The sequence below is a fragment of the Pseudonaja textilis genome, chromosome 1 (genome assembly GCF_049901715.1).
Source record: "Pseudonaja textilis isolate UNSWEBS1 chromosome 1, rPseTex1.2, whole genome shotgun sequence".
NCBI lineage: Eukaryota > Metazoa > Chordata > Lepidosauria > Squamata > Elapidae > Pseudonaja > Pseudonaja textilis.
Genome location: NC_141990.1, coordinates 95,968,467 through 96,212,846, shown reverse-complemented (window position 1 = coordinate 96,212,846; position 244,380 = coordinate 95,968,467). Strand labels below are relative to the sequence as shown.

The following is a 244,380-nucleotide window of genomic DNA, read 5'->3' as shown; positions in this document are numbered from 1 at the left end:
CTGTCCCTCTCGCCAGCGCCGTCCCCAATAACAGCGGCAGCAGCGACGGGAACCGTGGAAACGTGTCAGCCGCTTCTCAGGTGGGTGAGCTGCCTCCGTAACTTCTACGGTTCCCGCTGCTACTGCTGCTGTTATTGGAGACGGTGCTGGAGAAACCAGAACCCCGAAGTTTGTAGAACTACCAAATCTTACAGTAATGATACTGGGTTTTTTTAAAAAAAAAATCCAGAAGAATGCATAGAATAAAAAAGATCTGAATAGGAATATGGTATAAGATCTGTTACGCTTCCATTTAAAACAGGCAAGTATAGTATCAGGACCAGAACTTTGACAGCTTATAATTGACAACCAAATATACTGAATTTTAGATCTTGCCATACTCCTTGACAATTTTAGTTTTTTTTTTAATTTTTATTTTTCACAAAATCAACTGACTTTTATGAAACCAGGAGCACATTCCTGTCACGCATAATGCCCTGAGCTCCACCCAAAGTTGTGAGAATGAACCTTTATTCACAGTGGGATTTCTCACTCTGTTTTCCTGTACATGTCAAATCTTGACAGAGTGCAGGTAGTCCTCAGGCTATGACAACAATTGGGACCAGTATTGCCATTGCTACGCAAAACATTCGTAAAGCATGATTATATGACTATATCACTCAGCCACAGAAATTCTGTCAGTCTCAGTTAACATTATTGAAGAACTTGTGGGTCATGACTTCCCATTTCTTGCCAGCTTCCTATTGCTTGGAGGATGTAAGCAGGGAACCTCAGAAATTGTGATCACATGACCAAAGGAATACTACAATGGCCAGAGTTCCAAAGACCTGTCATAAGTCCCCCTTATTCAGCACCATCATAGGTTTCAATGGTCATTGAATGAGTGATTGAAACCTACAGATTGAAGATTTGTGGAGAACTGCTGGAGATGTTGTTCCCTACTCTGGAGATAAACATCTTTGACCAGGACACAACATGATTTTTAGTTCATGTAGATTTGGAAGTAAGAGAACATAGGCCGCTCGGCTATTTTTGTTTGTTTAAAAATATACAGTAGTATTTATTTTTAGCAAAACAATCTTTAAAAATTGAAAAAGAAAAGTACAAACTACAAATACAACTTGGCTGTTTGGCTACTTGTTTATGAAATAAATTTCCTTCATATCCTTCATATGTAGTATTATCATACTACAATTAGACTGAGATCTTAGACAGGGAACTGAGAAGCCACAATTCCCAGTGAATTTAGTTTGATGCAGCAATTTTGGAGAGTAATCATGGGTTTTCCTGATTCCCTTTGCTCACCATCATTACCATGCTTTCTAACTGTGTTTTTCTATCTTCAATATAACAAAACCAAAACTCTATCATCTATATCAATAAATCATCCCTGACAGTTCTCAGAGGCTGAACAAATTATAATCCAAAGGTGCAATCCAGTTTTAAAAGGAACATGTTACTTTGTTTTCATTTGACATGTTTCTTGAATATAAACTTCATAAAGTTTATGACATTTTTTTACTTATCAGGACAAATAGTTTGTGGATTAGACCAGCTTTCCTGATAGGAAAAGCTGATATAGAAAGAACACATATAAATAGGCCAATTACATAGTAGAAAAGTACCAACACATTATTTTCTCTTTAATTATCCTATTATCTGATGAATGCTTCCTTTGCAAAGAAGCAGGCACAACACCTGTTGTTTATAGCAAGATGAAGACAGTGCTACTTTATGTGGCTTGAAAAAAAAAAGAATCGCAAAAGGACTAAGTGTTGATATTTTCAAATATTTTCAAATCAACCTATATATTATTCCCAGATTAAAAATGTAGACGAAAGGGAGGAAGATCACAAGAGATTAGTAGATGAAATGTTGAAAGCTTCTTAGTCAACTTTTCCTGTTAAGTATCTCCTATGGAATGTTTTTCCAAGTATCACAACCCATAAATTGGCTTCCCAACAGAAGTGCCAAAACTTGCTCATCTCTACCCTGCTTCCGGTATTGGTCAATCTGCAGTTTAAAAATGAATATTTGGCAACAAGCTTTCTTGGTCTGTTAGAATAAGAAAAATAAAAAGATTTATATCAAGTTGGTCAGTAGGTGGTGCACTAAGGTTTCAAAACATTTATTAGTAGTTGTAGAGTGGCTGGCTTTGTGATCCTCATTCAGGAAATTGCCTGTTGAGTGTATCTTTCCTTAAATTTATTTCTTTTTTATTTTTATCTTACTTTTTAATATATCTGCTTTATTGGTACAGAGGAATGATACATACTCAGAAAGTAAAATAAATTGCATCCCCGAATATGTTAAGCTTTTAGATAGTTGTTTCTTGTTAAAGCAAAGGAATTTTTTGTAAAGAAATAAAGCAACTTCAGCAGAACTACCCCCTCGACTGCCTCACTGATACATAATCTAGGGTTAGCAAAACTATAATGGATTTGGCTTTAAAATGATAGTGCCCTTCATTATAATTATTGATTTTTAAATTCCATTTTAATGGAAAATTTTGTTAAACTTTACCACATATCTGTGATAAAATATGTGGAAGAAGGAAAGCTATTTTTTTAAAAACCAGTATATCTAAAAGCCATGAGCAACTGTAGAATTGTAACTGCAATCATTCATTATCAGCTGCAGCAGGGATGCACCCAATGAACAGTCCAACACCCACTTTGAACAGCCTAATGACATAGTCATTCCCAATATTTCAATAAATGACTCATTGAATAGTGACTAATAACAATGATATTGTAGTGCTCTTAGAGGCTTATTAGTGCTAATTGCTTGAGATGTACACCTAACCATTTTTTTTCCTGAATGGTGCACAACCATACTTAGCTAATCCAGTTTAATTCATAGATTAATTTGTGAAAAATCAAATTTTGGAAAGAAGAAAAAAATGGTGATTTATCATTGCAAATGATCAATGATTTTTTTTAAATCAGGAAATGTTAATGATTACAAAACAAACAACCCCACAAAAAGCTGTTAGCTTAAGACCAGATTTTAATTCTACAAAGATTAAAAAAACCTGGAAGTGACATGTTTTGTAAATTATCCTTCATATACCCACACTATTCTATGGAAGAGTATATATAGCTGGTTTTGCAACCTTATTTTTTTACCAACATCAGTCTGCCTTCCACTAAATTAATCTCTTTACTATATATCAAGAAGCTGAAACCAGTGGAGCAGGAGCAGGGAAATGCATATGATTCAGTCTCCATCACCTCCAAGAGGCCAAAAGCCACCAGAGGTGAAGCTTGGGAAAATAACGTATATGTCCTGATATCATTTGTTCTTTCTGTCAAATCACACCCTGCCCCAGAGGACAGCTTTTGGGGAGCCCTAGAAGATCTTCAGGATCAGCACAATGAAACAACTGCCCTTATGAACACAGCATAATAGAGGGATTACCGGAATATATAGTTAATAAATAAGGACGGACATGATGAACTGGTAAAATTAATACATGGTGTGACAAAAATGTTGAGCATCTCAATCAAGTTCTCTCTGATTCCTCAAGCAATTTTTTTGAATCTTGGTTTTGAAGGTATCTGAACACTGGGAACACAGAACACCTTTTGCACTGAGAGGAAAAAATATGAATATCTCTGTATCAAATACCTGTCCAATATTTAACAGAATAACAGAGTTGGAAGGGACCATGGAGGTCTTCTAGTCCACCCCCCTGCTCAGGCAGGAAACCCTATATCATTTCAGACGAACTGTTGCCCAATCTCTGGAGCATTCATGACTTCTGGAGACAAGTTGTTCCACTGATTAATTGTTCTAAGTCTAACCATCAGGAAATTTCTCCTTAGTTCTAGGTTGCTTCTCTCCTTGATTAGTTTCCATCAATTGCTTCTTGTCCTGCCTTCAAGTGCCTTAGAGAATTAGTTGGGTCCCTCTTCTTTATGGCAGGCCCTTAGATATTAGAACACTTCATATCTTATTGACTGAAATCAGCGAGGCCAATGGTTAGAAAGTTATGAAAACTCTATTTTAAATAACTTCCAGTCACAAGAATGGCAAAGGCTTCAAACTCATTCTCTGAATGGGTCTTTATATGTGCCAAGTGGCATCACCCACTGAGAAGAGGAAGCAAAGATGAGGGAATCTCAAAATGAGCAGGAAAGAAAAAAAAAACAGAAAAGAAATCTCAAACTGGGCAAGATTAAACAGAACTAACTGGAAGGTTCCTGCTTTCTTGATCCAGAATACTGACTAGATTGTTTGAGAGAGCAGGAGGAGGAAGAGGTGGAGGAGGAGCCTAAAAAAGCATAATTAGTTAAATGTGGGTTGATTAATGTTTGGCAAGATGGAACAAAATAATTAGAATATCTTGGCTCAAAAATGAAGTCCAATGGCAGAGGATTTTATGAAAAACTACTACTCAGATTTCTTGCCTACATGAATCATCAAACAAGTTAAAACATCAAGTTAATTCCATTCTACCTTTATTAAATTTATCTTGATGTTTACTAATAGAGCTGATGAAATAACCTAAACAGGTCTTTGTTCCACTTTCTAGTTGTTTATATTAATCATGTATTCTGAAAAAGTTTCCGGCTTTATAACAAAACAAGTGATCCAGAATAACTTTTCTTCTTTCTTCTACAAAATAGGAAGCAATTCAGAGGTGGTATTCAGCAGGTTCTGACCAGTTCTGGAGAACCAGTAGTGAAAATTTTGAGTAGTTCAGAGAACCAGCAAATCCCACCTCTGACTGGAGATTTTACAGTATCATTCCCCTGCCACGCCCACCAAGCCACACCCACAGAACCGGTAGTAAAAAAAAAAAAATCTCACCACTGAGGCAATTGCTACAAGATAGATTTACCACTTAACCAAAATATTCCAGCTAAGATTAAAGCACTTTTTAAAAAGCACTAAAATAATTGTAGAACATTTTTTTTTAAAAAAAGCAAACAATCAGACCATGATAAGAAGCAATACAATACAAGGCATCTGCTAGTCCATGGAAATAAGAACACCCAGCAAATATGCAATAACACTGAACCAAGTAGCTTTAAATTAGTGGAAGAACAGTATCTGCTGTTTTTCCTGCTGTTGTTTTTGGTTTGTAAGTTAAAAATTGTGTGATTGTAAGCAAAGGGAAGAAATAATATAGAGCTGTTCTATATTTCTTTCTAAATTTCTGATGGTATGAAAAATGAGAAAATTCATAATTTTTTATCATCTTTCCATTAAATAGAAAGACTATATTTTATCGTCTTTCTAACCCAATTTCTAACTGTAATGGTATGTGGGAATGATCTTGAGAGACAGGATGGCGAATTGCTAAGTGGACAACTGGAATGTAAAAATGTCACAGCCTACAGAAGGGGGAAAGGTATGGGAAACCTTTGAAAAGGCATCCTTCCTAGTTTTCCAGAGAGTAAACGGACAGGAGGGAAGAAATACTTTCAGACGTGCAAGATTATTGTGAAGGTAATCTTACAATAAAAATAGAGCTAGTATTTCTAGTTGTGCTTCTTCTCTGAATTGCCTCACTGGGCTAACACTGAACTCATCTCAGTCGCATACCCTTTGCCTCTATTCAATCCTTTGTTAGCATCCATTTTTCTGCTATTTGGCATAGCATTAAGCTTGTTGAGAGAAGGGAACCAGTAGCAAAGTTTATCCCATCAATGCCGTAGCTTTGTTTTCCAGCCTTGAAGGGGGAAATCTAATTCCATGACTCAGTGGCAAAGAATTGTTATCCTGGTGAACCTATGTAGAAGTCATAGTTTAAGGGCTGTTTATCAACCAGCACTCCTCAGTCTGAAACTGTAGATATTTTAGATTATAGTTTGCATTTATGCCTGCTGGAATGGCAAACTAAGAACAGGATAATAGTTATAATCTAATTCCTCTGCTTGGGATAGACTGGATAAATGTCTGTGTTTAATTAAGAATTATTAGAAATGGAATTATCTTGAAAGGCAAAACTCTGTTGTTGTTTTACATTTCTAACTGGCATGCTTTATTATCCCATTTGTCTGTGATTTTTAAACCCTAATGGGATGAGACAAATAATTACTGTTTCAGTAAGACAAAACAACAACAAACAACAGCAAAGTATGTTACTTTCAACAAGGAAGCTCTGAAAAAAGAACCCCTCACTGTTGATTCAGCAAATACTTCAGTGTGACAGTTCACGTGATGAAGAAACATAAGAGATGGGAGTATACTACAACCAGTGCAGTGAGTTGTAGAGATACAGTACTAAACTCAAAATGCCCCAATTTCTGATGTGACGTAAGTGCTGTTTTTCTGTTAAGTATATCATTTCAAGAGACAGAAACATGTTTTTATGCAGAACTAAAGAAAACAGCATTAGCCTCATAAAAAAAATGTAGCAATCCACTCCAGAGCCTCTCCAAACCATTCAGCTACAATGAAGGTGGGAAAAGTTATATTTGATGCCCCACAGATATGCACTAGTGTCTTCTGTATAGCTGTTATGTAAAATATGAAGAGGAACAATGTATCTTGCATTATAAAGCGATAGATAACTATGGTAGGTTAATTAACTGACTTGGGTGAATGCTTTCTTAGAATAACAAGATTACAGGGTTCATGCAGTGCAGTAAATAAAGCCTATCTTAATTTCCTTTAGTTATATGTTCTGTTTTCCAATTATTTGCTCAAAGCAGTGAACAATAAATATGTGTTTACTAAAATATACACCATCATATGTTAAAAAGCAAAAGAAAACAGCACATTTAAATAGTATGGCCAACTTGGTAAAGTGTAAATGGATAATGGAAAACTTTATTTAGTATTCAATTCTTTTTTAAAACAATTGGATTTTTATTGACGCTTTTAAAAATGAGATGAAAACTAATATAAACTAATAAAAAGTAAGGAAAGACAAAAGAAAGAAAGAAAAGAGAAAGCAAAAAGTGTAATAAAATAAAATAAATAAATAAAAATAGAAAACAAAAAATTTTAAAGGTGTGTCTGACAGTAGTTATAAGTACAATTATACTTTAACTTCACTCTCTAAAGTTACATCATGATTAGTAGTGGGGTTCAAATGTTTTTACTAACGGTTCTGTGGCCATGGCCTGGTTGGCGTGGCAGGGGAAGGAGACTGTAAAATCTCCAGTCAGAGGTGGTATTTGCTGGTTCTCCAAACTACTCAAAAATTCCACTACCGGATCTCCAGAACTGGTCAGAACCTGCTGAATACCGCCTCTGATCATGATTCTTTTCTTTCTTTAATCTATCCTGTTTCATCATTAAAGTCATGAATCACAAATTCGTTTTTTCAACTTTGCATTTAATTTTTCTTTAACTCAAGCTCAGCCCCTGAGGATGATATGGGCAAGTAAAGCCTTGTAATTTTCTTGGCAGGAATGCAGGAGCATCTCTTTACTGACTTCCAAGTTTTTCCCAATTTCTCAGAGTGGCCTATCAACTTGAAGATTTCCTCCCAGCAGTAACCAGATTTGATCCTGCTTAGTTTTCTCAGATCAACCAAGACTGACTAGGGCAAAACAATACTGCAACAATAGCAAGAGAAACATTAATATTGTTGTTTTTCATTGATATGCCATTTCCAATAATAAAATGTGGCCTAAGTGGTTCACAATCACTTCAATTGATGGATGAGTTCTTGTTTTTTTTAAAAAAAATCCTGACAGATTAAAATAAAGCTGAAAGCAGCTATTTAGAAACACAGAATGTAATAGACTCATTCACAAATAATTAAAGATGGAAATAATCCAGGTAGCTCACACTGCAAGTGCTGTACTTATTGCCATGCAAAGAAACCTTGTTCAAATACAGCTTTGGAGAGGGGAGAGAATCTTCCTACAGAACTCAATGATTGCCACCTCTTGCCTTGATGCTCCAGGGAAAATTGGTAGCAGCAAATAAGAATGGACATCCCACATATCTCCTTGTGAGTACACTTCCATTCCCCCCCACCCCAAACGCTATCACTCTGCTAAACAAATAATTCCCACAACACTGTCCAACTATTTACTAAGTCTGCATTACTATCACTATTAATCTTCTCATCACTCCTATCACCCATCCCCTCCCACTTGTGACTGTATGACTGTAACTTTGTTGCTTGTATCCTGATGATTTATATTGACTGTTTCTTAGTATGATTTGATTGCCCATTTGTACCCTAGGACTATACTAAGTGTTATACCTTATGATTCTTGATGAATGTATCTTTTCTTTTTACGTACACTGAGAGCATATACACCAAGACAAATTCCTTGTGTCTAGTCACACTTGGCCAATCAAGAATTCATTCATTCAGTTATCCTGGGAATCCTGATCCAAATCTATATTCCAATCAGCACTCCCATCTCTAGCCATTTTTCCCAATGTAAATGTGCCTCTAAATGAGATAGGTAGCTGCTAATGGTTGATGCTCAAAGCCAGATGTCAACTGCCTGAGTTGTGGAAGCAAGACTTTTGTTTATTCTTGCATACTTTCCTTCAACCTATGTGAGCACTCATATAGGCATGTAAAAACCAAAAAGACCTCTTGTGTTCTGAGTTGAAGTTGGTTCTCTGCAAATCCAATCCAGCTGGGGTTCCTGAGTCAGAAACACACAGGAAGCCACCTTTCCTTTTCTTTCTGAAACATGTCCTTAGTTCTGCTGTGCTTCCAGAAGGACTTCATCCCCAGGTGTTCCCCCAGTAAATTGGGAAAAGTTGTAAGGCAGGGAGATCATTTTTTTTCAGGGGGTCCAGAAGTACAATTTTTATCCAACACCCAGAGAACCACTGCAAGCAAACATTGCAGATAACATGGAGAGACAGGCAGCAATTTCCCCAATGTTTCTTCCCTACCCTATGGATCAGAGGTCTCCAACCTTGGCAACTTTAAGCCTGGCAGATTTTAACTCCCAGAATTCTGGGAGTTGAAGTCCTCCAGGCTTAAAGTTGCCACGGTTGGAGATTCCTGCTATGGATCATGTGTAGCTTACACATGGATCAAATACATGATCCTTGGTTCTGTTTTAACACTGTTTCTCTCTGCCAGACGTTCTTTTTCCTACCATTTCCTCAGCTTGGCTTTTTTGTTTAAAGCAGTCTTTTGGGGAGTTAACTGAAGTCTATAGTAAAATTGCCATCAAGAACCACTATACAGACCACACAAGATGGATTCCATCAAGTGGATTTTATTGTCCGCATATAAGCTTCCTCTTTAGCCTGTAGAGATTCTCAGTCATCCAAGTCACAGTTGTCCCAAAGTTGCTTTTCCTGGAAGCAACTGGACTTTTTTTGTTGTTTTTTCCTTCTTCACAGAAAAAAAAACAAACAAACCCCAAGAAGTCCAGCTGCCTCCAGAAAAGAGCATCCTTGGGACTTAACTCTTTAGCTTGCTTGCTTTCTTCCTGGCCCTTATGCCCGCGTTCGCGAGGGCCGTCGTGGATGTTGGGAGCTGTCCAGGGACGAGGTTCTGAAGGTAAGCGGAGAGTTGGAGCACCTGAGCAACCGCAGGAAACTACAACTCCCGGCAAACAATTCCGAAAGGGAAAGGAGGGCAAGGGGGAACGATGGGGAAGGTGAGGGCGTCCAATCCTGCCTGCTCCCTCTAGTGGGCGCAACTGAACTGAAAGGAGGGGACGGGGATGGCGGGGAGGGGGACGGGGACGGAGAGGGCTGGGGAGAGGGGGCTTCGGCTCGGCTGTCTGCAGCCGCACTCTGGCGTGAAGAGCTCCCCTGGTTCGTGCGCGCGCAGAGGCGGCTCCTTCGTCCGGGCTGGGCAGACAGCGCCGAGCGAAGCGCTGCACCTGATTGCGCCTCGCCCAGAAGGAGAGAGCGAGAGCTAGACGCCGGCTGGGTTGGGCTGGGCTGGGCTGGGCTGGGCTGGGCTGCGGAGAGACAAAAGAAGAGCCAGGCAACCCCCCTCGACTGCCCGCGGCTGCCATCACTCCGGTTGCTCGCCGCACCCCTGCCTGGCGGACACTTGCTGCTGCTGCTGCTGCTGCTGAGAAAGGAGCAACTGAAGGAAACCCCTCCCACTCAAAAAAAAAAAAAAAACAACACCCCACCCCCTTCATTCCATGGCCGAGCAGCTCTGAGGCGTGCGGCGGCGGCGGCAGCGGCGGCGGCTGGAGCTGGAGCCCCAAAGAGAAGCGCGCGAGCCCCCGCAGCCAACCCCGCGGGCTCTTTCTCTGGATCCTCCGCGGGATTCTCGCCTCGGCGGCCGGGCGGCGCACGATGCGCCCTGCTGCTCTCTTCTGATCGCCAGCCCTACCGCGATGATCTCTCCGGATCAGCAGCAGCAGCAGCAGCAGCAACATCAGCAGCCCAATCATGTCGTGGCGACCATTGAGAATCTGCCTCCCGAGGGCATCGGCGGCGGCGGCGGCGGCGGCGGCGGCCGGAGCTGCATCTCCGCCCCGCCTTCCTCCAGTGTGCGCCAGAAGATCCGTAAAGTGTTTAACAGGTGAGCTGGCTTGGAGGGCGCCGCACGCAATCCCGGCCAGAATAACCCTATCCTCCAAGGTCTCCTTCCTTGGAAGGGGAGCGAGAGCGACAGAAGGGGTCCTTCAGATCCAGCATCCTAATCTGATGTGTGTTTGTGTGTGTGTATGTGTGTGTGTGTGTGTGTGTGTTAACAGATTGTTGGTTCAAGCGCCCTGAGGCTTCCTAATCCTTTCTCCACATCGGCTGGGTGGGTGGGTGGGGCTGAATCGGGCATTGTAAGAGAAGAGTACTCTGCACATGTTCGGAATAGCTGGGTCGGCCCTGGCCTGAATTGGAAACGGATCACAACGCTATAAATGTTAACCCAGCCTCAGAATACAAGTCCTAGTTAGAAAACGCCCGCGGGGCACCAATGCATCCAGTGGAAGAAGAGGAAGTCTCGGCCTGGGTGCTTTTGTTTTGGGAGTTTCTGTGGGCAGGGATGGCGTGACAGAAAGGGTCATCCATTTTCTTCAGCACAGTGGCTTTGATTAAAGAGCATCTGTCATGATGGAGGGTAGCTTGTAAGAAGATTCTTCCGAAAATCCCGTGGGGCTAGTTGGTGCTTGGGAAAGGGGCAAAATGGAAGCCTGATTTTTGGAAGCAGCACTAAAATACTGAAATACTGATCGCAGCCCACAGATGCATCCTCACCAGAAGAAAAGATGGGGTGGCAGCAAAATCAATGTCCTGCTTTTTCCCTTTTCAGTCCTTGAACTCAGCTTAACAAAATGGAAGAGCCCAAACATTTTTGCACTGTGGTAGATGTTCTGTTCCCTCTGTGTGTGTGTGTCTCTGTGTGTCTCTGTGTGTGCATGCACGCATCTGGCAAAGTACAAGAGAAACTGTTGATCCAGCTATCCTGGAGCAAGGCAGGAATGCTGGGCTGGAAAGGCTAACTCTTGTGGAGTTCCTTTCTTTGCATAGGGATGAAGGCAAAGCTTCTCTATTTACAACTAAAGTGTCTTCTTCTGATCCTGACGGTGAGAAAAGTGGACCTTTGGTTGGGGAAGTATAGTATTTGTGAGCTGGTCAGGAATCTTGTTAAATCTCTAAGAAAAAGATCTTTTTAAAACAGCCCTTTGTATACTCCCAGGAATCTTTCTTGCTGTGGAACTGGAATAATATAGCTTCATTTCTTTCTTTTCCTGTGAAAATCCTCAGTAGTGAGAAATGATTGTGCGGTGCCATTTCAAGTCTCAGTGGGAAAATCTCCAAGGAACTTATGCCCGGTTTGGATTACTTGAGAGAGGAACATGAAGAGGGAAGGATTTGGAAACCCATCCAAGTTGATTAGTTTTATTTCAATGGTATGCATTGTGGTTATTTTTAGTATTCCAAACAAATGAAGCTTTTTTGCTTCCTGACACTTTCATGGGACTCCGATTAGTTCATGTCTGCCTGTTCTTGACAGAGATAGACAGAGATAGACAATTCCCATTGTCAGAATAGTGTGAATTTATAACATACGAAGAACTAGAACATGTTTCTGAGGCAAAGCTAAGATTGCCTTGGCAGGTAGCCAATAATAAATAAGGGAAGAATATGGGAAAGGAATTGCATAGATTTTAAAAAAGAATCTCTGTTTCAAGATCTGTTGAGTTTAAAATTATAACCTCTTTTAAATGGTAATCCTCAGTTTATTTGTTCTATGTCTGAGGGAGAAAATGGACAGATTATCTTGAATAATTTTCTTAATGAGGTTTTCTTTTGTGACACACAGACTTCCTTGGGCATCCCCTGATGCTAGGTTGAGGTAGGCAACCTTTTGATGGCCATGAGTTGCACCTAATATTTTGGCTGAGCATGTCAGACTGGATGGGACCAATATCACATATGGATGGGGGTGGTGGTGGAAACATTTGGGAGCAGTATGGATTTATTCATTACATAACCATTAAGATGTACAGGTTAGTTTTTTATATAATTTCCATAATAAAATGGGACAAAACTGTGCCGTTGGCTTTAGGTAGCCATTGTTCCATGAAGGATGAGCATGTGGGACTTGTATCCTTATTTGATGGGAAAATGAATGCCTTCTGTTGTCTCAGAAAGGGCAACTTGTGACCCTGTATTGTTACTGGACTCTTAAGTCCCAGTTTGTAAGGGCTGAAGCTGATGAGTTGGGAGTCATTGATTGTCAGAGAAGACAGGATTTTTATGTGAACATAGAACACATAGTTTCTGACCTTAAGGCTGGGAATAAAGAATGGCCCAAAGTCTTTTGACTTAAAAGGATGGGAGAAAAGCACCAGGTTTTCACATTTGAGTCTGTCAATATATACTATTCTGTAGTAGGCAGATCTACCACATCAGTGCCCACTCCAACCTTTTGGGCACCAGGGACCGGTTCAGTGGAGAGAGGTTTTTCCATGGACCGAAGGGAGTGTGGTTTCGTGTGCTTCCTATATCCCACGGATGGGGCTTTGCTTGATTGCGCAGCCCGGTTTCTGGCATGGTGCGGACGGGTGCCGATTCAGGGACCAGGAGTTGGGGACCCCCATGTATAAGACAGCTATAAAGCAACTTATTTAGTCATGTTGAATCTGGGAACATTCTGCTGTTTGTGAATGTAGGATTCTGTTTCTGCATCATTTATATTTAGTGTCATGCTGGGAGATGCCACCCGTAATCAGTAAGGCCGGTTGTTTGGGATGGTGCAGTTGTAGTTCATTCCTTTGGATGACTATCAGGTTTTAGTTCCACAAATGCTGACTAGGTTTGAAAAGCCTGTTAGGCAAGCCTGAAATAGGTTTGGGTTGGGGGTTGAGAGTGGTTCAGCACACTCAACCCCCAACCTTGATCAAGTCATTGCCATAGCTTGTTGAATGAACTGTGCCATCAAGCATTTGGACATAGCATGCTGTGCATCCAGAGAATTATGTTTGCTTACCTGGCTTTTAATTCAGTGTGCAGAGAAAACCAGCCCCCAAACATAGTAACTGTACTGTTTTCATATCTAAGAGAAGTTTTCTTGTATATACTGCATTCCAAGGTTAGAGTGCCTCTGAATTTTACTAATAACAAGAGATCTTTATGAACATCAGTTTTTGTATTTTCTGCAAAGGAACTGCTGAGCTATATAGAAGATAATTCATTCTGACTTAAGGGCTTAACTCTGTGTGAATGGGGATATTCTGATCCAATCCATCTATCATAATCAAATCATACTTCTGGCTTTGGACATATGGCTAGTTTATGGATTACTTTCTGCTCCTTACATGGGCTGATCCATTATATTAGCAGTCATTTCATTCTCATGATAACCATCCACAAGATTAATATGAATCACTGCTCATCTCCAGAGCAAAATTAGAACTCAAACTCTGAAATATACCTTTAATTCCAATTGCTAGAGATAACTGTAAATTGCATTATTTAGATGTCATGGCTAACAACATTTATGGTAAATAAGAGTGGAGGAGAAGAGGGTAGGAGTATTATACTGCCATTTAGATGTCTTGGACTGCAATCGGCACCCATCTGCACCCAAGCCAGCCTACTACAGTTAAGAGTTAGAGAGTGAACAATGGGAAATGTAATTAGTAGGTGTAATGAAAATGTTCTTTCTACCTTTACAGCCTTTTAACTTTTAGTACCATTAGCCTATCTTTTAATTCTGTCTTTTAACTTGGTTCTTATTTATGCTTTTATATCTTGTGACTTTTTTATTGTAAACTGTTCAGAGTCATCTACTGTAGGTGAGATGGATGCTATACATAGATGATAGATATAGGGAGGGAGGGAGGGAGAGAGGAAAAAAAGAAAGAAAGAAAGAAAGAAGAAAGAAAGAAAGAAAGAAAGAAAGAAAGAAAGAAAGAAAGAAAGAAAGAAAGAAAGAAAGAAAGAAAGAAAGAAAACCCGAGAGACTGAGAGGCCACTTGGTCATAGATATAGATTGCTGGAGTTTAATATAATCTTACCTAAACTAACAAAGGCATTATTGATTGAATATACATCCAACTGAAAATTTTATTCAAGGTTCTGGCTCCAGAGGGCTTTAGATGGAATTAATATATTCATTCTTTCTTGCCCTTGCTTCACAGTCCACCCTAGCATTCTTTCTTGTGCCTGGAATAAATGTCCTTTTTATTGCTTAACAGTTATAGTAATTGATAGCTCCTTGAACTAAAATAAATGCCAACGTAGACTTTTGACTGTACTGAATGAGCCTGGCAATTACGGTTGTAAGTTGTGACAGCTGTAAAGCACATGATCACGTTGGTTGTGACTGACAGTATAAAGCCCTACATGGCATTGGGCCAGGCTACATGTGAAGCCTTCTTCATCCCATTACACCAGCCTGTCCCACTGAGTCAGGCAGGGAGGTTATACTGCAGACCTTGTCAGTTGAAGAATTCCAACTGGTGGGAACTAGGAAGAGGGTCTTCTCTGCCATTGCCCTGCTCTATGGAATTTTCTGCAGGGGGGGGCATATACTGTAGCTGTGGGGCTGGTTAGACCCCCAAAGCCCTCCCTTCAACTTTTAATTGTAATCTCTTTCCTCTTTCCTTAGAATTTTTAACTTTTAGGTGTATCATTTTATATTTTAACATTTTATTGTACACCGCCCACAGTCCCTCTTGAGGGAGATGGGTGGTACAGAAATGAGAAAAATAAACAAATAAATCTGATGACATCATGGTACTGGTTTGTCAACTCCCACATTACCCTATGAAGGGATAGATCTCAAAATAAATGATAAGGATAAAGAACAGAGGTGGTATTCAGCAGGTTCTGACCAGTTCTGGAGAACCAGTAGCGGAAATTTACAGTAGTTCAGAGAACTGGTAAATACCACCTCTGACTGGCCCTGCCCCCATCTATTTTCTGCCTCCTGAGTCCCAGCTGATCCGCTGGGTCTTCTTTTGTTACCCTGCACAGGAGAATGGAGCTTGAAAGCAGGTTAGTGTAGTGGGGAGGGAATAGGATTTTGCAGTATCCTTCCCTTGGAGTGGGGTGGGAATGGAAATTTTACAATATCCTTACCCTGCCATGCCCACCAAGCCACGCCCACCAAGCCATGCCACACCCACCAAGCCACGCCCACAGAACCAGTAGTAAAAAAAATTGAATCCACCACTGATAGAGAGAACTCCCTCCCTATTGAATACTGTCTAGATGCTGCAGGTTGAAATATATACGGAGGATGCAATGCATGACCAATCTGAACAACGAACAGGAAAATTGCACACTGTAAAATTTTGTACAAGATTCCACTTGTAGTGTTTCTATGTGCCATCTCCTAGTTACTAAGACTAAAGAGCTTTTTCAAACCGGTGGCCTCCAGATGTGCTGGGTTATGGGAGATGAAGTCCTACACATCTGGAAGCCATTAGGGTGAGGCAGATTTGAGCCTAGCAATAGTATTTAGAAGGGATCAGTTAGCAGTCCAACAACTGGATTAGAAACTTTAGGTGTCAGTTTACTCTGCTTTCCTACAAGTAACGGCAAAAGCAGATAATAGAAATTAATTGAGATAAGTAATATCCCAAATTCTATTGTAAGTGTGCTTTTTTTCAAAATTAAAAATGGTTTTGAATTCTTTACCCTAAAAATGATATCGTACATGGCTAAGACACAAGGCTAGAAAGCAGGATACCATGAGTTCAGTTCTTGCCTTAGCTGTAAAAACTGCTGGATGACTTTGGGCCAGTCACTTTCTCTCAACCCAACTGACTTCTCAGAGTTGTTGTCGTGGGGAAAATAGGAGGAGGGGGGTGTTGGATATGTTTGTGGCTTTGAGTCCTTTATAATAATAATAAAAGTGGAACATTGAATGAATGAATTAGAATTCTTTTATTGGCCAAGTGTGATTGGACACACCAAGAATTTATCTTGGTGCAAATGCTCTCAGTGTACATAAAAGAAAAGGTACATTCATCAAGAGTCAAGAACCATAAGGTACAACACCTAATAATAGTCATAGGGTACAATAAGCAATCAAATCATACTAGGAAACAGTCCATATAAATCGTAAGGATACAAGCGAAAAAGTTACAATCATACAGTCACAAGTGGGAGGAGATGGGTGATAAGGAGTGATGGGAAGATTAATAGTAATAGTAATGCAGACTTTGAAAATAGATGGACAGTGTTGAGGAAATTACTTGTTTAGCATTTGGAGAAAAACTGTTCTTGGGTCTAGTTGTTCTGTTATTCAGTGCTCTATAGCGTCGTTTTGAGGGAAGGAGTTGAAACAGTTTATGTCCGGGATGTTTTCACAGCCCTCTTTTTGACTCGTGCAGTATACAGGTCCTCAATTGAAGGCAGGTTGTTAGTAATTGTTTTTTCTGCAGTCCTAATTATACTCTGAAGTCTGTGTCTGTCCTGTTGGGTTGCAGAACCAAACCAGACAGTTATAGAGTGCAGATGAATGAATGAATGAATGAATGAAATCATAGATTTCCTCTAAAACTGCTTAATAGGGTGCTGAAGTGTCATTAAGCTGAACATGACTGATACTATTCATCCTTTCAAATCTTGTTTTGTTCTCCAATTTTCAGGACTTTATAATATACATTCTGTACCTCAATAAATGCCTATAGAAATTACAAATATTATGTATTTCTAATATCAAATTTTGGATTTGCCAGATTCTTGATTGCAATATCAGTATGTTCCTGGATGCTCTCAATTCTTAACAATCAGCTTTCAAATATATGACAAGATTCCAGAAGCAAGAATAGAAAGAATAGTATTTAGCCCTCCTAATTAAAGTTAACTTGTTCTGTACTGGTTGATTATCTAATTCTAGTTTATGCCTTCTATCTCAACTTTGGTAAGCAAAACCTTAGAGCAAGGGTCTCCAAACTTAGTAACTTTAAGGCTTGTGGACTTCAACTTCCAGAATTCTCTAGCCAGCCAACTTTAGCATGCTGGCTGGGGAATTCTGGGAGTTGAATTCCATAAGTCTTAAAAGTTGCCAAGTTTGGAGACTCCTGCCTTACAGCTTGTGAGGAGGCATCCAAAGAAATCCAGTGTCGTTCCTAAAATTCTGACTCTTTGAAATTTAGGATAGTACTATGGCTGAATATCTAAAAAAAAAAATTAGATTGCAGATATTATTTCTTGACATCTAAATTTAGCACTATGTTTTCTTGTTTAAATCCATCATTTAAAATCATAATTAAAATAAGGTTACTTTAAATTGAAAACTTCTCTTCAATGCCCTGAACTCTATGCCAATAGTACACACACACACACACACACACACACACACACACACACGTTCTAAGACTTGTAAAATGCGAGGTCATGAATCAGGGGATAAGGTTTTCCAGAATATACTTTTATTCCAGAAAATAAAACTTGGTGATAATTTATACCAAAAAGCTAAAAATAAAAATAATATATATATATTTTAAAGTCTTAAATTAGCTGAGGCTCATTAACTCTCTTCCACTTAATTTGTTTGGAGACAGTCTTACTCACTATGATAAGAGTTTGAATTATTATTAGAATTAAAATAAATAATAAAAAAAATAAAATATTCTTTCTCAACTCACAGTATCAGGCTCAGGTGACCAGTCAGTTGATCAATTCCTGTTACAACTTACAACCAATGGAACAACATCCTGTTGATCTGAAAAAGTTCACCCTGCACCTGTGAGAAAAATGCCAGTAAGGGGGGGAAAAATTAAAATGAGAATGAGAATTTTGAAGCAAATTATGGATGTTTCACATTGTTTCTCATGGTAATTGCTGGTTCTTCACAAATTAGTTGCCACTGAAATTTTACCAATACTAGTTATTTCTATCTAAGTCAGAAAATATGTCTAAAATTATATGGACTTACTGAAATTATAGAGAAAGATTTTTTAAATTTAAACTAAATTGTACAAAGCCAACTGAAATGATTTGAATCCTGAACCGACTCTCCATTGAAATCACATTAGGATCCCTATATGGCCAAACATGGATATTTATGGTCCTTACCAGAAATACGATATCCAGATTTTCAGACCTGTTATTTAAAAACATGTAAACACAGAGTATTTTGGAAAAAATAATTTTAACTACAATTTATTTGTTGTTTTTCAAAAAGGAACAGAATTTGTAACAATGTCGTATCACGGTCAACCATTTAGTAAGGCAAGCAGCCATCTGTATGGCATTTCTTCTGTTAATTAAAATAAACTTGAAGATCAGATGGGTTTGCCTTTGCAAGTCTTACAGAACGAATGCTCCTAACCTTGAACACTTGAGCTTTCTTGTGCAAAATAAAAGAATGATCTTCTGATGCAATTTTGTGCAAAGGGGGAACAAAGAGCTCTTTAATTTCATCTCCCATTAGAGCACTGGAAAAAGTATGAATTTGAAGCCTCTTTTATATCACATTGCTTCCCCTTCTCTTTTGGCAGCATCAAAAGCTATGTTTAAACTTTGATTGTTCTGTGCAAGATTAGTAAGGTTCAGGGGTATAAATGATAGCACACAGCAGTTTGAGATTTGGACTCCAAGCAAAACAAGAACGTTTTCAAGAAATATCTGGTGGTGGCAAGTAAATATGTAAATATAGGGGTGCCCATCAGTGGTGGGATTCAAATTTTTTTTACTACCGGTTCTGTTGGGGTGACTTGGTGGCGTGACAGCGGAAGGATACTATAAAATCTCCAATCAGAAGTTATATTTGTTGGTTCTCTGAACTACTCAAAATTTCCGCTACCAGTTCTCCAGAACTGATAAGAACCTGCTGAATACCACCTCTGGTGCACATATTTTAGGCTCTAACTAGAGTCAGGTGTAAAATACACAGGAAGCTGAATATAGAAATGGAGAAAATGGGCTTGTGAGACTATATTTAGCCCAGTTTTCAGTCGTAGAATTGAAACTCACCCACACATCCTTCCACTTATAACTCTCATAACACTTCCTCCATTCCTAATGTGAGCAACCTTTCTTAATTTAGAAAATGGAGAGGCATTTGGTTTGGTTTGGGAGCTAAGGTTAATTTTGTTGTTGTCTATTTATTTATTTATTAAATTTACAACCTCTTTTGCAGCATTCATAAAACATACACTGCAGTCAAAAAACAATGCTATGGTCATTAAGTAAACCATTGTTCACTATGGGGTGATTTTGCCAAAAATTGTAAGTAAATCCTGGTTAGGGGCAAAAATGTCAAAAATTGTGGTCATGTGACCACAGGCTGCTGCAAATGGCCATAAATGTGGGTTGGTTGTTACGTATCCATAATCCGTGACTGTAGGGTATGTCTGTGCCTGTCAAAACTTCAGAACTAGGTAGTATTTGGGAGGGGGCATCTTTTGTAAAACCTTATATCTGAACATAAGCAATTTGTGTTCAGGTAAGACAGGGTTGCATGTGCTCAGAATTTCTACCATGTCATCTGAAAACTCAGTATTGTAATTGTATGATCATGTGAAAAATAGAGCCCTATAATAGCTATACTATTTTTAAGAAATGGCTGCACCAGGTTAGCCACAATTAGTTGGCCACAATGTGATGGCCATGGTGTGGTGGCCATGGTAAGATGTCTTAGACCAGGGGTGTCAAACTGTGCTAGAGATGAAGTGAGATGACTTCCTAAAGTGTGTGTGTGGGGGAGCAAAAGAACAATATGTAAACGGTGCTAATGGGACCTTCAAGTGGAAGGATATTAACATCAGAGGCACCTTCAGTTTCTGATGTTTTGGTCAACATGATGAAAACAGCATTGTGCCACTGCAATGCAAGCAGATGTATAAAAGGAGCAGAGTTCCATCATGATGGATAGGCTCTGCTTTCATTATCCTTCCCCCCCTCCACCCCCACTTGACCTCCCTTGCAGATACTTCTGACTGTCAGAGTCAGGCGGAACACTTAAATGTTCTTCGGCTCTGGGTACAATGCAGTGAAGTTCTCTCTAGCCAGTATTTTATTTTACATTGTGTTAGCATCTGGCTCCATATATCTGGAAATAAGAGATGTTTATGCATGATTCAGTACCAAAATAGCAATAAGAGTGCCAATAAAACACTGCATCCTAAATACACCTAACGATTTGTGTGCGGGAATCCGGGAAAGGGCATGGCTCTCTTGCAACGTGTCCTTTGGTGAGGGAGTTCCCACGAAGGTGTGCTGCTTAGCGTGATATTCCGAAGAGCTGTGGTTTTTTCTGGGTACCTGTGATAGATGGAGGAATTTTTCTTCCCCTTACCCAGATTCAGCTTTGGGGAAGGGGTTAGTTAGTGCCTCTTGAACCGCTGAGGCTTCGAAAGAGCAGGCACATAAATGACTTCATAGAGAACTCTGGAGAATGGACAGAGCAGCTTTAATGTGCTAATGAAGGAAAGACCAGATGCCAGAAATGATCAGAGGAGCTCTTTGTGAATCTGTCTCTTTGAGATGGCTGAAGCCTCTGTCCTGATCGCTGCTGCTGCTGCTGCTACTCACAGGCCGGGGAGAGACACTGAGGCTCTTAGTGAGGTCTTCCTCGCCTTAGCTCAGCAAAGAGCTCTATAAATCAACATCCGAATGCTGATGAGGGTAACTCATCAGGGCAGAGCAAAGGAGGAAAGGCAGATTAGATCTATAGTCTGGTGTATAGAACTTTTCTGCAGGCATCTGGGTGAGGCAGATGTCAGGAGGATGGACTTTGACGGCTATCTTGAATTCTGAGGTTTCTGATTATACTTCCCACCATCCACATTGACTGTTGCCCTGCTGATTGAGGTTTGGGGATGATGTGGTTCACAAGTACTGAAGGGCATCAGATGAACGCATCAAAGATGGAGGTAGGCATGGAAGTGGCAACTGATTTTACAGTTCTGTACTAGGTAATGGTTCCCCTCGCACATGCACGCTAGTCATTTCTAGGAGGTGGTGTTCATCTCCATTACAAAGCCGAAGAGCCAGCGCTGTCCAAAGATATATCCATGGTCATGTGGCTGGCATGATTAAATGGTGAAGGCGCACAGAATGCTGTTATCTTCCCACCAAAATGGTCCCTATTTTGCTACTTGCATTTTTACATGCTTTCGAACTGCTAGGTTAGCAGAACCTGGGACAAGTAACGGGAGCTCCCTCTATTACGTGACGCTAGGGATTCGAAATGCCAAACTACCGATCTTTCTGATCGACAAACTCAGTGTCTTAGCCACTGAGCCACCATGTCCCTATAGTTCTGTACTAAGTCCATACAAAACAGAAGATTAAAGACATGGAGGCAAAGGAGAAGATTGAGATTTTATAATTCACAAGATCTGTCTGTTTAATACACTAATGATTGAAATGGACAAATTATTCCTTACAAATGAGAGCAAATATACATGCCCCAGGATAATATTGCAGGATCCAATCTTGGTCAGTCAGAGTCTTTTCTTTTGACTAGAGAGACGTTCCCCAAAGATGGGCTCCAGCATGAGTCCGAAGGCTCAGAAGACAAAACCTCTGGTCCTGCTGACTGACCTAGTTTGGATCCTCCAAAATTATTCCTTAATCCCAAATGTTTGAGAACCTCTTGAAAATTTGCATTGGAAGGAAGACTCCACCTGTCTTAGCAGTAGCATTCCACTCTTCCTTAGGAGATTTAGTTGGTCCCCTCTGGAAACTATTGAATAAAACTTTTAGATCAAGTCTAGTTTTCGTATTATCAGGGTGATGGACTAGCTTTTCCTCTGCACATTTCCCTTATTTTTCTTTAATCAGACTTCAGATTTCTTTCAATTTGATGGTGAAAATGTGCAGTCTTATAATATGTTGAACTATGGCTCAGATTATGCTTGACAAACCATGATGATATTTCAAAAATGATGTAGGTGATAAATGACTTAAATCTATCTCGCTTTACTTATTTTATTTCATTGGGTTGGCTTCATATGAGCACATCTTGGACAAAACACTTTAAAATGCTTTTTATGGGCTCAGTAGTCACTAATCAGATGGCATTTTCCATTTGTTAATTGTTGAGAAGATAACTTGTAATATCAGAATCAGAACAGAGCTGGAAGGGATTTGGAGATCTAGTCCAGCTTTCTGCTCAAGGAAGAGATCCTATTCCATTTTAGACAACTGACGGTCCAGTCTCTTCTTAAAAACCCACAACTTCTGGCGGCAAGCTGTTCTACTGGTTAATTGTCCTCTCTTTTTAGGAAGTTTCTCCTTAATCCCAGGTTGCTTCTCTCCTTGATTAGTTTCCATCCATTGTTTCTTGTCCTGCCCTCTGGTGCTTTGGAAAATAAATTGACCCTCTCCTCTCTGTGGTAGCCTCTCAAATACTGGAACACTGCCAACAAGGCCCCCCTAGTCCTTCTTTTCTGTAGACTAGCCAAACCCAAATCCTGCAACCATTCTTCATATCTTTTAGTCTCCAGGCCTTTAATCATCTTAGTTGCCCTTCTTTGCACGTTTTCCAAAGTCTCAATATCTTTTTTGTTATGCGGTGACCAAAACTGGATGCAGTATTCCAGATATGGTCTTGCTAAGGCTTTATAAAGCGGTACTAATGATTTACTCTTCTGGCATAGAGATCATGGTAACACTCTAATCTAATCTCTGTGTGGGAATAAACACAAAAATACGTCATACCAGTAGTTAGGGTAAACCCAATAGGAGCATTGGGATTTAAATTAATAATTTAAATCTCATTGATTTCGGTGGCTTTATAACAAAAAGTGCTACCTGACAACCTCGAGGGTAAAGTACCAGTACATTAATATGCCTCAAATGTAACAATGTTACCAGGTCATTGTTCGTTTATTGTACCTTAAAATTAATGTTACCCCTGGTGACTGGACGAGTCTCTGAAGTTTTCTTTGCAGGATTTCAGAAGCGCTTCCTAAGGTATGAGAGAATGATTGGCCCAAAGTCACCCAGCTGGATTCATGCCTAAAGTGAGATTAGGACTCACGGTCTCCTAGTTCTCCTAGTTTCTAGCCAGGTGCCATAACCACTATACCACATTGACTCTTTCATCAAGATCATGTAGGTATAAAGAATAAGTCAGGAAGTATTTGTAATAGGGGTTGGGCGTTCTTGTTCCACAGAGAGAAATGTCAGGCTGGACCTTACTGCAGGGCAGAGGTTACCATTTCCATTGTTTATGCATGGTTGAAATGAGGAGGAACTTCAGCAACAGTACTCTCTCCGTATTTGCTGGTAACTAAAACCAGCTGAAAAGAGAGAAAAAAATGAGCACCAGGACTTATCTTCAAGGAATTCCTTAAAAATCCTTTCCAAGTTTGTATTGTTCAAATGTCTCCATGAATTTAGCCATGACCAAGTCACCTTATATAAAGAGACTTCTTTTTGTGCTTGTTTTGTCACTACAGCACCCACTGGTTTTTACTCCGTGGAGACTAGCACAGTGCTTGAGTTATTCTCTCCCTCTTGCTTCCTCCTTTTCTTCTGATTGCCTTCAGCTACAGGATTTCGGTAGCTGGTCCATCGACCTTTCAGCAGCTTAGGACTTGACATTTTCTTCTCTGATAACTTGCTTTTGTATTGCTTGTGGCTTAGTGAGCAATATAAATGGAGAGAGTCTCCTGGGTTTTTGCTGCTAGTCACCAATTCTATTCTTTCACCAGAGCTGCTAGAACAAGCCAGGTAGCAGAACTGACAACATCTCTATGAGAATTCAACAACTTTTAGGTGAGAATATGTGAGATCTGGTGAGAGTTTGGCTACTTTAAATGAGTGGATCAGTTTTTATTTTAATTTTTAATATTTTAATATGGCTATGGAGAATTACATAATGATGTACAGATAATCTTTGAGTGATGACAGTTCACTTAGCGACCATTTGAAGTTATGACATAACCCCCCCCCCCCCCAAATACTTATGAACCAGTTTCAAAGTTACAAATGTTTCAGGACCACAGTAGCACTTATGAACGTCCATAGAGGCACTGCAACATTCTCCCTGCCTATTCCACACACATACACACACACACACACACACACACACACACATATACACCCCGGCCAGGTTTTCCTAGGCACTGGGCCTGTGGAGATTCACTTACCTTGCAACAATCTAGTGAGCCGTTGGTTCCTGCTTCAGTGCATTTGCGGAGAACAGAGGCCTAAAGTAGTGTACTTATTCGTACTCAATGTCTGATTCATCTCACAGCAGTGTCCAACAACAGTCAGCCAGCACTGATGGATTCCAATTGCCCTGATACAGTTTCTCCATTGCAGTGATGTCCTGGTGAAACCTTTCACCATATTTGTCACTGACTTCACCTAGATTTTCAGGAAAGAAGTCCAAGTGCGAATGCAGATAATGACTCATCAGTGACATGTTGCATTCCATGGTCTTGTATGTTGTAAGGAGTTTGTAGCCTGGTGCTCTATAATTGCCAAGAAAATTCTCAACAATATATTTTCAATGCCTTCCAGGTGATCTTCTCTGGCCCCAGTAACAGATCTTCAAACTTCTTGTCATCGATGACATCTCTGATTTGTGGATCAGCAAAAATGCATTCCTTAATCTTAGCATCAGTTATTCTTAGAAACATCTGTCTCAAATAATAAAAGTCTTCACCTTTCTTGTTCATCATTTTCACAATTTTTTTTATCAGTCCAAAAATATGGACTGATGCAAAAATATCTTCGTTGGGGTCAACAAGTGGTTCTGTGCCATGTTTTTCTGTCCTGGAGTCAAATTCCTTCTGAGTAGCCATTTGTTTCTAATGTAATGCAATTGTCTTGCATAGTTGTCTCATTCACATATGTAGCAACAATACTTGGTATATCCGAGCTACATTCCAAGCACAGAGTGACTACTTTTAATCCAGAGGTGGTATTCAGCAGGTTCTGACCAGTTCTGGAGAACTGGTAGCAGAAATTTTGAGTAGTTTGGAGAACTGGCAAATACCACCTCTGACTGGAGATTTTACAGTCTCCTTCCCCTGCCATGCCTACCAAGCCACGCCCAAAGAAACAGTAGTTAAAATTTTTGAATCCCACCACTGTTTTAATCTCCACAGACATTCCAGTTGTACTTGGTGTACTGGATGTTTTTTCAACAACAGTTCCTTGTGTTTGTATGTTTCTTCTATGTGTGCAGCACAGCCAACAGCTACTGAAAGGTGTACATTACCAAAGCAGAAGATTTCTATAAAATGGTACATAATAGGTTAAATTACAGGTTATTTTCATGATCAGCAGCCAAATGTCTATAAGATACACCAAAAAATGTTCAGGAAGGAAAATATTTGTTGTCCACTGAAATCAGAGACATTCACACACCAGATATTGTTGACCAGGCATTCTTGGTTATTTTCCATCTCTGAAATTCATCTAGTGCAGGGATCCCAAATCCCTGGTCAATGGACAAGCACCAGTCCGTGGCATGCCAGAAACCAGTCCACACAAACAAGCAAAGCCCCATCTGTGGGATGCAGGCAGCATCTGAAACCACGCCTCCTCCAGTCCGTGGAAAAACCTCTATACATTGAACTGATCCCTGGTGCCCAAAAGGTTGAGGGCCGCTGATCTAGTGGAATGTTCTTGCATAGATTGCAAACCTTTAATTTGAAGTTCACATATACAGCTAATTTTATTAAGACAAAATCATATTTACAACATGGTTCTCTTTGTTAGGCATGTTAAGTGATGTTTTGTGGATGTAGCTCTAGAATAGTGAAGGAATCTGAAGATGTAACACACCCCTAATTAATGCATTTCTAGAAAATACAGTATATGGATTAGGATTCACAGAGTGCCAGGGGTGAACAGAAGGGCTTGTCCAAGTAGATGAAGACTTTGTTGAATGTTTGCAGTGAAAGGTAGAAGTCTGAAAATGCCTGACATGCAGTTTACCTATGTGATATTGGCTGCTGTAGTTTATATGTTTGCATATACATGGTTGTGGATGGGTGGATATTCATTATTAATGTGTGTACATTTTGTGAAGGCCATAATCAGGCTTATTGGATTGCTTTGTACAAATATAATCTGTGGATTATTATAAGAATGAATGATAAAATCTAATCTACAGATTTTAAAATTTCATGGTAACGTGATTTTGAAATCTCATAGTTCCTCTTCTTCAAAGGCAGTATAGGTGTCAAATGAGCTTGGTGCAACAGGTATAATTGCTAGTTAAGATTAATTATTCTTAGCCAGCAATTATACCTGTTACATCAAGATCATCTGCCATACACTTCATTGAGAAGTTGTGATCGTGTTGCACATCTATCGAATAATCTCAGGGAGGTCAGCATCAGTATTCTTAGTGAATAAATGCCAATAGATTCACAAGGCTTTTCAGAATTAAGGATGTTATTTGTAAAATAGTATCACAGGAATAACCCAATAGCTGCAGCTCTAATGCTGATAAATGGACTAATTTGGATTCGGTAATAAGCCCCTAATTATTGCTTCCCTAGCATCCAAATTAATGGGAACCTATAAACCAATTTCCACTGGGTGCAGAAGGCAGTGTTCAATGTTTGTTAAAATGTTAATTTGTTAAAGGTGCAATGACGCTAGTGCATCAAGAAAGTAAGTGATGTTTTATATTATGTTGGAAAGACTGGAGGAAAAATCTATAAACTCTCAGTATACCAAATTTTACATTGCTTTGTTGAACCTGCACAATAGTTTGGTGATATAGATATTTCATAAAAGATCTGGATATTCTTCTCTAGCTAGCAGCATAAGTCATGGCTTTAGATCATCTGTATATAAGCATACTCTGTATAATGGATTTGTGGTCTTGTTGTCCATTGATAGCCAAATCTTTACAATAGATCATTGATGGCTTGGATAGCATCATTGGGAAGCCTCCTTTTTCCAGGCAGTCTTCACACATAGTGGGATTGGAACTTCCCAAAGTCCCTTGTTAGGAGGAAGGTTAGGAGCAGTGGTGGGATTCAATTTTTTTTTGCTACCGGTTCTGTGGCCGTGGCTTGGTGGGCATGGCAGGGGAAGGATACTGTCAAATCTCCATTCCCTCCCCACTCCAGGGGGAATGTTACTTCAAAATCCCATTCCCTCCCAACCCGACTAACCTGCTTTCCAGCTCTGTTCTCCTGTGCAGGGCAACAAAAGAAGACCCAGTTGATCAGCTGGGACTCGGGAGGCAGAGAACAGATGGGGGCGGGGACAGTCAGAAATGGAATTTGCTGGTTCTCTGAACTATTCAAAATTTCCGCTACCGGTTCTCCAGAACTGGTCAGAACCTGCTGAATACCACCTCTGGTTAGGAGGGGTTGAGGGAAGTGTATGTGAATTTATCTTGGTTAACATTGTGTGAGACCTTTAATGCTTTTTATGGTATTGTGAGAGATCATCAATGTTCCATTTCTTGCAGGATATTGTGGCAGGACTGTTTCTCCTGGTACATTTCCTGAAAATTCCCTTGAATTACCCTCAAGCACTAGGTATTTTTATATGCTTTTTTTCAACACAAGATGTCCTGTCAGCTTCTACTTTTGCGCTATTGTGTAATAAACATTTGAAGTTGGAAAGCAGCCTTTCCCAGCCTGGCATCTTTCAGATTTATTGGAATACAATTTTCACAACTCCATATAACCAAGAGTCACTGGATTGCAAAAAGTTGAGGTGGATTATCGAGACTTGTCTGAGCTAGTTCGATATAATGAGTAAGGAAGATGACCTTGATAGAAATAGATCATCTGTTATCAAAGAAACAAAAGAAAGCATAGCTTAAGTCCAAAACAAGCACAAAATATGCACAAGCAGTTCAAAGATATACCTCTCTAATTCACATGGTATAAGAAAGATAAGGGATGCGGTGGCTCAGTGGCTAAGACGCTGTGCTTGTCAATCAGAAAGGTGGGCAGTTTGGCAGTCCGAATCCCTAGTGCCGTGTAATGGAGTGAGCTCCCGTTACTTGTCTCAGCTTCTGCCAACCTAGCAGTTCGAAAGCATGTAAAAATGCAAGTAGAAAAATAGGAACCACTTTGGTGGGAAGGTAACAGCATTCCATGCGCCTTTGACATTTAGTCATGCTGGCCACATGACCATGGAGACATCTTCGGATGTCTCCATGGTCGGATGGCTTTGTAATGGAGATGAGCACCACCCACTAGATCTGGAAACAACTAGCACGTATGTACGAGGGGAACCTTCACCTTTTCCTAAGAAAGGGCATCGGCACAGCCCAGCACAATCAGATTTCAAGATTTTTAGTCATTCTCACCCAAAAATAGTTTAGACTTCCTGTGAAATTGATTCTACCTGGTGGTACTAAGGTCAGTAAAATAGTTGAAGAATGTTTCCATCAGCTGCACAATTTAAGATCTACAAAATGATTTTTGCTTTATTATTATTTTTTTAAAAGAAAGCCTGGTGTAGAGTGTGCACAAAGCAAACCATTCCTTTTACTTCCCCTGTATTCATTTATTATTGCGTTCCACCAGTTCCTTCTGACTTTTGACTGAGGGATACATTGTCCTTCACCGGTATTTCTGAAAGCTTACCTCACTTAAGATCATGCTGTAAAGTGATCTGGCAGAAGATACGCAGCTACCAAGAGTGTTGCTGCATCCCCACATTGTTTTTAGATTAACTAGTGATTGTGGGAAATAACAAACAGTGAAAGTGAATATACACTATGATGCCCTTTGTGAGCCTTAATGGCTAGAATCATATTAGGATGCATATCTTGCAATAATAGGATTTCTGTTTATTTTAATGTGAATTTCATACAAAAAGTGTTTTGTGCATTGAGGTATACAAGATCCCTGAATTATGTTCTTCTTTTTTGCTTTCTATGAGGAAGTTACATGAATCTCTTTGATAAGAGGCAGGAACTCTTTCCCTTTCCTGAGAAAAGTGTGTTTTTCTCTCTGGGCATGTATTTCTTCTTCCCGCCTTAAGAATTCAACTATATTGTGTTATTCTTTTGAACCTTGGCTTCATCTGTTGGCACGGCAACACTTCTGCATGGATCTGTGAAATCTTGTGAATAAGCCAGTCATCAGCAGTTCATTAACACAACTTCTGGGTAGATTTTTTTTTTAAAGCACATGGGCACATTAAGGGATCATGCAATTCAGATTAAGGCCCCCTGTGGCGTTTCCCATAGTTCCTTTGGCATCAGCTTTTAATTGGTATTAAGGCATGAAGCCTCATTGGAAAATATTCGGGACAATTAGACACCTGCCCACAGAACCTAAAAGATAATGTCCATTTGAAAATGTGTAGAGTTAGACTTCCAAAATAGACATTGTTGTTTCTTAGGTCATTTAGCCACAGAATTTTCATTTTCTGAATACCAGCTGATCTGTACTATATTTGCATAGAATTGCCTCAGTATGGTTTCAAAACTTGCAGCTATATATTAAGTTTGGAATATAAAAATTAAAATGCTTGGTGCTAAACTCATGTAGTAGGAACACAAAATAAACTTTTGCTTCCCTGTTTAGTCAAAATTAGTTGACATAGAAAAAAGATACAATATTTATATGCAAAATTACAGAAAATAATATGGCGGGTTGTAACTAAAAAAAACCCAAATCCTCCACTGTTTATTTCTAGCACATGTTTAATATCCAGATGTCACTTCTAAGCCTAACCATCCTTATTTGTGAGAACGCTCCAATACATGTTCCTTTTCAGTTCAAACTTTCTTTAGATATTAATGTTCACCTTATCTATGAGAAAGATAGTAGACACACTTAACCACTGCTCATCAATGTAATCTGCATCTACTGTGTTTCTCATATAATAAAGGCCGGGTCTTATTTTTTTTTTTGAGCCCCGAAAAAATGGCTAGGACATCTTTTCGGGGGTGAATTAATTTCTCTTCCCCCATGCACCCTTGCCTAGAGCACCCGGCAGGCAGCGACACCTCACCACCAGCCACTTCTAATGGCCAATCATGGCAGAGCGTGAAGGGCTCCCTACCCCTGCCAAACGCCTTTGCTGCAGACCCAGGTCAGCTGGCGGGCATCGTCATGGATGCCTGCTGGCAGCATTTCAGCCACTTCTCGGACCTCCATAACTTCTATGATTCCCACCAGCGCTGGCACCTCTCTCACCAGCGCTGTTTGGTGAGTTGCTCCCACTTTTCTCCTATCCCCATCCCCACAACAACAAGGAAAAAACATTTTGAGGTACCTGGAAGCACTGCGGGGCGCATTTTCTTGTAATCCCGAGTGGTTGGTTGGGCATGAGAAGAGCTGAGCGAGCATCTCTGCTGTTGCTACCCTTGGTGCTCCAGCCTCGGGCTCTGCAAGTTTCCAAAAGTCCCAGTGCACAGCCCATTCCTGCATTCCAAGCATGCCCAGGCCAAGCTGCAGCTGCCCCTCTCTTGCCAGCGCCATCTCCAACAACAGTGGCAGCAGTGGTAGGAACCGTGGAAGTTATGGAGGTGACTCCCCCACCCAAGAAGTGGCTGAAATGCTTCCACGGTTCCTGCCACTGCTGCCGCTGTTGTTGGAGATGGGGGAAAAGCAGGAGTGACTCAGATGCTGTTGTTGGAGATGGCGCTGGTGACAGAGGTGCCAGTGCCGGTGGGAACTGCGGAAGCTCCAGAGGCCCAAGAAGTGGCTGAAATGCTGCCAGCGGACATCCACGCTGCCGCCGCCTGCTCACTGACCCGGCCTGCAACCAGTACCATACCCAGGTCTGCAGCAAAGGTGCTTGGCAGAGATAGGGAGCCCTCCATGCTCCGCCATGATCGGCCATTAGGAGCGGCTGGTGGCGAGGCGTGGCTGTCCGTGGGGTGCTTCTAATGGCAAGTCCCCACTGCCCTTCCTCCCCATTTCACATATTTTAAAATAGGCCTAAATTTTGGGGGAGGGGCAATTTCATTTTATGCCTAGAAAACATGCTGGGGCTTCCTACTGGAGGGGCGTATTGTTGGAGAAACATGGTATATTCAGCAGTATTAGCAGAGGTGGTATTCAGCAGGTTCTGACCAGTTCTGGAGAACTGGTAGCAGAAATTTTTAGTAGTTCGGAGAACCGGCAAATACCACCTCTGACTGGAGATTTTACAATATCCTTCCCCTGCCATTCCCACCAAACCACACCCACAGAACTGGTAGTAAAAAAAAATTGAATCCCACCACTGAGTAGTAGGCCATCTCATCTTTAGGACCATGAGATATAAAAAGAAATATCAAGAAAATAAAAAATAACAAATCATATGTAAAGTAAGCCCTATAATAAAATATGCTGGTATGTTGTGCTTAATTGGTGTTATTAATGGAAAAAAATATTGGATGACATTATTAGTAGAATATGCCACTATCACTGCTGTGGTAGAAGCAAAGACTGTTGGATTGTTGTAACCTGATCCCTCAGGCAACCTTATCCTTCTCCAGCAAGGAAATTACATAACTGTCATGAATGGGCTAGCTCCCTATTCAAGCCTACTGAGGCACAACTTGGGATCTTGTAAGCAGGAAGATTATCTCCAAACCTCTTCCTTTCTGATGGAATAAAAATGGTTTTGTCTTTTTAAAACAAAAGCAGAAGCTGGAAATCAAAGTTGAGATGAGAAATGGGGGTCATTCCATTTCTCCAATAGCCTTGGAATTAACTGACAGAAATCCTCAGGGATCTGATGAGAAAGTAAGGAAACAATTGAGATCAGAAGAGAAAATTGATGCATAAAGTGAGATAGAAGGAAGCTATTTCAGGAAATGTTGTTTCTAAAAATATAGACATAATGTTTAGCTAGAAATATTGCATGAAACTATTTTTATTGTGTGTGCTAAGTCTGATCTTTTTTTCTTCTGGTATTTACACGTCTCAAAAAAAAATAAAGGGAACACAAAAATAAGACATCCTAGATCTGAATGAATGAAATATTCTTATTAAATACTTTGTTCATTACATAGTTGAATGTGCTGACAACATAATCACACAAAAATTATCAATGGAAATCAAATTTAGCAACCCATGGAGGTCCGGATTTGGAGTTACACTCAAAATTAAAGTGGAAAAAAAACACTACAGGCCGATCCAACTTTGATGTAATGTCCTTAAAACAAGTCAAAATGAGGCTCAGTAGTGTGTGTGGCCTCCATGTGCCCGTATGACCTCCCTACAATGCCTGGGCATGCTCCTGATGAGATGGTGGATGGTCTCCTGAGGGACCTCCTCTCACACCTGGACTAAAGCATCCCCATCTCCTGGACAATCTGTGGTGCAACGTGGTGTTGGTGACATGATGTCCCAGATGTGCTCAATTGGATTCAGGTCTGGGGAACGGGTGGGCCAATCCATAGCATCAATGCCTTCGTCTTGCAGGAACTGCTGACACACTCCAGCCACATGAGGTCTACCGTTGTCGTACATTAGGAGGAACCCAGGGCCAACTGCACCAGCATATGGTCTCACAAGTGGTCTGAGGATCTCATCTCGGTACCTAATGGCAGTCAGGCTACCTCTGGCAAGCACATGGAGGGCTGTGCAGCCCCCTAAAGAAATGCTACCCTACACCATTACTGACCCACTGCCAAACCAATCATGCTGGAGGATGTTGTAGGCAGCAGAACGTTCTCCACAGTGTCTCCAGACCCTGTCACGTCTGTCACATGTGCTCAGTGTGAACCTGCTTTCATCTGTGAAGAGCACAGGGCACCAGTGGCAAATTTGCCAATCTTGGTGTTCTCTGGCAAATGCCAAACGTCCTGCACGGTGTTGGGCTGTAAGCACAACCCCCACTTGTGGACGTTGGGCCCTCATACTACCCTCATGGAGTCTGTTTCTGACCATTTGAGCAGCCACATGCACATTTGTAGCCTGCTGGTGGTCATTTTGCAGGGCTCTGGCAGTGCTCCTCCTGTCCCTCCTTGCACAAAGGTGGAGGTAGCAGTCCTGATGCTGGGTTGTTGCCCTCCTATGGCCTCCTCCATGTCTTCTGATGTACTGGCCTGTCTCCTGGTAGCACCTCCATGCTCTGGACACTACGCTGACAGACACAGCAAACCTTCTTGCCACAGCTCGCATTGATGTGCCATCCTGGATGAGCTGCACTACCTGAGCCACTTGTGTGGGTTGTAGACTCCGTCTCATGCTACCACTAGAGTGAAAACACCACCAGCATTCAAAAGTGACCAAACCATCAGCCAGAAAGCATAGGAACTGAGAAGTGGTCTGTGGTTACCACCTGCAGAACCACTCCTTTACTGGGGATGTCTTGCTAACTGCCTATGCTTTCCACCTGTTGTCTATTCCATTTGCACAACAGCATGTGAAATTGATTGTCAATCAGTATTGCTACCTAAGTGGACAGTATGATTTCACAGAAGTGTGATTGACTTGGAGTTACATTGTGTTGTTTAAGTGTTCCCTTTGTTTTTTTGAGCAGTGTATTTTCTCAGTACAAGTTCAGTTCTTGTGACTATGCAAATTAATGCCTTCTTACATCAAAGTTGCCTCAAAGTTAGAAACAAACCAGTATCACTTTGCAGTTTCTGAAACCTTTTATTTTTCTATGGGAAATCCTTTTAAATCACAATCTGTGATTTTAATAGCACTATATCTTTATCCTCTTTGCCACTGCTTGTTTTGCATATGACTATTTAAAAAAAGCTTTAAGTAAATTTTAGTTTTCTTTATTTTTTCTTAAAACAAAATTTGATTTTATCTGTTTCTTATGAGATGGGTTTATTTCCCAAGAATGGGGAAGGCTAACTTCATGAGCTACATTACTGAATGCTACAGGATAAATAGGCACTATTTCATTTTAATTTGGCAAAAAAGCAACATCAATTGTGTAGTCATTATTTCTCTTACACATCAGGGATAGAGAGGATTGTCAATCTTTTGAGGTAGACCAGCCTAGGAAACCAAAGTCATTCATGCTAATACTACTTTTATTATAAATTTACAGTAACAGAATCTTGCAAATATGAACACATAGGATATGTTCTTGTTGCTAACCTCAGAAAAATTACAAGGCCCTTACCCATTGAAATGCTTCTCCTGCATAGGCTATGACCATGATGGCAAACCTATGCCACACATGCCGGAAGTGGCACACAGCACCATCTCTCCGGGCATGCTAGCCTTCGCCCATTGCTCTTCCGGGTTCCAGAAACCGGAAGAGCAGCTCCCCAGAGCACATGCACGTGCTGGCCAGCTAGTTTTTGCACGTGCATGCATGTTAGAAACTGGAAGACCAGGTGGCCAGTGTGCATGCAGGCACCAGGCAGCTAAGCTTCCAGTTTCCAGTGCTCACATCATGCGCGTTGGGGAGCTGCTCTTCTGGTTTCTGGTGCACCCACCGTATGCTCCCGTTTCATCAGTTGGTGCTGAAAAGGTTAATCACCACTGGACTATGAGATAGCTATGAATAATTTTTTCCGATTTCTGTCTCTCAACATTTATTTTTGCTCATTGGGAACTCAAAGTATAAAAATGTAAGGTACAAAAGTGATATTGAAAATGTGCCATCGGGATATCTAATATTCTTTTTTAAACAAATTGAACTGAATATTTGAGAATATGCTTGTAATCAACTATAATAGATAGCTTAGAAAAGATAGCCTGAAGTGTGTTCTCCATTTCTTATTTGAATGAGCAGTTATACTGTGGCTTTTTATAATAAGATTGGGAACCATCAGTCTAAGGAATTTGTGGATCTTGCTATAATAAGGACACAATTTAGTAATAAAGTTTGTTTGGTAGAATGAAAGCAAACAGTATAATGTGGAAGGAATATGAGAAAGTCCTGAAGAAATAATACTCAGAACACTAATGTTTGTATTTATTTTAAAGTACAAAGGAGACAGACAGCCATGTAGCAAAACCAATTAAGGATCTGTGACACTAGCACATTTATTACTGCATAAGCTTTTAACATCAAACAGCTGAGCTAGAAGTCATTCAGACAGTTAACATTTCTAATAGTTACATAATGATAATCATACTGATGTTGACAAGGTGATCAAATCAAGGTTTTTGTCATTTTAAATAAAAACAATTAACCTATTAACAGGATTGCTCATTACTTTGTAGTAATATATGAACGCTAAATGACTATGTAACTATTTTACAATTATATAAAAAGTCAATATACTTTAAAGAAAACAAACACAACAAGCCAAATACACAAAATGGTGAAAGAAAGAACAAAAACCTATACGACCTAAAGAAAAAAAAACAGACAGAAAAAGATTAACACTAGAGAAGAAATTGGCTTTTGTCATCATTACAACTCAATTTTTTTAAGCCTAGACCAGTTTTATCTTTTCTGTGGTAGAAAACTTTTAAAATCTGGAACAGTAGCACTTGTTCATGAGCGAATAAAGAAGTGTTTCTGTCATGCCTAACAATTGTTTTGTTAATGGTCACTATATATAAGATACATTCACTTCTTTTCTCTTTTTATTTCTTACCACACAAAACAGCTGCTCAAATACTTCTTTCTCAGATAATTACTGGTAACCCCCAAGAGAGGTAGGCTATGGTCCAGGAAATAGTAGGCAACAGTAAATGTACTACTATGTACTACTGATTATACCATAAGAAGTATACTGATTATCATTAGACAGTATTATAAAATTCTTTGTTGCTTTAATAAATGTTAGTGGCTTTAAACTGACTTGTTATTGTACTTTTAACATTATGATGTGTTCATCTGTATCTTCATATATCTCTAGCAGTTGGCGTATTTCTTTTAGCTCTTTTATCAGTCTTTCCCCATGTTATTGCTACCCAAACATGTTTGAATACAATGACCAGCATCCCCCAATCAACATATGTGATCTAAAATAAGATAAATATATTGCAGGTTCATTGTGGCAACTCAGCTTCCCTAACTTGCACCCATGGCACTTCAGAAGTACCTTAAAGTATGTATTTAAAGGCTGAAAGAGATCACCCAATCTCATAAAACTTCACATAGTATCTTGCAAGATTTCAGGATTGCTGACATTTCAGCAATTGTTTAAGACTTCCCCAACTTCAGGGAAATTCTTGTGTGGATTAAGAGCCACCTAAAAGGTAATGTTTTATTTCTCTCTCTCTTTTAATTTGGGGGTACTTTCTAAAAACATATTAGCTGATAAAGTTGCATGGGCAATGTTGTATTATAATTTATTATTACATGAATAAATTATAAATAAATTCTAGCTATTTTTTATCCTACCTTTTTGTACTGATACACAGCATGAAATCACACAGTAGCATCCACCACTCAGAAAAGGTGCCAACACCTACGCCAACAGGTGGCTATTCCATTCCTTAAAACAGTGTGGATAGAAGAGTCCTGGGACAGATGGTTATATCTTGAAATAGAAGAGCAGAACAATCAAATTACTGAGAGTTTCCCCAGTCTGTCACAGAGCTATTGTATACATTTGCAGTTCCTCTAAATCTGTTGCATTTCACACGGAGGCCTCATGAACCCCTCCTTTTGTAAATGACTCCACAGGACTTAATAGTGCCATGTTCACATGTGAGTAAACTTGACCCATGTTGCTGACACTTCAGAGAAAGCACGCAGGATCTTCTCTTTGAGTTGTGAAGGCTCCTTATCCCACATGTCATGTAAAGATTCAGTCTAGACAACCTGGCTGGGGAGAAATATCAAGCAATTATGTTGCCTCTGGGATTAATATTCCCACCCACAGGCACGCCAGTTGCTTCCTTTCTATTAAACATGGAGGTGGGTTTCGCGGAATGGCCTAACCGAGTGGTCCATCTCTAAAGTTGTCCATTAAATGCGAGGGGGATCCCCCGCTAAGTGGCTCTGTCAGGAATGTGGGGAGATTGAAAGGAACGGTAAAAGTGCAGCTGTGTCTGAATGCTGCCCGTGTGGCTGCTGACAGCTGGTGGCCCTGCTTCACGCTCTCCCTGTCTGCCATGAAGCCATCTGCTGCAGCTTTGGTGAATGAGTCTTTCCCCTCTCTTTGGGGGACAGAACAATGGTTTTGGAATTGTGATCTGCATTCCAATGGGCAGATATGTGTAGGCTCACACAAGCGCACAGAGAGAGGGGGGGGAGGGAGGGAGGAGGGAGAGAGAGAGAGAGAGACTGGGGTAGGGTGATGGGGGTTGGCTGGGTTGGATTGGGTTGCTGTTCAAATCCAACTTTAACCAACCAAAATGCCCTGTTTTGTTAAGTAACACTTTGCTAGCCATTTTCCTTCTGTAAAGTGAAAGGACCCCCATTCCTTTTGTGATTTCTGTCCTTTGGAGGTACTGATGTGTGTTTTTTTTTAAATCCTTTTGTTTGGGTATTCTCCCATTCTATCTCTACATGGACACTGCTCCAGTATTTAACCTGTTCAGGAAAGCTGATATTTCTTATATTCTATTTTATATTCTAAATGGCAAAGATGGGGAAGCCTGTTAGATGCAAAGGTGAATTTAGGATGGGTATATTGCAGGCATCCTTAGGGAAAAGTTTCCTGAAAGAGTCATGCTTTTGTGCAATGGAAATTCATTTTTCCCCCAGCAACACAGAGCATTTATTAGATACATCAGAGAAATGATCAGATGTATTCATAACAACGAAGTTTAAGATAGATCTGGGCCTGGCTAGAAATGCAAGTAGCAGTTGATTAGATGTTTTGTTCTCTGTGGCATGCGATGTTTAGCTTTATTCTGGACCTTTGTTCAATCTAATCAGATTGAAGAGGGGGTCATATCGTTTCAATTTTTTTGAGAGAAGGTTGAATTAACTTTTCTTCTCAATTGAAAATTACTAATTAATCAACATTAAGAGAGTTATAAAACAACCATTTGCTCCTGTGAGCCTATTACCATGTTACATAATTAAAGGAAAGCAGCGTATAATATGTTCGGATAGATAAGCTTATCCACAAACAAAGCTATCTTTGAGCCTGAAAAGACACGCAAAGCCAACAACCTTCAAACAGATTTTGGTAGTGTTTACAAGATACAGATTTTGCTCGTGTTTAAAAACAGCTAGTTCTTGACTTACAACCAAGATTCAGCCCAAAATTGCTGTTGCTAAGCAAGACATTTGTTAAGTGAGTTTGGTCCCATTTTATGACCTTTCTTACCACAGATGTAAAGTGAATCACTGCAGTTGTTAAATTAGTAAGGTGGTTGTAAAGTGAATCTGGTTTCCCAATTGATTTTGCTTGTCAGAAGGTCACAAAAGGTGATCACTTGATCCGGGGACACTGCAACCATCATAAATGTGAATCAGTTGCCAAGTATCTGAATTTTGATCACGTGACCATGATGCTGCTGCAACAGTCATAAGTGTGAAAAATGGTCATTAGTCGCCTTTTTCAGTGCTGTTGTAACTTTGAATGGTCACTAAATGAACCAAGATTGTCTGTCAGTAACTGCTCCTTTGAATTTTTGTAAGCTCCTGCCTCTGTCATCAGGTCTTTCATCAGCCTTCCATTTTTTCCAAGTCTCGAGGTTTTTCCAATGACTGTTGTTTTTGCATTATTGGCCCAAAATATGTAAGCTTTACCTTAATACTTCTAGGGAACAATCTGGTTTTATTTCATCTAATAGTGAATTATTTGTTGTTCTTGAGATCCGATGCATTCTTTAGCCCCACAATTCAAAGACATCCCCTTTGCTTTATTCAGCCTTTCCGATGGTCTTTTACAGATATGTTCAACTGGCCTTGGCAAGACCCCAAAATGTTGTGTGATGCTTCTGTACTGCAATATTTCGTTTAGATCTGTCATATTGTGGACTTTCTCCCAAGCAAGGAGAAAGTTTACTTCATGGCTATCATCATTTCTTTGACCTCAGAAAGATGAAGTTATTGCTTCAGCTGCTACTCCATCCATTTGTGTTCTGTTGGCATTGCTTGTTGAACTTAACACTACTTTGATCAACTGTCAGAGTCCTTCCGCATCTCACACCTTTCTGTCTTTCTTCAGGTATTTTTAATGTGTTAAAATGAAGCCATTGTGCCTTTTCATCTTGTATTTCAGGGTTTTTGTTTGCTTCATCTTTAATGATGTTATGTATTTTCAGCACAGGATGTCAGTCAGTCAGTCAGTCAGTCTATCAAATCTAATCCATTAAATTTATTATTTAATTTCATCATATAATCATGTAAAATATTGTCAAGATAACACCTTGTAACTCTGGTAGTTTTATTTGCTTCCTTTAGTTTAAATCATGGTTTTACATGAAGGACTTTGTAATCTGAGCTGCAGTTACTACTAGGTCTCGGTTTTGTTGATTGGACAGAGTTTTGTCACTTTGCATGCCAAGTATATGGTCATTTTGATTTTGATGTTGATCAGGAGATGATGGCCATATACCATATACGGTGTGATCATCTGAATCATAAAAGCTGCTCAGAGTCACCTTGATTTGCGAGATGGGCAGCATATAAATTCAATATAAATAAATAGAAGGTTGAATTTGTTTTGAGACAACTGTATTACATACACCAAGGCCAACTTTCCCCATTATTTCTGCTGTTCTTTTACCTCCAAATTTTGCATTCTAGTTTCCTATCTATAGTGAATGTGACAATCACTATAGAATTGTTCAGCTTATACTTCTTCTTTGTCTGTGTTTGGAACCTACATTTAGATTAATCGGCTGTATTGAAGTCCAACTGAGATACCTCTATTTCAGGTAGTCCTCAACTTCCAACTATTCACTTAGTGACCATTCAAAATTACAATGGCATTGAAAAAAGTGACCTACAACTGGTCCTTGCACTTACAACCATCGCAGCATTCCCATGGTCATATGATCAATTATATGAAAATTCGGGTGCTTAGCAACCGGCATGTATTTGTGATGGTTCAGTGGTGGTATTCACTTTTTTTTACTACTAGTTCTGTGGGCATGGCTTGGTGGGCATGGTGTGGCTTTGTGCGTGTGGCTTGGGTGTGGCAGGGGAAGGATACTATAAAACCCCCATTCCCTCCCCACCCCACTAACCTGCTTTTCAGCTCCATTCTCCTGTGCAGAACAACAAAAGAAGACCCAGCTGATCAGCTGGGACTCGGGAGGCAGAGAAGAGATGGAGATGGGGTCAATCAGAGGTGGTATTTGACAGTTCTCCGAACTACTCAAAATTTCCGCTACCAGTTCTGCAGAACCGGTCAGAACTGGCTGAATACCACCTCAGTGATGGTTGCAGCATCCTGGAGTCACATGATTGCTAGCAGTGACATTCCCAGCTGGCTTCCAACAAGTAAATTCAATAAGGAAAGTGGGATTTGCTTAATGGCCACATGATTCACTTAACAACTGCAGTGATTAACTTAATTGTGGCAAAAGGATGGTAAAATTCAGTGTGTTTCGCTTAAAACTGCCTTGCTTAGCAATGGAAATTTTTATCCCAATTGTGTCAAAGACTACCTGAATATGGAAGCAGGATTGTATCTAAACACTAATTTGGACAGCCTTTTGTTTATCATGGTGGTTATTTTTTTTCCTGTATGTTTTTCTTGCCTGCAGTAGAAGATCTGATATTCCTCTGGTGAGAAGTGACCCATACCAGTTCATTCCAATTCTCTGATTTCTCAGAGTTATTTTAGTTACATGTGAAGATTCCCTTGAGCTCAGCTTTGGGTCCAAGTAGCTTTCTTGGGAACAATATGGAGATTGTTATCTACTGTTTTGTTCTGGGATTTTATTTCTTGATTTCTACAGTTAACTTGTGCCTTTAGGGGTTCCTGCTGGTTTCCCATCCAAGATCAGCTGAGGTCAGCTTTGCAATATATATATGCCAGGCACATTTCCCTGGAGTGAGCAGAAGGCAATTCTGTTCATGTAACAATTCCCTAATTCAAGAAGGATTCAAATCAGAATTTACAGCTCGCTTTTTGCCTTTGGTGATATGTCTGAGTACCTCACTCCAATAAGCAACTTAAATTAATGAGTAACCTAAATAAATTAATTTGATTTAATTATTTTTTTGGTATCTTCAAGTCACTACTGACTTCTGGCATCTGTCTAGACAAGGCTCTGTGGTTTTCTTGGCAAAATTTCAAAAGTGGTTTTCCATTGCTTGCTTCCTAGAACTAAGAGAGTATGACTGGTCCAAGTAGGCTTTGTGACTAAGGGTTAGGGTTAGGGTTAGGCTAAGGCTAAGGCAGGACTAGAACTCACAGTCTCTCTAACATGTTATATTTGTTAATTAAATTAAATTAAGTTTAATTGCATTAGCTTAGTTTAAATTAAATGAATCAACTCAGTTAATATGATTACTCCCATGCATTTCTGCCACATTAACCTTCAACTGGGGCTTCAGGTTGTATACTAGTGAACCCTAGCCAAGATATCTATCTACTCAAATTGCCTCTAAAGAAACAAAAGCTGACCTTTTTCTTCCCTGCCAGTTCCTGGATTCTGGCAATTGACTTTTCCAGTTACAGCACCTTGCACCATGCCCCTGAATGGTTAATTCCTGATTCCATCTGGGTGTAGGAGTAGAAGGTGCTAGAACAGGAAGGGGAAAAAAGCAGGAAAGATCTTGGAATTTTACTTATTATTATAAGGATACAAATTCCAGTGTATATTTAAAAATGTATACCCTTCCTATATGATGGAAGAGGTATCATATGATACCCCCACCCAGCAGGAGTGGGATGAATTGAACTTCTCTTAAGTATTCTGCTGAAACAGACTACCTGACCTTTCCAGATGTTTTGGACTCTCATAGGCCCCAATTGGCCAGTGGCAAGAAACCCCAGGAGTTTGTATTTCACAACACCTGTAGGACATAAGGCACCAATTCTTGCTTTAGGACGGAGGGGAGCAATTAATGTTCTCAAGGGGCCACAATGAGAAACAGAGAATGTTGTGGAGAACCAAACCAGTGTAACCTAACCCATCACATGAACTCCTCACACTGCTTCAGGCAAGGGTCAAGAGCTGCACAGGTGCAGGTCTCTCCTTGACTCGCCATGGCTACCAGTTGACTGAAGGAGCTGACTTAGCTTCTTCTCCCACGCCCTGAAGTGTGCTTATTCACATTGGATTTCTAATTTCCACTTGACTTCACACAGGCAGGAAAGACTGGATGTGGACCAGGGCTTTAAAATGCCCAGATCTGCTTTAGGGGCTAAGCATAAATGTTAATCATTCTACCTAATAAAACACTGCAATGTAAGTATTAAGTTATCCACTGAGCTGTAACCCTATATGCCAGGCAGTTCCATGGTGACAGAGGTGCTTTAATAATGCAACCCACGGCAATCATATTTCTCTGAAAAATGCAGATCCGTGGAGGGGAGCCTTTCAGATGTAGATGTTTGGCATGGTGCCATGGGCATAGCATAATGGGGAAAGCAAGGAAAGAAATATCAAATTGCCACAAGCCACTTCTTCAACCCGTCCATAAACAAAATTCATAGAATGTTAATCACATGTAATTTACTCATGAAAACCAATGAGACACTTAGGGTGAATTGTGAGTTGTGGAATGCAAAATTGTAAGTTTGCTCTGAAATACATTAAATACTGTAAGCCTTGTATTGGTTTTCAGAATACCAAGGGCTAATTTGGTTCACACTGCCCTACATGCCTAAGTAAGTTTAAGAAACAAACTACAGCTATCAGCCTACACTTTTAAATAGGTGAGTGAATTAAACATCACAGCAAAATAGTTAACTTTGATTCCTTTCAATTACTGACATTCAGCAGGGCAATGAAAACAACACTACAAGAATAGGACTTTTTTGTGGCAAGATACTTGTAGATGTTACTCACATCCCTTCTTTTGAAACTGGATGTCAACTCATAAAACATTTCTATGTCTGCTTTAGAGTTGCCATGAACAGAAGGAGGGGGGAGAAATTTGAAAGAGCAGTGCAGTAGTTTGGAACCGAAAGTGCATTCCATTCTAATCTTGCAAAGATTATAACTAAGCTATTGGAATTTCTGCCCAGCAAATCTCTAATTGGAGAACGTGATTGATGACTCTTGGCTATGAACATGTTTTGTTGGAGAATATGAATTATGATACACCTAGAGGGGTGGGGAGAAACCAGGGTCAAGGGTGAGAGTGAATGACGTGTCTCAGAATCTGCTTCATACAGGTTATTTTTTATTTATTCTATTTATTTCATCAAGCGATTATAAGATAACAGGTATAAGTATAAACATACTTATGAATATGGATCTTTGGTTATTCGGGTTTTCTCCCACGTAAGATTGGCAGTATCTAGGCAACGTTTCGATGAAGTCTCATTCATCATCTTCAGGCTTCTGTCTTCGGCTCTGTGCCGAATTATTTTTCTTATATATATATAAGAAAAATAATGCCGATATGTTAGCTCCTAATAAATCCTTTGAAGTTTTTGAAGCTTGGCTCAAGGCTCATGATTTAATTAGGGAAACTGCTGGAATCCTGACACTGGATAGACTATTTTCTGGATTGGACTGGATCTGGTAGAACATTTCACTTTCCTGCCCTCCAAAAAAGAGATATATGGACACATTTCTTGCATCTGTGAGAACATGCAGTTGATACTTCCTATTTCTATGTTATTCTCCTTTGCTCAGTCAGTCAGTTTGCACACTTCCAGTTGATTTGGGCAAACAATGGCACAATGGCACACTTAAGACAGCAGAGGACAGACAAAGAGCAACTGCAGTTGTTGGCATTCAACAAAATGAGCAATGGTAATAGATGATGATATTAGCTACAAGGCTATCACCATTACTCTTCTGCATTGCACAAGGATTCCACTAAGGTAAATCATGATGCCCCAACCTTTTAAAGTTTTTTAGAGTGTTAATAGGCACATGGATAAAGTGGTTCCATCGACATTGCATTTTTGGATTTTCAAAAAGCTTTTTGCAAAGTTCTTCATGAAAGGCTCTTGAAATAGCTTGGTGGCCATGAGGTAAGAAGGGACCTATTCTTTAATACATGGGTGTCAAACTTGATCAGGTCCATGACATATTGTGAATTTTTTTGTCTTTGCGGAGCCGGGGTGGGTGTGGCCTGCATGTGATGCATCTGACCCGCAGGCCACCAGTTTGACACCCCTGTTTTAATGGATTGCTGGGAGTTTTTAAAAAAGCAAAAAGTAGAAATCAACAGACATTTTGTCTGAGTGAACTAGTAAGAAATAGAATTTGAGAATCTCAAGAATTGATCAAGTACTTCCACATTTTTCCCCAAATGACTTTGATTTGGAGGCAGACAATAAACCGGGCAATTCTGCAAATGGTACTAAATTATTCAGGCCAGAAGTAATTTTGAAGAGCTCCAGAATCTCTTTTAAACTAGGCGAAGGGTCAACCAAATAGCTGATGCAATTCACTTTAAATAAGTGTCAAATGATTTCAGATTCCCATAAACATTGTTATGGCATGAGTTGCTTGTGTGGCAGCTGTGAAAAAGGCAAATTTGATGCTAAGGATCATTAGGAAAAGGACTGAAAACAAACATGGCAGTATTGCAATGTCTTTATACAGTACTGCAGTGTCTTTATATCTTTGGCACATCTGCATGTAGAATCGGCATCTAGAATAGGGTGTAAAGTTCTGGTACCCATACTTGAAGAATGATGTAATAGTTGAGATGAGCAACCAATGATTAGTGGGGTCGAACACCTTCTCTGTAGGAAAAGGCTACAACTTTGGGACTCTTTAGCTTGGAAAAAATGTGAAGGGGAGGATGTGATCAAAGTGTATAAAATCAGTCATGGCATGGAGAAGTTAAACAGGGAAGCATTTTTCTCCCTCTTTAAAACACTAGGACCAAGGATTACCCAATGAAACTGATTGAAAAGAGACTTAAAACAGACCAAAAGGAAAAAAAAATTCCACACATGGTGTGTGGAATTCACATTATTCCACACAATCACAAAATAATGGTAATGCCTAGTACTGTAAATCTGATACCTTTAAAAAAGGGAGTTAACAAATTCATAAGGGTACAGAATTCAGGGGTCTTCAAACCTGCCCACTTTAAGACATGCGGACTGAAGGGCTACCTTTCTTGAAGACTCCAACATTCTTTGAATATTGGGGGCATTGTCTCCTCAATCACCAGTCACGAGGACATCTGTCTGATAGTGGTAGTGTACATCTCTTGCCTGCAAATATTGGTTGGCCACTGTAAGGCAAAAATGCTTACTAAGATGACCTGTTACAACAGAATTTTCTTATGTTCTCATGGACTTCTGAAAATGTAGCTGATATTATAGTTTAGTTTAAATTTTCCCACTTCCCAGGCATTGATAATGTTAGCTAATTGGGTAATGATACTTTTGAAAGCAAATAACTGCCCAGAGAACAGCCAGAACTCCACAGCTCAATACTCTGTTCTTTATGTCTTAAATATTGGTGTGGATTTTAAATGGAAAACACTTTGATATTGGATATTGCCATCCTGATTGGATAAAGTATGATGTAACTAATTTCATAGGTAATGACCAGCAACTCACTTTTGCCCTTTACTATGTTGGCTAGGATTCATTTTTGTTTCTTGATTTTTCAAGGCATATATCAGTTCTTTTTGCTGCAGAGGTGGTGCTTGGAAATACTAGTAGCACAGATTATGGACAAGCCTTGAATCTAAATTGCTGAAATAATGTAAAATCAAACTACAAGTAGTCATTCCAAAGGAAGATAAAACTTATGACCTGGGACTCACCTTGTGGAAAGGAAATATGAGGTAATTGTGCAGCTCTTTCTTAGTGCTAAATTGCACTATTTTAATAAACACCTTATCAGAAAGATTTATTGGTTACTAAAGCCAAGAAGAAAGAATTTAAGAAGCAAAGTCTTGGACTGTTAGCATGATTACACCGTGCTATTTTTTTTTAACTATTTGGTTTAAGAAAGAGTCACCTCTTCAACCTCATTATTCATTCTTCTTCATAAGTGTGAAGATGTTCGATGCCAAGCATCATGGACAATAGGTCAGAGAAATCCTTCCCTCCAGTTTTTCATTTTTAGCTGCTATCTGGATGGAGAATCACCTCCCTACACAATGCCTGCCATTGGTCCAGGAGTGGGTATGGGTTTCTCATAAGGAGAGCTCTCATAAGAAGAGATCTTTCTTCCCAGTTGAATGAAGGAAAACAAACAGGGATGAGTTTGGGGCAATGCCATGCCTTTGTTTTCTTTCTTTCTTTTTTTTTTTTTTGGTAAATTTTATTTGAGTTTTCACAAAGAAATACAAATAAAACATCTTTTTTGAAAGTAGCGTAATCCCAGGTTACATTTCTTCGTACAGACACAAATTCAATTTCATGCTCATTTTTATGTTCTATTCCATATCTTATTACTGTTTTACATTTTCTACATAGCTTCTCCCCTCATTTAATTTTCTCAATTTTATTTTAATTATCTCATCTCAATTCAAATCATTATATTTATACTTTTTGTCTGTCCTGTTTCAATTTTATATTATCTTTTCTCATTAAACAAAGTTTCTCCTGCAGTTGCTGATTGGAGTATGACACCTTTATATCTTTTAATTTTATCCATTTAACTCTTATTTAAGCTTCAATATATACCTTAAAGTTATAACATTCAATATAATACATAACTTCCATTCGAATTCTGCTTGGTACATTCTTAAAATACACACTATATTCTTAAAAAAAAAAGATTATAAATATATATAGTTAAAACAACACATTCCATTCCAATTCAATTCTATCATTAATGTTAACATTCATTAAAATCTTAACTTCTTTAACATTACTTTTCAATTAAATATCATACTTCTATGGGAACAATTATAAACTTACCATAATTAATTCCCCCCCTCCTCTTTACTTATATTTTATAAAACATTAACTAATTAAAATGTTCCTGTCCCTTCCTAATTCAATTCTCTCATTTATTTTATTTCATTTATTTTATTAACAAACATTTCACTAGATTACAGTAACTATTTTATCCCTCATTTTAATCATACATTGTTTCCAATTTTCTAAAATTATTTCTATTACTAATATAACAATACAATCTCATGTACCTTTAAAGAATCCCTTTTTCAGTTAAATTTTCACCCATTATCTCTAAATAGGTCCTGTTTCTCTATATCTTGTTTCTGTCCTTTGTAACTTGTTTTCCTTTCCTTCTTCCCTCTCTTCTTCTCTCTCTCCTTTTTACCCCCTTGTCTCTCTACCTCTATTTCTCTCTTCTATATTCCCCTCTTCTGTTGCTTTCCAATATTATACTTACTTTTCGAACTATTTTTTTTCTTTGGTTGTTTTTTAAAATCTTAAATTCTCCATTCTCTTTCCCCCTTTCCTTTTTCTTCCCCACATAAAATTACTTGTTCATTAAAGATGGCTTCTTCTTTGTCCCAGTCTTCTTGTTTTGCAGTCGTTTCTTGTTGTTTCTCATAGTTCCAAAACTCCATTTCTAAGAATTGAAAAATGAAGCCACAAGAACGTTCTTGTGCATCTTCTTTGTAATTTTTAAGTTCCATTTTCAACTCATCCAGAAGTAGTGCCATTGTATAAATTTTTAAACAACCACCCGATTGATTTTAATCATTCAAGTGCAATAACCAAGAATCCAAAGATCACCAAGTAATCCAAATACACACAAGCTGTTTCTTCTTGGTTTTTTTTTCACTTTCTCTTCCTGGGGTTACTATTTAGTTGCTAAGTTTCAGTTAAAATGTATCTTTTAGAAGTCTTGTTGAAGTTTTACTGTAGATTCCTTTTAATTCCAGGCAGTCTCCTCCCTTTTTTCCAGATCCTGCCCTTTTATTCTTTTTCTCTCCTTTCCTGCTTATAAAATTTTTTTCTTGTCCAGAAATATTTATTATCCCTTTGACATTTATTTTTATTTTCAGCTTAATTGCCTGTTGATGTCAAAGCGGATTTTTTTTCTGATTTCTTATTTAAGTCTCTTAGTTGTCAGTATAGGGAAAGGGAGAGAAGAAGAAAAAACCCAAATCTTTCCCTTTTCACTTTTCTTTGCTGCTTCAGAATCTTCTTTGGGAACGATGTTATTTTTTTTTTAAGTTTAAATTCCAGGGTACCTTAGTTGTTGCTTTTGTAATTTAACCCAGTCAGCCAGAACTTTCACTTCTTATCTTCCTCCTGCACATTCTTTTCCGGTCGAGTTCTTCTTTGAGGTGGCCATTTCTGACCACCGCTGCAACTGCCTTCAGGAAAGGGAGTAATGGGCAGCTGAGGAGGAGAGATGCAGCTCTCCTCAACCCTTCTGGCAGTCTCCCCCCTCTTCACCACCTCTATGTGGTGGCTTAGCCCCGAAACCAGCCAGCTCAGAGTGTTCCAGCAGCGAGCCCAGACCGAAACTGCGCACGATCGTGGATTTCTGTCTATCGCCGAAGAAGCTCAAACCGGAAACTCACCATGCCTTTGTTTTCTTTGATGAGCTGCTCAGTTGCATTGTGCTGGGAAGAAATCCAGCTTCCTTATGCAGTGTGCACTCCACGATTAAATCCTCAGCAAGTGCCCCTTTCCTAGGCAACAGGGGAACAGATCCTGGAATCTGGTCACTTCATTGATAAAACTTGAGGCTGAAAGCATGGCTATTCCTTTGTGCCCAAGAAAATCTAGTTCCTTTCAATATGCTGTAGCCAATGTCTGACTTGTTTGAGTTCGTAGTTACCTAATCAGAACTTTTAGAGATTTGACTTTGACCCTGAACCTTGATCTGAATATTTGAAGAGTGAAAGATTTCTTAACTTTAATGAACTTGGTTTTTTGAAGCCTGATGAAAGGTCAGAGCCATTATATCGTTTCTGAGCATATTTGGTTTAGCTTGAGTCTTTTGATTTGGTTTCTATCTCTTTAAACTGTGTATAATCACCTTGGCTTTCTTCCAAACCATTTCTCTTATTTGCTCCTCAAAGAAGAATGTCTTTTGCTTGTACACACAAAGATACTAATATATACTTATACCTACCCAAACTTAATTTACAGTGTTTTCATTGAGAGTATAATACTGTCATCATTACATTGTTAAACATGAAATATTTTGTATTTCTGTATCTTTGTGGTTTTTTCTGCGCCAACTCAGAAAGCTCAAACTGCCCAAGGAGCTGCTGATATAGTTCTACAGAGGAATTATTGAGTCTGTCATCTGCACCTCTATAATTGACTGGTTTGGCTCTGCAATCAAACAAGCCAAACACAGACTTCAACGGATAATTAGAACTGCAGAAAAAAAAATTGCTACCAACTTGCCTTCCATTGAAGACCTGTATACAGCATGGGTCAAAAAGAGGGCTGTAAAAATATATACAGACCCCTCACATCCTGGACATAAATTGTTTCAACTTCTACCCTCAAAACGATGCTACATACCAGAACAACTAGACACAAGGACAGTTTTTTCCTACATGCCATCACTCTGCTAAACAACTAATTCCCACAACACTGTCAAATTATTTACTAAGACTGTATTACTATTATTTTTCTCATCCTTCCTAGTACCTATCTCTTCTCACTTATGACTATAACCGTGTTGTTTGTATTTTTACAATTTATATTGTTTTATTTGTTTCCTAATATGAATTGATTGCTTATTAGTAACCTATGACTATCACTAAGTGTTGTATCTTATGATTCCTCATGAATGTATTTTATTTTTTCTTTATGTACACTGGGAGCATATGCACCAAAGACAAATTCCTTGTGTGTCCAATCACACTTGGCCAATAAAGAATTCTATTCTATTCTATTCTATTCTATTCTATTCTATTCTATTCTATTCTATTCTATTCTATTCTATAATTCTAGAATCATTTTTGAAGTTAACTTATTTTTCAGGAAACCGTCCCATTCATAACCATACTGTACAGACACGAATGCCTCAGCCAAATGGGGAAAAACATAAGTCCACAATAGTGTTTATAAGGGATTAAACACCCCTCCCAATTTACTGAAGGGGAGGAAGTTGAGCAGAATCTCACCTGCAAGAGTCGCTTATAACCAATCTCAGTAAAAGCAGTTTTACTTTTAAGTAGTTCAACCTTCCTGTAGAGTTGATTTCTTGGTCTGGTCTGCGATCTACGCAATGGGGCTGATTTGCAAGCTGACAACATGCTATTCAGAAACTTGAGGTAACAAAATGTTCTTGGGAAATGAATGTTGATCTCTGAGGCAAATCAGAGACACTCCCCTTTACCTTTATACAAGTAGTCTTCAATTTACAGCAGTTCATTTAATGACCATTCAAAGTTATGGTGACACTGAAAAAAGTGACTTATGATCATTTTTCACAGTTACGACCTTTCGTAACTGATCATGTGACTAAAATTCAGTTGCTTGGTGATTGACTCATAATTTTGACTGTTGCTGGGTCTCGAGGGCATGTGGTCACTTTTTGCAACCTTTTGATCAGCAAAAGCAATGGGGAAGCCAGATTCATTTAACAACCAAGTTACTAACCAATCAACTGTGGTGACTTGCTTAGCAACTGTGGCAAGAAGTTAGTAAAATGGGCCAAAACTCATTTAACAAATGTCTCACTTAACAACAGAAACTTTGGACTCAACTGTGGTCAAGGACTACATGTGATGGATTCCAAAACAGTCCCGGAAAGAATTCTGCACACTTGGATTTGCATCCTTTGCAACTTGTTCCTGAAATTCTCACATCCAGCTGAGACTTTTATTGCCCTCATTTCTAATAATTGCCAGCTTAACTTAATGGCTAAGGTGCCTTTTGATAAATGGGCATAATTGTATGCCAATGTAGAAAATTATCACCCACCCCTCTCTTAGAAAAATGAAATACTTTGGGAAATATTAAAAAAGGCAGAATATTATATTTCCATAAAGGAGAAACATGCTCTTAGAAAGCAGCCCCCACTTCTCTTAATAGTCCCAGCCAGCCTATCTACAAAACAAAAGACCTTCCGCTCCAGGGTGATGGGATTAAGACATAACCCCTCAGGACATAATAGGACTACCAGCAGAGCTCACCACATGGCACAACAAGCCCCTTCATTGCATCACCCGGCAAGCTTCAACCAAGCCTGGGACTCAGACAGCCTACAAAGTTAGCAGTGACCTCTACAACAATTAATAGAATACATTTCTCTCACAGGAACAGGAAGCTCAAGGGCAAGGCCCAAGAGAGGGTATAAATAACCCTCACTCTCCACTCCATGTGGTCAAACCCATGTAGTCCTATCCATCAAGTAGTCCTATCCATTTCCAGACAGCTTCCATGTTTCCAGTTCTTTCTCCCTACTTGGAACTGGATATTTCTTCCAACACCAACAAAGCAATCCTTTTCTTAGATAAGAACCGATTCAGAAGAATTCCATTCTTAGATCCTGCAGGTGGCAGGTGAAACTTGCCTTCAACCTACATAGTTGCTAAAGGCTAAGTGGCCCATAAAGTAGAGCTGGTATTCAGCAGGTTCTGACCAGTTCCGGAGAACCGGTAGCAGAAATTTTGAGTAGTTCAGAGAACCGGCGGTAACCTTCCCCCTGGAATGGGGAAGGAATGGAGATTTTACAGTATCCTTCCCCTGCCATGCCCTCCAAGACACACGCACCAAGCCATGCCACGCCTACCAAGCCACACCCACAGAACTGGTAGTAAAAAAAAATTGAATCCCACCACTGCCATATAGCCTTGTCTTCCGACATCTTGTCATCTTCCCCACCCACCAGAATTTTGTGTTTGAGGCAGATGTTTCAATCTGGTAGTGACAGGGTTGGTCCTGGAAAGAAAGAGTGTTAAAAATCAGCTGAAAGAAGATTATGCATTGAGAATGATTTGAGGTCCAGCTATTTATGTGACTGTTATAGTGAAGGCCCATGGTGGTTTTCAAGCTATTCTTGTTATATAATTTAGAAGCCCGTTTGACTACTGACTAGGTTCTACTTTCTATATCAAGTGTTGTGCAAACATTTTTAAGTGAATGCCAAATCTGGAGCGCACTTTAGCCACAGCAGGGAAACAAGCAAAAGGAAAATACAAGGCTTTGAATAGTGTGTGTGTACTTGAGAGAGGGAGCATCTCAGTAAGCAATAATTAAAGGCATTTAGCTTCCTTTGATCTTCTAGTCCTTACTTAAATGTTGCCTAAATGGCATTTTCATTGAATATTTATGCAAAAAGAGAGAGAGAGAAAAAACAGATAACTGCTCGCACTCAATGCCTGTTTGCAAGTGTTTATCTTTGAAGTGCGCGCTTGTTACCTTATCTTTTGGTAAATGTTTTCCATTTATATTATATCTAAATCCAATATATTTAGAACTGAGAAATGGAGCACTGTTGTTTTTTTTTATCCCATACGTTTTTGTGTCTAGAATTTAAACTGTTTCGGCTGTAAGGTTTTGTCTTTTTGTAAGAGAAAAAACACTTTATTCAAAGTTGGTTAAGCACGCCCCATAATCTGTGTCTACTTATTTTGTGCTGGTTGTCTATTATCTTTCAGTTCTGTGTAAGTTTCCCGACATGAATTTGCCTCAGCGCCACCTGTTTTGCTCATTACAATACTACATAAGCAGACCCTCCACCATTACGACCTAGAGTGCATTTGGGATGGGATAGTTCAGAAAATGGCAGATGGTTCATAAAAAACAATGTACAACTTTACCTCACTTTGTTGGTGTCTGGAATGGTATTAACATGACTACATTGTGTCTGGGTTTTTTAAATAGTCTTTCTGAAATGACGGCACTGTTAATGCAATCTGATCTTCCAGATGGTTTGCCAAATGTGGCTATGGAATCAGGAGCCTTAGAGCAGTTAAACATAAGCTGTTCTCTTTTCTCCTACTGCTGATTGCAGGTTGTCCTCAACTTACGACTGCAATTGAGCCCAAAATTCCTGCTGCTAAGCAAGAAAGGTGTTAAGTGACTTTTGCTCCATTTTATCACCTTTCTCGTCATGGTTGTTAAATCAGTGCAGTTATTAAATTAGTAACACATTTCAATGAATCTGGCTTCTCACATTGACTTTGCTTGTCAGAAGTTTGCAAAAGGTGATCTCATGACTCCAGGACCCTGCAATGGTCATAAGTGTGGGAAATGGTTGTGTGTCAAATTTTTTTAGTGCCATTGTAACCTCAAATGTTCACTAAAGGAAAATTTGAGGATTACCTGTTCATGATATAGAGTTAAATGTTTTGTGACATGTTAGAGTCCTTCCTTCCTTCCTCCCTCCCTCCCTTCCTGTTTAATTACAGAGGTTTTTTGATATTCCGGTTAGAATTCTGGCAAAACAGAATAAATGCAGATGTGAAATAGCAGATACGGTACCTTAAAAAGTAAGAAGCCTTTGTAATTTGGGGCAATAATCCTTATTTATGGATTAAAAGAAGTTCATGTAACCAGTCATGCATTTGCATGGGGTACCATTAGATATGCGTATGTGGTCATCCCATATTGCATGGCCACCTATGTAAGGTATGATTCATAAGGTACAGACCAATATTGAATGGGAATATGGAATGTTTTTCAGCTGATGAGAACAGTTGTTAAGATGAAATCACTTTCCATCCTGGGGATTGGGGATCCCTATGCTTTTAGCCTTCCGGAAAGCTGTGAAGATCTGGCTATTCCTCAAGCATTGAGTTAGGATGAAGGTTGAATTGCAGGGATGATTGATCTGGTGCCTAGGAGGAAGGGTTATTTAGTTTTTAGCTATGTTTTTATGAATAGTTATGAGCCATCTAGAGTCAATTTACGAGGCAGCCATATACATCCTGTAATTAATACATAAATATAAAGTTATACTATTATATATAAATTTAAAGGTTCAGTCATACACATAAAACACACTGTGTTTTTTTAATTAACTCCAGAGTGCTTATTTTATCTACCTACTATGTATTTGTTTAATTCTTAACTAGACTAGACTTTTAATTTCTTTTTAATTTTTCTTCAAGAACAATTTAATTCTGATGAAAATATTGAGGCGTGTTTCACACTAATTTTAGTAATGCTGCAGTTAAAATGCCAGAGCAGGTTTAAAGAAGAAATAAATACAGTATAATCGGCCTATCAACTTTTCTGTGTTCTATCATCCTGAAGGTTCTAAATTTCAATTCAAAATATTGGTTACTGTTATATTACAATTACTCCATATCTATATTAAAAGTTTTCTTATTGATGCTATAACTTCTGATTTTTTTTTTTACATTAGTGGAAATTGAGGTTAAATATAAGCCCTGCTTTCTAAACTTTTTGCTTTGCTTGCCCTTTTGAACTGAAGTAAATTTTAATATGCATGGCATCGGAGAACTCTGATAGGCAGAATAGGGCAGGTGGTGAAATAACTTTAATTAGCATATAAGATTTCTGAAAGCATAATTGTAAAGCATTTAGGAAAGCATGACCCACTGGGAATAATCAAATGATTGATGAAGCCTCCAGCTTCTCTCAAGCGAAAAGCAAATTTATCATTTAAGAGAGTCAGTTAATGTATCTAAACCAAGATATTCAGTGGAAGCCTATGGGGTGTTTTTCTTTTTAACTGCTATAAAAGCCATTCAAGTTTACAAACTCTTGAGATACAAAATAAAGCTGCGATACATATAACATGAAATCTCTCAGAAATCTTTAGAGAAATGATTTGAAATAACTAATTTATAGTATGAATCTACAGTTTATCATTCCAATAGAATCTTTCCTACTGTTTTAAAATTTATAGAGCAACAAAGATTTTGGGGGGACTGGAGGCTAGATCATATAAGGGACGGTTGCAGGAACTGAACATGGCTAGTTTAGTGAAGAGGTCAAGGGAGACATGATAGCAGTGTTCCAATATTTGAGAGGCTGCCACAGAGAGGAAGGAGTCAACCTGTTTTCCAAGGCACCTGAGGGCCAGACAAGGAATAATGTATGGAAACTGATCAAGGAGAGATTCAACCTAGAAATAAGGATAATTTTTTTGACAGTGAGAACAATCAACCAATGGAAGAGCTTGCCTTCGGAAGTTGTGGGAGCTTCATCACTGGAGGCTTTCAAGAAGAGATATGTCAGAAATAGTGTAGGTCTCCTGCTTGGGTGAGGGGTTGGACTAGATCAGGGGTCGCCAACCTTTTGGATCTCAGGGACCACCAAACTCATACTTCTAAATCCCGAGGACCACTAATATGAATTTTTTTTAAAGCTAATAGATTTAATATAATTTTTTTATGTTAAATATAAATTAGATAGATGATAGATAGATAGATAGATAGATAGATAGATAGATAGATAGATAGATAGATATTTGTTTGTTTTCTTAAGTTTTCATGGGTACTTACATGTATGGTATTCAGCTTTGTTTGGGTATTTTCTAACGTCATTATAGTTGTGCTTTTAAAGTTGTAGCAACATTTCGGCAGAATCTCATCTGCCATCATCAGGCTTCTGTATTGTATTCATTTGTGAGTCAGACTGATCAGTCAGCCTGTGAGTCAGTCTGTCAGTCTGACTCACAGACAAACACAATACAGAAGCCTGATGATGACAGATAAGATTCTGCCGAAACATTGCTACAACTTTAAAAGCACAACTATAATGTCGTGGGAAAATACCTGAACAAAGCTGAATGATATATACATATACATATACATATACATATACATATACATATACATATACATATACATATACATATACATATACATACATACATACATACATACATACATACATATATATATATATAGGGCCTCGGGGCAACTGCCGCTGGGAGAAGCAGAGGCAGAAAGGGGGCTTTGCTCTCCTTGGGGGACAACGTCCCTTGGCTGCCACTCCAGGGGCTTCTCAGCAAGCATCTGCCTGCAGAAGGATTGTCACTCTTGGTGATTAATTGGGGGTGGGGGGAAGAGAGAAAGTATCACTTGCATTACCAGGGAAGGAAATGAAATGAAACAAAACTCACTCTTTCACTGAGACCTACAAAACGTCAATCTACCATGTTCCAGGAGTTCTTTGAAATCATCAAACGCTCCCACTTTAGTTCCCATGCTTCCCCACTCAGGTCCCTGAGATGCATACTCCCACACACGGCGGCGGTGGCAACAACAGTCTCCTCCCCCAGTGCCCGCTGCCAGCTCTCCCCATTAGTTTTCTAGCATTGAATTGCTCCTGGCTCTTTCTCTTTCCTCCCCCCCCCCCACCCGCCCATGTGCAGGCAGGAAAGGTAAGGAGACAGAGCCATGCACAGCTCTCCCCTTTTCCAGCCCCTGCTGCCTCTCCCAACATTGAAGCCTCGGAAATGCAGGCAAAGCCGCCACAGTGGTAGGCCCTGAGTTGCTTGTTTCTCCACTACTGCCTCCTCCTCCTCCAGCACCACTTCCTTCTCTGGGTAGGGTGATTCTTAACTAACTAAGCATGCTAAGGCAACTCAGGACGCTACCGCTGTGGTGGCTTTGCGTGCGTTTCTGAGGCTTCGATGTTGGGAGAAGCAGCAAGGGCTGGAAAAGGAGGGAGCTGTGCATGGCTCCATCTCCCTTTCCTTTCCTGCCTACACGTGGGTGGGGGGGAGGAAAGAGAGAGAGCTGGGAGCAATTCAAAGCTAGAGAACTAATGGGGAAGAGCTGACAGCATGCACTGGGGGAGGGGACTGCTGTTGCTGCCGGCGCCAGGTGTAGGAGCTGGTTGGCACATGCATCTTAGGGGCCTGACTGTGGGGTCCCTCGGAGAGCCGGGAGGCACAAGAACTGCGTGGCCCAGATTAATTGCTTTTGGGGGCCATTTCTTCTGTGGCCCACCAAAAATTTTCCACAGCCCACCAGTGGGCCGCGGACCACCAGTTGGCGACCACTGGACTAGATGACCTGCAAGGTCTCTTCCAACTTTGTTAATCTGTTAATTTGAGTTACATCACAACATTAAGTTCTCATATAGTTCTGAACCAAAGAGTTATTGCTTATCGTTTCTAGATATGTCTAGTAACCTTCAAAGTAGGAAATGAACATGCAGGTTTAGTATATTTTCCTCTTAAAATCTGCTGATATTTCAAAGGTATTATGCACTTTGGACTCTCCAAGTGTGCTTGAAGAGGAGAATTTAAAAAAATAAAATTTAAAAGTCCAATGATAGGTTAAAGTTACCATCATCATAATATTGCCACAATGTAACAAAATATATTCCAGGAGCTATCTGTCATTTAAAAATTCTCATACCTGTGTGAAATATTCAATGAAATTAACATTGGAACCCCTCTTTAAGTATATAGAATTCTAGATATGCGGAGCTTTAAATCCAAGAATAAATTTTATTCTTGATATGCTCCTTAGGAATAGAATATCTTTAGAAAGGAATACAATATTCAGGATTAACTGATTTCTCACACATTAATTGTCTAAGGATCATGGAAGCATATTTTGAAATTGCAGGGCTTTTTGAAGAGTCTACAATTTGATCCACAAAACAGAAGAAATTTTTTTAAAAATCCAGTCTGAAGCAGTAGAAAAGTAGTATAAATTTGGATTTAAAAATGTCAAACTTAAGAATTTAACAATACGACTGGCAGTGTCTCTTTTCAATCAGGTAGTTCTGTCTGAGAAAATGGAAAGAAAATTGCACTTTTTGATGAGGGAAGGACTCTTCCACCCATATAATTGCTTGAGGGCTCAGGCCAAATATATTATTGCAGCTAGTGCAGTAATAAATAAAAAGGTGGGTAGGAAATTGAACCCTTGAACAATCATTAGGCGTGTCGTTCTAGCTAAATGCTTACATTGTTGATTTGATCTTATTCTTAATGACTTGAGCAAGAATTTGTGCTAATGAACATTTGGTGATTGCTAGTCAGCCTATTTGTTTCATATAAATTTGCACACATGGATAATGCTTGTATGTTGATGTAGATAAGTTTGAAAGCATGTAAAAATGCAAGTAGGTACCACTCTAGTAGGACAGTTAGTGGAATACCAAGCAGAAGCTGGAACTGGCAGTGGACCTGCCCAAATGTGAGGTGAGGTTGGCAGAAGACCCAGATAACCTGACATCTCCCAAACGAGAGGTGAAATTCAACCACCTCAGTCCACCTTAGGAGAGGAGGTAAGGACGATTTAAATTGGTAAAATAATTGCTCCAATCGCCCCTGGTTGCTATTACTATTATACCAAGCCACACCCACGCCGACAGAGCCAGTAGGGAAAATTTTTGAATTTCACCCCTGCCCCAAACGTTGCTAGCCAGCTGGTGCAAACCTATGGTGCACTATGGATAGCGTGCATGCATGAACAAAGAACTAGCAACCTCGGCTGCCAGAACTACCCTCTGGTAAAAGGCATCATAGACTTCTCTGGTTATGTATGCCATTTACTTAAAAAAAAAAAAAACACTGTTTCTCTGTGTCTTCAAAAAGGAGATTGCTAATGATATGTGAAGCTATACAATATGATTGCCCTCTTGATGTCCCTTCTCATCATCCTGTAGGAAGTTAGCACCCACCCCTTCCCTAGAAAAATGAAATATCCGAGGAAATATTTAAAAAGGCAGAATATTTCCCCTAAAAAGAGTAGAAACTCAGAAGCAGAAACTCACCTCAGAAGCAGAAGCTCACCCCCGACCTTTGTTAATGGGTGCACCATTAAGACCTAGGCCAAAGTATTCAACATAATAAAGGCCTCTGTCCATCTCACCACATGGCCTGGGAAGATTGCATCAGCCAGAGGTTATAAAACTGAGGGTCTCTCAGCTTCTCATCTCTCCTTGCCCTTTTTTCTTCACCCAAGGCATGTGATCCTGTCCACCATTAAACTATCTTTCCAAGCAGTCGCCATGTTTCCAGGGTTTTTCTTCTCCACTTGGAACTGAACCCAGAAGGATATTTCTACCAACAGTCCTTTATCTGTTTTGTGTGAAAGTAAAAAAAAAAAAAAATTCACTGGTCTTTCGAGATCTACAGCAGAGAGAGGAACTTCAGCTGAAGTAATAATAGTTTTGTTAAATATAACTTTTCTTCTAAAGATAATTACTGAAATTGCATCAGATGCTACTTGTAACAAACCTGAAATGAAGACTGAGCTATTGTTTATCTAGATTTGTGTCCTTATGAGACTTATAGAGAGGGAAGTGGATTACACCCCTATTTTACACTATTTGGTAGAAGGCAAGCACCTAATATTTTATGTAAATAACAGCACATAGCTTAACTGCATACAAAAAAATGCCATTTATGTTATGTGCCTGCGTACAATTCTGCCCTTTGTTCCCTTCGAAGGAGGAGAGGAAAAACAATTTGTTTGGTAAATCTTCTTTCCTGTATCCCATTCTTAATTCTGAAGGCAATCAGGTGATTTTGAAATATTTCATCATGACAATACAGCAGTAATGTGTGTTTCTTTATGCTCCTTCCCTTCCCATACTTCTGATCAATCCTTTCTCTGTTTTACTTGAATTTGCCCCTTCCCCAATGGCACACACACTGCCTTTAGAAATAAAGTTAGTGAGAATCTTTATGTGCAATATAAATCACAGAGGCTAATAGCTGGCTGCACCTGCTCTGCTCTGTTTCTGCTCTCTCATTGCCAAGGCATAACATATTAACCGGCCTTTCCAAAGCGTCATTCTCAATACAAATTTGTATATCATCTTTGTCTGGGAAAAAAGGATTGAAAGCTGCTTTTTAAATCCAGTTCCTTTCCTACCTCCCCTACCCCATAAACATATTCTCACTCTTTTCAATAGGAGCTTGGACCTCTTAAGTTCCTTCTGCTAACTTCCGGAGGAATATTCGTACATTCACAAAAAATGAAAGAGGGCAAAGTTTTCTAAAGGGATGTTTGTGTTCCTCTTGCCCTCTATTGACCGCTCCTTGCTTTAAAACAGATGTTCTCAAACATTTTGATCTTGGGATCTGTATGCTTTCTTTAAAATGATTGAGGACCCCAAAGAGTGGGAGGTTGAATTTATTTATTTGTTTCTTTGTTTGTTTGTCAAACATGTACAAGATAACAACTGTAAGTATGAACATAAACAGGAACAAAGGAAGTAAATACAGATAAATAGGGACAGAAAGACAGGAATGGTAGGCACGCTGGTGCACTTATGTATGCCCCCTTTAAGGACCTCTTAGGAATGGGGTGAGGTCCATGGTAGACAGTTTGAGGTTGAAGCTGTGAGGGGTTCAGGCTGTAACAATGGAGTCGGGTAGGGTGTTCCAAGTGTTGACTACTCTGTTGCTGAAGTCATATTTTCAAGTTTGGAGCAGTTTATCTTGAGTTTGTATCAATTGTTTGCCCATGTATTATTGTGGTTGAAGCTGAAGAAGTCGTTGACAGGTAAGACGTTGTCACAGACAATTTTGTGTACTATGCTTAGATCGGACCGCAGGCAGCATAGTCCTAGATTATCCAGGCCCCAAATTTGAAGTTTGGAGGCATAGGGAATTCTATTGTGAGTATCTAATGATATTTGGTGTATTAGAAAATAAAAGAAACTGGAAAAAATTAAAATGGTTATTTGACTATGGAAGACTCCTTGAAAGGTCTTGGGGAGCCTAGGAATCCCCAGACCACACTTTGAGAACTGTCGCTTTAAAAGATCAAGTGCGAAAGAAACATATTAGCTTTCAAGGGCTCGCCATTGTTATCACAGAGAAACTTTTTAGAAACCGACGGAAAGGATAGTGAGGGTAATAAAATGAACTGGGATAATAAAGAAATGTTGATTGTTTTGCATAAAACAATATACCAAGAGATTCATTTGTAAGAACCTGAGTCCTTGAGATGTTGTGGGACCACAACTATTATCAGGTCCAAATGGTCAGGTGTGAGGGATTTGGGGAGCTGTTACTCAGCAATGTTCAGAGGGCTGCAAGTTACTCATCCCTGCTTGATTATGCTGTTTTTTTTTCTGTGTACAATAAAGCCATCTAATTACAAATGATTTATAACCTCTTATAGCATTGCCCAACGGTGGCAATATAAACTCTTGCTATCCTGGTGATTTGTCACCACATTAATGGCTTAGATGAGCTATGTTTCAGTGACCTCTGAGACACTAAATCAGTAAGTAAGAGAATGTCTTAAGGCAAGTTTTTGATATCTGTCAGCAGAACACCTTCCTTGTGTTTCTAGCATTCTTACAGTTGATACCACTTAACCAACTTTGGCTGATTTTTCAAAAAACTAAACAGGGTAGGACTTGATTAATACTCGGATGGGTTTCTAGATTTGCAAAAAGGCAAAAGCAAACATTTGTTGCCAAAAAATTGCACAAAGATGTCTTTTGTATAGTACTCAGTAATAATTGAATTCACCATGTCTTTTAACTTTTCAACAAGAAAAACAGGTTCCTCCCACCCCAGAACCACCAGTTTAATTAATTCACTATAATTTTGTGTGTGTTCTTTAGCATTCCAATGTTTCAGAAATGAATGAGTGAGTCAAGAATACAATGTATTAATCCATTTTATGTGAGGGCTTGTGAAACAGGTGGAACTGTATTTTCTTTTTACTTGTTGGGTGCCCTAACAGGAATGCAATATTCAGGCTCGAAGTTGAGGAACCAAGAATGATATGAAGAATTCTCATTAGATTCTGCATGGAGTATACTTAGTTACAGACATAATTATTAGTAATTTCTAGACTATCTCAACTTTTACCTTGACGGGAACTGAAATCAGCTCTCATTGCCTGCATCCCTGCAGCTGTCTCTTCTCGCAAGCATTGCTCCATTGGAAGCTGTGTTTGCTGAGGCTCATGAATGAGACTAGGCCAGTCTTCCACTACAAGAGATCCATGACGATGGGGAAAAAAAGGGTGGACCACAAATATCTACCAGCAGTCAAATCAGGAGACACAGGACAGGAAGGGAACTGGAATGAAGAAAGGGAGAAGAAACCTAAACCCATTAGGATTAAGAGAAAGTTACATTATTAGATTTGGGATTTACACAAAGGGCAGGTATCACCCAAAGCTCAACCACATGAATTTATTTGATAAGCCTTGCTTTAACAGTTTGGTACATCCTGATAATTAACTACTTGGATAGTTCTCATTTTGAAGAGCTAATATGACTATCAGTTTGTTACCTATTTTAGAACACCTTACTCTATTTTATTCCCAGTAGACCCTTCATAAGAAGTAATTTCAGCACGCAGCAGTGGCTTTCAGTTCACCTCCGGCTGTTTTTGCCCTCAACAGCTGAATTATGAGAAGGAGGAGCTCCTTATGGCTTAGGGCAGGAGCAAATATGTTTGTCTCTTTGCTGCCCTCTAGTTGCAGACTGTATTTGTGCCCCAATTTATGATAGGCGGGGGAAATGAGACATTCTGGAATAGCTGGGACAGAGGTAGTCATCAACCACAAGTGAGTCAAACAGTTACATTGCTAAAAAAGACATTTGTTAAGTGAGTTTTGCCCCATTTCATGACCATCCTCACCATAGTTGTTAAGTGAATCACTGCACTTGTTAAGCTAGTTATTAAGTGAAACTGGCTTCCCATTGACTTTGCTTGTCAGAAGGTCGCAAAAGGTGATCACATGACCCCAGGACGCTGCAACTGTCATAAATATGAGCCAGTTTTCAAGCATCTGAATTTTGATCACAGGACCATGGGGTTGTAAGTGTGAAAAAGTCCCTTTTTCAGTGCCATTGTAACTTTGAATGGCCACTAAACGGTTGTAATTCGGTCTTATTTAAATACTAACCCCCCTCTTCTAATCTGCAATCTTGCTGGGGGACATTAAGGTGTCTACTGGTTTAATTTCTGGAAGACAGATAACTATGGACTATCATGAACAAGCTGTTCCTGGTGTGTCTAATAAACCGAGACTCACAGATATATAATACATATGGTTGCATTGTTCAAAATGTTATTAGAGAAGCTAATGGTCTGTGCTAGAGATTTTGGCATATCTAACACTCTTTCCCCTCGCAGCCTTTATCTTTGTGGAATGTTCATGGCACATTCTTTTAGAAACAATTTATTCATTAGTGCAGCAATAATCATGGAAATGGTTCACAGCCTTATGGGGAGGGAGCTAAGCGGTTTCAATCCATGCAAGAATGACATTTAAATGGCAATAGCGTAACTGCAAAATGAGGTAGACATTTCTCTGCTACTTTGCAGCTCAGTGAACAGGATTTCTTCTTCTTCTTCTGAATGCAGGCCCTGATGCATTTAAGATGAATAGTGGTGATTGTGAGAAAATGATCTCTTGTAAACTCACAGTATCCTGCTAGGAACAAAGAGTATTTTTTTTTTTACTAGGAACTGATGAGATCATCAGACACTCTTGTCTTGGGAGAATTTGATGAATCTGCAGCTTTTACCTCCTGTATATGTGGCAGGTCTGCTGATGGCTTAGAGAAAGATAGTTTGAACAAAAGCATATGGAACAAAAACACATAGATGTTATAGCTTAAAATATCCCATTAATTAGGAAACCTATCTTCATATTCTGTGCACAAAACATTTAGTATAGTGGAAGATTTTTGTTCAGGAAGTGGACAACATTTCAGCAAAATATAGTGTGTCTTTCATATTGTACCTTTAATTATTACAACTCAAATAGATAGAGGCTCCTATGTATTTCATTAAAAGGAGGCATGCATAGCAGCCAAATGGTAAGAGAATGGGCTTTGTATTAGAGCACAGGTGTCAAACTCGCCGTGTTACGTTGCTGTCATGTGACGTTTCATGATGTTTTTCCCATTTGCGAAGGTGGGGTGAGTGTGGCCTGCACATCACGCACCTGGTCCGCGGGCTGCCAGTTTGACACCCCTGCATTAAAGACAATGATTTCTACTGTACACAGCAGGCTATATTCCCCAAACAATTACTGTGTCCCAGCACTAAAATTATGTTTGCATTTATTTACTTGTTTGTTAGATTTATAACCTGCCTTTCATCTAGGAGCTCAAGGTGGCCTCCACAGGGCTTCCTCCACTTACAACTCTCATGATAATAAACTGGAGAGGTAGCTTGTACCAAGTGAAAGTGAGTGAATCAAGTTACTTCTGTTGCTGAAGGTTGTCTAAAACTAGGGTCTATTGTTGCTGGTCTAGCACTTTAATTACCTCACCATATATGCTTTCTCAGTTTGATAACCCAGTTCAAATAAAATTAAGGGAGTACCATTAATAAAACTATTCCTGCCATATTTCATAATATTTTCTCTGTTTCAAACATACCCCTTTGAGAGGAACTTTCCAGATCCTTAACCTGAGGTAAATCTTTGATTTAGAATCACTTTATAAGCTGGACTGTGTGTGGTTCTGCCCTTACTTTGCACACACTGAGTAATTCAGTCCTCAGGGAAATATTGAAAATTCTGTCAAAAATCTTCCACAACAGCATGGTATTTTTCCTCTAAAAATGTTTAAATCTATCACCAAGGGGAAAAAAAGTTGCTGTATAAGTTTATTTGTTAGAGCTAAACAAAAAACAACCCCCCCCCAAAAAAAAGCCAAACACAATTTTAACCTCAGGCACAGTTTTATGAAAGGTTTTGCTTAAAGTGGATGTATTATACCATATATGGAGCCATTTTGCATCCATTTTACAGAAGTCCTTGATTTACAATCGCAGTGGTACCCAGAATTTCCTTCCACTTATGATTGAATGACTGTAATTTTGTTGCTTGTATCCTTACCATTTTTATTGACTGCTTCCTAGTATGATTTGATTGCTTATTGGACCCTATGACTATTATTAAGTGTTGTACCTGATGATTCTTGATGAATGTATCTTTTCTTTAATGTACGCTGAGAGCATTTGCACCAAGACAAATTCTTGTGTGTCCAATCACACTTGGCCAATAAAGAATTCTATTCTATTCTATTCTATTCTATTCTAAAATTTCAGTCATAAATCATTGCTGTTCTATTCTATTCTATTCTATTCTATTCTATTCTATTCTATTCTATTCTATTCTATTCTATTCTATTCTAAAATTTCAGTCATAAATCATTGCTGTTCTAAGTCAAGGCACCATGTCACTGGTTTCAATTTTACAACTATTTTTATGATGATCATGGAGCAAGTCACTGCTATCATAAAACAAATCACTGTGGTCATGAATTAAATCATGTGGCCATTAAGCAAATCCATTCTTCTTAATGGGCATTTTTTTGCCAGTTTCTGACAAAAAAATGCTGGAAAACTGGCAAAAAAGGGGGGGGGTCACAAATCATGGTCACTGCAGCTGGTCATAAATGCAAAGCTAGTTGGCAAATGTCCGACATGCAATCCTATGCCCATGGCGGGGAAGGCAGCAGTCATAACTTCATGGACAGATTGTTAGCTTTTTAAAAAAATCTATCATAACTTCAAACAGTTGTTCAGTGGCTGGTTCTAAGTTGTGGAGTGCTTGTAGCAATGACTCTGAGATGGCTTAAATGCATTCCTTCTCCACCTCTTTCTCTTTAAGACCATCACTTGATAACCCAGTGGCCTTTCACACATTTATGGTAGGGAAATTAAGAGGAGTCTTAGGCAGCTCAGTTTATAAAAGTTGTGTGTTGCAGTTCAACCAACTGGGATATGGGAATATTAAATGGATCTTCAATCTGAAGCATTTGGATAGGAGAAAAAAAAACATAAGGGAAAATCTGCTCTTCAATGAGTTTCAAGTTTGTTTAAAACAAAAATGCCTAGCCAAATCGGGTTGGACCAGAGAAGGTTCTGCTCATCCTCCTTTCGGTAATCTCTATATTATGAAGTATCTCTGAAGCAGAACAGGTCACTGAGTGGGAAGAGTTCAAAAAGAATTCTTCTAATTGAAAGAGAGAGAAGGAAGATTGCTCAGTGATTATTCCACGCCAGGATTCCTATATACCTTTATATAAATCACAGTTCAAAGGCTCTGACAGATCAAAATGAAATAGCATGGAAACCTGAGGTTTGTATGCTCCTTCACTCCCAAAGGAGCATCACTGTTAGGATCATTCTCATTACAAACAAAAAAGACTGTAGAGAAATGAAAAGGCAACTCTATGAAACACAGAGACAAAGAAAACCCCCCATTCACAGTATATTTTAAGCTTCATGATGGATCTAAAAGCATAAAGGAAAATAACTGGCAAACTGATTTCTACAGTCTGTATAATTGTTATATTAATAACTGAATTCCCATTGTATTTATTTAAATGATACAGTGATATTCTCTGTCTATATTCAGAATGGTATCTATATCTATATCTACCCAGGGGTGGGATTCTAACAGTTCGCACCTATTCGCTAGAACCGGTTGTTAACATTCTAAGCAGTTTGGAGAACCGATCGTTAGAAGAAATTACTGTCCTAATCCTATAAGGAAGGCAAGAAGGAAACATTCTGGTGTTGCTTACAGAAACTGCCTTTCCATTAACCCTTATTACATTATTGACAGGACTAGACTTCCTGTCTCAGGAACGTCTCTGGAGTTTTTTCCCCTCCTTTGCTGGTACTTTGCTTGTGTGGAATGACCATTCAAAGTTACAATGGCACTGAAAAAAGTGACTTATGACCATTTTTCACACTTACAACTGTTGCAGCATCCCCACAGTCATGAGAGGCCAAGTGAGGAGATGGTGCCTCGATGTGAGTGATGTTGAGTTGGCCACACCCAGCCAATAACATGACCACCAAGCCATGCCCACCCAGTCACATGACTACCAAGCCACGCCCACCACCTAAGCCATGCCCACATAATCAGTTGTTAAAATTTTGAACCCACCCCTGTATCTATCTATATTTATATCTCTATATATCAGGAAATATTAATACATGCTCATAAATTTCAAATTTAATAGATTAATGATTGATAATTTATAATGTAATTAGTTACTGTTATACCTACATGTCATAACAAAATCTAATGGATATTTGGTAGAAAACACACCTTTTACCTTGTTAACATTTTCCTGTTTTCTACATTCTTTTTAGGTAGTTGAATCATATGAACTGTATGAGAAACAGTATCCAATTTAAGAGCAGAATTTACTGACTCTCTTACCCTTTTTTTCTGCAGATGTTATGGGCTGAAGTGGTGGGACATGGTTTGCATGTTACTCTGCTAGGAATAGTTTCAATTCAACAGCATAGTTTCAGTTCTGCCAACCCTATTTTGGAGGTTCTCTTGGCTTATGAAACAAAATGATTTAAGATTTTATTTTACAGCTCAGATAAGTAGCATAATTGTAATAAAATTATGAAGACAGTTCAGAAGAATTCTAGTGACTGCTGTGTATCAAATGTGAAGTTTATTTAACAATTATCTTTATTCAGATTTCTTGTTGCTCTTATTCAACCTGCTCTACTGAGCCATGGTGGTGCAGTGGTTAGAATGCAATACTGCAGGCTACTTCTGCTGACTGCCAGCTACCAGCAGTTCAGCAGTTTGAGTCTCACCTTCAAGGTTGACTCAGCCTTCCATCCTCCACCCTTTACGTCAGTAAAACGAGGACCAAGATTGTTGGGGGCAATATGCTGACTCTGTAAACCACTTAAAGAGCATTGTAAAGCACTGTGAAGCAGTATATAAGTCTAACTGCTCTTGTTATTTAAACGGCTAGAAGTGAATTTAGAAACAGGAAGATATTCCTTGTTCTGGTAATGGTGTGATCTACTAGCTTACTTTTAACCATGTAAGAATTGGCTTCCATAGGAGTAAGAATGTTACTGCTTCCTGAGTCAGATGTTGAACAGGATTGTTTTCTTAAAACAAGTGTGAAGTCTTTTTTATGCATTTTTATTAAGAACTAGCTCTATACCCGTGCTTCGCTACAAAACTATGTGATCGGGCTTAGTTTTGGGGGAGGAAAACAAGAGGTGAAAAATTGTGCCTCTGCCTACCAGCATCCATCCTTATTCATCTGGCTAGCATCCTGACAGTGTGTTTGGAAACTGAAACATGGAATCTGAAACAGTATTTTGCTGTGTGAGCAAGAAGGAAACAGCAAGGATCCTAGGTGTGGCTTAGCTCAACTGCTCTGCATTAAAGCTACTTGGTGCTGTGAAACTAAAACTAAAACTGAAACTCTTCTCCTTTGCTTGAATTTGGAACAGATTTCTTTTCAGGTGGGGAGGGGGAGTAGAACTCCCTAGCATCAGAGCCTGTTAATAATAATATATGAAATACTATAGCATTAGTATTTCATATACTATTATTTAACATGCTCTGATGTCATTTTGAAAAATCCTTTCTTAGAAGCCAAGAGGAACATACGTGCCAAATTTCAAGTTTGTAGGCTTTATGGTTCTAGAGATTTTGTGATGATGCGTGAGTAGTATTTCGCTTTTATAGAGAGAGAGATTTTTATTATAATAGCAAAATTTAAACTTAGACAGTAGAGCTTATTCAAGGCTTTAACAACCCTCCTTTTTATACTCAATAAGAAAGAAATATCCAGGACCAATCTTGCTTTGTCATTTGTATTTTCCTTTTAAATTTTAAAATCTTGGTTTCTTTTGTAGATTTAGTGAAACATCCTTTTGTAAATCATTCTCTTGACCTGCTGTCAATTATAAATCCACTTTCAATAGCATGTCTATTTTGTTAGATATTTTTTTTCTAAATATAATATTTGTTAAATAACATCTTTTGAATATAGTCTTTCCATAGAAGGCAGACATTGTTACTGGTGGTGTTGATATTATGGCTGTTAATTCCTATCTTCTTTAAAAGTCTCCTTCAATATTTTAATTGTTATAATGTTATAAAATTTTACAGGCTAGTAAAATTTCCTTTGTCTAGAAACTTTAGTCCCCTCCAGGGTCCAGTTTTTGAAATTGTGAAATTGTTTATTTTTGTTGTATCTTGTAAAAACCAAAACAGTATCTATTCTAATATTATCTGGAGCTTTAATCTGTTTCTAACTTTCTAAGATCAAAATCTTGTCTTTTTGCTGTTTATTTCAAATTTAAATTCTTAATTTATAACTTAAATTTCTTTTTGTCCAGGATTGAAGGCAGGTTCACCAAGTGAATCTTGGAACTTATCATTCTAAAGGTGTTTAATAATTTAGAAGTAGTTAAAGAGCAATTTCTGAAAGTGATTAGAAAGTGAGGTTTGCCAATTTAATATCCTTTAAAATCTCTGCTTTGGTTTTGACCATGATGAGTAATCTCACCATCTCCTTATACTCAAATCTGTTGAAAACTGCTGTTGTGTAATCTAGTGTAGTCTAGTAACTAGTTTCTTGGTCTTTGGTACAGTTATCCGCTCTACTTTTGCAGAACCATCTTCAGTTCTCTATAACTCCCCTGGAAGCCAAAACAATGTGAAGTCTAAATGTTATGGCCCGCCAGCGTCTAGCAGAGCTGGCAGCAGACTTGGACAGAAAGAAAGTTGGGGAGGAACATGCACCAGTCCTGGAGTCTGGAGAAGGCTCTGACGAGTGCTCTACATTGGAGGCAGAGACGGCCAGGGCTGTCTGACAGTTATCAGCTGCCTTCGGAATTGGAGATCAGTGGGGCAGAAGAACAGCTGGAGGATTTTCCCAGTGTGCACATGCGCAGAACTGCCAGAAGGGAACAGTTAAGGAACAAGGGTCGACTCGGGAATAAGGGCACAGGTGGACGGTGAATGGCTCCTCCCATAGGGAATAAACAGGAGAGAAAGGGGAGTAGCGTTTGCAGGAGACAGTTAGTTCAATTCATAAGGGTGAAGATCTGTTCCTGACTTCTTGCTGAGTAACTTATGCTACAGCGTGGTGTTTGGAAGATATCAGCCTTGCAACTCTCCAAGCCCGATAAAGGTCCATAGTTGTGAAATCTTGTGAAAGACTGTTTGCCAGGACTTTGCTGGAGAGGAATTCCCTTTAACCTAAATAAAAGGGGTTTTATCAGGATGAGGAGTCTGCTTTATGATCTTGGGAAGCCTAGGTCAGAACACTAAGAGAGAATCTAAAGTGGCTTGTTGCTGTACTGTTTGAAAATAATGACAAAATAAATTCCTTGTATCAGTTGTATAAACAAAATGTTAAAATGCTTGCACCAGATACATGGACAAGCACTTCAGTATATTTCCAAACTACTGAAAAAAGGCATGTGATATCTCTTTGCTAGAGCCTGGATTATTACATATTTTACTTCGCTATTTGCAATAACTCAGGAAATCAGTAATTGCCAGGAGTATCCTATAAAATACCTTGATTTAGACTGTTCACCTTGGGAGCATACATTTCATTCTCAAAAGATAAATTACATTATGCTAGCATTTGCAGTTTCATAGGAGTTGAAAGCTGATTTTTAACAGTGTAACCAGTTTTTTCATTCCATGTGCAATAGTAATTTTGTCCTTACAAGGCAAGTATGTCAATACGTCTGTATTTATTATGAAATTATAATAGATGGTTTCCATTCTTGAACAAACAGAAGACTTTTCAAAATATCCCATGCCATTAACTCCTTTGCTTTGGAGAGGGAACTGCTAAAATTATTTGTGGAAACCTGGGCTTATTATGCAGTTTTGCTTCTTTCTTCTTGTTTAATTAGTTAAGGGGCGTGCATAAGTGCACCAGTGTTCCTACAGTCCTTGTCTTACTGTCCCCATTTATCTGTATTTGCTTCCTTTGTTCCTGTTTATGTTCATACTTATACTTGTTATCCTGTACATGTTTGACAAACAAACAAATAAAATAAAATATTAAAAAAAATATAATAAATAAATAAATATAAGTACCATGGTTTTAATTTCTAGCAATTAAATGTTGATCTTCTCATCCTGTCTTGTCATCTTGTCAATTACTTGTATTTACTTGAAACTTTTTTAAGGAAGACATTTCTTTTTAACCATATATGCTCAGTGTTTTCCAGAATCTTGCTTTCAGTGGCTCATTGCCCAAGATGGTTATTCCATGCTTCGAATTAATAGTTGTTATTTGGCTAGTTCTCTATAAATTTGTCTAATCCCTGTTTAAACCCATCTAAATCAATGTTTGCCATCACTCCTTATGGTAGTAGATTCCATAAACTAATTCTGAGCAAGTTTCCTCTGTGAACAGAGGCAAACAAAGTCATAACCAAAAGCCAACATGGGTTTGTCAAAAACAGATCATGCCAGGCTGCTGGAGGGCATGTGTTTTGGTCTTTTTATTTCCTTTTTACCTTTTTATTGTCCTTTTCGAATTGTATGTAAATGTGATTTATTTCTACCTGTAATCTTACAGATTAATGTTAACCTGCATCCAGATTTTCCACTTGCCATTTCTTAGTTGCATAGAAGCTCTTATAAATCTTCCCAACTTTCCACTTACAAAGCAGTGTCATCTGTATTGTTAAATTATTGGTGTTCTGTAGTTTAGTCTTGATTTTGATTTCCACTAACAATCTTCCAGTCTTGCCAATATTATAGCACACTTCCTGTATGAGTTAAATAGGTGGTAAGACAAAATACATCCTTGTCTCATTTCTTTTCCTATTTTGAACTATATCGTTTGTCTCAATTTAATTCTTACAGTAGCATCTTATTCATTATAAAAATTCTTCATCAGATTTTTGTGGGACACCCATTAGCATTACTATGACTTACATTTTGGCATGATTGATCCATAGGCCTTGCTGTGGTCTAAAAAAGGAAAGATAACCCTTATTATGTTTGCATGCTTTCACCAAACATTGTTTCTGATCTGTTTATTTGTGATTTATCCAATTCAGTTCAGTTTGTTGTGGTCCTAAATAAGTACAGATGATTAAAAAATAAAGTTTAAGGCAGAATTAGAATACATTTGTAAAACAATCTAACATTTATAAGTGAAGTTCATGATACAGCTGGATTAAATTATAATCCAAACACCACAATTATATTAAATATGGTATCTAAAATTATAACAAAATTAAAAATCTAAAACTGTTAGCATCGGCAAAGCAATAATAACTAAAATTGAAATGAATTATAGCTACAAGTAGTGCATTCTTGGGAGGTTGGCCCTCAGAGTCTGACCAATTTTTCACGTCACTGCACAAAACTTAGTTACATTCACTGTAGCAAAGAATATTTCATCTGTGAGCAGCATCTGGCTAGGGGGAATCTGGACAATCAGGATATCTAATAATCAGAGGTAGGATTATTCTGGTCCAGATGTTTTTGCAAAAGTAGCAAAAAAAAAGAACATATTTTGTACTTTCCACCTCTCCAGATCATAGGAGGAGCTTCTTAAGGGATTTATCTTTACATTTATGGCATTTTTCTCCTTTCTAAGACCTTAAGCAAAATTTGGCACAAGAAACCCGTGTAATATTTTAGTAATTCTTCACCTCACTTTTCCAGTAAAATTACACTTTTTTCATTCTTTAAGAACTTCTTTGTACCACAGCTTTGTTTCCTGTTTGTAAACTTTCTGGAAATGAAACTGACTTAAGGAATCAATTTCTTAATTGATTTCATCCTCATCCTCCCCTTTGGTCAAGTGTTTGGATGTACAGTATACGATTAATAATTCCCCTGCTTTCTTCTGTTTCCACCCATTCCAGGAAAGCAAGAGTACATTTTTCATTTGGTGGGCATGGCTTTTCAGTACTGATAGGAACCACATACACCCCAAACAATTCTGCAGTTCTTCCTATTGCTGGAGTAGTGGTGGAGAGTTGGCAGAATTCTTATCCATTTCATCAGTTTTAAAAAAATAACAAGAAAGAAATGATAGCATTTCCCTGTTCCACTGCCAAACCCATAAAAAAAATGAACAAAGAAAGGTTTAGTCTTTCATGGCAGGCAGTCTAGCAGCTCAGCAGGAAATGGCCATTAAAGATGACAGTGGGGATTGTGGGCTGTGTGTGTGCATGCTTGCTTGCCAGACTCAACACACATTAGCCAGCTGGAATGGAAACATTTGTGTAGGACAGAATGAAGTGTGGCAACACACCAGACTGCCCTATTGCCATCGTGGAAACGGAAAGGACCACTTGTGATATGAAGCAAGGAAACTCAGGTGGAGGTCACCTTTTCAGCAGCCTTGAGTGGGATGAAGATAAAGTCATCTGAAGAGAAAACCACCTGCCCTCCCAAAATTTTGAGAAGACCATCTTTGAGCTGGAAAAGCAGGAAGTATAGATCAGTCTTAAGACACAAGCCTTGTTCCATATGTGTTGATGCTGAGCAGTTAGCACTGCAACTGCCATTCTCATGTAGCTTTAAAGAGTCCAGTGGTTATTTGACCCATATATGATGCCTTCTTATTGACAGTGGGCCTATTAGAGAGGTGGCATTCAGCAGGTTCTGACCAGAACTGGTAGCAGAAATTTTTAGTAGTTTGGAGACCTGGCAAATATCACCTCTGACTGGAGATTTTACAATATCCTTCCCCTGCCACGCCCACCAAGACACACCCATAGAACTGGTAGTAAAAAAATTCAAAATCCCACCACTGGCCTATTACCTACTACCCCATATTTTCCCGTACAGCTAAAATGCAATCTTGAATGTGCTTTCTCTCCACAAATGACTCGTCTCTTTGCAACCCCATTTATAAAGAGTTTCAGTTGCTCTCTGTTATTTGCCAAGTTGACTTTCACGTACTCTATAAAAATTTCTTTCCTTCTTATTTTCCGGTGTTGATATTCTCAATGGAGATAACTTTCTGTACAGGTAGTCCTTGACTTACAACAGTTTTTTTAGTGACCATTCAAAGTTACAACGGTACTGAAAATAGCGACAGGACCACTTTTCACACTTACGACCATTGCAGCAGCTCCATGGTCCCACGATCAAAATTCAGATGCTTGGCAATGCACATATACTTTGGACAGTTGCATTGTCCCGGGGTCATGTGATCATCTTTTGCAACCTTCTGCAAGCAAAGTCAAGGGAGAAGTCAGATTCCCTTAATAACTGTGTTACTGAACAAATGAAATGGTTAACTTAACAACTATGGCAGGACAGGTTATAAAATGGGGCTAAACTCATTGAACAACTGTCTCACTTAACAACAGAACTGCTGTGCTCAATCATGACCTAGTAAGTTGAGGACTACCTGTAGTCTTTCTTGCTTGATGTTGGAAGTCTGAAGTTGTTTGATCTTAACAGCAAAGATGATCCTACCAGGAATTCATGCTTCTATTGGCACTATTGTCTGGATCACAGAAGCTGCTAAAGCTCCTACTCTCTGAGATGACCCTCTTTCTTATTTTTAAAGGAAATGGTTATACTGTATGGGAGCCATTTCTCTTTCATTTTTGTGAAAATTTTACTTGCATTATATAAATACTGACCCAACCCGAGACCTCTCAGTTCCTGAGGGAAATGAAATGATACCTCTTTCTCTTCAGTTCCAAAAAGAAGATTAAATCTTATATTTCTACACTGAACTATGTTTGAATTCAGCTCTATTATATCAGATGTTACTGCTTCTTGAAATGACTATACCATACTGCTTATTAGTAGGGCTGGCTCTGTGAAAATAGAGAATAATTATAGTATTCTTCATTGGCTGAAAATTTCATTTGTAGATTAGCATTCTCTAGAATTGTAAAGTATGTGTGTGGCATTCTTCAGCCTCCCATCCTTTGTTGATTGATGAGATTAATTTGGTAAGCAAATATGTAGCAGGACGGATGGAATTTTGCCAGTGTTGCTACTGGAGCTATATATGAATTCAGTCTTTTGCATAATAGATTAAATATAAACCAGAACATTTTAAAAATACAAAGCGATGGCTCCCATCTTCCATTCCAGTGGTGGTATGCTACAGGTTCAGACTGGTTCAGCCAAACCGGTAGTGAAAAAAAGCCAACGATCAGCTGAGAGGAGGAAAAAAAAATCCTCTGACAATCAGCTGAGAGGAAAAAGAAGAGAAAAGTGCAAGATCAGCCCTCCCACTCACCTCTGTGCTTTTCTCTTCTTTATCCTCTCAGCTGATTGGTGCTGCTAGTCTGGTATGGGGAAAACTGTGCGCTGGGATTAGGCAAAGCACACCCACCAAGCCAGTGATAGAACAATTTGAATCCCACCACTGTTCCATTCAGTGTTGATATAACATCTCCTTTTTACTTCTCCCTACAAGTATTTTGTACTACTGCAGTTTTCATGGGATTACTGTATCTGTCTGATGTAATGGTTAAGGCATCAGGTTAGGAGTCAGGAAGCCATGAGTTCTAGTCTCATTTAAGGATGAAACCAGCTGGGTGACCTTCGGCCAGTCACACACTCTTAGCCCTAGGAAAGGGACAACAGCAAACAATTTTTGAAATCTTGGTAGAAAAACCGAGGAATCGATATGAGTCGAAATGATTCAAAGGAGCCAAAAGAAAGAAGAGTGTATCAGAACATAACAATATACATTTTTTATCAGAATATAACAATATACATTTTAATTACTGTACACATAGTTGCATTCAGCATTTGTAGATAATCTATTTGCAAAGCTGTCATATGCCACCATTGTTTAGATATTGCAGATAAGTGATACAGAGGCTGTCGCCTTTTGGCTTTTAAGGAGCTCAAATAACTGAAGCAGTTGATCAGGAGGGTCAGAGCCATCTCTATTCAAGGACATCAGTTAATTCATCTAGTTAATATTTCTTCAAGTTCATCTGTCTGAACTATAAGCACATCATTATTTTTTTTATCAATCTTTAGTTTTCTCTTTCATGGAAGAACAACAGGCATTTATTATCAAAGAAACAATTCATCATTTGTGTGTGTGTGGGGGGGAAATACGAATATACTTTCATATGTAGAAATCAATGAAAAATACATGCAAAGGAAATACTTAGATTTTTTTTTTAAGAAAATGATGTGCGTAAAAATGCTAGGGGTTTAGTTGAAACACTAAGACTTTGTAATTTCATAGAGCTACAATTCCTGGCCATATTATGGAAGAAAATCAAGTTTTAAAATATTAATATACATATGTTAAGAATTATTAACTTATCTGTGAAAATGTTATAAATTTCTTATTGTGAACATAAACTTACTGCCGCCTCTTTTATTATAAGGCCTTCTGAGTTGATTGAAGGTGATGGGAACCATATGATAACAATATAAAGGTTACTTTTAAGGCTTCCTCTCCTAAAATAAGTAAGGAATAAAGAAGTGCTAAGAATGGAACCTTAGGTGTCTTCCATAGATGCCACTGCCACACATTTATTTATTATTTGTTTTATATTCCACTTTTATTATTTTAATAAACAACTCAAGACAGTGAATATACACATTGCTCCTTCCTCCTCCTATTTTCCCCAAGACAACACTATGAGATGAGTTGGTCACCCAGCTGGCTTTAGTGTCTAAGGTAGGACTAGAACTCACCATCTCCTGGTTTCTAGGCCATTATCTTAATGACTACACCGAACTGGCTCTTTTCTTCATTTTTTTAAATAAAAATTCCACATTGTATCCTATTAATCTGTGATATTAAATTCAGCTGTCCCATCCATAGAGACAAGAGATATAGTTCTGCAACATTACGTTTTGCACTGAATTTAGCTGTTGCTAAATAGAAACATTAATCACTGATGGCTTTGTAATTTCTTTTGAATAACTCCATGTGCAGCTTTTTGTGTCTTCCATATAGAATAGAGTTCTCTTGGTTCATCACTTTAGCATGCGGTTTTCCATGCACTACTACATCACTGTTTAAAATCCTTGGCTTAAGGAAGCTTAACAGACAGCTTTTACACACAAGGTATTCTTTGATTGAAAATCTAATATTAGTCTTCACAGCTTCTGGCTTTCTGTAGTTTTAGAATCTGCCATGGACTCATTGTTACTTTGGCCAGAATAATTTTTCAACAGCAGCTAAGGAAGAATACATATTTCTGGTTCTTTTGAGGATACGTACCAGAGGTGGTATTCAGCAGGTTCTGACCAGTTCTGGAGAACCGGTAGTGGAAATTTTGAGTAGTTTGGAGGACTGGCAAATACCACCTCTGACTGGCCCTGCCCCCATCTATTCTCTGCCTCCTGAGTCCCAGATGATCAGCTGGGTCTTCTTTTGTTGCCCTGCACAGGAGAACGGAGCTGGAAAGCAGGTTAGTGGGGTAGAGAGGGAATGGGATTTGGCAGTAACCTTACCCCAGGAGTCAGGAGGGAATGGAGATTTTACACTGTCCTTCCCCTGCCAAGCCCACCTAGCCATGCCACGCCCACCAAGCCATGGCCACGGAACCAGTAGTAAAAAAATTTTAAATCCCACCACTGATACGTACCATTTTTAATTCTTTAATTGCAATTTTTGTGTTGCCTTCTGTCCAAGTTATTTCCTGAAAGTTACTTTCCCAGCTCTATTTTTTACTTTTCCCATAATTTCAGGAATGGGAAACATTTTGGTGGTCAAGAACTAAGTTTAAAGATTTGGAGGGAGAACCTCATTGGATGGATGAGTTGATGCAGAATGGGAGATGCTGAGTCATACATTCAGAAGAATAATTTTCCTTTTTTCCGCTGATATGGAGCATGTTCTTTTGAATTAAGTTGAAGCTCTGCTACATTTGGAGGGCAGTGCAGTGGTTAAGATGCTAGGCTTAACAGATAACAGATAATCAGAGTTGGAAGGGACCTTGTTCATCTAGTCTAGGGGTCTTCAAACTTGACAGCTTTAAGACTTATGGACTTCAGCTCCCAGAATTCTTCCTCCAGTCATGTTAGCTCAGGAATTCTGGGAGTTGAAGTCCAGAAGTCTTAAACTTGCCAAGTTTGAAGACCCTTGATCTAGTCCAACCCCCTGCCCAAGCAGGAGACCCTACACCATTTCTGACAGATGGAAGTCCAATCTTTTCTTGAAAGTCTCAAGTGATGGCACTTCCACAACTTCCGAGGGCAAGCGGTTCCATTGGTTGATTGTTTTCTCTGTCAGAAAGTTTCTCTTTGTTTCCAGGTTAAATCTCTCCTTGTCCAGTTTCCATCCATTTTTCCTTGTCTGACCTATAGACGCTTTAGAAAATAGCTTGACCCCTTCCTCCCTGTGGCAGCCCCTCAAATATTGGAACACTGATGTCATGTCTCCCCTAGTCCTTCAATTCACCAGACTAGCCATGCCTAGTTCCTGTAACCATTCTTCATATGTTTTAATCTCCAGTCCCCTAATCATCCTGGTTGCTCTTGTCAGCTGGAAAGCTGGCAGCCCATGTTCAAGACCCAAATTCCATGTGATGGCATGAGCTCCTGTTCTCGTCCCAGGTCCTGTCCACCTAGCAGTTCGAAAACATGCAAATGCAAGTAGATAAACAGGTACCACTATAGTGGGAAGGTAACAGTGTTTCATGACATCATGCTGGCCACATGTTTGCTGAAATGTCTTTGGACAGTGCTGGCTCAATGGCTTTGAAATGGAGATGAGTACTACTCCCTATAGTCAGTGACTAGTGGAGTAAAATTTGTGTGTGTCCCTGCCTCAGTATAATGGGAAAACTCATTGTTAATTATTTGATGATGTGATCAGTTGGGTATATGTATAAGGAGGAGAAAATGCATCAGATTAAACATTTTATTAGAGAATTGCTAATAGGTAGGCTTTACAGCAGCAGGTATTTCCAGAAATGCAGGGGATATATAGGAGGCTATACATGATTTCAGCCTAAGGCCAAGAAAATGATATTCAGGAATTACCTGAAGCCTTGGGATAATAGTCCATCTGTATAAAACATAAGTTCCTTTTGGGTCACCTAGGAACAGGACAGCTGTGGATATCAGTTGAGAAGATGTTCTAGGCTGCCAAGAAATAGGTGCAAAAGTTACAGTGTATTAAAATAAAACCTAGCATTGTTAAAGTCTGGTTATATAAAATGTCTGGGCTTTTGAGCTATCCTTAAAATAACTTTGCTTAAAATAGTATATAAATGTAAACAGGCCTATTAAAACTCAAACTCTTGAACAGTCTCAGAAGTGATGGGATTTGTGATCTCTGTGTAAATTGTATGTAAAATATGTAAACTAAGCACAAGATTGTGGAAGGCTGATGCACAGAATTATGCAATATATTATCAAATATTATCAAATATCAGGTTCAGCCCCTATCCTACAGTGCCTGCCAGCCTAAGACATTATTTACCCCTGGTCCTTTCCCATTAAGAAGACAGATGGCTTGAAATTCCAGTAGAAATTCCATTCTGTAATAAGGAAGTAATATTTCTTTCATCTCTATAAATTTTATAATTTGATTTTATTTTAAAATAGGTTTTAAAATAAATGTGATCAATGTTATAAGCATGTGAGGAAAATGGAACTCTTAAGATACTAATTTAACCATGCTTTTATAAAAGCAACAAATTACTTAATTGGTATTACTTAAAGATGGAAATACAGGATTATGCTGTGCTGTGTTTGCTAAACTATAGGAGCAGCTTAAAAGTATTAAAAGGAAGAAGTAATGAAATTACTCTTACCAGCCCCTGAACACTGGCTGAAATCATCAACATAGTTACACAGGAAAGATGCTGAAAAACATAGTCACCAAACTGGTAGTAACACCGGTTGAATCCCACCCCTGCTTCCGCTGTACCACCTGTGAATTCCATGTTGTATTATAGGTTTGAGAATGCATTTGCAACATAATAGCATTATCCCGGTTATCCTTCAGAGACAAAAGAACCTGCCTCCTACAGAGCAATTTTTTGGGGATTGCCTGATAGTTGGAAAGGCTATAAAAATATTCTCTCTTCCCCAGGAAAACTGAAGGGCCAAAGGTCATGATATGAAATTCAGCAATGATATTTTTAGAGAAAGACCCCATACTTGTGTTTTGGCTAGACTAGGTAAAAAGGAAAAAAAATCTCCTTTGTATTAAGCTCCTGATGCCTCTCTGCAGTTTTCTAGACAACAGTATTGAAGAAATTTTCGAATACCGTCTCCTGAGGTGATTTTTTTTAAGTTTTCAGTCTAGCTCACAGCCTGGTTTCTTCTTCTAATTTTCCTTCTTTTAAAGAATCTCTTAAGATTAAAAAGTTGTGCATTTTCAGTCTATTGGCGTATGTCTGTAAGTGCTATTTATAGCAAATTAACATACTTTGTTTCATACATCGACGATTACTTCCCCATACCAAGTAAACCTCATGTCTGCAGGAGAGAAAGGGTGTGGGGAAATTCAGCGCATAATCTTAGCATCTGAATTACTGTTTAGTTCCTATAATTGTGAGTTATGCTGAAACGGTTGCTTGACTCATAGCTAACATAAGGAAAAATCAAGCTGTCAGAGGCAGTGACCTGTTCCTTCACTGGATGATTTTTGACCTTCTGCTCTCCGAACAGTATTCTTTTCCTTGTACATTCCCTGGGCTCTTTTCCTGCCTGCTATCCAAAAAAAGAGTGCAATTCATGATGGATGAAGTTCATCTGACCTCATTCGTTCGCAAACTATGTATCCGTTCGGAACACAGATGCCACAATACAGAGGGCCTATTGTTTTGCTACCATGCAAAACAGAAGTCTAACTAAGAAAGGGGCGACCTTCAGTGTCCTTGGCATAGAGTTACTAAGCACATGCCAAGAAGATGCCATATAAAGGAATCTTAGAAGAGTAAAAATGATGGGCCTTTCCCAAATTACTCTTTAAAAGTTGCTTCCTTTCGCTATTCCAGTATTCTTGTTCCTTCTTCTTTCCATTGTAACCTTACATTCTTCATTACATTTAGTTGCCTCTGGTATTTTCAAGCATCATGAATGGCAATGTTCACTGAATACTTTGGAAGAAAATCTGTTTTTCAATGCCCTAGTTTGAAAGGAATGTAGTGATTCTTTTCTTCTGTAGTTGGCTTATCGTTGACAAAAATATGAAGGATCTAAAGTTTGTGAGAACATTTCACTGTACATTCTTGAAGATAATATCTCAACTACTATCAGCTTATAAAAGTAGTGACTATCAAACAGGGTATATAATCATTATGGGAGAAGAGCAACAACTGGGATAACTCTAAGCTCATTAGGTAGCTAAACAAGAATAATGACATCTCACATATGCTTCTTGGGAAATAAACTTTTTGGCTGCTGCACAATTAGGAGAGTTTCCATGCTTTGCTGTCTAACTTCCAATAGCTGATGAGAAACCATAAGGGAAGAGGGATTAGAGGAAGCCACACAGAGGTTTGTGATCTACTTGATAAACCTAACCTGGTCCATTTTGTGTAGTGGAAGAGGTATCATGCCTCCCATCCCTGTTATGTATTTTTCCCATGTATTCTTGCATTTTCTTTGAGATGGCTTACACAGGATATCATCCATAATTTTAGCCTCTCAACAATGTCTATATGAAATGCAATAGACTGTAAGAATGACTCATTTCCTGTGAACTGTGAGATTAAACCCTGTGTCTGCTTGGACTATTCCAGCAGCTGAACCATTTATAAAAAACGTTTTAGCTATCATTCAACTTAAGTTGACATAAGATGGAGTGACTGGAGCAAGGTAAAATTGCAGGCTTTTTAGTGTGAGTCTTTTGGTCTATTTCTAGCTTTTTGCCTATTAATTGTGCTTACTTCTCCATGTGTACCTCACAGTTGGGAAGCCTTAGTATAGAGCAGTGGTGGCTAATCTTTTTGGGCTCCTGTGCCAAAAATTTCACACTCACATGCCAGCACCCAGAAGGCAATGTGCATGCCCTGCCACCTCCTGCGCATGCACACGTGATTTCCCCTTCACTGCCCCCTTACCTGCATTGGGCATGCATGTGCCTCCCAGCTGATTGTTGACCCATTTGAGGCCTTTTTCGGCCTCCTAGAGGCTCAAGGGAAGCCTCTGAAGCCTGAAAAATGGGCTGTTTCATCACTTCCGGTATTTCCGAGCATGCGCAGTGAGGTAAGTTTGGCTGGGGCTCGCGTGCCAGCACAAATGGCTCTGTGTGCCACCTGTGGCATGCGTATAGAGCATAAAATGTACGAAAAACACCATTTTTATTTTGAAAAATTAACAATGTTTTAAAAATTTTAAAAAATATTTATTATTTCTGTTTATAAAAATAAGTAGGTTGTAAAATCTTTAGAAAAATAAGAAACACATAACATCTAAATCTACATTGACAGAAGAGTTAATCAGTGAAATAGCTTGCTTCCAGAAGTTGTGAATGCTCCAACATTGGCAGTTTTTAAGAAGAGATTGGATAACCATTTGTCTGAAATGGTATAGAGTTTCCTGCCTGAGCAGGGGGCTGGACTAGAAGACCTCCAAGATCCCTTCCAGCTGTATTCTATTCTACTCTACTCTACGCTACGCTTCTCTATTCTATTCTATTCTATTCTATTCTATTCTATTCTATTCTATTCTATTCTATTCTATTCTATTCTGATACAGATAATCAGAGTTGGAAGGGACCTTGTAGGTCATCTAGTCCAACCCCCTGCCCAAGCGGGAGACCCTACACCATTTCTGACAAATGGCAGTCCAATCTCTTCCTGAAAGTCTCAACTGATGGCACTCCCACAACTTCCGAGGGCAAGTTGTTCCATTGGTTGATTGTTCTCATTGTCAGAAGGTTTCTCCTTGTTTCCAGGTTAAATCTCTGCTTGTTCAGTTTCCATCCATTATTCTTTGTCTGGCCTACAGGTGCTTTAGAAAACAGGTTGACCCCTTCCTCCCTGTGGCAGCCCTTCAAATATTGGAAGACTGCTATCATGTCTCCCCTGGTCCTTCTCTTCACCAGACTAGCCAAGCCCAGTTCCTGCAACTGTTCGTTCTATGTTTTAACCTCCAGTCCCCTAATCATCCTGGTTGCTCTTCTCTGTACTTTTTCTAGAGTCTCAACATCTTTTTTATAATGGGACCTCAACAGGGTCCTTACCTCACTCACCAAACCACCCTTTGAACCCCTTGGGGAGGTTTCTCTTCAGTACCTATCTTACAAGGTAGTCTTCCTCGTGGCGATTACATCAGCCCGTAGGATCTCAGAGATCGCGGCCCTGTCCACTAGGAAAGACCTTTGTGTGTTCCATCCTGACCAAGTGGTCCTCCGGCTTGACCCTTCCTTCTTACCCAAAATCAATACGGTTTTCCACAGGGCGCAAGAACTTATCCTACCTAATTTTTGCCCCAGGCCAACTCAGGAAAGGGAGAGGCAATGGCACATGCTGGATGTCAGACGTGCCTTGCGAGTTTACATTAAATGCACGGAGGCCTTTCGTAAGTCCAAGGCCTTGTTCATATCCTTCCAACCTAAATCACAAAGGCTCAAGGTTCTTCCAACCACCATAGGCCGTTGGATAAGGGCGACCATTGCCAAAGCATACCAGGCTCAGGCTCTTCAGGTGCCCAGGGGTATCACGGTGCACTCCACGAGGAGTGCGGCAACTTCAGCTGCCTGGGCTACCCAGGCTCCCATAATCGACATTTGCCAGGCAGCGATGTGGGCCTCCCCATCACCCTTCATTAGGCACTACAAGATTGACAGGTATGCCTCAGCCGATGCTTCTTTCGGCATAAGGGTTCTTCAAAGGGTTCTTAGGGAACCTGAGGGGACTACTGACCAGATGGCGCCCCTCCCGTAGGACAGGCCCAGCTTTGGTATGTCCCACTCTCTGGATGATCCGAGCAGCTCTAAGGAGAATGAGCGTTGGTTCTTACCTGACACACCATTTCTCTTTGAGTTGCGAGGATCATCCAGCCCCTCCCTTATCTTTCACCGTCTGATGGGGTCTTGTTTCGGCCAATGAACTGTTAGCTTGTTAGGATGAGAGCACATCTTTTGTTTCCTCTCGTCTACGCAAAACTGGGGAACGCTACGCTGGAGCCACGTGATGGTGGGAGGAAAGTTCCTCAAAATTAAGCTCAGCGTACAACTGCAGAGACTGAAGCACCACCCACTCTCTGGATGATCCTCGCAGCTCAAAGAGAAATGGCATGTCAGGTAAGAACCAACGCCCAATCTCCAACAGATCTTAACGATTACTCATGTACATGACTAGCATGTATGATAACTTGTCCATGGTAGAGTCAACAGAGTTTCCATGACTTGAAAATCACAATGGGATTAGTACTTTAGTTCTTTCTATCACTGTTCTTCAGCTACCTGCTTCACACCCATACCTATATTGTACTAGTATCAACATTGATGCAATAGCCATCTTGATCATCAATCCCATAAATATCAAAACTAAACTTCAAAAGATAACATTTATTTTCACATCACACTTTCCTTTCTTGCCATGTTTATTTTTCCTTGCTGTTTTCCTGCCTGCTTTTGGCAATTTTTTTTTTTTTTTGAGTGTAAGAGTGCAGTCTCAAAATAGAAGCAATCCTTAACTAATTTTGTGGTCAATTTCAATTTAATTTCAGGGCAATGAAAATGTCTTAATCCCTAGAAGACCTCATTTTAAATATTCTCCGTATTGTGTAGTGGAAAAAAAAACCCGCACCTAAGGGCATGCTAACAATTGGAGAGGATCTAACAATAATTTTACTGAAGCAAGCAAGTTACAATGAGAGTGCCAGTCTCCTGCTATTGAGAGAAAATTGCTCCAAAGACTGGTTAACAGAATTCTTTGGTAGGTTTACAGAGATTGAAGGTGAACATGTGCATAATTTGACCCTTGACAATGATTTGTTTCATAACTGATAAGGAATATAGATGTCCCCATGTTTGGAAAAAGAACCTTTTGTAATGAAGGGTCTTTGAGAAGTGAGGATGAAAACTGAGGTGATTGTTGTTTTAACATTTTGACCCTACATCCTTCTTTGAATGGAGAGAGTTGTAAGGACACCCATGATCTGTAACTCTGGGAATGTTTTAGATCATTTCAATGATGTAATAGGTTACACCTGGGAGGACATTTGTTATGAGGGAGTAGAAGGGTATGAAGAAGATGGTGGAGTAATTTAACTGTCTGTTGCAGTTAGATTCATTGATTTTTATATTAAACAGGCAAGCAAAAGAATAGATATTTAGGAGGCATTGATTACTTATTTATTTAGGAAATTTATTTCCTGGCTTGTCTAGTATCCAATGACTCTGGGCAGCTTAACAGCATAAAACATTAAAGCAGAAAAAGGCATTTAAACCAACAGTTATAGCACACAGCAGATAAAATAACTGACAATTTACAAACCATTAAAACCAGATGGGAAAGGTGGAAGCCAGAAACATGGGAGTGGGGAAGTGGGATTAGGTTTTAATTAATCAATCACCTCCATTATGAAGCTCCCCTATTGGATCCCCAAGCCATCTGGCAGACTCAGGTCTTCAGGCTCTTTTGAAACATCAGGAAGGTGGGAGCCAATCTCATTCCAGGGGATAAGATCAGTGGTGGGATTCAAACATCTTTACTATAGGTTCTGTGGGTGTGGCTTGGTGGGTATGGAAGGGGAAGGATACCATAAAATCTCCATTCCCACCCCACTCCAGAGGAAGGATACTGCAAAATTCCCATTCCCTCCCCACCCCATTAAACTGCTTTCCAGTTTCGTTCTCCTGTTCAGGGCAACAAAAGAAGACCCAGCCAATCAGCTGGGACCTGGGAGGCAGAGAATAGATGAGGGTGGGGCCAGTCAGAGGTGGTATTTGCCAGTTCTCTGAACTACTTAAAATTTCCACTACTGGTTCTCCAGAACTGGTCAGAACCTGCTGAATACCACCTCTGAAGCCAATCTTATTCCAGGGGGTAAGATGTTCCAGAGGGAAGGAGCCTTGGCAAAGAAGGCTGCTGGAATCCACCAGCTGAAATTCTTTGGTGGATGGGATCCACAGCATAAGTTAGCTATTAGCATGTAGGAGGCAATGGAACAATGCCTTTTCCAGGTCTCGTTGATATATATATAGAAACTAGGCTCATTGAAACGCTGATAAATGATGCATGTACATTAGATTATCTTATATCCAAAGATTGTCTGAGTGAGAATCACTCAGTGATCTAATCTCCATCATTGTGTGCAGTTTCTGGGAGTCGTAGCTGTTACACAATTCTGTGATTAAAGGAAAGGGAAGGCTAGAATAAATAAAACAAGTTGTAATCTTTCATTTCTTCTCCTTCATCTCCTGGTATCTGTGATTTCATGTCATTTGTTAATATAGATCCTGCAAAAATGAACCATGCCACGTCTACTTTTCTAGCAATTTATTTACTATTTCTTCTTTCAACATTAATGGAATTTCATATTTTTAAATAGTGAATTTGCTACAATGTCTACCAGTTTCCAAACTTTGGCTGCTACTTTGTCCATAAAAATAAACACATTAGAGTCCTCTTCTAGTCCATCCTTGTTCATTTCATCTCATGAAATCTAATAAGTACATTTGTACAAATTCAATATTTACTTCATTTTTTTAAAAAAAAATCGATGAGTGTTTCAAGAAGACCACCACCAACCCTTCCATTTAAGACCTTTGCAGTCTGCAAAGAAAAGCTGAAATCAGATCATAAGCATAGTCATAGATTCACTTTGCAACCATTTCATTTAACAGCTGAATTGCTGGTCCCAATTGTGGTTGCTAAATGAGGATTACCTGTATTAATAACACACATTTATTTTATTTCTTTGTCAAACATATACAAGATAACAAGTATTGGTATGAACATAAACATGAACAAAAGAAGTAAATACAGATAAATGGGGACAGTAAGACAGGGCAGTACGCACGCTGGTGCACTAATGCACGCCCCCTTTAAGGACCTCTTAAGAATGGGGTGAGATCCATGGTAGACAGTTTGAGGTTGAAGCTGTGAAGGTTTGAGGCTGTAACAATGGAGTTGGGTAATACATTCCAGGCATTGACCACTCTGTTGCTGAAGTCATTTTCTGCAATTGAGTTTGCAGTGGTTTACCTTGAGTTTGTATCCATTGTTTGCCCATGTATTGTTTGTGGTTGGAGCTGAAGAAGTCGTTGACAGGCAAGATGTTGTAGCAGACAATTTTGTGTGCTGTGCTTAGATCAAACCAGTTCCAGATTGTCCAAGCCCAAATTTTCAAGCCTGGAAATGTCACCATATTCAGTTTGGCCTACTTAAAATAAATGAATCAACGATTTGGACTGTGAGAAGTTTCAGAAGAAGGAAATTTGCTGATTCTTCTCTGCTAGTCATCCTTTCCCACTGCAAACACCATATAGATGATGAGTGAGCCATGGCAGGGCTTTTGAACAGGCTGCAGAATCACTTAGTTCAAAAGAAGATCAAAAGCCTAGCAGCAGAGATGTGATTGTGTTTGAACATCTTTTTTTTCCTGTCTCTTGTATCTCACAGAATCCCATCAACCTCAATCCTTAGAACAGCGTTTGAAAAACTGAGTGGTAACATTAAAAACAGGAAAAATATTTTCAAAATTGAGGGATCTTTTGGGGGGTCTTAATGGACTGAGGGTGGATGGGATTCAGGAGTCACTTTCAGATATCAGATAACAGATAATCAGAGTTGGAAGGGACCTAGACTTCCGGTTTGAGCTTCTTCGGCAACAGACTGAAACCGCATCTCTGCACGGTTTCGATCCATGCTCACCACTGGAGCACCCCGAGCTGGCTGGTTTCGGGGCTAAGCCACCCCGTAGAGGTGGTGAAGTGGGGGGAGACTGCCTGCAGGGTTGAGGAGAGCTGCATCTCTCCTCCCCAGCTGGCCATTACTCCCGTTCCCAAAGGCGGTTGTAGCGGTGGTCAGAAATGGCCACCACAAAGAAAAACTCGACCGGAAAAGAATGTGCAGGAGGAAGATAAGAAGAGAAAGTTTTGGTTGACTGGGTCTAACAGCAAAAGCAACAAATAAGGTACCCTGGAATTGAAACTATTAAAAAAAAACAATAACATTGTACCCTAAGAAGATTTTTAAGCTGCGAAGGAGAGAGAAAAGGGAAAAGATTTGGGTTTTTTTCCCCTCCTTTTCCTATACTGACAACTAAGAGACTTAAGCAAGAAATTGGAAAAAAAAATCCACTTTGACATTAATAGGCATTTAATGCTGAAAATAAAAAGTCAAGGGATAATAAAGATTTCTGGATAATTAAAAAATTTCGAAAACAGGAAAGGAGAGAAAAAGAATAAAAGGGCAGGATCTGGAAGGGAGGGGACTGCCTGGAATTAAAAAGAACTTACAGCAAAATCTCAACAAGACTTCCAAAAGATACATTTTAACTGAAACATCGCAACAAAATAGTAAAACTCCAGGAAGAGAAAGTGGAAAAAGAAATAAGAAGAAACAGCCTGGGACTATTTGGATTACTGGATTCTGGGTTATTGTATTTGAATGACTAAAATCAATCGGGTGGTTGTTTAAAACTGTTTAAAATGGCTCCAATTTTAGAAGAACTGAAAATGGAACTTAAAAAGTACAAAGAAGATGCACAAGAAGGGAGGGGTTCTTTTGGCTTCGTATTTCAGTTCTTAGAAATGGAGATTTGGAACGATGAGAAACAACAAGAAATGCCTGAAGAACAAGAAGATTGCGACAAAGAAGAAGCCATCTTTAATGAACAAGTAATCTTAGGTGGGGGGGAAAAGGAAAGGGGGGAAAGAGAATGGAAAGTTTAAGATTGGGAAAAACAACCCGAAAAAAGAATAGAGTGAAAAATAAGTATAAAATCAGAAAGCAACAGAAGAGGGAAATGCAGAAGAGAGAATTAGAAGTAGAGAGACAAGGGGATAAAAAAGGGAGGGAGAAGATGAGAGGGAAGAAAGAAAGGAAAAGAAGTCATAAAGGACAGAAACAAAATACAGAAAAACAGGGCCTATTTAGAGATAATGGGTGAAAATCTAATGGAAAAAGGGATTCTGCAAAGGTACATAAGATAGTATTGTTATATTAGAAATAGAAATAATTTTAGAAGATATGAAACAATGTATGATTAAAATGTTTGATAAAATAGCTATCATAACTCAGTGGAATGCTTGTCAATAAATAAATGTAACAAAATGAATATGTAATGATTTATAAAACATATGTGAAGAGAAATAAGGGAATAATTAATTATGGAGATTATATGTGTCTTTAAGGAAGTATGAAACTTAATTGAAAAAAAATGTTAAAGTTGTTAAGATTTTAATGATTATTAATGATAGAACTGAATTGGAATGGAATGAGTGTTTATAATTACATATATTTATAATACTTTTTTTTTAAAGAATATAGTGTGTATTATAAAAATGTACCAAGCAGAATTCGATTGGAAGTTATGTATTATGTATTATATTGAAGGTCATAACCTTAAGGTATATCTTGAAGTTTAAATAAGAGTTGAATGGATATAATTAAAAGATATAAAGATGTCATACTCCAATTAGTAACTACAGGAGAAAATTTGTTTAATGAGAAAAGATAATATGAAATTGAAACAGAACAGACAAAAGTATAAATATAATGATTTGAATTGAGATGAGATAATCAAAATAAAATTGAGAAAATTAAAAGAGGGGAATAACTATATAGAAAATGTAAAATAGTATAAGATATGGAATAGAACACAAAAATGAGCATGAAATTGAATTTGTGTCTGTATAAAGAAGTTTAACGCAGGACCGTGCTATTTTCAAAAAAGATGTTTTACTTGTATTTTGTATGTGTGAAAACCCAAATAAAACTTTATTTTAAAAAAAGAGTTGGAAGGGACTTTGTAGGTCATCTAGTCCAACCCTCTCCCCAAGCAGGAGACCCTACACCATTTCTGACAAATGGCAGTCCAATCTCTTCTTGAAGGTCTCAAGTGATGGTGCTTCCACAACTTCCAAGGGTAAGGTGTTCCATTGGTTGATTGTTCTCACTATCAGAAAGTTTTCTTTATTTCCAGGTTAAATCTCTTCTTGTTCAGTTTCCATCCATTATTCTTTGTCTGGCCTACAGGCGCTTTAGAAAATAGTTTGACCCCTTCCTCTCTGTGGCAGCCCCTCAAATATTGGAAGACTGCTATCATGTCTCCCCTGGTTCTTCTCTTCACTGGACTAGCCATGCCGAGTTCCTGTAACCATTCTTCATATGTTTTAGTCTCCAGTTCCCTAATCATCCTGGTTGCTTTCCACCAACCCTTGTCTGTGGAGCTTCTTACAAAGCTAACCAAAGCTCCAAACGGGTAACCATTGATAGAAATTTATTGGCTGGATAAGCCTTTGTCTGAAGGAGGATAGGAAACCATCCTTCAAATACAACTGTTAAAGTTCATTGCAAACAATGTGGAACTTGGTCAAAGCCCTCCCTAGGAGGAAAGAGATGAAAGGAAATCAGCTTTCTATTGTATGCTGGCTGGAAGCTTGTATAATTTACATAGAATTGTTTCTTTTCCACATACATCAACTGAAAATTGCCATTGCCTAGCAATTAGATTTAATGGAATGGAGCTTATGATAGCCCAGGCCTGCCAGCAACCCTTCAGTTTATTATTTGAGGGGAATCAATTACTCAACTTGGGTGTGTTGGTTTTTTTAAAAAAATCATTTTTAATCATAGTTTTTAGGCTTTGAGAAACAATGTGTGTTATGTCTGACACTTGTTTTCCCTTGCAGAAAAAGCCAAACTGCTTCCTGCATGATTCTGTAACGTTTTGAGGCAACTATATTTATCCTTGGTCTGTTTTAAATAGGTGTCAATGTGTTGATTGTTGATCCAGAAATGTGCAGTTTGATTATGCTTCTTCAAATTTAAGTTTTATTTTTAAATTTTCTTTATGTGAGCTTAACTATTGTTGAAAACAAAGGGGGTGGGGAATCCATATGTTCTACGCTTTCAAATGTTCTGATTAATTAGGCTGGTTAATGTTTTATATTTAGTATCTAAGGATTGTTCTCCCTCCCCTCCCCCAAGTTATTTTTAAAAAGCCACAACCATCTATTTTAACAGATGGAAGTAAAATTAAATCCTCTTACCTTTAAGGGACACAGTTCCGCCAGAAAGACTATCAATCCAAAACCTTGCTCAGGGTTAGGATTGGGGTTAACTCTAATCCATAGTTTACAGCTATTTTTATACATAAAGTTCAAATCACTTTCAATTTCAGGAGAAATGAGAGAATGTCCTTTGCTTCTAGGTAGCAGATAGGAGAGCCAATTTGATGTACTCTGTGATTAAAGTACCAGGCTGGAAACCAGGAGACTGAGAGTTCGAATCCAATCTTAGGTACAAAGCCAGTTGAGTAACCTTGGGCCAGTCACTCTGTCTTAGTCCTAGAAGCAAGCAATAACAAACCACTTCTGAAAATGGGGCTAAGAAAATTGCAGGGACTTATCCAGATAGTTGCCAAGTGTCAGCATTGACTTGAAGTCATATAAACACAAATATGAATCCATAAATACAAAGGACCTGCCTTTCTTTGTATAGGTCTTTGAGCAGCACTGGTTTTTTTTTTCATAGGGGCTGAATTCAAGAATCTCTCATAAGGGAACACTCTCAAGCATAGGGCTTCTTAGTGATTTTTGGTTCAAACTCCTTCAACTGAGTTTACTGCTAACTTTCCATTCAAAGGGGTTCTAAGGGACATTCCCCTCTCCTTAGAGCCAGTAAGATCTAATTCTAGTTCATAGATAGAAGTTATTCAACTTCTATCTATGAACTACTAGCTTTACTTCATTACTTCCATGGAATGAAATTAAAAGAATCATTCTACTTCACTGCTTGTATTAAAAGAATAATTATACAAATGTATAGCAGCAACCCAAGAATAACTTTACACAAGAGTAACTATTCAACTCTCATCTCATTATTCAGAGACTTGTCCATTGTCTTCCTAATCCATCCCAACTTTTCCCCACCAAAGAGTCAGGACTTTTTCCACCACAACACAGGTCTTCTAGATCTCCCCTTGGCAAAGTTGATCAGCCACAGCTGCCTTGCAAAAAAGGACCCCATCAAAAATGGGTTTGATCTCCTTGCTGGCTTCTCTTGAATCCAGACATCTCCTTGTCATCTCTTTGGAATTTGCCAGTTCTGACCTGCTACTCTGGCCATTGTAAACTGAGTGCTTACTGCCCTCTTGACCTCAATCCTCACTCCAGCTAACACAATGGGTGATTCCCTTCTAGGGTGGAAAATGACTGCGACCCATCTTTTTTTTTGAACCCCAGCTACAGGCAAGCACAGCAGCAGGGAGAATAGCTCTAGGTGTTCTCTCTCTTTAACTTTGATTCATAAGTAAACCATCATTCATTCAAGCCTGTCATTCATTCTTCTAATTAGACTGTGTTATCTTTTATCTCCTTTCCATCTTCTGAACTTGCCTCCTAACTTCCCCTTACCTTCAAATAATCATTTTGCCTTGCTTCAAATCTCTGTTTCATTTTGGCATGGGAAGCAGAGGTGGCATTCAGCAGGTTCTGACCAGTTCTTGAGAACCGGTAGCGGAAATTTCGAGTAGTTTGGAGAACTGGAAAATATCACCTCTGACTGGAGATTTTACAGCGTCCTTCCCCTGCCACACCCACCAAGCCACACCCACAGAACCAGTAAAAAAAATTGAATTCCACCACTGGTGGGAAGGGGTGCCTTTGGGATACCAATAAGCTAATCTCCTCCTTTTTTTTTCCCTAGCCATTTTTTCTAAACTTGATCTCTCGAGTCAACATCTTTGCATCAAGTTTCTACTAGCCAGAACACTAGTCCTTTTATACCCAAGTGTAAACTCTATACTTCCTTTCTTACTTTCAGTCTTTTGGGTGACCCTCCCATCTTACTTCAGAAGGTCCCCAATTCTGCTTTCCTTGTGGTGTTCTCTTTTTCTGCTAGGAAGACTTTGTCTCATACTATGACATAATTATCTTATTTCCTCTGCTTTATTTTAACATTGAAAGGTTCCCCTCCCCCCACCCCCCATCCTGCTGATTATCGATTTTGGGCACCCAGATTCCTACCAAACAATTTTCTTGCTTCTTATTGCAAACCTTTGCCAGTTTGCACCAGCTTCATTAGTTCCCCAACTGATGAAGATTCACACTCCCCAAATCTCTAAGATAGTTTCTTTCTCTGCTCCAAGTAGGCTTCAAAGTAGAAAACTGTTCCTCCAGAATGTTATTGTAGTTCTATATGTTCTCTTTGGCTACAAATTTCCTAGGAAGTAAATCTAATCTAATCTTTTTTCCTTGCTTGTTAAAGAGATGTTTCATTCTCTTGGCAGGTGAAAAATTAGAACTGGCACATTTTAAAATTGATTTTGATTTTAAGGGGCAGTTTATCAATTGTTCATAGTTGTAATCAGTCCTAGAACAAGCTTCTATAAATTAGCTTTAATAATGTAGCAATTGCTATGAAGCAATTCTGATTGTAGAAAGAAAGTGAACATTACCAGGTAGAAAATTCACCCATTTTATGCAGTCACTGGAGAGTATTGTTAGAAGACAGGCTTTATGGAGCTTCTACCTCTGTTTCTTATTTTCTCAGTTCTCTACTGTAATCATCATCTTCCTTTAACAGTCCCTTGTGGGGTGGAGTCTCTGCAACTGAATGGAATTGGCAGAGTGTTTTAATGTCTGGATGCCCTTCCTGTCACCAATGAGGAGTTTTGTTCAGCAGATATATTCTCAGTGTGCTCAGAGAGAGAAATATCTGCCTCGGCCTAGGATCGAACTCACAGCCTCTTGATTGTGAGGCAAGAGCTTCATCTCTAGGCCACCACACCATTCCTAGTTGTAGTAGGGGCACAATTTTGCTGCTTGCAAAGATCATGCAAAGGTAAAGCACTTGGGAACACTTAAAGGAAATACTAAATAAATACACATACACAATGTTAACATTTTTGTTTTTCCTGCATGTCTTTTCCCCATGTTTCCAGCTGTATTAAATTGGGAATATGAAATCTAATGAAAATATTTTTAATAAATGCAAATATTGCAAGCAGCCAAAGGCAGCCATGTATTTATTATTATGTTTATTTATATGTTTGAATCTAGAATGCGAGACAAAAGCGCTTAAAGGATATTTTATAATTCAGTGTTTGTTATATTTGCTGTTTGAATATTTTGTTCCCTTGAAAAATGTAAAAAAAAAATACTGTTGGAATCTAGTCGTGTTATAAAGGGTCCTTGGTGCTCTCTGAGCTTGGTTATCTTCTTGCAGATGGTTCATTATCCAAACTAAGTAACATCATTAGTGCTAGTAAGAAGTGCTATTTGCTGTCAGTTTATATTCTAGTGCAGGGGTATTAAACTCGATTTCATTGAGGGCTGCATCAAAGTTGTATTTGACCTTGGGGGGCTGGATGGGGGGCCGTGGCCAAGGTGGCCATGGCCAGCCTCATGTCGATCATGTCAGGGGGCACTTGTGATGGCCTAGGCAGGGCTGGGGGAATCCTCCTGCAGCCCTCTGCCAGCAAAAACAATTGGTAGAGGCACCATGGGCAGTTCCTTTGCTATTTCCAGGGTGGCCTCATGGGCCAGATCTAAGCACCCCATGGGCCGAATCTGGCCCATGGATCTTGAGTTTGATACCACTGTTCTAGTGGCTTGTCTTTTCAATGTTGGTGGTCTTAGAGGTTCTTTGGTTGGGCTGTTTACTGTTGGCTTTTTTGACAGTTCCTTGATTGATTGTTTACTGGTGTTAATGATTAATTATTTGTCTGATATTAATCTTGGAGTTAATCTATGCTCCAATAGCCCAACCAAAGAACCCCTAAGACCATCCCCACCAATACTGACAGAGCAAACCACTAGAATATAAACTGAGAGCAAACCCCACTCCTTACTAGCACTGGTGGTATTGCCTAGTTTGGGTAATGAAACATCTGCAAGAAAATAATCAAGCTCAGAGAGCACCAAGGACCCCTGATTTCAATCCTGAGCTACAAATATTCTCCTCTAATGGTAGTCATGTTATATTTGTAATAAATAAATGTTTAACATTCCCTATCTGGCAAAGGTTGCATGTAATTAATTATACTACTGGACAATACAACAGAGCTTTTCTAGTATCTACAGAAATTTTCAAAATTTGTCTCAATAAAAACACTAATTCATAAAAATATTTCTGATTTGTTTGGGGAGGGTTAGGAGTATGTTGAGCTATCCAGGGTGCTGATGAACTGTGGTTTGTTTTCTGGACAGTTCTGAGCATTTCTGTGCAATCATCGGGATTATAGTCAGAATGGGATAGGAAAGTGTGTGGATGGATGGATGGATGGATGGATGGATGGATGGATGGATGGATAGATGGATGGATGGAAAGTACAGAAAGAGAGAGGGAGGGGGAAGAGGGTGTCTGAAAACTAAATTCTGCATCAAATACCTTTGTGTAGTTTAAAAGTAAAGCCAAAGTGTGTCTTGTAAGCCAAAGTAACAAACAGATGAAGGCTACCCCACAGTTTTCTCTTCTTCAGACTGAACATACTCAACACTTCCAATTCTTCATATATATTTTCTTTCCATATCTCTTCTCCTCTTTGTTTATCTTTCCATGTTCATCATTTATAAACATGTTGATCAGCACTTGTAATGTGCCATTGATACTTCTCTTTAACTTGGTGTGAAGAATACACTGATGTATATTCATCAACTAGCTTGTATTTGTAATATAATATAGTATAATATAATATAACAAACATAACATAATAAACATAATGTAATGTAATAACAATATAATAATAAAAAAATATAATTTTATTATATTTATCAGTTGCCCTGATTTAACTTTTTAGAATACTCACATGAAGTTCAGATGTGTATTAAATTAGAAGGGTTTTGGGTTTTTTTGACAGATATTTAAAAAGGGAAATACATAGTTGCTTTATTTCTATTTACACATTTCTTTCTATTCCTTCCATGTGGGACTAGGGGAATAATGTTGCTGTTTCCTAGTTTTAATTTTTGGTCTTTGAATCCTAGTTTGAACATCCCACTTATTGTAAGTCTCAGAACATCCAGATTGCATTTTTCCCACCCACCTTTTTTTTTCTAAGTTAATCGTAAGGAAGGGTATGGCAGCTTTGGTTTCTGTTTCTGCTTGATTCTAGTATTTCCTAAACCCCTTAACTACATTTTAATAATAGGTTCAGGTTTTTTTCAAAGAAACCATAATAAACATTGGCCACACTTTAGAAGACATAACAAGCCACAGTTAAATGTGAAGGTTTCCCTACTTCTCTTCAAGATCTTTTCATGAGAGCAGGAATAGAGGTTTGAGATTTTCTGTAACTTGTGACATATAAAGCCCTGGTTTAGAGAAACCTCCTGCAACCTGGTATTTGAGGGAAAGTATTGAAACTGTAGCTGTCAAGATACTCAACCAGAATGATCAATGGTGCTACTGGATGGGAAATTTCAAATTTAAAAAGTTTGGAAAATTTGGTTTAACTGGATGTCTGAATAACAACCTTTACCTCTCTATCTTCAAGACTTTACAGGACAAGCTTTGTTATTACTCACGGCATCATTAAATAAATGAGAATGGATATTTGCAAGAGGAGGAGGAGGAAGAGGAGGAGGGGGAGGAGGAGGAGGAGGAGGCAGCTAATTTCATTTGTTCGTACTGAGTTTTTGCCAGATGGGATCTGGCAGGTAAATACCAGCCATTTCCCAAAGTGTCAGAATGCACATTTTCTTTCCTGCTTCACTTCAGACGCACCTGTTCTCAAGGTGATCGCCTTGCCTCTAGAGGCCCTCTAATGAAAAATGCAAGAAAGCTTTCTTAAGCTTCAGTATCACTTTGTTACACTTAAGATCTCTTGAATAGTGTTACCCTTGTGAGTAAAATTAACAGTTTCATACACAGAAAATCATCATTTTGTTTGATGTAGCCTCTCAAAATCAGTGCCGCCAGAATACAACTTAAAGAGAAATCAAACACGGTGGGAAGAGAGCAGTTTGAACACTCATTCATGTATTCCAAACCTTTGGTTTTCATGGCAGGGAAGGTGCATTTTCAGCTCTACCCTCACATTTAATGTTATGTGTTTGTTTGCCTCTAGCTGAGCCTGCCTTTTTCTACTGCAAAAAAACCCACTTTCTTGTGTTCATGTGGCAATTATTCTCCAGCCTTGAACATTGTCTTTTAGATTACCTCATCAGTAAAACAGCTTATTGCCACCACAGTGATAATTTCAAGCCATTGTTTGTTTAACAACAAAAATTAATACTACATTAGTCATTCGTTACCCTAATTAGGCAAGTTGTACTTATTTGTAAAAAAAATTTTACATTGACATTTTACATTGGCAAATAATAAATGAATGATCTTTAGTATTTTATTTAATAGATTCATCTGAAGGGTATGATGCATTGGTAGTTGTCCAATAAATTGTGATAGCTTTAATAACAAGCTGTACACAATATCTACTTGCACAACATCTAGAGGAAGTCTTTGCATATCTAGTATTAAGTTATACTCTAAAGCCATTTCCCCACTCTCATCAGCCCCAGCTGTGCTGGAATTCTTCCTCCTGAAATTCTCTCTGTTGCAATCTCATTACTTTGGACAGCATCAAGGGCTGTTGGATATGCAGAACTAATTTTCTTTGAGAGAAAAAATGCATATAATGCATTGATGTTCATGATTGGCCATTTGGCAGTAATTGTGTTTGCAATAGCAGTGTATAACCCAAATACATTTGCAATGATATGTAGTTTATTAGAAAATTCAGCATATGCTCTTTAAAATTCTATCTTTATTTTTGTATCTTTGACTTCTACATTAATGAATTGAACTGGCTCAACTACAGGCAAAACCTTTGATCAATGAATGTGTGTGTGTGTATAGAAACAGAGACAAAAAAGGATCAGAGAAGAAGAGCTGGAAAGAAAGAATGGCTGAGAAGGCAAACCTTTTCATTTCAAAACTTATTATCAAGTTCTGCAAATAGACCCTGCCTCCCAAATGGTGGCTCAGTCTTACCTTATTGTTGCCTGCCTGGCTAACAGGGAATGGACTAAATAATGATGATGATATGGAGCCTTGCAAGGGCTTAAGTGATTCTAGCTATTGCCTGGAGGAAGTGAGTAGAGATGCTATACAGGTAGTTCTCAACTCACAATTGGGACCCGAATCTCAGTAGTTGAGCAAAGTGGTTTCTAACTCAGACATCATGCTTTGCTCACCAAATTGTGATTTGGAGAAGGAGGCTTCTGAAGCACTTTGAGAATGGAGCCTACTCAGAGAATAGTACAGACTTTGGAAGAAGTCCATGCTATACATTGGCATGGCTGTTAGTAGCTGGAGAGAAATGATGAAAGTCACGGGGTGTTTTGTGGGACCAGTGGGCTGGGGTGGTGGCAGCTTTGCTTACCCTGATGGGCCATGTGAGGGTCCAAGATTGTATGGGAAGATAGGCAGATGGGGGAGGAAGTTATAGCAGCCCTGCGGTCAAAACTGCCGATGATTGACAAGTGCCCAAACCTTTATCATGTGACTGTAGGGGTGCTGCAGCAGCCTTAATTCTGAGCACAGGCCATAAGTTCCTTTGTTCAGCACCACTGTAATTTCAAATAGTTGCTGAATGAATGGTAGTAAGTCATAAGCTACCTGTGTTCCCATAATGGTGTGTTTGTGTGTGTGTGTGTGTATACATGTGTGATCCAAAAAGATCAGTTAGTATAACTAAATGCTGCTAGATGCATCAAGAAAGGATTTGACCAGGTTAGTGATTGTCTCAATTAAAAGTGTTGTGGGAGAAGGCCATCAAATTGCTTTCAAGTCTAACATTTTTCAAGCCTTTTTATAGATTGAACCTAGAACTCAATGTTTCCCTGTTGTGTGTTAGTCCCTGTTCAAACTATCTATCTATCTATCTATCTATCTATCTATCTATCTATCTATCTATCTATCTATCTATCTATCCATCCATCCATCCATCCATCCATCCATCCATCTACCCACCCATCCATCCATCTATCCATCCATCCATCCATCCATCCATCCATCCATCCATCCATCCATCCATCCATCCATCCATCCATCCATCCATCCATCCATCCATCTATCTATCTATCTATCTATCTATCTATCTATCTATCTATCTATCTATATGCCTTATACCCAGATATTGTCTCAAGGGCAGTGACACTGATAATTTTACTCCCAGCACTGAGAATAAAAGTCTAGCCACTAATACATTTAGTTTTTATATTCCAATAAAGAGGAGAAACTACCTTGATCTTCACTTCAGGCAAAAGTTAATCCTGGTGCTATAAAATTAATCTCCTAAGGGCTCTTCAACCTTATAGGACATTTTTGCTATTGTATATTATTACTGCTACTCTTCTATCTGCATATATTTAAATGAGCAGACAAAAAGAAATCATTTTTTGTCTTAGGAGAGGCAGAATTGTTTTTTCCCCTGTGTAATTTCTTGTGCCCTCTATTGTTGTTACTGCAATATTTTAAGTGCTGACAGAATCAATTAAGCAGTTTATTTAGCCTTTAGCATCAATCTGCTTCCGAAGATGGAAGTAGTTTAACATGAATTTTGATTCTGTGTCTTTATACTATTTTCCCCTTGACCTTTGAGAGTCATCAAATTCAGCTGACTTGAGAGAAAAATAGGCTAGTTGATCAATACTATACTAAATAACACTTTTGGGAGGGGGAGGAATTGATTCAACAACCAGAGATATAAACTACAAGTTGTTGATTAGAATTTAGGAACAAGGCACCTTTTGCTCAATCAACAAGAAAAAAAATTACATTGACTTGGCAAACAATAAATGAATGATCTTTAGTATTTTAATTATAGATTCGTCTGAAGGGTATGATGCATTGTTAGCGCTCCTTTTGAAATTAATTGTCTTTTTAAAATACCATGAATAAAATACCAAGACTGTTTAATGACTTGCCAGAATCATTTATTTTCTAGCAGAGATCTGCAATTTTTGTGTTTGTTCAGACATACCTCAGCAGGGAATCTTACTGGTATCATGTACAACATTCTTCAGAGTAATGCAATATGAATGGAAAGAATTTCTAAAGCTTTGAAAACTTCTCTATTGAGGCACTGGTGAGGACCCCTAGTGCAAATTTCCAAGCTGATTGTACTTTCATTTAAATATGATATTTGTCTTTCCATGTGGGAGATGTTCTAGTAAATGCTGTAAAATAACTGCAGTTTTTAAAAAGGTATGTTACATGAATCCATCTGGCCATCACAGGCAAGATGTTTTTTTCTAATTTAATGAATGTTGATTTTTCTTCACTAGTTTCATGTTTGGAAAGGGTATAGAGTAGAGGTGGTATTCAGCAGGTCTGACCAGTTCTGGAGAACCGGTAGTGGAAATTTTGAGTAGTTTGGAGAACCGGAAAATACTGACTGGAGATTTTACAGAATCCCTCCCCTGCCATGCCCACCAAGCCACGCCCACAGAACCAGTAGTAAAAAAAAATGGAATACCACCACTCGTATAGAAGCTATGGGGGAACATCTGTCATTCATAGGAAGCAGCATGAAGCATGCTGTATTTGTCACTCTGAATTGTGGCCATCAACTCTTGTCTTCCATGGTAGGGTGTAGCTTAAGGAGAGTTGAAGTCATGTGACAAGGGATAAAAATTGTTGGGGGAAAGGCTACTTTGGTATTTAAAGTCCCAGCTTCTAGCACTTACAGCTTCATTTAGGGTGGACTAAAACTATAGGGAAGGCTAAGATATAACAGAAGAACTGTTCCTTAAATACAGGTAGTCCTCAACTTATGACCACAATTGAGCCCAACATTTATGTTGCTAAATGAGAAATTTGTTAAGTGAATTTTGCCCCATTTTACGACTTTTCTTGCCACACTTGTTTAGTGAATCCCTGCAGTTGTTAAGTAAGTAACATAGTTGTTAAGTGAATCTGGCTTCCCTTTTGACTCTGCTTGTCAGAAGGTTGTGGAAGGGGACCACATGACCTCTGGGACACTGCAAATTGGAGGCAGGTTGTCCGGCATCTGAATGTAAAACACATGACCATGAGGGTGCTGCAATGGTCATGAGTATGAGAAATGGTCATAAGTCACTTTTTTTCAGTGCTGTTGTCACTTCAAACCATTGTTAAGTGAACCGTTGTAAATCGAGGACTATCTATACCAGACAAAGACCGCATGGTAAAAGTAGCCTTGGATAAGCCTATGGTATGCTTGCCAAGATGGGATTCTCACATGATTAACTTTGAAGGTGTGGAGCAGTGGTGGGATTCAAAAATTTTTACCACCGGTTCGGTGGGCGTGGCTTGGTGGACGCGCTTTGTGCATGTGCAAATCACTTTGCGGGCACGTGCACGCCAAACACGCACTTTGCCCAGGCGCAGAGGTGTTCCAACTCCCCTCCTGCAAGCCTGCCCTCTCCTGGTCGCTTCAGCAGCTGCCGCATAGCACTCTGCTGTACTGCGCAAAAGCAGAAGATAAAGGTGAGTAAGGGAGCCCAGGCAGATGGGCCTAACAGCAGAGTGGCAGAGACAACTGGTTTGGTCTCCGCTGATCATCGCTTCTACCATTGCCTCAAATAACCCACAAATGTGAGCTAAGTCACTGCGTACTCTAATGTAGTTTTGGATAAATGATTAAAACTCTTGAAGCTGTGTTTTGTCTAATGAAAATGAGACATCTATAGTGAAGCATTATGTCATATTTCATTGGCTCTGTTTTTTCAGCAATGCAACCCTGCTTCTTTTAAATTGGGAATGGCTGTCTTACTCTCAAGTAAAACAAAATGTGAGTCACTGGAAAAGCTGGAGATTCCACAGTGTGTTGAGGCAATCTAATAAGCATATGTGAGAACAGATGTGAGATATGAATACAGCACTTTTCACAGAAGAAACATTGGCATTATAATTACCTCACTTATAAGAAACAGTTGACAAATTGGGCCTAAAAAGTGGGTTGCTAGATTTGATCTTATGATTTAGTTATTAATCACATTTTATCCACCATTACTGTCAGTGTTTATTTTTTGTTTATTTTTAAGTTGAGTTTTTCTTTATTATATTATGTTTGGATGCTGTATACATACCTAGGAAATGGGAGAAAATGCTTGCAGTCAGTTTAAATCACATTAATACTTCAGTCATTATAGCAAGCATGATAAATGTGGTTGGTTGGGATTCCTTCAGACTCAATGTGATAAAAGGCAGGTGTAAAGCTAAATCCACTTCTGTGTTTGCAATGATTTTCATTTAACATTCAATTGACATTTTCACAGCAATGACAATATGCAGAAATATTTTAATTTAGTTTCTATGCCTCAATATTTACTCTGGAAAAGAACTATTTTCTCTTGCTTTCATTATATTTTAGTGAACATCCAGCAGTTAATGGCAGACTGTAAATAAGGAATGTTTGGGACCACAGAACAAATCCTATGGGCCTTTAAAATATTCCGTCTTGCTCTGAAGACTTCAGTGGAAGAATATGACAGCTAGATGGCTGTAAAATTACTCAAGCTCTTTGCCTTTGGGAAGGGCTGGATTATAGGCAGATACAATGGAAGAGTCTTAATTAGGCATTTCATTTAACTACCACCATATCCAGTCCTCCATTTTTTTTATTCAGCAGCCACATATTATTTGTAGTTTCTGAGCATGATGAGTTGCCTGGTGTGTGTGTGTGAGAGAGAGTTTATGTGTATCCCCATATCTGTGTATGTGCACACCATACATGTACACATTTTGACTGTTTCTGTTGGAACATGACCCCTCAATTTGCCGTTGGAGTAAATTGTAGGTTCTGCAGACATTCTAAAGGAATGCAGTCTTTAATATTTGCTTTATACTTCTAAAGGCAATTCAATATATACTTATCAAGCAGCAGATATTTAGAGGTTTTTTAAAAAAAAAATCCTGCAATTTTTCTGTTTCTCTTTTACAATAACCACACCAATATTTACATTTACAGATGCATACTGAATCCAGTCACCCTGGAAATATATTTTAACTTTCTGTGGTTAGTGCATAACTCACCCTTCCACTGTTTTTTTTTCAAGTAAAAATATATGACCAAAAACTTGGAATGCTTATCAGTAATGGATAAACATTGATGTTGTCAAAAAATATTCCCGAAATATTAACTGTGCTACTCAGTTAAGCCAGTGTTAGTACAGTCAATGTCTCTTTTACATGTTTGCGTCTAAACTGGGCTGTAGTCATGCTGTTGGACCTTGGAATTCTCCTCTTTCTCATAGCCCCCAACTTGCTTCCTTTCCCAGTTTCAAAAGAACATAGAGATGAAGAATATGGACAGAGAAAGGACTATAAGTAGACTTGAATTTTTAACACATTTGGGAAGTATTTAATCTGGTTGAGAATATAATGCAGTCTTGGTGCAAGTGCTGGTAGAAGTAGTATTAGGTATACAAGTTAATATAAAGAAATTTAGCTCTGCCTATTGTTTTGCTTGATTACACCCAGGGTGTGCAGTAATTAGTGGCTGAAAGGAAGGGACAGTTATTCAAGAAAATGCTACAAAAGAACACACTGAACTATTCTGTAGTTTGACAATTCGGCAGAGGGGAGATGTTTAAAATGGGCTTCCCTTATTTAGCTTTTTAAAAAATTTCTCTTTAAAATTACTGGTTTAGCTCAAGTGAAGCGGATGTCAAGCCCGGTGCATTTATTTTTTTTTACTCCTAAGAGGGTGCTGATCTATTCTCAGCCTTTAATTTTGCTTCCTTTGTGGCAAGTATGTCAAGTGATGTGCTATAATTAAGAAACAAGAGATGCCAAGCCTCATATTTTGAGATAACAGCAGCGTACCCTAGAAGGCATGATAAAGATTTCGATTTTCATCTCCCAAGATAATTCTGTATAATTGTTACAATGCACTATTGTAGATGCCTTCTGCTCTTGTTTTAAAAGAAAGGCTTGTTTTCATCTCAAAATAACATAGGCATAAAATTTGCAAAGCACATGAAGAATAGTCCATCTATTGGGGAGTGGGGAAGAAATAATTGATTGAGTTTCCAGTTTCTTTGAAAGATACCTGATTATATCGGTATCCTTACACCTATACTGGCAATATAGAAAGATATGAACAGCATGGAATCTTCTGATCATAAGTGAAAATATTTCTGCTTATGTAAGAAAAATGTGAGAACTTTTGTTTAACAACTCCATAATCCCTTGCGGGGTGGAGTCTGGGTACCTGAATGGAGCTAACAGAGTGTTTAATGGCTGGATGCCCTTCCTATCACCAATGTGGAGTTTTGTTCAGCAGATACATTCTCAGTGTGCTTAGAGAAATATCTGCCTCTACCTAGGATTGAACTCAGACTCCTGATTGTGAAGCGAGAGCTCCACCTCTAGGCCCCTGCACCACTCCATCTTGTATAATGTTGATGCCTTTCACATATTACTCAAACTTATATTTTAATTTGCTTTGGGATTTCCCTTTCTTTTATTGCAAAACCACCCTGTGAAATTGATTTGGCTGAAAGACAGTAACTAGCCCAAAGTCCTCCAATATGTTTCCATAGCTGAAGGTGAGCTTTTCCAGTCTTCCAATTTTAACTGCATTTAAATTTTTAAACATATCACACAAGATTTCAGTGAGATTTGAGTATTCCTGAGATCTTACTAGGTTCTGTGTAAGAACACTGCAACCTTGTGATAATTGATTTTAATTAACTTTCAAGCATTTTGATCTGTTTAATTTAAAAAGAATTAATTAAACTATGTTTAATTTTGTAGAGTAGGCATTTGTTGATGTAGCTTGCTACACTGTGCTCTGCCAGAATTCAACATTATGTAATTGGTGTTTGCAATTGGGGTCTGTGAATTGGTGAGCTCATACAATTTGTTTTTCTTAATCAACAGGCCCTTATCTCACTTAAATGCAGCTTTTTAATCTTTTCAGAATATTTCCCAAAGATGCTCCATGGGTTGTGTCAGCTGCTCAGTCAAAAAAATTAATTAAAAAATCCCTCTGAGTTTGCATACTTCCCTGGGGATGAATAAAGCAATGTTCTGGTTTTCTTTCAAAGTCTTGCTTAATGCTAAGAAGAGGTTCACACCCTTTTTTTAAATGCCAACCATAAACTGCAATTGCCAATTTATTATGATAATAACTACATCAACAGGAAATGTACAGCCAAGCTGAAACAATGAAGGGGAGGGCTTGGGACATCTTCAAGCAAGCCAGAGTTGTATTTAACTTCACTGCTGAAATGCGGTGGGAGGAAGGAAGGTGTAAGTCATTCTAGCTTTAGGAAATGGATTCATGGAGCTTAAATATTGAGTATATCTGGGATGCGATGATTTCATTTATCAAAATGTAGGCTTTGATCAAAACATATTTTTGGGATTAGATTTGACTTAAAATGATGTTAATACATTTCTTTTATCAAATCTGCAATCAAAGGGATTATATTAACTGGGTGTTGTGGCAATATACTGTTTGTCACACTCTATAATTGTCCCTAAGCCTTTGATACTATCCCTATATGCTGTAGCTTTCTATTTGTGTTACCAGTATTGGTGGTCCAAAATGGAAAGTAGGCCAGGCTTAAGAAAGGTTTAAAGATTTCTACCATCCAGTTGTGACGGACTCGGGGTGGCAGTGCTCATCTCCAGTTCTCAAACAAGGGAGCCTGCATTGTCTGAGAGATATTTCTGTCATCATGTGGCCAGCATGAAAATACTGAATCCAGTAACCTTCCCACCAAAGCAGTACCTATTTATTTACTTGCATTTGCATGCTTTCAAACTGCTATTTGGCAGGAGCTAGGGCAAGTAACGGGAGCTCATCCCATCACACTTGGGTCTGAGACCCCAAGCTGTCAGCTTTTCAGCTGTCAAGCATCTTAACCTAGTCATCGTGCACTATTGGCTAGCCTTTCCAGTGGGCAAATCAGTGACTGTTAGGCAAGGATTATTAAATGTCTTGTAATCTCTCCTAGGCCCACTGAGCTCGCCTGCTACCTTTAGGAGTTGCCTTTTTTATATAACAAGAGAGGAGAAAGCTCCCACTTTATATACTGGCTGCACATTGTTTTCGGCCAACCCTCCATGGAGAATGATATCTGGACAGAAATTCATAATCAAAAGCATGGGTGTCAAACTCGATTGTGTCACATGATGTCATGTGGCATATCATGATGTATTGTGACATATTTTGATGTTTTTTTCCCTTTGTAGAGCTGGGGTAGGCATGGCCCGCACATGATGAATCTGGCCCGTGGGCCACCAGTTTGACACCCCTGATTTTTTCAAGTGATTATTGTCTACATTAAAAGTTTCAACATTCTTCAACATCCTCAGATATGGCTAGCCAGTCCCTATTCTATTGGGTTTAAAGCTTTTACTGGGAACTCGGATACACTTCAGACAATTACACATGAAGTATATTAGCTTCACACGGTGACCAAATCTTGGTGCTATATAAATACTCTAAGACAGGAATACTGTATGTTCCACCATCCCAAGGCCTTGTGTGGGATGCCAAGGAACTCACTGCAAATGTAGATGAACTTTTTTAATTTTTTTATTTGGTTTTGTTATCTTTGCAAACCCACAGCCTTTTCTTTGAACAGTAGAACACCTTTCTTAGAGTTACAGCTCCCTCTACTGCTAAAGAAAAATATATGACACTTTTTAACAGAAGACAAGAGGGAACAAAGTGATTCTTCTGTTAATCTCAGAAACTCTCTGAAAGTGAGGTGGATAGTCTCTAAATTTGACAAGTTAAATAAAGTTTCAGGAACCTTGGGGAATTTGTAAGAAATAAACACCCTAAACTTTTGCATATATCCATTAAATGCTCCAAAATTTTGAGAAAAAATCAGCCGTTTTGGGAAGGGGTATTATTAAGGCAGTGTTTTCCATCCTGGGCACCACTGTGAGGTTTGGTGTACAATTCCCAGAATTCCTCAGCCAGCATGGAATTTGCTAGTATATTTCACATACTTGGAATAGAAGTCCACACCTGGAAATTGGTAAGATTGAGAAACAATGTTTTAAGAAGTATAACAGGAGCTTTAAATTGTGATCATTTTAGATATTGCTGAAGTTGATGCCAAGTTAATGAAAAAAACAACTCCTTACTTTTTTTCCCCCTCACCAGTTGTGGTGCTTGCCTATTATTCTGTGTCTATGGCAATATATTAATTAATTTTCAGTTCCAGGAAGAGAAATGCATATGGTCTAATTTGATTGTGTGCTTAAAATATGTTAGTTGTAGTATCTGGGTATCCTACTATTCAAAATGTATTATTTTGCTGCAAAAATCTGAAGAGGCAGATTTGCCTAATAACTGCAGGATGTAAATTATGCATTATTCAGTTTAGGTGGAAATAACCAGTGGCAGACTTTAATAATATGTAGAAAAAATTACAGAACCACTTCACCCTGGTCTTCCAAACACTTTTCACATAGTTAATGATAAAATTTTACTCGTAATACTGGTAAAACCTGGAACACACCCTATGCTTCAATATATAGCTGCATACACACTCTCACACACGCACATCACACATACAAATAGAGAGGGGGGGGGAATGTTCTATATTTTGAACTAGAATTAGATTTATGCACCTGTGAAACTGAGCTACTCATTGTTTAAAGAAGAGGAAAAAATCCTTTTCAAAGTTATTATTTTGTGTATCAGATGTCACCTTAAGGAAATAGAAATAACACCTGCAAGATCACCTTTTAAAATGCTGAAAGATGACCTCATCTGTTGGCTTTACATCTGAGGAAAAAAGTCCCTGGCTCCTATATGGAATGGGGGGGGGGAAGAATACTTCAAAATCACTTATCTTACTAAAATATAATCTAACGCTCTTTATTAAAAAAAAACATGGGCATCATTTTCATTTCTTGAAATATGAGAAGTGGTTTAGAATTACAGAGCTAATACAGAACTTTGTGTGTATTCTGGCACATTTTTTGCAATCAACTTTTAGAACTCTTCGGGAAGCAAAATGTCTTTTGCCATTCCAAACAATGAGTTGGACTCCAAGAGTCTGAGAACAGAAGATCAATTCAACAGAAGTTATTGGTTATTGAGTCCACTTATTACATAACGGAGAACAGTGTTTGTTAGAACTTGAAAAGCTATGGGGATGGGTTAGAAAGACCACTCTTCCTTGTTTTACTAGTCAGAACTTTGCTGTTGGAGTTTTAATGAACTTTTTTTTTTTTTTGCTGCCAGCCAATTTTTATCACAAATCCTATGAAATTCCAATAAATATATACAACGGTATTTTTCTAGTTAATAGGTATCTTTTTATGCCCTGATTATTTGACTGGGATAACTTTTTTATCAATGTTGTACTGAGATAAATGATTATGGGAATGTACAAATTTAAACTGTAGAGGGCTATTCAGCAAAGCAGGTGGGCTTAGGGCAACTTGTTGCCGCCAACTTGCCACGGCCAACTCACCATGGCCAATTTGCCACGAAACAACTCATCATGGCCAACTCACCTCAGGACAACTTGCCACAGAACAAGAATTACACTAATATTGAAGAAATGGTGAAATAGAATCATTAAAGAAAGGATGCTGAAGGGGCAAAGTGAAATGTGAAGGGCAAAAATTAAAATATTTTTAAAATTATTTTAAATAATTAAATTATTGAATTGTCCTGTGACAAGTTGTCCTACGGCGAATTGACCACGGTGAGTTGGCTGTGGTAAGTTGTTCCATTCCAAAAGCAGGTTACCAATATGAATAACAGAACCACAGTTTTTTCTGGGTATGTGAAATTAATGACTGAAAATTGCTAATTGCATCATAGTAAAAATAATGTGTGTGTGTGTGTGTGTGTGTGTGTGTGTGTGTGTGTGTGTGTGAATTTTATTCATTTTGATTATCACATTTCTTCTGTCTTTACAGTGAGTAGCAAACGTGAAATAGCTATTGGGTTATCACTGACTTTTCCTATAAAGTTAGAATCAGTGGTGGGATTCAATTTTTTTTTACTACTGGTTCTGTGGGCGTGGCTTGGTGGCCGTGGCAGGGGAAGGATACTGTAAAATCTCCAGTCAGAGGTGGTATTTGCCGGATCTCTGAACTACTCAAAATTTTCACTACCGGTTCTCCAGAACTGGTCAGAACCTGCTGAATACCACCTCTGGTTAGAATGCTCTGAAGAACATTTTGACAATATCTGTTATTGATGCCTTGATGCTGACCTTTGAGAAATTTGGGTTCATTCATAAGAGTTTTTGAAGCTTATCGCTTTGTTGGAGTAACTAAGGGTGAGGCTTCCTTCTGATCTTTTCATAGTGGGCTTACAGCATTACCTTATGAATGTTTTGACAGTATATTGCAGAATGTATATACAATTTGCTTTGGAATGTAAATGCTAAAGAATTTTTCTCAAAATAAATTTATATCTAAAATGCTAATTTTGATTTAATTTGGAAACAATTTATGGTCAGTTTTTTTTGCATAGATGTCTGCAATCTCTGAGGTTCAAATTTATTTTAACCCTGAAATGTTGCCTAATCCTACCCAAGAGATTCCATAGAACGTATTGAGACTTATTTCTGGCAAGGTTTACACTGTAGCTCTACAATCCTAGACATAGGTATTATGTCTGCTATCTCCCATTCTCCTATGAGCTGTTCAGAGCATCCAGTAGTGGGAGGTGCTTCAGTCTCCGCATTCATAGGCTGAGTTTGATTTGTGGAATGCTCCTCCTCCTCCACATGACTCCTCCTCAGCGTTCCCCAATTTTTGCTCAGCCTCGTGCAAGACAGGCAGTGCTTTCGATGTTTCTTTGACCGAAACAGGAATCTTAGTTCGTGTCACAGCAGGTTTGATTGTAATTCCATTTTTTTGTCTTTAGCCTTCTTCCCAATCCTTGATTAGTCTGAGAGTTCTGTTTAGGGGAAGTGCTGTTTGCACCCCCACAAAAAAGGCAGCGGGAGGCTTTTGGAGCTGCTCTGCACCACCTCCCCACAGCCAAATTCCCTTTACCTCTGCCAGTTTGGTTGCCGCTGGGCTTTTAATTCTGTTTTGTTGCTAGTGGCTTGATTTTTCATCATTTTTTTTTTAAAAAAAGACCGAGTCGTATCGCTTTTACCCCCTCTCCGAACACCGTTTCCTTTCAGTGGGGAAGTTAATTAGTGTTTATTTCCCCTTTTTCTCTGCTGTTCTGTTAATTTGAAAGCTTCAGCTTCGTTTGCAAGGCGGGAAGCTGCTGCTGAGAAGCACGTGCAAAAACTTTAACTGTTGGAGGCCCTTTTGAGTGCCACCTTGTGGCTGCGTGTCTGTCTGCTATTCCTGAGCTGTGTGAGGTATTTTCTGCTTGAAGCAGCAGGATCCCTCCAGGATTCTGAGAGCAATTTTACCCTCGTTTTGGCTATTTGCACTCGAGGCTATTTACTTCAATTTAAAAACTGTTGGCTTAGCCCTCACAGCCTTATCCTCAGTGGCACAGCAGCAAGCACCTAGGCCTGTGTCCGCCTGTGCATGAAAGCTGCTGAAGGCCCTTACAATCATCAACCCGGGCCTTAGGTGTTCGCAATTTGGCTAATTGGATTACACATTACTCTTGGTTGTTCACTGATTATATATACATATATATGTATGTATGTATGTATGTATGTATGTATGTATGTATGTATATAATTATTGCTCATTGGAGCAATTATAACAGCAATTATAGTAATAATATTATAATAATTATTACAATTCTAATAACCATTAATAGTAATAAATTATTTGACAGTATAATATTTTATTTTTCAATAAAACATTATTACTGAGATACAACTCATTATATATATATATATATATATATATATATATATATATATATATATATATATATGGCATTCAGCTTTGTTAGGGTATTTTCCCACGTCATTGTAGTTGTGCTTTTAAAGTTGTAGCGACATTTCAGTAGAAATTCATCTGCCATCATCAGGCTTCTGTATAGTGTTCATGAACACTATAGATGAACACTATACAGAAGTCTGATGATGGCAGATGAGATTCTGCTGAAACGTCGCTACAACTTTAAAAGCACAACTACAATGATGTGGGAAAATACCCGAACAAAGCTGAATGCCATACATGTAAGTACCCGCAAAAACTTAAGAAACCATATGTGTGTGTGTGTGTGTGTGTGTGTGTGTGTGTGTGTGTATATATATATATATATATGGATCTTTGGTTATTCGGGTTTTGTCCGCGTAAAATTGGCAGTATCTAGGCAAGCGTTTGATGAAGTCTCATTCATCATCTTCAGGCTTGTGTCTTCAGCTCTGTGCTTCTCAGAGTGATGTGAGCTCACATCACTCTGAGAAGCACAGAGCCGAAGACACAAGCCTGAAGATGATGAATGAGACTTCATCGAAATGTTGCCTAGATACTGCCAATTTATGCGGGAGAAAACCCAATAACCAAAGATCCACATACAAATACCATGAGAACCTCAGAAAATATATATATATATATATATATATATATATATATATATATATATATATATATATACACACATACATACACACACATACATACATACACACACATACACAGGCACTAGTAAAAAAATTGGGGGGGGGGGCAATAAGAACTTTATCAGGGCAACCGTTCTTGACTCAGATCAGACCCTGGGCATGCCAACCGCCTTCTCTATATATTTGATACTCAATTATTTTAATTCTAATTTAATCAAAATGACAGATGGTAGCATCTCTCAGGCCTCTTCCTTGAAGGCAAAAGCCAAATCAAAACACAGGGGAAATTCTAAACCCTCAGAAAGGGACGCCATAAGGTCTTACAAAAGCAAATAGACAGGCACACTCAAGAGGCGCACACTGTATCACAGGGTTTCTCCTCTTCCAGTCCATCAGTTTCTTCACACCCTCCTCCTCCCCTAGATCTCTCCCTTTCATCCATGCGCAGCTTGACTCCACAAGGACAACAGGCCCAAGTGTCTGGAACACCAACCAGAAGGGCTCCCGAAGCCACATTCACTCTGACAGCCACTGGTCTTCATCAGGGTGACAGTATCATTGACTAGGTCCCAGAAAGGATGAAAGCCTGGATGGAGCTGGCTATTCGCCAAGGGATTGCAGCGGGGCTCCAACACGCGTTAATGTCCAGACCTTACCCTGTGACTACCGACCTAGAGTCCCAACCACTGAGGTCACTGACCAGGTTGGAGCAGCACCCGACCCAGGTACATTTACAGGGGGAGACCCCCCTCCAAGGGCAGAAGGAGGAGGAGGTAGTAGATCAAATCATTCAAATGGCCAAGTCTGAATTGGGATCAATGCACGATAGCGAGCCCCTGTCAGAGTCAGACCCCTTAAAAGGGAAAATGTCTGAGGATGAGGGTCTTATTCCTGACCAGCCTGTTTTTACAGGCTTATTCCGGCTATAACTTTTCAAATATCTCTTGTTTAAGACAAAGAACATTGCAGGCCTAAACAAGCCAAAACCATCTGACACACCTAACCCTTCAGGGGAGGGGCCAGAGGACATGATATTCAACCAACCGGTAGTTGAAGCAGAGGTGATTCCAGTTCCACCCATATTTTCGGACCTGGTACAGAAGCAGTGGGCCTCTGCAGCAATGTATACATCCCCAACCGGATATGATAGGAAATATTTCAACTTGGACCCTGATTTTGCAAATTTATTGAACACCCCCGAGGTAGACGAGCCTTTAGTGGCTTTAGCATCCCCTTCTATTCCCAATGAGGCGCTGGAGGCCTTAAAGCCGGAGGAAAAATGGGTGGAGCTAGCCCTATGCAGAGCTCATCAGTCTGTCGTGTGGGCTATCAGATCAGCCACGGCTGCCTCCTTCACGCGGTCGTCTCTTAGATGGCTTCATCTTTTGAAGCAACACATTCCTTCTTCTAACATTAGGGAGCACCAAGATATCGCCAAACTTACTGCTGCTGCTGAATTTTCAGCCGATGCTACCTATCACGCAGTCAAGTTTTCAGCAAGGGCCATTACCTCACATGTCACAGTGCATCGCTTGCTATGGTTAAGACACTGGCAAGCCGACTTCAAACATAAATCCAAGCTGGCCTCATCCCCCATTGTGGGAGACAGACTGTTCGGCCCTTCCCTGGATCCGCTACTAATTGAAACACGCAAGAAGAAAATTCTCCCTTCCCTTTTTTGGAAGTCAGATTCCAGAAGCCCCCCAGTCCTTTTGGAGGGGATCCTTTTGATCCTTCTATCAGGGATCCTTCTCTTCCAGATACCAGAGACCCCCAGCATTTAGACCAGGACAGCAACCAGATAGGTCTGACTCAGTGGACAGGAGTAGAAGGGGTGGTCAATCCAAAAGATCATTTCGGGGAGCAGGAAACAGGCCTTTTCGGTGACCAAGATAACTCCTGGGACCCAATCCCCATTGGCGGACGCCTTAAGTTATTCGCTGACCAATGGGACTCCTCTACCTCTGATGCTTGGGTCAGAGATACGGTTAGATTCGGCCTCACACTGGAGTTTAGCTCCACTCCCCCAGATTCCTTCATGTCATGCCCTCCTTCCAGAGACCCGATCAAGCATAATCTCATGGATTCCGCTATCCAACATCTACTGGATATACGAGCCATCCAACCAGTAGCTTCCAATCAATGAGGGCATGGTTTTTATTCACATCTTTTCATTGTGCCAAAAAATTCAGGGGGGTGGGGGTGGAGTGTGATATTAGATTTGAAACGTCTCAACTGTTTCTTAGTATATCGCAAGTTTAAAATGCATACCCTCCAATCAATATTACTGGGCATCAGGAAAGGGGACGTGCTCAGGTCCATAGATTTGATGGAGGCGTACCTGCATATTGCTATTCAGCCTTCCCATTATAAGTTTCTGAGATTCTGCTACAATAACCACCATTTTGAATATGTGACCCTTCCATTCAGATTAGCCTCTGCCCCCAGGACCTCCACCAAGGTCCTCGCAGTGCTAGCTGCCCACCTCAGGAACATCCCTGTACACCTCCAGTGTTATCTTGACGATATTTTGATTTTATCTCCTTCCACCCATCAGGCAGTCATAGACACTCAGAACACATTCCTATCCCTACAAGAGCATGGCTTCTTAATAAGTTGGAAGAAGAGTCAATTAACACCATCGACTCGGATAATCCATTTAAGGGCAGTCATAGATACGGTGGAAGGCAAGGTTTATCTGTCACCAGATAGACTAAATAGCATTCAAAAATTAGTTAAGGAGATCAGGTTGCTCAAGAGGGTGTCCTTAATGGTTCTATCAAAATTGTTAGGCAAAATGATCTCATGTATTTCTATTATCCCTTGGGCCCGCCTCCACACTAGATCCCTCCAGTGGTTCCTGCTACCGTACCAGCGATCCGGCCGAAGCAACTCCAAACACAAAGTCAGGGTTCTACCTCATATCTCTCCTCTGGTGGTCCAAACCAGTTATCAACAGAGGCTGTCTCTTCAAGGAGCCACAAAGGCTCACCATCACCACAGATGCCAGTCTGTTTGGATGGGGAGCTCACGTCCAGTCGCTCACAACCCAAGGCCGATGGTCTGACATAGAACAGCCGTGCAGCATAAACTGGCTGGAACTTCATGCAGTATACCTGGCCCTTCGCAACTTCTTTCCCCAGGTACGTGGTCAACACATACTGATACTGACAGACAACATAATAGCCAAAGCTCACATAAACAAACAGGAGGGCACACAATCGAAACAGCTAATGCAGGAAGCGGAGCGCCTGTGTTGCTGGGTGGAGAACAACCTACTTTCCATCAAAGCAGAACACATTTCGGGTCTGTCGAATACACGGGCAGACTGGTTAAGCAGGGCCACCATAGATCAATTGGAGTGGCGCCTCCTACCCTTCCTGTTTCAAGAAATGGCACGGACATTTGGTCAGCCAGTGGTGGACCTATTTGCTTCCCCTCTCAACACTCAGCTCCTGAGATTTTTTTCCAGGTACCCATCCCAAGGGGTGGAGAATTTTAACTTGCTCCACTGTCGTTGGCCCCCGGGGCTCCTGTATGCATTCCCTCCACTTCCGCTGGTTCCCAAGGTCATCCAGAAGTTACTAGATGAGAGAGCGGAATTACTTCTAGTAGCGCCTTATTGGCCAAGACGGCCATGGTTTGCAGATCTCCGCAGTCTCTCAGTAGCTCTCCCCTGAAGAATCCCGTCAGACAGAATCTCATTAACTCAGGGGCCCCTTCAACATCCAGACCCTCAATGGTTACAATTGACCATCTGGAGGTTGAGCGGAGTGGTTTGAAGAGCGAAAAGCTCTCCAACAGAGTTATCAACACTATCCTAGCCGCCAGACGCCCCTCAGCAATTCGCATTTACAACGCCACATGGTCCATCTTCTGCAAATGGTGTAGTAAGTTTCAAATTGATCCTGCCTCTCCTTCTGTCACTCAGATTCTAGAGTTTTTACAGGAGGGACTTGATAAGGGATTGTCACCTAATATGTTAAAAAGGCAGGTGGCGGCCTTAGCATCAGTTCTCACTTGTGAAGGCTTCCGTTCTCTTTCACATCATCCACGCATAAGGTCCTTCCTTCAAGGAGCCACCAATTTATGACCTCCAGCAGTGCACCATTATCCCACCTGGGACCTTAACAAGGTCCTTGTTGCTCTCACTAAGGGCCCTTTCGAACCTTTGAAAACATCAAGTCTCCAATTGCTGACGTACAAAGTAGTTTTCCTTGTGGCGAACACCTCCGCTCATCGTATCTTGGAAATTGCAGCCTTGTCTGTCAGACAAGATCTTTGCGTTTTTCATGCTGATCAAATGGTCCTTCGTCCTGATCCCACATTTATGCCCAAGGTCAATTCAGCCTTTCATAGAGCACAAGAGCTTATTCTGCCAAATTTTTGCCCTAGACCATCACAGGGGATAGAAGGACAGTGGCATAAGCTTGATGTGAGGTGTGCACTGTGAATTTATATCAAGCATACAGCAGCTTTCAGGAAATTGGAGGCATTATTTGTGTCCTTTCAGCCCAATACTCAGGGTTACAAGGTCTCACCATCTATGATAGGCCATTGGATGCAATAGCTGCAATAGCAAAAGCATATCAGACTCAATCCCTGCAGGTGCCTAGGGGCATAACAGCTCATTCAACAAGGAGCGCGGCAACTTTGGCAGCATGGGCTACACAGGCACCGATAACTGAAATCTGTCGAGCTGCGACTTGGGCCTCCCCATCACCATTCGTTAGACATTACAAAATTGATGTGTTTGCCTCTGCTGAGGCTTCCTTTGGCAGAAGAGTTCTGCAATGGGTCCACAGGGACCAGGAGGAGATTCCAGACCAGATGGAGTCCCTCCCGTAGGACAGGCCAAGCTTTGGTATGTCCCACTACTGGATGCTCTGAACAGCTCATAGGAGAAAGGGCGTTGGTACTTACCTGACACACCCATTCTCTTTGAGCTGTGAAGAGCATCCAGCCCTACCCCTTTCCATCTGGTGGGGTCCTGTTTCAGCCAATGAACTTTTTAGGACATGAGGATAAGAGCGCTTATTTCTCTCGTCTTCGCCAAAACTGGGGAACGCTGAGGAGGAGTCACGTGGAGGAGGAGGAGCGTTCCACAAATCAAGCTCAGCCTCTGAATGCGGAGACTGAAGCACCTCCCACTACTGGATGCTCTTCACAGCTCAAAGAGAACAGGCGTGTCAGGTAAGTATCAATGCCCTTTCTGCTGTTCTTCAAATGTGTTGGAATGACAACTTCCAACCTTCTAATGCCAGTTGACAGTTTGGGAAATTTTTCTTCCAATATACCTGGAAAGAGTTAACTTGTCTGTAGGAACTAAGTCGTGTAGAATATAGTGTTTTGACATAATTATCTGCCTTAACAGTGTAGCAAACCTGCTAAAATTCTATTGACAAAGAGGCAGGGGACACTATTAACAGAAAATGCACATACTTGCTTTGGAAACTCTTGCGAGTTATAGGAAGAAGAAGGTGATAATGGTTATGTTCACAGTGCGTTCTTAACCAGATCTGTTAAAAACTACTCCTACATTTTTATCAATTTTATTAATTTTCTATTAGTTACATTACTTGGTGCTTAATAAATATCGTGTTGTCTGGGTATTTGATTTGCTTAACAATATAAATGCCATTTTTAATCTCCATCCCTTTTTTCCAATCATTGTTGGAAAAATAACTTAAAATAAATTCCAAATTTGATCATATTCTGTGTCTTTCTGTTTGATTTTCAATGTAACTCTGTCCACTACTGCACAGTCTAATATCTTCTTAATTATTTCTGAATCTTGAGGTGTTTCTTCATCTTTCCAATATTATCCTCACTACCGTTAAAACATAATACTAAACACATATTTCTCTTATCAAGTTTGTCTGATATCATCCCTAATAAAAACAGTTCAGGTTTAAAATCTACATGTTTCCTTTAATTTTGCATAACTTGATCTATTCATGGTTTTGTATACACTATGTACCCAGAAGCCCATAAAATGGATTATTCAGAACTCAAAATAAGTGTAGCATGAAAACTGAACAGAAGATGATGGTGAAGATGTAATAATCTTAGAGCCCATGCACAAGGGTATGCCTTCATTTTAATCCTACCACACATTAATGAAAATGTGCTGAAAGACAGAGACTGGATCAGAGTCTGCAGTGAGATCCAAGGTTGAGAAGATACATTTGAGTTTCTTGAATGTATGAATAAGAACAAAAGAAGCTCAACAATAAGTGAGCTTCTTTAATTAAAAAAACATCAAGAATTGAACAAGGATGATGATGTGGTTCACTAAATGAGCTGGCTTCCTCCCAATCAGCTGACTCTGTTCAGGGTGTTTCCATGCCTCTTTGTCCCCCTGTCTTCCTGCTATAAGGCACAAACTCTAGCTATGTAGGGACGCGGTGGCTCAGTGGCTAAGACGCTGAGCCTGTCGTTCAGAAAGGTCAGCAGTTCGAATCCCTAGCACTGCATAATGGAATGAGCTCCCATTACTTGTCCCAACTTCTGCCAACCTAGCAGTTCGAAAGCGTAAAATGTAAGTCGAAAGATAAGGCCCACTTTGGTGGGAAGATAACAGCATTCTGTGTGCCTTCACCATTTAGTCATGCTGGCCACATGACCATGGAGATGTCTTCGGACAGTGCTGGCTCTTCAGCTTTGCAATGGAGATGAGCACTGCCCCCTAGCATGTATGTGCGAGGGAAATCTTTATCTTTACCTAACTATTATGGCAAGAAGGAACTGGCTTTTGTCACTATGGAAAATGTCCTTAGCAACATTACAAACTATTCAATGGGGGATTCAGATTGCTTCCCATATGAATTAAAACTGCTCACATTGCCAGGCCTTCAGTTCCTTTGATCCTGACCGACTCAAGGTTGAGTCAGCCTTCTGTCCTTCCGAGGTCAGTAAAATGAGGAGCCAGATTGTTGAGGGCAATAGGCGGATTCTGTAAACCACTTAGAGAATGTTGTAAAGGCTGTGAAGTGGTATATAAATCTAAGTGCTATTGCTATTAGACTATTTGTTCACCAGTAGAATTGTCTTCGCACCGTGTAAAGATTGTATCAACTTCAATTCATTTAAGAGCCATTGAAATATAATGTTTATATTATATAATGCCTAAACTTTTGTATGCAACTGTTTTCATTGTCATTTTCTATATTAGTACTGTATGCTAATACATGCAGAGTTTATTTTTGATCCATGCTTCACACCAAATGTGTAACAAAAGAAGTTATTTCTGTAAAATGAACACTTTTCAAGTACAAAACAGCAGGGTTGATTTGATAGTCATTACCTGCTACCTGACATTATTGAGGCAAATAGGAAATATAGAAAGCTTCTTCAGACTGAATCAGTCCATTCATCCATCTAACTGTATTGACCAAACTGGGATGGGTTTTAAAACCTTCAACTGTCTTATAGATCTGTCTGGCAATATCTGAAGTTCATTCCATGTTTACCCAATTTATATGCTACAAAATCTATATTGATCCATCAGGCCCCCTGATTAGCATTTACATCAAATCTTACCTCTGGCAACCCCAAATTTTAAGGTAGATAAGAAAGGTAGATAACCTGACTTCCAGTTTGAAGGGCTTCGGTGACAGACAGAAATCCGTGATCGTGCGTGGTTTCTGTCTGGGCTTGCCGCTAGAGCACCCTGAGCCAGCTGGTTTCGGGGCTAAGCCACCCCGTAGAGGTGGTGAAGAGGGGGGAGACCGCCAGCAGGGTTGAGGAGAGCTGCATCTCTCCTCCCCAGCTGGCCATTACTCCCTTTCCCGAAGGTGGTTGCAGCGGTGGTCAGAAATGGCCACCACAAAGGAGAACTCGACTGGAAAAGAATGTGCAGGAGGAAGATAAGAAGTGAAAGTTTTGGCTGACCGGGTTAAATTGTAAAAGCAACAACTAAGGTACCCTGGAATTTAAACTTACAAAAAATAACATCGCTCCCAAAGAAGAGTCAGAAGCAGCAAAGGAAAGTGAAAAGGGAAAGGAAGGGAGAGAAAAAGATCTGGAAGAGGGAGGAGACTGCCTGGAATTAAAAAGAATCTACAGTAAAACTTCAACAAGACTTCTAAAAGATACAGTAGTTCAGAGAACCAGCAAATACCACCTCTGACTGGAGATTTTACAGTATCCTTCCCCTGCCACGCCCACCAAGCTATGCCCACAGAACCGGTAGTAAGAGAATTTGAATCCCACCACTGGTATGTATGTATGTATTCAGAGTATCCTAAGGAGATCTATCGTTAACATTTCAATACTTTCCATGCCCATCATGCATCATTTTTACTTTTAAAAGAAACGGCCTATTTTGAGCCTTGAGGCATTGCTAGAATTAAAAATGACGTTGGTCCCTGGCACTTTATTTTGCCAGTATTTCAGCTTCCTATTTTTAAAATTATCACTAATATCAAAAGTCAGGTGTGGTCAGAATCTGGTACTTGCCAAGGAAAGACTCTGCTGGTGTAATGTGCCACAAAGGAGCATGTGAGAGACTTCTGGTTTAAAGAATCAATCTTGAAGTACATTAATTGGCTCCTATAAGCTCCAGCATATGAATATTTGACACTGGAACTTAGTTCCATAGCTCAGGAAATACTTTTGCACTGAGCCTTTTGAAATATCAAGCGGGTGCCTTCCTATCTTTTGTTCTTATTTGAACTTCTTATTTCCCCAAAATATAAACTCATTCAGATACCTGCAATTTAAAACTCTATTAAAAGAAGGAAAATGAGTTCAGCACCGTGTGTGTGTGCGTGTGTGTGTGTACTTTTACTAAGACTGTTTTCCCCCCCCCTGCATGTGCCAAGCCTGTAATAAATTTAGCAAATTGTCAAAGACTGTGTCCCTGTACTGAAAGCCAGCCTATGTGGAAAAGATTTATCTCACTACCTGAGGGAAAACCGATGAACTGGAACCATTGTTTTCTTAACTTGTATCTAAAATTGAAGAACCATATTTCCCATGGATTCCAAGCTTATCTTTAGCCCTTGTTAAATTTAATTTTTCAGGTTCTTCATTTATTTTCCTCAGTATTAATTCAGTACAATAGGAATGTAAGGTGCAGTTAATATAAATAGTTATTTGTTCAGTTTGGCAATTTGGGAATGATTTATAGATTTAGTATTGGGTTTTGTTCAACTTATGTCTTGAAGCACTATACGCACCTGCTTTATCTAAATTATGTATCTTGCTTGTGAAATTGCTGTGTTTAAGACACAGTTATGGGAGGCAGGCAGTTTTCAAGCAGTATAATTAATTTAGAACCTAGTCATCAGAAGACATGTCAGCTTGGACAACTTTGTATGTCTCAGTCAGAAAATAGCAATAGCGCTTAGACTTATATACCGCTTTATAGTTCTTTACAGCTCTCTCTAAGCAGTTTACAGAGTCAATATATTGCCCCCAACAATCTGGGCCCTCATTTTACCCACCTCAGAAGGATGGAAGGCTGAGTCAACCTTGAGCTCAGTATTCTCACTTTCCAAGATCTAATTTGAGAAGTTTGTAAAACACTGATATCATCAGTTCCATTGGTTAGATTTGGTTTTGTGTTCATGCTGTCATTTTTCTATTTTCTTAAGCACGTTTAATATTGGCTTCATGCTGTTTTATGAGTAAAAAGGAAAATTTCTCTTCCTTTTCCTCCTCATTGCTTCTAGGGGGACAACAACAGAAGGGAAGTAATCATTTTACCAATGAATCTTTGGCTATTCTAACAAGATGGTTTCTCTGTCTTGTTTCTTTTAGGGAGCTCCTGTTATCTGTAGCTCTGGGGCAAGTCTTATCCCTGCTGATCTGTGGTATTAGTCTAACCAGCAAGTATTTGTCAGATGATTTTCATGCCAACACGCCTGTCTTTCAGAGCTTTCTGAACTACATTCTCCTATTTTTGGTCTACACCACAACATTAGCTGTTAGACAAGGTAAGCATGGTTTGCTGCATGGGTATTATATCAATTCCTGAAACTGTACATGGCCTCATTTTTTTCTCTTATGCCAATTTTGGCCTTGTTATGTAATAAATCATTATATAATATAACTAGAGTTGAATGTTTAAAGGTAATAAAATGATATGCTCTTTCAGACAGGAATAGATAGGTTAATAATGACCTAAAAACCACCATTACATGTTTTGCTGGCACAAAGTACTCTCAGAAGAAGAAACTTTCAATAAATATAACCCTTATAACAAATTCTTATGATTTTGTATGAGTTTGTGGATTATCTAAAGGATAGATAGATAGATGATAGATAGATAGATAGATAGATAGATAGATAGATAGATAATAGATAGATAGATAGATAGATAGATAGATAGATAGATAGATAGATAGATAGATAGATGATTGCTCAAGAGGTTAAGTCTAGAATGAAACCTGAAAAGATGAGATTGATTTCTTTGATTTCCTGATAAATAAGAGCAATATTTTCATTTGGACTGTAATGTGAATAAATAGAATTTTATGTGTACGGATTTTCCACTTTTTCCCAACATTCTTGATGGTCCGAGGAGCACATGAGAACTATAGCAGGAGATGAGAAAGATTGGAATTGGGAGAGGATTCTATTTATGAACCTAGTTTCTTCTAAGAGCAGAAATGCACATGAGTGCAGAGCCTCAAGCCAACTGTGGCCCTACAAAATTGTGGGTCTGGGCCCTCATAGCTACCAATTTTCTGCCAAATGGTGCATAACAGAAAGCAAAAATAATTAAATACAGAAGAACAACCCCCACCCCCAAAGGGTATGACTAGCTAATGAGGGCAAAAAGCTTCAAATAGCTAGATTAGTCTCCCTTTATTTAACACAAAATAGTTGTCGTGGAAGCGACTGCCTGCTAAGGCTCCTGAATTGGGGCTGAAAGGTGAAAGCAGTATGTTCTGTCCCATATTTGGGTAGACCAGGTTGCCCTGATAGACCAGTCTTACCAGAAAAACAATTACAGAAGGAATTATCTTTTTAATTAAACTCAATCAAGCATTTTCAAGTTAATGATGTTAAATCGATCAATTATGAGTTATGTCACATTCCAAGTGGCTGGGAAAAAAGAACACACCATTACATCAGGATAAAAGAACCTATTGGGTTTGTTTATTTAAATAATTTATAGAGCTAAGTGATTCTGGGCAATATATGAAGATTAAACCCACAACCACTACCACATACAACTCTGGCACCCTGGTTAAAATAATAATCCCCCCAAAGCAAACAAACAAACAAACCCATATTTGTTGTTCTTGGTCCAAATACTTAATTACCCAGAATTTCCCAGTCTTTTTATGTAATCCAAGGTAAAAAGCACTGTATTTTGGCAATTCATGATTATCTGAAACTGATTTTATTGCAACTCAAGGAAAGAACAATGGAGTGCATAAGCAAAATGTTATCTTGCTATTTGTTGGAACTCCTTTTAATATATAATTCTCAGTATAGCATTTGGCTTCTGTGAATTATTTATGTTTTTTCCCCAAAAAATTTGCAGATGCTTCCATTTCTGTGTTGTCTATAAGCAATCAACACTTCCTTTCTTACTCTGGTTAATTTCCAGTGGAAAAATTAATGTTAGTTTCCATTCTGTTCCTTTTCTCTGACTCTATAACATCAATAGGATAGATTGTTATGATTGTTACAAAAATAATTTGCAATTCACATTGAATAACAAGCAGCTGTAAGATCTTATCAGTCTTAATTTAAAAGGTGGTCCTTTACACTTGAGATCTATAGCTTACACTACCTAGATCCCAGTGATATGGCACAGAGATGGACCTACAGAGTTAGCAATAAGGATTTTGCTTGTTGACTAAGTGCAAAAATGGACAAAGGTCTGTATCAATGTATTACTTCCAACAAAATGGGTGGAGACAGTAGTTTACCTCTACTCTTCCCTCCAGCATTCCACCTATCTTCTTGCCCAAGCCATAAAACAGGGAAGAAGATTGAATACCAAGGGAAATCTCTTGAAAACCGCTACCGCTATTCACACCAAATTAAATGCCTGGAAAGTGCCTGGAAAGACCAAATGAAAGAACCATTGCAGTGGATTAAGAGACCATTCCAGTTGCTGTTTACCTAGGAAATGGATAATAAACCCTCATCTCTGGGTTTTTTGGCTCATTACTTATCCATATGTTAATAAGTGTGGGTTAAAGAAAAGATCCATTTTATCAGAAAATCACTTTTCAGCAGATTTCCCAACCAAATTAGGTGTGGAGCAAACTCTCAATGCCTTAGCAATACATGTTCAAATGAATGCTACTTATCCATGTAGACCAAGGGTCTTCAAACTTGGCAAGTTTAAGACTTGTGGACTTCAACTCCCAGAATTCCTGAGCTAACATGACTGGAGGAGGAATTCTGGGAGTTGAAGTCCACAAATCTTAAAGCTGCCAAGTTTGAAGACCCTGATGTAGACATATTCACACACATGGAAGTATAATCTTTACTGTTTGCCATTTTGTTTGATGCATAATATAAGTGGCATAACTTCATAATATTTACAATATTTATTCAATCAAGAGTCATCTTTTGGCTCATACTTAGAGCTAAACGAGAATATTGAATTTCATTTTGCTTTTTATTATCTTCAATTCTCTCTGTCCTGTTTTTCGCTTCCATTATTGTCTAGAAGTGCTTTCCTTTCTGGTGAACTTTTGAGTGATCCTCTACATTTTATAAATCTATTTTCATTTTAAAAAACACTGTTCTTCTTGGACTACAGAGAAATCAAAGGATTCTTTTCTTTTTATTGGCATATGAAGAAATCCCAGAGTGAAATCTAGTTTTAATGTCTGCTGTGAGATGAGAGTGAGAAGCAGTCGTTAACCAACATCCTTGATAAAGAAACAGCATCATTTCTATTTCCTTTCCAAAGACAGTTGTATGAAAAAGATAAAAATGTTTCACACATTCTTCAAAAAGCAAACAAGCCATTTATCTACCAAAGATCTTTGAGGTTTCAAAACTTTCAATTCTATGCAACAATTTTAAGGTGTGAATGTAATCCAACACTAATTGGTGTCACATCTCTTTTGTTCTGAGGCGTTTTCTCCTGCTTCACTCCACCTTTGATTACTTATCAGTGACCAATTCACCCTTGCCTTGAGGAGAATTGCATTCTGACTTTCCTCTTGCCAAATTATGAGGCACGATAGCTGTTCCATTAAGCTAAATAAAAACAACCATTTTCCTTCTGTTTGCAAGCTCTACTTTATGGGGATATAGGGTAAAATTCTAAAATAATTATTTTATCAATATTTAGTTCATTTTATTTAATTCTAATTCAGTTAAATTTGAACCATCTCGGGTTCAATTTAAAAATATGTCTGACTTTTAGGTTGTTTCACCAAAGAATCTCTTTTCCACAATGCAAATGTTCACATGAAGATTGAAAATCACTTTCTCATCACATTGTGGCTCCTAATTTTTGCTTGGAGCCACTGAAAAAACAGCTGTGGAAAGTCAACTTGATCTATGTGTAGAGTGAGAAGATATTCTTGGTATCTAGCTAACACCTTTTTCACAAAGTGTGAAGCAAACTTTCAAAGGTTAACAAAAGTCACAACTTTGGGGAAAATCCTGGTATTGTTTCACAAGTCTTTTTTAAGCCTCCATTCCCATGGGATGTTCTTACAAAAAGCTGCCTTTAAAAGCATGCTGTTTGCATCTTTAAAAGCATTTGCTGTGATGCCTTTTTTACCCTTCCCAGTGCAAAATTGGTATTAGGCAAAGGTAAAGGTTCTCCTTGCACATACGTACTAGTAGTTTCAGCTCTAGGGGACGGTCCTCATCTCCATTACAAAGCCGAAGAGCCAGTCCTGTCCAAAGGCATCTTCATGGTCATGTGGCTGGCATGACTAAACACCAAAGGCACACAGAATGCTGTTACCTTCCCACCAAAGTGGTCCCTATCTTTACTTGCATTTTTACATGCTTTTAAACTGCTAGGGTGGAAGAAGCTGGGGCAAGTAATGGGAGCTCACTCCATTCCGTGGTGCTAGGGATTTGAACTGCCGACCTTTCTGATCGACAAGCTCAGCATGTTAGCCACTGAGCCACCACATCCCTGAAATTGGTATTACAGAACTATTATTTTTAATTATGATTATATGTGAAGAAATTGAGCTTGTACAATAGCAGAGACAAAAATAATTGTTTCTGTTTTTCATTACATAACCAAAGAGCAATATTTGTTTCTTATTTCCCAACCCATATGTGAAATACAAACATGGGATACTTCTTCTTTAGGAATGAGAATATTTTCTCTCTGTTCTTCCTTGTCTTCACTTGCTTGTCTGAATAAAAGATATGAAAGTTGAAAAAAATGGACTTTTCTTGTTAACTTCTTTTGGGGAATCTTTGAGTTGGCATGAAATGGCCATAGGTTTATGTTCTGAATGAAAGATGCTAATTGGAATCCATGCCCATTTCTGTGAACATAGGATTTCAAGGTAAATCTCATATGTGCCTGGTGACACAGTGGTTAAAATGCAGTATTGTAAGCTAACTCTGTCCATCACCAAGAGTTTGGTCTTGACAGGTCATGATGGACTCAGCCTTCCATCCTTTTGTGATTGGTAAAATGAGGATCCAGATGGTTGGGGCAATATGCTGACACTGTAAACCACTCAGAGAGTGTTGTATATCAGCACTATGGGCTGTTATATAAGTGTAAGTGCTAATTTCTATTACTATATCTAGAAACAACAATGATCTTTGACTCCATCTTGGGGGAACTTTGGAAAAAGATAATGGAGAAATTTACTAATTCTGTTTTTATGCTTTGAGAGTACCCTTACAAAGTTAAAGTAGCCTTGCAGAATCTCTCAGCATTGAAAACTATTAAGCAAAATATTGCTTAGAAAGTTCTATACACATAGAGGAACCTGAAACAGATTTTAGTGCTATAAATTTGTACAATAGAATTGGCTTATGATTCATATTGAGAGAACAAATCTTTTGCTTCATGATAAGGTATCATTTGATAAAGAACAATTTCAAATTGTGTCTTGTGAAATTGAAATTCTGAATAATATGCAACTTAAATGCTGAGAAGGTTAGAACTTTGTGTCACCACATAATTGTGTAATTTTGTTGTCCAATCAACTCTGAGTTTGCACAATAATGCTTGTTATTGCAGACTAGGAGTTCTACAGGTTTTGCATCACTCCATAACTACAACAAAACAGTGTAAATGCTTGGATCAGGTGAATGAACTCCAAAGATATAGAGGCTCATTAGATGTAATTACATCTGATAAGAACATATACTGCAGTTGTGATTTTGTTTTAACCATAACTTCAAGAAATCTAAAAAAATATTTTCCCCTCATATCTCTTATTTCATGCAGCAGAGGAAAGGGAAATTTGAACTGAATAATGAGAATAAGAACAGTGTAGTATAATCAGTACAAGTTAATTGTCTGAACAAAACAGAAATTATTGTAAATATTGAAATATGCCAAAGTAAGATTTTTAGTTCTTATTAAAATGCGAGTGTTTGTCAGGGGACACCTCAGGTTAACTCCTTCACACTAATTGTCAAAAACTTGAAGATATTTCCAGCTAATATGGAAGGCAGTCACATATAATTGTACACAGACAGAGCCTCTCCTGCAAAGGGCTACATCAGGACAAAAATGCCTGAAGGAATTTAATGTTATTTCTTGGGAGGAGAGCCAATTAAGACTCACATTATGAAAGATGCAGTTTGAGTAATAAATGAAAAGGACTACAAATCATAACTAAGTCCAGAGGTGGGATTCTCCTGGTTCAGACTGGTTCAGATGAACGTCTTGTTCCGATGATCAGCTGGCTCCAAACCAGTTCACTGCGATGAGCATGTGGGCCCCACCCGCCCACCCTTGCTCTTTCCTATGCTTTGTCTTTTGTTAGAGCACAGCTGATTCACATGGCAGAGCAGTTTGCCGCGCTTCAGCTGTTTTCTTCTACTTGAAGGTAAGTATTAGTTTTTTTAAACGTGGAGCATGCACGTGGACCACACGTTTGGCGCGTGCTCGCTCATCGAACCAGTTGTTACACCAGTTGAATTGCACCCCTGACTAAGTCCCAAATACCAGAGACAGGACACAACTGTAGGAAATAACCTACAAGTTGCAGCATCGGGTGACTTGCCATTCTGGAGTTTATCTAGGGAGAATTTCAACCTTGCATGCATTCTCTCCCACCCCAATTTGTCTTTCTTTGGTTGTTTATTTCCTTTCCTTGTTTGTCTTTGTCTTTTTATTTTATGTTACCCTCTGTTTCATTTTAGGATTTTTAGTCGTAGAGAGCACCAGGTTTGAAGACTGGTATTCTTTTTGGTTACCAATAGCCTTCTGAATCCAAGTCAGAAAGTAAAGCTACCCGTGTCTTGACTCAGAATCATCTCCTCCTGGCAGGTGCTGCCCAGAGAGGGAATGATGAGATGCCATTCTTAAGAGAAATCAGTGGGGCATGGGCCAACAAGCAGAGGTTCCTATGCTATGGAGCAGGACTGCAGAGATAAGCATGGCATCCTTTATATTGGTCTTGTGTAAGATAGCATCTGATTCACAGAGACTGCCTGGATAAATCTTTGCAGTTTTCTTTACCATTACCTCCTTCCTGGGCTAAGACACATTAACTATCCCAAGGTTACCCAGTTGGCTTGTGCCTAAGGGAGGACTAGAATTCCTGGTCTCCGAGTTTTAGCCTAGGGCTTTGACTGATACACCAAACAGGCTCTCACAAAATAATTCTGTTGGCTTTTGGATATTGACTATTGTGTAAGACCTTGGATTAGACAAGCCATGTAGGGCTAGGTAAGTAATCACTGGCACTTCAAATTGTACCCAGAAGCCCTCTTGCTGGCACCTCATTGCAGCTCATGAAGCAGAAAAATCACACAGATACCACTTTTTATGTGAAATATATCTTAGATTTCAATCTAATAAGGAGGAGGTGATCAGTATATTTATATCATTTCTATAAAATAAAATAATTTCTATAAGAAAATTTATGTATTTGGTTTTTATTTTTGTTAACTTCTAGGAGTTATTTAAACTGGGAGGTATAGAAATACTTGTAATAAATTATAATACATTTTTAAGTAACCACATGTTTTTGATGGCTGCTAGGGCAATGATATATATATATCACTGGGGTGGAATTCAAATTTTTTAACAACCAGTTCTGTGGGCATGGCTTAGTTGGTGGGCATGGCTTGATGGTCATGTTATTGGCTGGGCGCGGCCAACTCAATATCACTCACATTGAGGCACGCTTCTCCTCCCCTGGCCTCTCATGACTGTAGGGATGCTGCAACAGTCATAAGTGTGAAAAATAGTCATAAGTCACTTTTTCAGTGCCATTGTAACTTTGAATGGTCACTCCATACAAGCAAAGTACCAGCAAAGGAGGGGAAAAAAACTCCAGAAAAGTTCCAGAGACAGGAATTCTAGTCCTGCCAAGAATGTAATAAGGGTTAATGGAGAAGCAGTTTCTGTAATCAACACCAGAATGTTTCCTTCCTGCCTTCCTTACAGGATTAGGCCAGTAATTTCTTCTAACAACTGGTTCTCCGAACTACTTAGAATGTTAACAACCGGTTCTAGCGAATAGGTGCGAACTGGTAGAATCCCCTCCCATATATATATATATATATATATTCATTCTTAAGTTTTCGCGGGTATTTACATGTATGGTATTCAGCTTTGTTTGGGTATTTCCCTACGTCATTGTAGTTGTGCTTTTAAAGTTGTAGCAATGTTTCGGCAGAATCTCATCTGCCATCATCAGGCTTCTGTATTGTGTTCGTCTGTGAGTCAGAGTATCGCAGTTGTTTCAGTTTTAAATTTGGGGCAGCCTACTGCTGTGCCAGAATGGTTTTTTCTTCATCCTGATTGGTTGGGGGTCTTGGTCTGTGTTTATTGGTCTTGGAGTTTGCTGTGTTCTGCTTGATTGGTGTTTCTAATATCTACTGTCTGCTTTGTGGCTCTTTTTGTGTCTTGATTGGATGGCAACATATAAATAAAGAAAGGAATAAAGAAAGGAACACAATGTTCAAGCCAATCAAGACACAAAAAGACTCAAACACACCCCAACCAGGCACCCAGATGAAACCTAGCTTCCTAACTAATGATAGCCGTCCATTTACCCGGAGCCAAGCTGCACTAAAGGCCTCCAATAAAGTAACACAATGTTGCCAGCAACTTTAAAAGCACAACTACAATGACGTGGGAAAATACCCGAACAAAGCTGAATGCCATACATACATACATACATACATACATACATACATACATACATATCAACATATCCACCATCTGTCTACCAACAATTTTTTAAAAAGAAGAGACATTCAGACCAACCAGCTAGTTTTCAAAAATAAATAATCCATTTTAAGTTTTCATCAGGATTTCATTTTGTTTAGCCAGACATTTTGTATGCAGTAAATACAATTTTTTACAGAAAGAGTATGTATAATATTTCACAGTTTGATTTTTTAAAATATGCATTTGCAATCCAAATCTTTAGAAAATAGATGTTTTTCCACGTACAATGAAATAAAAGATAGATTTAGATTGTACAATTTTCTCTTCTCATAGAAATGATATAAATAAGCTGATCACCTCCACCTTATTAAATTGAAGTCTAAAATATGCTTCACATGAAAAGTGAAGCATCCATGTAATCCCACTGTTTTATGAGCTGCAATGTCTTCCAGAGGGCTTCTGGGTACAATTCAAAGTGCCAGTGAACACTAATATAGCCCTACATGGCAAAAGGCCAAATTATCTGTGGGACAACCTACCTCCAATTGTCTCTGCTCTGTCATGCCACGAGATCCATCAATGCAACAGGGTCCTTCTAATGATCTGATCAGTATCATGTAATGTATCTTCCATGTCATAGCACTTGCCCTCTGGCACAGCATTCCTCCTGAGATGCTAATAGCCCTGACCTTGTTAGGTTTTTGGAAAGTCTTTAAAAATGGCTCTTCCCAACAGTGCTGACACCAGGATGTTACGTGAACTTGACCTGCATGGTTGAAGGAGATGGAATGTTTTGAGAGTACTTTTGGCACATTGTTTTGTTTGGATGGTTTTGTTGTTTTTTAATTGTTATAATTGATTCAGTGTTAATATATTGTTTGCTGCCCAAAGTCATGAGAGTGAAGTGGGTAGCTATGTAAACTGTATAAATAAATATTCCTTTTCAGTTGAAATGGGATGTTCAGTAAGAACGCTGTTGTATTAGGTTCATTTATTACAAATTAAAAACAAAAATGATGTAAGCAATTCAATAAAAATGAAGATTATACAGAGCAAAGACCCAAACAGCTAGTGCCACATTTGGCTTTCTATTGGCCATTGTGGTTAATATTCTGTAGCAAGTTTCTCATCTCGTTTGATTTCCTTTGTAAACTTATGAGCATCTCTACTTTAGATTTTTCTTATACAATCACTAAGGAAAACTCTGATGTGGTATTATTATGAATTGCATTTAATTAAATATTAAATATTCATTGATAACTGGGTGTCCACAAAAATGAAGATAAGTATGAGGGAAAGGGAATTGTATTTTTTTAAACACTGGTCAATCATAGAGGTACATAATATATAGTCTTCCAAAGGTTTTGGGTAACAGTCCTCCAAAGTTATTATCGGATTGTAATTTCATGAGAGGAAAATTGCTAAATGCATCACTGGAGAGGAATTGCCTCCTCTTAATTAAATGGAAATGAAATGAAATTGAACTTATGTTTTGAAAATCTGGGAGTGAAGCTTCTGTTATATCATTGAAATACCAAGTGTTGCTTTTGGCTTTGGAAAAGTGGTTCTGAGTTAGTCTAGCAGAACATCTGAACTAATGAGAGTTGGGCTATTGTCCCATATTTACAGAGAGAAAGTTCACAGGGGCCCTTGGGACTGACATCTATGCAAACATGAACAGGATTGGCTGTTAGTTAAAATATCAGGCAGAAACAGTTGTAGCCTTGCCCTTGTTACTTGACAGAAATTCAGCCAACTGACATTTCCCAAGGCAAACTAGCTTCACAGCTGAAGGAAATTCTGTGTGATTTAAGTAGTTCTTCAGCAGCAGAGCCACAGCTTGGACTTTGGCACGTAAATAAGAGGATTAATAAGAGGAAGAAACACCAATTTTACACTCCCTTATTCTGAAGGGAGAACGTTTGAAGTAATTTATACATTATTTGTTGATATGCCCGAGTTATATAGGAACAGAGTTGGTCATGTTGTAAAATCAAGGCTGGTGATATCTGATGTGTAGTTAATTGATTTTTCCCCCTTTGCAATATGGTATCTTCCAGATATTTTAGATTATAACTTCTATCTGGGAGCATAGTTAATATGTCTGGGAGAAAGATATTTGGATGGCAGCTGCTTAGAATGCCAAACTTACTCTCTGTGTGGTGGAGGCCCATAGAATACCCTGTGAAAAGAATCCACAGACAAAAAAAAAAGAGGAAGCTTGATGGGATTCTTTTAAGGTCTTTAGCTTCCCTCAGTTGTGATCTTCCTTGTTTTCCACACATTGAATGTAAAGACATTCCTTTTGATATAGGTTTAGTATCTTATAAGGTCACATGAAGGAAGGTCACACGGAAACAATTGTTTTGTGCACAGAGTTGCTGGCAGAGGATAAATGATTCTCTCCTTTGATTGGAACAAAGGAGAAAGCAGCAGCAGGACTTTTCACTCTAGCTCAGGGGTCTCCAAACATGGCAACTTTTAAGACTTGTGGACTTCAACTCCCAGAATTCCCCAGACAGCATAGTCTTAAAGTTGCCAGATTTGAAGACCTTAGCTTTATAACTGTAGTCTCTCCATGTCATTTGAGAGCTAAGACGCCCGCCCCCCCAAACCCTTCAGTGTTACAATTCTCCTCTCTTATCAGACCTGCTATGGTGGCTCAGCTGCAAAAGTGGTGGTATTCAGGAAGAATGAGGTCCCTTGAAGAAAATTTTTAAAAAAATGTATCTAGACATCTGGGTTGCAAAAATTTTCTTCTGGCAACAATCAGAGAAGGATTTGGAGCTTGAGATACTGTTGCCAAGTACAGGTCAGATAGGTAGCTGAGTACATTCCAAGTGACAGACCATATAGAGACAAGGTGAGCAATTAAAATGTCTTTTTAAACCTAAACTGAAGTAAACAGGAAGATTTTTTTAAAAAAAAATCATTGTGGTTTATTTTTTTATTTGATTTATTCGGTTTGATTACTTGTGTACCATCAAAATGGTGGTTACTCTTAGTGACCATATAGATGTTCGGGAAGATTTGTTCCTAATCTGGTCCTTCACATTTCCCAACAATGCTCCCATTGCCATTGTCTATCCAACTTGTTGGGAGTTTTCTCTTTCTTTCCATCTTTTCCAGCAATAGGGAATTCTCAAGAAGTTGTGTTTTCCACCTCCAGCATCTTTGTATAAATCACTGTTGCTCAAAATAGGTACCGGGATCTGCTTGTTTTACCTGGGCAACTAGAATGATTTGCAGCCCTTGGGTAACACTGCTGTCCCCAGTATATACACTTACATATCTGCATCATTTCCTAATTTCTTCCAGAAATACCTCCCTTGTAGTATAGCAAGTTTTGGCAGTATAGCAGGATGTGTGTGTAAGAGAAAGGTTGGGGGGAAGGGAGAGAGAGAGAGATAGTAGATCACTTGTGCTTTCTGTGAGTGAAGATGGAAGTGATTTTGTTTCCTCTACCGCCATTTTGAAAAGTGAGACCCCATCCCCTTCTTTCCGTTGTTGCTTGAGAAATGGACTTCTTTGTGGCAAAATACACAAAGTTTCTGTTCAATGCCTGCTTAAGACTCTCTGTGTGAAACATACATTATGTCTGTCTCATGGTTCTCTTACTCAGCATGAAAGCAGGCAGTGTTAGGAAAAGCTGTTGAATAGCCATCATGGGTTAACTAGATAACCGTGGCTTTTTTCTTCTTTTTTCGTTATTTGGAAGTAAATATCATTGAACTCTGGGGAGTTTATACTAAGCAAACAGGCATCAAATTATAGAACCACTATAATGAAATGCTCTAAGTGGTAGGAATTAAGAGCTGGGAGGAGAGAAAAAAAGCTGCAAGAAAAATCCTATATTGCATTTACAGATAGTTAGGTTATTAAGATCACAAAGGAAATTCCTGATTGAGTTTTGACAAAAACAAAAATATATTTTACAATTTACAGGGGTGCTATACAATCACTATAAATACTTTTTAAGGAACATCCTTTACTGTATGTAACCTTTTAACAATCATGATTGAACTCAACAGTCACCTCCAAATTATTTCCACCCTTCCTGTTCACTTATCTACCTTGGTTTTCATTTTCAGAAAAATAAATTGCTTCAAGAAAGCTTTCAAGCCTGCTCGGCTACAAATTGTACCATCGCATCACACCTTTATTGGAGGGTAATAAGAGAAGCAGAAAAGAACATTTTAACAAACGAATTGAGTCTTCTGAAGAACTTTAGCTGAACTTTAGCTGAACTTCAGGAAAGAGTGTCCCTTTGCTGAGCCCCTTGGGCTGGAAAGACTTGCTGCAGAATGATCAGCCTGCTCTCCAAATACCTGAGAACTTCACATTCAGTCAGTTCCAGTCAGTATGGCCAGTGATAAAGGACTGTAGGCGGTGCAGTACATCAGCAGGTTATCAGGTTCCTAGATTCGGCTTTAAGCCTCTTTTGTGCAGTTCAAAAAGCACATGCCACTGAATATCTAACTTTTCCCTAAGGCTAAGCAAGCCCCAGATCAGCAAAGCAAGCCCATGTCTACAAATAAGTAACATAAAAGCTGCATGGATTTGTTTTAACCATTAATATATTACTCAGGACCTTACACATGCATGCATACAGCAAACCCTGTGAAATGTACAAATCAGCCTCCGGCAGTAGGAGTTTCATAGGTGTGCTTCAAGTGAATGGTTTCAATTAGAATTGTACTGTACAAATGCAAGCAAGAATTGTGATGAAAAACTAGCACACATGCAAATAGCTCCCTGACATGTACTAGTTATATTGCTTCTTGTGGTCGTATATTGTTGATGCCACCTTTTTATGAATGCAAGTGGTATGCATAAAAAGGAGCAAAGTCTCACTTGGGACTGGTATTACTAAAGAATTCAGAAGTTGGTTACTGCTTAGTACACGGATTTTCCTTTTTCCTTTGCCCTGAGGATAGTTGATGGTTATTTTGTGAAACTTCAGCAATATTTGAGCCTAAGTAGGTGCCATTTTATCCACCACCAATTTTCACTGCAGTTTATGAAATATTTAACCATTTATCTATTTAAGCTGTTTGTTGCTAGCAGGCATATAGAGGTTTACACATGGCATGTTTGTAGGGAAATTTTGAAAGGCGGTTCTTTGATAGTAACTGTGTTGGCCAAGGACAGTAAGTCTCAATTTTGCCAGAATGCATCTGTGCACATAAGGAATCTTAAAATTCAAAGAAATCGAATTTATCCTCACCACTCTCTTTCTCATTATTTTTTAAGAACCAGGTGAGAAGTACTAGGCCATCCCTAGAGGTCCTTTGATCTTTTACAGGCCATTCATTAAATCAAACACTCTGTGCCACTCTTTACCTCAGGCATGAAGAAGAGCTTGAATTAGGGGCATTGGAAGAATATCCTGACCCGATCCTAGTTTCTTAGGAAATTGAACTCCATCCTTCCTTGAATGTTGTGATGTAGTATCTTGTGTGGTTCTGGCAAGTGGAGGTCCAGAGCAGAAGCATTTAAGGAGAAGGTTGGGGCTAATTCAGCATTCTCATTCATCTCCTGATTCACTATAGAAGCTTTTTATGGTATAGGAGGGTGCAACTGTGTAGTCCAGTGTTTTTCCACACAGAACAGGGACACTTGTCTCAGAAGAACTGTAGCAATCGACGGCCTCGGATGAACTGTCATTTGCTTGTCTTAAATAGAAAAATCAACTGATCTGTATCTGGGTGACCTTGAAAGAATATTTATGCTTATCACACTTGCTACCATGTCATTTCATAGTACATAAATACAAATTAACAGTATCTCCTCCATTTCCTACATGCAGTCTTTCATCAGAGTATGATGAAAGGCTGAATCGAGTTTCTTTCAAAATCCCAAGCATTGAACATTCATTTTTATTTATTTTTTTAATGTGCGTGTTTAAAAATATATAACCACTAGGTTATTTAGCATTATTTAAAGCGTGTGCATAATCAGTGCAACATACTGCATTCCAAATTCAAATGTATTCTGCAAATCAGGGGAAAATATTACTTAATTTCACTGTTTGATGAGGTTTCTGCTTTAAGGAACTGAATAGTCCTTAATGATTTTTGGTGCAGCTTCTATTTAAAGCTGAAAGTGCCTGTGAAAATAGTCATGAAGCAGCTTGATTTTTTAAAAAATCATTAGCTGGGAAATGTTAAGGCAATGTTACTCTTTAAAATTTTGGAGTTGTTTTAGATGACTATGGAGACAAGCAAGCTAAGGATTCCGAGACAAGATGGCTCGGCAGATTGAACAATGGGCAGCATAGAGATGACAGTTTGAAATTGATCACCAGGAATGATCTGGCTCTTCCACATTCTCTAATGTATACAAAGAATTAGTTAATCTGATGCACTCTATAAAACGCCCCTGGTCTGTTAGAGAAAAACAGAGGAAATAGTGAGAAAAATCATGCTCATGTTTTTATACGTACAAAAAAAAAAAGGCATGCATGTGTTAATCTACATCTGGAATAACTATCATTCAGAACAACTCTTAGTTTGACCAATTCTCTATAAGTAGCATATACACAAGTTATCTAGATTATTTAACAGTTATATGACAATACAGACTGTAATGTACAATTGTTTGTTCAGATATTATTGCATAAATAAAAGTTCATATTCATATCGTTTGTGTCTCCAGCCAGACAGCTTTTATCTACTTTTAAGAGGACACTGCAGGAAATAAAAATATATTTAGTTGCTGTGATTACCTTGCCACTCAATTCCCAAATGTTTGAGTAAATGACATCCCAGAAAGATTGAAGTAAAAGCATAATCAAGTTTTTAAAAAGAGAAGAAAAACTTGTAAAAAAAAGAGTAACATATATGCAGTATACCCAAGTATTTGGAGTGGGAGAAGGCAAGGCTTTCTTCACCCCCAGATATTTTTGTAAAGAGTCTTTATGGACTTTTGGAAGCCAGTGAAATAGTGGACCCTTAGAGAGAGCATTAGAGAAGAACAGTGGAACAGAGATCAGAACATAAACGATGGTATTTGGTTTCTGATGGAACTTTTTTGAGTAATGACAACTGTGGGGCATCTGGAGAGGAGAGATGAAACTCATATTTTTATTAGCTTGTCATAAAATAGGGCATTAGAGTCATCAAAGAGAGAACTGCAATTATTGCTATCTTTGGTTGCAATCATAGGAATTGCTGCAATATCAGTCTGTGGAAATGCTTTCCCATGGAAGCTTATGACGGCTAACAATTGGGTTTACTTGTAATATTGTTACTTGAAGATTTATGATTTGATGATTCCATTTGCCCTTGAAAGATGATAAGCCTATTATTTTTCTAATTTGCCATGATTCTGATTTAGGGCCCTTTCCTTTCCTCTGCTGGCTTTTTTAAAAAACAAAACTATAAGACAATTTATTTCTGTGAGAGGGCATGGCTGAATGGGTAAATCTGTACTTCTAGGAAGTTGTGAAAATTCTCTGGTGATTTATGGCTGCTTATGTTTGAAACAAACAGGAAAACTTTTTCCCTAGAGTCCTAGTGATGCTTTCTATTTAGCAGCCTTTAGGGAATGGAGATGGAGAGAGAAGCCCAGGAATAGATAACACTAGGTCAGGGATGTCAAACTCACAACGGGATACGTTGTCATGTGACATGTCGTGACTTTCCCCCCTTCGCTAAACCAGGGGTGGGCGTGGACAGCGCATGACGCATCTAGCCCGTGGATCACAAGTTTGACACCCCTACACTAGCTGAAGGCCGGAATGAGATGAACAGGACACCTGCCTCCTTTCACTGAGAAACAGAGACACCAAGTCATTGGATGAGACTGGCGATGTAAATAAAATAAAAAGTAATACAAACTAACATCAAATAAAAAAGAAAAGAGAAAAAAGAAATACAAAATACAAAAAGTGCAAGAAAAAAGTTTGAGAAATATAGAAAAGAAAAAACAAAAACAAAGCTTGGCTTCTGATATTCTTCACAGCAGTCTTTAAAAATATATTTTAACCTCTCTTTCTCTGAAATCACATCATAATACTTCTCTTTCTATATTGTATCCTGTCTAATCATCAAAACCCTAAATCACAAGTTTGTTTTAATTTTTATGCAAAATGTCCATAAAAGGATTCCAGTCACCAATAAATGTACATAACGTCTTATCCTGAATCAAAGAAGTTAGTTTATCCATCTCAGCAGAATCTGTTAATTTCACAAATCATTCCTCTATAGTTGGCAGTGTTAAATCTTTCCATCTTTGTACATATAATACTTTTTCCATAGTAATCATATATTGAAATAATCTTCCATGGGTTTTTCCCAACTGTTTATTCATTAGTCCTAAAAGGACAAGTTCTGGATTCAATTGAATATCAATCTTTAAAAACTTCTGTATCAAAGTACAGTGTGTCTTTGGATCCAGATTTTTAAAGCCTTTTTAAATGTCCACAGAGCACGATAAAATGTCACTTCATGTTCTTCACATTCCCACCATACATACAAAATGCGTTTCTACATTCTAGATACTTCTATGGCATCATGTATGACTGATACTTCATTTTATACAAATTCTCTTTGAGATCATATGTTTTGCACTTGTTCTTCCTCTGCTTCAATTTCAACAAAAGTTTATACATTTTAGCAATTACAATGTTAATCATCAGTACACAATTGCTGTTCAAATTCTGTCTCACTTTGCACCACGCCTTGAGTCTTTTTGTCCATTTTGATTCTGATAATCGTAAATGAGAAAATCATTTACAACAATATCCTTTTGCTACTTCATTGCTTTCTTGATTTAATTTTAAATTCCCCTTCTTGGTTTTTCAATAACTCTCTGTCCATTAACCATGATATGACATGCTTCTTGAGTTGACAACCATAAAGGCATTTTCAGACCCAATCTGGGTTTGTATCTATTCCATATTCTCAATAAAATGCTTTTTGAACTCCACATTAATTTAAACTTGATTGTAGCATAAATATCCATTTCCATCCAAACCTCAGAACATGGTCTTCTAGTTCTAAAGATCTCTTGTTTCTCAGCAATATTCATTCTTTCTTTCTGACCAAGCCACAAGCAGCAAAATATAATTTCAAATCTGGTAAATCAACCTACCATAGCAGAAACGGGAGCCACCACACACAGATCGACTACATCATCGTACGACGAAGAGCCGCTAAAAACGTGCTCAACGCCAAGGTGTACCCGTACGAATCGAGCAGTCAGCACAGGCCGCTGATGGCGAAGATCAGGATCAGCAAGCCCAAGACCAGGATTGACAAAAGGAATGCAGACCAGCCACGAATCAAGTGGTGGAACCAGAAGAAGATGGCGGGACTCCTCATCAAACCGGAGCAGTTCCTGCAGATGGTCGACGGGCCACAGGAAGCGTGGTCCATGCTGAAGAGCACTGTTCACACTGCCGGCTGCCAACAGCTTGGTTGCACCAAGCCAGGACGGAGACGCATCGAACGAGATACATGGCTCTGGACACCGGAAGTACAAGATGCCGTACACCTGAAGAAACGGCTCTACAAGGCCTTTCTTCAGGACAAGACCAGCGAGAAGCTCTGCGAATACAAGGCGGCCAAAAAGGCAGCCAAGAAAGCAGTAGCGACAGCCAGAAGCTCCCACTACGATGACATCTACGAGAAGCTGAACACGCGAGAAGGCGAGAATGAGATCTACCGCCTAGCCAAAAGCAGACACAGGAAGACCCTGGACATTGACCAGTTTCATGGGATCAACGACGAAAGGGGAAATTTGATCGTCAACCCCAGAGACGCTGCGGAGAGGTGGCGGCAATACTTCGAGAAGATCTCCACCGAGGAGTTCCCACACCCACGAACCCGCGAGGTGACCCAGTTGAAGGCCCAGTCTCAGGCATTTATGCCAGCGAGGTCGCCGACGCCATCAAGGCCATGAAAACGGTAAGGCAACAGGACCAGATGACATCCCTGCCGACTTCTGGAAAAAGGCACTACCGGGCTCGGCATTGTGGCTGTGCGAGCTGTTCAACAACATCGTCTCCACGGGAAAAGTGCCACACGACTGGTACCGCAGCACCACTGTTCCGATCTGGAAGGGAAAGGGCAGCCCAGCGGACTGCTCCAACTACAGACCGGTCAGGTTACTGTCACACACTATGAAGATCTTTGAACGCGCCCTTGATAAGCGCATTCGGGACATCGTCGACATCAGCGTCAACCAGGCTGGATTCATCAAGAACTGCGGCACCACCGACGCCATCTTCGGTGTGCGGATGCTGATGGAGGCTCACAGAGAGAAGAAAATCCCGCTCCACACCGCCTTCCTAGACTTGGAAAAGGCCTTCGACCGAGTCCCGCACGATCTCATCTGGTACGCACTGCGAGATCACGGCGTGCCTGAGCTGCTCGTACAATGGGTCCAACTCCTATACAGATGTCACAAAAGCCGTGTAAAAGCGGCAGCTGGGATATCAGAGGAGTTTAATATTACCGTCGGCGTACACCAGGGCTCTGCTCTCTCACCACTGCTGTTCATTCTGGTGATGGACACAATTACACACGACCTGTACACGCCCACCCCATGGACGCTGCTCTACGCCGATGATGTGTTCCTGGCCAACCTGTGCAAGGCTGAACTCGAGCACCGAGTCCAACAGTGGCACGACCGCCTTGAGCAGTTCGGGCTCCGGCTGAACCTAAAGAAGTCCGAATACCTGACCACTGACATTGAAATGACAGGCTCCATCCACGTGAACGGGCAGGAGCTACCGCGCGCCTCCACCTTCAAGTACCTGGGAACTACTCTTGGGGAAGAAGGCCTACTACAAACTGAGGTGGCAGCCAGGATCAATGCAGCGTGGGGCAAATGGAAGTCCGTCACGGGCGTCCTCTGTGACAAGAAGATGCCGATGCGCCTGAAGGCGAAAATCTATAACTGTGGTGCGCCCCGTGGCCATATACGGCGCAGAGTGCTGGCCGACGACCAAAGAAGTCGAAAGCAGACTCCAGATAATGGAGATGCGAATGCTCCGATGGTCGGTAGGCCTCACCCTACTCGATCGCGTCAGGAACGAAGAAGTGCGTAGACGGTTCAACGTCGTGCCCATCCCCACGGTCATGAGGCAGTCCCGGCTACGATGGTTCGGCCACGTGAGCCGCGCCAAGGAAGAATCCATCATCAAATCTGTAATGAAGGTGACTGTCGGAGGAGCGAGACCGCGTGGTAGACCTAAACAACGCTGGATGGACACGATCAAGGCCGATCTAGAGATCGCGAAGGCAGACCCGACACACGTGGCAGACAGAGAGGTGTGGAAGCAGTACTCAAGGACATTAGCGGACCTCGCCCGAGCGCGAGACAAACGCTGAAGAAAAAGAAGAAGAAGAAGAAGAAGAGGTAAATCAATTCGTAAACCTGTCCTCTTTCCTTTGCAACTTGCAGTGCTTTATATGTAACTTATGTTTTTCCCCTTGCCATATAATTGTAGATATATCTTTCTGTTGTTGTTTAAATGTTGTATCAGTTGTCAAAACAAATATTGCCTGAAACAAAAACACTGAGAGAATATACCAAAAATAAAACAACAGACTATGATAATCCGAGCCCATAGGACTTTATTATATAAGGTATTGCAGTTCCGGACCCCTAGCCCCAAAACAACCATTTTAGTAGGGAGACACTCCCTTTCAATACTTACAGCCTTATATAGGTTTATCACAATTACATGGTTACATAACACTTCCTTCTTTTATACATAGAAGTTATAGAAGTTTTCATAAGAAAGACATGGGAAGTCCTGGGTATTTTTCCATAACTCCTCCCATGCTTTCTTCATTTCACCATTTATCTTCAGATTTACTGTTTCTCCTTACAAGATCACACAAGAGATCATTAATATCTCTTAATATGTCTTATAATGTCAAGACGCCCCAGTATGTTTCTCAAACTAAGCCAAGGACAGGATATTTTGCAATCGGACAGGACATTAGCAAAACAACAAGTTCATAAATGTTCTGATCTCTAATAGGTCAAATAATGAGCAACATGGCTTCTGTCTTGCTCTTTATATTCTTGGGTGTATAAGCTCAATTTCCATATATAACAAACACCATTCTTGGAAAAACATTCATTTTTATCAAAGGTGACAATTTTAATTTCTCCCATCCTAACATGTCGTTCTTAATTTCATTTCATGTTTTAACGTAATCATTTTAAAATGACATATAATTCCTATTTTTCATATTAATATTCAAGTATTTTTCTCCATCAGTTTAATTTGATCTTCTAATTTCATATTTTTGTTAACATCTTTGTGTTCAGATTATAAATCTTAAAACCTACTAACATATTAAAGTGCTTTAATTTTCCCATTAATGTTCTCATTGGATGAGACTGCCTTAAATGGGGGGAGGGGCTGGCTAACTAATCAGATCAATTTTTCTTGACAGATAGTTGTACCCAATAAACTTTGTCTCCACTGAGTGATTGATCTGCCACACATTTTTGAAAACTAATATATGGCCTCTTATTTTTATTTCAGTTCTATATCCACCACTTTATCTCCTTTTTCTGCAAACAGTTCCATTCCTGATATCTTGTAAATGTAGCAAAACAAAAAAGGTCCCTTGAGCTATAATATAGTAGACACTCCAAGGCACAAAGATACTGTGTGTTTTGGAGACACATATAATGTGAAACAACATGTGAAAACTAAGGTGACAGTGATGGTAATCATGAGGATGAATTAAATTTATATGCTGCCCAATTCCCAGTGACTTTAGGTATTTGAATTTTTTCTTCCCTTCATCCACTTTGGGTTCCTTAGAAATAATAGCTGATCTTTTCAGAAATTTCTATTTCTGACCAACCTCCTTTTTAACCAGTTCTAAAATGGCAAATTAGTGCCAATCATTCTGTCTCTTTGTGTTACATAAGCAAATGCAGGTCTCCTTACAATAGCATTTGTTGTTTCTCAGTCCATTGCTTCATTTGATTTATTCATTCCAGCTGGGCATAATAATATTGCCCAGGATGATTTCCTTTCAAAACTGACTGCTCCTTGAATCAGTCAATTAGGCAGACAAGCTGCAGGCACATGTCAGCTGGAGATGTAATGATAGATTACAAGTTACCAAAAAGAGAGAGACAAGCTAGTGTGATGGTTCCTACATTTATATGCATGGGACTTAAATTCTGGTGATTTCTATGCTCTCTGCTCTTAACTTTGACTGAACTCTTTCAGCTAGCAATTCCATATTCTATGCCTCTAGACCAGAGGTCTCCAAGCTTGGCAACTTGAAGTCCACAAGTCTTAAAGTTGCCAAGTTTGGGGACCCCTGCTCTTGACAAAATAAAATTATTCCTAGAGATCTTCCTTGTGTGAGGAAATAAAATCCTTCGACATGCATCCCTCCCCATCCAGATGGAACAATTTGCTAGGATCAGGGCTGTTAAACTAGATTTCATTGAGGACCACATCAGGGTTGTGTTTGACCTCGGGGTTGGGACTGGGGGAATCCAGCAAAATGGAGCCTGGGCGGGCTATGTGTATTTCTCCCAAGCTCTGTTTTCACTGGCAGAGGGCTGCAGGAGGCCATCGCAGTCAAAAATGGAGCTAGGGAGAGTTGTGCATGGCCTCCCGAGCTCTGTTTTTGCTGGCAGAGGCACTGCGGGCCGGTCCTTTGCTATTTCCAGGGTGGTCCCGCAGGTCAGATCTAAGCACCCCATGGGCCAGATCCAGAGCACAGGCCTTGAGTTTGACACCTCTGCTACAGACCTTCAGCTTAGTTTTGTCTTACTTTTAATGCTCTTCTGTGTTCCTTTAGCAAGGAGAATGATCACTGTAGTTCATGCACGCTAATAAAGTGCACTTTCGTGCATCTATCTCCGATCACTTTGGTCCCCAATTAAGGCAGGTATTTTTCCCACTACAACAGTATAAGATGACATTGCAATTATATACAGGCAGCCCTCGATAAATAACCCAGTTCATTTAGTGATGGTTCAAAATTACAACAGTACTGAAAAAGTGACTTCTGACCATTTTTCACACTTACAACCGTTACAGAGTCATGTAATCAAAATTCAGATGCTTGGCAACTGGTTCATATTTATGACGGTTGCAGTATCCTGAGGTCATGTGACCAGCTTTTGCGACCTTTTGACAAGCAAAGTCAATGGGGAAGGCAGATTCACTTAATGACTGTGTTCCTGACTTAATAGCTGCAGTGATTCACTTAACTGTGGCAAAAATGGTCATAAAATGGGACAAAACTCCCTTAATCAATGTTTCACTAAGCAACATACATTTTGGGCTCAATTGTGGTCATTACTTGAAGACCAGCTGTATATTTTAGGACAATTGTTCATATAGTTCTGCCCAAAAGATATATATTGTACATCAGAAACCAACAAACTACTCTAGATATCAAATGAAATTAATGTTTGCTGGATATCACACCAAGGAAAATGAAAGTTTCACAAACCAACAGGTTATATCCATGGTGCTTGTTTAATGACTTAATGGTTTAATTGTTTAATCAATTGTTTAATGGTTCAGCAACTGTTTCAATTTACGGAAGTACTGAATGAGCGGTAGTGAAAATAGGTCTTCATACTTTTGGCCATTGTAGCATCCCTACAGTCACATGATCACAATCCAGGCTCTCAGTGTTGCAGTGTCCTGCAGTCACATGATCATCATTTGGGACTTTCTTTGCCAGCCTCTAACAAGAAAAACCAATGGGGGATCAAGCAGAACAAATGATGAGAACATAACCTCCTTTGATTTATGGCCCCTGGTGATTCACAGAGATGCCAGGATTCCCATTGCTAAGGGGCATGATCATGTGATATTGTGCTTTATCACTATATCACTTAACAACAAAAATTCTACTCCCAATTGCCATTATTAACTAACTGAGGACTACATGCATGCTTTTGGTTTGTTATGTAGGAATACTGAAGAAGATATTGTAAATGACAGCATGACTTTTTCAGCCAATGTAGCAACTGATAACATAATGAGGTGACCCTACTATATTCTGATCTGATGCCTCTAAATTCTACATTCCCTGTAAAGCACCGGTGTCAAATTCATCACGTGATGTTTCATAATGTTTTTCCCATTCGCGAAGCTGGAGTGGGCATGGCCTATGCCTGACGCTTCTGGCCCATGGGCCGCCAGTTTGACACCCCTGCTATAAAGGATCCAAGCTCATCTCTTTCTACTAATAGTACCATTAGCAATGTTCTTGGGGGGAAAATTCAGAAGTGGTTTGTCATTGCCTCCTTCCTAGGGCTGAGAGAAAGTGACTGGCTCAAGGTCACCCAACTGACATAATCCATAAAGCATGACTAGAACTCAACATTTCCCATTTCCTTACCCAAGTGCCTTAACCATTATACCAAACTGGCTCTCTTTTTCATGTCTCAGCCACCTTTAATTATTGGGTTAAGCTCCCACCCTATAAAATTGCTCTGCATTGTTATATTTCTTACCCTTCCGTTGTTATGATGAAAAATGCAGACAGCTGTGAATTATTTCTTTTTCTTACAAGTCTCAGTGATAGATTTCACAGCTTAGCAGTATAAGGCCAAAAATACACAGGGCATGACTTTGCTATTAAAAGATGTTTTTATTACTTGTGAAATTTTAAATATAGTCAAGAACACAGTTGCCCAAGCTGTGTATCTAGTATGCCCGTATGCCTTTGTTACTTTGTTTAGTCAGACTCGCTAGACTTTTTGCTAAGAGATTGAAAACCAGGTTATTTTAAAATGAAATATTAACCTTGGGTTTTGATGATTAGCATTACTATGGTTTATTCTATTTCAAAGGGTCATTGATTTGTAGGTTTTTATCTGTATTGGAGAAAACAATCAGAAGTTATTTTTTTCTATATAGCTTTTCCACCTTTTTGTCTGCACTCCTCAGTTTTGCTTTTGCCCTGCCCTCACTTTTTCTTTTAACTTCTAGTTCATTTTTATGTTTTATACTTTAAAAAAAAATGGGGGGGAGAGAAATTTTTTTATCTCCATAAAGAATTTATTTTTTTAAAAAAACCCATAATATAGGTAGTCCTCAACATACAATCACACTTGAGCCCAAAACTGATGTTGCTAAGCGAGGCTTTATTAAGTGAGTTTTGTCCCATTTGATGACTTTTCTTGCTACAGTTGTTAAGTGAATCACTGCAGTTGTTAAGGTACTAACACCGTTGTTAATTAAATCTGGCTTCTCCTTTGACTTTGCTTATAAGAAGGTTGCAAAAGGACCAAAGGCCACTGCAACCATCATAAATATGAGTTGGTTGCCAAGCTCCAATTAAAAAATATTCCAAACTAGAAAAGAATGATTTTTTGATTTTTTAATTTTGGCTGCTGGAAAAATGTGCATTTCAGAGCACAGGTTAGTCAGTAAGTGACTGAGAGTCATTTAAACGTGTAATGATAGTAAACAGTATATATTTCTGGTTCCTTGTTCTTTTTGTTAAATAACAGCCTTGAGAGCAGTGATGGGATTCTAGTAATAAAACAGCTACCAGTATTTCTTTTTTTTTCTCCTGATGATCAGCTGTTCCAACAATCAGCTGTGCCGGAATCCTCCTCATTGTCTTACTGCTTTGCCCAGGAGGCTTCCCTGAGTCCCAGGAGGCAAAAAGAATGGAGCGTGGGGGGAGTGTGCTGCACAAAAAAAGAAGCCACACCCACCCAGTCACCTGGCCATGCCCACCTAGCCTCACCCACCTAGCCACACCCACAGAACCAGTAGTAAGAATATTTGCATCCCACCTCTATTTGAGAGGCCAAATTATAATTGGGAGGTTATGTGAACCCTAACCCAATGCTGTGTCTCCAAAGAAAAGTCTACTTGCAGTAGGATTGTGGGAGGTATGGCCCACCCCAAGTGATGTAAACAGCAACCTCAGTTTTTCTAAAAGAATTGCCCCTGAAGAAAGAGGGAACACTATGCCTCAGTCCTTCTCATAAATTAGCTTCCTTCTCTCCACCCTCTATTAACTAAGTGGCTGATACCTGGGTTCCATGAATAATGCCTTTGAAAGTATAAATTAGTCTGTTTTCCAACTGCGTTAGTCTTGTGTGCATTCAGTTGTAAAGACAGCTCACCTGGCTTATTCCTCAGTTGACATTCTTCAATAAAAATAAACAGTTTTGTGTACAATGTTTTCTCATGGACAGACTCATTTTTGAATACAGTCTGTCAACGGAATTTTTTTCCCCACAAAATTTGAATTGTTTTCCTATTCACATTTTAACTCCTTAGCCAGGAAGAACCCAGATTTATCATACTGATAATCATACAGATCTTATTTATAAATAAACAAATAAAGTGGGTTCACTTAAATACCAATCAAGCCTACTCTTTCATTCTTAATAATTCTTAACACATCATAAATCACTCCTGAATGATGCAATCAATAAAGGCTTTGTTGCTTTAGAAGAATTTATGATGTACTCATTGAAAATTGTGAAACAGATTTCTGAATCCTCATTTATGAATTTACAGTCAAATGGCCATATTTTCAGACCAGAACCAAAAATAAGTAAAACTTTTAAAAAATGCAAGAGGAACATCATTTAATTTCACAGCTAGGAACATTCCCCCCACCTCCCGAATTTGGTATAGTTGGTCTTTGGAAAAGCAAGTTTAGGGCTGAACCACCATGGTTGACTCATTATGAAGAAACAGAATTTGCAGAATAAATTTCCACCTCCACAAATATAAAAGAATAATTTATTTCTCTTTGTGTTTCTTGGTATAAAAGAATATGTCATTTAAGAGAAGTAAACATTATTTTTGCGTAGGTGGAGGGACGGACCTCAAACCTAATAATATAGAATTAGCAGTATTAGAAATATATGGGTGAGTCTTAAGCGTATTGCCTTTTTTAAAAAAAAAACCTGGGCACAAATATTCTTTTGAAATTCACCAATTTGTGAGCAAGGATTTCCTGCAATTTCTCTGAATTTCCCTAGGGAAAGAAGTCCCCCTACAGCTGCCTAAGAACAGAGTTCCCTCTTTTAGCTACAGAGCAACACCTGTTCTGAAAAATCTAATAAGCAGGGCAAACTTCTTCCTGACAAAGTCCAGATATTTAACTGAAGGACAAGAAGCCAGGAAGCTAGCAATCTGCTGAGAGATTATTATACTATGTGAGCAGTTATACACACTGAAGCTAAAGAAATGCAAGAATACCCTTTGCACCAGTGGTGGGATTAAATTTTTTTTACTGCTGGGCCTGTGGGCATGGCTAGGTGGGCAAGGCTTGGTAGGCGTGGCAGGGGAAAGGATACTGTAAAATCCCCATTCCCTCCCAACCCCGCTAACCTGCTTTCCAGCTCCATTTTCTTGTACAGGGCAACAAAAGAAGACCCAGCCAATCAGCTGGGACTCAGGAGGCAGAGAATAGATGGGGGTGGGGCCAGTCAGAGGTGGTATTTGCCAGTTCTCTGAACTACTCAAAATTTCCGTGACCCGTTCTTCAGAACTGGTCAGAACCTGCTGAATACCATCTCTGCCTTGCACGTAGGAGAATTCCTCTGATGTTCTCGTCTCCTTTCCGAAGCAAATTCTGTTTCTTAAAAAATGCAGGGACATTTTTCTGTCCATCGCTAACTTTCTCAACGGTGTCCTCCCCTGTGTGTTTAATAAATCAAAAGGATTTACAACAACTCAGAACCAGTTCTGATCGAGCATCGAGCTAACAGAAGGATTCATTCAGTTGCTGTAATCCAGACCTTTTTATGTCCCCCACCCCCTCATTATCAGATTCATTGAATATTCAGGAGGGAATTTTAAAAATTCTCAGTTTTAACACCAGGAATATCTGCAGGTATGCTTTTTTAAAAAGTCAAAGTAGCATGATGTCATTGGAGCTGCATTGCACATAAAAACAAGTGGAGCTGCAATCATATTATCACAGCAGCTATCTTGAGTTTGTTGGTTACACCCAGTAATTTGGTTTCTCTTACATTTCTCCTAATTTACTCCTCTCTGCAATTAGTTCAATTAACTCCCTATTAGTTTCCTTGATCTGTTCCATGGGTGTCAAACTCACACTCACAGTGTCATGTGGCTGTCCTATGACCTACTGTTACATTTCACCCCTTTGTGGAGCTGGGGTGGGTGTGGCCTGCGTGTGATGCATCCAGCCACTAGACAACACAGTATCAACAGTAGAGACCTTTAAATTTCTAGGTTCTACTATATCACATGACCTAAAATGGACATCTAACGTTAAAAAGTCATCAAAAAAGCACAACAAAGAATGTTCTTTCTGCGCCAACTCAGAAAGCTCAAACTGCCCAAGGAGCTGCTGATATAGTTCTACAGAGGAATGATTGAGTCTGTCATCTGCACCTCTATAACTATCTGGTTTGGTTCTGCAACCCAACAGGACAGACACAGACTTCAGAGGATAATTAGGACTGCAGAAAAAACAATTACTACCCACCTGCCTTCAATCGAGAACCTGTATACTGCATGAGTCAAAAAGAGGGCTGGGAAAATATTTACAGACCCCTCACATCCTGGACATAAACTGTTTCAACTTCTTCCCTCAAAACGACACTATAGAGCACTGCATACCAGAACAACTAGACCCAAGAACAGTTTTTCCCTGAAAGCCATCACTCTGCTAAACAAATAATTCCCTCAACACTGTTCAACTATTTACAAAGTGTGCACTACTATTACTGTTAATCTTCTTATCACTCCTTATCACCCATACCTTCCCACTTGTGATTGTAGGACTGTAACTTTGTCGCTTGTATCCTTATGATTTATATTGACTGTTTCCTAGTATGATTTGATTGTTGATTGTACCCTATGACTACCATGTTTCTCCAACAATATGGCCTCCACCAATAGGAAGGCCCAGCATGATTTCTAGGCATGAGGTGAAATTAAGCCCCGCCCCCAAAATTTAGGCCTATTTAAACCATGTGTTTCCCCACCATTTCTCACATCGTTTGTTAGAACTACATGAGGTGAAGAGAAATGGGGGGAAAGGGTGGGGGGATGGGGAGAAAGCTTGCCTTTAGGAGTGTCCTGCAGGTAGCCTAGGCTAGAATACCCTGATAGCTGATAGAAGCTCCCTGATGGCAGAATCCCCAGCCGCTTCAGGGCGTGGTGTGGCTACCCGTGTCCCCTCGCCTTTAGGGCAGTCTCTTTCGAGCGATGGAAGCTCCCCAAGTGCAGTCACCAGCCACTTCGATCAGCTGGAAGAAGTGGTCTCGGGGCGAGCGCACACACACACACACACACACACTCCCCTCGCCGCGAGGCCGCTTCTATCGGCAGATGAAAGCTCCCTTGAAGGCAGAGTCCCCTCGCCTTTAGGCAGTCTCTTTCGGGCGATGGAAGCTCCCCAAGTGCAGTCACCAGCCACTTCAATCAGCTGGTGACTCTGCCTTCAAGGGAGCTTTCATCTGCCAATAGAAGCGGCCTTGTGGCGAGGGGAGTGTGTGTGTGTGTGCGCTCGCCCCGAGGCCGCTTCTACCGGCTGATCAAAGTGGCTGGTGACTGCACTTGGGGAGCTTCCATTGCCCCAAAGAGACTGCCTAAAGGTGAGGGGACATGGGCAGCCATGCCACGCCCTGAAGCAGCTGGGCATTCTGCCTTCGGGGAGCTTTCGGCGGCCAATAGAAGCAGCCTTGCGGCAAGGTACGTGCGTATGGGCCGCTCTAGGTAGGGGAGGAAATTAAATCATCCCCCAAAAGATGGCCTAGCCGTTTTTTCAGGGGTCAAAAAAAAATAAGGCCCGGCCTTATTTTGTGAGAAACACAGTATCATTAAGTGTTGTACGTTATGATTCTTGATTCTTAACGAATGTATCTTTTCTTTATGTATACTGAGAGTATTTACACCAAGACAAATTCCTTGTGTGTCCAATCACACTGGCCCAATAAAAGTATTCTATTCTATTCTGATCTATTTTTTTTCTTTCTATCAGCTTTCAATATACCTAGAATGGTTTTTCTGTGTGTATTCATCACCTTCCTTTTACTTCTTCCTTTTAAGAAATACATTCATTTTTTTAAGTTGCATTTTAATCAATTAATCAGTGGAACAGTTTATGACTGGAAGTTGTGGGTGCTCCAACCTGGGAGGTTTTAAAAAAGAGATTGGACAGCCAGTTTTTCATAATGGTAGGGTCTCCTCACTCCTGCTTGGGTTGCACTAGAACAGGGGTCTCCAACCTTGGCAACTTTAAGCCTGGCAGACTTCAACTCCCAGAATTTGAAATCTGTTTGCCTTAAAGTCTCCAAGGTTGGAGACCCCTGCACTAGAAGACCTCCAAGACCCCTTCCAATCCTATTATTCTATGTTCTATGTTCCTCTGGTTCTGGGGAATTTTATTTGTAAATTTTTAATTAAAAAAAACACTTTAACTTGAATTTATCATAATAGAGTTTCTTTTTCTTCCTATTCCATCGGTAGGTATGTGTTGTTTTTAGGCTGTGTACCATTTCTGGCAAAAAAATGTAATATCTTAAAAGTTATTAATTTGAAAAGCACCAAGTATTTTTTTGATATTATTGTTTACTAAAGGATTAGCACTGGGGTGGGATTCTACCAGTTCTCACCTATTCGCAAGAACCGGTTGTTAACATTCTAAGCAGTTCAGAGAACCTGTTGTTAGAAGAAATTACTGGCCTAATCCCATAAGGAAGGCAAGAAGGAAACATTCTGGTGTTGCTTACAGAAACTGCCTCTCCGTTAACCCTTATTACATTCTTGGCAGGACTAGAATTCCTGTCTCAGGAACTTCTCTGGAGTTTTTCCCCCTCCTTTGCTGGTACTTTGCTTGTGTGGAGTGACTATTCAAAGTTACAATGGCACTGAAAAATGTGACTTATGACCATTTTTCACACTTACGACTGTTGTAGTATCCCCATGGTCATGAGAGGCCAGGTGAGGAGATGCATTCCTCGATGTGAGTGACGCCCAGCCAATAACATGACCAACAAGCCATGTCTACCCAGTCACATGACCACCAAGCCATGCCTACCACCTAAGCCATGCAACAGAACCGGGTGTTAAAAATTTGAATCCCACCCCTGATTAGCACCTTTGCAATCAGTTTGGCTGCCAGAACAGGCTACGTATGTACACACCTGACGAGGCTGTGCCATAAAAGTACATGATATTACTACTCCTGCTATTAGATAACACTTGGCTAAAATATTTGTATTTATTCTTTAACATTTCAGTATTAAGTACAAAAAGATTATGGATAATTCTGTTTCAAAGAGCACATTCATAATTTAAAAATGGATGCTTTGAAAGTAACCTTATGAAATAACTCAAGAACGGGGGGACTCTCCACTTTTGCTTCAACAACCAAGGAATTATTGAAGAAATGATGTGTGGGATTGCTCTGGTTTTCAAAACTCTCAGAGGCTAGTAGCCCCATGAGCAACTTTATGATGGATTGGTTGCTCTCATTGTCGGGGTTATGTTTGTTTGTTTTTAAAGCAAATATTTGCCTTGATAAACCAGCATTCTGATGTCCCTGTGATGAAGGCAAGAGTTGCTGCATTGTTTTCAATGATTATTAAACCCAAGTTTTGAATTGTTGAAGCTTCCATTCCCATCCTCTTGAAGGCTGGAGATAGAAGAAATAAATCTAATATAAGTCTGATGCCATTTTATTAAATGTTTTGTAGTTTAGAAGTATGCATGCAATAAGTTCCGTGGAGCTCAAATATCTGGAATGATCTGTTCCTGGCCACTACCCAGCTCCCCTATCCAGATCCTCTTGGCCTTCAGAAAAGACAGTAAAAGTGTGTCTTTTTCTTTGCACTCTGAAGACGCAAAGATTGGAGTTTTCCCATCTGGAGAGGGATACTGGTTTGGGTTCTTAGTTAACTATGATTATATTTTTAACTTTGTTTACTGTGTTTTGTACAAGACCCGGAATCTCAGTATCCCAGTTAGGTGACCACATAAATTCAATCAATCAATCAATCAATCAATCAATCAATCAATCAAGGATTTTAGCCTTAACATCTATTTCATGGTCATATAATCATCATAGAACTAACATTTTCACCCCACAGGGGTTTTCATTTTTACCAGGCAAAAAAGATGTATCAACAAGTTTAAAGCTCATTTCCAAATGGGAATCAGTTGTTTTAGGACAATCAGTGGTGTAGAAAGAGTTGAAAACACCCAGTAATAGTGACAGCAGGGTGTTTCTTTTTAATCATCTGGCAATTTCACGCTTTCTCAACTAAAACTATCTCACAAAGATATGTGTGATCGGGTGATGGTGTTTTATTGTGACTTCGAATATTCCACTTGGCTTTTATCCTCAAAAACAAACTGTGTACAGCATTATACACCCCTGCAGCTTTAGATCAATGTGTCTGTATGGAATTAGGAACATTAATTTGGTTCACTTTGAAATATGAAATTGAAATAACAGAATGTTCACTATCCTACAGGGCATTCTACTTTTTTCTCAAGATAATCTGTCACTCAAGAAAAGTGTTTCCCCATCTTGGCAATTTAAAATGTGTGGACTTCAATTCCCACAAGTCCCCAGCCAGAATTCTGGGAGTTGTAGTCCACAAAGCATAAAATTGCAACAGTTGAAAAATATTGCTCAAGAAAGATGAAAGAATATTGTTCCTGAGGGAGGGAACAGGTTTTGCTTTCCTGCAGTATAGAAATGGTCTCAGCCCTCTCAATCAAAGCATGTGCTACTTTGCAGTTTGTTTTTGCCTTTTCCTGCTGCAATTTGCCATGTAAGCTATTCTGCTATTTTTTATTATAATTTACAACTATCCCTTACGGTAACAGCTCAGCCACACTCTTTCAGTATTGTTTTTTTCAACTGTTGCTCAGATTTTTTTACTTTTCTACTACTTTTTTCAATCACTCCAATCCTCTGCTTCTTAGTGTCATCACTGTCTGAAAAAGACATAACTTAGATAAGCAGAAATAAGTGCAGATATCTCAGAACTAGCATGCATGATTTTCCCCAGTATTATTCAGGCCATTTATGAAGATAAAAGCAAATGCTTCATAGATTGCAAAAGTAGTATTTATAAGACGCTTGGGTGTATTTAAGCTAACTTGTTCTTCTATGATTAATACATAGTCATGGGATGTAAATAGTTACTTAGGTATCTATTGATCGTTTCTGAAGGGCATCACATTGGGAAGTCTGCTCTGCAATTATTATGGAATCACGGTTCACATTTCAACATCAAAAAATAATCTAAATCATCTCAATGGAGAGGATGCTTTTTAAAAATGTTTGGTAACATGCATTTTCCCTTGTTACATACATAATCAACTTGGCAGTATGCTGTGGCACGTTCAAATGTAAATATCTTATATAAACTGTGTGTGTAGATTTCTGAATGTGTGTAAGAGGGAGACAGATACAACATTTGCATGCTGAGAATAGTAAAACAAACCGTATTGACATATGTTCATTATTTCAGGCAAACAGGTATGCCTAGATTGAAATAAACTTTTTAATTAGTTTTAAGTATCTCTCTCTCTCTCATTTTGTCTCTGCTAGCCAATCTTCCTTGTGGATTATATCAGTTCTCTTTCCAGCTGTGTCAAAAAAATTCCCAACTTTGCAGAAATAATTTTCTAATGCACATTGTCTTGCTTCATATCGTGGCTTTCCACAAACTACAACACACCTGTGCAAGATGGAGACTCCTCCACCATCTCTACCTGTTCAAACTTTCCCACAGGCTTCAGTGCAGATGATCTTGCATTCAGTAAGATTGTTGGGTGTGGGTAAGGAACAGAAGCTGAGTTACAAGGAGGGACAGAGATACAATATTGATGCACATCAGTCTTTAATGAGAATGCGGGCAAGAACAAATTCCAGGGGGAGCAACAGACTCTGGAAAGAGGTTGACTCTCAATATGGGACAGGTTGCTGTGACCATGACAGAGAGTCCTCTTTCTTGATGATCCAGTGGTGGACTAATGTGGAATGCTATTGTAATTTTCCGCCATCTTGCTTTCCAGTAGTTTTACAAAGGATCTTCTCAATTTATTCCACTGGATCTATTCCTAACATGTCTCTCTTAAGACCACATGATTCTAATGCAGACTGCATGAAAAGAACTTATCTGGTGCATTCCAGCTCTTCTAGTATATGTTATGCATTATTTTATAGAAGTGACTCCTGATTCTGGGTTGTTATCTTCCTCCCCCCTCTCTCCCCCCTTTCTCTTTTCCTTTTCCCCTTTCTTTCTTTTTCCCTTCTAAGCAGCTTTTGAGTGATCGAGTGAGGGTACCCAGTCTTTATGGAGCTTTTGGGAGGAGGTGAGGATTAAGGGTTTTATTTCCTCTATTTTTTTTTCCACCCCACCTCTTAGCATAGGATTGGTCCTGGAATCTGAGGACTGTAAACTGCCTTGAGTAATGAAAAACATATATTGAGAACAATAAACATATCTTGACAAGCCATTTCTGTACTGTTGTGGGGAAAATTGAGCAGATGTGTCCGTATACCTATCAGTGACAACATGTTTGTTTTTTTCTGAACACTTTAATCAAAAGCTCTTTTGCACTTGTTTAATTGGTTCCCTTACCTACTGGCCCAGATTGTACTATAGGCCTCTTATGGAGCAGTCCACCTAAAGACCAAATGCTATGTCTGAATGCAGATGCTTGTTGAAGCAGGTACACCTAATTTCATGCCAAAATGAAGCAGGAATAAGGACAGTTCAAAGTTACTTTTGCTTTTCACTAACATTTCATGTGGTAGAACAAGAATCAGATTAAACCTCAAGGTTAAATGATAGTTACTTAAAATGGAATAATTAATCTTTCCTGTTTACTACTAAGGGTCATTGATAAAAAATATATCTTCATTACTTGTTTGTTTATTGTCCATTTTAGACAATAAACCAGAGATCAAGAGGACAATCAAAATACACAGCTATCACAAAGAAATCACCCATCATCTAATTCTCCATAAAAAGAAGATAATATAACATAAAGGCTCTGGCTCTGCCCAAAAAGGTTCAACTGCAAAAAAACAAAGACCAGTCAGAGGCCACTGCTAGAGCCCAAACATTTCCCAAAAAGAAAAGAAACTTGTTTTAAACAGCTTTCTGCAAAGCCAATAAATTGCAGGAGAGGAATGAAAATGAACACCAGGAGGATAATTCATGATATCAGGGCCACCACCAATAAAAATGCTTCTAGATTTCTATCCCTTTGACATCTTGGGTGAGGGGACCCCAAAAGCTTTGTAATGAGAAGGCCTCATAAATGAGCAATGTCTAATCAGAAAAAAGATAGTCTTAACGATTTATGGAGGTGAAGTATGAAGAGTTTTATAGGTTAAACGAGGCACTTTGAATTGAACCCAGAAAGATATTTCACTGTGGCAAGAAAGGTCATAAAATGGGGCAAAACTCACTTTACAAATGTAGCACCTAATGACAGAAAATTGAGACTCAGGTGTGAGTGTAAGCCGAGCACTACCTGTAACACTATTCATAGACTTGCCCTTCATCAACAGCAGATTGAAACCAAAGTGCCCAGTCATCTACTGTAGGAAGGAGGGGTAATGGACCTGCAACCAATTGGAATATTACATTCACAAAAGTATTCATCCTATCCTGTTGATTTTTACCTGTTGTGTCAATGGATGTTAATTTGTGCTAATTCAACTGCTTTATACTACAGTGAGATGATTTATTATTATATGCAACCAAATCCAATGTGTTGTAATACAGTTCTAGTTTTCTTGGCAAGTGGCCTTTTTTCTTTCTTGCCAAAAGCTTTCTGTGCCAATAAACAAGACATGTAATTGCTGCATAATCACCTGCTTATCAGGCAACATCACTAAGGAAATAAATTATCAAAAGGAGTAGCATTATCAAGTAGAAGAAAAATACACAGTCAGTTTTCCTTCAAGGATTTCTTTCTTCCTCCTGGCAAGCTGTCTTTCAACAAGTAGAATAAACTCGGCAAGCATGATAAGATGACTCTAGCCGGGAAATCCCAATGATATTTGAGAAACTAACAACAAGAACTTTTATCGGTACAACTCATACTCGTTATCCTCAGTGCAATGCACTTTAGGGAGAATGTAGACCTTATACCACCATAGATAATATATAATTATCAGCAGGATGAAAGTGAAATGGCAATAAATGAGGATATATTTAACATTCCAGTTTATTTTTCAAACTAGATAATTCCTTCCTGTATTTTTCCAGGTTGTCAGGTGTGTCAACTGGGTGCTAGGGTGAATTCATTTGCAGCCTTGTTCAGAAAGTAGATTAACCTGATGGGCATAGGAAAACAGGAATGGCGAAAAAGGGAGGTATGAACTACTTCCATCTGTTTCTCTTAGATATCAGCTGACTCACTTTACCTTCCCTGCAATTAGCCAGTTTTTAAGAGTCCGTGCTACTGGTAAAGTTTGTTGTTCATGTAATATCTACTTAGTTATTGAATAGATTGCTAGATTTAGTCATGGGCAATGATGCAGTTGGGGTATAACCCACAATGTACACATGTGCACAGAGACATATACTTTTGATATATCTATTTCTATTTCTTTATTTTGTCTGTACAGTCTTGTCAACTGTATAGACAATATGAGATTATATATACAGTGTCTGTCTGTCTGTCTATCTAGTCCTAATTCCCAAAGCCCACAGCCCCAGCCTCTGTTGTTTGCCTTAGTTCTCACAGACAGCAAACCTTCTGTTCCTTTCCTAGCATCTGCTCACTTCTGAAAGCTTTAAGTGTCTGACTCTGGGGAAGGGCTGCTCACCCAAGTTTAGTGCTGTTTCTTGTCTGAATGACCAAAGGCAGGAGGTGGCCTGCTGCTCTTTTCCTTTCATTTGGAAAAAAAATGGAGCACTTGTCAAGATGCCAATAAGAAGAATGCTTGTCTTTTGCCTCTTACTTGGCCAAATCTGAACGTGGAAATTTCTTTATCATTGCATTGTTCCTTGAAGAACATGAGACTTCATTCACAGAAAGTTGAAATGAGAGGAGACCAAATTCATAATCCCTATTTCTTGGGTGACCGGAGAGCAAACAGCAGTGCACTTAGTCCCTCAAAGACACTCTTATGTATATAGCTCATTATTGGAATTTTAATACAATGTAGAACTAAGAAAAGATGGCAGATGCTTACTATATGAATTATTACAATTGCATGAAGTTTTGTAGATTATAGGATGAACTTTAGATCCATCCACCCCTCCTTTCCCCCCCTCTCTCCCTCCCTCCCTCTCTGTCTCTCTCTCTCTCTTTGCAGATTGTATGTAGACAACTTTTGTTATTGGGCACTATATAGCTACTGATTTATTTATTTTTAAACTGAGGTGTTATATATTTGAGTTGAACTTCATTGCATCACTGGGACATCTTTTCTCACACTCTTTTGAAAAGTTACTGCCAAGGATATTTTTACTCTGTCTAGGGAGTGCAAATAGGTATCCTTCAGACTGATAGAACTAGACCTCTTCTAAACTGCTTGGGCAATAGTCAGAGAACCTGAAAGATGGGATCTGGGTAGTTTCGAACATCTTTCTGGGTTGAATAGTACTCAAGGCCTGCTACATCATTTTGCTACCTGAGGCTAACATCCTGCAAACAACTCTTCCTATTTATGACAGGTTTAGTATTTGCTGGAGATCTGGCAACTAAGTGCTTATGGAGTTGGCTCTGCTTGATTTCAGAGACAGAGACAGAGTTGGTCAGGAAGCATAACAGTTAGGAACAATATTGCACTTCAAGGAAAAATGTAAAATATTCACCATCTCCAGCCCACCATTAGATGGTTCTAATTATAGTAACAGAATCTCCACATAGATGCATGGTAAGATTGCTGCAATGGACAAACTGCATAGCACATATAGAAACAAAAGGGTTGTATTCCTAGTAGGTGTCTCTTTCTTCTAACCTCCTCTTCCTCTTCAAGTGGTCTTAAAGTAGAACCCGTTTTATAATGGCAGGTTTGTTTTGCTACAAGAAATGCCCTAATTATGGTTCTCAGTTGAAACCTTGCATTAGATTTCTTGAGAGAGTGTATGTATGCCGTATTGTCCTATAAAACTAATGCACTATCCATCAAGCTTTGAATAGGTGGAAATATATGTTGCTTTGTCTCTGAGGGATTTCTCATTCCCATTACTACCTTTAAAACCTCCAAAAAAATTAATACAGGACCAAAATAATCAGTTCCATTCCTTCCAGCCCCTCCCCTTTGGAAAATTACTCTGGATGCACTATTACATCCCCACCCAGTAAATCCCTATATTCAGATGGGGCAGTGCTGGATATGATGATAATCACAAATATATTGCAGCATATTCTTATTAAAGCTTTACTTGCCTCTAAATTATCAGAGTTTGTTAAATGTTCTTCAGAAGAGATGAAGGAGGAGGAGGAGGAGGAGGAGGCAGCAGCAGCAGCAGCAGCAACAGCAGCAGCAAACTTACTGGATTTGCTGCTCTTTATTTTTTTCTGTAAGTTTTTTAAAATGTCAGGAAATAAATCAGTTAAAAAAGCAGCATATAATGAGCCTCTCTTGGATTTTCAGAGAAATGTGCATAGGAGAAAAAAAGACAGTTGTTAAAACTTTTAATAACAAAAACAAGAGATGTAGACAAGAATTCTCATGAAAAGTTATTTACAGTGCCCTGAAAAATGGCACCAGTTGCTAGGCAACAGAGCTGTTCACTGTTCATGGAAAAAAGCTGCAATAATAAGAAAGATTTGGAGATACATTTTTATCTAGGGAAGAGAGTTGAGTAGAATTTTTGCTGTTTTTAAAACTAAGTGTGCTTCCAAATTAGTCCTTGGTCATGGTTCCTTGTTAGTGTTAGTATATTTAAGAATAACTTTTCACACAATGAAACGTGGAGAAACCAAGATGTGTCTAGCTGATCAATGATATGTAGAGGGGGAAGAGAAAAATATCCAATAAAAATAGGTCATAGTTATCTTTTTTAATGCATGTATCTTCTAATATCATATCTATTGCTTTCAGTGAAGAGTAACACATTCTGCATATAAGTTGTCTTACATCAGGAGTCTCCAAACTTGGCAACTTTAGGACTTGTGGGACTTCAACTTCCAGAATTCCTAAACTAGCCATGCTGGCTAGGGAATTCTGGGAGTTGAAGTCTACAAGTCTTAAATTTGCCAAGTTTGGAGACCCCTGCCTTACATCAATAACTAGTTAAAGAGCTACGTTATGCATTCTATACTTGTAATGGTCTCACCATTAACCACAATGCTTTTTGTCATGTTTCTATGAAGGAGTAAAAGGGCACTGGATAATTTAGGTAGTGGTTTCCCTACACAACCAGTTGTAAAGGAGTTAAAGATTTCTTTCCTTTTTCTTTTTTACTGATGTTTGATAATACTGTAAATTTCTTTGATTCTCATGCCATTAGGGAAGTAGGAGTGATTAGAAATGAGAAGTTATGCAATTGCCTGATGAAAACTGATACAATCTGATATAATGGTGTTGAAAATGTAATTTATTGCACAGTAGGAAACCTTGGCCTTTGCCAATCAGACACAGCTCTGTCACTTCTTATATATCTAGTTATATTACTCATTTTCCATCACTCCCATCAAATTAAAATTCATATCTATACCAAACTCATTTTTAAAATTAACATATAGTTTTGAATGGCAACACTAGAGCAAGAGAGATTTTCTTTTCTTCTCACAAGGTTATGTCGGGTGTGGCTGGGGATGTGAATTTGAATTTATGGTACAGAGGAGGAATTTTCTAGGCCCTTGTGGTGGGATTCAAATTTTTTTATTATTGGTTCTGTGGGTGTGGCTTGGTGGGAATGGCTTGGTAGGTGTGGCAGGGGAAGGATACTGTAAAATCTCCATTCCATCCCACTCCTGGGGGAAGGTTACTGCAAAATCCCATCCCATCCCCTCCACATCCCACTAACCTGCTTTCCAGCTCCGTTCTCCTGTGCAGGGCAACAAAGGAAGACCCAGCCGATCAGCTGGGACTCACTCAGGAGGCAGAGAATAGATGGGGGCAGGGCCAGCCAGAGATGGTATTTGCCAGTTCTCCAAACTACTCAAAATTTCTGCTACGAGTTCTCCAGAACTGGTCAGAACCTGCTGAATACCACCTCTGGTTCATATCCATATATTTAAGAGTTTAAATATGTTAATATGAAATGTTGAATACATATATAAATATTTAAATCAAATTACATTCATTGAGAAAAAAAATCATAGAATTAATTTCAAAAATATTGCATGCCCCAGACAAGCTACAGCTGTATCAGTACTGAGTCTATAATATGAGGTACCCTGTCATAGCCTCTACCAGCCACTAAACATCTGTCCTAGCAATATGTAACATTCAAGGCACAGGTAGTATTCAGCAGGTTCTGACCAGTTCTGGAGAACTGGTAGTGGAAATTTTGAGTAACCTTCCCCCTGGAGTGGGGTGGGAATGGAGATTTTACGGTATCCTTCCCCTGCCACGCGCACTAAGCCATGCCCACCAAGCCATGCCCACAGAACTGGTATTAAAAAGTTTGAATCCCACCACTGATATGCACATACATATACGTACCCATATATCTTATGTACAGTCATGCACTACCATTTATTTATAAAGATCATTAACTTTTGAGTCCATTTATGTTCCTTTATTTTCTGATATAACTCAAATCCTAATTTCTCAGAATATCCAGATTTCACATTTTTTATAATGCCCCTCAGTGGGGTAACCTGGTCTGTGAATGTGTTACTTTCATTGGGTTCTGTAGCAGCAAAAAAATAGATCTGTTTACATCAGTTTCCCATTACATAATGTTCATGTTCCTGTAGTGCTTGGATAAACAGAAATGGCCACTGGTGGAGAACAGGATATAAGTAGTACTAGCACTGGCATTAGCACTTAGACTTATATATCGCTTCATAGTGCTTTACAGCCCTCTCTAAGTGGTTTACAAAATCAGCATATTGCCCCTAACAATCTGGGCATTCATTTTACTGACCTCAGAAGGAAGAAAGGCTGAGTCAACCTTCAGCCAGTCAGAATCAACCTGCAGTCAGTCAGCAGAATTAGCATACAATGCTGCATTCTAACCACTGCTCCACCACAAGGCTTGCCTCTGCCTGTGAAACATTACACTGTAAATCCACCTTAGGGAAACCACCTCAGAAATCATAGCCAGAATTGCAGTACTGGATAATGATCTGTCAATTCAATAGCAGCATAGAAATATTGGTGTGTTATAGCTTTCTTGCTATAGTATAGGCTTGAACAAGAGGTCTTGCCCATGTCAAGTCGGATTCATCCTTTGTTTTGGGCCAACGTATTATAGGTCAGTGTTTCTTAACCTTGATGACTAGCGTGGACATTGATCCCAATGATGCTGAGGAACGCTGGGAGTTGAATTCGACACTCATTAGGGTTGAGAAACACTCCTCTAGGCTACCGCTTCATCTCACAGAATGCCTTGGTATTCTCTTGATTGTGAGAAGTAGGCTATTCTTATGCAGTTTTACCAAGGTACTGCCAAAGTTGCTGCCACCTCAACATATTTCCTCAGATGCCCAAGGTGCTTTTGATAGATCTCATCATCCCAGGTTTCAATTGTTTCCAGACGTTCTTTGTTTCAAGTTCTTTTCCGGAACTTGTGCTCCTCAAGTGCCACCCACTTCCAGATCTTAGGCTGGGTTCAGAAAAACCCATTTTATTATTGGATAGTGACATTTTGCCAAAGCAGGTACAATTTGCTCACATTCTCCATGTACCTAGTATTTTCTCTTCCCTTTCTCCCATAGCATCAATGTTTCTAGTATAGGCAGCAAAGGTTCAGAATAACCAACAGTGTCAGCATAATCAACATTTACTCAATAAAAGCCAAAGCATAATTCACAATATTAATAGTTGAGATGGGTTCTGGCTTTAATTTGTGGTTTTATTACCATTGCTACAGGTGAGTTTATCCTGAAATTGTTTAATTACTGAAGTTTTAACTTAAACATCCATTCTTGCCGCGCAGAAATATAGATGGAAAAAGGACTGATCATTCTGTTTAAACATGGCTATCTCCAACTTGGTCAAACCTTTGAATATCCATATGCAGGCACTGTGTCAATAACAGGATTGAGCCCATCAGCTGGTTGATGGTGCTTTCTCACCATTGAAAAGTGAGAATCCTACATATAATATGTCAGGGTTCCAGAAAAACCCAACTCCAATCAAAAACTACGAGACAGCATTTTCTCAAAGTTTCCTTTTATTAGACTAGTTATACTGGCATATCTGGGAAAACCTGAGAGTTCTAGGTTTTCTCTTACTAATTCAAAAGTCAAACCCAACCCTTGCGCCCATTAGTCCATCACATAGTCCAATCACCAACCATCCCAACTTCAGGTATCCCTTCAACCACTCCTCCTCCAGGTGCAGGAATAACATGACCTTGACTGAAAAGAAGAATGCTATTATGTCTAGCTACCAACACTCTAAAAATCCCCCCCTCTACTTTCCCAGGCACAGGTATGTGGCAGCATGGAAGCTTCTGGTACTAATATGGCTTCCAAAGCTGACATAATAATTCTGCAGCCTTAAGGAAAAATGCAGTGTTTCTAACCAGATTTCAAGTACATATATCCTTTTAGAGAGAAATATGAACGGTTGATAAAACAAAATTCATATTTTATGTCCACGCAAAGCAAACAATTAACTAGCAAACAATTGCTAGATAAATGTAGCTTGCTGGCACATATACATTTATCAGTGACTAGATAAGCAGGAATTTGCTTCTAATTAATAAACAATAAAAAGTAGTTCAAATGCAAATGTAATCAAAGTCCTAACTGCGTATATTTCAGCTGCATGAGGGGCTTAAGCAATATCAGCTAATCATTCTCAGAGTGTGCACAGGTATATTTAGATTTAAATATATTTATTTAAATGGGTCTATTTGCTTCAGCATTACTTTGCAGAACCGTACAGAAAGGATGGTTCAAGATTGGTTGCAGATTTTTATACAGATCCACTAATTTCTGGTGCAGAATTTAGCAATATGTTCAGTAGATTAAATGTATCAGAAAAGGAGTCTGAACTTGTATTTTGAGAGAAAATTAACATTTAAATTAACATTTAAAAGCATGTCTTACCTAGGGCCCATAGGCTGCATGCAGCTAGTAAGGAGACTCCACAAGATTGTAAACTTTAACGTGATTTATGTATTTGAATTATATTACGTATTTTGTATGTGGCCCAACACAATTCTTCTTCACCCAATGCAGGCAAGCCAAAAGGTTGCTCACCCATGATTTATATATTGAGAAAACTGTTTAAAAAGGAATGACATTGATTTTACATCAATATATTGGTCCATCATAATGGTGATATTAGCAACTAGAGTGCTAGAAAGAAAATATTTCTATTTCTATTTTTTCCTGGAGCAGCATTTGCCAATGATATTTTTTCCACTTCAACAGCATCCTGTTTTCCTGTTGAAAGTCATCAACTAGTTCCTGGATAGTCTTTTACATTCTTTTGTTCTCACACTGCAGAGAAGATTATCACCCTTGGTGAACTGGATGTTCTTATCAAAGACTGAGCATAATGTGATGCCCTAAAGTTATTTGTTAACCTCTTTCTCAGCCCGCCAGTCAACTATTTAACATAGCAATATGGCTATTAGGTACTATTTGTTAGTAAGATTGGCAGAATAAATCAATATGAATTTCTATCTTTATAACAGTGTTCAGTTCATTTCATCACTGATGAATCTGCTTCAGAAATCTGCTTTTTATTTAATGCAAACCATATTTTTGGCCTGTCCTTCATGCTAAGTAACTGAGCCCTGCATTAATTATAGGCTTTCATCATGTTTGTTTGTTTGTTTTTGAAAATTTTATTGATTTAAAAAAAAACATAAACAAACAAAACATAAAAACATAAAACATCTTTTTTGAAAGCAGCCTGATCCCGGGTTACATCTCTTTGTGCAGACACAAATTCAAATTCATGTTCATTTTTATATTCCATTCCATATCTTATTACCATTCTACATTTTCTATATAACTTCTCCCCTCTTTCAACTTTCTTAATTTTATTTTATTTATTTCATCTCAATTCAGATCATCATACTTATATTCTTTGTCTGTCCTGTTTCAACTGTCTATTATCTTTTCTCATTAAGCAAAATTTCTCCTGTAATCACTGATTGGAGTATGACACCTTTATATCTTTCCCCTAAAATTCTAACACTTAATATAATACATAACTTCCGTTCGGATTCTGCTTGGTACATTCTAAAACTACACAATGTATTTTAAAAAGAAAAAATTATAAATATATAACATAATTAAAACAACAATCCATACCAATTCGATTCTATCATTAATATTAATATTCATTTAAATCTTGAACATTTTACACATTACTTTTTAAATAAGTATCATATTTCTATGGAAACACTTATAAACTTTCCATAATTACTTCCCTCTCACTTCAGTTATATTTTATAAAACATTGAGTAGTTAAAATGTTCCCATTCCTTCCTAGTTCAAATCTCTCATTTATTTCATTTCATTTATTTTGTTCACAAAAGTTTCACTAAATTACACTATTTTATTCCACTTTTTAATCATATATTGTTTCCAATTTTCTAACATTATTTCTATTACAAATATAACAATAACAATGAATCCCTTTTTCAATTAAATTTTCACCCATTATCTCTGAATAAATCCTATTTCTTTACATCTTGCTCTAAACCTTTGTAACTTCTCTTCACTTCCTTTTTCTCTTTCTCCTCTCTCCCCTTTTTACCCCCCTGTTTCTCCACCTCCATCTTCCTCTTTTGTATTCCCCTTTTCTGTTGCTTTCCAACATTATATCCCCCTTTCACATTATTTTCCCCTTTTTTGGCTGTTTTTTTAGGTCTTAAATTCTCCATTCTCTTTCCCCCCTTTCCCTTTTCTTCCCCAGATAGAATTACTTGTTCATTAAAAATGGCTTCTTCTTTGTCCCAATCTTCTTGTTGCGCAGACTTTTCTTGTTGTTTCTTGTAGACACCAATCGCCATTTCTAAGAATTGAAAAACAGAGCCAAAGGAGCCCTTCCCTTCTTGTTCCTCTTCTTTATATTTTTTTAAATTCAATTTTCAGTTCATCCAGTTCATTCAGTTCATCCAGAGGTGATGCCATTGTAGAGTTTTGGTTTTTTTTTAAACAACCACCCAATTGTTTTTAGTCATTCAAATATGATTTCCAAAAGTCCCCAAATCACCAAGCAATCCAAATACACACAAGCTATTTCTTTTAACACTTCCTTCTTTTTTCACTTTCTCTTCTTGGGGTTACTATTTAGTTGCAAAGTTCCAGTTAGAATGTAGAAGTCTTGTTAAGATTTAACTTTAAATAAATTCTTTGGAATTCCAAGCAGCCTCCTCCTTCCAAGGCCCTTATTCTTTTCCTCTCCCTTCCCACTTATAGCAAAAAAAAGGATTTTTTAGTGTTCAGAAATCTTTATGTCCCTTTGGCATTTAATTATATTTCCAGTTTAATTACCTGTTGGTGCCAAAGCTGATTTTTCCAATTTCTTTATTCAGATCTTCTTGTTATCAGCATGAGGGAGGAAAGTGAAGAAAAAAAAATCTTTCCCTTTTCACTTTCGTTGCTGCTTCCAACTCTCCTTTGGGAGCGATGTATTTTTTGCAAAATTTAAATTCTAGGCTACCTTGGTTGTTACTTTTTGTCCCGGTCAGCCAAAAACGTTCACTTCTTAACTTCCTCCTGCACTTTCTTTTCCGGCTGAGTGCTTCTTTGAGGCGGCCATTTCTGACCGCCGCTCTTACCGCCTTCGGGAAAGGGAGTTTAGCCAGCTAAGGAGGAGAGGTGAGGCTCCCCTCAAACCCTGCTGTGTCTCCCCCGTCTTCACCACCTCTATGGGGTGGCTTAGCCCCAAAGCCAACTGGCTCGGGATGCTCCAGCAGCGAGCCCAGGCAGAAACCTCACACGATCGCGGATTCCTGCCTGCCGCCGAAGCCCTGCAAACCAGAACCCTCCAGGCTTTCATCATGTTAAAAGCAGATATGTAGGCAAAGGCATCTCATGAGTTCAGGCATAGAAGTCTGTTGTGTAGCTTAATGATGAATATGAATTAATACATAGTGAGCATTTCAAAACACATGATTGATTGTTCAAAAGGGTGGATAATTTCATTAACTGAATGAACCAAAATAGTCTATACCAACTGGGTGATTATAAAGGCATTACATAACAGTGACCAAAGAGGAGCTAGGTTTTCTGTGACTGAGTGAGAATTTCATAAATTTATTTTGATTTGATTTGTCAATCGCTTACAGGATAATAAGTATAAGAATAAACATGAGTATGAATACAGGAAATAGGTATAAATAAATGGGGACAATAGGACAGGGATGGGAGGCACGATGGTGCACTTATGCACACCCCTTACAGACCTCTTAGGAATGGGGTGAGGTCAATAGTGGATAGTTTGAGGTTAAAGGAGTGGGGGTTGGAGGATATAACAACAGAGTCAGGTAGTGCATTCCAGGCATTGATCATTCTGTTGCTGAAGTTGTACTTTCTGCAATCAAGTTTGGAGCAGTTTACATTGAGCTTGTATCTGTTGTGTGCTCTTGTATTGTTGCGGTTGAAGCTGAAGTAATCATTGACTGGTAGGACATTGTAGCAGATAATTTTGTGTACTACGCTTAAGTCCAACCATAGGCGACATAGTCCTAGGTTGTCCAAGCCCAAAATTTCAAGCCTGGTGGTGTTGCGAGCAGAGGAGTGTAGTACTCCTCTCATGAAATACTTCTGGGCTTGCTTAATTGTATTAATGTCTGATATACAGTGCGGATTCTGGACAGATGAGCTGTATTTGAGTATTGGTCTAGCAAAGGTTTTGTATGCCATAGTTAGCAATTCAGTATTACTGGAGGAGAAGCTTCATAAGATTAGATTTACAACTCTTAATGCCTTTTTGGCAATGCTGTTGCAGTGAGCTCTGGCGCTTAGGTCATTTGATATGAGTACTCCAAGGTCTTTGACAGAGTGAGGGTCGTCAACGAGGTCATATCTGCCTAGCTTGTATTTGGTATACTGATTTTTTTTACCAATGTGTAGGATAGAGCATTTGTTGGTTGAGATTTGGAGTTGCCAATTGTTTGACCATTCAGATACATAATCAAGGTCACTTTGAAGGACAGTAGCATTGTTGGTGGTGTTGAATAGTTTTACGTCATCAGCGAAGAGGACGCAGTTGCTTATAAGGTGATTGCAAAGGAATTAATGAATTGCTTTGATTGAATGAATGTCTTTTAACTTTAAGCAAGCTTGACTTGAGCTCTAACTGAACTTTTTTTTTCTTTGCATAATTGTGCCTAATACTAAAAAACTGCCTAGCCAAATCCCCAAAGCTTTCTTGGCAAGATTTTTCAGACATGGTTTACCATTGCCTCCTTCTTAGGGTTGAGAGAAAGCAATGGCCCAAGATCACCCAGCTGGCTTTATATCTAAGGCAGGACTAAAATGCACAATCTCCCAGTTCCTTGCCTGATGCCGTAAACATCACACCCTCTGACTCACCACAATGAACATATTGAAGATTTTAAGAAGATGAAGATTGCCAGTCTCCCTGGATCTTCTAGAACAGCTAGTGCTTCTGAGTGGATTACATTAAATTACTGTACTTTTATCTTCCATCCAACTCCTGAACAATGACCATTTGACCTCTACCAGTGGTGGGATTCAATTTTTTTTTACTACCGGTTCTGTGGGCATGGCTTGGTGAGCATGGCAGGGGAAGGATATTGCTGGTTTTCCGAACTACTCAAAATTTCTGCTACCGGTTCTCCAGAATTGGTACGCCCACCAAGCCACACCCACAGACCGGTAGTAAAAAAAAATTGAATCCCACCATTGCCTCACGGGCCAGATCTAAGCACTCTGTGGGCCAGATATGGCCCCCGGGCCTTGAGTTTGACACCCCTGGTCTATAGCGTCATGTGCTTTGTTGGGGTTTTTGTTTATCATGTTATGTGAATGCAGCCAATGTGGCTTGTAAAACATGCTTTCTGGCAAACTATCATGCAAATCTAGCTAATTGTTCTTTCTTCAGTACAACTGAGTTAAGCAAACATAGCTGATCCCAACCAGACCTCAGTTTGTGATAGCTCCCTTAAAAGCTCTTGGTTGGCACACATTTCCATTTAATACAGGTAGTACTTGACTTACAACAGTTTGCTTAGTGACAAACTGAAAAAAGTGACTTATGGCCATTTTTCATTGCAGCACCCCATTCGGATGCTTGGCAATAGACTCACATTGATGATGTTTGCATTGTCCCAGGATCATGTGATCACCTTTTGCAACCTCCTGACAAGCAAAGTCAATGGGGAAGCCAGATTAACTGAACAATCATATTACTAACTTAACAACTGCAGTGATTCACTTAACAAATGTGGCAAGAAAAATCATAAATTGGGGCAAGATTCTCTGAACTAATTTCTCACTTAGCAACATAAATTTTGGGCTCAGTTGTGGTCATAAGTCAAGGACTACCTGTAGCACTGTAGGAGAATCATTTCCTTAGATAGGCAGGTCCTTGAACTATGCAGGGATTTATGTTAAAATACCTTGGATTTGTGTAGCAAAACAACTGTCCAACCACACTTGGCCAATAAAGAATTCTATTCTATTCTATTCTATTCTATTCTATTCTATTCTATTCTATTCTATTCTATTCTATTCTATTCTACTCTATCCTACTCTACTCTACTCTACTCTACTCTACTCTGTTCTGTTCTGTTCTGTTCTATTCTACTGAATGAAAAAATTAATTAACATTTTGTAAGGCACCTGCCTATGTTTTTATTGATTTAATTAATTTATATAACACCCACCTCACTATCATGTGAATCTGGGTGGTTTTCATCATATAGTTCAGGTCTGCTGAAAGTTAACACTATCTCTAGCATATGCGTCTCTGGTTTTGAAGTCCAGATACAATCCCAGAGGAATGCACACACACACACACCTGGAATCACCTTTTCCCCTTTTGGTCCAGATTGCTGCATAGCCCTGTCCTTCAGGAACTGTGTTCAGACTTGCCTGTTGCTGTGTGGGTTCAGGCTCCTTAATACAACCCTACCAAGGTATTGCTGGTCTCTTTTATTCTCCACTTGATTTAACATACAGGAGAAACTGGTATTGGCATCTTCTGCATTTCCAAACACTCCCTTGTGTCTTTGCTTCATTTCAAGAGCATCACTATTTCTACTTCCTTCACTCTTTGCTTTGATGATTTCTGGCAAAAAAGGGGGGGGATGGGGGGACATTTTTGCAAGAAAATTTTGGGTGGGCATCAGATATGCCTCCTCATAAGCTCAGTTCCATACAGAGAGAGTCTGCCATTGTCACCTTCTTAGGTGATTTCCTATTCTACCCTAGAGCCATAGCATCTCCTGGAAGCCCTCATCCAAGTATTAATGAATCCTTTCTTTACTTGGATGCATCATCTAGGCTATACAGAGAGGTTAAGCAATGCCTTTAAAAGGGGACCCTTCTTCCAATGGCGCTGATCCTAGATGGGAGGGAGGGAAGGGAGTGGGTTATGAAGTAGTTGTTCTTGTGGTTTACTCTGATGCTGATTTTGGGGGGGGGAAATTAGTTTATTCAAAAAAGGTTAAGATACAAAATGCCAAAATATTTATAAAAAAGAACAAAAGAATAAAAAACAACAACAAAAAGACATTAAAAAGAAAAAAGGGTCTTAAAAATACTAGCACATATACATATAACAATAACATCCTCCCTAGTTGAATGCTGGTTAGTATACTACAGCAATGCTGGTTTCCCACCCCTTGTGAAACAGGCCAAAAGAATTTTAGATGGTTCAACTACTAACGTTGTTAATTAAACTGTCTACTTAAAATTGTTAAAATTGTTAGCCTGTCATCTATAAACTTTAATAATTATAAAATAGTTAACAGAAGAAACAATAACAATGAACATAGTATATAAAAGTATAAAAGTAATAAAAATTGGGAAGAGTAATAAGGGAAAGACAAGACTGAAATTCCAAAACCCTCTGGAATCCTGACCGTGCTTCCACTATTGCTTTCTTTAACTGATGAGAATGAGACATAATTTACATTTTGTGTTTTCTAAACTCTATCAGATGAAAGTACTTATTTCAAAAGGGCAAGTGAAGAAAAAAGAAAAGGTGTTTGGGGAAAGGCAGATCTATAGCAGCAAAAATGTAAATGTCACCCGAATACATAACTGATTCCATTTCTTCCATCCCCGTGGCTGTTTTGCTTCTATCCAACAGGTAAATGTCACAGCTGTAGATTCATTTTTAACTCTAGATTATTTGGTATGGTTTGATTGCGGATGACATCAGAATGGTGTCACTTAAGTTTGGAAAAATGTAGTTAGTGATAAGAATTCTGTTACAGCAAATGCATATTTTTATCTAGCGCTGCTGATGAAACTGCAAGGAAATCAAATCAGGCAATCCTAAAGGAAACCAACCCTGGCTGTTCTTTGGAAGGACAGATATTGAAGCTCAAGCTCAAATACTTTGGCCACCCAATGTGAAGAGAGGAGTCAATGGAAAAGACCCTGATGTTGGGAAAAGATTGAAGGCTAAAGAAGGGGACTGAAGACAATGAGATGGTTAGATAATATAATCAAGGCAACAAACATGATTTTGGGCACACTCCAGGAGACAGAGGCAGGGATGCCTGGAGTGCTATAATCCATGGGGTTGAGAAGAGTCAGATACAACTTAGTGAGTGACAGCTGCTGATGAAAGGAAATATTTCTGGCTCTTCATAGACATACCGAGGCGAAAAGCCTAGATAACTTTAAGATTAAAAAACTCGACATGTCCCATTGACATTATAGTGTTCACCAGCTTCTGTTTCTAAAGAACTCTCCCTGAAGCTGCTAATAATACTGGGAATCAGAAGAGGAAAAGATTAAGCCTTATTAACTACAGGAGCTAGGTGAAAAATGGGTTTAGAAGCTTCTGATACTAATCACGTTAATCCAGGATTTTGTTTAATTGCTCTCCAGAATAACTGTGATGCCAAGCTTCATACACCATAAATCTGGATTCTGGCAAAATCTTGTTTAATATAAACAAACTGCATATTTGTGCAAATAAGGAATTTGCTTTCAGAGTGAAACTGTTAAATTAATTTTAGTGTGTCATCTTAATTAGGCAAATGGAATGTAATTCCCTCATTCTTATCCTACAGTATTCTATTCTGAGCTAAGAAGAAAATGTGAAGCTATTGCTAACATCCCTGCTTGTGCCAAGCTTGTAGTTTCGGATTAATTCAATGCAATCTGTTATACAATGGGCTTCATTATTCTGTGATGAATGTTGCCTGTGCCTGCTGTTGACTTTAGACTCTAGGCAATGATGTCAAGAGCTGTCAATGAAATGTAGACAAAAAACTGTTCTTGTATAGTATATTGATAACACTTAACTTTCCTCCACTATGTTTAACATGGTACAATTACATCTTAAGTCTTCTGAAACAGAAGATGAGACTGACAACAGAGATGAACATATGACCTCAACATCAGACTGAAGTCTTTTGTGAAGAACAGCCCCACTTGTCTAGCCAGAAGAGGCCCAGTATGACTGCATCTGTCATTTTGGGGCCCACTACAAATCAAATTGTTTCCCAGTGATCTGTTAACTCTAGCCTCACTGGTTCAGTTAAGCGAGTGGCATGGGCCCCTCCCAATAGGGATCCATTGACCTGTTCGAATCGGATTGGGTGGGCCAGCCTTTTTGCTCTGATCCCCAATTTTAGGACCATGGTTAGGTTGATCAGGCACCTAGTGCAGCCTGAATCTATTAGGGCTTGGAAAGTCCCTATAATCCCTGTTTTTCGGACTGTGAGGCATATTGGGAAGATGAAAGGGGGGGACCCAATCCTAAATTCTATATCTGCATTCAATTTGTTTTTGCTTTATATAGGTCACCTTCAAGAAGTGAGAGAAGCCGAATGTCAACTCATAAAATATTCCTATGCCCGTTTTAGTAGTAGTTTTCATTTACTATAACAGCAGATCCTAAGATGAACTTTAACTTAACAATACTTGTGATTATTGGGGATTTTTTTGGTATTAGCCTGTATATGTTTACTAGCCTTTTTGAAATAATTGCTACTATATGTCACAATAGTTTTGAGATGCTTGATTATAAGCATGACAAACTTCTTCAAGATTAATTGTTCATCCTATAGCTTCCTACACCTCCTGCCAGTAACTTACATAGCCCAACATTTATACTATTTATTTTACACCATCTCCTCACATAGGAGCATTCCCACTCCAGCAATCCAAATTTTCTGCTGAGCTCAGTTCTTCAGCTTATGGCTGCCCGCCCCCAGAGATAAAGGCAATTTACAATTTTAGAACATTCTGCTTTCCCTCAAACTCCATCCCAGAGTGACAAATTTCCCTCTGCTCTGTCCTAAGACTTTGATATGTTTCATAACCAACGCACGTTCTTATTTTGTTATTAATGCCATAATTTTAGCCTTACCCTGTTATGATGGTTTTTAATTTTTAAGGAAGGAGAACTGACTCCCCCAATTTCAGAACAATATCTCTGCTTAAAAGAAAAACTACAACACCCATGCACCCCAGCAGGAAAAAAATTTTCCTGTCTCTTGATTTAAACTGCTTCCACATAAACTGGCTGCAAAATTGGTACATGGTAGGAAATTTCAGTCCAACTGTGAAGCATTTCCAAGAACCTGTGGATAAATTGAGAGGGGAAAGTATTACTAGCTCTTGAGTTGTTGTTTTTTTCTTTTTAAAAATGTTTGATACAATTAGAATGATGTGAATATGGATGGTAGCAAAACCTTGCAGAGGGAGGACCAATGAACAATGCATTCATGGCAGCTTGCTGGCATCTACTGACTTGAAGGAACTATGACAGCTGCTGCAAAGGGTGCATCTCAGCTGTGTAAGGAATGCTTGAGTGGGAGGGTGATTGAGAAAGACCAAGAAAGGTCAGGCTTCAGCATTGCTACATGATAACATTAATCAGTCTTGTCTCTCTTGACTAACTTAATTCTAGAGGAGCTGCAGGAGAGAGAAAGCAAGATAAACAGGTTGTCTCTTTTTCAGCACCAACAAGATCTCAGCCTCCACTTCACTGTCTATGGCTGGAAAGTCCCCACCCCCTTTTAATAATTTAGCAGCACACTACTAGTTCAGTCCGATCCATTTTGAAATGATAATTCACAATCATTCTGAATTTTCATTTTAATTAGGGGAGTTCTAAAACAAAGAAATTATGTTTGTGATCCTATCACATATAAATTCCCAAAGTTACATCCATTATAAGCCAGTTTTAATTTACATCTGGACCCCACCTTCTTCAAAGACTTTGGGAAGCTTATATTCCAATAAGACCATGAAAACAATAAATTTAAACCAGGACTTAAACAATAAACAAACCTGGACACCAAACTTCAATTAATCATACCATCTCTACATCCACTTAAATAGAACCCTGTTCCCCAAATAGTACTTACTTACTTACTTACTTACTTCTTAAGTTATTCCCAAGTGTTTAGCTGCTTCTGCACTAGTGAAAATGTTTGAATTGCCCTATTTAATTGCAGTAATTCAAATTCAGAAGGTGAAAACATGGATGACTGTCATAGCCTCTATCAGTGTCCAGAACTGATAGACTGGAGAAAGCCAATGTCAATCTGATCTCTCAAGAGGCAAGGCAAATTTAGTTTAGTTTAGTTAATGTCATTGCACCTGATACAATGAAATTAAATATCATCTTCAGTGTACATTATGACTATGAAAATAAACACAAACACACATCCTTCACATTCTATACATTGAATTGAAAACCCCTGATATTGCATAAATAAAATATGAACACCCACAAGGAGAACATCTTTCCTTATGGCCAAATGAAGATTTTATGAAGTCAGTCTTTCAAAGTCTGCATTCCATCAGTAGTTCCACTTTAGTTTGCTGATGAAAAATCTCTGCCTCCCTCCCTCCCTCTCTCTCCTTCCAATAGATCTAAGGAGGCAAACCTTATCCAACTTATAGATAGAAAATGACTGGGTGCAAATGTCCCTCCTTATGACTTGCCAACCAAAAATAAGCATCACACCCATAGCCTGGTCACTTTTAGCTTTGGACCCAACAAATAATGGAATCCAGAGCTTTGGCAAAGATCATTTAAGGTAGTACAGATCCCAAAAGTATTCCCGGTCTGTCTGTAAATACTAATGGATTAATCAATTTTTGCTTCCTTTAATTGTATTTTTAACTTAGTTGTTAATCTGCCTTTTCCTTTAGGAAAGGGGTTTCAGACTGAATTTCACTGAGGACCGCATCAGGGTTGTGTTTGACCTCAGAGGGCCAGGGGGCATGGCTAGGGTGGGCATGGTGGCTCGAGTGCTCTGCCAGCAAAAACGGACTCCCAAGCTCCATTTTTGGCTGCAATGGCCTCCTGCAACCCTCTGCCAGCAAAACAGAGCTCCGTTTTCACTGGCAGAGGCACCACAGGCCGATCCTTCACTGTTTCCAAGGCGGCCCCATGGGTCAGATTTAAGCACCAGTATGGTGGTTGTGCTGAAAATGTATATCTTTTATTTGTCTTCTCTATCTTATTATTTGGAACTTCAAAAGTAAAAAAAAAAAAGAACTAGAAATTAATGCAAAAATAAACGTGAACCTCCCTTTCTTTTGAGGGATGATATTTCCTATTCCAAAGTCATTTGAATTTTTGGGACTTTCTACTTTCCATAAAACTCCGTGCTTGTAATCAAGTCTAAATGCATTATTTGCCCTGCAGAAGAATAGATTTTTAATAATGTCCCCCATCAGTCTGGTTAATATGTTCTAACTAAAGCTGTGCTCTTTTTCTTATAGACTACTGTATAGAGCAATTAAATCTATTTTGAGCAGTCTGTTGGAACTATGCAGTAATTAAAACTATAAGTCACTATAAATCAGGCTGGCATATACTGCCAATTTTCACCTAATATATTCAGATCAATATTCTCTCTTTTGTAATAAAGAAGTTTCCTTTATTATTTGTTGAAAAACAAATAGGAGGATGTTTTTCTCTATTTTCCTCATAACTCTGTGGCCACCGTACTGGGAGATTAAGGGATCATTTCTCTGGAAGATCATATGTGCTCCTTAAGGAAGCGGGGGAGAAATGTCATCCCATCCTTTTTTTCTAATGCTTTGGAATTTCACCAAGTATTGGTTTGGATCCAGTCCACTGAAAACAGAACTTCAGGTCAACCTGGATCTATTCAGATTAATATTACATTTTCATTAGGTTAATACAATTGCATATTAATCTGCCCTCAAAAGTCCCTCCTCCTGTAAAAAGTGAAGGTAGCATTGAATCTGTAAAATATTTTGGGTCAAATCTTAGGCGAATTTTTATTGAGGATCAGAATATTCTGGGTGTATACGTGAACAAATCTGACACTGAGAATTTGCCCTGAACAGTGATTGCTAAAGAGATTTTATAACAGGAGAATTATTCACACAAAACCTGTTATAGGGATAAACATAGCCTAGCACCGTGATGGCAAACCTATGGCACGCGTGCCACAGGTGGCATGCAGAGCCATTTGTGCCGGCACACAGGCTGCAGGCAAACTTACCTCACAACTGATTTTCAGCAGGTTTGAGGCCTTTTTCAGGTTTCCAAAGACTTGAGGAAGGCTTCTGCAGGCTTCTTCAGGCTTTGCAGGCCAATAACTAGCCCTGTTTCATCACTTCCTGTTTTTCTGAAAATACCGGAAGTGATGAAACAGGGCTAGTTTTCAGCCTGCAAAGCCTGCAGAAGCCTTTCTCAAGCCTTTGGGAGGCCAAAAAAGGCCTCAAACTGGCAAAAAATCAGCTGTGAGGTGCAGTGCAGGTAAGGAGGCAGCAGGGTGGGGTGGGGATTGCGCAGACATGCATAGTGGGTGTGGGAAGGCATGCATTGCCTTCTGGGTGCTGGCACGTGAGTGCGAGCATGCACACAATTTTTGGCACAGAAGCCCAAAAAGGTTAGCCACCACAGGCCTAGCACCTAGCTGGTTGCATTCTCCCAGGGTAGGGTTCAAGAGCATGATCTCTGGGCATTCATAGCTGGGACCAAAGGTGGGATTCTACCAGTTAGGACCAGTTCAGATGAACCAGATGTTATGTTTTCATCTGGTTCGCCGAACTGGTATTTCAACTGACCGGATGGCCCTGCCCACCCCTTCCCTCCGAGGAGTCTCCACGCAATGCAGGTAAGTGCAGGGTCTGCACAGAGGCTCTGGGAGGGGGAAACGGGCCTTCCGGAAGTCCAGAAATGGGCCTGTTTCTGATTCTGGTGGGCCTCTAGAGCCTGGGGAGGCTGTTTCACCCTCCCAAAGGACCAGGGGAAGCCTCCGGACTCTTGGGAAGGTGAAAAACAGCCCTCCTGGAAGTACAGAAAGTCCAGAAATGGATAAGCCTCCAGGCCATTGGGAAGGCAAAAAATGCCCTCCCCCCCGAAGTTCCAGTAGGTCACACCCACCATGGCCATGCCCACCCAGCAGCCGGGCAACAAACCAGTTGATGGGATTTTTTTAATCCCACCCCTGGCTGGGAGATACAGCAGAAGCAAAGAACCTGAGATAAATTAATAGAGAGGGGACACCAAATAAATCCTGCACTCTTATCTGCATCCTGGTACCCCTTTGTAGGTCATGACGCATTGAAGGGTCAGTGCTATCAGATTTGCACTTTCAAGAAGTGTGCATATAGCAACTATGTATTAGAGTACTTGTCATAATAACTCTTGAGGATATATTTTGAAATTGCTACGTTACTTTATTTTTAGGAAGCTGTTCCCTCACGAAAATGCATCCTTTAATTATCCATCATGTACGCTAACAAGACAGCCAGATAATTTTCTGTGAGCAAAATTCACAGCAGAATTTTAGAGATAAGCTATAAAGGTAGTCCTCACCTTACAACAGTTCATTTGGTGATTGTTTGAAGTTACAATGGCACTGAAAAAAGTGACAAATGACTGTTTCTCACAATTAGGACCTTTGTGGCATCCCCTTGATCATGTGATCACAATTCAGACATTTGGCAACTGGTTCATATTTATGTCTGTTGCTACATCCGAAGGTCATGTGATCACATTTTGCGATTTTCTGGCAAGTAAAGTCAATGGGGAAGCGAGATTCACTTAACAACTGGGTTATTAATTTATCTGCTGCATTGATTCACTTAACAAGTGAGGCAAGAAAGGTCATAAAATGGGGCAAAATTCACTTAACAAATGTTTCAATTAACAACAGGAATTTTGGGTTCTGTTGTGGTCGTAAGTCAAGGACTAACTATACTGAACACAAATTGCTTTATTGCTGGGCAGCCAAGCCTAGGATTATCCTTTCTCTTCTCAGAAAAAAAAGTATATTTTGAATCCACTGTATATCACTCTGCAAACAAAAAGCATTGTTATAGTCATTCTCATTTAGACTATGGAGCTTAATGGAGCTATGTGAGACTGTAGAAAAATCGAGTGGCTCATCCAGTATCAATTTTCAAATTATCCATAGAATTCTGTCAGGAGGAAGTGCATAACCCACGGTATAGTCGCCATTATTTCTCCTTTTCTTCCTAACGATGACAGATTTTTAAAATTTCCACATCTCAATTATAGTTTAGAATGCCAGGGTATAATTGGGACAAATGTTTTACACTGCTAATTGGAATATGTTTAGTCATATTAGTTAATGAAAGAAAAAGTAATCATATGGCCCTTGAATCTTACATCATACACAAACCAAGACATAATAGAGCAATGCTCTCCCTCCTCCCACCAAAAAAATCAGTGATTTTGTTTAGGGGTAGCCTATACATTTATGCTAATACTTGTGTAAAATTGTATATAAGTATGTACATTTATAAGAAATCTTGTATTTTAAACCATTCTCTCTCTTCTCTCCCCCCATCTTCCCCTTTCCAATGCAGGTGAAGAAAATTTATTGGCAATCTTAAAACGAAGATGGTGGAAGTACATGATCCTTGGAATAATAGATATAGAAGCAAATTACCTGGTAGTTAAAGCTTATCAGTATACCACTTTTACTAGTGTACAGGTAAGATTTTTCTACTAGTTTTTTTTCTCTCATTTCTACTCATTTAATCAGAAAGTCAAAGGAAACTGGATTTAACTTCACAGTAATAGATCCATGCTTTCCTTCTTTACTGCAGTTGCCCTCCTATTTCTTCCATATGTTGGCTCAAAGGAGATAATGAATTTTAACATTTTTGTCAGGCATGCTTAGCATACATATGGTAATTGCAGATATGGAGCTGCAGGGCACATAAAGCTCTTCTTAGCTTTGTTCATTACACTGGCTAAGATGAAGCTTGGAGCTTCAAATAAGTTAAAAGGCAGTAATAATTCTGCTCAGCCTTCCATAAAAGGATTAGAAACATGTTAAGAAATGTGAAAAGAAGGTTATTATCTCATCCTCCATATCCAATTTCATGTAGAACTTGGAGTCAATAACTAGAAGCTAAAGTAATAGTTAGGTAGACATTATTCCTCAAAAATCAAAAACTCTGCACTCATGACAGCTAAATAACACGGCAAGGAAACAGATGGATAAGTATCCTACTAGTCAGAAGCATAAAATAAGATGCTCCTCACTGTAATAAAGCCTTCCAGTGTAGAAATTTTCTCTAAAGGGCTTAAACTATCTCTTCTGATAGAACTGCTTGGGTGGCATTTCCCAAGGGAAGGCTCTGTGTTATGGATTTTAGTCAAGATGCATCCTCCTTCAACCATTTTCTTCTCTTTGCATTGTAGCATTGGGTTTTGGTGCCAAGCAGTTATGGTCCTGATTTTTTTCACAATTATTTTCAGTCAATCAGTCCCTGGTCATCTCACCTTTGGACTGATCTAATGCACTCTACATGGGGCTACCCTTGAAGGAGCATTCAGAAACTACAGATGATGCAGAATATAGTGGTGTGGGCAGTTTTAGGGGCCCCAAGAATTGCCCTTGTAACACCATTGCTCCATGAGCTGCATTGGTTGCCAGTCTGCTTCTGAGGGCAATTCATGGTGTTGGTGATCACCTTTAAAGCCCTTCATGGCTTGGATCCAGGTTACATCTCACCCCACTAGGATTGGTCCGTTCCACTTGTTCCAGCAGAGGAGGCATAATGTGTGTTTCATCAACCCAATTATTCCAGCTGAAGGGTCCAGGGGGGCCTTTTCTGATGTTGCTCCTGCTCTCTGGAATATCTTTCCTCCCCACCCCAATCTGAAGTTGGCCCCAACCCTCCTATCCTTTCATAAGGGCCTAAAGACATAGCTCTGCCAGTTAGCTTGAGGCTTCAGTGGGGGAACAGCAAAGTGAATAATCAGCTTTACATCAGCTTTATACTGTATATAATAATAAGCTTTATACTGTATATAATAATATACATATAATATGAATAATCAGCTTTATACTGTATATCCTTTATTAATTAAAGTACTTGTTTCATGATGCAAAACTTGTATACTGTACAAATATGCTAAATTTGCAATGTCTTCAAAAAACATTTCTTTCCTTTTCTCTTCCTAATCTTTCACACATGCTGTAGCATTCTAGTGGCTGTGCATTTCTTTCGTTTGATCCAGTCATCCAAACCAGTTTGATTTCAAAGGCCAATAGTTGAAATAGATGAAATTCCATGTGCTTTTTTTGTTTTTAATTTGAAATAGCTTTAAACCTTCTTAAGGATATGTAATAAAATCTAAGATTGTTTTGTGGTTGTATTATTTTCAGTTAGATGTTGCAAATAGAGCAATGTGGTAGTGGTGTTTTAGTTTATACAGCCAAAACATGTACAAGCCCAAGCATGCAGAAATGACTCAACTATATATACATTTGACCTTTGATTTTCATTTGAGAAGTCACGTGAGGAGCTCCAGCGGGCACGGGCAGTGCCAGGCGACAAGCCCTCTATAATCCCTGTGGGTCCAGATGGCGAGGTGGAAAGCCTAATGCCCGAGACTTGCCAGCAAGCCAGAAAAGAGCTCCATTCCTCAGCAAACTCTCAATTCAAAAGTACTCGGAAATCTCCAATTCCTCCCATCCTTGACCAGCACACCAGTAAAGAACTCATTTGTCGGTGGGCACTAAGTTCAGGAGCGCTCTATTCAAAAGTGCTCAATGATCTGTAACTTGACCCATCCTTACTAGAAGGTAAGGCGTTGGAGCTTGCCAGTACCAGGGGGGCTCAACGATCATCCTTGCAGGGTGGTGAGATGGTGAGATTCATCCCATCCTTGCAGGGCGGTGAGCACCGGGAGCTGTGAGTCAGTCTTCAGACGTTTGCAGCCAGGGTGTGAAACAGACTGCTTCCCCCCTGCCGCCCCTTCCTTCTTCACCAAATTGCTAATCCAGACTTCCTCTTTAAAAGGACAGCAACTTTGGACTTTCAATAAGTAGGGAAGTATTGTTATCACTGAACTCCTGTGAAGATTGGAAGCAATTTTATTTCCTGTGATAGAAGCAGAAGTATATTGAAGCCAGGAGCAAATGCTCAATACAAATCTGAGTCTACATAGTAAAAATATAAACTGTTCAAATTGCCAGTGCAAGACTATCTTTCTTTCTCTTAAAAGCAACAAACTTTGAAAGTGTATTTAAATTAACTAGGAGGGGGCCAGAAATCCCATTCATCAAGGGAAAACAAAACAAAAAGTTTCCTGTTGCCTCCCAGTGAATTATTCTGTTTATCTCTGCTGAAGAAGGGGCCAGAGATCCCCCACTTCAACATCTTTGCATCTTTACTATCTCAAAAACCAAATCTACAAAACAAGAAAGAGAGTGTAAACCCTTGCTCATTGATTGTTTTCAAACAGCCCAGGAAAACAGACTTCCTGCCAGTTTATCAAGGGTTATAAACCTATTCTCAGATATCAGCAACAGCTAAGCAAAACAAAGCAAAGCAATAACCTTTTACTTACCAACTCTCAATACTACTTCATACTACTTCATTACTTTCATTATCTCAAAAAAAATAAATTTCTTTAAAATAATTAATTTTTATCAAATGGTCAATTGATTTATTGTTTTTATTGCTTAGTATGATTGAGTGTTTAGTGCATATAGTGTAATTACTCAGTATCTGATGAGTAAAATCAGTGATTTAGTGAATTTAATTGACAAGTGTGTTTAGTAATTACTGTAATAAATTAGGCTGTTTGTTCTTAGCAAAATTATTTGATTAGAATGATTTGAATAACCAATTGATTGATTGATTGATTTTTAGTAATAAGCAACCTTACTTTTGATTTGTTCTCTAACATATCAATTAACATTTATTAATTACCAACATTCATTAAGTAACTGTCTACTTATCGCATTAACTAGCTATTGTAATTGATTACTGTACTGTTGCCATAAATGTTGCAGCACATCCTGTTTCCAAATCAGGACACAAGACCATGAAGGGTAGGAGAATGCAGGTTTATTTGCGCAAAAGGTTCAGAGCATTAGCATGGCAAATTCTGAACCCCCAGCTATTTCTGAGGGGGTTACTTTTATACAGCTCCCAGTCTCAGCATACTACAAATGGGGAAGTAAGTCTACTTAGTCATTTGTTCTTATTCTTCTGTTTCTTCTGTTATTTTCCATACCCACCCTTTACAGGAACATGTCTAGTTCTTAAGTTCAGCAATTTTGTGGTTTTCACAAGATCGTATTAAGCAACTTCTATAATATTTGTGATATAAGCTAAGAAACTTCTGCTAATTATAAGAATACTTTTCTGGTAACTTTCCATTCTGCTTCATTCCCCCCTTTGAAACTGCACTTAAATCCTTAGATTATTGTGGAGTTTCACAGATGGGAGAGATATCTTCTACTGTGTTTAATTTCTCATATTCCCACAAAACCATAGCCTTATCTGTAGCCTTTTTTTCTACCAGCATAGAAAGACTGTTAGAGATTGTTCAAACAAAAATGGGGAGAATACATGGTAGAATAACACATCCTGCTGCTATCATTCCAATAAGTACAACTATGGCTTGGAGACCGGGTAATTTAGGGAACCAAGAGCCAAATATCTCACCAAATTCAAACCCATTCCATTTGTGGACAGGTACATGTGCAATGTTTTCTATACATCTAGCACTCAATGATTTCACCAATATCATCGAATTCCAGACAGCAATTTGTACCCCCACATTCATAGCAGCTAGTAACATTTAAAGTATGTGCTATGGTAGAGGCCAATTCCAGGAATAAATTATGAGCCTGCTGGGATGGTTGAAACTTGATATCAACTTCCTTCCAAAATTCAGAGAAATATCTAGTATAGTTTCTATTAGGCAATACCTGGTTTTCAGAGACAGATGTATGATACCTCCTGGATCAGTGCCTTGTGCCCACAATCTAATTCCCATTGTTGACCCATATCTGGAAATCCATTGCTGAGGGTTGAGTATAGTAATGTTGACATTATTACATTGATATGACATACAATTTTTGGGCAGAGGTACCCTTGTTATCTGGAGATATGTTCCCTTGCCTTTATTTGATTCATAAGTGGCCCATGCAACACAACTCCAAGTGGGACAGTACCTTTCAGCGGCATTGCTGCAGTCCCATTTTCCCCTCTCTCCAGGGTGTTGGTAAGGGCAAATATAGACATCTGATTTAGTCTACGTCCTGTGCCAAGACAACGACCCACAAGAAGTGGGCCACTGGGCCACTTTGCAGACATCAAATGAAATTGTCCCTGGGCTTGTGGCAGACAATATCTCAGTCTGGGAGATGACTGGGCCACTATCTGAGCCCCGGTTTCTAGCTACCAACCAGGTTTGGGCCGGATTAATCTTGGGGTCATAACATTCATTCTTTTGGACACAGATAGAGTACCAGGTTCCTTTATAGCAACAAGGAGTTGCTTTTTTCTGACACCTATAATGGGTATGGTACACCAAAGTTGTGGTAACTGTCCTCCCTTTCAACACAGATTTAATACATACTGTTGGGGCATAAGGTGAATACCACTCATCAACTGCATCCTTGTCGAGGGGTATTTCCTTGTTTGTATTACCACTAGCATCTAGCCACTAGCATCTCATATTACTAACAGGATGGTTACAATCCAGATAGAGGGCATAAGGCCTCTGCAGATGCATGCAGTCTCCCGCATCCTTTGATTAGCTTCCATATTGCAATAGGGTATGTCTCCCACCACCACCAATTCCCCCCTTTCTAAACAACTCCAATCCTTAGGTATGTTTGACTTGTGATCTAAGTTTCCAGGGGGGACCCGTGTGTCAGGTGTTAGCTTCCGGGGTAACACCTGCAGGGGTCTGTGTCTATTCATCTCCCGTTCATAGAGGGACAGCTTCCAGGGTACCACCAGAAGGGGAGATATCCCACGCAGTCCTTCGGAGAGTTACCTTTAATGGATGAATCGGGTGGGATTCTACTTTCCACTGGGTAGGTGCAGCCAACTTAACTCGAGACCAGTGAATCCACGGTTTTATTTCAGCCACCGTCACAGCAAGGGGAGAACACATAACAACAGTATACGGCCCTTTTCACTTTGGGCTCAATACTTCCCTTTTCCAGTCTTTAACCCAGACCTCCTGTCCTGGATGTATGTTATGCAGGGAGGTCACTAAAACATGTTGTAATCTTTGGACTATCGTATTGAGAGCTTGTAATTGTTGCACTCTAACTGCATCAGAAATCTGTACAGTATCTTGAATATTTAGATGAAGTAGATTGGGGACCCGGCCATACAATAGCTCAAATGTTGAAAGTGAGACACCTTTCTGAGGAGCACACCTGACAGCAACCAGAGCCAAACTCAAAGCATCTGGCCATTTAAGGTGGGTTTCCTGACATATTTTGGCCAATTTTTCCTTAATAGTTCTATTAACTCTCTCAACCCTGCCCCCAGAGGGGGCATGGAAGCTACAATGGAGCTTCCAAATAACACCCAATATTTTAGCTAGTTGCTGAGTGGCCTTGTGGATAAACTCAGGACCATTATCTGATGAAATTCTAGAAGGTAGGCCATATCTAGGGATTATGATGTGGAGCAGTGCCCTGTCAACTTCAGTGGCCCTTTTTGTGTGGGTAGGGATACACTCAGGCCATCCTGTGTAGGTACATACAATAACTAGCAGTGCATTGTAGTGGCCAGAGTGGGGCATGTCTGTGAAGTCAATCATCAGAGAGTCAAATGGGTAACTGCCCCTTGGTTGATGGCCTGGTGGTGATTGGGGCCCTTGTCTAGGGTTATTTGCTGCACAAGTTTCACACCTAGCAGATGTTTGCTGCAATGCTGTGTATTTTATTAATATAAACTTCCCTTTGCAAAGCCTTTGCTAAAGCAGTTCTCCCTAGGTGCAGCTGCTTGTGTATTTGCTATACTATGTCCCAAGCCATATGACCCAGCACGAAAACCCGGTTGTCTGGTAGGATCCACCAGCCTCCTTCCAGTTGAGCCTCAAGTGCTTCAATTTGGTTCATGTCTTCCTGGGAGTAATGTGGTCGGTGGTGTTTGGGTGGCATCCATACAGTAAGGCATTGTGCTTGTATTGTTGGAGCCCTTTGAGCCACCTCTCATGCCAATCTATCTACTTTATCATAGCCTTTTCTGTATATTGGAGGCCACTTTTTGATGTCCTCGGCAGTGTATGACTGCAACCTTCTGTGGGGCCCATACACTTTCTAAAAGGCGTAGTATTTGGGGGCCATACTTGATATCCTTGCCTCCTGAAGTGATAAGTCCTCTTTCCTTATATAAGGCACCATGGACTTGAACCATGAGGAAAGCATATTTAGAGTCTGTATATATGTTGACACATTTCCCTTTTGCCAGCTCTAAAGCTCCAGTTAATGCATGCAATTCAGCTAACTGTGCACTCGTGCCTGAAGGGAGGGGTTCTGCTTCCAAAACATCATCCAAAGTAACTACTGCATACCCTGCCCATCTAATTCCTTCCTGTATGAAGCTGGTACCGTCCGTATATAGGGTGTAATTTGGAGAAGGGGTACATCAGTCATGTCAGGGCGGCTGGCATATGTTTCCTCTATTGTTTGGATACAATCATGAATGGCTTCTGAGTTTGGTTCAGGCAATAATGTAGCAGGATTTAATACGGTGGATTGTATAATATTAATCATAGGGTTATGAGTGATTACACCTTGGTATTTCAGCATTCGAGGGTTGGTTAGCCATAGATGTCCCTTCATTTCCAGAACTGCTTTAAGGGCATGGGGAGTATAAATGTCAAGCTCTCATCCAAAAGTCAGTTTACTTGCTTCCTGAGTTAAGATAGCAGTTCCAGCCACAGCTTTAAGGCACGCAGGTCATCCAGCTGTTTAGAGATATAAGCTACAGGGCGATGACATGCTCCTATTTTCTGGGTGAGGACACCCACTGCTACATTCTGTTTAGTATCTACAAATAATTGAAACGGTTTATCCAAATCTGGGAGGCCTAAACTCAGGACTTGCAACAGTGCCTGCTTGAGCAATCGGAAACTAGTTGCTTCCTGTGTTCCCCACTGTAGGGGCTCCTTATCCTTGGCAATCAGGCTAAAATTGGCGATCCAGATACAACAAAAGCCAGCAGCTCCTAAAAACCCTCTCAAGTCTTTCCTGTTAGATGTTGGGAGCTGACATATAGCCTCTTTGCGTTCGTGACCTAAGGTACGTTTCCCCTCCTCATAGCCCAAATATTGGACCTTTTCTAAAACCAACTGTGCTTTTTTCTTAGAGGCCTTATATCCCAGGTCTGCAAACACACTCATGTGTGTTTTTCCAGCAATCATATTTTGTGTGACCAGTGGATCCCCGGGGCTTCTCATGAGGGGGGATATCTGGTCTAGTCGGGCTATTAATCCTGATGCCCCAGAGGATTCTCCCTCATCTGACATCCTTCTTATGCCAAGAGGGGGTACGTATGGGGGTGGGTGCGGTAGTTCTTCTGGGCAGCTAGGCATGACTGGGGTGGACTTCTTTAGCTTGGTCACTGGTAAAGCTCATGACACTAGGAGACTGCACCATTGTATTTTGAATTTTCTAAGCCATGGTGGAGGGTGGTTTAATAGGTCAAGCCAAACATCTGTGTAAGGAGCTTGGTCTGGGTGTCCTAATGTAGGATGGAAAACTAACTGATGAACCTGTACTGCTATAGAGGTGTCTAAAGTATCTATGGCTGGCCACCCTACTCCAAATGTTGGCCATTCTCCCTGACAAAACACCTGCAGTTTATGTCTACTCCACTTAAGACCATAGTCCTGAGATTTATATGCTTCCTTAAAGTGTTTTAGCATACACCCCAATGGGGTTAGGGGCACACTTTCTCCACCTCCCATGAGCCACCCAGGTGGCTTGATAATGGCCATTGTTCTACCCAAACCAGCGTAAAACAGAGCCATTTAAGAGGAAGAGCCATCATCAAGAATGGGCATTAAGAAGAGAAAGGATATCACAGCCCCAAATATTAGTATGAATATCTAGAATGTATGGTTTTAGGAAAAAGCAGATGTTGTAACATTAATTACAGCAGATGTTGTTACCAGCAGATGTTGTAACATTGATTTCTTGAACATTCTGTCAAGCAGCTGTAGAACCTCCTATTCCCCACAGTGAAGAAACTGTCATTTTTGGCCACTGTACTAGCCACTGTAAAGAGGAGATGACAGTAACATCGGCTCCAGTATCCAATAACCGTTGAAATGGTTGTTTATTAAGGAAGAATGTTAACAAAGGACGAGAGGAGTTCAGCTGATGAAGTAAGCCTACAGATAAAGAAATTGATCCAAATCCTGCATCCCCATGATTACCTATACCAGGAGATGGAATTTCATATGGAAGAAGAAGCAATTGAGCAACAGAAGAATTACAAGGAAGAACTTGAGGAAGATTCACCCAATCTGAATCATAAGGATACCAGTGTAATCTGAATCTATTACCCCAGGCACAACAAAACAGCCCTTTTTGTATGCAGAAGAACAAGGCAAAATTAAGCCAACTAATCCCGAAGGAAGAGGACCTTTAAATTGAGATGGAACTACTTTAACTTCCATGGGAAATTTAAACTCAATTTCCTCTTGAGTGATTAAATCGATCCCAGCGCTACCGGCTGTGGCTGGAGAGGAGTGAGAGAGACTGCTGGAGGAGTCAGAGTGATGGGAAAGGCACGCTTTGGATTCTGTGTAGGTGCCACACCCATTGGCAAGTTTCCCGACTGAAACCAACATTGATTGGCCCATGAAATCCCTTTTTGCAAATAGGGCACTTCTTAGAAGGACAATTCTGAGGCATAGAAGGTGTAGAACGACAGTCCTGAAAGTGGCCAGGCTTCTTACACTTAAAACAGTTACCAATTGGTCGCTGTCCTTTCTGAATAGCAGCTGCTAATATATGAATTTTATAAGTTTGTGATCCAATATCCTGGCAGACTCGCAGCATATCTGCCAGAGAGTAATGAGCAGTAGCCTTTAACCGCTGTAAAGCTCTTTTACAATCTGCATTAGCATTTTCAATAGCTAACTGGCGAAGAAGTTCACCAGCAGCTTCATGATGATCAAACCGCTGTCTAATTGCTTTGGACAGACGCTCAACAAAGTCAGCATAAGACTCATTGGCATTCTGTTAAATGTTTGAAAAATTTGCTCTAAGTTCTCCAGCTTGGGGTACCTTAAGAAAAGCATGAAAGGCACATTCAGAAACAATAGTTAACATAGCTGGAGGAAGAACAACTTGAGTAGGAATTGTACCAAATGATCCAGAACCAAATAGCTGCTCAACTGTATATGCTCCTCCTCCTCCTAAAGCAGCAGCTTGAGCATGTCTCATATATTCACTCTCCCAAACCACATATTGCATGGATGTTAAAATCATGCGAAATATTTGCTTCCAATCTTCAGGAATCATTGTATATCCTTTTTCTTATTCCTTCTACAAGTCCTCTTGTAAAATTACCACTAATCCCATAATCTGTAACTGCCTTTTTTTAACTCTCTTAAAATCTGATAAGGCAGACCCTCTCATTCTGTGATTTGCAGTCCAAGCTGTGGCCCCTGACCAGGACAATATTGTAGTGAACAAACAGACAGTAATTCTGCAAGTTCTGTTCCTGAGACAGAGGCATCCCTTTTACAAGTCTCTACCATTTTCTGAAAAGAAGACTGAACAATAGAGTCAGGAGGCTTTTGCCCTGTATCTGCAGGAGCTGAGGGAATTGAAGACATATATTCAGGTGAAGAAGGGGGACAAATGACAGCATTAGTATAACGTGAAGGTGGAGGTGTTAAAAGAGACAGTTCACTGTGACCAAATTTTTCAATTGCATGCCTACATAAATGCCACACATGCAAAACTTCTATTTTTGCTCGAGGTTCAGTATGGAATGTTTTCCCAATATGTTCCCAATCAGTTAATTTTAAAGACCCCTTTTCTGGGTACCATAGGCACTGAACTGCAATCTCCTGGACCAGCCTTAAGAGATTTCTCTGTGGTACCTTGGTATTATTTTTCTTCAACAAATAGCCTAATTCATCTACATGCTTCCTTTGTTCCTCAGAAAGCAAAGACCCCATACTTACAGAAACCAAAAGGTTGAAGAAACCACAAAGGGTTGAAGGTGCACCAAATCCTTGCTGGACAAAGTAAGAGGGTCCCTGTTTGGGTGCCACTTGTTGTAATGACGAGACAGTTGAGTTGTCTGATCATGAATAACTGAATTATGATGATGATCTTTATTGGAGTATAGTTTTGCATTTATATACATTTTTAGTTATCCTCCATCATTGGTTAACTTTGGTTACTGCTTAACTTTCATTACTGTTTAGTACAGTAATCCATACAATTAATTATCTCTAGTTAAAGTCTAATATATGTCTACTTCCCCTCTCTAATCCTCCTTTATCCATAGATTAGTGACTTTGTTTGCCTGAGTTGTATTTGCTTGGAAACATTCTTTATCTGAGGTTTGCCATCCGAGATTGGAACATTCCTGCAATTACAACTCTACATAGAAACAAACAACCTACTCTCTAATAAACAATTTGGTTTTAGGAAAAAACTATCATGTAATCTGCAACTCTTACACTGCAAAAACATATGGACTACACAACTCGATCAGGGCAAAGCAATAGACACAATCTACATAGACTTCTGTAAAGCCTTTGATTCAGTGGTACACCACAAACTACTCCTAAAACTAAAATCTTACGGTATCTCTGGACACCTGCATAATTGGATAGAAGCATTCCTGTCAAACAGACAACAAATGGTCAAAATTGGGAGTGTCCTATCAAATTCTGTACCTGTCAACAGTGGTGTCCCCCAAGGCAGTGTTCTGGGACCAACTCTTTTCATACTCTACATAAGTGACCTCTGTGATCATATCAAGAGCAACTGCATTCTCTTCACTGATGATGTAGAGCTATTCAACACCACAGCCAATACTGCTACCCTTCAAAAGGCCTTGACTATGTATCAGAATGGTCAAACAAATGGCAACTTCAAATCTCAACAAATAAATGCTCTGTCCTACATATTGGCAAAAAAATCAGAAAATAAAATACAGGCTGAATAGTCAAGACCTTGTTGATGATCCAAACTTTGTCAAGGATCTTAGAGTACTAATCTCAAATGACCTAAGTGCTAGAGCCCACTGTAGCTACATAGCCAAAAGGGCATTAAGAGTTGTTAACCTAATCTTACGTAGCTTTTTCTCTGGTAATATTACACTAATAACTAGAGCATACAAAACATTTGCTAGACGAATACTTGAATACAGCTCATCAGTCTGGAATCCACATTACGTATCTGATATTAACACAGTAGAGAAAGTCCAGAAATATTTCACAAGAAGAGTTCTCCACTCCTCTACTTGTTGCAGAATACCTTATGCCACCAGACTCGAAATTCTAGACCTAGAAAACCTAAAACTACGCCACCTTCGGTCCGATCTAAGTATCGTATATAAAACCATATACTGCAATGTCCTACTGGTCAATGAATACTTCAGCTTCAACCATAACAACACAAGAGCAAACAATAGATACAAACTCAAGGTTAATCACACCAAACTTGATTGCAGGAAATACGACTTCAGCAACAGAGTGGTCAATGTCTGGAATACTCTACCTGACATTTTCCCCAAACCCCAGAAACTTTAACCTTAGACTGTCTACTGTTGACCTCACCCCTTTCCTAAGAGATCTGTAGGGGGCATGCATAAGTGCACCAACGTGCCTACCGTCCCTGTCCTATTGTTTCTTTTATATATATATTTATTTTCCTTATATGTATCCATGTATTCATAACTATGTTTTTACTTATATCTATTATCTTGTAAGCAATTGACAAATAAAAAATAAAATAAAAATAAATAAAATATATTAGCCTTTTAGTTCTTTGAGCCTGATGGATTTCTGAGTAATCTATAATACTTTACTTTGAGTTGGGTGCTGGTTTGTGTGTTGACTTGTCCACTCTAAATAGATTAGGTTGTTTTATCCTTAAAGGAAAGAATAACCTAGATATATTTCAGTCTGGCTTTAGACCCGGTTTAGAAACTTTAATGATTTTGGCTGCTTCGATAAATGAACTAATCCAAAAATTCAATAAAGAAAGCAAGTCACTACTGACTCTGCTGGATCTAGTTAATGGCTCTTAACCATGGTGTCCTTCTTGATATAAATTACAGAAGCAATTGAGGAGCATGGGGACTTAATTTTTCTGGAATAATTGCTTTTGGAAAGTGGTGCAGAAAGACCTACCTTAATTTAGTGTTTAGATGATGGTGTTCCTCAGAATTATATTTCTTTTTCATAATATTTAATATTTATGTGTAGTGGAGATCATTTGAGGTTTGAAGATATAATGTAATAAATATGAAATAATATTTAACTACTGTATATTTTTCCTTTCCATTCCATTCCAGAGAGGTTGCCAAAATCATTGCCTGGGTGCTGAATTAATTGGGTCATAATAAACTGAAATTTAATCAGTCAAGAAAGAAGCAGCCTTAGTAAGGCTATATTAGGCATTTAAGTTGTGCACAATGGGACATTAATCACCTTGAAAACATAAGCTTGTAATTTGGATATCTTCTGAAACCTGCCATTAATCTTAGATACTTGCTAATAATTATTTGCCCTGCTAACAATGTAGTCCCATCTATATTCATTGGAACTCATCCTCAAAAAGCTAGCAATGTAACAAATACCTTAGTAATATCACACTGGATTATGACAATGTAGTTTACACTGGGCAATCTTTGAACACTATGTTGAAACTATTGATGGTCCAGCCTGCTGCAGAATAATGCTGTTCTGGACCTGTTCTTCAAATGGCTATTCTGCTTCCTATTTATAACTACAATTTAACACGACTATGATATCCTTTTTAAAAAACTCAAATTTTATTTTATTCAAAACATTAAAACAAACTCAAAAAAAAAAGAAAAGTACAAAAACAAAACAAAGCTAAACAAGACTACAAGTGCATAAACAAATCAATACATACGTACATATATACATACCCCTAGTTGAATACTAATAAATGTATTTCAAAGATAATAACTCCTCCCCCCCTTTGCAAAGCAGGCATACAGTTTATAAATTTTTACCACACTATTTAGATTAGTTTAGCTTAGATTACCTTAGAATAGAATAGAATAGAATAGAATAGAATAGAATAGAATAGAATAGAATTGGCCAAATGTGATTGGACACACAAGGAATTTGTCTTGTTGCATATGCTCTCAGTGTACATAAAAGAAAAGATACATTTGTCAAGAGCCAAGGGATCATAAAGTATAACACTTAATAATAATCATAGGGTAGAATGAGCAATCAAATCATACTAGGAAACAGTCAATAAAAATCATAAGGATACAAGCAACAAAGTTACAGTCATACATTTACCCAACTCACTTAGTCTAACATCTATCTAGTATATTAAAACATAGTTAGCAGGTAAAACCAATGGCTAAATTAAACATCTAAACTCTCTGTTAATAGTCTATTTATTGTATTTCACAGAATGTGAGTTAATTGAAACTAAAAGTGTTCCTTCTTCACTGTTACTTGATTAAATTTGGATAAAACATTTATCTTTAAAAAGACATTTAGTATGCGATTTTGACTTGCTTTTGGGTAAATTATTTTAATATGCTTTGTTACTGTTTAACATTTTAGTATTTCAATATTTAATGATTATATTGGAAAGTTGCTTTGGGGAGATAGGCAGCATAGAAGTTTGATAATAAAAAATTGTTTTAATTATTTACGTTTTTTAAAATATGCCATTATTTTTCATTTAATCTATCTTGAAGTCCTAAGAGAAAAAGGCAGAATATAAGTATTTCTAATCTCTCTGTCCCTAACTCCAGCCTAAATTTTAAATTGACTACCTCAAGCTATTTGAAAAGAACAAATGTTAAAAAAATGGAGGAAATGAAATGAATAAATACAATTTTAAAAAATGTATATAATATTTTTCCAGTTTTAAATTTTACAAATGCTTATGCTTGACAGAGGGAGTGGTGGTTGATTATAAATCTTTGGTCACTAACCCACATTTCCATTTAGTTCATGAATTACTTTCTTACTTCAGTTTCTTTTCTTTCTTAGTTCAAGGAGAAATGTATATCTCTGTCTTCAGATAATCACAATGGAAAATTTACTGAGTGCCTTCACCTATATTATATCTCTATTTTAAAGCTCCATGTTCTCAGAAAAAGTAGAGATTAAATAAAGATTCAGATATTGCGGTTTTGAAACAAAATAAGATGAGATGGATAGTCCTGTTGGCATGGAAACATGCTGAATTTATAAACACAATTTTCTGCAAGGTTAATGGGATATCTCCCCATCTTTTGACTGCTGTGTTATTTAATTGGCAAGTAAAAATCAATTTGTTTCTTATTGTTTAAATTACTAGTCTGTGGTGAGAAATTATGGGTTCAGATTTGAGAACACAGAGAAAGCAAGGGTCACTTTCCCCCCAAGAGAAAACTGAAGAGAAGGCAAATCTGAATTTATTCTTGATTCATACCAAGATGTAGCAAAGAAGATAGCATATAAAGTTATGTACAGTTGCTTGTATTCTAAGAATGATTTCCCATGATTTGCAGTCTTATAGAATGACTGAATTCACAATTAAAAACTGTAGACGCTTTGGAGATAAAATAGGTTTTTTCTTTAGATCAGAAAGTGGCATCGTTAGAAAGCAGAGGGATTGATTCTCATGAAATAAGAAACCTGCCTATGGATTTTTATTTTTAATTTTTTTGGAGAAGTTGCGGTTTTTAAATATCTCTTACAATTGAGCAAGAACAGTTTATAGCAGACTTTATGAAGAAATGTATGCATTTGGTTTTTCTCCTACTGCAACTGGAATAGAGGTTGGATTTTAATCAAGCTTTCTTTTTCAATTTTGTTCAGAAAGCATTTCAGTTCAATTTAATTATTTTATGAGATTTTCAATATCTAGAGTACTGGATCATATCTTGTATTTATCTTAGCAAGTAGGCGCATCAGAATGGAATGTAAAGATAATCGTTTTTCCAGATTTGCTTTCATAAATGGTTCACATGGGCAAACTATTCCATAACATTAATTTGGCAGCAAAACAAATGAGCTGAGGGAGGAGGAGAACGAAAGTTTTCCTGGTTTCTAATTCCTTCATTAATCTATATGACACTGGAGACTTGAATTCATTTAAATTAACCAAGTTCTGTCCTATCTTCTCTTTGTCTTCCTACACTGCATTTCCTTCCTTCCCTCAGTAGCTTGGGAGTACTTCTGTTACTCATGTAACAGGTATTGTGAGTGGGGAGAAAGACCTGATAAATTATTGGCTTCTCAAATCAGACAGCAAAATCAAAGGAATATGCTGTCTATTATAAAAAATAATTCAAGGATTTTGAATCTGTATTTGTGTATATGTATGCATGTATACATATACACACACTTTACAATAAGAGCCATAGATTAGCAAGAAATCTTTTTTAATATGATATAACTCTTAAAAAATAACTTATGACCAAACCATTTATCTACCTCTACCATTATCTCTTCAGGATATACTATTGTATTATATAATGTTTATCTTTTGTCCATTTTTCTTTGATTTGTTTTGCATTCTGCATTTTGCATATTAACAGAATTGAAATAAAAATTAAATAGACTTTTGAAATAATAATTCTGCTTCTTTGATTTGGAAAAAAAAGTCAGGGGGAGTCTATTAGCACTTTCTCCAACTAACATGTTTTATTAAAGACAGAACCATTTGCGAGACACAGATCACTTCGTCAGATGCATAGAACTGGTAGATTGATGTAGGATTTAGATTACTATTTTGTTTTTGTTTCCATGTAAGCTGAGTCCGGTTTCTAAATGTTAAACAACACTGCATTTCAATGGTTAGATGGCCTAGACCAGGTGTCTCCAACCTTGGCAACTTTAAGACTTCTGGACTTCAACTCCCAGAATTCCTCAGCCATCTTTGCCAAGGTTGGAGACCCCTGGCCTAGACCAAGGCCATCAAACTCCCAGACCACTGGCCAAATGCATCATATGCTGGCCACTCCCATGCCCAGTTTAGCGGAGGGGGGAAAAGTCCTGATATGTCACATGACATGATGACGTGAATTTGACACCCCTGGCTTAGACATTGGTATTTTGACATAGATCTTTTTTAACATTTATATTTTATTGTGTTTTACTAATTATATACTATGTATATTGCTAGTCCATGTATGATATGCATATGCTAAATAAATAAATTAACATATGGTGAAGAATGAGAAGGGAAGATAGTTGGTTAGCAGGCACAGATTACATGACAACAGCTAAGAACTATGATATCAATTGACAATTATAATGCCACTGTGTTTTATGAACCTTTCTGGTTCAGATTGCCTGAAATCTTTTGACTTCAGTGAAGTCAGCAATCCCTTACCCAGGGATGCAGTTAAAACTCTGTTTTTGTCAAACAGGTTGGCTTACAGTATTTCAGATGACTGCCTGATAAGGATAAGAAAACTGTGCTATCCTGTTTTTTATCGGAAAGTTGGAGGGGGGAGCGAAAGGGATTAAATTTGAGGCCTACAAACCTTTCTTTTGTCAATTCTGACCTCAATTGTCAAAATAATTAGCCATTGTTTCTATTGCTCTGAATGTGGGACACACATAAAAAATGATAGGGGAAGCTTTATATATTTGTAAAGGCATTCCTGGGTTTATTCACATATTTGTGAAATGCTCCCATCTGTATTGCATTATCCTCTCCTTTCTAATATCCTAATCCTTCTCAAAAAAGAAAAAGAGAAAGCATCACCCTCACCCACTAAATGTTATCCTCATCTGCTTAGAAGAAACTTTGTTCCACTGAAGACAGTATGAAGGAATTAATTAACTATATCAGTTTCATAGATAAATCCACAATGGAAAGAGTATCAGAGATTAGAACCACAATTCCCTTTTTGTCAAAGTTTAGGATTTTTTGAATTTACAAAGCAGATCATAACCCTTGAAGGTTGATAGCGAAAGTTGTTCAATTGGAGCCCTCTACTGCCTTTCCCCCATTGAGATAAGGGATAGTATTCTTTCTTTGAGAAGGAAAACTGTATTTTTTTGGTTGTTGGAATACTTCGAAGGACAGTTGGACTTCAATGTACACACTTTTTATTCTTTTTATTTAAATGTCTTTCCACACTTGCAGCCTCAAAAGATTTGTCAGGAATGTTTATGACTCAATTGAATGATAATTTTTATTTATTTCATTCCCTGTCAGAGAGTATCAGTCAAAAAGAGCAACAACCACAGGAGAGACTTTTTTCAACAGTATTATGTGTTTATTTATTTATATAGGTTATAGCTAAACAAATAATTCCCTCAACACTGTCCAACCATTTACAAAGTCTGCATTACTATTACTATTAATCTTCTCATCACTCCTTATCGTCCATCCCCTCCCACTTGTGACTGTATGACTGTAACTTTGTAGCTTGTATCCTTACAATTTATATTGACTGCTTCCTAGTATGATTTGATTGCTTATTGTATCCTATGACTATCATTAAGTGTTGTACCTGATGATTCTTGATTCTTGACTCTTGACAAATGTATTGTTTCTTTTATGTACACTGAGAGCATTTGCACCAAGACAAATTCCTTGTGTGTCCATCACACTTGGCCAATAAAGAATTCTATTCTAAAAAAATAAATAAATCTACTGTCCAAAGAAATTGCATATATGAATCCTGACTTTCCCTGAAATCTAAGTTGTATCTAGTTTATATCATTTTCAGAATAGAGATCATGCTTTACCTGTTTGGTTGTCTGTCCTGAACTTTGAAAAATAGATACATACATGTGTCAGGAAAGGGCAACTTGTCTTCTCTTTTCCTTTCACACTTTCATAAGACGTGAAAGATCTTTTCTTTATAGAGAGAAACATTTGGTGATAGAGGCCTCATCCATGGAGAACTGGAATCTGTCTGAAACAAAAAAGACAATGCCCAAGAATTCCTGCAAGTCTAGTAATAACTCAGGTATGCAGGAAAAAATAGAACAGCATGATAAAATTCTGACATTTCATGTCTCTCCTGTTCACCAACAGAGAGGCCCATATAAACAATTACCTTATCGTGGCGGGGGGGAGCAGTTGTTATATCTAGATTTTTTTTCAGCACTGTGAAATTAAAAACTCCAAGAACATCTGTCTTCCAATCCCATAGACTGTTGGAGATTTGGTATACTCTAGTCTAATTCAGAGAAAATAGCCACTTGAGTATACATGGCCAGTTCAGTAACTTTTAAAAGAGATGAAAGACTTTATAAACTAGATGCTGCATTACATTTTAATTAGCCAGTTCTTTGGTATTTCAGGAAAAGGCTTCTGCATATGCTTGCTGTTTTGCACATGCCTGTATGCTATTTCCAGATTCATTCCTACTGCTGTTTGCTGGATCTAAACATTTGATAGGAATAACTCAAGAAATACATTCTAAGTATGGTTAGAAATCTTGCTTTGCACTTGAACAAAATTCTCTCTCCCACACATATCTCACAATATATTCAGGTCGTTCTTCCAATATATGAACTATTTTGTGGCTTTTCACTTTTTTGGTATTAAGTAGATGCCAGCATTCTACATTACATATTCCCCATTACTGTTTTTTTTTTTAAATGTCATGTATTATGCATTGCTTTTTTAGTTAAATTTTCTTCTGTGTTGTACGGAACAGCATTTCCTAGGCATGTTCTGCCATTGCCAGAGGGCTGAGTTTTAACTGCAAGTTTTTTCAAGGTGAATTTATGGAATCTTCATCACAACCAATGCACTAAAATAACCTGTATTTCTTCACTTATTTATGTCCTTTATGAAGCTGATTGGATGAGAAAAAATTGTAACCTGTGCATTTGGCTTTTCTCCCAATCAATATTTTATCAAATGCCTTAGCTCATTTTTGCCCTGCTGTGTTATAAAATGCTATGTTTGTATTTTAATGCCAGGCAGAGCTGACATTATATGTCCAATTTTATCTTTCTTTTAAAATTCTTAAAAGCAGATTCCACTACTTGTGAATATCGGTGACAATGATATGATTCAATATTGTTGGTCTCTTTGTGCCATGATTGCAGGATTCCATAGTGTTAAGCCACATAAATGTTGTGTGTAAATGGATTTATAAACTCAGTGCAGCTACTGAAGAAGGAAGAATTAGAATGGTCTTTCTCTATTTCAGCATTACATGTTTCATGAAGAAGTCATCGAAATCATAGGATACTTGATCTCCAAAAATCAGAGGAAGGAAAAATCTCCATTACAGTTCCCAGATTTCCTCACTGTTCCATGAAGAGCCAAGGGCCTTATCTACATGGTTTGGATTGCGGGGAGAGGGGTTGTATGCCTTTGAGTTAGTTTTTGACTTTGGTCAGTTTTCACCATTTTTCTCCTGTTGATGGTGAGAGTGGCACATTTGTCCAGCAATATCCATTGCAATATCCTGACTGTATAGTTGGACAGTATTGAGCAACAATTCCATTTCAGGTGGTGTTTTTCCATACAGCTTCAGATTGTCCATGTAAAGGAGGTAGGATAATTAAATGGTGTTTTTGATATTTGATTGTTATGGCCTGACTTGTACACTGTTGTTGATAAAGGAAATAATACAACAGCAAACAGTAGTGGTGATAGTAAGCATCCTTGAAAAATTCCTCTCTTGATCTAATCTCTTCCACTCTATTACCATTGAGTAGCAACTGTGTCCTTGGTAACTATGATCATTATGTCATTGATCTATGAACAAAACTTCTTGTGTTTCTATTGACCCCTGTTATTTCTAGGCACTTGCTTATCCAATCATGTTGCAGGGAGTCAAATGCCTTGTTATAATCAATCCAAGCTACATTCAAGTTGGTCTTCCCCCTCTGACGGTTTTTCAAAATCATCTTGTCAATTGGGGGGGATGATTTATTTATTTTTTGTCCCTTTGCTGTTTTGGCAGCTTCTTTTCTGCTCAGATGGAACTAGATTCTTTTCAACTAGATTCTGTTGAATTTCATCAACTACCATGCTAATTAGCAATTTGAAAATTGTTGTTGTTTATTTACTTGCTCTTACAAATGATTATTGTTGTTTTCAGCTTTTCCTATTCAAATAGTAGCTCTGTTTGTTATTATATGACACGCTAGTTTACCATATTCTCCCATTGTAAAATATAAAACAAAGTGTATTACAGCATCCCTGATAATAAGCTTGACCTAGTTATATAATGGTTTTCTTTTAATTTTCTTCACCCTACCCTGCTTCTTTTTGAGCAGATTGGCACTTTTCATCATGTTTTTTTTCAAAATGGGAAATATGAACATATATGCCTGATGATGAAATTAGCACATGGTAGTTAGCCATAAAAACTAAATCAAGATACTTAATGTCCAGAAAGTGAACCAAATATAACTGATATGTTTCATCTTTAGCAATTTCTGTCCCACTCTGGGATTTGTTTGTTTGTTTGTTTTTGCCTTCCACAAGACAGTTGCTAAAATAGACTTCTCTTTGATTTTACAATAAGAAAAAAAGAGCAGAACTTCAGAGAGGCTTCATTTCATCTTCACTTAACGACCCCCATAATCCTTTGCGGGATGGAGTCTGGACAACTGAATGGAGCAAGTAGAGTGTTTTAATTGCCAGATGCCCTTCCTGTCACCAGTGTGGAGTTTTGTTCAGCAGATATATTCTCAGTGTGCCCAGAGAGAGAAATATCTGCCTCTACCTAGGATCGAACTGTCAGCCTCCTGATTGTGAGGCGCGAGTTCCACCTCTACGCAACCACACCACTCCAGAAAGGCTTCATTGATGATGTTGTAATTTTAAATTTGAGTTCAGAAGGAAGCTAGATTGATTATATAAGCACCATTTTATAATTAGAAATTTATGAAAATTGAGAATATGTGTTTCTGAAATATGTCACATTAGATATGACCAGAGGGGAAAACATCAATGAGAAGCAGCAAGGTAGCAAGTGGAAAAAAAAAATCTTTCTGAATTAAATCTTATTTCTGCTTGAAACAGCTGCTGCTATAGCAGAGTGCCAATCACTGACAAGTGGCAGATGTTGCAGTGGGGGAAAGAGAGATCTTCATATAGTTTGCTTGGAGGCAGCATTAGGGAACTGTTCAAATGTGACAACAGAGAGTATTGTTGAAGAATCAGGGATGGAAAATCAGCACAGATGCTGCTTTTTGAACATTGGTAGAAACATGCTGACCAGCATTTTGCTTTGATATTGGTAAAGATCAGAATTACCCCTATTGATATCAAAACTGCTCTTTCAAATAATTATGTTACATGAATGGATACGCCAATGTATGTGCACTGCAAGAGATACTTTAATTTTTTAAAATACTTTTTAAATAAGACAGTATTTATTTTGTCTCCATCTGCAAAGAATCACACTGCTCCGATGATACATGCATGTACGTTAACCACACAGGATAAACCCTTAATAAGAAAATATTAAGTCTTGTCCCAAAAGTGCTTTCTTCAAAAGGCAACTGTACTGTCTTTGTTTTTCCCTTGAAGACATTTCGTTTCTCACCCAAGAAGCTGAAGAAGCTTCTTGGATGAGAGGCAAAACATCTTCAAGGAAAAACAAAGTCTAGGTACCTCTTGAAAAGGCACCCTTGGGACAACCATGACCTGGATGACTGAAATTCTCCATAGACAAATAAGTTGTGTGTGTCCAGAGCCGATCTTAAGCCTCAATGGAGGATACTCAAACTTGCAGAATTTCCACACTGCCAGTACAGCAGCCTTGCACAGACATGGAGTGAGGTTTCCATCACTAGATTTTAAAACTGGCTCAGACTGTCTCCTTTTCTTTCTACTTAGAAAGAAGAGAGGCTGGGATTGAAATTTCCCATATTTTCTTTTGATTTCCCCAGAACAAAAGAATGAACCTGCTATGCAATAGTGAATTAGGTGTTTTTGATAGAGTAGGCAATACCCTTGATCAGACGTTTACCAGTCTGCCTTATATATGTTTAGGGTCTCTCAAATTCTGTCTCATTTATTGAGATTTGTGATAATTTCTAATAAAAATTCAATCAAAAAATGTCTTATACCTAGATGCACAAGAGAATCATGCTCTACCAGCCCCTGTAGTAAATTATGGGAATTTTGTCAGAAGAAAAGAGATGACAAATTACGTGTTAGATATGTAAAGACTGAAACCTAGACTCTCAAGAGTTAATTATTCAATACGCTATGTAAATAAATATTCTAGTTTAGCTTTCTCTTCCATTTATTTTAAAATTTCAAATTATTTCTATCCCTTTTTATTAAAGCACACACAAATTCACAAATTTGTATCATCTCAAGATACAACATAAATTTTTGTTTAAAGTAATTGTTTTCTTTGCTCTCATTTTCAAAACTTTGTGTTATGAGCATCTCACTCTTCCGATGCTCTCTATCATTTGCTCTGCTCCAATTTCCTTCTTCTGTTTTAAACCAGGAATCCATAGAGACAGGAAAAAGTCTGGGTATTGCTGGATTTATAATACATATAAAACATAAGCTTGATGAACCACAATTTTTCCAGAAAAGAAACCATCATTCACTGAGTTGTTAAGCAGTTGACAGCACTGACCTCTAGTGGGGAGAAAGATGGAGTTCTGAGTAATAGCTTCCCTTCTAAATTGAACTAGGGATTTCAAGAAAAAAAGGGGGGGCATAATAATATTAACAACAACAAAGGGTTTATGTTTCAATTTTTCTTCTAAGCTGAACTATAGAAATTTCAGGAAAAAGCTAAATCATAATAATATTAACCATATCTTTATGTTTTGATTTTCCTTATAATTATGATAATATGAAAACTGAGTGTGAACCTCACACTTTTTCCAAATGCTGAGATGGGAAGGATAAATCTTGCAGTTCTTCTGAGGTTGTGTTTCCAAGAGTAGACAAGGCTCCCCATCCTTTTAGGAGAAGACTAGAGTCCAAATGGGGTCCAAATATTGCTGCATGAATATTATGGAAAATTGTACCACTGGATTGCTCCAGAGAGGATAGAGTGAAAGTTGCCCTATATAATGTAGGCATGTTATTCGGAGGAGCTAAATAGTCCTACTAGAGAAACAGTTAATCTGAACTCAGAAAAATGTCCATGGATAGCAAATTAAACTACCAAACTGCTAAGTAACACTTTGGTCTATTAAATACTTGGACATGGATGTTACTAAGATAGAAAGCAGCCAAAATGTTTTTATTTATTTATTTATTATCCCCCAATTTATTGTTATTTATTTTGAAAGAAAGAAACAGATAATACAAATAGAAGAAGAGGTTTAGGCAGTGAAATAGGGGTGAATAAACAATAATTCTGAAATGTTATAAAACCAATATAATTCAGTGAATCATTAGAAGCTTATAATAATGCAAGATATTTTAGATCTGTTTTTTTTAAATTAAAGCTCACATGTCCCTCTAGAGTTTTAATTTAAAAATGTTTATACAATTCAAATAATAAAAAAGACTGTAAATAGTAACCCATTTATTAAATCAGTACTATAAATTATACATCAGATATAATTAATAATTAAGATATAAACCCTAAAATATATGTTTTGGATGTGGCATGATCCCATGTAGTCCAAGAGTAGTTTCCATTAGAATTAAATTCTGCATCAGATTTAGTTTTTAAATATTAGGTTATTCTAGACCAGGGCTGTCAAACATGTGTCATGGGCTGGCCGTTCCCATGCCCAGTTTAGCAAAGAGGAAAAAAATCCTGATATGTCATGTGATGCCACCATGATGACGTGGGTTTGACACCCTTGTTCTAGACATTAAGACACATTCCAACAATTTAATTATCCATTCTCCCAAGGAGGGAATCAGAGACCTTTTCCAATAATAGCATCATAATATTTTATGGAGATAAAGTATTATACGGAGATAATCAATACAGATCTATTATATCTGCCAACTCTCCTGATTTTGCTACGATGATTCCATTCTTCAAACATTTGTTCACTGTTTTTACTATGGCCCTTTCAATCCATTTGATAGTGACAGGAATTAGTCTATCTAGTTTTCTTGGAAATATTTTTCAGAAATGTCTTGTCAGTACCTTCTTCCAATGACTGAGACAAAATGACTACTAATTGGTTTTTGTGCCTAAGGCAACGTTATAAATTTTCCAGCTTCTAATCTAGTACTTTTAGCCAATGTTTGTCCTGCAGCAAATCACATCCCAATAAAATCCCAGATTATTTGCATCTCAAATTGTTGATTGCTTCCAAAGAAGTCAAGACCAGGAGAAGCAACTTGCTTTGAGAGAGAAGGAGAGTAATAGTCTCATTTTCCTTCTCTGCTGCTCTTGTGACTTACTATGCTTCAGTCTGTCAGTGAAGCAGAGAAAACATAAAGGACATGAACAAACATGCATGTGATATCTACCCATCATTTACTTTCAGGATCAACAACATTATCAGTAGGCCTCATCTATTCACAGGATGGATTGTTTAAAAAACCAGAGCACAAAAACAAAACAAAATATCACTGGGTGTCACCTATATTGTAACTCACCATTCAAGCCTTTCAAATGCATTTTTAATCAGCTACAATCATACTGGACAATGACACTGCTTTTCTCAAGTGCTGGGTGCAGACAGACAACTATCCAATGAAAATAAATTCTGAAAAGCAGCAGGAAACAAAGGACATGATGCTAACATGGGAACCAGTCTGTGCAACAAACTCGGTTGTCTACTTTGCCCTTAAATTTACAATTCAAAGGTGTCAAACTGGCAACCCGTGGGCTGGATTTGTCACATACAGGCCATGGCCACCCCAGCTCCATGAAGGGAAACATGTCACAATATGTCACATGATGGCAACGTGATCCCATGAGTTTGACACCTGTGATTTACAGAAACAACAGCATACAACTACCCTACACTTTGATGCATTGATTGTCAGGTCTATAAGAGCCATTGCATCATATAATCTGCCTAACATTTGAACATCCAGTTTCCCAGCCAACAACCGAGCACCACCTCCATACCAAAATTACGTGTACGATCATGTCCCAAACACACTGTTAATGCCATCATATTCTTTCTACTGTGCATTTAGCCACACATACACTAAGCAACCAAGGAGATGTCACATTTCTTTACTTTACTCTCTATTCAGAGTTGAAAATGAAACATCCACTCAACATTCTTGATACTTACAATCTTTCCTTCCACCATTGATCACTCTTAATCAGCAACCAACTTTGAATTATATATTCACCCACAATCATCCATAATTCACACCTATTCGCTTGTTCTATGAGTTCTCTAAATCAACAAGCATACAATGAGTTTTCTTTTTAATGTTCACCCATTTCTCAGTGTTGGATTGATGGAGGATAGGGCAAGGAGCCAAGTTCAAGTCTATGCTCTGTTATAGAGGTTCCTTGGATTGGTCCTTCTCAAAACCAAACTACCTTCCAGGATTTTTTTTAGAGAAAAATAGAAAAAGAAGCTGCTCTAAATCTCCTTGCACACCTAAACTAAGTCAAGATATAAATCTAATAAATAAACAAAAAAGGGGAACAATAATAGCATTCTTCCAATCATCATGGACAAATGTAATTTTCCCATATGTTAATCAAGTCACACATAAGCAACTTCATAAATAAATCACAATCACATTTTAACATTTCTCTAGTCATATATGTGAGTGAATAAATAGACACCAGTTCAGTGAGAAGGTAACATTGCTCTGTAACATCAGGCTGACCACATGACCATGAAAATATCTTTGAAAGTACAAGCCTGTTCAGAGATAATGGGTGAAAATTTAATTGAAAAAAGGATTCTGCAAAGGTGCATAAGATAGTATTGTTATATTAGAAATAGAAATAATTTTAGAAAATATGATGACTAAAATGATGGATAAAATATTTATTGTAATATAGTGGAATGTTTGTTAATAAATAAATGAAAGAAAGTGAATGAGAGAATGAAATTAGGAAAAGATGGGAACATTTTAATTATTAATGATTTAAAAAAATATAACGAAGAGAAATATGGAAAAAAAGAATTAATTATGGAAAGTTTATAAGTGTTCACAAGGAAGTATGTTATTCAATTGAAAAGAAAAAGTTGTTAAAATTTTAATGAATATTAACAATAGAACTGAATTGGAATAGAATGAGTGTTTTATTTACACACATATATAATTTTTTAAGGATATAGTGTGTATTTTAAGAATGTACCAAGCAGAATTCAATTGGAAGTTATGTTATATATAGTTACTGAATGTTATAATCTTAAAGGTATAAATTGAAGTTTAAATAAGAATTGAATGGACAAAATCAAAAGATATAAAGATGTTATACTCCAATTAGTAACTACAGGGGAAAATTTGTTTAATGCGAAAAGATAATATGAAATTGAAACAGGACAGACAAAAGTACAAATATAATGATTTGAATTGAGATATGAGATAATTAAAAATAAAGTTGAGAAAATCAAAGGAGTGGAAAAACTATGTAGAAAATGTTAAACAGTAATAAGACATGGAATAGAACACAAAGATAAACATGAAATTGAGTTTGTGTCTGTATGAAGAAGTGATAACCCGTTATCATGCTACTCTCAAAAAAAGATGTTTTATTTGTATTATGTTTTTCTGTGTGTGAAAACCCAAGTAAAATTTATATTAAAAAAAATATATCTTTGGACAGCACTAGCCCAATGGCCTTGAAATGGAGATGAGCACCACCTCCTATATTCGGCAGCGACTAACGGAATAAAATCTTTATCTTTACCTTACCTAGTTACATCTGCATCCTATCAAATCATTCTGCCCCTTTTATTCTTAGTTTTTCTTATTCATTTGTAATTACATTGTTGTAACTAAAGAGCCAGTTTGGTGTAGTGGTGAAAGTGCTGACCTAAAAAAAAACAAAAAACAGGAGACTGTGAGTTATATTCCTGCCTTTGAAATGAAAACTGACTTGCTGATCACTATTTCTCAGCCTAAGCCATGTCACAGAATTAATGTAGGGAAAATGGAAGGAGAAAGGAGTACAATATTAGGTGTACTGGATGCCTTGAGTTATTTATAAAAATAATAAAGGTGAGATAAAAATCAAATAAATAAAATAAACTTTCATGTATGAATAGTCTTGTGCTTAAATGACATAATTGAAATAAATATCCTGTATTTTTCTAAGCAGATACTTTTCCTACCCATTATTGCGTCTTTGAATGGCCTAATAATTTTTTCTGTCCCTTCTCATGTCATTTTCACCCAGTCCATCATGTCATTGAACAGAATAATTTTTCAGAATGTTGTCAAAACCTCATAACTTTTATCATCTTTTATTATCACCATTATCAGTAACATAAAAAGCATCTTTCACCAACATAAAAAGCATCTTTCACCAACTAATGAATCCTACTTTCAGATGTTTGAACAACAACCTGACACCAGATTGTATTTCCTGATATTTAACCCTTTCATTGATTAATAAACCTACACGTTCACTTCTCTGTGGTTGTTCATCAATTATATTCCAAAAGATCAGACTACCTTCATTCATTCTATTCAGAGGTGGTATTCAGCAGGTTCTGACTAGTTCTGGAGAACCGGTGGCGGAAATTATGAGAAGTTCAGAATACCACCTCTGACTGGTCCTGCCCCCATCTATTCTCTGCCACCTGAGTTCAAGCTGATTGGCTGGGTCTTCTTTTGTTGCCCTGCATGGGAGAACGGAGCTGGAAATCAGGTTAGTGGGGTGGGGAGGAAATGGGATTTTGAAGTAACCTTCCCCTGCCACACCCCACCAAACCACATCATGCCCACCAAGCCACGCCCACAGAACTGATAGTAAAAAAATTTGAATCCCACTATTGATTCTATTGTATTGTATTTGTAATAGATTGTATCTATTTTGTCCTTTTTTCTCTTAGTTTCAAAAGCATATATCTTTTTCCTTTCTTTTCATTAATTAACAGGCACTGTCACAAAGAGGTTTGGGGAAGGGGAAATGAAAAGGAAAAGGAAAAAAAAATGCACCAGTCTGAGAGGAATACATGGGGGGGGGGGTAGAGAGGGAGGGAAGGAGGGAGGGAGGGAAGGGAAGAGAGGTGGGGAGAGGGAGAGGGAGTCCTAGAATATAAGTGCAGTGCTAGAATAGCTAAGATACTGCTTAGATTCCCAGGTTTCTGATAAATGACCCAAGATGGAGGAAGACGCACAGCACCCATAAGAGTGAGAAGGAATTTTTTTCCCCCTATATGCATGTATATGTTTTGGGGAATGTTTCTGGGATGGTATTTGTGTATTATACATAAATCTTGGGGAGGTAAATTGCTAGTTGTCATGTGCGAGTTCTGCCTATGGAGTATGAAGATGGGAAAGCTGCCTGTTTGGAGCTGAAGGGGGTCTGGTGTGAACTTCTAGAATGGTGTTGCTTGTTTGCGCGTAGGTGAGATGGTTGAAGAAGAAATGTGTGAGCAAAGACAGGCTTCGGCATGTTTCTTTTGGCTGCTTTTGTTGTATTGTATACAATGTCTGTTTGTTGTCTCTTATTTTGATGCCATTCTGCAAGTCAGTTGTATCATTTTTATTTTAATGATATTAAATTTAGCAGTTAAGGAGATGGAGAGACTGTGACATATGGTAGAAAGCACTTGATATAATTTGGCTTTTCTGTGTATGCAATTGTTAATTAACAAGCAAAACAAAACAAGAAATCAATTTCTTGGACTTCAGGTGGCATGCCCTGGATAGTCCTGCAGGTTGGTCTTTGAGAGAAGTGTTGATAGTTGATCTTCTTGGTATCCAGAAAGGCAGACACTGATCAATAGCAATTAAGGTTGTTGTTTTCATTGTTTTTAAATGTGAGGTTTCAAAGCTAAACTATGTATTACTATGTGGCTCATCCTTTAAAACCAGTATTTGGAACATATTATCTTTGGAGTGGAAACAAGCTTCCTTCTTACAATTTAGGGGAAACTTTTTATGTATTATGTTGTTTATATAAATCCTTTTCTTTGTAAGGCACCCACACCTCTTACAACAACAAAGCAAAAAAATAAGCAAACAAATAAGAGGCTTTTCTTCTTCTTCTAACTTTACTTTCATTGATTCATAGTTCTGTGTTAGTTTTTCTTTTCTTTCCATGGTGTCTTTCCTTGGTTTTGTCTCCTTTTCAATCTTTTTCAGCAGACACAAGTGCAGAGGAAAGCATCAGGCAAATATATTGCAGATTTATTTCTACTACTGTCCAATTACCTTGTTGGCTAGGTTAAGGAAAGGAGGGGAGAGGAGATGAAATGAGGAGAGGGGAGGGGAAGAGAGGGGAGGGGAGCGAGGAGAGGAGAGGAATCCCTGCATATTTTACTGTACTTGTTGCTGACTATAGGGAGTGGCAATCATCTCTGTTTCAAGGCCAACGCTGTCCAAAGGTGTTTTCGTGGTCATGTGGCCAACATAACATCACAGAGTGCCGTTTCCTCCCCATCAAAGTGTTATATTTATCTACTCACATTTGCAAGCTTTTCTACTGCTACATAGACAGGAACTAGGCAAAGATGGGTACTCACCCCATTCCATGTTGCTCAGGTCTCAAACCTGGCTGATGACAAGCTCAATGTCCTAACTGGTGAGCCATCACACCACCCAAAGTTAATGAGAAGAGTTTAAAATACCTGGAAGCTATATACTTACCTCCACTAAGTTATAAAACATACTTTTATTTTTGACCGATATATCAGCTGAAAATATATGTCTATGTCTTTATTACCTAGACCTATGTCTAAATAACCAAAGCTAATGAAAGTGGAGTGTGATATATTTGTATGGTCCATTTGGGCTGAAGCTATCATAGCCCAAAAAGGATAATTTTCATCATCCTTAAATGGATTGAGATCAGTACCTTCTAGATCTCATTTGGGGGCTAAGAAACCTTTTTATCCCAGCTTGACTGTTAGTATCCTTCAGGAATAGATGATGATGATGATGATGATGATGATGATGATGATGATGATGATGATGTTGATGATGATGATGATGATGATGATGATCATCATCATCATCATCTTAACAGGGAAAATTCAGAAACCTTTCTTCCATCAGAATGCACATATTGTAAACTCATTTCAGTTAAATTAAACAACCCCCAAAATCTTTTCAACCAATGATTTATGTGTTGCTCCTTTCCTACAATGCCCTTAAGCTCTTCAACTCTTCAACTCCAGATTTCATTTTAGCTCTGATTCTTCTAACTGTTTGAGTATGTTTGTGGAAACATATATCTGTGTCTGTATAGGTACATACCTCAACACATACAGTTCTTACTTAAATGTCCAAGCTGATGGTTAGCAATATATTTGCACAATTTCTGTGCATTGTGTTTTCAGAAGAGGAGGAGAAATACTAATCATGAGAATTATCCATAGTTTAAGTAAATGAACATGAGTGAAACCATCTGAATCTTATTAATGATGATATTATCTAAGGGTTGCTCTGAATACGAAACATCCTTCCTGGAAAGTGGATTGATCACATCTATAGCTATCCATTAGTTTCCGAGGAGAATTAGATTTAAAAGCATTATTTGAGACAAGAAATATCATGCATTCATTCCTCTTGTGCTGGGTTTTCCGGGGATTCTCCTTAGTTTTGTTCCCAAATCATTTGCAGGGTATGTCTGAAATAACCATTTCAATCAAACCCTTTCTGAATTACAGATCTGTGTGATTATCTACCATTCAAAAGCTCCGTTCAGAATGTTTTCTTTCCTTACTCTTTTTTTTTCCCCCTACAGCTCCTAGATTGTTTTGTGATTCCAGTTGTGATCTTACTTTCTTGGTTCTTCCTCCTGGTGCGATACAAAGCAGTGCACTTCATCGGGATTGTAGTGTGCATTCTGGGCATGGGCTGCATGGCAGGAACAGATGTTCTTGTTGGAAGACAGCAAGGAGCAGGTACGGTTTTGCAGATTAGAAGGAAATGTTGTGGGTTTTTGTTGTTGTTTCTAAGTTCCCTGGAAATGTCTGCATGTGGAAACATGGCAGCCTGAGAAAATAATAGATTTCTTAATGATGTCAGAAGTAAACCTCAGGATCTTGCTGAACTATTTTTAGCAGTATCTCTCACTACTGTGCTGGCTAAGACCGCTGTGAGAATCTTGTGATACCTGGAGTTCCAAACAGCCTGTGGAAGACCATAGAATCTTTCCCCCATTTTTTGTGAGCCACAAGTTCACTTTATAATATGTGTGGAATGATCTCCTGAGGCAGCATGGCTCTATGATACAACTTCCGTGCGCATGGATTGAATAACTTTGCCTGGAGAGAGGAGGACTCAGTCATGTCAGACAGAACTCTTTGGTATAAAACTCCCAACACATGTTTCTGAATGAATGAAGTAGAACTTCTATTAGCAAATTGTGATTTTTTTTTTACAATCTTTTTTGCTTCTAGGAGAAAATAAACTTATAGGTGATCTTCTAGTACTAGGTGGGGCCACTCTCTATGGCATCTCCAATGTCTGTGAAGAGTACATTGTACGAAATCTGAGTAGAGTGGAGTTCCTAGGGATGATTGGACTCTTTGGTTCCTTCTTCAGTGGAATTCAGCTGTAAGTAAAGAGAAGCATCTACTCCATCCTGCCGTGTCATATAGAGAAAGATCCACAGCCATCTTCTCTCACATTCCATTTGTTCCTGTGTTGTCCTGTAGATTGCTCAGCATGAATGCTCAGATCATCTGGTCCTCTCACTGTACCTTGCTTTTTTATTCTGCTATTCAAAAATAAAAATATCTGTTTGCTAATAGAAAAGTTTTTATTTTAACTTTGTATCAGTCAAAGAATTACTGTATAGGTCACATTAAAAAACAGATGGTCAAATTGGTTTTCTTTCATTTTTATTCTCCTAAAAGGTACACAACAGCAAACATGACCAATAGAGATTTAAACCTAATGCTTTTCAATCATCATTCAGCATCTAATCACTATATTACATTAGCTCTCAATAGATACAATGATGTTCAGGTGTCTTTAAAAAAAACAAAAGGAAAAAAAGAAAATTTTTGAGGAAAAGGACAGACTAGACTGTTGGATCTGTTACATACTACATATATGCAAAAAAAAATGCCCACAGAATGCATTGACTCACTTAATGTCTGTAGCACTTCCTTAACAACTATATTTACTTAACCTCTAAAAAAAAGTTTGTAAGATTAAGTTGGTCCCTGAACTACTGAACCTCATAACTTTATATTGCAAAATCTGGCCTCTATTATGGTTGTAAATTAAGGACTACCTGTAATGTTCTCCATTTTCAAGGGGTTAAATCAAAGTGAATCTGATCTGGACACTGTGCTGTGATACTTCTACATATCATAACAGATTATGGGCATTCATTCTATGTTAACAATATACATATTTACTTCACTTTATGGAAATAATTGGAAATACTTAGAATTTTCCTTATCAAAACATTTCTTTTTTCCCCTCCCAGTGCCATAATGGAACACAAAGAATTGTTAAAAGTTCCCTGGGACTGGCAAATAGGTAAGACTAGAAGTTGCTTTACTATTGCTTATTGTTCAGAAAATAAATTGTGTTTGAGATTATAGCATTACTTAAATGACTGTGGTGGTAACATCTTGGTTTAGCTCCATACAGGCCTGAGAACAACATATAGGAAGCTTATCTTCTTTGCTGCCTATAACGAATTGAGCTTAAGTTGAAAAGTTGGTAAATGCTAGTTGGATTCATCAAACATGCTGACATTGGATTTTCAAATAATAGTTTATAGTTTAATGACATGTGGCAACTACATCACTGACCGTTTTTTGCTTTGAGCTGGTCAAAAGGCAACTAGTTACATTGGTATTCCCATCAGTGAACAATACTGAAATATTTTTGGATCTGCAAATTACTGTGGTAGGCATTAATGGCTTTGTGTGGTACATAAGCTATGGTTGATTATCAGCCATAGTTTATAATTCAATTTGATTGCTTTGCTTAATAAATGAGGATTAGTAGTCTACTCCCATTAATTTGCTCTGTTTGTGATGATTAAATTAAAAGCAAAGCAAACAGAAATTGAGAGAATGTAGGTTTTTTCACATTCCTTAGTGCGATGGGCAAGGGAAACTTTCATTTACTTTCTAAGAATTAGCTAGATGTAGTCTGATGGCCAGTTCTTTTCTTTTCTCTTTCTTGATTAAAAAACAACAAGTCAGGTGAATGTGTTTATAACTTAAAGCAAAACAACAACAACCTTAAAATGAAGAGAAGACAGAACAACTCCCTACTTGGCTACATCCTAGAAAATAAAAGGACCTCCTTTTCTCTCATCCACTAACCTCTTGAGGTTCTTTAAAAAAAATTACAGCTTGTATGCAAGAATTGGAAAAATGTGTGGGAGGAGGCTGTGGGTGGTGGTGTCTATGACAATTTGCCTGATCAACTTGCTCAATTCATTGCAGGACAAGAGTTACATTAATAAAGAAATAGTGGAATAGAATCATTGAAGAAAGGATACAAAAGGAGGGGCAGAATGAAATGTGAATGCAAAAATTTAAATATTTTAATGTATTTTAAATAATTAAATAGAATTGTTAAATTGTCCTGCAGTAAGGTATCCCATGACGAGTTGGTCCTGGCAGGTTGTCCTGTGGTGAGTTGGCTATGGTGAATTGGCCATGAATTGATTATACCAAGCTGTCCCATTCTGGTACTAGGGAGTGCAATCTTTGTACCAATTTTTTTTCAGCCAAAGAAACTATTATCTGTATACCTTATTGCTATGCTAAGCAAATGGTTTTGTCTAGAAGGCTCATTACTTAAGTACTACAATAAAGATGGCATTTGATACCCTCTGCATTAGAAAGCTACAAATGCCAGTTAATGTAAAAAGGCACAATGAGCCCAACTGCAATTATAACAAGGAGTAAGGAGGTAATATGCTTAATGGGCCTCAACAGCTCCTGGTTAGCTTCCTTTCCAAATGAATATCAACAGCAACAGACTGAAGAGCTCCTTAAGCTGATTGGTTACAGAGACAATAGCTGAGGATTGCAGTTATAAATGACACACTCTACACTTGTTCCCATTGGGCCTTCCCTCATCATTTCCTCTAATTATCCCCAAACCTTAATGAAGCTGTGCACATCTGCTATTACCTCAGTTGCAAAGATCTTCCTGCTTTTTTTCAATATGGCTCCTAAATTGAACACGGATCAATGTAAAGCATGACTGGTCTTTTTTATCACACAGTTGAGATTTTTACAAGGCTTCTGGGCCTCGTTTCCCTTTTAGGAAGAAATGAGAAAAATATGTTTGGTTGTGTGAACTAACTAATCACCAGCAGCAAGGAGGCAAAGACCCTCCTGCTTCACCAGTCTAAACAGGTAGCCTCTGAAGCATATTTTTGCTATCATTCAATTAGTAAAAACAGATGTTTTGTTAGAGCAGAGAGCACTTGATTCTGGATTCCATTTGTGCATTATGCTAAATCAGTGAGATGCAAGAGTAGACAGAGTTAGGATAATAAGTAAAATCAAGTTTATTTTACTTAAATGTATCACAAAGGTATCCATGACTGGCTGGGAGAATTTTAGGTGTTGAAATCCACAAGTCTTAAAGTTGCTAAGATTGGACATCCCTGGTAGCTTGGATATATCATTCCAATGAAATACAATTAATATTATTAATATTATTCTTTCCCCCTTCTATTACATTAAACATGATAATTTGGTAACAGTTTTTGGAGGCTTTCCAGGAACCATGCTCAAGGTTTCTTTGGGGCTACCTATGTACAGCTTTGAGACATAGTGTAGCATGATCTGCAGAAGCATGTTTGAGTAAGGTCCTCTTCCTTTCTCTAATTTTCCTACCCAGCTGAGAAGAGTATTTTGAAAACTTGTGTTTCTACTTTCAGTTACTCCCAGTTCATCATGTTATATCTGTGATGCAGAATCATTACTATGAACTGTATATCATTTCAGTATGCCAGAGTTTCTGGTGTGCTTGCTGAAAACTTACATAATGTTAATAGCAGGTGATAGGCTAGTCCCTTCCTTGCTAATTTTCAAAATGTTACAAAAGAAACGGTTAAGTGGCCAGGAAATTAAGAGATTCAGGCAGTTCAAATGGGAATAAAGATTTATTGAAAGCTTAAGCTCTCTATAAGAATCTGGCCAACTGACCGTAAAGGGAAATGCACAGGAGATAAGAGAGGCATTCAAGGAGGGCTGGACTTAGATCTCTTGTGGGCATGCAGGGACTCAAGACCTATGGTGCATTTGACCTTTCTCTCAAGCTCAGCCTGGTCATCTATCTCCTACATAAACTAATATTTTGAAGAGTTAATTTTTTTTTTTAACTAAGTATGCACAGTGTGGCTTCTTTTATTTCTTTTCATTTACTTCCTGGTATTTTATTCTGATTATGTCTTTTGGTTACATCATGTCTTTTGGTTGGACAGTTAATGATTATTTTTTTCATTAGTGTTTTTAATCATGCAATGGATGAAGCTACCAAAGAAATATTAGATTACAGTGGGATAGAAATACAATTAAAAAATGGAGCAAAAAAATATTGGGAGTTTAAGTATAGAAATCCAGGGAAGTAATGATGACGATGACAGACAATATTATATTATGACATCATTATGCAAATGACATGAATGGCATGACACACATGAAGTCATTCACCATTTTTGTCTTCCTTGCAGATATCCATAAGCCAAGACTTGCTTTGTGTGTTTTTGTGAATATATGCATTACACTCAGTCATGGTTTGGCATAATGTCTGAGCCTAGCTTATGATTATCAAAACAAAGTAATGGTGATTTTTTTTTTTTTTGTATGCTACAAATCAGGCAACAGAACAATTCTGGCCTGTAAGGGCTCTGCAGACCTTGCCAAAGCTCTAGACTCAGAATGCCACAAAAAATAATCTTCTCTACTCAGCTTTGCTAGCCTCTTACCTATTTCCATCACAAAATATGCATCCTCATCTTTGCAAAAGCTTAACAGCTTTTTTTGAAGCTAAGAAGTAATGGAAATGTTGTGAGACAGAGAAGTTTAATTGTTCTCTCCCCAAAATCTCCACACCACATTCCCCAATGTACATTAAGTGCTGAATATGTACTGTGTACTAGAAGATGGATGACTGCATTTCAATAGTATCCATCAGTTCCACCAGTAGCTTGATCTTTAAACCAAAAGAAAAGTAGCTCTTGAGGAAAAAAAGAATCCTAATCCTGTTGTAAATAGACTTTCATGTGTCCAAGGTAATTACATTGCCTTAGTAAGTTTATGGTATGTTTGTTCTGGGAAGTCTTTAGGAAAAAATGATATGCGATTGTGACATAAATCACACAGGGAAAGAAACAGTATCATCTGGAATTTGCCTAGTTATACAGATAGGACGAGTTCAGTTTAGTAGTCAAGGCCCCAGGCTATAAACCAGGAGACTAGGCGTTTTTAGTCCTGCCTTAGGCACCAAAGCCAGCTGGGTAACTTTGTGCCAGTCACTGTCTCTCGGCCCAGCCCATCTCACAGGATTGTTGCTGTGGGGAAAATAGGAGGAGAAAGGAGTATTAGTTTGCCATCTTGAGTTATTCGTTAAACAATAAAAGCTGGATAGAAATAAATAAAAGAGAGATGTTAGTCTCTTTTTTGTTGTTAATTTTTGTGGATAGCTTTTGAATTTCTGTTATTAGTACTAAATTTGGGGATATTGTTAGTTTTGGTGAATGTAGTACATATGATCATTTTGCTATTATTATCATTCTTGTAGTAACATTGTACAAATACAGAATATCAAAGTCAGGGAGGGTGAGGGTAGAGTGTTATAACTGTACATAATGACTGTGAAAACTGGAAGATTAAGTTATCAAACAAGGGCCAAGAATGATGTTCTTGTAACGTTTCAAGTCAGCCATACTTTAGGTAGACAAATACACAGGAGCCTTGTCAGAAAAGTCAGGATGGGAATGTATGCCATGAGGTTGAAACCTCATGCCAGGCCACTCTCTCACCTTTTTTATTCCATTCCCTGCAAGTACATACACAAAGGTAAGATTTATTTTTTCCTGGATTATGTCTCGGCTGACTCTGCTACCTCAGATCACAAATAGATTAGATTAAGGCCATCTTCCCTCTCTCCTGGCACACCTTGGGCAGTTAGAATTCTTCCAAAGTTTGTTTCTCCTCAGCAGAAAAGTTGTTCCTAGAAAAGGGTGGGCAAGACAGTACTGACTACTTATCATTTATCTTCCTTCCTTCCTTCCTTCCTTCCTTCCTTCCTTCCTTCCTTCCTTCCTTCCTTCCTTCCTTCCTTTAGGATTACTGTATGTTGGCTTTAGTGCCTGCATGTTTGGCCTCTATAGCTTCATGCCTGTGGTGATTAAGAAAACGAGCGCTACAGCGGTCAACCTCTCCCTTCTTACAGCAGATTTATACAGTCTTTTCTGTGGATTCTTCCTCTTCTATTACAAGGTAAGTGGACCAACCTGGTTACAGGTAATCCTCAACTTATTGAGGACCAGAATTTCTGTTGCTAGACAAGGCGGTTGTTAAGTGAATTGTGCTCAATTTTATGACTGGTTGTTAGTTGAATCTGGCTTCCCCTATTTACTTTTTTCATTGGAAGACAGGTGGGAAGCTGACCAATGGTGGTCATACAACCCCAGGTCACTGCAACCATTGTAAATACATTGGAGTGCCAAGCATTGGAATTTTGATCACATAACCATGGAGATATTGAGGCGGTTTTAAGTGAAAGGTTCGGTCACAAGTTACTTTAATGGCAAGTGGTCACTAAATGAAGAATTGTAAGTTGAGGATTACCTGTATATGAGCAATTGATAACATTGTCTTGATAACATTGACATTACACTAATGGTGATGGCATCTAAGAGCTGTGGTGGTGCAGGGGTTAGAGTGCATATTGTAGGCTAATTCTGCCAATGGCTGGGGGTTCGATCCTCACTGGCTCAGGGTTGACTCAGCCTTCCATCCTTCTGTGATCACTAAAATGAGGACCCAGATTGTTGGGGGCAATATGCCCTAAAGCACTAAGAAGCGGTGTGTAAGTGCTACTGCTACTTCTATCTTCAAAGTTCATACTGTTTTCAGTCCAACTTGTTTATTCTGAATGGTTCTGATGCAAACACTGTACAGCATTACTTCTCTGATTGTTGAATATACCACAAAAGCAACTTCTCTGATTTGTGTATTAGTCAGCAGTCATTACCAGAAGGAAGATTCAACCCAGGGTTAAGCAGAGTTGCATCAGGATGGTTTGTTTGTGGCAACTGAAGAGTGGATGGATTGTGGCTTATTTTGCTATATAAACTCTTCAAGCAAAGAGTTCTGGAAATATGGGGAATTATCTTGATTCTGATTAATATAAGATCAAATATAATCTCAAAATATTTATTAAATTTTCATGCCACCCATCTCACAGTGAGATGGTTGGTTTACAATATAATGAAAAGGTAAAGCGGATAACGCAAAGCAATTAAAATTAAGAGGATTAAACAGGAAGCTTAAAACCAAGAGGATGCGCTGATCAACATAAGCCACAAGTTTTTTTTTTAATTCAATGTTTAAATATCCTATTTGTTCAGATCTTATGTGTTGCTAAGGAAAATAGCCTTTATTTAGCAACATCTGCTGCATAATGGCATTCTGAGATTTCCCCAGCTGGACAAAACAGAGTTCCAGTTTTGAATTGAATAACCCGGATGCTGTGGGTTGCAAGTAACTTAATGTGATATTTTTCAACTTGTAACTAGCAGGTGCCTTCAGTTTCCTGTGGTGTTGTAATCCCTGTTCTTCTACAAGGGCTGAAAGTATCCCTGATCACCATAGGCCTAAAGCATTAATATAAAATTGCTTTTGTTAATTATCATTGCTGAGGATGATTTTACTCTGCATGTTTTTCACTTGCTTTGGTTTCAGCCCAGCTGCTCTTCTTCTCCTCAGCTACATCGCCCGTTTTATTTTGTAATCTCTGACCAATGGACAAAAGCCTTTCTTCATGGGGGAGCAGAAGGCTTTATGATTAATAAGAACCATCCCAGCTCTTTAAAATCTCTTCCAAAATTCAGTGTCATAATACTTTCAAGGAGCTGCTGGGCTTCGCTGTCTCTTTCCTCAGACCTAAAAGAAAATATAAATCAGACAAAATGCAAGGAACTAGCTTTATTTTGCCTTAGAAAGTAATTGGAAAAGCATTTTAGGTGTTCAAAGGGGTTGAATCATCTTAACTTGCCGTTAGAGGTGAACTTTTCAAGATTTATAATCTGCCCTGCATTCATTAGTGCCCTAAGCTATGTTGTTGCAAAGAAGATGAATGCAAAGGAAGTGAAAAATATGGCGTTATGACTCATGAATAATTGAGCAGATTATTTATATTGAGGGTAATTGCATTCATATTTTTATTAAATTATAATGACTTGGGAGTTATGCTTTAAGAAAGTAAATTCCATCTTAAAAAAACCTCAGAGTTAATTTGGTTTATAAAATTACATCTAACAGTAATTCTGTGTAATGAGTAATTGATCTTGCTAGACACTTACAGTGGCCAAACATACTCTTATTATCAATCTTTTCTCACATAGCAAACCCACAACATATAATGTCCTCTAGCAAATTATTGCTGGTTTTTGTTCACCCTACCATCTGAAATTTTCTTACCAAAGCAGGATTCAAAATTCATCAGAAGTAGTTGTATTAAATTGATGTAGAAGTTCTAAAGAGTCATTCTTTATCATTCTTCAGGGAAAACCTGAAAAAAATGGCAATCTGAATTGAAAGAGATAGGATATGTTGTATTTAGCTTACCCTTTCATTGTTTTTTAGGACCATAGAGAACAGGGGTGTGAACTATGACCCTTTTACGATCTGTGAACTTCAATTCCCACAATTCCTGAACCAGAATTCCTGAACTGGCTCAGGAATTCTGGGAGATGAAGTTCACAGATCATAAAAGGATCATAGTTCCACACCACTAATATAGATGATACTACTATAATGAACTTCCTTGTAGTGATCAATTACCAAATCTTGATGGCCACTAGATGGCAACAGAGAAATAGGGAGCACACTCACTCTTTTGTCATTGTCCAGATTTTTGCAACCCAGATCTGGTAGACATACATACTTCCTTCCATTTCTCCCGTGGCTTTACACTTCTCATTCCACACCTACTATTGCAATTTGGTTTCATGAAGTCTACCTTTCATAGTCAATTCAAATGGTTATTACACAGAACTTTCAGCTCAGGAAAAAGTCAGTTAGTATGCCTTCCAGTTTGGTCATTCTTCCCTTCTTTCTATGAGGTAAGAAGAAGGAATTGTAATACAAAGGCAGGTAGAATGCCTAGTGCCTAGTAGCCAGGGCATAATGCTGGTAGTGGCAATGTAGGTTGAAACTTGAAGGAATCCAGAATTTAAAATCCCTTACAGATTCTTTTTTAGAGTTGGAAGGGACCTTGTAGGTCATCTAGTCCATACCCACCCACCCTCAAGCAGGAGCCCCTACAAAGCCAGACTGGAATTGTAGCTATAAGAGACAAGATCCAGGGATGGAAGTAGGCAGCCAATGACATACAGACCCAGGAAGGTGGAGGAAAGCATTGTGGAAAAGAAGGATGGTTTAGGTCAGGCTAGAGTTCCACAAGTTGGGCCATGTCATAAAGCAGCGGTGTCAAACTCGTGGCCTGCAGGCCAGATGCATCACGCACTGGCCATTCCCACACCCAGTTTAGTGAAGGGAAAAAAAGTTGTGATATGTCACGGGATGATGCCGTGACAACATGAGTTTGACACTCCTGTCATAAAGGTTCAACATTGGAGGGTTGTCTCCAAAGATGAGCAAGGCTCTAGCAGCTGTTCCTAAGTAGTCCCAGCTGCAAGTACAGTTCAGTCAGGGGCCTTCCCTTGCATTCTGTGTAATAAAGCAGCTCGTCTTTGCTCTGTCCTTCAAAATTGTTGGTACATCCTGGGCCTCAGTGCTGCGCCAGAATCTAAAACTCCTTATTCCTGCTAATGGTCTCCCTTGTTTATTTGTTTGCTTGATTGATTCCCTGCTAGTTCTTCACATGATAGGATCAGGCCCTTCAGCTTGAAGAATCAGCATAGACCATAACAGTAGGAATTGCAAGATACTATTCAAAGTAGTAGAGAAATTGCATCGTGTACCGTATGTAATTTGGTGTTCGTTCTCATGAAGCCAGTGCTATTAGGAGTTGTACCATATTACATATGAGGAGAATGCCATGAATAGGTAAAAAGAACCAGTTATAATATACAGTAAAACATCTGAAGTAGGTTGGGTTTATTGCCAAAATTACTTGGAAGTCATCCATGAGAGGATCAGGATCAGGACACATTAACTTATTTTCTAGGTCTTTCTGTCCTCACAACTTCAAAATATTTTCAAGGTAACATTTACCCCATAGTTCTGAGTCATATCCACCACACTGTCAATTGTATCTGTCAAGCAAAGCTTCATATAAACACGTTTAAGTACAAATGCAAAACACTTTGGAATGCTTTTAATCAACTCAAAGAATCAATCAAACTTCCAAGGATCCAGTTTAGTACTGAAGAAAATAATTTTCAAGACAAGGAAATTTGATGGATTTTTCAGCAGTCCTTTTTAAAAAAATGTTCTTTTGCTTTGTGAATCAGCAGCTAAAGCCTATTATACAACATCATTTTAAAGGTAGTGTAGTAATCTAAAACCCTCCAAATGTTGGTGGGTAAAATATCAATGTATTTCAATTTGCTATTCATAAATCATGAATCTGCCAAATGTAAAATAATTTATAATTGCCACCCTTAATCAAAGCTGCAGTACACTGAATAAATAGGCTGCAACGGAATGCAAGAAAGTAACAAAGTATTCGGCTCAAGCATTTCTCTTTTCATTTCTAATTGTTAATGCTTGAGAAATTTCAAAAATATTAATTTTCTAGAAAAATCATAAGGAAGGGTGAGTGTTGCTTAGCTTTTCTCTTAAAACACCCATCTACTCTCCTAATGGACTGAAGCTGTGTATGCTTGAATTCCAAACCCATTCACTTAAAAGCAATCATTCATCTATATACATATATAAAAGTGAAATACCACTCATGAAGCATCATGAAATCTCCAGAACCATAAAGCCTACAAACTTGAAATTTGGCACATACTTGGCTTCTAGGTGCTCGCTAAGAGAGGATTTTTCAAAATGACCATCAGAGCATTAGTATTTTGTATATTATTATTAACACGCTCTGATGCTAAAGAGTTCTACTCCCCCTCCCCACCTGAAAAGTTTTCTGTTCCAACTGCCAGTTGCCTCACATTCCATTACCTTAGTAACTTCACAGCCATTTGCACCACTCAGGTGACCTGAGGACGCAGACAAACCTCAACGACTCTCTAAAAGGATGAAAACTACACTTCCAAACAGGAAGCTACTTTGGCATCAAAGATTGAATTATTTTTATTATGCACCATTCAGTCAGAGCTGAAGAAACTCCTTGGATGATAAGCAAAACATATTCAAATAAAAACCATAATGTCCACTTGCCTCCTGAAAAAAAGCAGCTTTGGGACAACAGTTGGAGGATTGTATTTTACAACACTTTTGTTGAATAGATAGATAGATAGATAGATAGATAGATAGATAGATAGATAGATAGATAGATAGATAGATGGATGGATGGATGGATGGATGGATGGATGGATGGATGGATGGATGGATGGATGGATGGATGGATAGATAGATAGATAGATAGATAGATAGATAGATAGATAGATAGATAGATAGATAGATAGATAGATAGGTAGTGGCAGAGGTTGCATTCAGCAGGTTCTGACCAGTTCTGGAGAACTGGTAGCGGACATATTGAGTAGTTGGGAGAACTGGCAAATACCACCTCTGACTGGAGATTTTACGGTATCCTTCCCCTGCCACGCCCACCAAGCCACGCCCACAGAACTGGTAGTAAAAAAAATTTGAATCCCACCACGGGTGGGTGGGTGGATGGATGATGGATGAATAGGTGAAAAGGAGAAAGGGAAGGGAAGGGAAGGGAAGGGAGGAAGGAAAGAAGGAAGGAAGGAAGGAAGGAAGGAAGGAAGGAAGGAAGGAAGGAAGGAAGGAAGGAAGGAAGGAAGGAAGGAAGGAAGGAAGGAAAAGGAAAGGAGGAAGGGAAGGGAAGGGAAAGGAGGAAAGAAAAGGAGGACAGGAAGGCAAAGGAAGAAAGAAGGAAAGCCGGGGCTCCTGCATAGCCCAATCACATAGTGAAGCATGAGTATCCAGCTAGTGAATTAATAATTTGATTGTTGTGAGTCATATTACTACAGCACTATGGTTGATCTGGCCTGAAAGTTATTTTTGCAAAAGGAGATGCCATTCATTCAGTTCTTCGGTGATTTTGATGAAGGTCTTCAGGTACACAAGAAACAACTGAGGAACTTTACAGCAAGAAGGAAACCTACATTTTGGGTGCCATCAGTATGTTTTTGATACTTTGAACCATCCAAAATTACTCTGCTGGGACAATTTGTCACATTTTCTCAAAGTAAAGGCTAATAGAAGTTGATTACGTTTATCTTAATGCAGTTAATTCGGCTTTAATCTTACATGTTGGTCTTACCTATGTCTGTTTGGAGTCCACAAAAATGATTGCCCAGCCCTCTGTGTATATTTTCACATACAGATTTATATTTTTGTTTTTATTTAAATTATTATATGAATTTTATGTAGGCAACAAAGGATTTAATTGTCTATTGCCTCCAAGGGTTCCCCCCCAATAAATTATAAATAAATTATATAAATAATAAATTATATTGCTCTTCTCATAAGAAAAAATAATGTAAGCATGAATTTACACTGTCGGTAGATTCTGCTTTTTTTGACACTGAAACATTGTATATTACATCTTAGAGATTTATTGTTGTCTGGAACACAGACTTTACTTTTGAAAATCAATAGATAATTTTATGAAACAGCTGCCATTGCAAATTTTTTTGTTGTTTGATGCGGAAAAACACAAGGAAAAAAAATGCTACAGAGAATGAAAAAGAATATAATTCAGGCACTTTTAGGGATTTTATTTTCAAAGCCTTTGTTCAATGTTTAGGTACATTTAGACTAATTCTTTAATTGGATTTTGTGCAAGCAGATCATTGAAGAGAACACCAAAAAATGCAAGGCAAGGGAAACATAGGAGTTAATGTCATATAAAGTTAGGCTATTGCTCAGAGGTGGTATTCAGCCAGTTCTGACTAGTTCTGGAGAACTGGTAATGGAAATTTTGAGTAGTTCGGAGAACCATCAAATACCACCTCTGATTGGCCCTGCCTCCATCTATTCTCTGCCTCCTGAGTCCCAGCTGATAGGCTGGGTTTTCTTTTGTTGCTCTGCAAAGGAGAACGGAGCTGGAAAGCAGGTTATAGTGAGGTGGGGAGGGAATGGGGATTTTGCAATAACCTTCCCCCAGGAGTGGGGAGGGAATGGAGATTTTACAGTATTCTTCCCCTGCCACGACCACCAAGCCACACCCTGTAACCAGTAGTTTAAAAATTGAATCCCACCACTGCTATTGCTCCAAAAAGCCTGGTACTGGCACCCCCATTTCAAGATCTCATAAACTTGGTGCAGAGCTTGTCTCCCAGTTGATGTCAGGGTAATTAAAGCCTCCTATTACTATTATGATGTATGTTTTGCATCTTCTGTTATTTCAGTTTTAACTGGCGATGTCAAGAATTAAAACTGGGTCTTGGCATAGAAAACAGGCCTCAGCCTCTGAATTGCAAAGCTACCTGGGTAATACAATACAGCAAGTTGTTGATTGCTGCTATCTCAGTGTTCAGTTTTTCTTTCGTGCCTTTTGCAGAAAGGACTAATATCAGCAGGTGAAGGTGAATGCATAAAATGGAGAGCAGGGAGACAAATGAATGCACGTTAAAATAAACCTTCCAGGTTTTTTGCTTTTTTGTCTTCAATCTTATATAAACTTTAATCCCTCCCTTTAGTCAAATCTATGTATTTGTGGCCTTGTATGGAAGATCTAAACCAAATTGCACCTAACAAGGCTTTATTATCTTACCTCTCCATGGTGGACCTCAATGCATACATTCCTTAATCATAAAAAGCATCTCAGAATACTTCATTTTCATCAGTCCCCTGATCTTCTTGTACTCTTCTCTTGATTGAAAGATCTCTTCTGAAGATAGACTTTCCTCAGTGCAGTGGAAAGATGTGGTCCAGAGAGGAGTTATTGTTGATAGGGAAGACTGGTGAATTTTGAGCATCCTGCTGCCAAGAAGTCCAGATAACATCCTTAAAGAAAAGGATTCCAAATCAGTTCATAACACCACCAAAAAAACAAGTTGAATGCAGTCATTCTTCTTCTTTTTACTTACACAAGCAGAAGCCTTTCAACCAAGACAGAACCTTCTTGGATACATCCCTGTATCCTTTCCACTTTAATTTTTGTGGTAGCTCGCTTTTTAGGAGTATTAGCATTCTAAAGAATGGAAATTCATTTAACTGATTAATAAAAAGTTTTCCAAATGATACCTGAAGATGTTCCATTAGCTCAGCTGGGAGGCTAATCTCATTTGGAAATGAAGGAATAACTTTTGTGAATGAGAAGGGACAAACCAATAACTGAATTCAATATATTGTCTGAGATATGGCTTTGAAAATCCATCTTAGACTCCTAGAGTCTACATTTTAGAGTGTCACTATGAATGAAATTACTGCCCCTGAAAAAAATTAAGAAAAATGGAAGACAGGGTAAGATAATATGGATTAATAAATAAGAATGCATTCAATTGTTCACAAAACTGGTAACAGAAAATTGTTTATGGACTGGACTTCCGGTTTGAAGGCCTTAGGCAACAGACAGAAATCCACTATCGTGTGCGATTTCTGTCTGGGCTCGCCGCTGGAGTGCCCTGAGCCAGCTGGTTTCAGGGCTAAGCCACCCCATAGAGGTGGTGAAGAGAGGGGAGACTGCCAGCAGGGTTGAGGAGAGCCGCATCTCTCCTCCTCAGCTGGCCATTACTCCCTTTCCCAAAGGCAGTTGCTGCGGTGGTCAGAAATGGCCACCACAAAGAAGAACTCGACCAGAAAAGAATGTGCAGGAGGAAGATAAGAAGTGAAAGTTTTGGCTGACCGGGTTAAATTGTAAAAGCAACAACTAAGGTACCCTGGAATTTAAACTTACAAAAAATAACATCGCTCCCAAAGAAGAGTCGGAAGCAGCGAAGGAAAGTGAAAAGGGAAAGGAAGGGGGAGAAAAAGAATAAGGGCAGGATCTGGAAGAGGGAGGAGACTGCCTGGAATTAAAAAGAATCTACAGTAAAACTTCAACAAGACTTCTAAAAGATACATTTTAACTGAAACTTTGCAACTACATAGTAATCCCAGGAAGAGAAAGTGGGAAAAAAAGAGCAAAAAAGAAACAGCTTGCGTGTATTTAGAATATTTCGTGATTTTTCAATTCTTGGTTATTATATTTGAATGACTAAAATCAATTGGGTGGTTGTTTAAAAATTTATACAATGGCATCACTTCTGGATGAATTGAAAATGGAACTTAAAAAGTACAAAGAAGATGCACAAGAAGGGAAGGGTTCTTTTGGCTTCATTTTTCAATTCTTAGAAATGGAGATTTGGAACTATGAGAAACAACAAGAAACAACTGCAAAACAAGAAGACTGGGACAAAGAAGAAGCCATCTTTAATGAACAAGCAATTTTATGTGGGGAAGAAAAAGGAAAGGGGAGAAAGAGAATGGAGAATTTAAGACTTTAAAAAACAACCAAAGAAAAGAAAAATAACTCAAAAAATAAGTATAATACTGGAAGGCAAGAGAAAGGGGGAATACAGAAGAGAGAAATAGAGGTAGAGAGACAAGGGGGTAAAAAGGGGAGAGAGAAGAAGAGTACAGTGTATTTTAAGAATGTACCAAGCAGAATCTGAATGGAAGTTATGTATTATATTGAATGTTACAACTTTAGGGAAAAGATATAAAGGCGTCATACTCCAACCAGTAACTACAGGAGAAATTTTGTTTAATGAGTAAAGATAATAGATAATTGAAACAGGACAGACAAAAAATATAAATACAATGATTTGAATTGAGATGAGATAATTAAAATAAAATTGAGAAAATTAAAAGAGGGGAGAAGCTATGCAGAAAATGTAAAATAGTAATAAGATATGGAATAGAATATAAAAATGAGCATGAACCTGAATTTGTGTCTGTACGAAGAAATGTAACCCGGGATTACGCTACTTTCAAAAAAGATGTTTTATTTGTATTTTTTTTCTCTTTATGAAAACTCAGATAAAATTTAAAAAAGAAAAAGAAACTTGTTTATGGACTGTTTTCATATTCGGAGGAAGTTTCCTATCAATAGCAAGATTCCATTATTTTTGCATTTTGGAAAATAAACATGAAGATCAATTAAAGAAACATGAGTATTGTGATTTAAAGACCTTGCCTTGTTATTTACCATATTATGGAGACACTAGTGATTTCCAAGGTGTTGGCTTTCTTACAACAGCTGCAGAAAATAACATTGCAACAAACTGGGGAAAAATGCTCTTATATGGTATGAAAGGCTTAACAGGGTTTGTGAGATAACATTAACAATCAAGCTTATATATTGTTTGAATGGCATTGTTACAACCAGATCTGTAGGGGAAAATAACTAGTAGTATTAAGATATTGTAGCTAATATTTACTGTATTACTCAAGCCATTTATTTGTCATCATTTTAATGAGATATGAATACATAATATGAATATAGTTGATTCCTTGTAATCTCAGTTACTATAACTTTTTTAAAATCACATACTCCATAAATCTAAAATATAGCGAAGTCCAAAAAAAAAATCCAAACCCCGGTCACCTTTTGTTAATATAACAAACTATTGTGAGTATGGCCGAGATTAAGACCTTGGAAAAAGGTGCTGATAAATACCTTGAAAGGCTGTGCTACACTTTTGATTTGAGGGCAAATGGGTCCTTCAGAGTTTGATGGGGACTAACAATGCATCGCACACAGTCCAAAACACCTCTCTGCTTTTGTAGTGCTACACAGCCTTGTCTCTTGGCAAGCACAGCCAACCTGATTTATAGAGGACACAAGATTAGGAGAGCATCCTTTAGCCCATCAATGATTTTTATGGTCAATGAGATGTGGAAACTATCTCTGCTTGCCTACTTCCTGCCTACAGCTGCTCTCCAATAGAAGTTGTTTATTTCTTTTTCATTTTCTCTTTTGTGACTCCCATGGCATTTTCATAGATTTACAGTAAAGAGCGAAAATTAGTGACTTTGGAATGTGAAATAGCCTCTTGAGGTCATTGGCCCTAGTTAAAGATCATGGATTCTTCATTTGTTGTTGTTTTTTTAATTCAGAAATATTTGAATGTACAATTGCATTAATTGGTTTTAAAACAATTTAGGTCTTTAAACTTGGCCTTTCACAGCAATCTGCCTTTAAAGTGAAAAAGAAATCTTCAAAACAATTTCACATCATGCCTAAACCATTCATGTTTTTATGGCTAAAGAACAGGGGTGGGATACGAAAGGGTTAACTATCAGTTCAGGATTTACTAGCTTCCCTGTGAGCCACACGCCTGTAAAGCCTCATAAATCATCATTAGCACCCTGCCAAGAAGCAGCCTTTGAAACAGCCCTCTTTTCTTGTTTTTTAAACTGCAGCTGTGGCTCATTTGGCAGCTGAAGTTGAAAAATCAGGAAATAAAGATCAGGTAAGAGCCCGGGTGGGCAAAAACGTCAGCAGACATAGAACTGGTTCTATGTCTGCTGCTCTTCAGAGCTACCGGTTCTACAGAGGTGGACAGAACCGGTAGAAACCCACCCCTGCTAAAGAATGGTTTTAAAATTAAATGACTTTGTATCTTAGCAGTGACAAATGTTCAAGATGACCTACTCTGAGTTCACCCTATTGATTTGAGGAAGAAAAGGGATGCTTTTCAAAAAAGAAAAAAAGATATAGTATGAAACCAGTTTGCTTTTCCCAACAGGGCATATCCCGAGTGGAATTTGTCTCATTATCCAGCTAACAATGCATGCGATCTGGCATTGCCTTTATTTATCTTTTATTTTGAGACCTCTGGCACCATCTTCCTTCCTGCTCTGAGCCCACAACACACAGCTTCTTTCCCTTTGTATAGAATATATGCATCCTAATGCATCTTGTATATCTGCCTCAGTAGTGGGAATCAAATCTTTTTACTACCGGTTCTGTGGGTGTGGCTTGGTGGGCGTGGCAGGGGAAGGATACTGCAAAATTTCTATTCCCTCCCCACTCCTGGGGGAAGGTTACTGCAAAATCCCCATTCCCTCCCCACTCCACTAACTTGCTTTCCAGCTCCTTTCTCCTGTGCAGGGTAACAAAAGAAGACTCAGCCGATCAGCTGGGACTTGGGAAGCAGAGAATAGATGGGGGCAGGATCAGTCAGAGGTGGTATTTGCTGGTTCTACGAATGATTCAAAATTTCCTCTAGTGGTTCTCCGAACTACTCAAAATTTCTACTACTGGTTCTCCAGAACTGGTCAGAACCTGCTGCATACTACCTCTGATCTGCCTGCATGTCTGCATGTATATTCATATGCCATCACTATCTACCACTGTCTGCCCAAGAACAAATCTGCAATAAAAAGCGGGCATTGGCTAATGTGAACATCTATCTCAATTAAAAGTTCAGATGCAAAACAATGTCAAAGGAAAGCAAGCTCTTGGGAAAAAAACCCCCACTCTGCACTGTTTTCTTCCCAAGGGACTTCTACATTCAGGTTGAAGTTAACGAGCTGCAGCTGTGAAATGTTTGCCGGTCCAAAGGGGAATGAACCCCACGTGTATGGTGCGGGGGGGGGCGGAGGAACAGCAGAATCCTTGGACATTTCGATTAAATGTGCCTGTTGCAAAATTCAATGGAAAAGGAATTAGCCAAAGGTCCAGGCTGACTCAATTACTGTAAACCTAGTGGTGAACCTTATCAAAGATAGCAATGCAGTATCGATTATTAACGGCAGATGATATTTTATTAAAAGTGACTGCTCAGAAACCAAGAGAAACATAGACACCCATCAACACTGCATGCGGATGCCATGAACACAAGAAAATGTTAGAAAAACAATAAATAGGAAGAGGGGGGAAATGGCTTTATTTAGACATCTTTCTGAGCTGCAACAAAAAACAAAAAACTCATAATTACTTAGCATTGATTTTCTTAGATTTTCAAGGCTGTCTAAATCCTGGGACAGTAGTGGGAGACTATAGGCTTCAATCATTTAATATTTTAGCCTCAGGGAAACAATTACAAAATCAATGTTGGTTCTCTTCCTTTTTTTCTTGAGCACATTTTTACCTGGCCAATTCTTTACAATCACCCACAAGCTTGGTGGTAGACTGTTTTTTTTAAGTGGATGCTTGCAAGCCCGGGTGAATATTTAAATCAGCTCCTACAAAGGAAGGAACTTGACCACAATACTGTTCTTTGCTTAATGATCAAATTGCTGGTCCCCACTGAAGTTTGCTAAATGAGGATTACCTGTAGTTGGTTTAAATACAATCCCAGACCTTTTTGGATGTGGACGCTATTAATTAACAATAGCTCCTAACAAAGAAGAGAAAAAAGTTTCCTTGCCTTAATCTTTAAGCCCCAAGTGCTTACTGATTTCTTTAAAAGATCCAAGAAAGTCATCTGTGAGCTGATGATGTACATAGCTGGAGCATATAAATGCTTTATCAGTGTATTGAGAATTTATACCAAGTGACACAGTATGCTCAATTACATGCACCCATCTGCATTATATATAACTAAATTGAACCAATATACATACACACCCAGGAACTTAAAACATTGATCTGTGGGTGCTTAAAGAAAATCTCATCATGCAAAAGTGTGCAAGGTTTTGGAAACAGCAGTTTTCTTATTTTAAATCTAAAACATGGTCAAAATATAAATCTGGGGAATTGGCTCAAAGTATATGTTTATTTTGGGTTTTTTTAAATTTAGATGATTGCCCCTCACAACAGCGACTCTGGGTGGCTTACAAATATTTAAAAACAATACAAAATATTCCAGACACTTTACAAGAGAAGTAGCTTCCTTTTTAGTCAAGTCCCAATGTGTCTTATTACAGTCCTCCATCCATCTGGCTAGGAATGTGCATTGAAGTATCATCCCTGAATAAACCTGTCAAATGAACTCACAAGCCGTTGCCAACTGAGGCATTTTGAAAGTAAAATGTATAAACATTAGTAGAGCCATCTGTTATGTTTAAATTCAGTAGTTTCTAAGGTGAACTACAGATCTTACATCAAAACCATTGTATAAAGGCATTGTTTTCACCCAAGCCTCAAAGGAAAACATTGATGCATTTTCTGTGTTGAGTTTCCAAAAGCCTGGTAGCAAGAGGGATTTGGATTCCTTCAGGAACAAAATGTCAGAATTCACATAGAAGCTGGCAATAAACTACAGTGTTATGTAAAAGTTTGGGAGCCCTCCTGAATCATCAATCTTTCTGCATAAATATAACCTAAAAAGTTATCTCCGCACAAGTCCTAGAACTACTTTTCTGACAATGAGAACAATCAACCAATGGAACAGTTTGCCTTCCGAAGTTGGGGAGTTCATCACTGGAGCCTTTCAAGAAGAGATTGGACTGCCATTTTTCAGAAATGGTGTAGGGTCTCCTGCTTGGGGGGGGGGATTGGACTAGATGATCTATGAGGTCCCTTCCAACTCTGTTCATCTAATCTAATCTAAACTAGAAAATGAGAACCCAATTTAAAAAATGAGTCAAACGCATTATTCTTAATTCTTATTCACTTATTTTTTTGAGGAGAATAATCCAAAACTACATATTTGTATGTGAACCTCTCAGATTATCAGTTCATTTGAAGGGGAAATTAGAATGAAGGGTTTCAATCAATGGGATGATAATCAGGTATGAGTGTGGGAGGTCCTGCCTTACTTAAAGGACAGAATTCTGGGTAATCGCTATCAAACTGGTCTTCACAATACAGGTGGAATTGTGTCATAAACTGAGGAAGATTTCTGAGAATTTCCAAAAAGCAATTGTTGATCCTTAAAGGTAGGGTTCCTCTCGCACATACGTGCTAGTCGTTTCTGGCTCTAGAAGGCAGTGCTCATCTCTGTTACAAAGCTGAAGAGCCAGCGCTGTCCGAAGATGTCTCCCTGGTCATGTGGCCAGCATGACTAAATGCCAAAGGCGCACAGAACACTGTTACCTTCCCACCAAAGTGGTCCCTATTTTTCTACTTGCATTTTTACATGCTTTCGAACAGCTAGATTGACAGAAGCTGGGACAAGTAACAAGAGCTCACTCCATTACATGGTGCTAGGGATTCAAACCACCAAACTGCCAACCTTTCTGGTCAACAAGCTCAGCGTCTTAACTACTGAGCCACTGCCTCCTTTTTGTTGATCCTTACCAGACTGGAAATGTTTACAAAATAATTTCCAAGGAGTTCAACTCCACCAGTCCACTGTCAGGCAGATTGTGTAGAAATGAGGCAATTATTAGCCTCTTGATTAACCAAGAATATACCAAGAGCAAGACGTGTAATATTTTGGGAAGTCTCAAAGGACCCCAAGGTAACATCTAAGGCAGTGTTTCTCAACCTGTGGTCTGTGAACTCTTGGAGAGGATGATGTGATGTCATCACAGGAGGACTATGAAGACTTGAAGAAATGCTATGACTTAAATCTTGAGTTAAGTCCGGGGGCCCCGTGGCCATGGTCCATGGCCACAAAAGATATTTAAAGGGGTTCCAGAGTGAAGAAAAAAATGATAACCATTGATCTAAGGAACTAAAGGACTCTTGCATTGGTGAATGTCAGTGTTCATGAAATTGTAATCAAGAGAACACAGACCAATAATGGTATGCTTGACAGGGTTGCAAGGAGAAAGCCAGTAAAAAGAGCATGGCTGCCTATCTACAGTTTGTGAAAGACAATGTAGATAAGACAGAATACTATTGGAATAATGTTTGTGGACAGATGAGTCCAAAATAGAACTTTTTGGTCTGGTTGACAAATGTTGCTTAGTGAATTTGAAGAGCAGGTTTTAGCCTATAAAGTTCTTTATGATTTGGCATTGGCTTACTTCTAGCAGATAACTACCCCAAAATAATTGTCTTGAGAATCCATGTGACACATATTATGTTGGGAAGCTGCAACAGCTTCTTCTATACAAACACAGCTTTGAATTGATTGGGAAGTGCATCAGGAAACATCAGGTTTTGTCAAGTAACTTCCTGCTTCCCCATTTAGACTCCCAGTAACATTTCCAGTAGTGGTAGCAGAAGTAGTAGTATGTGCTTTATCATTTAAAACCCATTATCAGAATTAATAATCATGGGGCCTTGTTTGTTCCAGATCTCTCTTACAGTTCATTACCATTACTAGATTGTTATTGGGCAAAACCAGAGCAATAAGCAGAAACCACTGATCATTCATTGACCCAATAATACAGTTCATCATGAAAATCTTCAGGGTATAAGTCAAGGGTTTGCAAACTTGTCAAGTTTAAGACTTGTGGACTTCAACTCCCAGAGTTCCTGAGCTAACATGATTAGAGAAGGAATTCTGGGAGTTGAAGTCCACAAGTCTTAAAAGCTGTCAAGTTTGAAGGCCCCTGGTATAAGTGAATGCAAGTGGATAGTTAATGCTATAAATGGCCTCTCTGTAAATGGCCTCTATACCTGGCCTCTCTGTATCTGAAGGCAGGAAGCCAAGCTCAACACATCAGAAATGTGATATCTGTAGAGAGATGATGGCCAGTCCATTATGCAAGTGAGGTCAGGGATAACCAGCAGGGAGTGAAGAACAAGAAACCCAGATGATCCCATAAGGTGAAGTCATGGTTGCTAGCAAATTGAACTTCCAAATCATGTACTTATATACTAATTTGGCAGCTACTGTGGGCTTAGAATATCCTTCACCTTTACCAGACACAGTTCTTCAAGTTCAGGTATTGGCAGTGCTGAGGTTGCCTTGCCATTCCCATTATTTGTGAAGTCTATCCAGTGGAAATTCACAATGAGGAGACAAGATTATCTGGAGTCCTGGTAACTTGGAGGTCCTTCTTAAATGCAGGGCTGGGATCGCTATTGCTAGAGATTACAATACTGGACTTGCTTGCTGTTTTGCAGCATTTCAGTTGTGATCAGGATGCCCAGAATTATTCAAATCACTTGGTATGATGCATAACAGAAGAAAGCTGCACAAAACAGATCTTATCTGCGTGAACTCAGTGCCAGGTGAAAGCTGTCCTTCAGCACTCTTGATGTTTGACATTATATTTTTAGCTTCCAAAGCAATAGGGGTGGCTGTATTAAATTACCTGGTGAGATGCCACAAGAAGGGAAAATGAGATAGCAAGAGAAAAACAATTAATTGGCCTGCTCACTAGACAGCCTCTCTCTGTCATGCTTTGAACTTTCCTCAGTAGGGTTTCTTCTCTTCTGAAGTGAGCCAATTACAACCTTAACTGTGGAAAACTGCAGCAGGTGGAGATGTCATCAGAGCTTACAGCCGGTACGTTATGTTGCACCTGTGAATGTGTACATTTTAAGATAATTTAACCATCTGTCAACCTATCAGATGTATGTGTGTGCATATTCATACATACATATACCCAGACATGGTTTACACAAAGATAAGTCCTGTGGCCATATCAAACCATAAAAGATAAATGCCAGGTAGCTGTTTTTGAATGAATATGCAATGACTATATGAAATAGTCTGAACATTTTAATTTGCTGGAGATAGTTTCTCCAAAACCAAGTCTGCATTTTTTTCTCAAAATGTCTTTTTTCTGGACAGGTTTTCCATTTTTCTTCAAATATGCTACTTAATCAGTACATAATATATTGATTTTCACAGTGAAAACTAGGTCTGTGGTGGGCTATTGTCCATTTCCAATGGGAAAGTTGACTCAAATGAATCTTTGCAGGCAATTTTTATGTTCCCAAGAAAAACTGCGTATTTCACATCATTTACTTAGTCATGTCTTAATTATTCAGAAATGCTAAGGATCTTTTCTATTTAATTTAGAACAGCTTAGTTTCTTCTGAGAGGATCTTTCAACTGTCACTTCAATGATACTTTTTAGCCTGAGGCTGTTGATTTTGTTTTCATCTTGACATTTATTAGATTTAATTAGTTGTTCTTGGAAGTAGCAAGATAATATGTACACCCACAACATATATGCATATAGAGGCTTGTTTGTGTTATAGAGTTTTTATACTGCCTCATTAAAAGTAATGGATAGATGGATGGATGGATGGAAGGAAGGAAGGAAGGAAGGAAGGAAGGAAGGAAGGAAGGAAGGAAGGAAGGAAGGAAGGAAGGAAGGAAGGATTTCTGACACTCCCTTCCAGCTTCCCACAAGCAAAGTCAATGGGGAAGCCAGCAGGAAGTTGGAAATTGCTTCTCCTGCTGCTGCTATTTTGCCCACCCATGGTCATTCTGTTTTTCTATTAAGGTAAGACAGTCTCTGAAACAATAACCCAACTGGGCATGACTTGTCTAGTCTTTCACAAAATTGTTATGATTTTTTTGTGTGTGTTTTAATTACCTTTGATTCCTTTGTGTTTTATTCTCTGAATTTTTAATTCTGCAATTGAAGTTCTGAAGATTTTATCTGAAGGCATAATATTTCTTTCTTAGAAAATGGTAGTGATCATTGACTGAAAGCAGTAAAAGCCAAATTAATTTACTGCAGTTTACTTATTGTTACAAAATAATTGTGTAATTGATTTAGGAAATTTATTTTTGGCACCGAATTTTAATTTGATTTGATACAGAACAACTTCATACTGGAAAAAAAATGCTTGCATGCAACTCTTGCGTACAACGCATTTACTGCATTCCTTTTTGACTAATTTTATTCTTTCCATTTAGTTTTCAGGACTTTATCTGCTGTCATTCTTCACAATCCTTGTTGGCCTTTTGCTGTACTCCTCTACATCCACATACATTGCCCAAGATCCACGGGTGTACAAGCAGTTCCGAAACCCTTCAGGACCTGTTGTAGACTTGCCAGCCACTGGGCAGCTAGAACCTTCAGTGACATACACCAGCCTCGGCCAAGAAACGGAAGAAGAATCTCGTGTCCGTGTTGCCTAAACTCAGGCCCTGCCACCCTTGGTGGAGTTCGTATCACCATTATCTCTGTATCATTCATAGAGAAAGGTATTTTCCAGATGCAGTGACTCTAGTCAGCTGCAAGGTAGCAAATAGGAGAGGTTTATAAAAAACCACCACCACCATTAAAACCTTTCCAAGAATGCTTGACTAGGAGCTGTAATTCACAGCCCTTCACTTGGAGCAGTGCTTTTCAATCTAGAAATATTAATTGAGGTTTCCTTAAGGAGATGGTATGAAATGGCAGGGAAACTTTCCTGAAGGACAGTTTGCCTACCTCAAAGCTTCCATTGGAATGGAACCATTCGGTAGTTGTAGAGGGCGTGTTTTAGTTTACATGGGGCAAACAGGCTTGGCCAGAGTCATATTTGAACCGAAAATCCATTCTACAATATGCCCTGAGACCCTTCGTAATGTGCTGGAGAAGTACAGAAGCAGATTCTGAGGGGAGGGTGGACGGTGGAGGAGAAAGGGAAAAATCATAAGGAAACTGGTGGGCAGGTATCTCCCAGTGTCACTTTGCTAACCTGAATTCGGTAATCTACGATACTGAACCAACAGTACAATATTAAGGCTTCTGAAGAGAATCAATGTGATTTTAAATTGCCCTGATTCTTGGCAGAAATACCATTCAAGTCAAAAGATACTATGCAAAAAGGATTTGGGGATATTTTTAAAAAAATGTATTTTGCCCAAAGACTGAGTGCTTGGGAACACCATATCTAACAAATAGGACGAACCTTGTAAGATAATTCTTCATTAAGGTATATTTTTCCTGACTGAACAGTGACCAAAATGACACTGGTAGACCATTTTTCATTTAAATGAAGTCCTAAGAAATATTTTTGCGCAATTTGTCTAGATGGGCTTTAAAAAGAATCTCGATGCAGGTAATGTTGATGGGAAAAAGGGATGAAGTGGGAATTGAATACCAGATGAGAATTGATTGTGGGTGGGTGATCTTCAGTTTTTTTCAACTTCAAGAATTCCCACTGGTCCTTTTGCTGAGCTCTTTCCAGAGCGAAACAAAAACAAAAAACAACCCTCCCCACCACACACACACCTTTACCTGGGGAAAAGGACTTCAGAGCAATGTCAAATGCTCCAATCAAGGGGTAAATTCCAGCTGGGGGTCTGGGAATTGACTACTAGTCCCCAAATCCTTGCAAGGAAAATTTTCTCTGCATACAGTTTCCACCAAAACATGGATACTCTTCCTCAGTGACAGTGATAATTTCTGGAAAGTGAATGCCAAATTTATGTTCAAGTTTCAGTAGCCAGTAAAAAAAGGAGACAATACTGTCCATCTAAAAAAAAATATGCCTGGCTCTGCTGCTCCTTATCTCCTCTTTCTGACATAATGGAAGAGAAAGAGACGGGCTTTCAACAAGGTCTGTTTAGTGTAAGTTTGAGTAAAGACACGAAAACTTGAATATTTCCAGGATGAACGTGGATGTGTTCACCAATTGCTAATGGAAAGGGACTAGAAACATGGGAAGCAAGAAAACTTGGCAATTAGCACTTAATACAACAAGGGAAATGCCTAGTAGGGCCAAATATACATAGATACTACCAATTTTTGTCCAATTGAGGTACACAGAATCTATACCCTAGTGCCATTGTGTACATTCAGCTACCTTAGCTACCTGGTTGCCCATTCTCTGAAGCCTTTCTCAACCTAGGCCCTCCTGATGTGATGGGCAGAATTCTCTCACCTCTAGCCATGCTGCCTAGGAGTTGCACTCCAATGCCTCTTGAAGGGCTGAGGTTGGCAAAGATGGCTTAGAAGAAGTTCTGGGAAGCCATGGATGGACAGCTACCAGTACCCATCTCTATTCTAAGAATAGGTTGAAAAGAAACTTTTTAACCTTTTTTTAAAATATGTGCATAATAGTATAGTCGTCAAACACTGACCTTTGGAATGTTTTTTACAGTAATACTGTGGGCAGCTGAGATTTGCTGATAACATAATTACATTTCCACTTTCAGTGTCTTAACCTTACAGATGCCAACAAGTTTCTTTCTCTTCACAAATTTAGTTGCCACTGAGAAAAAGAAATTGAATAATTGTAGACATTCTGTCCAAGAGAGGAACACAGGAATAGCTGACCTGTGCTGCTCTCATTTACAATCTGATATTGGCTAGATGTGAATTGTTTAGAACTCAGTATATTCAAAGTCGTTAGGCTTATTCCATATTTTTGGGGGGGAGAGGAAGATCTACATGCCTGATGTTTCTTCTGAATCTTTGTCCATTGTTTTTACTTTGAATCAATAATCCTTTCCTGGTTCCAGATGCAACGGCTGCTTAGATCCCTAGTCTTCTAGTACGGATTTGCACATTCCTTTCCTTAGCAAAATTCTTGTGATTGTCACTGCTCAGTGACACATGCATTATGCTCAAACTGGTTAATTAAAGAATAGCTTCATTTCCTGGTTAGGAAAAGTACCCAATTGATTTTTCCTTTGTCCGCAAAATTAATTTAGCAACTCGGCAGTAGCTTTGTTTTCCATAAGAATATTGGCAAAAGTCATTATTTTATCATTATGTATTCAGAAATGTAATCATCTGAATGAAGTTGGTGACACAACGGTTTTCAAGGTGCCATTACTTCCCAACTACTATAGAACTAACCTCATTTGGGTTGGATTAAGTTTACATAATTGGGGCTTTGGCTTAATTATGGCTACAGTTCTTACAAAGAAAAAGAGGCATAATATACTATGTTCATAGTGCTATAAGCAATACTAGAATATCTCTTGTCTTTTAACATCAGAACGAAGATACTCCTGTGATTTAGGAGCCTTGTAGCTGAAACAGAAACAAAAATGAGAGCCTCTATCTAGTTCTTGAAAGAAAATTGGGATAACTGTTCGTTTCAACAATAGGAAAGCTTTTTGTATTATGTGGTTAGAATGGAAAAATCAAACAACTTCTTTAAAAACTTATTCTTCTGCACAGTTGATCACATCTACTAGGCTGTGCACATTTGAAAAATGAATCAGAACAAATATTTTGGATCTCCTGTGGTATGAATACAGCCTCTAGCTGCTCTTCATTAGAGCAAACCTGATTGGCTGGTTTCAGGTTTCTGAATTAGCTTGGAAAAAAGATACACCTGTTTCTTTTTAGATGCACTAATTTAATTACTTGATTCATTAAAACAGCAGGATCTTTTTTTAGACTAATTCAGAAGTCTGAGAAAACATATGTTTGTTTTAATAAGTGGCAGAGAGCTGTTGTGATTGCAAATCTGAAGCATTTTTTCCTAGTAATATTTGAAGCATTCCCAGTTTTATACAAATATTATTTTACCTACCTCAGGAGAAAAAGAACAAAGACATGAGACTACAGAGGTACTGAATATTTCCTAAGTGAGCTGAATTTGCCAAGGAGCCTCTTTTTTATAGTCTTATTACCGAAAGCTTGCAGTATACAGTACAATCAAAGTAAGAACTTCATTTTTATGTGTGAAAATTACATTCACAAAGTCCATTCTTTTAAATACTTACCTTCATAATAATCCTAATTCCTCTGAGAGCTGCATGATATGACACCATCATGCATTGTTCCATTTTAGAATTCCAATATTCCAATCTTTGGTAGTACAAATCTAGGGATTTGCACAACTTGAAAATATGTTTTCTTTCAAACTCAAAACAAATAATTATGTTCAAGTAGTTCTACTGAACCATTTTGAACTGACACTGAAGAAGAGGAAAAAAACCTGAAACATACTGTTCTTCTGACTTTCAGCCCAAACAAAATTCAAAGAAACCCCATAGTGATTTTTTTTTTTACAGGACAAAGAGAATCAGAGAGGTATACATTGAGTTCTCTCTTCCATGTCCTCTGTGTGGCCAATGCACAGCACTCTCTTTCTCCTTCCTATCTCTCTTCAGCCCACAGCTAATATCCTGCCCTCATCCCAATATTCCCAGTGCTTTCCCTTTTCCTTCCCCCTCCAGCTAGCTCTAATGTTTGCATATGCTGCTGCCAGAAAAATCCCTCAGCCTTGATTTTTTTTCCCATTCTTAAATTATCCGATCAATTCTGCCCAGAGCAGCCATGTTCAGTCCATACCCAGAATAAAACTGTCCCATTTTCTTTCCTCTGACCAAAACATTTGAAATACATGATATAGTCCCAGCATAAACCATATGAACTAAGCTGCTTCATGTGCAGAACAATATGCATAGGAAGCATTTTATACACTCCTCTTTACAATCAAATTCCTTCAGTTAGCAACCCTGCACATTCTAGCATCAACTCTCACCAATGGTGAGAAATTATGGGAACTGCTTAACACATCTAGAGGTATGTTTGCTCACACTGATTCACCTATTTTATTGTTCATGTGCCCCCCCCCCCAATTGGTTTTCTGTGCAAAGAAGAATCCAACTATCTTGACAGCTTTTCTCAACCAGCTGCTCTCCAAACATAAAGCTAGAAATTCCACAAACTGACCATTTTAGGTGGGAATCCTGGGAAATACAGTCCCAGTATATCTGGGAGATGCCAGGTTGGGTCATTCTGAGGTAACTGGGTAGAAGCAAAAGCCATTTGCTTAACCAATGCTGCCAAGTGGCCTTTTTACCTGTTTCATTGTATGTATGCAAATCAAATTATTAAGACTATTTTGTAAGTTATTCTATGACAAAGATTCTGTACTACTTTTTGCAACAGTCTTTCACAAGTTGGGTGACATATACTGCTGTGCAGAGGAGAGGGGTAGAATTAGAAATCTCAACTATCAAATAGTTGTGCAAAATTGCCATTTCTTTTAGAATCAGAATGTTACTGCCAGGTGATCATTTATATACTGTATTTAGAGCACATGCTATTCCTGAGGGGGTTCATGAGTTCCAGGCACTGCTTAAATATCACCGATATAATAACTTCATTGTGGCTTAAATATTGGCTCAACTCATTGTATCAAGGCTCTCTTGATAAATGTAGGCTTTAATTCTGAATAGGCTTGGATGTATCTAAAGAACAGGGTTTAAGTGTGTTCAGGAGCCTTAACTGTTTTCTCAGGTTTTAAAAATCAGAAGTCAGCTGATGAGCATTGTCATCTCCCAGTCCTTTTTGCTACCTTTTATACCAATTAAATACCTTTCTCTTGAGTCTGTGGTCCCATGCTTGAACTTAATGACTTTTTGAAGAACTTATGCCTTTATTTTCTTGCTTAAGCATTTGTCTTTCATAACTTTTGAGGACTTTTATTTATAGTATTTATTTTGTAAGCCAAATGTTGTCGTAGGTTCTCTTTTAAAAATAGCTCATTCTTATGACCCTAATTTGTAGATTACTTTCCGTAGAAGCAACCTGGATGAGAGGCATCATTCAGTTCACTCAAAAGTGGTCTTACTGAAATAGAGCATTGCAAGTTGCAATCTTTCAAAGGCTGGATAACCACACTGAGAGCTTGATCTCTCCGCCCCGCCCCCCCCCCACCCAAATAATAATAATTATTTTTGCATGGGGCAAGGAGAATAGACAATGGAGGTAAAAGACTGGAATGTTTAACAATGGAAGCTGCCTTATATTAAATCATTATTGCTCCATTGAACCCAAATAATGTTTTTTTTTTCTGGTTGGCAGCAAATCTGCCAGTCCACTAAATTCCTATATCGGCAGACTATGGAGTTTGACCTCCCTGCCTTCTGCTTAGAAATCGCACAATCTGCTCTTGGGCAGTAGGCTTTTCTAATTCTTCTACAACTGAATGATGTTGTTAAATATATTTATTGCCTAAAATAAAATGCCAAGATAAATTGATTGATGCATAATGAAAAGTGAGGTCCATCTGAGAGTGTCATTGTCTGAACAGCTGATGTCTCGACATTCTAAGAATTTGGAGGGGGGGGGCATCCATCCATTGGAAAATGGATGGACCAGTTTCTGGAGGTGCAAAGGTATTCAGCTATCCTGACTGTGCTGATATAGTTCAGTAATTGAATGGAAACTGTAGCAACAGTTTGGTTTGTCTTCGACTTGAGAACTCAAGAATACAATCAGCAACCAAGACAGACCAAGCAATTGATGTTTTGCATCACTGTGTCAAATGAAGATGCTTCCGTACATAGTTTTAGATATTGCTAACTTGTGCCATTAACATTTCAACCAGTGTGTCGTATTTTCTCTTTTTTAAAATGACATTAGTATTCTCAAGCTAGCTAGCTATAAATATCAATTTTACCCCATGGGTAGGATTTTAATTGTTAAATGCCATAATAAAAGCACACTAATGTTGACACTTACAAATGGAAGTAAGAACCAAAAACAAGGAATGTCCACAATATTCACTAAGAACAAATTATCTTCTGTTTTGATATTTGCATGCTCCAACATGGACTGGCTGTGGCAATGTACTGCCTGTATAATGTTTTCAAATAAAGAAAAGATAATCCTTTATATAAGCCAAGATTGTTTTTATTCTGAATTAAAATCAAGTGCACATTCTCTATCTCAAGCCCATTTCCTTCTGGGGACAGATGTTTATAATGTATAAGGTCACAGTTTTTCTTTAGGTGGCCCAGACATTTGTCACACTGTTAGACTCTCGTAGGATCAAGATTCCATATTAATCCAGAATCAATGTACATTCATGTTGATGTTGGACACTTGATTATACTGTGTTGTTTAATTCTTTCTGAACTTTCCTTATGCTTAAAAAAAACTTCGCAACAACATTAATGTTTTCCTATCACTTTACTGGAATGTCTTCAGAGATTAAATATAGAGATACCCAGCCTGTAATCAATTAATATATCCATACTTTTTATCTTTTTGTCTGACCTTTGCAGAGACATTTTTTCTCAAATCTAATCCCTCATAAAATTATGGAAATTGAAACAGAAAAACAGTTGTCATAAAAAAAGCAAACATTGGGTGGCATCCAATGGTTGCAGGGTATTTATGGAAAGTCTTAAGAATAGTCATCACCTTGGTTTTACAGCCACCTCCATCTATTTCAATCTTTTCTAGTTTCTCTCTGGAGGGGCCCTTCAACCTTTACTGAATGCTTTGGGAAATGTTCAGGGATGTTGTGGGAAAAAGCAGTGTCAGATATTGGATAGTTCAACATGAACAAGAACACTTTCCAGTGATACAGTGTCGGGAAGAGAAAGACAAAGGAAGAATCAATCTTATTTTTTTAAAAAAAAATGAGAAGGAAGCAAACAAAGACAACATCCAGTTAGCTGAATTTCATTTATAATCAATATGTAAACTTTTAGCCACCTGTACTTGTATTATGCTCCTTTTCTTACCTATTACAATTTAGTAAGGAGCTGTTACTCTCCTTGTTTTCTGTCATGGAAGACAAAAAAAAAAAACCCCCCACAGTCACCAGAGTATTGTATGACTTGAAAGAGCCGTCACAAGAGACGGATGGGCAGATGGATAGAATATTTAAAGTGCCAATGAAGTCGTATCTAGATTTAGTCATGCATAGAGCAGACCCATTCAAAGCAGTGGAACTTAGATTAATCAACACAAACCAGGCAATGGGTGTTTGTTTTCATCCCTCCTATCTTTCAACAGCATATGAAACAATTGTTTTTGTCCAAGGTCAAAGCAGAGCTTGCAAAAATATCTCCTTTTTGAAGATGCAGTGGGTGTTCCCAATGTCGAAACAGTGGAAACAGTGTAGAAAAAAAACCCTGGCATTATTATACTGTGTTAGCATCACACCATCAAATTTCACTAACAACATTAGTTTGTGCAGTTTGTGATACAATGCTTTAGAGTTGTTCTACCATAGTTGATAATTGTCTATCATTGAAAAGAGAAGATATGACATTTGTCTACAAAAAGTCCCCTTAATTTTAGTAGTATTTCTAATTTTTTGGGGGGAGGGGTTCTGACATGAATAATTTGAACCTTTGAGTATATGATTCAGTGATTTGAAAATCTTTGTATTCATGACTTGCTAAGCCACATCATTAGCAATTTCCATTGAGTTGGAAAGGAGAGATGGACCACTGAAGAATGTAACAATGATACTAATTCATTTTCCCTCACTAAATTGGTATGGTCCTACTTGTGCCAATCAGCTAGCTGGAGTATACTTTAACATGCCAGAGATGAAACTAAGCAGAATACTTTCAGTCAAGCTATTTTATATTTACAACTTTTTTTTATCACTATTGTATTTCATATATATCCATTGCCATGGCTGGGTGGATTTATTACAGATGAAATTTATTTTTCTTTTCACATAGAGTTCTATAAATAAAGGTGTTTTATTGAACACTACAAATGGATTTGAAACTCTTGATATAACATTGCTGAAAGACCACAGCTCTTCACTCTCTCCAAGTACCAGTTTCATGCATATGCATCTAGCCATTTTGGTTGTCCCACAGTAGCTTGTGCTAAGATGGAGAAAATTTCTAATAGGAACCTCCCATTTAGTCCCTGTCAGGTTTTTTTTTTAAAATCCCCCTTCTATTTATAGATCTTCAACCAACCCTGCTGCTAATTCTCTAACCAACAGATGCTTTAAAGGACATTTCCTTGTCCCAAGATAAAGACCCAACGGCAACTGCTTATTATGAATAATCAATTTTATTATTTTCATGGAACCAGTTCTACTTTATGTCTTGCACTAAGACAATAACTACCCTGGTTTACAAATAGATTTGCACAAGTTTAACAGTAACTTTTGAACCCATTGGACTGCAATTACCTGCTTCACCCATCCCAACAGATTCCTTACAGATTCCTTACAAGACATTTTTCTTGTATGGTACATACCAAAACACACCTAACTCGTTTCTTAACAAGGATACTCAACCACAGCCACCTTGCAAAAATTGGTCTTACTTCTGGCAACTTGCACTCCCTTGGACCTCCTCCTTGCTCCTTCACATGTATTCAACTCCTTGTTGGTTCTTTGGCTCTGCCAAACCCAATCCATCCCCACCTCAGCTTTCAGATTTGAGTGGCCCTTCTTTATTTGGCCTTGCTCCTCTCTCTTGTTGACATCTTGGGCTAGTGTCATGTAAATAAGAAACTTGCCAGCCAACCTACCTTTCTAAAGCCCAGTTTTCAGGTAGCCACACCAG

The 244,380-nt window shown here is 38.7% G+C and overlaps 1 protein-coding gene across 1 annotated transcript; it reads left to right on the top strand.

The window, feature by feature from the left end:
- Positions 1–9,672: 9,672 nt before the first annotated feature.
- On the top strand, positions 9,673–236,323 carry SLC35F1 (solute carrier family 35 member F1). The gene is made up of 8 exons (XM_026705389.2): positions 9,673–10,435; positions 120,968–121,143; positions 178,501–178,628; positions 209,878–210,037; positions 210,536–210,692; positions 211,576–211,628; positions 216,417–216,571; positions 235,063–236,323. Exons 1-8 carry the CDS (start codon positions 10,248–10,250, stop codon positions 235,285–235,287), a joined length of 1,242 nt encoding a protein of 413 aa, XP_026561174.2. The 5' UTR covers positions 9,673–10,247; the 3' UTR covers positions 235,288–236,323.
- Positions 236,324–244,380: the final 8,057 nt, after the last annotated feature.

Coding starts and splice junctions, on each gene's coding strand:
- SLC35F1 (XM_026705389.2), top strand. CDS start 10,248: ATGATCTCTCCGGATCAGCAGCAGCAGCAGCAGCAGCAACATCAGCAG. Junction 178,629..209,877: donor CCACTTTTACTAGTGTACAG/GTAAGATTTTTC, acceptor TTCCCCCTACAG/CTCCTAGATTGTTTTGTGAT. Junction 216,572..235,062: donor TCTTCCTCTTCTATTACAAG/GTAAGTGGACCA, acceptor CTTTCCATTTAG/TTTTCAGGACTTTATCTGCT.